Below are 288,358 nucleotides of genomic sequence, written 5' to 3'. Positions count from 1 at the left end.
AGGCTGATGGGATTAGCTTGGACTGGCACCATGGTTGACACAGATATTATGGGCCAAGGGGCCTGTTCCTGTGCTGTACTGTTGTATGTCTGTTAAATGCTGACCTTGCTAGCATTGCTCATACCCCATGAGTGAATAAAAATCATCCCATTTCACCATACTTTCCCTGTGCTACTAATCATCTCAGCATCCGCTTGACCTCAGTCAATGCAAGACTGAACCAGATCAAAACAGAAAAATGTACCAAAGTCAATGAAAAGCCCTGTACATCCTTAACACAACAGGGAACTACAGGCCAGTTGGCTTAACATTGATTATCAGAGTAATGCTGGAATGCATTATTAAACAAGCAGTAACAGGAATTAGAAAAGCATAACATGATTTGGCAGATTTGACATAAATTTATGAAATGAAAGTTTTATGATTCATTAGCTTTGTCAGTTCTTCAACAGTGTTAGTAAAGGGAAGACAGTAAATGTAGTGTATTTAATCTTTCGGTGAGTGTCACATAAAAGATTACTGCATAAAGTAAATGCTTATGAATATAAGAGTAATATATTGAAGGACAGAATATTGAATAACAGACAGAAAACAGAAAGTAAGGATAAGCAGAACAGTTTCAGCTGGCAAGCTGGAACTGAGCTTCAGCTGTTTGCCTCAGCTGTTTACAACCTATATTAGTGAAGGGACATTGTAGTGCATCCACATGAATGTAGAAAGGTGGGAAAGTGAATTATGAAGGCAGCACAAAGAATCTGCAGAGGATATAAGTAAGTTAAGTGAGTGCTCAAAAGATGACAAATGGAATTTAATGTAGAGAAATAGGAGATCATCTATTTCTCTACATTAAATTCCATTTGTCATCTTTTGAAGAACAGGAAAGAAGAATATTATTTGTAACAAGTCCAATAATCCACAGTTGAATTGTTCACAAATCCCAGTGGTTAGGCATCTGACTCACCAGGTCCTGTTTCCATTGCTCTCCTTAACACATGGGGCCCCAGTTCCCATTCTCCTTTTATTTGGTAAATTGGTTTATTAATGTCACATGTACTGAGGTACAGTGAAAAACTTGGTTTTAGACCATAAGACATAGGAGCAGAATTAGGCCATTCGGCCCTTCAAGTCTGCTCTGTCATTCGATCATTGCTGATTCATTTTTCCCTCTCAACCCCATTCTCCTGCGTTCTCCCCGTAACTTTTGACGCCCTTACTAATCAAGAACCTATCAACATCCACTTTAAATATGCCATCTGTGGCAATGAATTCCACAGATTCACCACCCTCTGGCTAAAGAAATTCCTCCTCATCTCTGTTCTAAAGGGACGTCCTTCCATTCTGAGGCTGTGCCCTCTGATCCTAGACTCTCCCACTACTGGAAACATCCTCTCCATGTCCACTCTATCCGGGCCTTTCAATATTTAGTAGGTTTCAATGAGATCCTCCCTCATCCTTCTAAACTCCAGCGAGTACAGGCACAGGACCATCACATGCTCCTAACACATTAACCCTTTCATCCCCGAGATTATTCTTGTAAACCTCCTCTGGACCCAAAACTGCTCACAGTACCCCAAATGTGGTCTGACCAATGCCTTATAAAGCCTCAACATTACATCCTTGCTTTTATATTCTAGTCCTCTCAAAATGATGCTAACATTGCGTTTGCCTTCCTTACTATTGACTCAACCTGCAAATTAAACTCTAGGGAATCCTGCACTAGGAGTCCCAAGTCCCTTAGCACCTCTGATTTATGAATTTGCTCGCCATTTAGAAAATAGTCTACGCCTTTATTCCTTCTACCAAAGTGCATGACCATACGCTTCCCTACACTGTATTCCATCAGCCACTTCTTTGCCCATTCTCCCAACCTGTCCAAGTCCTTCTGCAGACTTCCTGCTTCCTCAACACTACCTGGTCCTCCGCCTATCTTTGTTTCATCCACAAACTTGGCCACAAAGCCATCAATTCTGTCATCCAGATTATTAACATATAACGTGAAAAGTAGCAGAGCCAACACCGACCCCTGCGGAACACACTAGTCACTGGCAGCCAACCAGAAAAGGCCCCCTTTATTCCCACTCTTTGTCTGGTGCCAGTCAGCCAATCTTCTATCCATGCTAGTACTTCTCCTTTAATACCATGGGCTCCTGTCTTGTTTAGCAGCCTCATGTGCAGCACCTTGTCAAAGGCCTTCTGAAAATCCAAGTAAACAACATTCTGACGCACCTTTGTCTATCCTGCCTGTTCTTCCTCAAAGAATTCCAACAGATTTGTCAGGCAAGATCTCCCCTTAAGGAAACCATGCTGACTTTGGCCTATTTTATCATGAGCTTCCAAATAACCTGAAACCTCATCCTTGATGATGGACTCTAACATCTTACGAACCACTGAAGTCAGGTTAACTGGCTTATAGTTTCCTGTCTTTTGCCTCCCTCTCTTCTTAAAGAGTGGAATGACATTTGCAATTTTCCAGTCCTCCAGAACCATTCCTGACTCCAGTGATTCTTGAAAGATCACTACTAATGCCTCCACAATCTCTTCAGCTACCCATTTCAGAACTCTGGGGTGTAGTCCATCTGATCCAAGTGACTTACTCACCTTCAAACCTTTCAGCTTCATAAGCACCTTCTCCTAAGTAATAGCGACTACAGTCATTTATGCCCCCTGACTCTCTTGAATTTCTGGCATGTTGCTGGTGTCTTCCACTGTGAAGACTGATGCAAAATACTTACTCAGTTTGTCTGCTATTTCTTTGTTCCCCATTACTATCCCTCCAGCGTCATTTTCCAGCAGTCCGATGTCCACCCTTGCCTCTCTGTTACTCTTTATATATCTGAAAAGGCTTTTGCTATCTTCTTTTATATTATTGGCTAGCTTACCTTCATATTTCATCTTTTCTCCCCTTATTGCTTTTTTAGTTGCCTTCTGTTGTTTTTAAAAAGCTTCCCAATCCTCTAGCTTCCCAGTAATTTTTGCAATATCGTATGCCCTCTCTTTTGCTTTTGTCTTGACTTCCCTTGTCAGCCACGGCTGCCTCATCCTCCCTTTAGAATGCTTCTTCTTCTTTGGGATGAACAGATCCTGTGTCTTCCGAATTACTCCCAGAAACTCCTGCCGTAGCTGTTCTACCGTCATCCTTGCTAGGGTCCCCTTCCAATCAACTTTGGCCAGCTTCTCTCTCAAATCTCTGTAGTTAGCTTTACTCAGCTGTAACACGGATACATCTGATTTTTGCTTCTCCCTCTCAAACTGCAGGGTGAATTCTATCACATTATGATCACTGCCTCCTAAGGGTTCCTTTACTTTAATCTCCCTAATCAAATCTGGTTCATTGCACAACACATGGTTTTGTATGCCATCCATACAGATCATTTCATCACATCAGTACATTAAGGTAGTATAAGGGAAAAGCAATAACAGAATGCAGAATAAAGTGTTACAGTAACAGAGAAAGTGCAGTGCAGGCAAATAATAAGGTGCAAGACCATACGAGGTAGACTGTGAAGTCAAGAGTTAATCTTATCATACAAGGGGACCGTTCAATAGTCTTATAACAGCAGGACAAAAGCTGTCCTTGAGCCTGGTGGTATGTGCCTTCATATCTTCTGCCCTATGGGAGGATGGAGAAGAGGAAATGACCGGGGTGGGTGGGGTCTTTGATTATGTTGGCTGCTTTTCTGAGACATGAAAAGTGTAGACAGAGTCCATGGAGGGGAAGCTGGTTTTCGTGATGTGCTGAGCTGTGTCCACAACTCTCTGCAGTTTCTTGCGGTCTCGGGCAGAGTATTGCCATAATGCTTCCAGATAGGATGCTTTCTATGGTGCAGCTATAAAAATTGGTGAGGGTGAACAGGGACATGCCAAATTTTTTTAGGAATTTGGAAGTAGAGGAAGTAGAGGCACTGGTGAGCTTTCTTGGCCATGGCATCTATATGATTGGACCAAGCAGGCTATTAGTGATGTTCACTCCTAGGAAATTGAAGCCTCAACCTCTGCATTGTCGATGTAAACAGGAGCCTATGTACCGCCCCCCTTCCTGAAGTCAATGACCAGCTCTCTTGTTTTGCTGACATTGAGGGAGAAATTGTTATCATGACACCATAACACTGGGCTCTATCTCCTTCCTGTACTCCAACTCATCATCATTTGAGATTTGGCAGTGGTGTCATCTGCAAGCTTGTAGATGGAGTTAGAGCAGAATCAGGGTCCCAGTTCCTGCACTTCCTTTAACACACCAGGCCCCTGTTTTCCACACTCCCTTTAACACACTGGAGCCTTAATTCCAGCATTCACTTTAAAATTACCAGGTTTACTGGAAAGTTCATTATGCTATTATGTAACATTTAAAAGACAGGAATTAAAAGTGCGTTGGTGCATTAATAGAAGTAATACCCAATAGTCTGGAAAATCTGCCAATCTGCTATCACCAAAGTCCTGAGATCATCAGAGTTTTGCTTTAGTGTGAAACTATTAAATGATGGTGTACAGAGTGTACAGAGTGACCCAGGTGTCCTGGTACAAGTAACACAGAAAGTCAACTTGCAAGCACAGCATCTAATTAGAAAGGCAAATGGGAGGTTGCCTTTAATTGTAAGAAGGATTGTGGTACAAAAGGGTGTGAGAACCTAAAATTAGAGAGCATAGGCTTAAGGTGAGCGGTGAAAGATTTAAAGGGGATCCAAGGGGCGAGTTTTTCACACAGAGGGTGATGGGTATATGGAAGAAGCTGCCAGAGGAAGTGACAGAGGCAGATAAAATTACAGCATTTAAAAGGCATTTAGACAGGTACATGGATAGGAAAGATTTATAGTGATATGGGTCAAATGCAGGCAAATGGGACTAGCCCAGGTCAGCACCTCGGTCAGAATGGACAAGTCAGGCTGAAGATTGTCAGCTTGTTTCTGTGCTGTCTAACTCTATGACTCCTTACACCAACTACTACTATTTACATTCCAATTGATATGATGAGGTTATTTAGGCAGGAACAAGCGCCAGTAGTTCAATAACAAATAAATATAATTTTATTGCTTTAAATATAAATACAATGGAACCGAACATTAATGTTTCAAAGCAAGGCCAGTATTTTCAACACATAATACTTCTTATAAATCCACAAAAATTCAGGACTATTTAGAGTTTAAATGAATAAACCTGAAGGAAATCTATCAAGTAATCCACAAAACTTTGTTTTTGGATGCTGGATGCTGTGGTTTAAAGACATTGACTCATTCTTAGCCTTTCAATCTTTAATAGTATTTTGTAACTTCCTGGGAAATTTCCAAATTACATCATCTCGCCACTGAGTAACAGGACTCTGATTATAAGTAGACGACCTGAACAATGAGGGTTAGAAACATCTTCAGCATCACAACAGTAGTGAGAAGAATATTTTGAAAACTGTTTAAGCAAGGAAAATGAACAGCCGAGTTCTTCTCACCATCGTAACCCTGTTTGTACTATATGTGGCTTCCACACAAGGTAAGCAATTGCCTGGCTTTATCTTAACTAGCAATATGCAAGCTCTAAAATCTTGTGAAAACAATTACAATTGTTTATTTAATGACCATTGCTATAGCAATATAACGGCAAAGTGTTTGTATACAATTTATAATTTTGACACAAACATCAAATATATTAACACTTTAAGAGCTATTAATGCTTGAGTAAGTTTATAGTTTTTAATATAGAGTATATGAAATTCACAGATAGACTTAAATAATACTGATAATGTGTCAGTGAATATATTGAAATGAAGCAATGGGTTCTTAAAAAATCCAGAATACCCAAGATACCTTTAGGGATCAGTTCTATGCATCAGTAATTTGAAATGTGCATCAATGTATGCTGGGATGGACTTAAATCATTTACTACTGAATGATTTAGCTCTAATTACATAATTGTGGGAGTACACCAATCACAGGATTGCTTTGGTTCAAGGAAGATACTCACTGCTTCCTTTTCCAGGCAATTAAAAAGGTTAATAAATCTGGCACTGCAAGCAATGCCTCTTCTCCAGATTCACTGTACTGAGATAACACAATTCGATGTAAGGTTCTGTCAAGGCCTTAGACAAATTAATTAGCAGGTCTGCTAACCAGTTCCTATACAGTGACCATTTCAGAGTCCATAAGAATATACAAAGTAGGATCAGGAGTCAATGTCAATGGGCATCAAAGGGAAAGTACTCCAGTAGGTGGAGGCACACCGTGCATAAAGGAAGATGGCTGTGGTTGTCAATCATCTCAGCCCCAGGGCAAAGCTGCAGGGCAGTGTCCTCGGCCAATCATTTTCAGCTTCTTCATCAATGACCTTCCTTTCAGGTCAGAAATGGGGGTGCTTGCTAATGATTGCACTATGTTCAATTCCATTCAAATCTCCTCAGCAAATGAAATTGTCCATGCTTGTATGCAGCAAAACCTAGACAACATTCAGGCATAGGATGATAAGTGGTAAGTAACAGTCGTACCAACAGAAGTGTCAGGCAATGACTATCTCCAACAAGAAAAGTCTAGCCACCCACTCTTATCACTCAATGGCATTACCACTGCCCCATCAACCTCCTGGGGACCACCGTTGACCAGAATTCACCTGGATCATTTATATGAACACCATGACTACATTGAGACAGACAAAGGCTGAGGATATTACAGGAGGTGCAGGTGAATCTCTGTCTCACCTGAAAGGACTGTTTGCACTGCCCCTGCCATAGGTGCAACACCTGTCCCTACACCACCTCCATCACTTCCATCCAGGGACCCAAATAGTCCTTTCAGGTGAGACAGACATTCACCTGCACCTCCCTTAATATCATCTGCTGCATCCGATGCTCCAAGTGTGGCCTCCTCTACACTGGTGAGACCAAATGCAGACTAGGTGACCATTTCGCAGAACACCTGCACTCGTCCTTAACTGCGATCTGCATCTCCCCGTTGGCAGTCACTTCAACTCCTCCTCCCACACTATCACAGATATGTCAGTCCTCAGCCTCCTCCACTGCCAGGAGAAGTCCAAGTGCAAACTGGAGGAACAACACCTCATTTTCTGTCTTGTAACCTTGCAGCCTCACGGCATGAACATTGAATTCTCCTACTTTAAGAAAAGAAAAAGGCAACTGTATATATATTTAGTAAGAAGGGCTGGACATTGATTAATCAATTATTAATGAAGCTGAAATTAAATTTAAATTAGTGTTACTGAAACAGTAACAGCTCATGTTCATTAACTTTAAGATAAAGCACGTTAATGATTTGAACTTTGCTTCAAGTGTTGGAAGTGTTAGTCATTCCAACTTTCAGGCAAATAGAGTGCACTTGCGTGGATTATGTTATCCATTTCATACAATGCAGTCATAACCCAGCAGATTATGCTATCAAGTATCCAGATACTGAGTAGTAAAATTTGCAAGTCAAGGGACTAGGGAGCCATTGATAGGAAAGACTAAAGATGTCATTCTGAGAGAAAGATTTGAATGCCACAGCATGTGCTCCTTGGGAAAGGAAATAGTAGAGCCAGGTTCACCACCTCCTTGTAAAATTCACCTAGACAGATAAAACCTCAATTTATATTCTTGTCTGAATGCACAACTTCTTCTGTGCTGCCGCCATTAATGGTATACTTTACTCCTGAAATGGGGACCGATTTCTAATCCAAAGGCAGGAATATCACAACTGAGTGACTTTTTCCTCAATGCTCTTCATATGGAGATATGGGTTTTGGACTTCCAAAGTGAGAGTCAGTTTTATGGTGTGAAGTAGCAAGACAATTAATAGGACAACACCCTTATAGTGTTAGAGAGACAGTTAGGGTGCCTCCTTGTAGTGGTGACAAAAGATGTATATGAATTTATAAGAAAAAAAATCAAGTGACATGTATAAAGTGTGTCCCATCTGTTCATTCCACAGCTGCATCTCTTGGGAATTCAAGAGTGAGCCTGCGCTGCCAGTGCATCAATACAAATTCCAAATTTATCCATCCCAAGCGCATGAAGAATATTGAAATTATTCCAAGTGGTCCACACTGCTCTCAAACTGAAATCATGTAAGTTTTAATTAGAGTGGTTATAAATAATCTTCTAGTTTGTGTGAATAATATCTGCACTGCATTCATTGGATATTATTACATATTATACTGAAATAATTGTCATCTTTCATTTTCTTCAGTGCAATCCTTAAAAATGATTCCTTGGTGTGTTTGAACCCTGAAGCCTATTGGGTGAAGAAAATCATTGAAATGATAACCAACAGGTAAGTTTCAGACATGAGTTTGCGCTAAAACAATAGAAGCGTAGATTGAATCAGAAGGTAAGAAAAGGCCACAAAAAAAGGATTGAATTTAGCTACCCAGATACAACATGGAAATCAAAGGAAAGAAAGACACAACATATGTTGGAAGGATTTTTATTTTCTCCATCTGAGCAGATTGCCTGTCCTTTATCGGAACCCACTTGAAATTGGAAATGAATGTCAAGCAGATTCTGGAAAGAGCTGGAGATATGCTCCAGCAAATGGCCTCCATATAGTAGAGGAGGACATTTACTTGACTAAGTACAGAAGTTAACAATAGAGTTCGCATAGAAAGTTTGGAGACCAGAAAAGGGCAAATTGAAGTGAAGATGTAAATAATGCTGCTCACATTTATAACTTACTTCATTCTGTTAAATATGTGTAGAAGAGGGAACAGAAGTATCATTGAAGGGAAACCAGTAACAACTAGGATATTTCATGAGTACCTCACAAAGCAAAATTTTCTGTGCTATCAACATCCCACAATGATACATTTGGAATTTGTCCTTGGTACTAATACAATATTCTCATATATACTGGCTTGAGGGATTGAGTTATGGAAAGAGGTTTAGCAGGTTGGGAATGTTTTCCCTGGAGCGTGGGTGATCGTATAGAGGTGTATAAAATTATGGGGGGGCATAGATAGGGTGAATGTGCACAGTATTTTTCCCAGCATTGGGGAATCAAGAACTAGAGGGCATAGGTTTAAGGTGAGAGGGGAGAGATTTAATAGGAACCTGAGGGGTAGCTTTATCTCCCAGAGGGTGGTCAGTATATGGAATGGGCTGACAGAGGAAGTGGTTGAGGCAGGTACATCAGCAACATTTAAAAGGTACTTGGACGGGTACATGGATAGGAAAGGTTTAGAAGGATATGGGCCAAAAGTAAGCAAATGAGACTAGCTTAGATGGGAATCTTGGTTGGCATGGACCAGTTGGGTCGAAGAGCCCGTTTCCATGCTGTATGACTCTATGACATTCATATTTATCCACTTTTCATATTCCCATTCTTACTTGTTCAATACCAAGTGCAACGAAGGTCAACCAACTACTTGGGCTTGGCGTATCAACATCAAAACTCTAGTAGTTAATTCCATATGGAGATATGACTTATCTATTTTTCACCCAAAAGTTTTCACAGGAGACAGAACATTATCTTGTCAGACATTAACATCTGTTCAACATTTATCCTTGTTATTAGGGACTTAAGGGTTAGATAATGAAGAGAGAAATTAGACTTACTCCCTGGGATGTATAAGAGGTATTGGTGATTCTTTTGAGATTTTAGGACTTTAAAAGAAATTGAGAGGGTAGACAGAGAGTGGAAGGTTTCTGCTGATAGTATAATCTCTAGTATAATGGGTTATAATGATAAATTAAAACCATTAAGTTCAGGGAGGAAATTAAAAATAGTTCTTGATTTAAAAGATTCCATAAAAATAAGTAGATCCTAGCTCGGGTAATAATTTTAAATGTAAGGTTACTAGTTTGATTTTCCAACTAAAAGATATGAAGTCAAAGCAGATGCATGTAGTTACAGTACAAATCAGTGATGATATCATTGAATGCTGGAAGAAGTTTAAACAGAACATCCTTTTATTGAAGAGAGTAGCTCTCAATTAGACTGCAGTGCCTGGGTGCAACAATGTATCAACAGTCATACAATGCAGAATACAACAGTGCTCAATGATACTCTACACATAACTGCAAGGTTTGGGTCGAATGGCCTTTTCCTGTTGCTATGTTTATGAGTCTTTTGGGAAAATTATACATGAACTTAATTACTGAAATAAACATATAAATATTTATTTTAGAAATTGACTGTTTTCCTAAACACTTTTACCATGTGTTCCAATTTGTGACCTAGTAGTTTTCATAATTTCTTATATTTTCTACAGTTCCAAGAAAGCTGATGAAACTCAATCATAGAAGATGGATGGCTAAGCGCTAAAAATGTGACACTTATTCGCAATCGAGGTTCTGGACCAGCTCAGGAACGTACAGTTATTTACTTTCATGCTCAGCCCTGTCACAGATTTATATCAGCCTATGAAAGAATCTCTGGTTTAAAACAGTATTCATCACTCCTTGCCAATTAGGATGCTCACTCCATCTATGCCATCTTCAGTTGCTTACTATCCCTCATCTGAGCTTTTGTAATTTCCTATTTATTTATTTGAGAATTTTATTTCTGTGAAACTGGATGTGGCACTTAGTAACGGTTCTGTGGTGAGAGATCAGTGGGAAGTGGAGTAATTGTAAAAAAATTTTGCCATTTCTGCAGGGCTGTGCTGATCCCTGCTTAAGTGATGGCAAGAGACAAATGAAAATTCAGGACATGGGTGTTCTCTTAGTTGCGATTTCATGAATCTGTGTGGTGGCACCCAAAGATTAGACATGGAATGTGTGGTTAAACACCTGGACTATTTTAATTCTGTTATCACATTGCCAGTCACTTGTTGCCAGGTCATGGTTCTGCAGAAGGTACAACTCGGGGGAAAGAAATTTGCAAGTTCAGCACAGTATAATGCCAGTAATGTCATGGATTTTTATTGTAATAGGTTTCATTTGTATTTTATTTATTTACCTTGATTATTTATAAAATGGCTTATTTATGTGTAAGTATTTAATTATTTTGATGTCACTAAGATCTGTGTATGTGACATTAAGATGTAACTTTTATTTGTTGAAAATTAATATTATGAAATATTTATATTCCAATAAATGAAGAATTGTTTTCTATCTTTATTACAAAATTTTTAAGTGGCTGGTCTAAGAATTCTTCTGTGCCGCACAACGTTTGTATCCACCATTTTATCTGCATTCTTTTGTGTTCATGTAACATAGTTCTGGAAATTCAATCCCCGTCCTCCGTGTATGTGTTGCAAATGCAAATGGAGGGTCTCATCACCCCTTGTGTTGTGTTAGGATGTAGTAATGTCTTTTGATCATTCACATCCCATTCATTCTGCTAAATGTTACTGTATCTTAGGAATATCATAAGTGACATAGTGATTGAGATGTCGTCTGAGAGAATCATCACCACTATTTCCATCTGGCCTCTGTCACGTATGCTCAATATTGTACACTAACACAATTAAATATCCCTTGAGACAAAACACAAAAGGGGGAAACACTGATTGGACACACCAACTGTCAATCAGATGGGTATTTGATCAGCGTGGTTGTGACACAGTATTCTCCCAGTGTGTCAGGTGAGCTGTGAGTGTCAATAATCTCCAGTTTCAGGCTGAATGGTCCCAGTCAAACTCACAGGGCTGGGTCATCCTTAGCCCACTCATTCAAATCCTTGACTATTCGATCGAGTATTCACCGATAAAGCTGTTGGTCATAACTGTTAGCAGTGGTTTAGCGGGTAGGGGATACCACTTAGGTAGTTTGATTTGAGTTACACTGCCTATCATGGGCACTAGATTCAGATATTCAGATTATATATTACATTTTATGCAGGTCCCACCATTGAAAGTGTCACAATTCAGGCTGGAATAACTAGTCTTTGGCAATTGCTAATGGACTATGTCAATACAGTGTCAGAAATGGTTGGTCGTAAGAACATGTTTGGACTTACAGAGGCATATGTTCCCTAGTGTTCCTTCCACCACCTTGACACACATCACATCCTTTCCTTTCTTCCCCCTGTTTGGTCGGCTTGGGTGGTAAATCTGATATTCCCCTCCAAACCACCTGCAGAAATTCCAACTTATACTTCCCCTGACACATCCAGCAAACCCTGTGTTCACCTTACACTTGGTATCATGTGATCTTCATTCTGTTGGAGTCTGCACACTAAGTGTTAAACATGGCCCAGACATCCTTGACTGGTAGTGACCTCTCCTCCATCCAATGCTTAGATGGTGACTGCTCTTGATTCATAGTACCACTGGTTATAACCATAATTCTCCTCCATAGTCCTGTCCCATTATCAATACTCAATATTAACCTTCCATGTTGGTTCCTAATTGTTAATGTCCATTACCCCATGTCAGTTCCTTCCTGAGAGATCTAAATTTTGTACTTGCTTCTAGCACAGAGATATAATTGTCACCAGCCATTACATAAATACCAGAGTTCACTTAGATCTGCCTGAATCCAGCAGGATATCCATACCACACTCTTTGTATTTTTGCTTTCCTGCACCCACAGGCCAGTTTAGATCACATGCGCATTGTCCAAGCAGTAGAGGGCAGATGTAGATTTCCTGTAACAAGAAGGTTAAAAGATGGGTCATTGAAATGTCCGTGTTAGTGAGGGAGAGGTACATTATAGGGTGTTATTGAGTCCAGTGTTTCCAATGGCTGCCTCCATTAGTATCATTAGTTAACAGCTCCACAAACGATCCAGTCTACCTGGGAGCAAATCTGTCCTCCCCAGTAATGCAAGGGTCACCTCATCTTTCTTTGATTCTCCCATGTTGGCAATAAATTGCTTTTCTCTTGCTCTGTCTCTTATTGATGTAAGTTGATGAAATCGGTCCCTTACGTATGGGCTTATTCTGCACAGGCAAGTTCCAGCCTTACTGATACCAGTAACCGCATAATGGAGTCACATCAGACAAAAGCATACCTACATTCAGTGTATATGTTTAGTCATCATCTTTCCAATACTGTCCTGATTTAAACTTAATAGAACATAGAACAGTACAGCACAGTACGGACCCTTCGGCCCACGATGTTGTTGTGACCTATATAAACACCTACTCCATGATCAATCTAACTCTTCTCTCCTACACAGCCCATAACCCTCCATGTTTCTTACATCCATGTGCCTATCTAAGAGTTTTTAAAATTTCCCTATTGTATCAGCCTCTACCGCCACCCCTAGCAGTGCATTCCAGGCACCCACCGCTCTCTGTGTAAACAGTCTACCTCTGACATCTCCCCTAAACTTTCCTCCACTCACCTTAAACGGATGTCCTCTGGTATTGGCTATTACTACCTTGGGAAAAAGGTGCTGGCTATCCATTATATCTATGCCTCTCATAATCTTATGTACCTCTATCAAGTTGCCTCTCATCCTCCATCTCACTCCAAAGAGAAAAGCCCTAGCTCACTCAACCTTTCCTCGTAAGACATGTTCTCTAATCCAGGTAGCATCCTGGTAAATCTCCTCTGCAACCTCTCTAAAGCTTGCACGTCCAGGTTTGGACTTGCAGTAAACAAACCAACTGTGCTCAACCCAGCTTTTGAATTAATGCAAATCAATACCATTCATCTCAATTTAAATTGATGGGGAAAAAAATGGATTTCTTAACTGTGTAGAATTGAAGCACCATTTTTAAAGTTCCATTGAATTAAAATGAGTGAACCAATTATCTTCAAGACCACATCTTATCTCTAATTTCCCACAGCATACAAAAATGTCTGTAATTCAACTTTTAATCCTTACACTTTAGTTCAAATTTCCTTCAAAGGTCTGGTGTGCAGATATAATAAAAAATAAAGAAATATGTAAACCACACTTCTTCATACAATATTTAGAAACATTGAACCATGTGATAGATTAGGAGCTCTAAAGTTTGTCAGCTTTAGGAACATTTAAGGTTGGATGCCCACAAAGCACTCACACCAATTATGCCAATTGAAAGCGAAAAACATGGCACAAGGATCTGTGTACAGAAATGAAAACTTCTACCAATGGATTGACAGCTTCCAGCCCTCGACTTAACAGTGATCAACCCTAAAGATAAATTGCATTCACTTTTTTAGAGATACGCTCCCATGCTAGAAATGACCAGGCAAATATTCAGATGCACATTCACACAAACAGACTCAAGGATCAAAGAGGCTAGACAGTTTAAATCACACCATACACACAGCAACACACCCACCATAAAAATCTTAGGTGTCCCACTGCATACATATGCACACACAAAGTACTGAGTGTTCTGGATAGTGTAATGCAGGAATGCACTGTCTTCCACGCCACTATGCATCAAAGCATCAGTAGCAGGCCTCACTGGTCATTGACTTCAGGAAAGGGGGCGGTGTACATGCACCTGTCTAATCAACAGTGCTGAGGTCGAGAGGGTTGAGAGCTTCAAGTTCCTGGGAGTGAACATCACCAACAGCCTGTCCTGGTCAAATCACGTAGATGCCATGGCCAAGAAAGCTCACCAGCGCCTCTACTTCCTCAGGAGGCTAAAGAAATTTGGTTTGTCCGCTTTGACTCTCACCAACTTTTATCGATGCACAATAGAATGCATCCTATCTGGATGTATCACAGCTTGGTATGGCAACTGCTTTGCCCAGGACCACAAGAAACAGCAGAGAGTTGTGGACACAGCCCAGAACAACACAGGTCCCAGCCTCCCCTCCTTGGACTCTGTCTTTACCTCTCACTGTCTTGGTAAAGCAGCCAGCGTAATCCAAGACCCCACCCACCTGGGTCATTCTCTCTCCTCTCCTCTTCCATCGGGTAGAAGATACAGGAGCCTGAGGGCAGGTACCACCAGACTTAAGGACAGCTTCTACCCCACTGTGATAAGACTATTGAACAGTTCCCTTATAAAATGAGGTGAACTATGACCTCACAGTTTATCTTGTTGTGAACATGCACCTTATTGCACTGCACTTTCTCTGTAGCTGTGACACTTTACTCTGTACTGTTATTGTTTTTATCTGTACTTCATCAACGCACTCTGTACTAACCCAATGTAACTACACTGTGTAATGAATTAACCTGTACAGTCGGTATGCAAGATAAGTTTTTCACTGTACCTCAGTACAAGTGACAATAATAAACCAATACCAATACATTGCACCCTAGGTAATACATCCTTACTGTGCCCTGTCTGTCATGCTACCCTGTGTCAATAATGGGTCTCACACACACATTGTAACACAGACCACTATATCTATTCCCCCACTCTTATATTTGAACTAGAATAGATTTATCTACAGGTAGTAGATGATGTACATTCATGACCTTTGGCAGTTCAACTGATCAGATATTTGTGGGTCTCCTGCCAACTATGCCAATTTGTTGTGGACCATTCACAATCAGGATGTACTGATATTGATACTAGCATGCAAGGGAGAACTTCTGATGAGGGTATTTTAGATTGTAAAAAAAATTAATTCCTATGCACATTTGAGGCAGGGACAATGATATTAGGTAGTGATGTGATGTGACCATTCATGAACAGGTGACTACTTTAGCTTTCCCCACTACTCCTTCTTGATGTTTTCAACACCATACATAATGGCCAACCAGATCCAACCTCTGGAATGTTAGAGAGTATAGACTCATAATTAGAGAGTGTATAATTAATATAAAAAACCATTGATATAAGCAAGAACCAGCCTTTAAAAAGCATCTATTGAATGTATGGGTACTCACAAGCAAAGATAAGTTTTGAAATCGCAAAAAGCAATTGTGTAAACGAAGACAGTTTTCTATTAAAACAGATCTTTCTTTTAAACCAACGTCTGCAATATCATAAACAGTGGGCAGACACTTGACATAAATGTCTGGCTTCATTCTGCCACAAGTGTCAACCACATTCTGGCTACTACCCTCTTCCTTTCCAGTCTCGGCCCGAAATGTCAACTCCATAGATGCTGCCTGACCTGCTGAGTTCATTCAGCATTTTGTGTGTGTTACTTGACATAAGTGGTTTGGAAACAAGAAAATAATTGGTTCCTCGACATATACTTATATATAGATATATTTGTTCAGTATTAGAACAGAGCAAATGCGACATGACCATAAGACATATGGGGACGGTTAGCCGAAGGCATTATAAACACAGTGAGGTTACTTTGTGACAACTGAGACTAATGGATGTGTTGTTTGGATTCCTCGAGAGACACATCGAAGCTCCAAGCCACAAAACGCTGATGGGTTCAGGGTAAGGGAGGTCAATGTACAGTACAGCACCAGGTGGCTGAGAACAGCTATTGATACAGGGAATGGGCCAGGCATTAAAACCATGGGACATTTTGGAGTTAAGGTTTAGAAATCATTGAAAATGCCTTCAGTCCCAAACATACATAGGGTCATGGGAGGTACCAGAGGGCTCTTTGGCCACCTAGTCTTACCAAAATGGTACTGGTCATATTTAATGGGCTGCCAATCACTCGCCATGTACAGTCATTGTATCTAAATAGTACAAAACTCAGTGCATCTGTGTTTTAAGGAGATCCATCTACCTGAACCCCCTGCATGTTTGCTTGTACTAAATACAAATGTGGCTAGGGGGTCCAAGTGTCTTTTCAACCACCACAGGGTTATCTTTACCCTTATCTCGAAGTAGTAAAACAACTAATGTTCTTGTGCCCAAATGTTCTTGAACTGTCTTGAATGGCTTGAACAGCCAGCACTGAGCCTACGATTCACCTGTTCCCAGCTTCCTAAAACTCTTACTTCGGTCAAATATCACTGCAAGCTTTGCCAGGCTAATTCATAGCATTTTGCCAGTGCAGGGTTCACTTTTAAACTGTAGTTTATACAATTGATAGATGTACATAATCCCTGCTCATAAGATTAGTGGTTCTACACACTCAAATCATCATGTGCATCCCAATGAGACCATTTCCCTTGTCTCTGGAGCCACCTTTGGGTGAAGGCAGGCATTGATGATGAAATTCACTATCGTCTTCAAAGTACCTGCACAGACATTAGTCAACTGAGAAAAAGAAGTGTTTGAAGAGATCAAGACTTGCCTTCCCACATGCCTCTGAGACCTGGACTACCCACAGCAGGCACTTTAAGGCACTGGAAAAATATCACCAAAGCTATCTGCACAAAATCCTCCTAATTCCCTGGAATCCTCATTAGTGTTCTCTCCCAAGCCAACATCTCCTGCACTTAGACACTAGTTACGTTCATTTGGCTATGTTTGGCAGCAACATTGGTAATTGGTTTATTATTGTCACCTGTACCAAGATACAGTGAAAAGCTTTGTTTGCATGCTATCCAGACAGCTCACAGAACATAAGTTAATTGAGCTGAGACAAAAGGAAAACAATAATAGAATGCTGAATAAAGTGTTACAGTTACAGAGAAAGTGCAGTGCAGGCAGACAATGAGGTGCAAGGGCCATGATGAGGTAGATTGAGAGATCAAATCTTTATCGAGGTCCATTCAAGAGCCTTATGACAGTGACAGTAGAAGCTGTCCTTGAGCCTGGTGGTACGTGTTCTCAAGCTTTTGTATGTTCTGCCCAGTGGAGGGAGGGGGGGAGTAAAGAGAATGACTGGGATGGGAGGGGTCTTTGATTATGTTGGCTACTTTGCCAGTGCAGCAGAAAGAGTAGATAGAGTCAATGGAGGTGAGGCTGTTTTTTGTGATAGACTGGGCTGTGTTCACGAATCTCTGCAATTTCTTGCAATCTTGGGCAGAGCAGTTGCCATACCAAGCCCAATAGCAGACTGCCAAAGCAGACTCTCTATTCTGAACTCTTGTTAAGGAAGGGGATACAAAGCTGATAGAAGATTCAAGGATGAGCTCAAAGTCTCCTTGAAGAAATCCAACATCCCCGCAGACATCTGGGAACCTCTGGCTCACAATTGCTCCAAGCAACCTGAATGGTTGTGAAAACCTCGAGTCTGTGCATCAGGAGCACAAAGACACCATGTGCCTTTAGCCACCACCTCAAAAACTGCCTACCCACCTGCCCTATCAGGCACCTTCTTTCTTATCTGTGAAGAGTTTATAGTTACCACATTGGCATCATTAGCCAACTCAGAACCCACAAAGCTGGAGTGGAAGTAAGTCAACGTCGATCCCAAGGAACAGCCTCAGAAGAAGGAGTCGGGTCAGGCCTGCAGAGCAACCTATCAGAGGCCCGACTGAGAAGCAATTAGGAAACAGGGGCAGACTCACCAGGCAATTAAACAAGAGATGTGACTGACAGTGGATGATTCCTAAGTCTTGAGACAAGAGCCAGTTCAATTCTAAAAGCTTCTTGCTTCAAAGCAAGTGCTCCAGATGCTGGAATTCTGAAATAAAAAATAGGAATTCTGTAAATGCTCAGCAGTTCGGACAGCATCTGTGGAAAAGAAAACAGAGTTAATGCTTCAGGTCATGGACCTCTCATCAGAGTTCAGAAACATTAACTCTGTTTGTCTCTCCACAGATGCTTCCTGACACACTGAGTATTCCAGCATTGCTAGTTTTATTTCGCATCCACAGCACGTGTATTTTTTAATTATTCAAGTGAAGAAAGGCAAGCGTTCTAACTGGAGGGTTGATGTTGCACTTTGATTCAGCCCTGTTGTTTATTGAGCTCATGGGATATTTCAGAATTTCATTCTGTAAGAGATGTTTGGAGTTAGTAGCAGGGTTGAAAAGAAATAGTAAAGTTTCGAAAGGTTGCAAATTTGATCCAAAGAGAATGTAATTCCCTCTGAATTTTGATTGCACTTAACATGGAATCATTCTCAAAGTAACAACCATCCTGATGCCAGCTGCCATGTTGTGCAGCCTGAATAGCAGGTTGACCCACGTGCTTTCTGAAGTTCTATTTTATGTTCCTACAGATTTCTGAAGAGCAGAGTAACCAAACGTTGTGAGGGAGGCTCATGTAGGAGCAAGCCACCTGTCCTGTTCTATGAAGACGTGAATACTTAGGCCAAGAATTCTTGAGCACATTTTGGCACCGCACCAGGTTTGTGGGAGCTTCAAGGTTTGATAATCCAATACTTACAATGTTCAACGTATGTGTTTTCCGCAGGCATCTGTGCAGAAACCACATATAAGGCCACACCCCAGTGAGCTTCCACCACGGCAGAGAAGGAAAATGGGGGCTGGTGAGGAGAAGATAGATTGTTGAGGTGCAGGTATGGAGGTCAAAAAGGCAAGGAGAAGATCAGAAGGTTAAAATTGGGGTGGGGATGAACGAATGTGGGGATGATGGAGCCGTAAGAGATTTGGAAATGGAGGTGATTGGGAGAGAAGATTTCAAAGGGCTGGTGATAAGATTAGGGCAGAGGAGGATCAAAAGTATTTGGAGGGAGGCTGTTGGGGGAAAGATCAGAGTGCAACAGAGATGAGAAAAGTCTGGGAAAAAGACTAGGGAGTGGGAAGGAGATCAGTATGTGGACAAGGAAAAGTTTGCGATTGAGTAGGAAATCAGAGGGCTATGATCAAACTTACTGAGAACTTACCCTCATATAGAACTTTTCATTACGTCAAGGTATCTCAAGATAGTTTGGCCAATGAAATACCATTGAATTGCAGTAAATGTTGCACTGTAAGTAAATGTATTAACTTGATAAATAAATTGGTAAATTGGTTTATAATTGTCACATGTATCAAGGTACAGTGAAAAACATTGTTTTGCATACCATCCATAAAGATCATTTCATTACAACAGTGCATTGAGGTAGCACAGGGGAAAACAATAACAGAATGCAGAATAAAGTGTTACAGAGAAAATGCAGTGCAGACAGACAATAAGGTGCAAGGTCATAGCAAGGTAGACTGTGAAGTCAACTTATCATACTAGGGGACCATTCAATAGTCTTACAACAGTGGGATAGAAGCTGTTCTTGAGCCTCGTGGTACATGCTTTCAGGCTTTTGCCAAATTGTACACAGTAAGCTCTCAACAACAGCAATGAGATAACCTAAGTACTTAAAGTTTTTAGTTGCTGATTGATGTTTAGCTGGTTACTCATCTCAGCTGCATGTAAAGAGAAAGATAATATCAGTGATTCAGATAAAGACAAATACAGAAAAGAGTGGAAATTCTCTGCAGTTCAGGCAGCATCTGTGGAAGGAGAAACAGGCAAAGTTTCAGGTCTGGGGGCTTCCATTAGAACTGGAGAAAGGGCCCCAGATCTGAAATGTTAGCTGTTTCTCTTCCCATAGATGCTGCCTGAACTGCTGAGAAGTTCTAGCATTTTCTGTTTTTGTTTCAGATTTCCATCGGCATTTCAAAAAAATCTTTCAGATGAAGACAACTGGTTAAAATTCCTCAACTCCATTCAACCGACTACAAACAGGTTCCCGTCCTTTGTGGTCTCTCAGCAACAGAGGGTGGGGATCACAGAGACAGTGCTGGGGGCACATTGGTGGGGCAAGGGGATGGGGGCAGGAAGATGATGAGAGGGGAGGGGAGATTGGGTGTGGGGAGAGGAATTCGACAGGCAGATGTTTGATGGTTAAGATGGGCAGTAATGAGAGGAGATGAGAGTGAGCTGAGGAGAAAGTGCAGGGGTGCTGGAGAGGAGGTTTGTAGGACTGAGGGTGGGGTGTATGGATGGAGACCAAACCAGAAGCACTGCTTAAAACCAGTCATCCTCTCATTGGCTGATGTAAAAGGACATTAGCTAACCATGAAAGGAAGTGTAGATTCTTGATCTTCTCTGTTCCGCACTATACAGACTTATTACCTGATGCTGGAAAAACTCAGCAGGTCTGGCCACATCTGTGGGAAGAGAAACAAAGTCAATGTTTCAGGTCGGACACCCTTCATCAGAACTATAAAGGAAACAAAAGACTCTTGTATAGCTGCAGGAAGGGTGGAGGGAGGGGTTGTCTCTAATATGGTGAAACCGGGGTTGCCATTGGTTAATCTGGTCAGTGAGTGAATGGGAGCAGTTAGAGTCTGAGAAGATAGACAAAAGGATGTGGGAATTGTGAAATGCAGAGCAGGAGGACATGCCCAGTAGGTGAGGTTGGACATGTCCTCCACTTCCAGAGAGAGAAAAAGGAATAAAAATAAAACAAGCTGAGCTAATATTACAGATGGATGGCAGATACAGACTGAGAAATCAAGTTACCTGAAGTTGTAGAAATCAGTATTGAGTCCAGAAAGCTGCAACATCCCACCTTATCATCTTGAGGTAAGTTATCAAAGTGCCTGATGCAATTTAGGTCTACTCTGTAAATTGCCCATTTCTGGTTTTTGTTTACCCCTCTTTCTGAATTCTATCAATAGTTTATCAACTCATTGAGATGATTTTTTTTCTTTACTGATTAACCACAATGGGAGCATTTGATGGCACAAATGATCACCTCTTTCCAGAATATGTCTAATATTCATCTCCAAGTTATAGGAACCCATAAGTTTCAGTCAAACAAATTTATCATTCAGCATCAATTGCCTGAAAAATAGAGGCAGCAAGTTTCTTCCTTAACCCAATGCAGTCTTTGCGATGATCGTACTCACACTGTGATACGTTTATGGCTGAATCACTCAGGGTTAAAAGTAATCTAAAAGTATCCCATGTGTTGTATTTGCAATCCACTGTTTCACAATTGCTGCAAGTAAGTTTTTAATTGCACCAATGCATATACGTACTTGTGCATATGACAATGAACTCGATTGACTTCAACATTGGCTTCTGGCAATTATTGCTTGATTCAATGTACTTTGACGACATAACAACCACTTTCCTTGTAATATTTAAATATTTGATATGCAAGAAATGACTTGAATGGTATTCAAGGATAACAAACCGATCTTCCCTCAGGACTTCTGCAAATCTATTTTTCTTTTATTTGCAAATGATAAGATGGCCATTTAATCTCTTCCCTGACCTTATCTTGGGAGTTTCAATGTGGGCCAACTAACAAAAGCATTCATTTATTGTTTTCCCAGATATAAATTACAATCTTCCAAATCAGAAAGTCTCACGCTTAATAGCTGGTTTCAATGCACATGAAGTATTAATGAATGTTACATTGTTTAAAAAAATATCTTTGTACCAGTGAGGTGATTGCCATGTCAGTTTCCAAAGTATATCTGGGTCGACTGGAGGATAGGCCATTCTGGACTTGGTATTAGGCAATGAGCCTGATCAGGCTTCAGATCTCTCGGTGGGGGAGCATTTTGGAGACAGTGACCAGAACTCCTTGACCTTTAACATAGCCTTGGAGAGGGACAGGAGTAGATGATATGGGAAAGTACTTAACCGGGGGAGAGGGAATTATAATGCTATTAGTCAGGAACTTGGAAGCGTAAATTGGGAACAGATGTTCTTGGGCGAGGGCATAGCAGAAATGTGGAGGTTGTTTAGGGAGTACGTGCATGGGGTTCTGGATAAGTTTGTCCCGTTGAGGCAGGGTAAGGATGGTAGAGTGAAGAAACCGTTGTTGACAAGAGATGTAGAATATCTAGTCAAGAGGAAGAAAGAAGCTTACCTGAGGTTTAGAAAGCATGGATCAGACAGGGCTCTGGAGAGCTACAAGGTAGCCAGGAGGGAGCTTAAGAATGGACTTAGGAGAGCTAGAAGGGGGCATGAAAAGTCCTTGGCGAGTAGGATCAGGAAAACCGCAAGGCGTTCTACACATATGTGAAGAATAAGAGGATGACTAGAGTGAGGGTAGGACTGATCAGGGATAAAAGAGGAAACATGTGCCTGGAGTTGCAAGAGGTAGGGGAGGTCCTCAATGAACACTTTGCTTCAGTATTCACCAGAGAGAGAGAGACCTTGACATTTGTGAGGATGGCATAAACCGGGCTGATACGCTAGGGCATGTCGACGTAAGGAAAGAGGATGTGCTGGAACTTTTGAAAAACATTAGGATTGATAAGTCACCGGAGCCAGATGGGATATATTCGAGGTTATTACAGGAACCGAGGGAAGAGATTGCTGCACCTTTGGCGATGATCTTTGCGTCCTCACTGGCCACAAGAGTAGTGCCAGATGATTGGAGGGTGGCAAATGTTGTTCCTTTGTTTAAGAAAAGGAGTAGGGATAACCCTGGGAATTACAGACCAATGAGTCTTACTTCAGTGGTGGGCAAATTACTGGAGAAGATTCTTAGAGACAGGATCTATGGGCATTTGGAGATGCATAGGCTGATTAGGGACAGTCAGCAAGGCTTTGTGAAGGGCAGGGCGTGCCTCACGAGCCTGATTGAATTCTTTGAGGATGTTACAAAGCACGTTGATAAAGGTAGAGCGGTGAATGTGGTGTACGTGGATTTTAGTAAGGCATTTAATACAGTTCCTCATGGAAGGCTCATTCAGAAAGTCAGGAGGCATAAGATCCAGGGAAACTTGTCTAGGGCTTTCCTCTTTGGAGAGAAAGAGGATGAGAGGTGACTTGATAGAGGTGTACAAGATGATAAGAGGCATAGATCGAGTGGACAGTCAGAGACTTTTTCCCAGGGTGACAATGGCTAACACGAGGGGGCATAATTTTGAGGTGATTGGAGAAAGATATAAGGGGGATGTCAGGGCTAAGTTTTTTACACAGAAAGTGGTGGGTGCGTGGAACGCACTACCGTCAGAGGTTGTGGGGGCAGATACATTAGAGACATTTAAGAGACTCATAACTAGACACAAGAATGATAGAGAAATGGAGGGCTAGATAGATCTTAGAGCAAGATAAAATGTCGGCACAACATAGTGGGCAGAAGGGCCTGTACTGTGCTGTAATATTCTATGTTCTATGTTCTATGTCTATCTCCTGAGCAATATACCGCTGTGCACTATTAGTCTGTGATCATTGCAGGCAATGGAGCAAAAGGAAGCTGCTGAAAGAGCACAGCCGGTCAAACAGCTTCTGTGGAGGGAAAGGCGATGTATTAACATTTTGGGATTTTTTGCCCCAGATTCCAGCATCTTCAATCTCTTGCAGGCAATAGAGTCTGTTTGATTACTGCCTGTAAGCTTTAGGTTTTTTCTGAAGACTGGTTCTCAGTTGTATTAATGCCTCCTATCCAGATAATTCCTGATAGATGTCTCATGTCTAACAATCCCTAACATTAATAACTGTGCACCTTTATGAGTAAAGTGATAGAATGCAAGTTCAATGCATTCATTTGATTTTCTTCCATCTACTAGTTGGCTCATTTATTTCCGTTGTATTAGCAATGCTACTGGAGTGGTGAACTCAGCTATTTTTGTAAAGTGGTCTGCGTGTTATCGGCAATTTCTCCGACCACAGCAACAACCTTAAAATGGGGAAAACAATCAATATAGCAAAGGCTTTGATAGCAACATATCCTAAGAATTCCCTTGAGCTTACAGGAAAGGATATACATTGGAAATAATTGCTAGAGTTGTGTTCAGGCCTCACATCATTTATATGAAGAAAAGTCAAGAGTCTGAAGCATCACCACAACTTTTTAAAAATATTGTTAATCAGACCATCACATATTAGAACAAACATAGAACACAGAACAGTACAGGACAGTACAGGCCCTTTGGCCCACGACGTTGTGCCAACCTATATAAACACCTACTCCATGATCAATCTAACCCTTCCCTCCTACACAGCCCATAACCCTCCATTTTTCTTACGTCCATGTGCCTATATAAGAATCTTTTAGATGTTCCTGTTGTGTCAGCCTCTACCACCACCCCTGGCAGTGCTTTTCAGGCACCGACTACTCTCTGTGTAAAAAACCTACCTCTGACATCTCCCCTAAACTTTCCTCCACTCACCTTAAACTGATGTCCTCTGGTATTGGCCATTGCTGCCCTGGGGAAAGGTGCTGGCTGTACACTCTATCTATGCCTCTCATAATCTTATACACCTCTATCAAGTCACCTCTCATCCTGCATCGCTCCAAAGAGAAAAGAGCCTTAGCTCGCTCAGCTTTTCCTTCTAAGACATGTTCTCTAATCCAGGCAGCATCCTGGTAAGTCTTCTCTGCACCCTCCACATCCTTCCTATAATGAGGTGACCAGAACTGAATATAATACCCTAAGTGTGGTCTAACCAGAGTTTTATATAACTACAACATTACCTGACAGCTCTTGAACTCAATCCCCCGACTAATGAAGGGAAGCACACCACACGCCTTCCTAACCACCCTATCAACTTGCGCAACAACTTTGAGGGATCTATGGACTTGGGCCCCAAGATCCCTCTCTTCCTCCACACTGCTGAGAATCCTGCCATTAAACTTGTACTCCGCCTTCAAGTTCACTCTTTCAAAATGTATCACTTTGCACTTTTCCACATTGAGCTCCATCTTCCACTTCTCCACCCAGCTCTGCATCCTGTCGATATCCTGTTGCAACCTATGACAACTTTCTACACTATCCACAACACCTCCAACCTTCATGTCATCTAAAAACTTACTAACCTTTCCCTCCACTTCCTCATCCAAGTCATTTATAAAAATCCCAGAACAGATCCCTGCAGAATACAACTAGTCACCGACCGCTAGGCAGAATACTCTCCATCTACTACCACCCTCTGCCTTCTGTGGGCAAGCTAATTCTGAAACCACACAGCCAAGTCTCCATGGATCCCATGCCTCCTGACTTTCTGGATCAGCCTAACATGGGGAACCTTGTCAAGCGCCTTACTGAAGTCTATATACATCACATCCACTGCACTACCTTCATCAATTTGTTTTGTCACCTCCTCAAAAAACTCAATTAGGCTCATGAGGCATGACCTGCCCCTCACAAAGCCATGCTGACTATCCCCAACAAGACTATGCTTCTCCAAATGCTCATAAATCCTGTCCCTAAGAATCCTCTCCAATAGCTTGCCCACCACTGACGTAAGACTTACTGGTCTATAATTCCCAGGATTATCCCTATTACCTTTCTTGAATAAGGGAACAGCATTTGCCATCCTCCAATCCTCTGGTACCACTCCTGTGGCCAGGGAGGATGCAAGTATCGTCAACACCGCAGCAATCTCTTCAGTCATTTCCCATAGTAACCTGGGGTATATCCCTACTGGCCCCAGGAACTTATCTATCCTAATGTTTTTCAGAAGCTCCAACACTACCTCTTTCTTAACCTCAAGATGCCCCAGCACATTAGTCTGTTCTACGCTGACCTCACATTCGTCTAAGTCCCTCTCCCTAGTGAACACTGAAGCAAAGTATTCATTAAGGACCTCCCCTACCTCCTCCGCCTCCGGACACATTTGCCCCTTCATCCCTGAACGGTCCTACCCTCACTCTAGTCATCCTCCTGTTCTTCACATACATGTAGAACGCCTTGGTGTTTTCCTTAATTCTACCAGCCAAATCCTTCTCATGTCCCTTTCTCGCTCTCCTAAGTCCCTTCTTAAGCTCCTTTCTAGCTACCTTATAATTCTCAAGATCCTTGCCTGATTTTTGCTTCCTAAACCTTAAGCGTGCTTCCTTCTTCCTCTTGACTAAGTGTTTCACCTCTCTTGTCGACCATGGTTCCTTTACCCTGCCATCCTTTCCCTGTCTCAGTGGGACAAATCTATCCAGAACCCCATGCAAATATTTTTTAAACAGCCTCCACATTTCTGCTGTGCATTTCCCTGAGAGCATCTGTTCCCAATTTATATTCCCAAGTTCCTGCCTAATACCATTATAGTTGGCCCTCCCCCAATTAAAAACTTTCTCACATTATCTGCTCCTACCCTTGTCCATGGCTCTGTTAAAGGTCAAGGAGTTGTGGTCACTCTGAAATGCTCGCTCACCGAGAGGTCTCTAGTCGGCCTGTTTCTTAACTGTTTGACATATTTGTGATTCAATTATATATAATGCATTTCCTTCAATAACTGAACTAAAAACTACACCAAATAAGATAAGATATAAGATATCTTTACTAGTCACATGTACGTCGAAACACACAGTGAAATACATCTTTTTGCGTAGTGTTCTGGGGGGGAGGGGGGGCAGCCACGCTTCCGGCGCCAACATAGCATGCCCACAAATTCCTAACCTGTACATCTTTGGCATGTGGGAGGAAACTGGAGCACCTTGAGGAAACCCATGCAGACACGGGGAGAACGTACAAACTCCTTACAGACAGTGGCCAGATTTGAACCCAGGACGTTGGCGCTGTAAGACATTACACTAACCGCTAATAAATGTGTTGAAACTATTTTGGTTAATTTAATGACTATTTTGTGAACTATTTTGAATAATCAGCCACATTGTTGTACTATCACATTAATTAGCCTATCTTATGTCTAATTTTTCTTGCAAGGTTCATTACCAAACATGTCTGATGTTTATTTTCATTTACAGTGAAGCACTCGTGGGTACCATCAAATTTAGATATGGTATCTCAGGAAGCTGAGGACAATTGTGTTGGGGAGTTAGGTAGAAATTGCAAAATAAAGGAAGTGGTTGCAATAAACAGATTTTGTGAGAGTATTTGGCAAGAGTTGTTGATGGCTCAAAGCCATGTTTATACAGTAAAAGTTCAATCAGTGAAGAGATGAGGTTAACCAAAGTTTATTTTCCCAGCTCACTCTAATGTGGAACCACTAAAATCACCAGCACACACACCTCAACCCTCGAAGCTGTGAATGAGGCCAAGGGACCATTCCACTCTGACTTTGAAAATCTCTGATTCACCGTCTAGAAGGATTGAGACTGATCCTCCTGGGTGACGTTCACAGTCAAACATAACACAATACCCTGGAAAGATGTGGTTGTCAAAGAGGGAGTAAGGCAAACTAATTCCAGTTGAGTCCTCCTCCTGATGAAATGTTTTTGAGAAGACCTTTGCAAAACCCACACCTTATTCTGCTGGAGACACAAGCACAAAATCTGAGGGTGACTCTCCGGATCCAGGCACTAACACCTGTTAGATTACGTCGTCATTTAATCAAGAGACCATTAGGATCTCTGTACCGTTTTGAGCAGGCAGACAAAGTTCCACCAAAACACGTCCCCCCATCCCCCATTGGCTGTGTCCCTTCATGGCAGAAGTCAGATCTGCTTTCACAAAGGTAAACTCTCGGAAAGTGGCCAGCCTAGATGGAGTCCCTGGCCAGGTGCTGAAATCATGCACCAATCATCTGGCCACTGTCTTCACTGACATGTCCACCTCTCACTTCAACAGTCTTCTGTCCCCATCTGCTTCAAGGCATCGTTCCAGTCCCCAAGAGAAGTAGAGTGTCCTGTCTCAATGACTGCTGACCAGTAGCTCTAACATGGACCATAATGAAGTGCTTTGAAAGATTGGTAATGGCCCACATCAGCACTAGTCTCCCAGACAATCTAGACCTCTTGCAATTTGCATACAGGAGAAGTAGGTCTATGAAGGACATTATTTCCCGTACACTACATTTAACTCTGGATCATCTCAACAATGTGAATACATTTGTAAGGATGCTATTCATTGATTACAGCTCAGCCTTCATCACCGTAGTATCAAATGAGCTCATCTCTAAACTCCTGTACCTTGGCCTTGGGCTCACCATCTGTAACTGGCTACAAGACTTTCTGACCGCAGACCTCAGTCGGTTACAATTGGTCATAACATTTCATCCACCCTGCCCTCAACATTGGTGCTCCCCAGGGTTGCGTGCTCAGTCCCCTGCTCTGCTCACTGTATACCCATGGCTGTGTGGCCAGGTACAGTGCCAATTCAATCTTTAAGTTCACTGATGATATATCACTGTCATTGGCCGAGTCAATGACAATGATGAGGCAGAGTACAGGAAAGAGATTGCAAACCTTGTGTCATGGTGTCAGAGCAACAACCGAGCCCTTAACATCAGCAAGATAAAAGAGTTGGTCATTGACCGAAGGAAACTAGGGGGTGAACACAACCCTGTCCTCATCAACAGAGCTGCTGCAGAGGTAGATGACAGCTTCAAATTCCTGGGCATCCATATCAGCAACAACCTCACCTGGTCCCTCCACAGTGATGCAGTGATCAAGAAAGCGCATCAGCGTATTTACTTTCTTAGGCATCAGAGAAGATTCAGCGTGTCCATGAGGATTCCCTTGTACTTCTACAGATGCGCTGTATCCTAGCAGGTTGCAACTCAGCCTGGTATAGCAACCGCTCTGCTCTTGACTGTCAGAGCCTGCAGAGGGTGGTAAACACTGCTCAGTCCTTCACAGGTTTGTTACTCCCTTCAGTCCAGTTCAATGTTTCAATTTTCGGCACATTGCTTCAGGAAGGCTAACAGTATGGTCAAGGATGCCTGCCACCCTGGCCATTCCCTTTTCTCTGGGAGAAGATATGGGAACTTGAAAGTCTGGGTGTCCAGACTTAAAAAACAGCTTCTTCACCACTGCTTTCAGACATCTGAACCAATCACCACTTGGTGCTGCCACAGTCTTGTACTCTTAACTCTACCTCTCTCAGTTATTCTGGTATTGTCACTTCAAAATTTCTTTTTGTACTACTTCAGATTGCACCACTATACTTTGTACCATTCTGTTGTTTTGTGCTCATCACTATATCCTGTTTACTCTGTGAGCTTCACACAAGCAAGGAATTTCATTGTATCCTGGTGCATATGACAGTAAACTAATCTAATCACCCAGGCTACGACAGATATTGATGACTGTTGCACTGACCACCACCTAATCTGCTCTATTATTTCCATCAGCCTGTCTCCAAATCAACAGCAGCAAGAGAAATGATACTGCTAGGAAATCAATTTGAAGGGCTCAAGGACCCTGCAAAAAAAAGTTTATCTCAGACAGCAGCTCACCAACAACTAGGTAACCCCAACCAAACAGGAGCTTCCGCAGTATCTGGACTGTCCTGAAATCAAGGGCAGTCACTACCGTCTCACCTTTGAAATTTCACTTTTTGGACCAAATCTGTGATAAGTTCTGAAGTCCAATTGTCCTGGTGAAACCCAAACTGGGCATCAGTGAACAAGTTGTTGGTAATTGCTGCTTGGTAGCATTGTCAATGACACCCGCATCACTTTGCTTATATTTGAGTGCAGCTGATTGAATGGTCATTAGCTAGATTGGATTTGTTCACCTTTTTGTGAACAGGACATCCCTGGGCAAATTTCCACATTGTTGGGTTGATACCAGTGTTGTAACTGTACTGGATCATCTTGGCTAGATGCACAGCTAATCCTGGAGCATAGGCCTTCAGTACTACAGCCAGAATGAGCTGGTCCCTGCACCCTTGTTGTTTCCGGTACTCACAGATGTTTATTGACATCACATGGAATGAACTAAATTTGTTGAAGACAGGCTTCTGTGGTGGAGGGGATCTTAGAAGGAAGCTGAAATGGATCATCCACATGGCACTTTCAACTGAACGTGGTTTTAAATGCTTAACTCTAATCTTTAGCACTCACATGCTGGACCCTGCCTTCACTGAGGATAAGGTGTTCTTGGAATGTCCTCTCATAAACAGTTTATTTTGTCACACTATTCATGTCCAGATGTGGCAGAACTGCAAAGCTTTGCTCTGAAATATTGGTTGGCTGCGGATTTTCTTGGCCCTGCCCTTTGCAAGCTGTTTTTGTTGTTTAGCATAAATACAATCTTACACTGCAACTTCACCTGGCTGGTGCCTCATTTTCAGGTATGCACGGCGCTGCTCTCAGCATGCCCTTCTGTAGTTCTCATCGAACTAAGGCTTGGTAAAGAGAGGATATGCTACGCTCTGATTGTGGTGTAGTACATTTCTGCTGCACCCCTGCTCCACAGCACCTCATGGATGCCCAGTTTTGAACTACCAGATCTCTTCTAAATTTATCCCATTTAGCATGATGGCAATGCCACCATTTAGCATGATGGCAATGCCACACAGCATGTTGGAAGGTATCTATGGTGTGAAAATTGGGCTCTTTTTCCATAAGGACAGGATGGTGTTGCTAACAATGTTGTCATGGACTGATGCATCTCCCATGGTAAGGCTCGTAAGGACAAAGTCAAGTGGGTTTATCCCGAATGTTGATTTATTCATAACGTGGACCAGACCTAAAGTTCTTCAGAGGTTGATTGCCACTGATGGACATTGAAGTCCTCCAATGAGAGTACATTCTGTGCCCTTGCTCCTTTTGGGGCTTCTTCCAAATTTTACTCGACATGGAGGAAGAAAATTCAGCAGCTGATGTCAGTGTATGACCATGGCACTTCACGGGGGTCTGGAGTCAATGCTGAGGACTCACAAGGTTGCTGCCTCTCACCTGGGTGGATTATATCTGTGGATTGTGATGGGGGAGTCTGGGACATGCTCTGTAAAGAATGATTCTGAGAACATGTGTATCTCAGGCTGACTAGTCAGTGGGACAGCTTTCCTATTTTAGACACCAGTTCCCATATGTTTGTAAGGGGGAACTTGTAAGGTTGACTGGGCTGGGGGCAAATCTACCATGTTGAATTGTGTTCCTAGGTTCGGGGCAGGTGGCCCATCTGGTTTTGTCCTTTTTTCCTGTTTCAACATAGCAGCTATGACTACTGTGACTTGCTTGGCCACTTCTGAGGGCAGTTAAGTGTCAAACTGCTGGATTCTGGAGTCAGATAAAGGCCAGAGCAGTTAAATATTGCAGATATTCTCCCCTGAAGTGCATTAGTGAACCAAAACTAATGTGTTTTTATATCAATCTGGTAGTTATGTTGCCACTATTATTTTTTCTTTGAAACTTTAAATTGACTGGTTATATTTAAATTCCACGGTCACCATAGTTGGATTTGAATTGATCCAGGCCTCTGGGTTCCTAGTGCAGTAACTTTAACCATTAGTTTGAAGAAGCCAGATGTGAAAAGATTAAGGGCCACTGTACCTTAACCATGCCATGCAGAATAGCTGTTTCTTAGCTACACAATCTGAGGGATCTGAGTGACTATCTCCATGGAGAACATCAGTTTCTGTGGGTTGATCCCATACCTTGGAATGCTCTGGTAGAATAAGCCCTCTCGGCCCATCCTTTTCCTCTCTTTTTAGGCAGCTTAACCTGATTTTCCACCATTGGATGGCCACGATTGCACTCATTTGTCCCAGGAAAAGGCATCATCTTGAACCACAATGACATTCTGAGACTGCACATGCATCCCTTTAGCATTGCCCCTTAAAAGGATCCAAGGGTGATGAACTTAAAGAGGTGATCTTAAAAGGATCAAAAGGGTGGTGAACATAGAGCATCGGCAAGTACGTGGAACTATGACATGGTGGCCGTTACAGAGACTTGGCTGTCACAAGGGCAGGAATGGCTGTTTGATATTCCGAAGTTTAGATGTTTCAAAAGGGTCAGGGACGGAGGTAAAAGAGGTGGGGGAGTGGCTTTGCTGATCAGGAAGAGTGTCACAGTTGTAGAAATGGAGGACGTCCTTGAGGAATCGTCCACTGAGTCAGTGTGGGTGGAAGTCAGAAACAGGAAGAGAGCGATCACTATATTGAGAGTATTCTACAGACCCCCCCCCCCCCCCCAATAGCAGCAGAGACACTGAGGAGCAGATCAGGAGGCAGATTTTGGAGAGGTGCAAAAATAACACGGTTGTTGTCAGGGGTGATTTCAACTTCCCTAATACTGATTGGCACATCCTTAGTGTAAAGGGGATAGATGGGGCAGAGTTTGTTAGGTGTGTCCAGGAAGGATTCCTGACACAGTATGTGGACAGGCCAACTAGAGGAGAGGCTACTCTGGACCTGGTACTTGGCAATGAGCCTGATCAGGTTTCAGATCTCTCGGTGGGAGAGCATTTTGGAGACAGTGACCAGAACTCCTTGACCTTTACCATGGCCTTGGAGAGGGATAGGAGCAGACGATATGGGAAAGTATTTAATTGGGGAAGGTGGAATTATGATGCTATTGGGCAGGAACTTGGGAACATAAATTGGGAACAGATGTTCTTGGGGAAGTTCACAGTGGAAATGTGGAGGTTGCTTAGGGAGTACTTGCGTGGGGTTCTGGATAGATTTGTCCCATTGAGGCAGGGTAAGGATGGTAGAGTGAAGGAACCATTGTTGACAAAAGATGTAGAATATCTTGTCAAGAGGAAGAAAGAAGCTTACCTGAGGTTTAGAAAGCATGGATCAGACAGGGCTCTGGAGAATTACAAGGTAGCCAGGAAGGAGCTTAAGAATGGACTTAGGAGAGCTAGAAGAGGGCATGAGAAGTCCTAGGCGAGTAGTAGGATGAAGGAAAACCCCAAGGTGTTCTACACGTATGTGAAGAATAGGAGGATGACTAGAATGAGGGTAGGACTGCTCAGGGATAAAAGAGGAAACATGTACCTGGAGTCAGAAGAGGTAGGAGAGGTCCTTAATGAATACTTTGCTTCAGTATTCACCAAAGAGAGAGACATTGACATTTGTGAGGATGGCGTACAACAGACTGATATGCTAGGGTATGTTGACGTGAAGAAAGAGGACGTGCTGGACCTTTTGAAAAACATTAGGATAGATAAGTCACTGGGGCCGGACGGGATATATCCAAGGTTATTATGAGAAGCGAGGAAAGAGGTTGCTGCACTTTTGGCGATGACCTTTGTGTTCTCACTGGTGACAGCAGTAGTGCCAGCTGATTGGAGGGTGGCAAATGTTGTTCCTTTGTTTAAGAAAGGGAGTAGGGAACAACCCTGGGAATTACAGGCCAGTGAGTCTTACTTCAGTGGTGGGCAAATTAATGGAGAAGATTCTTAATGACAGGACTTATGGGCATTTGGAGAAGCATTGGCTGATTAGGGACAGACAGTCAACATGGCTTTGTGAGGGGCAGGTCATGCTCACAGGCCTGATTGAATTCTTTGAGGATGTGACAAAGCACATTGATGAAGGTGGAGCAGTGGATATGGTATACATAGATTTTAGTAAGGTGTTTGATAAGGTTCCTCATGGAAGGCTCATTCAGGAGGTCAAGAGACATGAGATCCAGGAAAACTTGGCTGCGTGGATTCAGCATTGGCCCTCCCATAGAAGACAGAGGGTGGTGGTAGATGGAGCGTATCCTGCCTGGAGGTCGGTGACCAGTGGTGTTCCACAGGGATCTGTTTTGGGACCCCTGCCCTTGGTGATTTTTATAAATAACTTGGATGAGGATGTGGAAGGGTGGGTTTGTAAGTTTCCAGATGACACAAAGACTATGTGGGAGGGAAGGGTTAGATGGATCTTAGAACAGGATAAAATGTTGGCACAACGTTGTGGGCCAAAGGGCCTGTACTGTGCTGTAATGTTCTATGTTCTAAAACTTGCTAATTGCAGTTTCCCTGAAATTATGAGTTGAATTTTCTCTTTCTTGGAGAAGGTGTTAATTCAGACTCTAGAGAAGTATTTTGCCACATTTACCAGCATTCTGCAAAATCACTTTACGGGCTAATTCATGGAGATTAATTATTATTGGTGAACAGCTCCACAATTGCTGTAACGTATAGCTATTAGAACAGTTGTGACACTAAGGGAGGTCTTTCTATGTTTTTATGTGAAAACAGCAATCATTCAAGTTTGATGCTAAAGCAAAAGTGGCACCCTTCACTTTGACACTTGAACTGACATAATGCTGTGATAGCAAAATGCAAGTTCATTTAGAAGCAGATGATTGGGAAAGAACGGACATGAGAAGTGCATGTCTGTTGCTCTGGCCGGTGCTGAAAACATTTTTACATCCTTTCTGGCACTTAGGAAGTCACAACTTCAACAACAACGCAGTGCCTTTAACATAGAAAAATGTCCCAAGAAGGGTCACAGTGTGTAATTAGAAATCCACTTTTACTGAGATCAGTGGAAATGGAAATCAGAATAGATCAAAAATACATGAATTCAGAGCAGGTGTAGGCTTGTTGGTCCCTCAAACCTTCTCTTCCATTCGATGAGTTCATGACTGGTTTGACTATAACTTCAGTTCTACATTTCTGTCTACCGGTGGTATTCTTCCACCCATTTGCTTATTAAAAATCTACCTGTATTTGCCTTAAAAATATTCAAAGACAACTTCTTCTATCCTTTGAAGAAGCAAGTTCCAATAACGTAAAACCCTTTGAGACAAAAATTTTTGCCTCTTCTCTGTCTTAAATGGGTAACCCCCTGTTATTAAACTTTGACCCCTAGTTCTATATTCTCCTACAAGAGGAAACATCCTCTTCACATCTACTCTGTTAAGACCCCTCATGATCTTATGGGTGGCTGCTTCTGGTTTGCCTGTAATGCTCTGTCATCCGAGGTCAAATTCATCTCTAGTTCACATTAAAGCTCTTTCCCAGTTTACAGTGGCTGCTATTTAAATATATTGATGTAGTTAGATTTTCTTCTCAGAACATACAACATAGGACAATACAGCACAGTACAGGCCCTTCGGCCCACGATGTTGTGCCGAACTAATTAAACTTGTAATAAATGCCTAACTAAACTAATCCCTTCTGCCTACACAGTGTTCAAATCCCTCCATTCTCTGCACATTCATGTGCCTGTCTAAGTGTTACGTACCAGCAACAAAAGAAACACACCGAGTCATGTATAAGTGTTAAAAACTATTTTATTAATAACTACTTATGATAATGTGAAAAATAAAAGTTAAAATGTTAGAATGTTCAAAGTAAAAATGTTCGATATTAAACATTAACCCCAAAACTAAACTCAAAGTGTGTGTGTGGCAAATTCCCAGACTCCAAGTCCAGGAATAGTTCTCAAAGTTCAGTTCAGCAAGCCATAAGGTGAAACGTGAGCAAAGGCTTCTGCAAAACCACCATTGACTGAAGAGAAAATGTAGAGAGAGAATAGAGACATTACGAAATCCAAATGTTCCACGATGGAACCCATACGACACCTCAGTCTCCGAAGGTCTCCTTTGCTTTATTCCGAAGTATCTGCCACCCTGAAAGGCATTTGAGACATGGCCGTCCACACAAATACCTGTTTCCCACTACAGGTTAATGACAAAGTGGACTCCACTGCTTTATTCCAAAAATCCATACATGGATTGTAGTGACAGACACAGTTATTGTTTTTCATCCATCGATACAGAGACCAGCAGACAGTGTCTCTCTTTCTCCTCTCTCTCCTTCTGACTCTGACTGAACCAAAAACTTCAGCACGTCGTTATCTCCTGTTGTTGTCATAATCACGCCGCACACACACACGCACGCATGCACGCACGCACACTACTGTACTATGTCTTAAAGGGATGTTCCCCAAATAGTAACCTAATCCGTAACACTAAGAGCATCTTAAACGCCTGCATTGTATTTGCCTCCACTACCACCTCTGACAGTACATTCCAGGTGCCCAACGCTCTCTGCATAAAAAACTTGCCCTGCACATCTCCTTTGAACTTACCCCTCTCACCTTAAATGCATGCCCTCTCGTATTAGACATTTCAACCCTGGGAAAACGATACCAGCTGTCTACCCTATCTATGTCTCTCATAATCTTGTAAACTTCTATCAGGTCTCCCCTCAGCCTCCACTGCTCCAGGAAAAACATCCCAAGTCTGTCCAACCTTTCCTTACACCACATCACCTCTAATCCAGGCAGCATCCTAATAAACCTCTTCTGCACCCTCTCTATAGCCTGCACATTCTTCCTATAATGGGGCAACTAGAATTGAATGCAATACTCCAGATGTGGCCTAACCAGAGTTTTATAAAGCTGCAACAAAACCTACTGACCCTTGAACTCATTGCCTCGACTAATGAGAACATGCAGGCCATATGCTTTCATTACCACCCTATCAATCTGTGCAGCCACTTTCAGGGAGCTATGGACTTGGACCCCAAGATCCCTCTGTACGTCAACATTGTTGAGGATTCTGCCATTGATTGTGTACTGTCCCTTTACATTTGATCTCCCAAAGTGCAACACTTCACACTTGGCTGGATTAGATTCCGTCACCATTTCCCCTCCCATATCTGCAACTGATCTATATCCTACTATATCCTTTGGCAATCTTCTACGCCACCAATCTTTGTATCATCTGTGAACATAATAACCCACCCATCCACGGCACGGTAGCATAGTGGTTAGCATAATGCTTTACAGCGCCCGCGACCTGGGTTCAAATCCGGCCACTGTCTGCAAGGAGTCTGTACGTTCTCCCTGTGTCTGTGTGGGTTTCCTCCGGGTGCTCCGATTTCCTCCCACATTCCAAAGGTGTACAGGTTAGGAAGTTATGGGTATGCTATGTTGGCGCCGGAAGCATGGCGACACTTGCGGGCTGCCCCCCAAATCACTACACAAAAGATGTATTTCACTGTGTGTTTTGACGTACATGTGACTAATAAAGAGATCTTATCTTATCCACATTTTCATCCAGGTCATTTATATCTATCACAAACAGTAGAGGTCCCAGTACAGATCCCTGTGGAAAACGTTAATAACAGACCTCCAGCCAGAATAAGTCCCATTGACCACTACCCTCTGTCTTCTATGTGCAAGCCAATTCTGAATCCAAACGGCCAAATCACCATGGATCCTATGCATCTTAATCTTCTGGATGAGCCCACCAAGAGGGACCTTGTCAAGCGCCTGGCTAAAATCCATGTAGACAACATCCACTGGTCTACCCTTATCAATCACCTTCGTCACCTCCTCGACAAACTCAATCAAGTTAGTAAGACACGACTTGCCCCTCACAAAGCCCAGTCCCTAATTAAGCCATAGTTTTCTAAATGCTCACAAATCCTATCCCTAAGAATCCTCCCCAGTAGCTTCACTACCACTGACATAAGATTCACCGGTTTATAGTTTCCAGGATTATCCCTATCTCCCTTCTTGAACAAAGGAACAACATTAGCTTCTCGCCAGTCCTCTGGGACCTCACCTGTGACTAGTGAGAACATGAAGATCTTGGTCAAGGCCCCAGCAATTTCATCTCTTGCCTCTCTCAATAACCTGGAGTATATCCCATTGGGCCCTGGGGAGTTATTCACCTTAACGTTCTTCAAGAGACCCAACACCACCTATTTCTTTATCTCAAAATGCCGTAGCACATTAGTATGCTCCACACCGATCTCACTATCCTCCGCATCCTTCTAAATGACTACCGCCCCGTGGCACTGACACCAATCATCATGAAGTGCTTCGAGAGGTTGGTCCTGCAACACATCAAATCCATTCTCCCCCGCTCACTAGACCCCCTCAAGTTTGCATACCACCCCAATTGGTCAACCGAAGATGCAGTGTCCTCTGCCCTCCACCTAGATCAAAAGGACACTTATGTCAGGATGCTCTTCATAGACTTTAGCTCTGCCTTTAACACTATCATCCCACAGAACCTCATAAGGAAGCTACATCTGCTGGGCCTTAGCACCTCCACCTGCAATTGGATTCTGGACTTCCTCTCTGAAAGGCCACAGTCAGTTCGCATTGGAAATACCATCTCAAGTATCACCAGGCTGAGCACTGGAGCCCCCCAGGACTGCGTGCTCAGTCCACTGCTGTTCACACTGCTGACCCATGACTGTTCTGCCAACTCAAGCTCCAACCATATCATCAAGTTTGCTGATGATACAACAGTGATGGGCCTCATCAGCAGGAACGATGAAACAGCTTACAGAGAGGAGGAGGCGAGGCTGGCGGATTGGTGCTCAGTCAACAATCTCTCCTTGAACATGGACAAAACAAGGGAGGTGATTGTTGATTTTAGAAAGGCCCAGGCTGACCACTCACCCCTGTGCATCAACGGCATCATTGTACAGAGAGTCAGCTGTTATAAGTTCTTGGGAACACATATAGCGGACGACTTATCTTTGTCAACCAACACCTCCTTCCTCGCCAAGAAGACACAGCAGTGTCTCCACTTTTTACAACAGCTGAAGAGAGCAAACCTGCCCTCCCCCTCCCTCGGCACATTCTACAGGGGTACCATTGAGAGTATCCTGACTAGTTGCATCTCTGCCTGGTATTGTAACTGTAACATCTCTGACCGTAAGACTTTGCAGAGAATTGTGAGTACAGCTGGAAAGATCATTGGAGTACCTCTTCCCTCCATCCTGGATATCTACAACACACGATGCACACGCAAGGTCCGCAGAATCATAGATGACCCTTCTCATCCCTCCCACGACCTACTGCCGTCTGGCAAGCGGTACCAGAGCATCCGGGCCAGAACTACTAGACTGTACAACAGCTTTTTCCCCCAGGCTGTCAGGCTCCTGAATACCCTAGAGGCAGTTTCAGGCAAATGCCGCGTCAAAAGCCCTGCTTTGCACAACGGCATATAAGAACTTTGGCTGCTGCTGAGCATGTTTGTACATTTAGTACAACACACTGAGTTCTGTATTTTCTTCGTCCAGCTCGGTTTTGCACTAACTCTGCACTAATTTTGTATTCTGTATATACCGTTTTTTTGCACTATTTGTACTTGCAAAATTTTTTTGTCTGCATTTATTGTATGTCCTCTGTTCTAGGTATGTCCTCTGTTGTGAGAGTCTGGGGGGAAACGACATTTTGTTCCTCCATGTGTTTTAATAGCATATGGGTGAATGACAATAAAGTATAACTTGAACTTGAACTTCTCCTTGGTAAATACCGAGGTAAAGTATTTATGTAGGACCTTGTCCACATCTTCCGCCTCCAAGCACATGTTCCCACTTTTATCCTTGAGTGGTCCTACCCTCTCCCTAGTTATCCTCTTGCTGCTGATGTATATATAGAATGCTTTGGGATTCTCTTTAATCCTACTTGCCAAGGATTTTTCAAGTCCCCCCGGCTCTCCTAATTCCCTTCTTAAATTCTTTTCTAGCTTCTTTATAATCCTCAAAGGCTCCATTTGATATTTAAATTCCGTTTCATTAAAAAAACATTTCCACCTTTCACTTGTACTTGTTGAACATGTGCACTCAGGTGTGTTGCTGGTGTGCTGTATAGTGGTGGTTCCCTTACCTTGCCATCCTTCTCCTTCTTACTGGAACATACCTGTCCTGCACCCTGTGCGGTTAGTCTTTAAACACTCTCCATGTCAGATGTGGACTTGCCCAAAAACAGCTGTTCCTGATTAACTCTCCCTAGTTACTGGTTAATACTCTTGTAATTTGCCCTGCCCCAATTTAAAACTCTCCTGCAGGGTCCATACTTATCCTTATTCATAGCTGCCTTAAAACGTAAGGAGCTGTGATCACTGTTCCCTAAGTGTTCTCCCATTGAAAGGTCAGTCACTTGGCCAGGTTCATCATTTCCCAATACCAGGTCCAGTACGGCCCCTCTTCTAGTTGGACTATCTACATACTGATTTAAGAAACCCTCTTGGATGCATCTAACAAATTTTGCCCCATCTAAACCTCTTGCACTAAGGAGGTCCCAGTCTATATTGGAGCAATTGAAGTCACCCATGACAACAACCCTGTTGTTTTTGCCCTTTTCCCCAATCTGCCTGCATATCTGTTCCTCAATGTCCACGTGGCTATTGGGGGTTTTAGTATAATCCCATCAGAGTGATTGCACCTTCCTTATTTTTGAGTTCTACCCATATGGACTCAGTGGACAAGCCCTCCATTATGTCCCCTCTGAGTGCAGTTGTGATATTGTCCCTGATTAATAGCGCAACTTACGCCCCAGACCTTTACTTCCCTCTCTATCTTTTCTAAAACATCAAAACGATGGAACATTAAGCATCCAGAATCCTACAAGAAGTCCAGGTACAACCTATGGAAGGCCATCATGACAGCGAAAAGGCAATTCCATGTGAAGTTAGAGACACAATCGGATGCCCGATAGCTGTGGCAGGGATTGCATGCCATTACTTCCTATAAGGCAAAATTTAACAGCATAAACGGCAGTGATGCTTCAATCCCTGATGAGTTCAACACCTTTTATCCTTGATTTGAAAGGGAGAATAACACTACACCTGTGCAAATCTGGCGACACTGACCTCTGTCTCAGAAGCCGACGTCAGAACATCCTTCAAGAGGGTGAACCCTGCAAGGTGTCAGGCCCTGACGGTGTACCTAGCAGGGTACTGAAAATCTGTGCCGACCAACTGGCTGGAGTGTTCAAGGACATCTTCAGCCTCTCACTGCTGCAGTCGGAGGTTCCCACCTACTTCTAAAGGGCATCAATCATACCGATGCCCAAGAAGAGCAGGGTGAGCTGCCTCAACAACTATTGCCTGGTAGCACTCACATCTACTGTGATGAAGTGCTTTGAGAGGTTGGTCATGGCTAGGATTAACTCTTGCCTGAGCAAGGATCTGGACCCACTGCAATTTGTCTACCGCCACAAGAGGTCTACAGCAGATGCAATCTCACTGGCTCTCCTCTCGGCTTTGGAGCATCAAAACATACATCAGGCTGCTGTTTATTGATTACAGCTCGGCATTCAACACCATCATCCCCTCAGTACTAATCAACAAGCTTCAAAACCCAGGCCTTTGTAACCTCCCTCTGCAACTGGATCCTCGACTTCATCTTCCGGAGACCACAGTCGGTGCGGATTGGCAATAACATCTCCTCCTCGCTGACAATCAACACAGGCGCACCTCAAGGATGTGTACTTAGACCACTGCTCTACTCTCAATACACTTATGACTGTGTGGCTAGGCACAGCTCAAATGCCATCTATAAATTCGCCAATGACACCACTGTTGTCGGCAGGATCTCAGCTGGAAACGAGGAGGTGTACAGGAGGGAGACAGATTGACTGGTTGAGCGGTGTCACAACAACAACCTCGCACTCAACATCAGCAAGACCAAGGAATTGATTGTGGACTTCAGGAAGGGGAAGTCGGGAGAACACACACCAGTCCTCATTGAGGGGTCAACGGTGGAAAGGCTGAGCAGCCTCAAGTTCCTGGGCGTCAACATCTCAGTGGATCTATCCTGGGCCCAGCACATTGATGCATTCAGAAAGAAGGCACACCAGTGGCTCTACTTCATTAGGAGTTTGAGGAGATTTGGTATGTCACCAAAGCCTCTTGCAAATTTCTACATATGTATGGTGGAGAGCATTCTGACTGGTTGCATCACCGTCTGGTATGGAGGCTCCAATGTGCAGGATCGAAAGAGTCTGCAGAGGGCTGTAGACTCAGCCAGCTCCATCACGGGCCCAACCTTCCCCACCATTGAGGACATCTTCAAGAGGCGGTGCCTCAAGAAGGCGGCATCCATTATTAAGGACCCTCACCACCTGGCGCATGCCCTCTTCTCATTACTACCATCGAAAAGGAGGTAAAGGATCCTGAAGACACACACTCGATAATTTAGGAACAGCTTCTTCCCCTCCACCATCAGATTTCTGAATGGTCCATGAACCCATGAACACTACCTCGTTATTCCTCTTTTGCACTGTTTATTTATTTATTTTTGTGGTTTGTTGTCATTTTTATGTCTTGAACTGTACTGCTGCTGCAAAACAACAAACCTCAGGACATATGTCAGTGATAATAAACCTGATTCTAATCCTGTCCTGTCCCTCTCTCAACCAAGACTCTACAATGGTCACAACATCATAGTTCCATGTACTGAACCATGCTCTAAGTTCAACATCCTTACCCTTAATACTCCTAACATTAAAATAAACACACCGACCCTGTCCCATTGTGTCTATTACCTTGTTCCTGCCTGTCCTTCCTTACAGACCTACTGGTCATGACGTCTACCTTCCTCTCAATCCCTCCACTTCCTGACCTGGTGCTGTTTCCCACCCCCCCCCCCCGCCCCCCCCCCCCCCCCCCGCCAAACTAGTTTAAACCCTCCTGACTAGCACTAGTGAACCTCCCATCCCTCTTGTACAGGTCGCCCCTGCACCAGAAGAGGTTCCAATGATCTAAGACCTGAAACCCTGCCCCCTGCACTAGCTCCTCAGCCACACATCCATCTGTTCTATCATCCTATTCCTGCCCTGACTAGCATGGGGCACTGGGAGTAATCCAGAAATTACTACCTTTGAGGTCCTGCTCTTTTTCCTAACTCCCTATACTCACTGCACAGGACCTCATCCCCCTTTCTACCTATGTCATTGGTGCCAACGTGCACCACAACCTCTGGCTGCTCACCCTCCCCCTTGAGAATATTCTGCAACCACTCTCGAGGGATCATTGTCCCTGGCACCCGGAAAGCAACACACCATCCTGGAGTTTCTTCTGCAGCCACAGAATTTCCTGTCTGTTCCCCTAACTATCACTATTGCTCTGTCTGACTTTACTTTTCCCTGCTGAGCCTCAGAGCCAGTCACAGTGTCACTGACCTGGCTGCTGCTGCTGTGCCCTGGTAAGACATCCCCTCCAGCAGTATCTGTTGCTGAGGGGAATGGCCACAGGGGAATCCTGTACTGTCTGCCTGCTCCCTCTACCTTTCAAATGGGACTTTTATTACTCATTGCACCTAAAGCAGTATATTTTTGTTTGCCTTGACTGGTTTGTTTGCATGGAAGCTCTATAAAAAGAACATTTTACACACCCATGACCCAGTATTGTCATCCAGACTCCAAAATCAGCCCTTTTTAAAAAATTTGGTGGCAGCAAATTTTCTGAATAATAATCACATTAAAAGCATCTTCATTCTATTTCACTTACAAACTTGTAGTCAGGTTACTTCAGTATTGACTGTCCCCTAAATCTGATGGGATATTAATCATTCTGAAGCGACATGATTCCATTGGGCTGAACTTTGTGGGGAAATGCAGGCAATTCCACAGCTGAACAGGAACATGTAAATCTTGAACTTCTTGACAGGTGTTTGGCAGGGTTTACATGGTTACAACCCAGTACTGTTGCACAACATAGCCAAGGGACTCCTTCTTGGTAAGTAAACAAACCATGTTGATCACCTTAACAGAAGGGTTCAGTTACTTTCAAATTGGGTAATTTCAATTCATGCCATCTGACCGAAGCAGTGTGTGGGTGCAGGAAAACCATCCCAGCTCCCTCATTTAAACATCTTTGTCTTGTTAAAACAAATAATTACAGACCATTCCAATGCAATCATTTTATTGATGGTATAAAGCTATCGGAACTTAAGAACTAGATACCAGATATGCAAAGAGACCAATAATAAACATTTAAAAACACAATAAAATAGTTGATAGGAATATTTCAAAAATGTATAAATCATTTTTTTGCAAATTAGCAAATGTTTTCTGCTGTACAAGCGAAGCATGTAATTATTTAGCATTTAGAAAGTACAGACATTACAAATGCACAGATTAATCAAGTACAGTTATGATCGGGATAGGGAGCAGTGAGCTATAGTCGGGGATATATAGTTAATATTGGAAGCATTGATATATGAAAGAACCAGCCTTCAAACTACTTCAGGATGTAAATAACTATCAGTAATCAGCTTTGAAATATAAAGGTGCAGCTCTATAAACGAAGACCGTGCCCTAAGAGAAAGAGGAGCTGATAGCTTACAATAGGAAGCCATTCAACACAAGTGATTTGGAAACTGACCACTGTAATTACAAGATGGTTGGTTCCTCGAGCTATGCCTGTTCATATTTGTTCAATAATGGGACAGAGCAAGAGCCACATGACTATGAGGCGTTCTGGTATGGGTTACCAAACGTACAGTGGAACAAAGTGAGCCACTGGTGGGATTGGAATAAAGTTGATCAAGTTACAATAGAACAGTGTGAAATGCACCAGGTGGCTGAGAACAACCATCAGTACAGAGAAACCATAGATGAACAGGTCAGGCACTTGAACACCAGACATATAAGAGCAAAGGTATTTGGCACCATTGAAACAGGCATTAGAGCTAGATATCTTGGAGTTAAGGTATTTTGCACCATTGAAGCACAAATAGGGGGAAACAATAAATGAACTGGGCCCATGTTTCCAACTCATGCATGGACCATGGGAGGTTCTAGACTGACTACTTTGCCACTTAGACACACCAGACATTGTCATGGTCACATTTGATGGCTGTCAATCATGAGTCATGTATTGTTATTGTATCAAAAGAGTATAAAACTCGATGGATTTGAGTCTTGCGGAGACTGTTTAACCTGATCTCCCCTGTGTGTTCACTTGTATTGAACAAAGGCCTGCTACCTCTACAGCTCCAGTCTCTGAGTGGCTTTTCATCCATAGCAAGTAAATATGGATTTGTTCAAAAAAGGTTGTCTTTAATGTGATTAAATTTGAGGAGGTAACAAGGAAGACTGATGAAAAAAGTGAATTTGATATTTTAGCAAAGCCCTTAATAAGGTACTAGATTGAAAACTGGTCAGGAAAATAAAGGCCCATGTGTTCTATAAGAAAGTACAGTTGGATCCAAAATTGACCCAGTGAATGGAAGCAATGCACAACAATCAATGAGTGTGTTAATGATTGAATTGTGTTCACTATTTCCAGTAAAATTGTGCAGGCTCGGTACAGATTCCCTTGTTTTTTTCTGGTGTATGTTAATATATTGGGCAATCATAGTGGGCATGATTAACAAGCTTCCAAGTGGTCCAAAGTTACCAGTGTTGTTGACAGAAAGAAATTTGTGGATGGCAGGAAGTTATTAATGGACTGGTGACAACTGGTATTCAGTATGAAGAGGTGTGAGGTAAGGTACTTGGAGAGGGCAGAAAAAGCAAAGGCTAGAATACTGAGGAGTAAAGAGGAGCAGAGGTTCATTAGAATGCACGTCCGCACATCTCTGAAGGTAGCAGAGACACAATAGATTCTGCAGATGCTGGAACCTGGAGCAACACACACAAAATGCTGGAGGAACTCACCAGGTCAGGCAGCATCTACGGAGGGAAACAAACAGTCAACATTTCAAGTCGAGACCCTTCATCAGGACTGGAAAGGAAGAGGGCAGGAGCCAGAATAAGAAGGCCGGGAAAGGGGAATGAGCACAAGCTGGCAGGTGATAGGTGAGTCCAGGTGAGAGGGGGAAGGTAGGTGGGTGGGGGAGGGGGGAGATGTAAGAAGCTGAATAGGTAGAAGAGGCAAAGGGCTGAAGAAGAAGGGAGTCCGGTAGGAGAGGGCAGTGGACCATGGAATAAAGGGAAGGAGGTGGGGAACAGGACATGTAGATGAGATGGTTCAGAAGATAGCTGTCATTCACCGGTACTGGCTTACTACTGATTGTACTGATAGTGAGAGTGCTGATTCTTCATAGCGCACTTGGTCCTGGGGTCTGAACACTCACAGGGAACTACCCCACTGTTCTTTAACCTACTGTGCTGAGAACCTGCTGTGATCCTCTGCCCTCTGCTGGTACTCCTGCAACAATGAAATTGTGATCTCATCACCACTTGGCTGAGTGTGGAGTCAACCATGGAGGCAGTAGGTAGAGGCCTGTGTGGGCTGACGTTGGGCAGGGTGAGGTGAGTGATGTGGTGACTCAGTGCTGAGATGTGGGGTGCAGATCTACACACTGGCCACCACAGTCCTGTTGGATGTGATGGATGCTGCTTCTCTTGTTGTTTGGCCGCACAGCCCAGAGATTTCTCCACGGTACCAAGTGCAATGGCGGTCACTGGCCACTGAGCCACAGAGAAATCTCTAGGGTGGGGAGAACTGTGCAGCCAAATAAAGAGAAGGGAATGTGACAAAGTTCATCACCATCCAGCAGAAGGTGATGAGAGAGACCATGGAATCCAGGTGCTACGTCAGTACATGGAGCACGTGCAATGGCCCACACTCACAGTGACAGCCAGGGTTTAGCCCCGAGCTCCACACCTGAGCAGATGTACCATGTGCCCCAGCCCTCACAGGCAGCTGTTGCCTCTGGGGCTCAATCCACACTGGGCCATAGGGTTATCAGGTCACTTTAACCAGTTCACTGCAGCAGGAAATGCCAGCAAGGGCTGGGCAGTCAACCAGATCTCTGGCACAGCATTATGCTCAGTAGTGCATCCCTCTATAATGCTATAGTGCCCCCTTTTAGTGCTGGCACCATTAGTGCTATCATTCCCAGGGCACACCCTGAGCTGTCTGTGTGGAGTTTTCACTTTCTCCCTAGGTTTCCACTAAGTGCTCCAGGTTCCCCCCCATATCCCAAAGATGTGCTTGCAGGTTACCTCCTTTTAGTAAAAGGACATAGGATGTGAGAACTGGGAAGTGGTACTGAAACTGCGTAAAAGTTGGTCCACATCTGGAATGCTGCCCATAATTCTGGTCACATCTAACAGAAAGGTATTTGCTGAGGAGACTTACATAAACGCCAGGAATGAAGAATTTTAGCTATGAGGAAAGACTGGTCTGGCTCACTATTGGTTTCTTTGGAAGTTAGGGGAAATAAGGGAGATTTATCTGAGGTGTGTAAAATTACAAGTAGATAGGAAGGCAATTAACCAGGTTTGAGATGAGGGGTGGGGTTAGATTCAGAACCCCTCTTTGCATTCATAATGTACTTTGATGTGCTTGCAAACTGTCGTAATCCGGACCAAAATCTGGAAAGTGCAACTGGGCTGGAATGCTGTTTCCGCAGATTCCTTCTGAACCATAAATTCCGATGGTTCTTTTATCTTGGTTAACTGATTGGAAATGCTACAACCAATCTACTGCTTGCTCATAATCAAACTACTACTATGCTGAGTTTAATTAGGCATAAATGAAGGCACCACTCAGTTATGAATGTGATTATACTGTTCAATGGACTTCAGCTGAAAATGAATCAATCCAGTATTCCTTTCGCTGATGAGGACAGAAGCAAAGATGTGCTAAAGGCGAAGGCTGTGAACTTCCAGTCCTTGAGTAGGGGGCAAGCGAGGGAGATTTGCTGATCGGTGCCACGATGAAGCACTTTTACTGGTCACCTTCATGTTCAGAAAACATATGAAATTTATAAAATGATAATTAACGCAATAATTTATCAGCACAGAAATATTTCAGAACAAAGATCAAAGAAACGAATGCTTCCTGTCTTCCAGTAGATATTAGTTGGTGTATATCTCATTTTAGGTTCTACTTTAAGCAAGTTAATGATTGTCCAAAAAGATCACACAGAGGAATTACAGACAAATACATCATCAGTACATTACCTCATGAAGTAAAGTCCTAAAGGACCCTCAAGAAACAAAAACAGAGAAGAAGGTTTTGAATATTGCTTGATTTTTGTTAATTTATTCCTCGAAAAATTTTGTCCAATGTTTTTCTGTTGGGCACCAGAACACACGATGCAGCAATTAGTGGTGCTGCTGTACAGCTCCAGTGACTTGGGTTTGATCCTGACCTCAGGAGCAGTCTGTGTGGAGTTTGTACATTCTCCCTGTGTGGGTTTACTCCCGCATACCCAGGATGAGCCGGTAGGTTAAGTGAGCACTGTAAGTTACCTCTAGTGTAAGTGGATGGCAACAGAACTAGGGGAAATTTGATGGACACATAAGAGAGAATGAGCTAGGGGGAAATAAATGGGGCAATGGGATGATGGAATTGGTCTGAAAGCCAGCAAAGAAGCAAGGGGCCAAATGGCCTCCTTCAATGTTGTGCATTCTCTATGCTTTTGGGTAAGAGACTTCCACGATCATAAAAGATGAGTATTGTGTGCAGTTCTGCTCACCACATTACAGGAAGGATGTGGAGGCTTTGGAGAGGGTGCAGAAGAGGTTCAGCAGGATGTTGCCTGGATTAGAGAGTGTTAGCTATAAGGAGAGGCTGGACAAACTTGGATTGTTTTCTCTGGAGCAGTGGAGGCTGAGGGGAGACCTGATAGAAGTACATAAAATTATGAGTGGTATAGATAGGTTAGAAAATCAGAGCCATTTTCTCAGGTGGAAATGTCAAATACTGGAGGCCACAGCTTTAAGGTGCTAGGGGGAAAGTTTAAAGGAGATTTATGAGGCAAGTGTTTTACACAGAGGTGCCTGGAAAATGAGGTATTACAGAGGTGCCGGTACATAGGTGCCTGAAACATGCTACCAGGGGAGGTGGTGGAAGCAGGCAAGATAGTAACATTTAAGAAATATTTGGACAGACACATAAACGGGCAGGGAATAGAAGGATATGGGCCATGTGTAGGCAGATGGGATTAGTTAGATTTGTATGGTCGGCATAGACATCATGCGCTGAAATGCCTGTCCCTAGGCTGTATTGTTCTATGTTCTATGACACTGAGTAGCAGGAGGAAGCTGCCCATTGCACATCATCAACTGTTAGACAGTTTACACCTCATATGCTCCACCACCTCCTGGTGAGAGCTGAGAGCACACACGGGAAGGAGCAAGGGAAGATGGTCGCAAAGGAACACGTTCACGGTGAATGGTGGGTGTATGAGCCTGACAACAATGAGCAGATGTGCAACTGCTGTAGGTTCCACCAACTCTTGCTCTTTAGAGCAATCTACCAAATCAAATTGACTGATCATTCAAAATTCCAAAGACAGACTTTTACAAAGAATTGTGAATTTCACTGTTCCCTGCAAGCATGAATGAGGTTGTACGTGAATGTTGTTCCATCATCTGCACAGGAATGCAAGGTTTGGAGATCCACAGAGTACAAAGCGTGAGAGGTAACTCTAGGGTAACCTTCTGTGAACAGGGTAACCTCATGACAGTTTTCTAACTGCAAGTGCATGTGTGATGTTATTTTACTTTACATTGCCCTAAATGCCCAAGTGACCCAGCTCTCTTATCTCTTAATCAAATACAGAAATGGAAACTTACTCGGGAAATTCTTTCAAGTGTTAATTAAAATCCTTTCAATCAATCTCCTCACCCAATAGACTTCAGGGTTCAGACAAACTTTCTGGTTAGACTTGAGCATGGCTCTGAAAAGAATGATAAGATCAGTTCAGCCGCTTAGGTATCTAGTTACCCAAATGTAACAAACTTATCTCTATAGTTTTCTTTGGCTGGTGTTGACTAATTAAGCATCACATTTATATGCTGCACAAAGTAATTTCCTTGTGATTTCAGCCATAGGATGAGCAGATGGGGAAGGAAGTGAAAACAGAAAAATCTGGAAATATTCAGCAAGTTGGCTGCAACTCTGGAGAGAGAAACAGTGGTAGTATTTCAGGGCAAGTGACAGTTAAGCTGAGCCTTGTTCTTTTCGCAGTGGCTGCCATCCTGTTAAGTGTTTGCCGCATTTTCTGTTTTAATTTCAGGTCACCAGAATTTGCAGTGTTATAGTAGAGAAGGGAGCTGTTTCCATTTTATACTGTACAACCAAGGCAACTGCCCAGTGGTCCACCATTTCAGTACCAGCCATGTACTCTGTAAAGTTCCTGCCTCAGCTCAGCCCTGTAAATATCTACATTCTTGGCCTCAATTCACTACGCTCATCTCACATTTCTGACTTCAGCAACCCCAGCCGAAATTAACATGTCTCATACCTGGCTTCAAATTGTTCAAATTACTGCCCCTGCTTCCCTGTTTTCCTTGACTGTTTCTTTTCCCTGGATCCTTCCCCACTCCTCTCTCAGCAACCGTGAATACCACCAATTTACCAATACCACTAATTTACAAATTACCAGTTCTACCATTGTCCATGGATACTCCATGGACAATGGTAGAACTGGTAATTTGTAAATGCCACTATGGTTTATCAATAAGACTTACATTACTTCTACTTTTGGGCAATAAGGACCACTTGGTATAATCTCAATTTCCTTAATACGACTTCGGACGCGGAATCCAGAGGTATACTTGATGCAACGGCAACGAAGATCCACTGGCTCCTGTCCGTTAACTGTACCTGTACAAAGGAAATATTGTTGTAAACATAGTGATTTCACATCTTTGTCTCTTTGATAGTTTTTTAAGGACTGGACTGAGAGTTCATTACAGTATTTCTTTTCATTTGTGTGTGTAACTTTGTGCTGTAAATCAATCTCCCACATACTGTGCACATGGCCTGGGTACCTGCTCAATAGTAGATATTTTTAAATTTAAATTTTAAATTTTTAAAATTTTATTTACAGCATGGTAACAGGCCCTTCCGGGCCAACGGGTCCAGACCGCCCATTTTAAAACCCAAATTAACCTACCCGTGCATCTTTAGAATGTGGCAGGAAACCGGAGGACCCGACGGAAACCCACGCAGACACGGGGAGAACGTACAAACTCCTTACAGACAGCAGCCAGAATCGAACCCCGATTGCTGGCGCTGTAATAGCATCGTGCTAACCGCTACACTACCGTGCCGCCCAAATACATGAGTAGCCATATAAATGAGTAGCCCGTGGAAATATCTATTCAATTGCCATGAGTCAGAAGTGGTCTTGTGTCCTGCATGTGCTTTATCAAGCAATTTGTATAAGACTTAACTAATTTCAGGGAGCGCTTTAGAGCCAGTTGACAGAGAAGAATCGTCGTGAGTCCAGGATTGACTGTACAATCATAAAGAGTATTCAGTGGAGAAACAGGAGACTTCAGATGCTGGATTCTGGAGCAGAAAAACAAACTGCTTGAAGAACTCAATTGTCTCAGAGGCAACGGGATAGTTTACGTCAATGCAACAGGTCCCTTCACTTCCTACGTCGCCACCATCCAGGGTCCCAAACAGCCCTTCCAGGTCAGGCAAAGGTTCACATACACCTCCTCTAATCTCATCTACTGCATTCGGTGCCCTTGAAGTGGCCTCCTCCACGTTGGCGAGACCAAGCACAGACGAGCAGACAATTTTGCCGAACACCTACACTCTGTCTGCAATGGCTATCCCAACCTCCAGGTTGCATGCTATATCAACCCACTTCCCATTCCCACTCCAACCTGTCAGTCCTCTGCCTTCTCCACTGCCAAGGCGAGGTCAAGCACAAACTAGAAGAACAGCAGCTCATATTTCACCTGGGGTTTTCCAACTTCAGTTAAACCGTACTTCCAGTGTTCCTTCCTCTTCCTTCTGGTTTCAAAGCCCTGCCCACTCCCCCAGTCCATCACCCAGTTTCATTCTTCTCCACCGACTGGTCCCATCTGCCCCTCATCCCTCCCTTATCTGGTTCCTCATCAACTTCCTTACTTAGCAGATTCCAGCATCTGCAGCCTCTTGTTTCCACTTTTCAGACTTTGTCTCCACCTCCGCCCTCCCCTCCCAATGCCCTGGAGAATTGAAGAGAATACAGGAACTGGTACCCTGGAGGGCAGAAGGGAGCGCAGGAACCTGTGACCAGGAAGGGAGTGTGGCAAGCATCAGCTGGTGTGCCAGATGTCAAACCATTCGCATTTCCCAATAGTCGGTCGGGCGGGCACGGTAGTGTAGCGGTTAGCATAATGCTATTACAGCGCCAACGACCCAGGTTCAATCCCGGCCACTGTCTGTAAGGAGTTTGTACATTCTCCCCGTGTCTGTGCGGGTTTCCTCTGGGTGCTCTGGTTTCCTCCCACATTCCAAAGATGTGCAGGTTAGGAAGTTGTGGGCATGCTATGTCGGCGCTGGAAGCATGGCGACACTTACGGGCTGCCCCCAGAATACTCTACACGAAAGTTGTATTTCACTGCGTGTTTCGATGTGCACGTGACTAATAAAGATATCTTACCTTATTTTCTGAGTTTTTCTGTAACTATTCACATGTATATTCTGTCACGTTAATATGGAAAAAATAACATTCAAGATAATATAAGGTATTTCTTTATGAAAAGTAGTTGAAAAAAGTAGTCAGATCCAGTTGGAGTTTTCAGTGGGTTATTTTCCCCTTAGATTGTGGAACTTCCAGTTTATTTTGGACTAGATTTGTTCTTCAGTGTGCTAAATGCGTGTTGATTTGGTGCTGCCTAATTGACATGTGTTAGATTCAGTTAAGGCCAGGAGGAGAATGTTCTAATGTCCATCTCACCGATGCACAGGGTGTGTTAGAATGGCAAATGACAGGTCCTCTGTACATAGTAATGCATAATGGTTACTTATTAGGCCGGAAACATTCATGAAGAGATGGAACAGTCTCTCCATGATCTTCTGTTATGTGGAAAACAGCAAAACTTTGTAATCAGTTTAGAATAGTGACATTATACATGTTACTTAGTTTATTAAAACTTTGTGACATGTGCAACTAACCATGACATTGGTATGGTCATGGTTAATGATGCAAAAATGTGATACACAGCTTGAATTAAATCTGTTTGCTGCAGTGATCTGTCATGTGACAGTAAGTTCTTAGCATGTGAGAGGAAACCACTTGATTAGTGTCTATTAAGATGCCAATCTTAGTTAAAAGGTCCTATCCCTGTTTGGAGTACAGCTGGAATGTCCAGGATTGAAAACGTAAATTCATTCCTTTCGTATGATCCTGATATAGTCCTCCTGCAACATAATTCCTTTCGGTTTTCAGGGAGTTTCCACAGATTGCAAGAACTTCTGCTTTGGATTTGGATTGTGAGCGGTTCCAAGGACCATAAACTGAGAAGATACCTTTATATTCACTTTCACAAGGAGTCGCTGAGAGCAGAAGGAATGTGAGAACACCATTTTGTTTGAGAACTGTTTTGTTTCTTGGATTAATTGAGCAGAATTTCCTTTTAAACCATGGTCACAAGTGGTTTCAAGGGCTATTGAAGACTCTTGTATTCTGCTGTTGCCAAGGATGAGACAGCTATGTTTACTTTGATGGGAGAAACTTTTGGTTTTCTTGCTGTTAATTGCAAAATAAAAGAAAAGAAATTTTCTTGAATATATTGATTGGATCCAAAGCATACCATAATAAACCTATGTTTTTCAACACCACCTCTACAGAGTGAGATCTTAAGATGACATTCCCTGCTTTAACTAGCTGGGTGAATGGGGCAAATTTACCCTTGAAGTTCAGAGGAGTAACAGGCACTACATACATGCCACTAACACCAAGGCCAGTGTTCATGGTATTCAGGAATCCCCTGAAAACCAGAAGGAATTATATTGCAGGAGGACTACATCAGGATCATCTGCAAGGAATGAATTTACGTTTTCAATCCTGCACTTTCCAGCTCTACTCCAGACAGGGATAAGACCTTTCAACTAATACTGGCATTTAAACTTTTAACCTGGTTAGCTTAGATACATCCTCATTCCCAGTTATATCATCACTGTTCAACAAGTTTCAACATCAAGTTAAAATCACACCCATGGTTCAGCAGTTAAAGATGGGCAGCATTAAGTTTTGTGCCAATCATCCCACTCTAGACATTGAAAACAATAGGCTTACAACACAGGCTGAAAGACTGCCCATTCCATTTGTGAAACCCATTTTCAAAGTAGAAAAATAGGAATCTCACTCATGCATTGCATACAGATGGATGTTACTGCCCACACCCTCCTACCTCCATTCAGAGCGTGTATGACTACCTGAGAAAACCAAGTCATATATATGGGAAACTGTGTTGTAATCCTGTGGTTGTAAAACTACCGGCATTCCTGCACAAATTCTTCTCACACATGAAAGTTTACCCAAATAGAACGTTGGAAAATATCATGCCAGCATCAACAGAGGCCAACGCTTTCATCAAACTTAATGCCAAGACCAGCTACTAGAGTATGAAGCTTGATGAGGAGCTTTATATAACATATAACATCACAATTGGGATGAAAGAGTAATCAATGGTAAGTTTCAGCTAGAAATAGAAGAGTCTTAGAGAGGATACAAACGTACAAAAGGCATCACAGATAACATCCAGACAAATGGCGTAGATGACAAAGAATATGGATCTCATCTCCACGAGCTGATGGAAAGAATCAGAAAAGCAGGGCTCAGGCTGAATGTTGACAAATGTATCACCAATGAGAGAGAATGCTGGTTCTTCAGAATGGGATACACATTTATGAAAAGACCAATCCAATCTGGTTAATCACTAGTCACAGTCAAAGACAAGCTTACTGTCATATGCACAAGTACATTATGAAAAACGTACTTGCAGCAGCATCACAGGCACTTGGCATCATAAAAGCACCATTCACAAGAAAAACATAAATTAAATATAAACTATACACAACTTTTACAAGAAAGAGTACAATTAAAACAAAAAGAAGTCCATTTTAGTGGAAAGTATCCCAATCAGTCCACCTTCAATCAAGAAAAAAGTGATGGAAGCTGTTGTCAATGTGTCATCAAGGGGCATTACCTCACCAATAATCTACTCACTGATACCAGGATCACTTGATTCCAGACTTCATCAGCCTTGGTCCAAATACTGACCAGAGGTGAGGAGATAGTGACTGCCCTCGACAGCAAGGTAGCATTTGACCAAGTGTGGCATCGAAGCACCCCGGTAAAACTGAAGTCAATGGACAACAAAGGGGAAAAAAAATTAGTGGCTGGAGTTATACCTTGTATAAAGGAAGATGGTCATGACTATTGAAGGTCAAACATCTGAACACCAGGACATCACTGCAGGGCAGCGTCTTAGGACCTTCCTTCCATCATAAAGTCGGAACTAGACTTGTTCACTGATGATTGCACAATGTTCAGTCCTCAGCATATGAAGCAGATCACGCTGGTCACCACATTACAGGAAGGATGTGGAGGTCATGGAGAGAGTGCAGAAGAGGTTCACCAGGATGTTGCCTGGATTGGAGTGTATTAGCTATAAGGAGAGGCTGGACAAACTTGATTACTCTTGTTGGCCTGTCAGAGGCTGAAAGGGGCTCGATGGAAGTATATAAAATTACGAGAGGCATAAACAGGGTAGAGAGTCAGAGTCATTTTTTCAAGGTGGAAATGTCAAATACTAGAGGGAATAGGTTTAAGGTGAGAGGGGGAAAGTTAAACGGAGATGTGCGTGGACAGTTTTTGATACAAAGAGAGGTAGATGCCTGGAACCTGCTGGGGAGGTAGTAGAAACAGAAGCAACAGCAATGCTTTAGAGGCATCTAGACAGACAAACAAATAGGCAGGGAATAGGGAGAAACAGGCTATGTAGATGCAGGTGGAATTAGATTAGTTTGGCATCATGGTTGGCGCAGACATGGTTGGCCAAAGGGCCTGTTCCTTTGCTGTACTGTTCTATGGTTGTGGGCAGCAAGTCAGCATCCAAGCATGGACTGATAAGTAGCGAGAAACATTTGTGTCACTTAAGTGCCAGGCAACATCTTTCTCCAAAGAGAGAGAGTTTATTCATTTATCCTTGACCTTCGGTGGCATTACCATCATCAAGCTCCCACCAAGTGTACTCTGGGGGCTGCCATTGACCAGGAACTCAACTGGATCTGTCACATAAATGCCATGGCTACAAGATGAGGTCAGAGACTGGTATCTCCATGGTGAGTGGATCACCCTTTGATACCTCGTTGTTTACAAGTCACAACTCAGGAGCATGACGGAATACTCTTCACTTGCCTGGATGAGTGCAAGAAGCTCGATACTGGCATTCCACCAACCTAAATATTTGTCCCATCTGCCAGCTGCACACAGTGGCCACAGTGTGTACCATCTACAAAATGTACTGCAGTTACTCACCCAGACTACTCTGACAACACATTGCAAAACCATGATCTCTACCATCAAGAAGGACAAGGGTAACAAGCACCTAGGAACACCACCAACTGCAGGTTCTCCTGCAAGTCACACACCATCCTGACTTAGAAGTATCATTGGTTGGTCTAAAACTTGGAATTCCCTGCCCAACAACACTGTACGAGTATCTTGACCAGACAAGGCTGCAGTGGGTCAACCTTCTCAAGAGCATTTAGGGCTGGTCTTGCACAGATCCCAGAAATGAATAAATATCGAAGTATCAGCTGGAATGAAGGCAAGCCCAAAAGGTATCCTGCAGACAAAGAACCATCCAAGGAAAAGGAAAAAACTAAAACATTGTTCAAGAATAATCCAACATATGCATTATTTCAGTTCTTATCTGTCAAAACATATGCCATATCTGAGATAACTACTAAAAGAAATTGCTAAATACCTGTTTTGTATTCCCATGAAAGGAGTGTCAACAAACTGAAGAAGATGTTATGCATGAACCTGTTATCAGCAGCAGGAAATCTGCCACTTTACAGACAGATGCTACAATTCAAGGCCAAGGAATGTCTCTAGTACAAGATGGCAACCTGATAGCACCTGCATCAAAAACATTCATCCTAACAGAAGCCAGATATGCTAACATAAAATAAAACAATTACAGGACTTTCCCAGCTTACCATTGCCCAATTTATGGACATCCATACATACAAGCAAGCTTCCATAAATATTATTAAACTCAAACCAGAACTAGTCTTGAAAAATCTGTTTACGTGTAACCTCTCCACAGTAATCAGACGCAATTGTCTCTCAAGGACACAGGCATTTCACAGCAGAAGGCCGCTTAAGAGAGTTGCTTCAGAAATTGACAAGTAATCACCTCTACTGACAACAATACTCTATTAAACAACATAACATTCTCTGGTTAAGTACCATCAAAACCAGCCAGCAAACATGGCACATCCCAACTGTATACCACTGTAACTAGGCAGGTGAAGACATAAATAAATATTCATGTTAATTGGTTTTCATCAACACCATTCATTACAATGCTGTGGAGGTATGGTTACTGTTTCAAGTGATTTTGTTTTTCTTCAGACTAATGGACAAAATTGACTTAGGACCATCAGTGAAAGCAGAACACGTGCATTTACATGCGACAATGGTGATAACTGGTGTGATTGATGCTCAAAAGAGCGTTAAAAATTACAGGTAATGGACTTGTTAGTGAAATTAAAGTCCACGGTAATAAGTGGACGGCTGAAGTCTAAAAAAAAGCTATTGTACTCAGTGAGTGGTTGTTGTTCAGAAGCAGGAAAATGTGCAGTGTTCTGTGTCAAGGTCAGTGCTTTGAGCAACGTTCTTTTCGATATATCAGTGACCTGGATATACAGGAAATTTTGTTAAAGGTTGAAAATTCAAACAAAACCCAGGAATGTTGTTAGCAGACTTCGGAAGGATAGAGACTAGCAGATGTTCACCACAGAACAATCTGAATTCAATCACTTGGTAGGGAGAATCTGGAAAGCCAATTTAAATGAAAATCTATAATTATAGAGGAGATGAAGGAACAAAGTGACAGGTGACATAACACATAAATCTTTGATGGTGGCAGGACAGGTTGTGAAGATGTTAAGAAGGGATATGAGATCCTTAACTTTGTAAATCAAGGCACTAAGGTCAAAAGCCATGAAGTCATAATGAAGCTTTCCAAAACACTGGTTATGTCCCAGCTGGAGTATTAACACAAGTTCTGGACACCACACTTCAGAAAGGTCAAGATCATTGAACAGATGCAGAGTAGAATTACTGGGGATTCAGTAATGTGGAGAAACTGGAAAAATTATGCTGTTCTCCATGGAGGAGAGAAGGTTAAGAGAGATTTGAGATAGGTGTTCAAATGAGTGAAAGGCTTTGGTAGGAAAAGTGAGAAAAAACTGCTTCCAGTGGCAGCAGGTTCAGTAAGGAGAAAATACAGATTTCTGGCAAAAGTATTATAAGTGGCAAGAGGAAAAGAAATAGCCTGTAGTAACTTGCTTTGATCTGGAGAGCACTTCCTTAAAGTCTGTTAGAAATTTATTCAATGGTCATTTTCAATAACGTATTGAAGAAATATCAAAGTCAAAGTCGAGTTTATTGTCATATGCACAAGTACATATATGCACAGGTATAGTGAAAAGCTTAGTTACAGCAGCAGTAACAGGCACATAGCATCAGATACACAACATTCACAAGAAAAACATAAATTAAACATAAAATATACAAAATTATACAAGAAAGAATACAACTAGAACAAAGAAAAAACAAAGTCCATTGTAGTGTAAATTGGTCAAAGTGCTCATAGTGTTGCTAAACACTATTGATTCGGGTTGTGCTGGTTGGTCCAAGAACCGACCGGTTGAAGGGAGGTAGCTGTTCTTGAACATGGTGGTGTGAGACTTCAGGCTTCTGTACCTCCTGCCCAATGGTAGCTGTGAGAAGATGGCATGACCCAGATGGTGGGGATCTATAATGACAGATGCTGCCTTCTTGAGGCAGCGCCTCATGTAGATACTTTCGATGGTGGGGAAGAATGTGCCCATGATGTATTGGGCTCAGTCCACTGCTCTCTGCAGCTTCTTATGCTCCTGCACATTCGAATTGCTACACCAGACCAAGACACTTTCAACAGTACATCTGTAGAAGTTTGTTAGAGTGTTCGGTGACATGCCAAGCCTCGTTAATCTTCTAAGAGAATAACAACACTGGCTCGCCTTCCTTGTGATTGTATCTATCTTCTGGGCCCAGGACAGGTTATCCCATATGCTTTAGGAATGTAAAGCTGCTGACCTTCTCTGCTGCTGATCCCCCAATGTAGACTGGCACGTGTTCATCCTCCTTCCCCTTCCTGAAGTCAACAATCAACTCTTCAGTTTTATTGATGTTAAGTGAGAGCAGGAAGTCGGAGATGAAAAGTCTACACAAGGAGAATGGGTCAAGTGGCTTCCACTGCCCTGTTTCATTGGATAATTATAGTTATGTCCATTGCTGCAAGCTGCTGCATCCATTGATCGAGGACAAAATGATACACCAAGGAGCATCACTCTTTAGTACTGTGCTCTAATACACAGTGGATCAATCTGCATGCTGACGAGATTCAAATACAGCATATAAAAGGGAAATGGAGTGACAGAAACCTGAAGGAGAAAAAGAAGCAGCAAAAAGGGGAAAAAGAGTGAGCGAGACTTCTTGTATTCTGCTTTGAAAGGGCTGATACGGTCCACGTGGATCCAGTGGTCCTCTTCCATGTTATACTATTTTTGAATCAATCCTATACATGGAATCCAAAGTGAGAAATCAGCAGTGTTTACAGGAGTAGAAAAAGAGAGCAGGAGATAGATGAGGGATGAGAAGAGTTGAAACTGCAAAGGATCCAGCATTGATCCCTGTAGAACACCACTAGTCACAGGCATCCAATCACAAAAACTACCCTCCACCATCACACTCTGTCACCAATTTCCAAGCCAGTTTTGGATCCAGTTCACCAACTTGCCCTGGATCCCATAAGCCATAACCTTTGACTGGTCTCCCATGTGGGACCTTGTCAAGGCCTTATTGAAGTCCATGTAAACCACATCTACTGCACTGCCCTCATCAATACACATTGTTACCTCCTCAAAAAATGCAGTCAGATTGGTCAGATAAGATATGCCCCTGACAAAGCGATGCTGGCTATCTCTGATTAGTCCCTGCCTTTCCAAGTGATCATTAATCCTGTCGCTTAGAATATTTTCCAGTAACTACCCTACTGCTGATGTTAGGCTCACAGGTCTGTAATTGCCAGTCTTTTCTTGTAAAGGAGAACAATTTTTGCTGTCTTCCAGTCATCAGGTACCTCACTTGTGGCCAGCAAGGATTAAAAAATCTCAGCCACAGCCCCAACAATCTCTTCCCTTGCCTCCCATAACAGCCTGGTCTTCTATACCTGCTATATGCTTCTTTTTTTCTTTTTATCTAACCATCGATATCCCTCATCATCCAGGGTTCCTTGTACTTGTTACCTTTGGCTTTCACCTTTACAGGAACACGTTGGCCCTGAATTCTCACCAATTCTCCTTTGAATTCTTCCTGCAAATAGGTGTCCCCACTCTACCTTTGCCAGATCCTGTCTTAATGTAATGAAATTGGCCTTCCCCCAGTTTAAGACCTTTATTCCTGGTCCATCCGCATCTTTTTCCATAACCACTTTTAAATGTATAGAGTTATGGTTACTATCTTCAAACTGACACTCCTACCACATGACCAGCTACATTCCCCAAGACAATGTTCAGTAATGCTCCTTCCCTCATTGGTCTATCTACATATTGTGTCAAAAAGCTCTCCTGGACACACTTCAAAAGTCTTCCCCCCTCTGGGCCTTTTACGCTAAGGCAATCCTATGTGATATTTTGGGAAATTGAAATCCTCTCGTACTATAACTCTATTTTTATCACATTCCTCTGATATTTGGCTACATATCTGTTCCTCTATTTCCTGTTAATTGTTAAGTTGTCTGTAATATACCCTCAACAAAGTGATAACTTCCATTTTGTTTCTAATGTCTATCCAGATAGCCTCGTTTGAGGAATCTTCTTGGATATCCTCCCTCAAAACTAAAGTAATGCATTCCATAACTTACGGTGCAATGCCACCCTTTCCTTTACAGCCCTTCTGTCTCACTTGAAAATTCAGTACCCTGGGAAATTGAGTGGACAGTCTTGCCCCTCTTTCAACCATGTCTCAAGTTCGGCAACAGTATCATAGTCCTACGTATTCATTAAAGCTTTGATCAGCAGGCTGAAAAAGAAAAACAAACCTGTACACAGCCCATTACTGACAGATTCGACAGGATTTTAATTGATAGCTAAGGTTACTCTGAGTCATTTCTTACCTTTTATGGATGACAGGTGGAGCACAAACAGAACAAGGATAATAGCAGTAACTTTGGCATCCATTTTGCTTTAGTTTTGTGATTTCTTTTTAAGCAACTCACTGTTGCACTGCAGCAAACCCCTTTTCCTTCCTCACTGTGCAGTCACGTCAGTTAAAGCTAATGTTTTTTGGCTTGAAAACAAGGAATTGTGCAAACTTAAAAACAAGGTCAACAAACACAAAGTTCATTGCTGGCAGGTCAATTAAAAGTTCATGAGTTGTAGCCAATCCGTAAACTAAACTCTGTTCTAATTTTCATTTAATGTGAGCTTCTCCATTTTGGAAGCAGAAGTGAAAATGCAAATCATTTTTTAAACAGAGTAAAACTACAAAATGTTGCAGTACAAAGGGATCAGGGGCAAGGGATCCTGGTACATGAAACAAAATATGTTAGCATCAAAGTAGGTCAATGGAATGTTGGCCTTTATTACAGTGGGAACGGAGTTTAAAAGTAGGGAAGTTTAGTTGCAAATTTATAGGGCATTGTTGAGACCACACCTGGAGTACTGTGTACAGTTTTAATCATATGTAAGGAAGAATATACTTGTACTGGAGGCAGTGCAGAGAAGTTCACTGTTGATTCTCGAATGGAGCGGCTGGCATATGAAGAAAGGTTGAGCTGGATTTATACTTGTTGAAGAATGGAACAATGAGTGGTGATTATGTTGAAACATATAAGATTCTAAGGGGAATTGAGGGGATTTCTGTCCTAGTGGGAATATCAGGAGGACAGTTTCAGAATAAGGGGTCACCCACTTCAGATGGAGATGAGGAGGAATTTCTTTTCTTGGAGGGTTCTGAATCTTTGGAATTCACTAGCCTAAAAATGTGTATCGACTGACTCAGTGAACACATTCAAGGCGGAGACTGACAGACACAGTGTGTGTGGAAAGGGTGGGATAGGGTTTTGAGGCCAAGATTGAATCAGCCAGGCATTTATGGAATGGTGGAGCAGGCTTGAAGGGCCTACTGGCTGAATGTAAATTGGAAGAACAGCATATTCTGCTGGAGAATAAACAACGAAATTTCCAATTTAAGGTAACCCACACCTCCCGGTGCTCTCCTCCCACACACATTTACCTGTCCACTTGGTTTACTTGTCCCCTTGCTTATCTCTCCAATCCCCTCCCCCACCTGGTTCCATCTGCCCATCATTTAACCTTACCCACTACCCTTCTCCCAAGTGGCTCCACCTCCCAGCCTCTGTACCATCACCCCCTCCCCAACCTGGTTTCATCCACTTATTATCCCCTTCCCATCAGGTTCCATTTATCTCTTCCAAGCCTCTATCCCACTCTGCTACCTACCGCTACATTCTGGAAGTCTTTCACATTCCCTTGCAGTCCTGATTCACAGTCGCAATCTGACACATTTTGCCTCCACAGACGTTGCCTGACTCCCTGAGCTCACCCAGTGTATGGCTTTTGATTTAGATTCTAGCATTGTCATGGTTCTGAGTGCTGGTCTCGATTTATCCCTTATCCCCATTGATGGTGCCTTGTCATGCAGCACATGGTTTCCATGCACTACTATTTGCCTAATGACACATGCCTGAGCTCCATCAGGAGTAGTATAAAAACCCTGGTTTCACAAACACTGGTTGCCAGATTATTGGTCTATCTCTGGGTATACTTTGTCTCTTGGCTGCTTAGATCCGTTAACTCTAGAGCAGTCCCGGTTTCGCTGTTTCTCCTAGAAAACCCTGCTTCTGTGTCGGGACTCTGCCTCAAAGATTCCTGAGGCAAGATTCCTTCTGTTCTGCATTTGGTACCGAGGAAGCATCCCGACTCCAGTCTTGTTCCAGTGTTCCGCATTTGGGTTCTCCGCGATCTCGCTCTTCATGTGGCATTGTGACAAGCATCTGCAGTCTCTTTTGGCTTTGTACTACCCATGCTCCTGTTCCTTTGTCTTGTACTCTCAAGCCATATATAAGTAAGTGAGAAATGGAGGCAGGTATTGACTTGTCAGCTCCTTGCACCCACTCTACAATTCCACAACATCATGGCTGACCTTTTACCTCCAGTAGTTCCTTCATTCCCTTGTTATCCAAACATCTCTTCATCTCAGTCTTAAATATACCTTTTGACAGCATCCACAGCCTTCTCAGGTAGGGTAGGGTGAAGATTCCTTATCCTTTGGGTGAAGAAATTTCTTCTGATTTCAGCCATGAATGGTTGACTCCTTATTTTGAGACTGACTTCAAGTTCTAGGCACCACTGCAGGAAATCTTCATCCTAGCATCCACCCTGCCTCATCCCATAAGGGTTTTAGGTGATTTAATAAATTCTAGTGATCATTTGCCCAATCTGCTGAATCTCTCCTCATGAGAGAATTAAAACCCCCTTCATCCCCAACTCCACCAACACTCCAGCCCGTCCCAGGACTCGAACATGAGAACCTTCTTCATTGCACAAATGCCATTGCAAGGACATTCTTCCATAGTTAGGTAAAAGTCAGCTTAAACAAATAGTGAAATATTTTATATGTATAATGTTAAGTAGAAATGTTTTTGATATATCCTGGTGGTAATTATCTTTGCTTTTATGGACCAATGCTTCGATAGATTGTTAAGACATCTACAATAAGTATTATTTAGTAAACGATGGTCAATTATGTCAAAAACTGTGCTGACTGCAAAGAATGTGTTGGAGCAGGAACATGGTCAAGGGTCAGGAGGTTAAGCACAGGGTAAACTGGAACGGTATTAACCATGAAACAGATGGACAATGAAGCAAAAATTATCAATTATGTCTGCATGAAATGTATTAATGAAGATTAGTTACCTAAAGGTATCATTATCATCTTAGCCAGGAATGTGGTAGAAGGATTGTTGTTAAAGAAAATAGATTTGCAGTAGAATTTTAACTGAGTGTCAGGAAAGTAGAAAAGAAAGCATCTGCAAACACAAAGCACAGGAGTTGGAGATATATTGGTACCAGTGTATGGGATGTGAATAACATAAAATAAGTAGTTCAGAAATCTAGAGAAGAAAATAGGATTTAATAATTTAAGATGAGAAGTGACAAGAGATAACTCAGGAGGTTACTTGTTACAAGGTAAAATCAAAGAGAAAATGTGTGTAAAATTATGGGGTCCAAGAGAGGAAGCAAGAGTGAGGAGGAGGAAGAGAGGCTGAAGTCCGGAGGAGTCAGCAGATGGAAAAGATACAGCATCCCAGTCACTCAGAGAAGCTCTAAGGTTCCAAGGAACACATGGTGACTATCATCCTTGGTAAGTATTGTTTCATTGCACTCAATGCGACTTACTTAATACATGTGCTTATGTCCAATATACTTATGTCCGTAGTGGGTTGTTGCAGTCCACAAACAATCCCCTCAACTGGAGCCAGGTTTTAAAAAGCACTGTTCTGATGGAGCTTCAGCCTGAGACATTAACTATTGCTTCTCTCTCCACAGATGCTGCCTGATCCGTTGAGTGTCTCTAGCATTTTCTGAATTTGTTTTAAACTCGGTACCATTGTGTATAAGACAGCAAACAAGAGTCATCACATGATCACCAATGGGTTCTTGGAGAGCCTAAGTTATGCTGACTGATAGTGTCTCTTTAAAGTACAGTGAGATGTTGACTGGGAATCTTTAGGAGGATATTAATGTGTTCACATGTAAGAAGGGTAAAGGTATGTATGTACAGAGACTGTTAGAATGGTGTCTGAATAAACCCCCAAGAGCATCTTTTCAGGATGCAGTAACATCCATTAGGGGGGACATTAAGGATGAGAAGTGGAAGCCAGAAGGGCAATGAATACAATGATGTATGTTGTCGTGTTTTGTGCTAAGTGGGATTATCTTGACTCAATATGGGAAAATGTCCAAGTTTCAGAGACAGATTGAGCTTCTGCAGAGCCAAGTGGTCCAAACCACTGCAATTATAAAGTAACAGTGTGTGAATATAGTTCATGTATTGTTTACCTCCATGCATAGATCATGGCTACCTCCATGGATAGGAGGGGTTTAGAGGAATATGGGCCAAACAGAGCAAATGAGACAAGTTTGGTGAGCACCACGGTTGGCATGGATGAGTTGGGCTGAAGGGCCTGTTTCCATGCTGTATTACTCTATGACTATGTGCTGTCAGTAATGCAGTATCACTGAAAGGTCAGCTATCAGATGAAGACCTTGACTAAACAAAAGGACCGTCTCACTAGACAGTTGGGAGGATTCATGGGAGCATTAAAAGAAGATCTCCAGGAATCCCAACGTGAGGCAGATCTTGACCATTCCCACACCATTCTTCAAAAGGTAAAACAAAACAGCTAGTAAAACAGTAAAATGGTTGTAGCGGTTGTGACCACAGAGGAATGTCATGTTGATGACAGCCATGATGTTTATAAACCTAGGACAAGTTTATGTCCTTCTCTGCTGCTTCTCTCCATGTTAAGTATAATAGCCTTGCTTTTCAGGAATTTTGAGATATGGATGAAGCACTGCAAAAAGAGCTAGGCTGATAACATGGTCCTTACAGGAAAGGGACACAAGTGGCATCCTAGAGGAAGCCAGCAAGAGATTGACCATTTCTTACGTAACCTTAAGATTTTAGAACTACAGGAGGGACAAAGATGCCTTCTGAGCCACCCTTTGTCCTCACTTTGGGATATCAGACCACCAGGCTGTGCTCCTTCTCCCTGCATACAAACAGAAACTGAAACAGGAGGATCCGGTACGGAGAGTCGTGCAGTGCCGGTCTGAGGAAGCAGATGAGCTCCTACGTGACTGCTTTGAGACAGTGAACTGGTCCATGTTCAAAGACTCAGCTGCCAGCCTTGATGAGTATGTCACCACCATCACGGACTTTATCAGCAATTGTGTACCAAAGAGGACAATACGGGTGTTCCAAACAGGAAACCATGGATGATCTGGGAGATCCACTCCCTACTGAAGGAGACGACTGCTGCACACAAATCTGGTGATCCTGATCTGCACAAGAAATTGAGATATGAAACTTCGGAAAGCTATTAGGGATGCCAAGAGGCAATACTGACTCAAAATAGAGTCCAGACCAGCCGTCAGTTATGGCAGGGCTTACCTGCCATAACAGGCTACGAGACGAAGACAGGCTGCATAGTTAACAACAACGCATCCTTTCCTGATGAGCTTAACGCATTCTATGCGCATTTTGAACAGAAGAGAAGTGGATTGTCACCACCCACCCCAACAGCCTCCAATGCAACTGAACCCGTGGTCACTGTTGAGGATGTAAGATCAGTCTTCCAGAGTGAACACGAGGAAAGCACCTGGCCCAGATGGTGTCCCTGGCCGTGTGCTCAGGTCTTGTGCTGATCAGCTGGCAGAAGTATTTGCAGACATACTTAACCTCTCCCTGCTTCAATCTCAGGTTCCCACCTGTTTAAAGAAGACCACTATCATCCAGGTACGGAAGAAAAGTAAGGTAACATGCCTCAATGACTATCAACCAGTGGCTCTGACATCCACCATCATGAAGTGCTTTGAGAGGCTGGTCATGGCACATATTAACTCCAGCATCCCAGACATTCTCAACCCACTGCAATTCGCCTATCGTCAAAACAGGTCTACAGTGGATGCCATCTTCCTGGCCCTACACTCAGCTCTGGAGCATCTGGACAGTAAAGACACCTACGTTAGACTATTGTTTATTGACTACAGCTCTGCCTTCAATACAATAATCCCAAGCAAACTTGTCACCAAACTCTGAGACCTAGGACTCAACACCTCCCTCTGTAACTGGATCCTTGACTTTCTAACCAACTGACTGCAATCAGTGAGGATAGGCAGCAATACCTCCAGTACGATTATTCTCAACACTTGTGCCCCACAAAGCTGGGTCCTCAGCCCTCTACTCTACTCCCTATACACTCATGACTGTGTGGCCAGATTCTGCTCTAACTCCATCTACAAGTTTGCAGATGACACCACAGTTGTAGGCCATATCTCAAACAGTGATGAGTCAGTACAGGAAGCTTAGTGGAATGGTGTGATGACAATAACCTTTCCCTCAATGTCAACAAAACAAGAGCTGGTCATTGACTTCAGGAAAGGGGATGGTGTACATGCACCTATCTACATCAATGGTGCTGAGGTCGAGAGGGTTGAGAGCTTCAAGTTCCTGGGAGTGAACATCACCAACAGCCTGTCCTGGTCAAATCACGTAGATGCCACGGCCAAGAAAGCTCACCAGCGCCTCTACTTCCTCAGGAGGCTAAAGAAATTTGGTTTGTCCCCTTTGACTCTCTCCAACTTTTACCGATGCACCATAGAAAGCATCCTATCTGGATGTATCACGGCTTGGTATGGCAACTGCTCTGCCCAGGACTGCAAAAAAACTGCAGAGAATTGTGGACACAGCCCAGCACATTATGGATACCAGCCTCCCCTCTTTGAATTCTGTCTTTACCTCTCATTGTCTCTGTGAATCTGCCAGCATAATCATAGACCCCACCTACCAGGTCATTCTCTCTTCTCTCATCTTCCATCAGGTAGAAGATACAGGAGCCTGAGGGCACGTACCACCAGACTTAAGGACAGCTTCTACCCCACTGCGATAAGACTATTGAACTGTTCCCTTATACGATGAGATGGACTATGACCTCACGATCTACCTTGTTGTGACCTTTCACCTTATTGCACTGCACTTTCTCTGCAGCTGTGACACTTTACTCTGTACTGTTATTGTTTTTACCTGTACTACATCAATGCACTCTGTACTAACTCAATGTAACTGCACTGTGTAATGAATTGACCTGTACGATTGGTTTGTAAGACAAGCTTTTCACTGTACCTCAGTACAAGTGATAATAATAAACCAATACCAAGAAGCTGCAGAGAGTTGTGGACACAGCCCAGCGCATCACGGACACCAGCCTCCTCTCCTTGGACTCTGTCTTTACCTCTCACTGTCTTGGTGAAGCAGCCAGCATAATCGAAGACCCCACCCACCCGGGACATTGTCTCTTCTCTCGTCTTCCATCAGGTAGAAGATACAGGAGCCTGAGGGCACATACCACCAGACTTAAGGACAGCTTCTACCCTACTGCAATAAGACTATTAAAAGGTTCCCTTGTACAATGAGATGGACTATGACCTCACTATTTACCTTGTTGTGACCTTGCACCTTATTGCACTGCACTTTCTCTGTAGGTGTGACACTTTACTCTGTACTGTTATTGTTTTTATCTGTACTGCATCAATGCACTCTGTACTGACTCAATGTAACTGTACTGTGTAATGAATTGACCTGTACAATCCATATGCAAGACAAGTTTTTCACTGTACCTCGGTATAAATGACAATAATAAATCAAAACCAAAACCAAAAAACAACAAGCATGAGTTGCAGAGGTAACAGAGGTTAGTAGCTAGCCTGCCTGCTGAGATGGACACAGAAAGATCCAGAATAGGAAGGGAAGAGTCAAAGATTGACCATGTAAAGGTGCGAGCAGAATGGAAATTGGTAGCAAAAATAATGAAATCATCAAATTCTGCATGAGTACAGAAAATTACAGCAAAGCAGTCCATGATGAACTGGGAAAAGAGTTGAGGTAGTGGGCCTGGGGCGGACTGAAGCAAAGACTGTTCCACAAATCACAGAAAAAGTCAGGCATAGCTTGGGGCCCATGCGAGTGCCTGTAGCTACACCTTTGATCTGCAGAAAGTAAGTGGAGTTGAGGGTGAAGTTGTCCAATGTAAGAACAAGTTCAGCCTGGCAAACACGTGTGTTGGGTGCAGGGGAACTTGTTGGGCCTCTGCTCAAGAAAGACGTGGAGGGCACTCAGATCATCCTGATGTGAGATGGCTAAAAGGGGTTGCACATCCATGGTAAAGATGAGCCTGTTGCCATCAAGAAATTGGAAATAATCAAAGTGATGGAAGGTGTCACAGATATAAGTGGGAAGGGATTGGACCAGAGAAGGAAGGATACAATCAGGGTAGGAAGAAATAATTTTGGTAGGGCAAGAGCAGCCTAAAACAGGAGATAGAAACAGATGTGGGGCTGGGACACTGTACGGCTGGAAGGCAAGATCTTCTAAGGAAATGAGATCCATGAATGTCTGGGAGACCATGGCCTAATGTTCAATGGCAGGGTCATGATCCAACCGGAGGTATGAGGAAATGTCCAAGAGCTGATGTCCAGTCTCTGTGACCCTGGCTCTACTTTATCAGAGATATTCCCCTTTCCCCGGCCTCCCTGCAACTTAAAAAGTTTCTTTTCTCTTCTTCCCAGTTCTGATGAAGGGACTTCAACCTGAAACATTAACTCTGCTTCTCTTCCCACAGATGTGGCCTGACTTGCTGAGTATTTCCAGCATTTTATATATTTATTTTAGGTTTCCAGCATCTGCAGTTTTCTTGATTTTCAATGTTTCTAAATTGTATGAAAAGCTGTTTTTGTCTTTTTTAAAGTCTATTTACCCTGTCCTGGGAAGAAATTTGAAGAGTAAAGATTAAGATTTTAATTGCACACATTGTCATTTTTTTCCTTAAATCAACGGACTACTTGACAGCTAAAAATAAGATGTGGCCTTAAAGCCATAACTCAAAGATACATTGTTTGGATTTAAGTCAAATAAATTTTAAAAACAAGTAGATGAATGTTACATTTTTCCATATTATCTTCCATTTGTCACCTCTTCACTGGCCTGACCATCCCATTTAAGTGCCTTTGCATCCTCCTCACAATTCTCATGACCACCCAGTCAGTATTATCAACATACTTCCAACCTCCGGCCAGTTCTGCTGTAACTCAGACTTTCTCCCTCCGCCTATGATGACTGATCCATCGGACTTCTCAGCATTCTCCCTTATTTCAGATTCATTCTGTATCTCCTAGGTTCGCAACTATTGTTTCTGTTCTTCCTTTATTTAGCTGCCATTAGTAAACCTTTTCTAAGTTAACACCGGTCTATGTCATCCACTTTATGCATTTTCAGCAGTTTCTGTTTTAATTTCAGATTTGCAGCACTTTTGTTGTGTTTGGGTATACGACACTTGATTCCTCATCCCAGTCATTGACCTAGATTGTGTACAGCTGATGCCCTAAAGCTGATCCTTGTGGCACCTCACTGCTCACAGGCTCACAGCCTCTCAATCTAATAATGACCCATATATTCCTACTCCCCTTTCTTCTGTGTCTTAATCAATCCTCAATCCATGATAGTACATCACCTCCAGTAGCATGTGCTGTGATTTTGTTGAATAATGTTTTGTGTGGCACCTGCTGGAAGTACAAATACACCACGGCCAATAGTTTTCCCCTTAACTGTTCTGCAATTTACATCAAAAGCTCCGGTAACAGACTTGTCAAGCATGATTTTCTTTCTTTCTTTTCTTTTTCAATCTTTTTATTGAATTTCAAATTAATTCAGATTAATATACATAACATTAATGATTATACATATGGTGTAAAGAGATCGGGATAACAATAATAACAGTTAATATTTATACTCAGAAGGAGTAAAAAATATATTCTGGACCTCCCACACTCTTGTTAAGTGAGTATGATACAAAAAAAATTGGAGAGACATTTAATTATATGAAAAGAGAACCACCAAATCAAAAAAAATAATAAACAAAAGTAAACCAAAAAACTTCAAAAAAAAACTGGACTGATATTTCTTTGGTTAAAAAAAAACATTATTATGTTGTTAGCTCCACTCCTCAGTATTCAAAGGTTATTGAAAGGGATTCGAAAAAGGTCAGCTTATATCATATGGAAATACTGAATAAATGGACTCCAAACTTCCTCAAATTTAAGTGAAGGATCAACAGTAGCACTCCTAATTTTTTCTAAGTTTAAACATGTTATAGTTTGAGAAAACCATTGAAATGTAGTAGGGGGTATAGGATCCTTCCATTTAAATAAAATGGATCTCTTGGCCATTAATGTAACAAAAGCAATCATTCGACAAGCAGAAGCGGATAAATGGCCAGAATCTATCACTGGTAACCCAAAACTTGCAGTAATAGGATGAGATTGTAAATCAATATTCAATACAGTTGAAATAATGTTAAAAATGTCTTTCCAATATTTTTCCAATAGTGGGCAGGATCAAAACATATGTGTCAGGGAAGCCACCTTCGAATTACATCTGTCACATATAGGATTTATATGGTGATAAAAACAGGCTAACTTATCCTTAGACATATAGGTCCTGTGAACCACCTTAAACTGTATCAAAGAGTGTCTAGCACACATTGAAGATGTATTAACTAATTGAAGAATTTTCTTCCATGTCTCTGTAGGTAAAAGTACCTGGAGTTCTCTTTCCCATTCATTCTTAATTTTAGCAAGTGTCTCTAGACATATTTTCATAATCAGATCATAAATTATTGCTATCAAGCCCTTCTGATAAGGATTAAAACCTAAGATTTTTTCCGTAATTTCAATTTCATATGGTATCAGAAAAGAAGGTAAAATAACTTTTTTAAAATTTCTAATCTGTAAGTACCGAAAAAAATGTGATCTGGGCAAATTGTATTTATTAGACAGCTATTCAAAAGATAAAAACAGTTATCAATGAATAACTCACAAAAGCATGTTATTCCCTTCATTTTCCATAAAGAAAAGGCTAAATCAATTCTGGATGGTTGAAAGAAAAAATTAAATTGGATAGGACTTGATAAAATAAATTGATTCAATCCAAAAAAATTTACAAAATTGAAACCATATTGGTATTGTATGTTTAACCATTGGGTTAGTCATTTGTTTACTCAGTTTAGTAAGTGCAAAAGGGAGTGAGGCTCCTAAAATAGAAACTAATGAAAACCCTTGCACTGATTCATACTCAAGGTACACCCATCGAGGACATTGAATTACATCTAAATTTTGTACCCAGAAAATTAAATATCTAATATTGATTGCCCACATGATTTTCATTTCATAATTCCATATTGACTCTGCCCAGTTCTATTATTAACCTTGCAGAATCTATGGAATTTTGGAAGATGGCAATCACCATCTCAAATTTAATCTTTTCCATAATCTTGAATGCAGATCTTCAGGTCCTGGAAATCCATTGGTTTTCAGTTCCATTAATTTCCCCAGTCCTTTTTTTAACTAATGCTAATTTCTTTCAACTCCTTGTTCTCTGTCAATTATTTTCATTACTTCTAGGACAATTTTTTCTGTCTTCTGTGAAGACAGATACAAGCTATTTGTTTCTCTGCAATCTCTTTATTTCCCAATATCATTCCTCCTGCCTCAATGTGTTAGTGTTTAGATGTCTATAGAAGCCTTTGCCATTTTTTTCAATGTTTCTCTCTGGCCTACTCCATATTCTTCTTTCTCTTTATTTGTCAATTTCTTGGTCTTCCTTTCCTGAACCTGCTCCACCCCCCACCCCATCTGTGGTTTATTGGATTTTTTTAATCGCAACATTATAAACCTTTTTGATCAAGTACTAACTTTAACATTTAAGATAAGATAAGATATCTTTATTAGTCACATGTACATGGAAACACACAGTGAAATGCACCTTTTGCATAGAATGTTCTGGGGACAGCCCGCAAGTGTCACCATGCTTCCAGCGCCAACATAGCATGCCCTCCACTTCCTAACCCGAATGTCTTTGGAATGTGGGAGGAAATCGGAGCACCCGGAGGAAACCCACGCAGACACGGGGAGAACGTACAAACTTCTTACAGACAGTGGCTGGATGCCTGACAGAACCATTTTCCTTCTTGGGTTTTTGTACCTTAAACTATTTATTAATTCATAGTATCATATGAGGACAAAGCAGTTAAACAGGCCCTTCAGCCCATCAAGTCAGCATCGACCATCGACAACCCATTTACATTATCCCTATATTAATCCCATTCTCCCCATTTCCCACAGATTCTATCACTCACCTACACACTAGAGTAAATTTGCTGTGGCCAATTAACCTACCAACCCGTGTGTCTTTGCAATGTGGAAGTAAATCAGAGCATGCAGGGAAACTCACATGGTCATCAGGAGAATATGCCAACTCCACACAGACAGCACCCGAGGCCAGCATTGAACGCACATCTCTGACACTGTGAGGCAAAGACTCTACTATCTGTGCCACCGTGCTGCCCAGATGATTTCTTTAAGTGATAACTATTGCTTGTTCACTGGCATATATTTTTATAAGGTTCCCAATCTACCATTGTCAATTCATGCCTCAAATCTTTGTAATTGACATACTTTAGATTTAAGATCTCTGATTCTGGATTTAATTAAATCACTTTTAATCTTTATATACAATTGTATGCAACTGTAATTAAAATCCCCTAAAGGTCCCCTACTAGATGTTTATTAACCCTATCTCATTGCACAAAACTAGGTTTAATTTAATATTGTACTTGGTTAGCTCCTGCATGTACTCCACGAGTTCACCCTCCACACCATTAGTATTACAATAATTTGGTTTGCTGGTCTATATGTGGATTCAAGTCCTCCATGATTATTGTGCCGCCCTTGTTAAGGTGCCTCTAATTTCCTGTATTTTCCTACTTACCTACCACAATTGGCTTGAGGCCTGTAAACAAGTCCTGCCAATGTTTTCTGCACTTTGCTTTTCTTAGCTGCATCTAAACTAATTCAACTTCATGATTTTAGGTACCATTTATTTTATTACTGTCCTTACCTTGTTTTTTTTTATCAGGTACACCCTCCTCTTCTATAAGTGAAGTATCTCATAGTACTTAATTCCCAACCTTGGTCCATTTGCAATATCATCACCATAATGGTTATCAGGTTTTACACATATATTTCTATTTATAGCATTAGTTCATCAATCTTTTTATGAATGGTGCATGCATTCAGATACAGAATCTTCAATTTTGTCTTTGTACCATTTTTCCTAACTCTGACCCTAATTGGAGGTGCATTCTTATTTTCCATGCTCTGCCCTCCTGACAGACTCAGATTATCGTTATCGACTTCACTACCTTCACCCTAAATTGCTCCCCAAATATTTGGTTTAAAACCTTACCTATAGAACAATTGGTCAATCCACTAGGACCTCGGTCCCAGCTCAATTCAAGTGAAATCAGTTTGCGGCAAACATGAGGAAAGCAGGAGTGATGTAGAATGACTGGTAGCCGATGATGCAGAGAATTGCCAAATACCTTTCCCCTTCCCCTCCCCCTCTTCAGGAGAGTATACCAAATACAGTACAGGCATGACTGGAAGTAAAGCAGCAAATTTGTTTTTGTAACAAGAGTGTAAACAATAATGGAGATTGTTTATTCAAAACTTCAAAAAATATTCTTGCACAACTGTATTAAAGTGAGGCAGTTAGTAGAAAACATGAAGAAAATTTGTGGTAATTATTAACCTACTTTGGAAACATTTACAGACTAAACACTTTAAGGTTAACAGCAGCAACAAAGGTAGAGCAAACAATGATGAGGGAAATAGAAATAATAAGTATTACCAAAATGTGAACAAGAATAAAGCAACTTTTGTCATAAGTTTCCTCCATTCTTTAAATCGACTGTTTTCTGAGTATCATTCATTAGCTATAAAATGGACTTATTGTAGTAAGAACAGATATACAACCTGCCCTGCCTCTAACTCATTGGCTGGCATATTATTGTCATTGAAGACTCAGAATAAAAACACAATTCCATCTCAAAGGTGTTCCTGAGTGTGTATTTGTGACTGAGTCAGAGCAAATTAGATGGATTTTACATTAAGGGCCACTCCTCTTTCCTCTTGTATGAAAATCCTCTCCATGAATAGAATCCCCTTGTGTTGAGATCATGACATCTCTGTATCTGGTCTGTGTAAATTGTCATAGCCAATCGGCAGCTGGGATACTGCTGTTCCCCTGTCCTCCACCCTCTCTCTCTCTCCACCACCTTTCCCCCCTTCCCCAACCAGGTTGAGCAGGTTCCCACCAGAATAATGAGAAGGTAGCTAGGATTTTGTTCAGCAGATTCTGATTCTATCCAAGAAATAACGTTCTGGAGAAATTATACTAGATAATATACAAAGGCTTTCAGGAGAATAATTTGCTTTCAATTTGAAGACAAATATTGTGGTTAGAAATCATAGACAATCTTTACAGTAGGAAGGCAGTGCCGCTGGTCATAACCTCCATCCTATGTCCAGATGAACTTCATGAATCAAGTGTCGATTATTTCCACTCACACTTTGGGGGTTTCCTCAAATTTGGCCACATTTGTCTGGAATTTCTTAGCTAATGAATTGTGATATTTAATCTGAGTTTACATTACCACATGAAGGGGTTAATCTGTCTATTTATCAGAGATTAATTACATTTAAATCAATAGCATTGTTCAAATAACTGAGAGCCAAAAATGATAATTGCCAGGATAAGTGTCTACTTTACTGACTCATTCTCCAGCCAATATAATTATCCTCAAAGGACTGTAAGGGGAATACATCAATGATGCCTTCAGAGATCCTATATGAAGTGTGGGAAGGCTTCATGAGTATCATTATTGTTCAGTTATTGCAGTGAACTGAATGGAGCACTATATCTCTGAGTGCAGTGCTGAAGTGCTTCCATTAATCTGAATGTAATGGCCTTGAACTGATCTATTTCCCAGGGATCTTTGCTCAGCCTAATTACCTACTTTATTGGTGAGAAAAATGAAATCATAACTGAGAATGAATGTTAAGCTAGATCAGTTCATTTCCATAATGCTGTTAGCTGGCACCACTGGGAGCAACTGACTTTAGAACATATTATGACTCCCTTTTTAATAAGATCCCTGTAATGGTTATCTTTACATCAACATCAGAGAGTGTGTTCAGTGCTGATTGTACAACAGTAATGATGGATATGTTTAGGTTAATATCCTTCATTGCAGGGTATAAGGTCGTGCCTTCATCAAAGCAGAGGTCCATTAACCATGGCTGCTTTGGGTCTACTAATATGTGCCACATGCATGGACATTCTGGTATAACCTTTTCAACAAAGGTATTTCACAAGGAATGTTCCTGGCTGCCTATCATTTGTTTTGCTGAATCCAGTTCGGATCAGAGAGCGCTTTCTGAACGTGGGGCAGTTGATTATGTGACTGAGATGTTCATGCTAGTCATGTCATGCATAGTTAGAGGTCAAATTCCAATGGTCTTTCTACAAAACAGCACTCTCTGGCCTACATCCTCATGTGAGGACTAAGTTTTTTTTCAAATGAACAATAGTCAGGTCTAATATTCATTCTGTACTTGTATCTGACCTAATCATAGAAAAAATGCAGTCCAGAAATATCGGGGTCCTACTGGAAAGGCTATTCATGGAGTGTGGGTATGAAATGTACTCGATGGCAGAGAACAGCCATTAATGGGAAACAGATAAGGTATGAATGGACCAGGCATTAGGGGTGCAATGCGTTTGTGAATTAAGGTATATGGTACCAGTGTAATACAGAAATAACAAGGAGGGGGACTCTGTCTCACATACTGTATATAGATAGGATAATGCGATGTCCAGGAATAAAGGCTCACTGCAGCCACTGAAACAGTCTTGTCCACAACTCATTCTACCAATCTCCACATTCAGTGAGTTACATTCAATAACTTTTAACACCTCCATTGTGATGTCACCACTAGACATGCCTTCTGATGGATGTTGGAACTCCATCAAGTCAACCCCAGGTCATTGATGCACAAATTCCACAGGATAATGTCTTAGGTCCTACCATCTTCAGCTGCTTCATTAATCATCTTCCTTCTGTCATCACACCAGAAGAAGGGACATTTCCTGATAACTACACAATGTTTAATTCCTTTCATGACTCCTCAGACAAGGCTCAGGCATGGGCTGATAAGACACAAGCAATATTCATGCCAGGTAAAGAACATATCCAACTAAAGAGAATCTAATCACCTGGCCTTCACATTCAATGCCATTACCACTGCTGAGTTTCCCATACTGGAAGTCACCAATAACCAGAAACTCAACTGGACCTACCACATAAGTACCTTGGTTACAAGAGCAGGCCAGATGCTGGCTATCCTACAGTGAATGAATGACTCACCTCTTGAAATCTCAAAGCTAATCCACTATCTCGTACAAGATGACATTGTGATGAAATACTCTTCACATGATCCAAAAGAGCAATCTGATGATGATCGGATAATTTGTACTTAGAACTGGAATTGGAATTGGTTCATTATTGTCACATGTACCGAGGTACAGTGAAAAACTTGTCTTGCATACCGTTCGTATAGATCAATTCATTACACGGTGCATTGAGATGGTACACAGTAAAACAATAACAGAATGCAAAATAAAGTGTCACAGCTACAGAGAAAGTGCAGTGCAGGTAGACAATAAGGTGCAAGGTCACAACGAGGTAGATTGTGAGGTCAAGAATCCATCTTATCGTACTAGGGAACCATTCAATAGTCTTATAACAGCGGGATAGAAGCTGCCCTTGAGCCCAATGGTACGTGCTTTGTATCTTCTGCTTGATGGGAGAGGGGAGAAGAGAGAATGTCTGGGGTGGGTGGGGTCTTTGATTATGCTGGCTGCTTTACTGAGGCAGTGAGTAGTATAGACAGAGTCCATGGAGGGGAGGCTGGTATCCAAGATGTGCTCAGCTGTGTCCACAACTCTCTGCAGTCTCTTGCAGTCACAGGCAAAGCAGTTGACATACCAAGCCATAATGCATCCAGGTAGGATGTTTTCTATGGTGCATTGATAAAATTGGTAGGGGTCGATGGGGACATGCCAAGTTTCTTTAGCCTCCTGAGGAAGCAGAGGCGCTGGTGAGCTTTCTTGGTCATGGCATCTATGTGGTTGGACCAGAACAGGCTATTGGTGATGTTCACTCCTAGCAACTTGAAGCTCTCAACCCTCTCAACCTCAACATTGTTGATGCAGACAGGAGCATGTGCACCGCCCCACTTCCTGAAGTCAATGACCAGCTCTTTTGTTTTGCTGACATTGAGGGAAAGGTTGTTTTCATGACACCTTGTTACTAGGCTCTCTATCTCCTTCCTGTACTCTGACTCATTATTATTTGAGATATGGCCCACTATGGTGGTATCATCTGCAAACTTGTAGATGAAGTTAGAGCAGAATCTGGTCACGCAGTCATGAGTGTATATGGAGTAGAGTAGGGGGCTGAGGACGTAGCCTTTTTGAGCACCAAAGTTGAGAATAAACGTGGTGGAGGTGTTGCTGCCTATCCTTACTGATTGCGGTCTGTTGGTCACAAAGTCAAGGATCCAGTTGCAGAGGGAGGTGTTGAGTCCCAGGTCTCGGAGTTTGGTGATGAATTTACTCACCAATAATCGCTTATTATGTTCAGCTTGTACATCAACAGGACTACTTAGCCTCAGATAACGCTACTTCATTGATCTAAACACAGTCAAGTTAAAGCGACTATCCTTGATATCACAGCAGCATTTGACTCAGTGTAACATCAAGGAAACCCAGTAAAACTGAAGTAAGAATTAAGGGAAAACCTTTGCTAGCTGATCTCACTCTGTGTAGCCAGAGGGTTAAAAATAACTATTCCAGAGCACGAAATTAATATGAGCAGCTTAAAAGTACTGTGACCACAAAAACAGGTCAGGATCCTAGCATCCTGTGGCAAGTGACCTAACTTCTGATTTCCCAAAATCTTTCTACCATCCACAAAGGATATGTCTAAGTGCAAAGGAATACTCTCTGCATTGGATGACCTCAGCTCTAAATCCACTCAAGAAACATGAGATCACCCAGAATAAAGTAGTTGCTTGACTGACATGCCATCCTCTACCCTAAATAGTCACTTCCTCCAGCACAGACCCTCTGGTTACAATGCAATGGTATAGCTCAACAAGATTTCTTCAACTTCCCAAACCAAAAACCCTACTTGCCTAGAAGGACAAGGGCAACAGAAACCCAGCCACATGCAAGTTTTCCTCTAGATTGCATGCTATTCTTACTAGGAATTATATCACTGGATCTAATTCTTGAAAGTCCATAACTTAACAGCAGCATGGGCATATTGCTGTAAGCCAAGCATCAACTCCTTAGGGTGCAGATCACCAACTTTTCGTGAGCCAGTGATGAATTAAAAAGTTGGCTTCCATGTATCCTAAATTAGAATAGTAATTAATTTATTGAAAAGCACTTTGCAGCATGTTGAGGTCATGAAAGGCACCACAAAAATGCATGTTCTTCTTCACAGCCAGTGAGAACAAATTAATAGAAGATGCCAAGAATATCTACATAGGCCAAGGAGTGATTTAGTTTTTAACCAAAAGTTCCCTCTGGCGAAATACTTTCAACTGTAATTATAGTCCAATCATACCTTTATTATAGTACATTGGGCAGCACAGTGGCAGGTCACAAGAGCTGCTGCCTCATGGTGCCAGAGATCTGGGTTCAATCCTGACCCTGAGTACTGTTGTGTGGAGTTTGCACATCCTTCCTGTTTTCTCCCACACCTCAAAGATGTGCAGGTTAGTAGTTTAATTGGCTGCCAGGCTGCCCCCAGAGCACTTTACACAAAAAGATGCATTTCATTGTGTGTTTTGATGTACATGTGACTAATAAAGATATCTCATCTCTCAGTATGTAAGTGAGGGGTAGAATCTGGGGCAGGGGCAGTGGGGGGGGGGGTGTGGTTAGGTGGTTGATAGAACGTAGGCAGAATGGGATTAACATGAATGGATGATTGATGGTCAGTGCAAACTCAGTGGACCAAACGGCCCATTTTCGTCCTTTATTCCTGTTTGACTCTATAAAGATGGAGGATAATTTTCTAACCCAATGACCTTTTTGACATTTGCAGTGAGCTACAGAAACACCTAGATACTTAGTTTTGGATCACATTCAAAATGAAATTTCTTCCTGTGCCAAGATGACCAAAATGCCTGCAGAGGTACGAATTGTGCTTGTTATTCTTGAAGAATCTAGCTGGCTCATAACCCAGCATTTAGCAAAGGCATTTGAGAAGGTTTTGTAAAGGCTTTCCAAGGAAATAAAAGCTCATGGTGCAGGAGGTAGCAACGTTAGTATGATTAGATTGTTTCCTGTTAGACAGCCAGAGTAGGCAATAAACGGGTCTTTTTCCGGTTGGCAAGATGCAATGAGTGGTCTTTCACAGAGATCTGTGATGAGGCCTGAACCATTTACAATTTATATAAATACCTGGAAAAAGGCACCAAAGGTGTAGTTGCTAAATTTGCTGATGACACAAAGATAGATTGGAAAGTAAGTTGCAGAGGATACAAGGAGGCTACACTGGAACGGGTTATGCAAGTAGCAAAATTGTGGAAAAGTGAGTGCAGTGAGAGTATGCACGAAATTGTCTATTTAGAGAAAAAAGAAGTATTTTAGCTAAATGGTGAGATTGTAGAGTACCTACTTGCAGAGGGACCTGGATGTCCCACTGCATAATCTATAAAAGACAAATGCAGGTATTGCAAGTAATTAGAAAAGCTAAAATATTACTGTCTATTGCTAGAAGAATTGAACACAAAAGTACAAAGACATGCTCTAGTTATACAGAACATTGGTGAGACCACATCTGTGCAGAACAAAGGGACCTAGCAGTACAAGTACATATTTCCCCAAAAGTGGCACGATAGGTAGACAATGGTGAAGGCGATGTTTGGCACCCTGGCCTTCATCAGTTAGGGCATTGACTATCAGAGTTGGGATGTTATGTTGCAGTTTTACAAGATATTGGTGAGACCACACTTGGAGTATTGTGTACAGTTTTGGTTACCCTGTGATAGGAACAGCATCATTAAGCTGGAAAGAGTGCAAAGAAGATTTATGAGAATGTTCCCAAGACTTGAGGGCCTGAGTTATAGGAAGAAGTTGGGTAGGCTAGGACTTTATTCCTTGAAACATAGGAGACTGAGGGGTGACCTTATAGAGATGTATAAAATTATGAGGGGCATAAATAGGTAGGATGAATGCACATATACTTTTTCCCGGGGAAAGGGAATCAAAAACGAGAGGGCATAGGTTTAAGGTGAAGAGAAAAGATTTAAAAGGGACCCAAGGGTCAACTTCTTCATTCAGGGGGGTGGTGAGTATAAGGATCAAGCTGTCAGAGGAAGTGGTTGAGGCAGTTACAAATAACAACATTTATCAGACATTTATGCAGGTACATTGATGGGAAAGGTTTAGAGAGATATGGGTATCTTGGTCAGCATGGACATTGGGCCAAAGGGCCTGTTTCCATGCTGTATTAGGCCACCTCTTTATTCAAAAGAGGAATGTTAACATAACAACAGCAGTTCAGAGATGTGGTTTACTAGACTAATACCAGAACAAAAACAAAAAAATGCTGGAAACCAACTTAAAGGTGATGTTGGCATTCTGCAACAAGAAGCAAAGGCACTGCTGGTATTTTGATATGGGGGGGGGGTGGTGGGGAAGAAGAAAATTTGATTAGAAAAGTCATTTCCTTGGAGGAAGGAAGAACTAGGGTACTGAAGTCAATGAAGGGAGAAATCAAATCAGACAGGTTTGGAGGCAAGTGATGGTTTTGGGAAGTGGGATGCAGAGGGAATATTCAGAAAAAGTTGATGTTGGAGGGGCTTGAGAGGGAGGGATTGGGAAAACACCCAGTATTGGGGGTACACAAGATTCCACAGATGCTGGAACCTGGAATAGCACATACAAAGTGCTGGAGGAACTCAGGTCAGGCAGCATCTATTGAGGGAAACAAACAGTGAATATTTTGGGTTGAGATCCTTCATCAAGACTGGAAAGGAAGAGGGCAGAAGCCAGAATAAAAAGGTAGGGGAATAGGGAGGAGCACAAGCTGGCAGGTGATAGGTGAGTCTAGGAGAGAAGTGGAAGGTGGGTGTAGGGGGGAAAAGGGGGGGGACGAAAGGGGCTGATGTGAGAAGTTGGGACATGATAGATGGAAGAGGCAAAGGGCTGAAGGAATTGATAGGACAGTAGACCATAGAATAAAAGGTGGGGAACCAGAGGGAGGTGATGGGCAGGTCATCAGGGCAGGAGAGGGGACAACAGGAATGAGGGAAATCGGGGGGAGGATAGAAAAAACAGAAAATAGAGGGTAATGACTACCGCAAGTTAGAGAAATCTATGTTGATGCTGTCAGGTTGAGACTATCAAGACAGAATATGAAGTGTTGCTCCTCCAGCCTCAAAGTAGCAGTGGAGGAGGCCGTGGATAGACATGTCAGTATGGGAATGGGAAGTGGAATTGAAGTGGCTGGCCACTGGGAGATCATGGCTGTTGCAGCAGACAGAGTGACTGTGCTCAACAAAGCAGTCACCCAAATTGTGCTGGGTCTCACCGGGAGCACCAGATGCAAAAATGACACCCTCAGATTCACAGGTGAAGTGCTGCCTCAGCTGGAGGGACTGTCTGGGGCCCTGAATGGTGGTGAGGGAAGAAGTGTAGAGGCAGGGGTTTCAGTTTGGGTACTAACAACAACTCATTCAGTTGAAATAAAACCTTTAAAATAGTAATGGCAGCAATGATTTACTTTTGTAAAGCTCCTTAAGAACTAGAGTTTTCAAAAATTAATTGCCTTGGATAAGTGGGGACATAGATGGAAATTTTTCTCTTGCCAAGTACAAATGATCATAAAATTGGATTCGGGTAAAAGGCTGCCTGATGTAGAGCAGTGGTTTTCAACCTTTTTCAGGCTGCGGCCCCCAGAACATGTCCTTGTTAGATGGCGGACCCCAAAGCTCACAAAATCAAACAATCGATAATTCATGCATACAACACTTAAATTACTGCACATAGGCCCTATTGAAATAGTGACTTTCAATCACTGATAATTACCAGTGATGTCTTTCAGTGTTCAGTTCAACATGAAGGTTGTGCCTGTTTTGCACTGCAGAGTTTGTCCAAATATGGTGGTATGTGCAACAAACATACACTATGTCATCCTCAATATTCAGTCTTGATCTGTATTTTGTTTTCATGGCAGTGACTACAGAAAATACTATTTCGCACAAGTAAGTGGTTGCAAATGGTAACAGAACATTGACGGCTTTGCCAGACAACAGTGAATACTCCTGGGAATGTACTATCCAGAACGTCATCAGAAGTTTCCAGTTTCTGGTCAACTTCTTTTCAGAAATTTCTCCATACTCAATACATGCTGGACAGTTTAATTACTATTACTGATGAACAATTATCAAAACTAATCTAAAATTTACACACTTGTGCACTTTAACATCACTGGTGTAAATGCAAAGTAAGCAATATTATTAAAGCACACCAACAATGTCACTCAGTCTCACTAACACTACAGTGCACAACAGAATAGTAGTGAACACTACTGACTACACAAATCAAATATTAAGTGGCAGCTTACCAGCAGGGAACACCATCTAAGTCTCTAAGATTGTCGTCTATAACAGATAGACTAGATATGGCCAATTTTCTGAATAGTGGAAAACTGGAGCAAGCGAGTAAGCTGCGTCTTTGTAACAGGTCGCTTTTCCATTTTTTTCTTGGCTTGCTCGTGGACCCCTGGCAAGCCGCCGCGGACCCCTGGGGTCCGCGGACCACAGGTTGAAAACCTCTGATGTAGAGTATAGGCTTTTGTCACCTACTGGCTTTTGTAAACATTCAAACCTGCCCATTCTGTGCAGTGACACGCAACCTACGTTTTTGTCATTCCTCATAAAACTAGGAATTGATGAGACAACCTTCTGCAATTAATGGTTAGATATTTTAGCAAAATTAAATATTTGCAGAGCAGAATTAGGACTTCACTACTTGATACAGGATTCAAGTTTACCAAGACAGCAGATACAAAGCATGTCAATAAAATACTTTATTGTATAAACATTTCATAATCTTAATACTTGTAATCAATTCACAGATACAAACAGGGGAAAGAAAGTTTTTTTTAAAAACATCACCTTGTATATTAGTAGGTATTTTCGAACTGGGTTTGATTTACAGAAGTAATGAAGGCAATTACTCCAGTTTCAGTATAGCTACATCTTATTCCCAGTATTGACATCTGTTAATTGACAACCCCCTTTCCCACAAACCCAATCCTTTATTTTTTTTTAAAAAGCAAGCACAAATATTTCCAATGAATCTTGACAGTTATCAAACTTATACAAAATGCATAGATTTGGCAGCTTTGAATTGCCTTTTGAAAGAATAGTTGATTAATTTACAAGCAAAACAGGTGAAATGAGTAAAAGTTCTATGCAAAATGGGAAGTAGATCAAGCAAAAAGACAGGAAAAAATGAAGTTCCACATATAACAGATGACAAAAAGACAAAACTGGTTGGTACACTGTAACAGAGTCACTTCCATTCAAAGTGGAAATCCAATAAGCAGGTCTTTAACCATGACTGCACTTCAAACAAATACACAATTTCCAGAATAATCAATTATGAATCTCCAAAGCATCTGGATCCATTCATCTGAACTAGTGGCATCCAAGATCTCTCAAGGACTTTCAAGTGTTGTGGAGTTGAGCTGTCCATTGACGTGATTAGATTTTTTAGAAAAGTTGCGCTAAGAAAGAAAATGAAGTTTCAGGTGAATAAAACTATGAACTCAATTTTCATCAATCACAACAATCTTTTGGCTATTGTATTTATGCAAATATGCCACTGACCAATTTGATGTAATGAGAAAAAAGTTGACACTTTGAATGCAGATGAATTTCTTACCACAACCAAGTTTAAAAAAATGTTTAAACTGAAGACATCAATATCAGATAAAAGAGACCCAGTCTAGAATCTTGTACTTTTTTTTTTAAATACACAAAATAAAACACAACAAATAGGAGTTATGGGTTTAAGGAGCTAAGATAGGCAAGGAATGGCAGCAAAAATAAAATTAGAAGAATGGTAAAGAATTGAAATTAGCTCAAAAGTAGAAAACAATAGACAAATGATAAAAGGTTGCACAAAGTGGGGGAGTGGTGGTGGCAGTGTTGGGAGGCAGGGGATCCAAGCATTAGGTTTGAGACCATTGCTTTACCATACATCAGTTTCACTTATTCTCAAAGTCACAGGATGCATTCCATTTCTATGACAAATCACATGCACAATGCCAACAATCAACTGTCATGCACATGTCATAAAAAAATGCAGAAGCAGCTCAGATTGGCATACACAAACCTACAGCCATAAGGAAGGGATAGTGAGAGGGAAAGGAATAGAGTTAGACATGCTAAGTCAGGTGGGTGGGTGCAAGCAAGATAAAGCACAAACATAACAGGTGGGAAATATTCAAAAGCTAATGCAGATCAATGAATGTTCACAGAAGATTACAGTTTGGACAATTGGAAGATTTGTTTGATAATGAGCCCAGGAATTGAAAGAACAAGGGACATAGATATCCAAGTACAAAAATGCATAGGTACAAGCAGCTTACTGGAACACAGGCTTTTATGTTGAGGGTTAGAATACAATGAGGTGGAATGTATGCTTGGCTTTATACAACCAAATGTCACATCATACTGAGTTACTGATCTTCTACCCCACTGTGATAAGACTATTGAACAGTTCCCTTATACAATGAGATGGACTATGACCTCACGATCTACCTTGCTGTGACCTCACACCTTATTGCACTGCACTCTGTAGCTGTGATACTTTACTCTGAACTGTTATTGTTTTTACCTGTACTACATCAATGCCCTCTGTACTGACTCAATGTAACTGCACTGTGTAATGAATTGACCTGTACGATTGGTTTGTAAGACAAGCTTTTCACTGTACCTTGGTACAAGTGACAATAATAAACTAATCATTTTAAAGCACAGGAGTATAGTCCAGATTCACCAGAATAACATGTTTTAAAAGGGATTAGGTTATAGAAATGATGCACAAATTTAACATGTTGAAGTTTACAAGGTGGAGAACTAATACTAACTTTAATTGGCTTCAATATAGACAAACTATTTCTTCCAGTTGAAAAACCTGGAACAAGAGGATCAAAAAGTTCTATCAGACCTAGCTATTTATTATTTATTCCCTCATTGAGTATGGGCAGCATTGGCAAGACCAGTATTTGTATTCTAGATTTAAGCAAGTTTAAATTACCTAGCTGTCAGGATGGAATTTGAAGTATATAGATAATCAAATCAAGGCTCTGGTTTGCTAATTCATTGAGATTATTATACTCTTATGCTTCTGTCATTAACAAGGGTGAAATCAGGAATAGCTTTCTCCCTATAAAAAAGGGATGTGCAAATCTGGAACTTGCACCAAAAGGTTGAGGTGGGTCAGTTAAAATTCAAGACCAACCTTAGAGTAAGACTTTTAAAGGGGATCTATTGAAATGGACTAAAAACAGAAAAGGGTAGAGCTTGATCTCAGTGAATAGTGGAACAGGTTCAAGAGACTGGATTAGCTACTCATGCTGTGCAATCAAAACAGCTTTGCCACATCAAGGCTGTCTTCCTTTACTGTCCTATGAGCACAAAGCAGCTATCATTCACCCAAAGGAAAGTTACGGACTTGCTATAGCTAGTCTCAATTCACTGGTGCACTACAAAGACTTAATTATACTGGAGTGTTCAACTTTGGTTTCTCCTGGGATAACATGGTCTAATTTGACATGCATAGCTCAAAAGGAGCATTGCATGGAGAATGAACCAATTTCACATATGTCCAGCATTTTCAGAGTGACAAGACATGGTTAGATTTGCTTTAGTGCTACATGACTGAAGAATGTTGCATAATTTCTAGACCAATGTATTCAACTCCAAGTGTCAGAAAACAAAATTGTATATTTTGGTTATACAATCCATTCTTCTCAAAAGCCCTAAAGTATTATAATTTATCTGATCTATCCAATTAACCTGCATGCCCTTTATTAATGATTTGCTTCATTTGAAAATTCTATGCAGAATGATACACTCCACCCCACTTTCCCAGTTGTAAATATTGATTCACTTTTAGTAATTTTTTTTGAAACAGATTTACCGCCAATTGAAATTTACAAAACAAAAATCACATGCAGCACTTGACATTATAAAGACTTTCACAATTTATATACTTAAGATAAACTGCCTTTTCACAAACTGATTTTCAGTATGTCTGGTATCATGAGGCCCACTGATGATATTAAGGTGAGCATTTTGCAGGTACCGAGAATATTTGATAGATTTAAACATTTAAGCCAGCACTTCTTACTTCTGATTTCCTTCCACATTCAAATAATCCAAAAAGCACCTTCCTCCACAATGTCAGTACAATGTTTTATTTAACTAGCTGTTCCACTTACAAGTGCTCCTTCATTTCAAAATATGATTCTCTCCAGTGTCATTTCTATCCATTGCTTGCTGGACTTGTTCAGAGTCATAGGTGAAGGCAAGCAACAAAACTTGAAGATTAAAAATGATTTAGACACATTTTCTAAACTACTCAATTTCTTTCCTGTATTTTGGCTGCAAAAGTCCATGCCCCAATTAGTTTTGTTCATTTGCCAAATTTAGGTTGCTGCCACCAATCCTATGCATCTCTATTAGCTTGAGAAAAACAAATCCACATAACTATCTAGTGTGGGGAGATAATACACATCTTTAAGTTACTACCACATTGAAGAGGTTCAAGATAACTGGTCAATCAGCTAAAAGACAATTGTCATGAAAATAAAGTTTAGATTTTATGATTTGCAGTTTTAATTGACATTAAATGTTTTAAAAGTGCTGTCTTTAGCATTTAAGTTGTGAAGTCTGACAAGCATGTTTGCTCAATCTGCAACAATTTACAATGGGCATTTTTTTGGACTGCAATGACATTTTTCTTGTGGCTGTTTTGTGAAACCAAAATAATGCAAAGATTGCTTGAACAGTAAAAGAACATGTTGAATTAAATGCAATATGGAATGTCAGACTCAAACTGTTGGCGATTGATGCCCACACCCAACTCCCCTTCTGAGTTAGCAACTTGTTTCATTTATTATTGATTTACCAGATAATTAGATAAATTGTGCTGACTTCTGAATCAATTGATTTTCATGAAAGTTAATAGGATTATCTAAGGTGGCAGAGTGACACAGCAGACAGAGCTGCTGCCTCTATTCCATAACCCAGTCAATGTTGACCTCGTGTTGTGTGCAGTTTGCATTTTCTCTCCTCAATTAGGTGGATGCTCTCTAGGTGCCAGTTTCCTCTCACATTAAGAACATGCTGATAGATTTGGCTACTGTAAATTACCTAGTATTAGGGAGTGATAGGAGAAATGGAGGGAGGGGGTGAGAAAAGAGGGGAAGGAGGTAAGGCTTGTGGGCCAAATGGCTTACTCACATGACACAAGGAAGTACAAATATCAATGAAAAAGATCTACAATTTCCTAACTTGTGGAGAAGGTACTGCAATTTGTAATTGACAGTACGAATAAGTATTTGGCAGAAGTAAAAAACATGAGGCTGGAGGAACTCAGCAGGCCAGACAGCATCTGTGGAGAAAAGCAGGCAGTTAATGTTTCAGGTCAGGACTTCTTCAGGACTGAAGATAGGAAAAAGGGGAAGCCCAATATATAGGAGTGAAAAGCAGAGCAGTGATAGGTGGACAAAAGAGGGGAGGCAGAATGGGCACAAGGTGGTAATGGGTAGATACAGGAAAGAGATAGTGATAGGCAGGTGCAGGGGCAGAGGGGAGAGCAGATATGCTGGGGGGGGGTGAAAGTTAAGGAGGGAAAAAGGGGGGGGGAAAAGGAAAGAAAAAAAAAAGAGGCTAGGAGAGGCAAGAAAAGAAGAGGCATGTTTGGTGGTGGTGGGGGGGAGCAGGGATTACTTGAAGTGGGGGAATTCAATGTTCATGGCATTGGGATGCAAGGTTCCAAGACAGAAAATGAGATGCTGTTCCTCCAGTTTGCACTTGGACTTCTCCTGGCAGTGGAGGAGGCTGCGGACTTACATATCTGTGATGGAATGGGAGGGGGAGTTGAAGTGACTGGCAATGAGGAGTTGCAGATCGCAGGTATGGACGGAGCACAGCTGTTCTGCAAAACGGTCACTTAGTCTGCACTTAGTCTCGCCAATGCAGAGCAGGCCACAGACCACCAAATGCAGTCAATGATATTAAGGCAAGTGCTGGTTAACCTCTCACCTGAAACGACTGCTTGGATCCCTGGATGGAGGTGATGTAGGGGCAGGTGTTGCACCCAGCAGAAAGTTCCCAGGATGGGTGCAGGTAGGAGTGAACTAGGAAGTCACAGAGAGGAGACCCTGCAAAAGGTAAGAAAGGGGTGGGGAGGGGGAAGATGTGCTTGGTGTTGGGGTCCCGTTGGAGATGGCAGAAGTGGCAGAGAATGATGTGTTGGATATATAAGCTGGTAGGAGGAAATGCAAGGACAAGGGGGACTCTATCCCTGTTGGGTCTGGAAGGAGTGGGGGTGAGAGCAGAGGTGCTGGAAAATGGCAGAGATATGGTGTGATGCAGGGAAGCCATGGTTAGTAAAGAAATTGGATGTCTGATGTCCTGGAGTGGAAAGCCTCATCATGGGAGCAGATGCAGCAGAAGTGGAGAAATTGAGAAGGGGTAGCACCCATGCAAGAGAAAGGGTGGGAGGAGCTATAATCGAGGTAGCGGGGGGGGGGGGGGGGGGTCGTCAGTGGGTTTGTAGATGGAGGTAAGGAATCTCCTGAGATGCAGATCAGAGATGCTGCCTGGCCTGCTGAGTTCCTCCAGCATCATATTGTTTCTCATCTAGATTCCAGCATCTGCAGTCCTTTGTTTCTTTGACAGAAATGAACCCATTTGGACTTGTACAGAGTAATCATGTCAACATGATCCAGTTAAGTTTTGAGAAGGTTGATGAATAGCAAATACAAATGTTTACACAGGTTACTTACACAAGAGATTTAAAACTGAGAAGGCTATGTGAAACTTTCCAGAACACAGGAAACTGGGCATTATCTAACAACTGTGGGGAATGATCATCATTCTGCTGCTCCTGATCATGCATTCTAATTGGCAGGATATGACTAGTGATGTCCATCAGCAATGTATACTGGAGCATTAACATCTAACAAAAGTATCATAGGAAGAATAGAGTGCCATACATTCATGTTTGCCGATGCCATACTAAGCAATGTAGGTGGGAGCAGGAAGTCACAAAGCATTCCTAAATCAAGTCCATAGGCAGAACTATGGAAAAACAAAATGCAAGGTGCCAGTCAGTGGATGGGTGGTTGGGGGGGGGGGGGGGGGGGGTGGAGAAGAGGGCGGAGAAAGAGACAGGGAGGGAAGTGAAAGTCACAGATCACACTGGAAGACCAGAGCATTTTCCAAAAAAATGGAGAAGGTTCAAGAAAAAAAAGACACTGGGAGATGTCAGCAGTTAATTCACTGAACAAAAAAATGGTCAGTTACCAAAAAACCTTAAATAGGTAGTTCATTTAATTTTGAACTTCACCTCAAGACAGGTGGAGTATAACAGTGGATATTGTGTGATAGACAGACAAAGCCCTAGTTCAAAAACTGGTGTCAGTCCTGGACATCATAGCTGGCAAAGATACACTAGCCTTAAAAAGGGGCACAGTGAAGATTCACCAGAATGGCATTGGGACTAACTTTTCCATCCCAAGATTGAAAAGTGTTTATGACTGAAAATATGGATAAGGTGGTTAAAATCTGTTTCTTGTGGTGAGCCCAGGAAATAATGCAGGAGTTCGCAAGATCTCTGTACTAACATCTCCTGGACCAGAACTTCAAATACCCAAGCTCAAATTTCTGGGCTCCCCACAAGAAATAGATTTTAGACCTCAAAATTGGTGGATATGGAGAGCTTGGATTTTAACAATTTTTATTTAAAAAACAATTACTTCTAGGTTTAGGATTATAGCCTTAGACTATGTCGCCCTCTGGTGTTGTACAATTGAAAATGCAGCATCCCACCTGCACATGTACTGGATAGTCACTGGACCAGGATTAAAGTATGCACACTGCATCACCCTTCTCTAATTCCAAGCATTTTGCTTCAAATTCCTCTTGATAATCCAAGCAGCTCATGAAGTGCAAAATTATGACTTCCTAGCTTTGTGACTAATCCATTTTAAATTTGCCAAAGATAAAACAACCAACAATATACACATCACCATTAGAGCAAGAGGAATTAATATAGATATCCCTCCTCACCTCCAACAAGTTCAACTATTTTGTTGAAGATGAACAATTTTTCTAAGTAAAAACGTTTACTAGTTAACAATAAAACTGGCAGTCCCTATACAAAAATTTAGTTTTTCCATAATCAAAACTTCCTACTTCAGAAAGGAAAGGGTGAAGATTTTTATAAATAAAATAGACTTTACCGAAAATTCTGAATAGCTGGTAACCAGAGCATTAAATGTACCAGGCTGCCTTGTCACGTTGGGAATTGATGTATTTATTGTTTTTTTGTCTTGCTGAGATGGTCTTTGCAATAAGTCCGGCAACTTGCTTGTATTTGGAGTCTAACAAACAGGAAAAAGTCAAACCTTCCTTCAATGCTCTTTATTTGAATGTTAAGAGCACCTATGCACTTTCTGAAAAGTATTAGCAGTCAAAACAATCCAAGGTACTTATAAAGCTAGTGAAAAATGATCTCCAACTTTCACTTGGAAACTATGAAGTGATATTCTATATCAATGCCATTCCAGCATAATGTTCATTAAATCACACCAATGGGTAGCTACTTTGTTTAAACAGCAGGCTTTATTGTTCATCTCCTGTGCAGGAGATTTAAGGTTGACAGTAAAATCCATCAAGTATTTGCTTCTCCTGCCTACTCCATTTTTGTTTGAAGACATTGGCTTTCAAAATACAATGAATAATTTTAGATGGCAAATGTTCATTACTTTCAGTCATCTGGGACCACTGAAGTCTTCCATTTGTTGTGACAATAAATAATTTTCCCAGCCCAGCCTTGATGCTGACCATAACAACTAATACCCCCCCGGCTGACCAGCTAATTCTGCAGTGATCACAAAGTGAGCTTTCAAACTTTGCTTTCTACAGGGCTTAATCACATGTTGCTGATTCCAACTGAACTAATACTAAAACACTTAAAGATTAGAAATTTAAAAACATTCACAGGCCTAAGTTACCAAAAAGTTACCATACAGCTGAGAGCAAGCACAATCATGGACGCATATAGAACAAAACATTCAGATTTTGGGAAGGATTAGAAAATTTCAGGTGATCAAAATCAGAAATGGAAATTCAAAAAGAAACCAAGGCATTCAGTTACAGATATATCTTTCATGACCTCAGGACTGCCAAAACAACTTCATAATTAAATGAAGGACTTATGATAGTGACTGCACTTTAAAATGTAGAAAATGCACTAGCTAGTTTGTATTGGAGATAATGTTATTGTAATGGACTGCTAAATATTGGCCAGGACACCTGAAATAGCTCCCCAATAGGAATATAGGTGTCAGGCATTTAAAATAATGCGTGATCTTTTACCTTGGGCACAATTTCCTACATCCCACAAAATACTGCTACGCATTTTTATTTTAAAACATCCACCTGACAAGGCAGACACCCGTTTCATGTCTCAGCCAAAAGACCACCTTGCACACTTCAGTATTCCACCTGGGACATGAACTGATGCTACCTGGTATTTACAGCATCTTTATTTTAGCACTTGGAATACTAAGGCACGAAACAAATAAGAGTCCTCTTAATACTGAAGGGAATTATACCATTCCCCAAATAAAAGGAAATTGTATGCAGATCAGTGAATTTTAAATAAATACCATTTCTTTCACAGAAGCCTGATGACTGAATAATTAGATAATGTTTTGTTTCAAAAACAGTGTCCCAAAAATTACAATCATGCTGAATTTAAGTATTGGGCCCAAGAATAATAAGTGCTGCAAATTGTTTACATCACATACTAAATTCAATTATTCCAAATCTCAGTTTTTGACTTAGTACATTTTACAGTCCAAAAGGTTCCAGTTCAATTTAGTTTGTTGTTGGGGAAGTACTATCTAGTATTATTTCAGCAGATGCATCTTCCAGATCATGTGAACACATACAAAAATTTATAAGCCTCATTTACTAAATGAGTTTACCTAGTCTTATTTGGCAGATTGACAAATTCATTTTGGAAATCTTGTACAGGGTCTACAAAACAGTTATTCATAATTAACATTCCCTTGTGGATAAAAAACTGACCTTTCGTGCTGAAAGCGGTGGTTTTCCTGCTTGGTTACAAGTGCTTCCACTATTCATAATAGTTGAAGTTCCATTTAACTGTAAAGAGAAAATGGGAGTTTGAATACAAACCTCAGTCTGAAATTTACACAAGTCATTTCATGTACTACCTGTAAAACAAGATTTCTCATAATAAGTTTCCAGATACATTCATTTTGTCTCCATCATTATGCAACTGTCTAACAGTTCAGGATTCACATGGATGACTGCCAAAATCACAATGACAATAGTTTAAAAGTTAAATAGAACCAAACCTGTTTGAAAAAAAGTTCAGTTAAAACTTCAAACCAAAATGACATGCATGTTTGTGATAGCAATATTGAAGTAAAAACAAACCATGCCAAAAATGTGAGACCTGTAGCAGAAATTTCTAGTCCATGAAAAGTTTTTCCATTATGTTTTTTCCAATGTGCAAGGAAGTCAATGATATTAACAGTTGGATTCTAATTCAAATAAACAATTTAATGCAATTTTCATTCCAAGGAAGCTATTCATCCTGTCTGAGGAATGCTTCATTTAGGGCATAACCAGCAACTGGTGATAATGCACTAGTGACCTTCCAAATTTTAATGCTGACATGCTCAATACCAGAGGTCCTGAATTACAGACACCCCTTTTCAGGTTATTGCTGTACTCAGATTCTTGGAGAAATCAAGTAACTGGAAGATAAGCTATTTTTGGCAAGTTCTGTTGAGATTCTTAATAAAAGTTATACACCTGCAGAAATAACTATAACAAATACATATACACAGTTATAAAGCTTAAATAGATGCCCAGAAGCCAAGAAATTACAGCTGTCCAGTAAAGAATATATAGGAATGCTTGCTTTGACAAATTCTTAGTACAAGCTTTCTTCAATGAATAAAATTTCTTCAGATTCTAAACTTCTTGAATAATAACACTTTATATTTTTACTTGAATAATATGTTGACTTTGCTACAATTTTTTTTATATATACACAGACATCAACTTGAAACTCTTTCCACAAAAGCTGCCTAACAGTATTTCCAGTACTTTGATCATCTCCTTCCCCTCCACCAAAATTTCCACAGTCTGCAGCTTAGATGTTCAAGACATATCACATTTTGTTCCATTGTGCAACTCAATCACTGGATATACATTATCCACTACCATTAATAACAGGAAATGGTAGACAGGTTAAACCAATGCTTAGCATTGGTGTTGACAATAATTGTTCAAATAATATGCAAGAACTTGTAACAATCTTTATCACAAGGGACAAAGTACTGGAAAAACTGATAGGATTAAAGGCAAACAAATTGGCAGGACCTGATGGCCTGCATCCAATGATTTAAAGAAAGTAGCTACAGTGATGGCAAAGCCATTGGTTTGAAGTTTTTCCAAAGTTCAGTAAGGTACCAATGGATTGGGGAAAAAAAGAACAAAACAGAACATAGAAATCACAAATGCAATTCCCTTGAGGACAAAGATTGCAAGGTAAGGGAACCTTGGATGTCTAGAGAGGTAGTGAATTTATAGACAAGAAAAAAAAGCATATGCAAGGTTTAGGAAGCCAAAATCAAACTGAGCCCTTGAGGATTATAAAGCTAGAAAAGAACTCAGGAGGGAATTGGGAGAGCCAGGAGAGGTCATGAAAAGTCTTTGGCAAGTAGGATTAAAGAGAACTCCAAGGCAATCTATACATCCATCAAGAGCAAGAGGATTACTAGGAAGAGGGTAGGACCACTCACAAATAAAGGATGGAGCACGTGCTTGGAGGCAGAAGATGTGGGCAAAGTCCTAAAGTGAGTACTTTGCAAAAATATTCACTGAGGAGAAGCACATGGAGGATAGCAAGAAGAGTGTCTCAATGCCCTAGCCTATTAGCAAAAAAAAGAGGCAGTGTTGGGTCTCTTAGAGAACATTAAGGTGGACAAATCCCCAAGGCCTGATGGGATTACCCTAGGTTATTGAGACGGACAAGAGATGAGATTGCTGAGGCCTTGACCAAGATCTTTGTATTGTCTCTCGTCACAGTGGAGGTCCTGGAGGACTGGCAAGTAGCTAATGTTGTTCCACTACTCAAGAAAGGAAATTGGGATAATCCAGGAAACTATACACTGGTGAGTCTCAGTGGTAGGGAAGCTATTGGAACAGATTTTTAGGGATAGGATTGAGCATTTGGAAAAGCATGGGCTAATTAGGGACAGTCAACATAGCTTTGTGCAGGGCAAGTCATGTCTTACTAACTTGATCAAGTTTGAGGTGGTGAAGGTGATTGATGAAGGTAGAGCTGCAGATCTTGTCTATATGCATTTTAGCAAGGTGTTTGACAAAGTCCTTCTTGGTAGGCTCATCCAGAAGATGGAGATGCATGGGATCCCTAGTGAGTTGGCTATTTGGATTCTGAATTGGCTTGCCCATAGAAGATGGTTGTGATCAATGGGACTTACTCTGGCTGGAGATCTGTGACTAGTGGTGTTTCACAGAGATCTGTACTGGGACCTCTGCTGTTTGAGATATATACAAGTGACCTGGGTGAAAATGTGGATGGGTGGGTTAGTAAGTTCACAGACAATACAAAGATTGGGTGTTGTGGATAGTGTAGAAAACTGCCAAATGATACAGTGGGATATAGATCAGTTGTATATATGGGCGGAGAAATTGCAGATGGAGTGTAATCTGGTCAAGTGTGAGATGTTGTACTTTGAGATCAAATATAAATGGGACAGTACACTGTTAATGGCAAGACTCTTAACAGTGTTGATGTACAAAGGGATCTTGGGGTCCAAGTCCATAACTCCCTGGAAGTGGCTGCACAGGTTGATAGGGCGGTAAAGTCAGTGTGTGGCATGCTCTAGTTAGGATGCACCTGGAGTACTGCATTCAGTTCTGGTCACCCTATTATAGGAAGGATGTGGAGGCTTTGGAGAGGGTGCAGAAGTAGTTTCAGGATACTGCATGGATTAGAGGGCAATGTGCTACAAGGAGAGGTTAGACAAACTTGTTGTTTTCTCTAGAGCAGAGACCAAGGGGAGACCCAATAAAAGTTTATAGGATTATGAGAGGCATAGACAACTGGCACCCTTTTTCGCCAGGGTCGAAATGTCTCATATAGAGGGCATGTACTTAAGGTGAGATGAGGCAAGTTCAAAGGAGATATGCAGTGCAAGTTGTTTTTATTTAAATACAGAGTGGAGGGTGCCTGGAATGCACTGCCAGGGGTGGTATTGAAGGCAAAAACTATAGAAATGTTTTAGACTTAGGTAGGCACTTGAAGGTGCAGAGAATGGAGGGATATGGACATTGTGTAGGCAGAAGTGAATAGTTTAGTTAGACAATTACTAGTTTAATTAGCTCAACACATAGTTCCTGTGCTGTACTGTTCCATGTTCAAGGGAGGACCTATACACTTCTTAGCTATTTATTGTTGGCAGGAGGCTGAAGTCTATAATTGAGAAGTGACTAGTCATTTAGAAAAGCTAAATATAATCAAACCAAGTCACTGTTTAATCAAAGTCAAGTCACAATTAACAAATTTGATAGTCTTTTGAGGATGTAGCAAGCAGAGTCAATAGCGGGGAATATATGCATTTGGATTACCATAAGGAATTTGCTAATGTGCCACATAAAAGGCTGATGCACAAGGCAAGAGGTGATGGTATTCAGGAGGGTAGAGGAAAGAGGTTAGTATGGATTAAGGACCAGTTATCAAAGTTGGAGTAATTGGGTCTTTTAGGCTAGAAGGATGTAATTAGTGGAGTGCCCTAAGGATCACTGCTCAGCCCTCAAATTATTTACCATTTATATTAATGGACTAGAGAACAGGGTAGAAGGCACAGGATCCAAGTTTGCAGGTGACACTAAAATAGCAAGGAGGGCATGTTACCATGAGCATATCTGGACTCAACAGGATAGATAGGTTGAGTGAATGGGTGAAAACTTGGCAAATGAAGTTCAGCATAGGAAAGTGCGAGGTCATGCAATTCAGCAAGAGATATCAAAAGGCAGACTTATCTAAATGGAGAGAGAGATTGTAAATAAGTACAGAAGGATCTGGGTGTTCCTGTACTTTAATTACAGAAGTTAACAGATAAGCACAGCAAGTAGTTCAAAAGGCATGTTGGGTTTCATTGCAAGGGGGTTAGAGTTTAGGAACAAGTATTGTTAGAATTGTACAGGTTGTTGGTGAGGCTACACCTGGAGTTATGTGCACAGTTTTGGTCCCCTTATTCGAGAAAGGATTAAGTACTGGAGGCAGTCCAACAGATTTACTAGACCAACTATTGAGATGGAAAGGGTTGTCCTCATGTGTGGCCAAAGTTAGATCTGCATTCTTCAGACAAGAAGAATGAGGAATAATCTTATTTAAACATACAAGACTAAGGGCCAGACAGAGGAGACATTGAAATGATTCCACTAGTGGGAGAATTCTGAACAAGGGGGTCATAATTACAAGATAATGGGGTGAACATTTAAAACAGGTGTATGGAATTTTGTTTGGCAGTGGGTAGCAAGTCTCTGGAATTCTCCATCCTGAAGGGATGTGAAGGCTAAATCATTGGAGACATTTAGAAGAAGTAGATACATTCTTGAAAGATCAGAATTCAGAGCTATATGGAAATAGCACACACTGGGGCAAGATCTGCCATGATCATACTGAATGGCAAGTCAGGATTGAGGGGCTGAGTAGCACACTCCTGGTTCTTTCTGCCTACAACAAATTGAATAATCTTTGCTACAACTACAGCAAGGTTAAAACCTACATGTTACTCACCCTTCTGATTTTGCTCTGTGGTGTATTTGATGGACCCAATGGCCTTTTTAAAGGAGTTTTACAGCCAATCCCTTCATCCTTCTTTATATACTGGAACTGGACCATAAGATAGGAGTCACAAGCAATACTTGAATTCCAATTGCACATGTCAAGTTTAGCTCTCCATAGTATTAAATGAAAGTACATATTTATCTTCTGAACCAAATCTGAACAAGAATTTTGTTTAATTTTTGAATAAAAAAAGTTAGGCAATTTTAAATGCAAGAATTTAAATGGTAAATTTTAAGTGTCCTTTACCCTAATTAGGGTCAAATCAGTTAAAAAAATGTACAAACTTCAAATTAAATTTGCAATATGGAATGATATTACTTAAATTCAATGACATACCTTTTGTTTTTCCTGTTCCCTCTTGAATCTATGCTGTTCCCACTGGTTAGCAATATAAGTTACAAATTTTTGACCGTTAACCATGAAGGGACAGCCTTGCTCAGTTTCCCATTTTTCAATGTTTAATTTCAATTCCTCTTCCAACTGAAGCAAAAGAAAACCCATAAATAGGTCATAACAATAGAACTGTAAATATGGAAACAAATTAGTGGCAGGAAATTAAAAATGAGTGAACATTCCTAGAAAAATATTACAAAAAATTCAATAATGTGCAAAAAAATCCCCCATATGTTTACCTTTGGTAGCTTCTTCTGGAGTTGAGTACGCTCCTTCTCCTCTCTCAGTAGAGTTCCACCTCTATTAGCATATTTGTTTGGATCAGATGCCTTCTTCTGTACAAGTCAAATTCATATGCAAATTTTCTTCAGTTTTATAACAGATTAAAATACTCTACAATACATTCCACCCAATTAAGTTACAAATATGAAGTCTACAAATATGAAAGTGAACAGTGATTTGTTATAATTATCAAGCAGCAGCATTTTTGTTTAGTGCAATAAAAATTCCTGTGCAACTTTTACTCATTTTAGAAGACCTTTTTGCTTTCATTTGTGAACACCAAATCTGCCATCAAATCAGCCAACTGAGTTTCTCAATTTAAACAGTCATTTGAGTAGTAATTTGATGAGATAGATCCTATTGCAATTGAAGGCATTTTAACTTGGCATCAATCCACCATCTGTGAGCAACCCATTTTAAAATACAGTTCTAATATATCAAGTTTTTCTAATTAGACTGGAAGAATTTCTTCATGTTCTGAAAAAAATGGAAACCTTTTAAAATACATCTGTTGTCCTTACACTCCCAAGTTCCACTATACATTAAAGTTACGTTGAAGGCAATTAGCAGAACCTCAAATAGAACAGTATGGGAACAGGCCTTTCAGCATACAATGTTTGTGCCAACCACAAGTCCAATTTAAACTAGCTCCATTTGCCTGCACATGGGCTACATCCCTCCATCTCTTGCCTGTTCACATGCCTGTAATTGCCTCTAAAGTGTTACCATCATATCTGCTTCCACCACTCCCCCAGCAGCACATGCCAGGCACCTACCTCTATAAAGATGAAAACCTCACCTCACAGATCTCCTTTAAGCTTTCCCCTCTCACCTTAAATCTATGCCGTCTAGTATGTGTCTTTTTCCCAGGGTGGAAATGTCTATCTACCCTATCTATGCTATCAAGTCACCCCTCAGCCTCAGACCCTCCACAGAAAACAATTAAAGTTTGTCCAATCTTTCCTTGCAGCTAATCTAGGCAACATCCTGGTGAATCCCTTCTGCATCCTCTCCAAAGCATCCACTTTCTTCCTGTAATGCACACAATACTCCAAATGTAGCCTAACCAAAGTTTTATACAGCTGCAACAAGACTTGCCAAATATGCTGTATGCCTCCTTTACCACCCTAACTACTTATGCTGCCACTTTCAGTGAGCTATGGACTTGCACCCAAAAGATCCTTCGGTATCTCAATGCTCCCTAAATAAACACCCCTAATTTATTGGATACAACAACCTGTTTGTAGAGCAATTGAATCTCAAGCAAAAACAAATTGCAGAATCTTGTGATGAATACAATTTGCATTTAAAATTGTGGTGACTTTTGTGCCCAGAAACACTGTTTAGACATTGCACCCATAGTCAGAATTGAACCCCAAGCTGAAAATGGCTTGGTACACCAAATACAGCACACTGTTGTCAAATCAGTTATTGTTTGCATCACAATTTAAGAGTCTCAAAAATGCCATGTCATTTTCATCTGAGCAATTAAAGTTAATTAAAGGAAGTAGTTTCCTTTTGGCCAAAACCAAAACTACTTCCCAAACTAACAATAATGACAAGAAAAATGAGCTTTCACTAGAGAATGTAGCCTGCATTTTAATTTAACACAAATTTGTTCTGACACATTGACAAAAATATTGTCAAAGAGACAAGACTGTGGTAAGCACTGGAATAGCTAACATTTGTATGAACCACCTCTGTAGTATTCATGAGGTAAAGTCATCAGATTTTAGTAATTTGATTAGGAAGCAAAATACAGTACCTCAAATTCTAGGAACATCTTCCACCAACGTTCCCATTTTTCAACATTATCAAACAATTCTTTGTGCTTTTCATAGTAGAGGGTGATCTTTAATAACTCTTCATCATGCACCTGCAGCAACTCTTCTGTGAAATTTTCTGTATGTGGATCACATTTATCATTAGACATGCAAAATTTGGAAGGAAATTCAAGCTATTGTAAGCAATACACAGCATTCCATAAGATATAGGAGCAGAATTATCCGAGGACTTCACCCATCACCTACAGCTCAACATAGATATTCACATTGGTCTTTGAGTGACTCATTCTCTAGTTACTCTTTTCCCCCAAATACACTAAAATATTTGGATTCTCCTTAATCTACCCTGCCAAAGCCATCTCCTGCCCTTTTTTGCCCTCTTATTTCCTTAAGTATATTCCTCCATCCCCTATACTCTCAGATTTACTTGATGCCAGTTGCCTGTATTTGACCCATACTTCCTGCCCAACCCCCCACCCCCCAGGGTTCCCTACTCCTGCCAGCTTTGCCCTTTAATCGAAAAGGAAGATTCAGACCTTGAACTCTTAAAAGCCTCCTGCTTTCCAGATACCTCTTTGCTTGCAAACAACCTACAATCAACTTTTGCAAGTTCCTGTCCAAATCAGAATTCACCTTGCTCCAATTTAGAACTTTAACTTGGACCAGTTCTGTCCTTTTCCATAAAGAGTTTAAAACTGATAGAACTATGGTCACTGATCCCAAAGTGCCCTCCTACTGACAAAATTTAGCAAAAATTTTTAAAGAAGCCTTATCAGTGGGTAAACTACCAGTCCTTCTACGAAGCAACTATTTCCCTACTTATTTCTCAGCTCCACCCATAAAGCCTCAATGGATGATCCCTCAGTATAGACTACTGCCATGATGATCTCCTTAATCAAAACTCAACTCCCCTTCTTTTCTGCCTGTAACACCTGTAGCCTGGAACATTAAGCTGCCAGTCCTGGCCCTCACTTACAATGTTTCTATAATGGCTATAATATCCCAGTCTTATGTATCTATCCAAGCCCCAAGTTCATCCACCTTACCCATCAGGCCTCTGGCACTGAAATAGATGCAATTTAGAACCAGTCTTTCCTCCCTGTCACCCTCCCACCCATCTTGTCTATTGAACTTGTTGTTCTTGACTTCTGGATCAACTTCCAGCTTCTCATGGCTTGGTATACCAAATACAGCACACTGGTGTCAAATCAGTTATTGTTTGCATCATAATTTAAGAGTCTCAAATATACCATGTCATTTATGTATTTCCTTATTGCCAAATGCAGATTAGAGAGCATTTCCATATAAAGCTCTGTTAAAGGCTTGACTGGACATTGGCTTGACATTGAATAACATGATTGAGAAGTAGCATAAATAAGATATGTTGTGAGAAAGAAAGTAAATGAAGACAAAGTAAATGAGAAACAGTAGACTAACATTAAGTAGCAGAAAGTTTGGAATTACAATAATGTTACAACTTTAAAGATTCAAACAAAATGGTTTTCACCATTACATTAAAAAGCACAGATCAAGGTACATGTTCCAAATGTTCAGGGAAAGAAAATTAGCATCATGAATGAATTAGTGGAAAGAAAGCAAAGAAAATTAGGCAGGATCAGATTAAACCATTGATATGTAGTAGGGTAAAGATGACTCAAGGGAATCTTTGTTTGTGGAAAGCAGAGCTTTCAAATGTCAGACTTTACAGCAATTTTCCCCTCAACATAATCATTTTACTGCCCACTCTGCCCTTACCCAAATTTCAGCACCCAGACACTTGGGCAAGGTTTATAATAGAGGCAGTTACAGAATAAAAATCTCTCTCAGCATGCTTTAACCTTATTCACAATTCTAGTAGGCAACCCTGTGCTGAACCACCATTCACACTGGCTATTCCCCTGGCCTTTAAATAAGTCATCTAACTACTGCCAGAGAATTTTGCATTTGGGAGCTATATCCATTGGGAACCAAGTCTAATCTATGCAAACTAATTTCACACCTTACACATAGCTAGCAAGGAGAAAGCATCTTGATCTCACTGCATCACCCAATGTTTATATGTTAATGAAAAAAAGTTGGAAGATTTTTGCTGGTGATAGCTGGGAACATAGTCATTGATGAACTTCTATTATAGGGTCTCATTCTTCAACAGAAGTAATCTTACTACAAAAGTAGTGAAAGAGAACAAGTAATCAGAACTGAATACCATGAAAAGGTGGCAAACATACAAGAGTGTGATATCAGTTAAATGTGGAATAGCTGACCTCCAATAGGATTATGTTTTGAAATATAACAAGCATAAAATTAGACAGACCACAAGATATAGGACCAGAATTAGGCCATTCAGCCCATTGAGTCTGCTCCACCATTCAATCATGACAGATTTTTTTCAAACCCTGTTCTCCTGCCTTCTCCCCATAACCCTTAACCCCCTTACCAATCAAGAACATATCAATTTCTACCTTAAATGCACCCAATGACTTAGCCTTCAGAGCCCTCTATGGCAACAAATTACAGATTCACCACCCTCTAGTGGAAGAAATTCCTCCTTCTCATTTCTAAAGGGACATCCCTTTATTCTGAGACAGTGCCCTTGGATCCTAGACTCTCCTACTAATGGAAACATCCTTTTCATAATCACTTTACCCAGGCCTCTCTGTATTTGGTAGGTTTTGATGAGATTTCCTCCTCACCCACCCGCCGCCCCCACCCCCCAATCCTTATGGACACCACTGAGTACAGGCTCCTCATACATAAAGCCTTTCATTCCTAGAATAGTTCTTGTGTATCTCCTCTGGAGGTTCTCCAGGACCTTCACATCTTTCCTTAAATACATGGCCCAAAATTACTCGCAATATTCTAGATGCAGTTTGACCAACACCTTATAAATCCTCAGCTTTTATATTCTAATCCTCTCAAAATGAATGCTAACATTGTATCTGCTTTCCTTACTACCAGCTCTTACTACCAGTTTACGTTAAAGGAATCCTGAACAAGGACTCCCAAGTCCCTTTGCACTTCTGATTTTTGAATTCTCTCACTTAGAAGATAGTTTTGGTAGGAAGAATAAAGGTGTAGACTATGATGCAGTGGGCAGACAATGAGCTATTAAGAACAAATGCTAAGTATACCATTCAGCAGGAAATCGAATTCTCTTTGTTTCTGGCTGTAGAGACACTTATCCCAGTAAGTGTGTAGCTTCTCTCGAAGCCCAGTGATGACTTGTTTGAGATTTTCAATCTTCTTTTGTTGAAGTTTTTCAAGGTTCTGCTGCAACTACAAGTCATTAAGGCATTACAATGTAACAGATAAACACAGAACCACAGTACATGCCAAGTTCCTTTGGGTACAATTTTTTTTTTGAATGCATTGCATCATCTTTAAGAGGAAGTCCAAATCACACTTGCAGATATAGGACAATAGTCATGAAAACATCCAAATAAGCAACATATTATAATTTATCTTTTACATGGACATGGGTCAGAATCTGCACAATTCCTTGGCAGTTGCAATTGTTGTGAAACCCACATTGGCCTTGGCCACCTCCCCATCACTAAGTAACTTAACTAAGTCAACTAAATTTCCACATTATGGATGCTCACATTCAACTTCACATTTGTCTGCAATTATTCATAGCAATTACAATTTTGTCTGTATAGTTCGTTATTTCCATTCATGTAAATTATAAGGATAGCAGAAACAAAATTTGATAAGATAACTGTGCAAACATTTGAGGATTCAATACCAACCACTGCATTGACTTGAGATAGAGAGCCTGTTGTATCCATATTTTGCTGCTCTGTAGGAATCTGCAATGTATTCCATAAAGAACGAATCTGTTCTTTCAGAGACTCCTGTGTTGTTATCAGTTCTTGCTTCCTCATCACCAACTGCAATTTTTTCGTAATTAAAAATGAGATCAATTATACAATGACAAATTTTTTTACTTCAGCAATTTAAATTGTTATTAAAATCCAAAAACTAAACCACTAACCTGTTTACGTAGCACCTCTAATGATTTAATGTTTTCATCAGAAAGGAAAAAAAGATCCTCTTGCTCTAGAACTGCATCCTTTTCAAATGTAGTATCAGGAACATGATCAATATCTGCCATGAGCTGTGTGATCTCACGTCGGAGCCCCAGGAAGATAGTCAAACGACGTTCCTGTGGAAAGCAAGGCATCAAGAAGATTTCTTCTTGAGTCAAAGCCAGCTATACACAAGCATACAAAATGCAACAGATTCAAATGTCAGTTTAAAATCTGTAAGATTGCACTAGACAGCTAAATATACCAAGGCACAATGTGGTTGAAGGGTAAAGCTCAGCATAATTCTTAAAAACTGATATTTGGCCCAATAGGGTGAGTGCATAGTTTGCAAAGTGATGCCCTTTGCATTGCAAAGAGCAGTGGGATGAATTACAATCAGTTTAGAACAGATGTTGGCTATAAAACCAGATGAATTTTCTAGGTTTAAAGTAAAAACTCATAGCAAAGGGTGGATAATTCATCTCATTTTTGCACAAAATATTTAATGTATTCAAAAACAATTGCTATCCAACAAATACTGTGATCAGTGTTTAAAATAACTCCCCCTCCCCTTCACAGACCAAAGTGTGGGCCGAAGGGCCTGTTTTGTGCTGTATGGTTCTATGGTTCAACATCCTAAAGTATGAGAAAAATACATTTGTTCAAACTTGAAGCCTTTGCATCTTGCTTATAATTCCACAGTGTTGTCAGAAAACTTAGAAATATTACATTTGTTCCCCTTAGATGAATCATTAATATACATTTAAGAGGCCCATGCACCAATCCCAGCTATACTCTATTTACTACCTGTCACTCTGAAGACGACACATCTGTTCCTACTATTTCCAGCCTGTCAACCAATTTTTAAATCTATTACACATCAATACCACACGATTTAACATTGCACTCAAACCTCAATACACTTGTTCAAACTTGACTCCCAAAAAGGCATGCTTGTCTACAAAGCAGGTTTGATGGAGTTGCATGCAATCTTGAAAAACTTCAGAAATTTAATGCAAAACAAAAGGTCAAAATCTTGCTCTCAGCACCTCCAATGACCACATTTATTTCGCAAATATACAGATCAAGATCACCCCCTTTAAAACCTTGTCATGGAAAGTCAAACCCAATTGCAAATCCAGTTTGCTTCCCTGCCCTCAAATAACCTGCTAACCATTGCTATTACAATTCATAGGTGTAGTTGCGAAGTATTGAAATCAAGCTGATAAAACAACGATAAAGCACCTTTTCTTTGGCTGTACTTATGATGTGATTTTTAAGCTCCTCTAGTTCTTGGAGGGAAGGAACTTTGCCGGTAGGAATATAGTAAGGTGTCTTGCAGAGGTCAGTACACAAAGCTTGATCTTCCTTTAGAAGCATTTCACACTCCTTCATTCGAACATCTTTCTCTTTAAGCAAAGCATCCACTTGATCTCTCAGTTCTTTTTCCAACTGAAGTGGAGTAGAACTTTCGTCAGCCTGGAGGATTAATGGACACAAATTAATTCAAGGTGCAACTAGTTACCCTACAAGCAATCATAATGGCCAAAATTAATTTTTGAGCTTGTGGGCTCTCCCAAAGGTTCTGCCAGAGTTGGTGGAATCAGATATCATATCATGTTTGAGAGACATTTAAAGACACCTTAAGGTATATGATAGAAGATTACAGTCCTAGTGCAGGCAAATGGATTAATACAGATAGGCTAATAGATTGACATGGACATGGTGGTCCTTAGTGCCCATTCAGCATTATATGACTTGGACACTAAATTGAAACAAAAGGTCATGTTGTAAACTATCCTTTGGAGAAAGAGGGTTAAAATGCTGGTTGCCTAAAATTGTTCAATATCAGGTCTCAAGGGCTGCAATGTGACCATACGAGATGCTTTTTTGTTTAGGCGTCAATGGAACAATGTAGGGGGTTTAAGAGGTCAGAATGGGAGCAGAACAGAAAATTAAAGTGAAAGGACTCAGGATTGCTTTTCGCAGACTTAACAGGGGTATTCTGCAAAGTGGTATCCAACCTTCATTTGGATTCAGATGTAGAAGGGGCCACATTGCAAGCACCGAATTAAAAATAAGTGAATTGCTACTTCACTTGGAAGGATTATTTGCATGCTTGAATGATAAGAAAAAACAAGGGGGATGTGCAGCATGTCCTGCAGTTGCTTGAGAAATGACCCAAGAAGGGGAGTGAGATTGAAGAGTAAACAGGAGTTGCAGAGGAACTGTTGCCTTGAAATGCTGAAGTGGGAGGAAAAAAGTTTTGCCTAGAGGTGGAATCTCACTAGGGTGATGGAACTTAAGGAAAATGATGAAGTTGGAGTTGAAGGGGAAGGTTGTGGGAAAATACCTTGTTTTGGCTGGGAGAGAGGACAAGAGCAAAAGTGTGGGAAATAGAGAGATCACAGGCAGCAAAAGTATTGATTGTTTAACACAGGCAAACAATGGTGGACAAAAGGAATTCACCAGGTGAAAAGAACTTCACCTCCACTCACTTTCTCCAAGTTAATAAGGTACAGCTATGGGAATGCAAATAGACAAGACAGAAGCAAGAGTAGGTCATTTAGCCCATTGCACCTGCTCCACCTTTCAACTGATCATTTATCTCAATATCATCTTTCTGCTTTCGAACGGGAGCAAGAGGCGAGCAAGTGGAATCAGCCGAGGAGTTCCGAACAGATAAGTTTTCTTTCCTAACAGTTCAGGGATAGCGGGGAGTAACTGCGCAGGCGCGTGACATCAGTCAGCAGCGCATGAACAGTTTAAAAAGACTGACATAACCAGCGGGCACTGTCAGAGTGGGCAGCAGTGATTGGGCATTTGGCTCAAGGGGCTTGGGCGTAAAGGGGCAAGGCAGGTGAGCAGCTGGTAGGTAAAGGCAAGGTTTACCTGTTACTGTTATAAATTTTAAGTAGGATAAAACTAGGTAGGGAAAGAATTAATTCAGATGGAGGACATGGTGGTGTGCTGCAGCTGCTTGATGTGAGAGCTAGTGGACCCTGCTGGGGTGCACAGTGACCACATCTGCAGTAAGTGCTTGAGGCTAGAGGAACTTCGGCTCAGAATTGATGAGCTGGAGTCACAACTTCAAACACTGCGAAGCATCAGGAAGTGGGAGAGTTATGTAGATACTGTGCATCAGGAGACAGTCACCCCCCCCACCCCCCCCCTGTTTAGAGCAGGTACTTCTAGGGTCCAGGAAGTAGATAGAAGGGTGACTGTCAGGGGAGAGAAAAGGAAGAAAGGGATCAGGCAGATAGTGCAGAGGACCCTGGAGGATATCCCCTCAATAACAGGTTTTCTGCTTTGGAAGCTGTAGAGGGGGATGACCTGCAGGGATCAAGCAGCAGTAGCCAGGTCTCTGGCACTGGGACTGGTCCTGCTGCTCAGAAGGGAAGGGAGGAGAAGAGGAGGGCAGTAGTGATAGGGGACTCGATAGAGAAACAAACAGGAGGTTCTGTGGAAATGAGCATGAATCCCAGATGGTGTTGCCTCCCAGGTGCCAGGGTCCAGGATGTCTCTGATCGGGTCCACAGTATTCTTGAGGAGGAGGGAGAACAGCCAGAAGTCATGATACATGTTGGTACCAACGACATAGGTAGGAAGAGGGATGAGGTCCTGAAAAGTGAGTTTAGGGAGCTAGGCAGAAGGCTGAAGAACAGGACCTCAAGGGTAGCAATCTCAGGATTGCTGCCAGTGCCACATGATAGTGAAGGTAGGAATAGGAGGAGATGGCAGATGAATATGTGGCTGAGGAGTTGGTGCAGGAGGGAAGGTTTTAGATTTCTGGAACATTGGGATCTCTTCTGGGGAAGGTGGGACCTGTACAGAGAGGATGGGTTACACCTGAACCCGAGGGGGGGGGGGGGGGGGGGGGGGCCAATATCCTTGCAGGCAGGTTTGCTAGGGTGGTTCAGGAGGGTTTAAACTAGTTTTCCAGGGGGATGGGAACCAAAGGGGTAGGTCAGAGGAAGAAGTGGATGGGGAAAAGTCAGATCTAACATGTAGAGGTGCTTTGAGGAAGGAGAAGCAGAGTACATGGTATAAAAGTCGAAAGGTGGATGGGCTAAAGTGCATTGACTTAAATGCAAGAAGTATCAGGAATAAGGGTGATGAACTGAGAGCTTGGATAAGTACATGGGACTATGATATTGTGGTTCTTAGAGACTTGGCTGTCACCAGGGCAGGAATGGATATTGAATATTCCTGGATTTCAGTGTTTTAAAAGGGATGGTGGCGGAGGGGGTGTGGAGGTGAAAAAAAGAGGGCAGCGATACTGGTCAGGGATACTATTACAGCTGCAGAAATGGTGGATAATGTAGAAGGATCCTCTGTACAGTCAGTATGGGTGGAAGTTAGGAACAAGAAAGCAGTTACTCTACTAGGAGTATTCTATAAGCACCCCTGGTAGCAGCAGGGATACTGAGGAGCAGATTGGGAGGCAGATTTTGGAAAGGTGCAAGAATAACAGGGTTATCATCATGGGAGACTTCAACTTCCCAAATATTGATTGGCACCTGCTTAGTGCCAAAGATTTAGACAGGGTGGAGTTTGTTAAGTGTGTCCAGGATGGATTCCTGTCACAGTATGTTGACAGGCTGACTAGAGGGAATGCCATCTCAGATCTAGTATTTGGTAAAGAACCAGGTCAGGTGACAGATCTCTCAGTAGGTGAGCATTTGAGGGACAGTGACCACTGCTCCATAACCTTTAGCATTGTCATGGACAAGGATAGGAGCAAAGAGGATGGGAAGATATTTAATTGAGGAAGGGCAAATTATGAGGCTATAAGGCTAGAACTTGAGCGTGTGAATTGGGATGACATTTTTGAAGGGAAATGTACTATGGAGATGTGGTCGATATTCAGGGACCTCTTGCAGGATGTTAGGGATAAATTTGTCCCAGTGAGGCAGAGAAAGAATGGCAGGGTGAAAGAACCATGGGTGACAAGAGAGGTGGAAAAACTAGTTAGGAAGAAGGCAGCATACATAACGTGTAGGCAGCAAGGATCAGATAGGGCTCTTGAGGAATATAGAGTAGCAAGAAAGGAACTTAAGGAGCTGAGGAGAGCAAGGGGACATGAAAAGGCTTTGGTGAGTAGGGTTAAGGAGAATCCCAAGGCTTTTTTCTCGTACGTGAAGAGCAGAAGGATGACGAGAGTAAAGGTAGGACCGATTAGAGACAAAGGTGGGAAGATGTGCCTGGAAGCTGTGGAAGTGGGAGGGGTTCTTAATGAATACTTCTCTTCAGTATTCACCAAAGAGAGGGGCCTTGATGATGCTGAGGACAGTGTTGGTAAGGTTAATGTTCTAGAGCATGTATCTATCAAGAGAGAGGATGTGTTGGAGCTGTTAGAAAATATTAGGACAGATAAGACCCTGGGGCCTGACAGAATATTCCCCAGGCTGCTTCGCAAGGTGAGGGAGGAGAATGCTGAACTGTTGACTAGGATCTTTGAGTCCTTTATCCACAGGAATGGTACCGGAGGATTGGAGGGTGGCAAATGTTGTCCTGTTATTCAAAAAAGGTAGTAGGGATAGTCCAGGGAATTACAGACCAGTGAGCCTTACATTTGTGGTGGGCAAGCTGTTGGAAAGGATTCCAAGAGAAGGGATCCATGAGCATTTAGAGAATCATGGACTGATTAGGGACAGCCAGCATGGCTTTGTGAAGGGCAGATCATGTCTCAAGCCTGATAGGGTTCTTTGAGGAGGTGACCAGGAAGATTGATGAGAGTAGTGCAGTAGATGTGATCTATGGATTTCAGTAAGGCATTTGACAAGGTTCACATGGTAGGCTTCTTCAGAAGGCCAGAGGGCATGGGATCTAGGGAGGCTTGGCCGTGTGGATTCAGAATTGGCTTGCCTATAGAATGCAGAGGGTTGTGGTGGAGGGAGTGCATTCAGATTGGAGGGCTGTGACTAGTGGTGTCCCACAAGGACCGGTTCTGGGACCTCTACTTTTTGTGATATTTATTAATGACTTGGATGAAGGGGTAGAAGGGTGGGTTAGCAAGTTTGCAGACGACACAAAGGTTGGTGGTGTTGTGGATAGTGTGGAGGGCTGTCGAAGCTTGCAGAGGGATATTGATAGGATGCAGAGCTGGGCTGAAAAATGGCAGATGGAGTTCAATCTGGAGAAATGTGAGGTGGTACACTTTGGAAGGACAAACTCCAAGGCAGAGTACAAGGTTAATGGCAGGATTCTGGGGAGTGTGGAGGAGCAGAGGGATCTGGGGGTTCATATCCACAGATCACTGAAAGTTGCCTCACAGGTGAATAGGGTAGTTATGAAAGCTAACATAAGCTTTCTTAAATCATGGGATTGAGTTTAAGAGCCTCAAGGTAATGAGGCAGCTCTACAAAACTCTGGTTAGACCACACTTGGAGTACTGTGTCCAGTTCTGGTCACCTCATTATAGGAAGGATGTGGAAGCATTGGAAAGGGTGCAGAGGAGATTTACCAGGATGCTGCCTGGATTGGAGAGTATAGATTATGAGGAGAGATTAAGGGAGCTAGGGCTTTACTCATTGGAGAGGATGATGAGGGGAGACATGATAGAGGTGTATAAAATATTAAGAGGAATAGATAGAGTGGACAGCCAGCACCTCTTTCCCAGAGCACTAATGCTCAATACAAGAGGGCATAGCTTCAAGGTAATGGGTGGGAAGTTCAAGGGAGATATCAGAGGGAGGTTTTTCACCCAGAGAGTGGTTGGTGCATGGAATGCACTGTCTGGGGTGGTGGAGGCAGATACGTTGGTCAAGTTCGAGAGATTCTTAGTTAAGCATATGGAGGAATTTAAAACAGGGGGATATATGGGAGGAAGGGGGTTTAGATAGTCTTAGGTGTGGTTTAAAGGTCAGCACAACATGGTGGGCCGAAAGGCCTGTATTGTGCTGTATTATTCTAAGGTTCTCTCCCTCAAAACCCTTTGCATCAAGAAACCTACCCACCTTTTTAAAAATATTCAGCAACAATATATCTACAAACCTGTGGTACACAGGTTCCACAGGAATTCTTGGTCAAGGACACCAAAATGGTAAATGCTTCAGGTGTAGTCTTGTCATGGCCCTGTATAACATTGAAAGACATCCTTCCTCTTGTAGTCAAATCCTCTTGCTATGAAGGCAAATTTCCCTCCTTAACTTGCAAGGATCTACAGAATTCCAGAAAATTATAGCCAATGGACCCACTATTTCCATATCTACCTTCTTTGGTATTCTGGGATGCAAGTTATTAGGCACTGGGGATTATCAGCTTTCGGTGCCATTAATTCCTCCAGGACTATTTTTGTACTTATACAATTTCAAATAACTACCTTCCTTCCCCATCTTCCCCCCCCACCCCCCAACCATCTACAGATGTAGCTGCACTTGTGGTTATATTTGTTTTTGCCTTGTCTCAACTATTTAAATTGCTATCTTGCCAACTTTGATCTCTAACCCTTCAGAGACAGTCCATTCTCTCCATCCTCCCTCTTACTTTTCCAGTTCTGATGAAGGGTTCTTAACTTGAAATGTTGACTGTTTCCTTACTGCAGTAGATTCTGATTTTATTTCAGCCTTCCAGCATCAACAGTTGTTTATGCTCTGATTGCAGATGCTGGAAATCTGAATTAAACAAAAAGTGTTGGTAATGCACAGGTTAGGCAACATCTGTAGAGAGGAAAAGCACTGTTAACATTACAGATTGATGACATTTCATCAGAACTGGCAGTCCTGGGTTCGTTTCCTGTTACTTTGATGTCTTACTGGGTTTAAGAAACATCTTATCTTCTGACTAGGCACATTACAACGCCCAAGACTTACTAAATTCAATTTCAGGCAACTTCTCATTCCAGTTCATATGAAAAGTGGCCAGTTTTAATGAAAGATCAATCCATAACATCAATTCAATTGTTCCTCTCTCCATAGATGCTGTCTGACCTTTGTGTATTTCCTGCATTTTCTATTACGAATGTCATAGATTCTTAACTTCCATGAGAAGTGATCAGATGGATATTTTATTTTACTAAAGTCAACATTAGATTACTCTCAACTTCTTGTATAGGATAATACTGCAGGCACCTTTTTTTAAAAAAAAGATTGGACCAGGAAAAGGCCATGAGAAACCAGTGAAGGACAAGATTGACAATATTTAAAATGCCAGACAAAAATGTAGATTTGACCAAGCCCTCTATGCCCCTACTTCCAATGGAGGAAAAAAGGACACTTCCTGATCACTGAAATTAGAACCAATGCTGGTGCCTTGAAGGAGGCAACCAAAAACTATGTTTGAACTGATGAACTCGATCTCTTAGAGAACAAGGCTGGGTCAGTGTCACCCAAAAATCAAATTTGGGGCAAAAAGACTGTCAGCAGCCTTCAGCAAGCTCAGCATAAAGATGGATTCATGCCCACTTTTGTTGGAAGTATTTTTCCAGGACCATAGAACCAAAAGGACAGGATTATCTGCCTAATGCAATTTCAATAATACTCTAAACTCCATCAGTCTTTACTCAAAGTTAAATTAAACAAGGTTTAATGGAAAAAAATTATTCACTGAGATTCAATAAAATATCCTTTACATTACCTTATAAGGATCTAAAAGAAGTTCGGAACATAAAGCTTGAAGCTTCTCCTGCCAATTCTCAATGGCTTCCTTTAACTGCTCTTTCATAAGTTCCTCCTCATGAATCATTTGATCTAGAAGTCGCTATCAGAAAATGTTAGAAAAAGGTGTTAGTTTCTAAACACAAAAATTCCTCTATTTCTTCATAGAACAGAATTACTTTAAGTATGAAGTGCTTGCAAGAAAAATAGTTGCTTATAGGCTAAATGCAGTTTTCTCCAATTATCTTCATATAATAATTGAAATTTCCATTACATTTAAAAGTGTACTATAAATAATTATTACCAAGGTCCAAGGGTTAAGTTACAAGGAATATATTTGTACAGAAAGTTTATGGGTTAAAGGGAAACAGTAGTTTCACTCTTAGGGGAGTTGAAGATCTAAAGATTAGAGTCAAACTTTTCAGAAGTACATTTAGAGAACATTTCTATACGGGTAAGGTGGGCGTGGCATTTCTGCTTACTCAAACTGTTGATGTCGGGTCAATAATCTGAGATGGACACCTGCAAACCAAGAGAAAGAAAAATACAGTGCATGGAGGTTGGAGGTAGAGAGGGCAAAATGGAAGGGTTTCAGCACCTTACTGTTTAAGACGCTGGTTTTAACAATGTCAGCTTGTGGTTGAACAAGGACAGTGATGGCAGTGGGCTGGTTGAATTCAATATTAAGATTAGGGAACAGTATGTCACTGGGGTTTAAGGTATTAGCTTTCACAGTAGAATTGCACAAGACTAATTTAAAACAGTCATGAAAAGCAGCCTCTGTTCCCACTACAGAGGGTCATATAAAGTAACTAAGTGGATTTCTATTGTTGTCCAGGAAAAATTATTCCATATTTGTGACATTCTTCAATAAAACAAATTTTCTTCTCTGGCAGTCCCCAGGATTCATGATGACTTTGTTCCAGTCTGGTTTTATATGGGTTTCAAAACAGCACATGCAGTCCATTGACTCTTCAATAGGTTGGGCACATGGTATTCACTGGGTAGTTTGAAATGCTGTACACCTTTCACTGTTTGCACTTGGGCTGCATGTAGAATCAAAAATAGTTACAAGGGAGGTCATCATTCAGACCATCACTTTTGTGCCAGATCTCTACTAGAACACCCTAGCCAAAAACTTGCAGAGCGCTCAGATGCTTTACCTTCATTTTGAAAGGTCATGAACTAGAAATATTGTGGATGTTGCTTGTTTTCCAAGACTGAGAATTCCTTTTAAGCATTTTCTCAACCTTCTTGGAAGGGTCTTTGTGACATAGCTCAGAGTACAGTACCCATTTTGGACAATGGGGCCTATCCACCAGAACTGGCTCAATGCAAGCAGAGCCTTAAAACTAACTTATGAGTACACAGATATTGTTTCATCACCTTACCAATCACATGGAGACTGCATTCATTGCTTTTGCTATATCATTGAAGTGTATACTGTTGGGATGGTCATTTAATGCAAGGCCCATCCTACATTTTAAGCAAGGAGTCAATAATAAGAGATCAAATTCCAATATGCAAGCATTATCTTCCTACTGCAATTTGATGTCAGATTGGAATGCCCTTGGTTCTGGTATAGGTGACAAAGGTTGAACATTTCCCCACCTGTCCTGTCGACTAACCCCAATTCCAACTAAAAGCGAGGCAAGTTGAAAAGAGGGATGACACAACCTTGCCTCACCCAAGTCTACATTGGGATTGAGTCTGTGGTGAACTCACTGGTTAGAATCAAGGCTTCTGGGTTATTCTGTGGCAGACATAGAATGGTATGGATTTCTGAATATAACCAACTTTGAGAAGAATTCTCCATCATTCGTTTTACTTGACAGTCAAAAGCTTTTAAAGAGATTGTAAAGTGCCACTTAGAATTATACAGCCGAAAAACAGGCCCTTTGGCCCACTTCAGCAGTACTAATCCCATTTGCCTACATTAGGTACATATCCCTCTTACACCTTTAATTATCTGTCCAAATGTCCTTTAAACACTCATTGTACCTGCCTCTGCCATCTCCTTTAGCAGCTTGTTCCAGATAACCACCACCTTCTGAAAAATTTCACCCTTCCAATTTCCTTTAAAATCTCTCCCCTCTCAATTTAAACCCATGCCTTTAGTTCTAGATGCCCACATCCTGGGAAAAAGACTAACCATCTATCCCCCTCAATTTTGTAAACCCCCAGAAGGTCACCCCTAGCCTCCAACATTCTAGTGAGAATAAACTCAGCCTATCCAATCTCTCCTAACTGCAGTACTCCATTCCAGATAACATCCTGGTAATCACTTCAGCACTCCGTTGCTACTACATCTGTAGTGCACACAATACTCCAAGTGCAGTCTAACCAATGTTTTGTACGTCACAACTCAGACTCAATGCCTCAGCTTATGAAGGCAGGCATATCAAATGCCTTCGTCACTATTCGTGTTGTAACTTTCCAGGAGTTATGGATTTGAACGTGAATGACCTCCAGGTCCTTGCCACTTATTTTATGTCCTATCAAAATTTGACTCCCCATTGTGCTTTACCTCAATTTTTCAGATTAAATTTAATCTGCCATTGCTCTGCCCAACTTTCCAGTTGAATCATGCCCTACTGCATCCTTAGATAATTTTCTTCACTATTTATAATTCCACCAATTATTGTGTTGTCTGCAAACTTACTAATTAGACCACCTATATTCTCATCCAAGTTATTTATGCATACCACAAACAAAGGCCTCAACACCTACTTGTTACCACTACCCTCTGCCTCCGATTATCAAGCCAATTTTAGATCCAGTTTGCCAACACACCTTTGATCCCTTCTGCTTTAACCTTCTGGACGAGTCTACCACACAGGACCTTGTCGAAAGCTTTACTAAACTCCACATAAATCATATTGTCTACTGCCTTCATCAATTTTCTTAATTACCCAATTCAACGATCATTGCTGCTTTCTCCATACTAATAACACTTCTGAAATCAGTGTTTAATAGTTCACAGATTTGCAATAACTTGAATCCTTGACTATTCAGTCAATACAGTATTTCCTCCCAATCCTCAGAATTATGAAAAGGCCATAACCAGATTGAGGAAGACAGTGATCCAATTACAGTTTACTGACTTGTCAGGGCAGGATTGAGTGCTTCTACAGAAGAAACCATCACTAGCTATGCTCTTTATCATATTTTCTCAGCAGCAGCCAATAACTAACCTACATTATCAATTTGGTACAGGGAGGGAGAAGAGGCAAATGCAACATTTACAACATTAATATGGACTTGAATGAGGTGCATTATGTCATTCAATTGAAAACAGTTTTAAATCATAATGCCTATAAAGGACTATTCGAGTTTCTGAAAATTGAGAATATTCTATGCAAAACTATATAACATTTCCCCCCACATCCTAAAATATAGCACGTCAATTTAATCAGTTAAATCCACATTCATTTGAGTCTAACAAGAATGGAAGGTAAGTTTTTCTTTAAATATTTCTTTGAAGTTACCTCTATGTGCATCTTTACAGATGCCATGCGCTCAATCCGCTTTTCCTCTTGAATGCCAATCTCATCCCAGACATCTTGGAGCGCTGCCAATTTAATGTTCAGCAGATGAATTATTGACGAGGCCAGAGCTTCACTGAAATAAAATTTGCACTAATTAACTTCCAAACAATTTTTAAGCTTTCTAAAGGATCACAGGAATAAGTAACCTCTTCTCACAGGTTTTCATCAACCCCTCCCAATTTCTAAAAGGTACTTTAGAACCATGGGGCTTGGAAGCGGCCTTCACCGTGTCCCACTTGAGATAAGCACCAGTACCACAATAAAAGACTTGGGGATATGCATCGGACAGTCGGAGAGAACACACATCTGCTTTGCACTTAAGACAAAAAACAACACACACCTCTCTCTAGGCATGTTTTAATCAATGAGCTGGAGCAAAAAGGAAGAGTTTGCACCGTTAAAGGGCGACGGCGGAACCAACTCAAATTTGAATGCAACTGACCCCGCGCCAAGGGAGGGCCTTCGGATGGCGCCAGCCAATAAGGGAAGAGGTCGAGCAAAGAGCCAATCACAAATTGAGCTCTGGACGCAAGGGTGATCATGTGACGCCGCGATGCATTGCTGGCTTGTTTAGGGAAATGATGTTTGCGTTGGTTTGAAACCAGTTTAAAAGATTTTAAGCGATTTAAAGGTGTCCGTCAGAGTGCTAGAACCCCGGCACTGAAGCTTGAGAAGCAATGAGGAAGAGTGGCTGTGAAAGCAGAGGAACTGTATGGTACAGCAACACTTGTCAAAATCAAATAGCAAAAGTTTGCTCAAAGGAATGTCTGATGTCTTTTTAGTGAGGCTATTACGAAGACTTTTAAGCTACTTGCATTAGTTTGTTTGTTTCAATCATGAGCCCTAGGATCTCTGTTCTCATGAGTGCTTTGCAGTACTGTATAATGGCATGTTACTGCTCTCCACGCCCAGAACATGGACCTCAGTCTTACTCAATAGTAGTGGATGCATCCAAACCACAAAAGGAACTGAAGCATTTCTGGAGGAGTACAGGATTTTGGTAGGTTGATGACTTTTACTTTGTAAACATGCAAACATCTCTGGACTGTCACCATAGGAAGCCTAGGTCGACAGGTGAGTGTGTGGGTATGAGTTACCTGAACCTGAAAAATCAATATTCACATTTTTGAGTTGTAGCTACCCAAGCAGAGCATGAGATGTTGTTCTTCTGATTTGTGGCCTCACTGTAGCAGTGCAGAAGACCAAGGACAGACTGGTCAATGTGTGAGTGGGAAGGAGTGTTAAAATGATGTGCAGCCAGAAGCTCGAGTTGACCATTGTGGACAGAGTGCAAGTGCAATGCAAAACAATTGCCTAGTCTACACTTAGATTCTCCAGTGTAGAGGAGGCCACATCATGAGCACCAAATGCAGTAGACCAGGTTGGAAATGATGCAGGTGACTCCCTGCCTCAACTGGAATGTCGGTGATAGTTTGCTTTGTCCTCACCTTTCACCCCACCAGCCTCTGTATCCAGCATCATCCATCGACATTTCCGCCAGCTTCAACGTGATCCACAGAGACCACTCTCTTCGTGAGTCCCTGTCCTGTCACCTCCTTCCTCGCCACCATCCAGGCACCAAAACAGAACCTTGTAAACATGTGTTACTAGGCTCAAGGATAGCTTCTATCGTGCTGTTATAAGACTCTTGAACTGACTTTTTAGTTGTTAATGATGAACATCCGGGAGGCTGAGGATATCACAGGTGAGAGTTCTAGTGAAGTGATCACGCCTCAGGTGCAAGCTACAGATACATGGGTGACCACCAGGAGAAGTAAGGAGAGTAGGCAGACAGTTCAGGATTCCCCTGTGGCTATTCCCCCTCAGTAACGGGTATCCCTTTTGGATACTGTTGGGGGGGGATGACCTTTCAGAGGCCAGCAGCAGTAGCTGGGTTAGTAGCACCATGCCCAGCTCAGGCAAAGCAAGGAAGGGTGAAGTCAGGCAGAGTGATAGGGGACTCGATAGTATGGGGTGCAGATAGGCATTTCTGTGCTGCATTTGAGAATCCAGGATGGTGTGTTGCCTCCCTGGTGCCAGGGTCAAGGATGTTTCACAGCAGGTACAGGATATTCTGAGAGGGGAGGGTGAGCAGCCAGAGGTTGTGGTCCATATAGGTACTAATGACACAGACAGGAGCAGGGACGAGGTCCTGCAAAGTGATTTTTAGGGAGCTAGGTAGAAAGTTAAAAAGCAGGACTTCCAGAGTTGTAATTTCAGGATTACTACCCATGCCACGTACTAGTGAGGTGAGAAATAGATACATAGTCCAGTTCAATACATGGCAAAGGAGCTGGTGTAGGAGGGAGGGCTTCAGATTTATGGATCATTGGGCCCTCTTCCAGGGAAGGTAGGATCTGTACAAACAAGACAGTTTGCATCTTAACTGGAAGGGAACCAATATCCTCGCTGGGAGATGTGCTAGTGCTACTTGGGAGGGTTTAAATTAGAGTGGTAGGGGGATGGGAACACAGCAGCAGGACAACAGGTGGTAGGGTTGAGGGCAAGAAAGATGGTATGACGAGTAAAACTGAAAGGAAGGACAGGCTAATAAACATGGTGGGACTGATGGGCTGAAATGCGTCTATTTCAACGCTAGGAGTATTATGGGTAAGGAGGATGAACTTAGAGCCTGGATCAGTACATGGATTTATGATGTTGTTGCCATTACAGAGACCTGGTTGCATGAGGGACAGGACTGGCAGCTCAGCATTCCTTGGTATTGTTGTTTTAGACATAATAGAGAGAGGGGTAAAAGAGGTGGAGGGGTAAAAGAGGTGGAGGGATTGCACTACTGATAAGGGAGAATATCACAGCAGTACTCAGAGGACATACTGGAGGACTCATCCACAGAGGCGATTTGGGTGGCGCTCAGAAATAAGAAAGGTGCATTTACGCTAATGGGATTATACCACAGGCTTCCCAATAACCACCGAGAGGTGGAGGAACAGATACGGTATGTAGACTGATTATGGAAAGGTGCAGAAACAGCATGATTGTCATAGTGGGGGACTTTAACTTCCCCAGTATTGATTGGAACTTCCTTAATACAAGATGCTTAAATGGGGCGGGATTTCTTCAGTGCATCCAAGAGGGTTCTTGAAATAATATGTGGCGAGTCCAACTAGAAGAGAAAACATACTGGACCTGGTTTTGGGAAATGAGCCAGGTCAAGTGACAGACTTGATAGTGGGTGAACGTTTTGGGAATAGTGACCACATCTCATTATTATTTAAGATGGTTATGAATAAGGATGAAATCAGATCTTGCAGGAAGATACTAAATTAGAGGAGGGCATATCACGACAGGAGCTAAGGGGCATTGATTGGGAGCAGCTGATGTCGGACAAGTCCACGTCTGACATGTGGGAGTTGTTTAAAGGTCAGCAGATCAGAGTTCAGGATCAGCATGTTCCGGTAAGGAGCAAGGACAAGTATGGTAATGTAAGAGAACCTTGGGTGACCCGAGAGGTCCTAAGTTTAGTCAGAAAGAAAAAGGAAGCATACCTAAGGTTTAGGATGTTAAAATCAGACTGGGCCCTTGTGGAATATAAAGACAGCAGGAAGGTGCTCAACAGGCGATTGGGAAGGCCAAAAGTGGCCAAGAAATGTTCTTGGCAAGCAGGATCAAGGATAATCCCAAGCATTTTATACTTGTATTAAGAAAAAGAGGATAACTAAGGAGAGGGTAGGTCCACTCAAGAGTAAAGGTGGGAATTTGTGCTTGGAGTCAGAGCACATGGCTGAGGTACTAAATGAGTACTTTGTGTCAGTATGTACCAAGGAGAAGGATTTGGAGGATAGTGAAGGCGGAGTGGGGCATGCTAATGTGCTGGGAAATTTTCAGATTAAGGAGGTAGTGCTGGGTCTTCTGAAATTCATTGATGTCCCCAGGGCTTGATGGCATTTATCCCAGAATATTAAAGAAGCAAGTAAGGAGATTGCTGGGGCTTTGACAAAGATCTTTGTGTCCTTACTAGCAACAGGCAAGGTCGCAGAGGACTGGGTAGTAGCAAATGTTGTGCCTTTGTTAAAGAAGGGAAATAGGGATAATCCAAGTAATTTTCGGCCAGTGAGCCTCATGTCAGTGGTAGGAAAGTTATTGGAGAGGATACTGAGCAATAGGATTTATGCACGTTTGGAAAGGCATGGCCTGTGTAGGGACAGTCAGCATGGCTTTGTGCAGGGCAGGTCATGCTTTACAAAGGATTAAGACTTCTGAGGAGGTGACAAAGGAGCTTGATGAGGGTAAGGCAGTGGACATTATTTACATGGACTTCAGTAAGGCATTTGGTAAGGTCCCTCATGGTAGGTTGATTCAGAAGATAAGGATGCATGGGATCCAGGGTAAACTGCAAATTTTGATTCAGAATTGGCTTGCCCATAGAAGACAGACAGTAGGGCTGGAGGGCTGTTATTTCTGCTGGAGGTCAGTGACCAGTGGTGTTCCGCAAGGATCGTTGTTTGAAACATATATCAATGACTTGAATGAAAATGTAGATGGGTGGATCAGCAAGTTTGCAGATGACACCAAGATTGGTGGAGTTGTGGACAGTGTAAAGGACTATCAAAGAATGCAGCTGGATATAGATCAGTCACAGATATGGGCAGAGAAGTGGCAGATGGAGTTTAATCCAGACAAGTATGAGATGTTGCACTTTGGGAGGTCAAATAAAAGAAGAAAGTATACAGTTAATGGTAGGCCCCTTAATAGCATAGAGGTACAGAGGGATCTTGGGGTTCAGGTCCATAGTTCAATGAAAGTGGTTACGCCAATGGATAAGGTGATAAAGAAGGTGTATGGCATGCTTGCCTTCATTGGTAGAGGTGTTGAGTATAAGAGTAAGGAAATCATGCTGCAGCTATATAAAACTTCAGTCGGACCACACTTGGAGTATTGTGTGCAGTTCTGGTCACCCCATTATAGAAAGGATATGGAGACTGGAGAGGGTGCAGAAGAGGTTTACCAGGATGCTGCCTGGATTAGAGGGTATGAGCTATAAAGGAAAGATTAAACAAACTTGGGTGGTTCTCCCTAGAGCATCAGAGACTGAGAAGAGACTTGATAGAGGTTTTTAAAATTAGGAGAGGCATAGACAGGGTAGACAGAATCTTTTCCCCAGGGTAGAAATGTCAAGCACCAAAGGACATGCTTTTATGGTTGAAGGGGAGAAGTTTCAAGGCGACATGAGAGGCAAGTTTTTTACGCAGAGAGAATAGGTTACCAAGGGTAGTAGTGGAAGCAGGCAGTTTGATGGAGTTTAAGAGGGTTTCGGATAGAAACATGAATATGAAGGGAATGGAGGAATATGGATGATACACAGGAGGAGGACATTTAGTATAAATTGGCTTCAAGATCGGCACAACATCGTGGGCCGAATGGCCTGTCCAGTGCTGTACTGTTCTAGAGCATAATCTAACCCTTCCCTCTTACACAGCCCATAACCCTCCATTTTTCTTGCATCCATGTACCTATCTAAGAGTCTTTTAAATGTCTCTATTGTATCATCCTCTACCACCATCCCCAGCAGTGTGTTCCAGGCACCCCCCACTCTGTGTGTTTAAAACAAAAATTTTCCTCCACTCACCTTAAACAGATGTCCTCTGGTATTGGCCACTGCTGCCCTGGGAAAAAGGTGCTGGCTGTCCATTCTATCTATGCCTCTCATAATCTTATACACCTCAATCAAGTCACCTCTCATCCTGTGTCGCTCCAAAGAGAAAAGCCCTAGCTCGCTCAACCTTTCCTCATAAGACATGTTCTTTAATCCAGGCAGATCCTGGTAAATCTCCTCTGCACCCTCTCTAAAGCTTCCATATCCTTCCTACAATGAGGTGACCAGAACTGAATGCAGTACTCTAAGTGTGGTCTAACCAGAGTTTTATAGAGCTGCAATATGTTCTATTAATTCTTGTCCTTGCAATCTACCTTGCATGTCCCTTGCACCTTATTACCTACCTGCTCTGCTCTTTCTCTAACTGTAACTGTAGCAGTAGTTTGGTAACATTTATTTGATTGTATAACTTAACCCTGAAAAGTTAATTGCAAATCTATCTCAAAACTTCCAATTTGGCTAAAACAGTGTTTTGAATGGAGAATGCATTCTGTTATTGCTTTTCCCTTGTACCACCTCAATGTATTTGTGTTTTGAAATTATCTGTATGGATGGCTTGCAAAACTAAGTTTTTCATTGTATCTCGGTACAATAATAAACCAATTCCAATATAATCCCCAATTCCATGAGCTCTAACCTCTTCACCAGTCTCCTGTGTAAGACTTTATCAAAATCCTTTTGAAAATCAAAATACACCACATCCATGGTTTTCCACTCAACTACTCCACAAAATACATCCCCAGGGAATTCCCAGTTGATTAATCAAACATGATTTCTCTTTAACCAATTATGTTGATTTAGCTCAGGCACATTATAACTTTCTATGTGAGCTGATATCACATCTTTTATTGCAGATTCCAGCATTTTCCCAACTAGCAATGTGAGGCTAACAGATTGGTGGTTCCCTATTTTTTTTCTTTCTCTGTTTTTTGCCAGGAGAGAGTGCTCTATCGTGTTCTCATGATAGCCCTCTCCTAATTGTATACACCTTGGTTAAATGTCCCCTCTGAGTCATTTGTTTGAAAGAAAACAAACCCACCAAGTCAGTCTCTGCTGTGAATTATATTTCATAATTACTGAAAACACATTCATCACTCTCTGCAATCTCTTCAGTGCTAGCACATCCTTTCTGTGTTATGGGGAACAACTGCACACAAAATTAAACATCTTGGAAATGATTGTACATTCTATGTCTTGGATGATGAGAAAAAGCATTTTGTTTCTCTATTTCCCAATTTAATAATCTGCACCAAAAATCTCAGCAATCTGTACACATGCACTTCAATTTCACTATGTTCTAATAGCTTAGCCTCCTATCATTCATTGTATATTACCTCTGCTTACTGGCCCTACCTACAAAGATTAGCTGATACTTCTCTGCACTGAATTTGGTCTTAAATTTCTGTGATCATCGCTTCCATTGTCTTGTGGCTTACTGTCAATAATGATTAATTATTATTCTGATGAACAATGGTATTATAAAACATTAAACAAGACCAGCACATGAAAGTCTTGAGTCATTATGTGGTCTCTTTTTTAAAAAAAACAAGGGAAATGTTACTGAAATAACACTATTACAGCCTTTCCACTTCAGAGACTGCCACTGAGTATACAATTTTCCACTTTCTTTTGGGTCCCATGGAGTTATCATTGTCCTTGCCAATGTGCATGTGGGACTTTGTGAGACACCTTGTTAAAATCCATTTAGACTGCATCAGTGCTGCCACTTCCATCCAATGTGCTGGTGATTTGCTGAAACAATTTGCAGTTTTAACCATAACTCTCCATTATTAACAATCCATTATATAATTAGTCCATCGTTAACCATTGTCTCATTAAAATCTGAACTGTATTGTCCCTCAGAATTGTTGGCATTTATTGATGCACTTGCCAATCATTTTTTTTCTTAAACCGTGGATCAAATTAGCAGTCTTCCATCCCATGGCACTATGCCTGTAACCAAAGGGTATTGGGCGAATCACCACCATATGCCCCACAGTTTTTTATCTCGTCTCTCTTTGCAGTTTGGAGCCAGAGATTTTATTTTATTGTGATTATTTGTGACCTTGTGTTTTTCACAAAAGTTTAATATGTTCTTTCTTTATATGTTTGTCCTTTCCAAAACTACTTTTCCTATCATCTATGGCAGCATCTGTATGTGCCTCACTTCAGTGAAGAGTGACATGGTATATTCATTTATAATTACACACTTATTCCATCGTCACACTCAGCCTGCCTTAATGATCTGTCCTCTTTGTTGCTCATTGATAGGAATTGTCACGTATTGCATTGCTTCCATATCCCAACATTTTGCCATGTACCTTCTTTGCTTTTCCATCATGTACCTTCTTTGCCATCCCACTTTGCTTTCCCAATCCCATTCTTGTACTCCCTATATTCCACCCTACAGTGATGGCCTCATAGTATTTCTTGTATCTGTCCTTTGTTTGACTTGCACTGCATCATTGAAGATGGGGTCAAGAGCTTGGAGTTGACTGATCTCTTTACCTACTTCATACTATATCTTATATGAGCCCTTAGTAACTCTGCCCTGAATAGGCTTCCACTAATCTCCTTTCAACTGGCTGGTGTATTTTTGTCTTTTTTGCAGAACTATGAAAAATATAACTGCATTATCATTGTTGGCTCAAATGCTTTCCACTGGTACCCTCTCCATTTGGATAGATAGATTTCCTAAAATTAATTCCTACTTTTGTTGGATCTTAAAGCTCTCTTGAATGCATTTGAAAATGTCAGAATCTTCAGTAACCTTTATTCCGCTATTCCAGTTAATGTGAGTGCATGTTTACTCACACAATTAGTGCTGGACATTTTTCAACTGCCATTTATCACACATGTTCAATACCCTTATCCTTTGACGATTTTGGGGCTCCAATATGCTCATATCCATGTGGTGGGCTCATCAGATTTCCTGAGCACAGTCCAAGTAGATTAATCAGTTGACTTTTCTGGCATCTAAACCATTAAAGCAACATTTTTTTCCTTAACCAAATAATGCTGTAATCTGACATTTGTAGGATCCTCTTTCATGTTAAGTGTAACCAAAATTTATGTATCCTCCGGAGATTTTTGAGCCTCCCCTTCTGGCCATGGAGCATGGGGTCTGGCAGCCCCAAGTCCATTAGGAAGAGGACCCACTGAGATTGTCCCCATGTTGGGACCATTTTTTCTGTGTCACCTTTGCCTGTAAGACAAATAGTCTGATCAGTGGGGTGCGGCCATTACATGGTTGCACCAATTGGTGTGAGTGAGAGAGAGAGAGAGAGAGAGAGAAAGATGCAAAGAGTGTGGGGAAAGGAGAATTAAGAAGCATGGTGGGTGATGCAGGAAAGGGAGAATAATGGAGTAAGCATTATCATCTGGCTGTGTATGAGTGTAGGGGAGGGGGAAATGAGGGAGTAAATGTTACTGAGTGTCTTGGCAGGCAGTAAATATGGGAGAGGGATTGTAGTGGCTAATTGGTCAAAGTATAGGAGCTTAAGGCTGTAGCTATGTGTAGAGTCTCACCTTCACATTATGTTGCGAGGTTATAGATCTTGCTCCTTCAGTGCTCCATATTATGCATGGCACTGGAGGATAGCAAATGTATTTAGAAAGGGCAAAAGGGTTAAGCAAGGTAACTACAGGCCAGTGAGCCTTATGTCAGTGGCAGGGAAATTATCGGAGAAAATTCTAAGGACAGGCATTATGTATGTTTGGAAAGGCAGGGACTGATTAGTATACTCTTAAGGGCAAGACCCTTAACAGTTTTGAAGAGCAGAGAGACCTTGGGGTGCAAGTCCATCACTCATTGAAAGTGGCTACACAGGTAGACAGGGTGGTTAAGAAGGCTTATGGAATGCTTGCTTTCATTAATCGAGGTATTGAGTATAGGAGCCAAGAAGTTATGATGCATCTCTAGAACTCTGGTTAGGCCGCATTTAGAGTATTGCGTGCAATTCTGGTCACCTCACTATAGGAAGGATGTCGAGGCTTTAGAGAGGGTGCAGAGGAGGTTTACCAGGATGCTGCCTGGATTAGAGGGCATGTGCTATCAGGAGAGGCTGCACAAACTTGTGCTCTTTTTTTCTGGAGCGGCAGAGGCTGAGGTTGGAAGTGTATAAAATTATGAGGGGCATAGATAGGGTGGACAAGCAGTATCTTTTTCTCATTATTGAGAGATCCAATACCAGAGGGCATGCATTTAACATGAGAGGGTAGGTTCAGAACAGACATGAGGGGTACATTTTTTACTCAGAGTGGTGGATGCCTGGAATGTGTTGTCTGATAGGGTGGTGGAGGCAAATTCATTGGGGGCTTTTAAGAGGGGCTTAGATGGGCACATGAATGAGAGGAAATAGAGGGATATGAGCATTCTGTAGGTAGGAGGGATTAGCTATGTTGGCACAACATTGTAGGCCGAAGGGCCTCTTCTGTGCTGTACTGTTCTATGATTAGGGAGAGTCAGTATTGTTTTCTGAGGGGGAAATCCTGTCTCACTAATTTGATTGAGATTTTTGAGGAGGTAACAAAGGAGATTGAGGAAGCAGGGTGGTAGGTGTTGTCTATATAGACCTCAGTAAGATATTTGACAAGGTTCCACATGGTAGACCCATCCAGAAGGTTAAGGCACATCCGAGGAGATCTGGCTAATTGGATCCAAAATTGCCTTGGTGATAGGAGCTGAGGGTAGTGGTGGAAGGATGGTTTTCTTATTGGAAGTCTAGTGGTGTATCGTAGGGATTGGTGCTGGGATCTTTGCTGTTTGTGATATAAACAACTTGGATGTGAATGTAGGAGGTATGATTAGTAAATCTGCAAATGACACGAGGATTGATGATGTTGTGGATAGTGAGGAACATATTCTAAGACTACAGAAGCGTGTAGATCAGTTAGAAAGTTGGGAGGAGCATTAGCAGATGGAATTTAATTGCAGCAAGTACAAGGTGATACACTTTGGGAAGTCAGAATGGGGTAGGGTATGGTAGGGCATTATGCCTCCATGTCCATAGTTCCTTGAAATTTACAACATATGTCAATAGTTTGGTAAAGACCTATGGTATATGGCATGCTTAACTTCATGGGTCAGTGCACACAGTAGAATATAAGAACTGCAACTTTACCAAACACTGGTTAGACTGCACTTGGAGTATGTGTGCCATTCAGGTCATCACACTGTAGGAGGGATGTGATTGCACTGAAGAGATGCAGAAGAGGTTCACCAGGATGCTTGAAGGACTTTAATTATGGGGAGAGATTGGATAGGCTGGGCTTGTTTCCCCTGCAGCACAGGAGGCTGAGGGGGTGACCTAATAGAATTATATAAGATTGTGAGGGGCATTGATAAGATAGATAGTCAAGTTCTTTTTCCCATGGTAGGGGTATCAAAAACAAGGCATAGGTTTAAGGTGAGAGGAAGGAGTTTTAAAGAGGATATGAGGGGTAGGTTTTTTTACATAGAGAATGGTTGATATCTGGAATGCACTGCCAGCAGAGGTGGTGGAATCAGATACAATTACTGATTTAAGAGGCATTTAAGTTTAAGATGCATTTAGACAGACACTTGAATAAGCAGGGCATAGAAGGATACTGACCTAGTGCAAGCAAATGGGATCAGTGTAGATGAGTAAAAAGGTCAGCATGGACGTGGTGAGCCAAAGGGCCTGTTTTTGTGCTGCATGACTTTATGACTCTGAGATGACAGGAGTGGACAAATACTGGAAGATTATCTATTAGAGATGTACACTGAAACATTGTCATCTTCCACAAAATTCCATCTCACTAGTAAAACATCTAATGCAGTGATTAGATCATCTCCCTCTGTATGTTACCACTTTATGGCATTATAAAATAGCCAGAGTTCCTGTTATGCTGAAACCTGATCAGAATCTTCATTTGTTATTTTAACTTAAAGCAAGCCATCAATCATCTTTTTACTTTTGCCAGTTGAGATTTCTCTCCACATCTTTCTCCAGGTGTTAATTCCTGAACTGGCATGCAGTAACACAGGTAATAAATTACATTCTATAACAAATAAATCAGACAAGATATCACACATAGTTGAATCCCTGCTAGACAGTAAAAAAGGAGTTAAAACATTTAAGAAGGTGGCCATGGTATAACATAAATACCTGCTCCCACCTCACCACTAAATATCTTTGCGAGAAGAATAGTGTGAAAAATCTTTTATTTTTCTGCACTAATGCTACACTCATGCCTCATCTAAATCTTTCAGTGTAATCCGCTATTCCCTTCTCCCTATTATCCCCAAGCCCTTTTTAAAAGCAAGGGTGGGGGGCCAGATTGAGCACAGTCTGGCCTATTTTTGCATTAAAGCACAACTAGCTTTTTTTTTTGCATAAATGTTTCATGTAGTATATATCCTAAGGCATTCTTCCTATGTAAAATGAGTAACTAGATTAGTAAGAGTTCATCTATTTAATGATGTATTTTGGGCATATAATGAAAATCCAATAATCTGCTATCTGACCACTTGGAAATCTTGACTTGCCAGATGATATTTACTGCACACCCCATGCACTCACCAAAGCCCTGGTTCCTATGCTTCCTGTCCACTTTCTGGTGCCCCTGTTCCCACGCTTCCTTCAAACTCACCGGGTTCACCTGAAATACTTCAGTGTGATATCATTTTTTTTAAAAAAGTGAATTAAAATTGTTTTGGAATATAAATGACATAGTTTGGAAAATCTGCTGGTCTGGCATCACCAAAGTCTCAAGCATGTGAGCTTTATTATTTATAGGTGCAGTTATCACCAGGCTAAAGTTTGATGGGACAAAATCTGAGTATGCCACTGCACATCTTTCTCTGTTCAAACCATTCCTCCATGTCAGATCATGTTGGGGCACCTTATGAAGAATTCTTTTGCATGTTGAATCCATAGCACAGGCTGATTTTTTTTTCTGGATTGTGCGGAATCGGTATTTATCCTCCTAATTCAAACCAGCAATGTGTTTTTAGCATCACTGGTTCCATTCAGATTCCCCTCCACTGCTGTGGTAGGTCTCACAGTCAGAAACAAAAGTGAATGTTTTTTTTTCCCTTTTAAATATCTAAACAATTGAAGTCCTTTCTGTTTGTGTTACAAAATTCATTTATCAGCATAAATGTGAAGGTTTCCACAGCCCCAGGAGCTCCAGGGTAGTACACAGTTTTCTTTTTGACTTTGATTTGTTGCTCTGGAGCTCCCATTTCTCCTTTCCTCTATTGATATTTCTTTCTGTGCAGCAAATATGATGTCTCATTCAACATCAAACGCTAATAACACTAAGGGATTTTCAGATAGGTTTTCATCACGTTATGTTTTATTTCCTCTATTTGTTTTTAAATCTTCAGTAATGGTTAAAGTTTTGGCTGTCTGTAACATTATAGGTTACATAGGATATTTAGGACAGAACCTTTTAAGCCCAACCAGCCATTGCCAGTGTTCAGGCTTCACTCTTGCCTCACCCCATCTTATCTCATTTAAATCTACCAGTGTAACCCACTATTCCCTTGTCCCTTGGATGCTTTCATGGCCTCCTTAAATGCATCTACGCTATTCCCTTCAACTATTCCCTTTGGTAACAAGTGCCACAGTCTCGCCACCCTTTGGTTATTTCTTGGTGATCAGCTAGTGATAATCTTATTAAAGGCTTGTAGTTATGCTATTCCCCTCATTTCTGTCAGTATTCACACCATCAAAATCTTTCTTCATTTTAAATATTTATATTGGCTCTCAGCATTCTTTCCTCAAGTGAAGAGAGATTCAGTCTGTTCATCCTTCTTTGTTAGGATTACCTTCACATTTCTGATATTTTACTTGTAAATATTTTCTCAGTTGCCCCTATCCTTTTTATAATATGCTAGGGCGATGCAAGGTGGTCCATTGAGGACAAAGCATTTGAAGATCAAGATCTTAGACCTGGCACAAAACTCATGATCTACTGGACAGCAAGTCCCTACTATTTCAATTCTTTCAATTATATTTTAACACATCAGTTTAATCAAATCTATTTTATATTCAAGGAAATACAAGGTTTGCATAACCAACCTGTGTTCATAATTTAACCTTTGTAACACAGGTATTACTCTGGGGAACCTGCACTACATCCCCTCCAAGGTCAATGTATCCTCCATGATGTCGGTCACCAGAACTGAATGCAGAGTCCTATTGCTTCCTTAAATTCTGACAACACTCAAGACTGCACTTTGGATATTCTTTATTGTTTGAACGTCACTAATTCCTTTAAATTTTGAATGATAATGACGTTTGTTTAGGCTTTCTTTGTGACCTCGAATTCTATTCCATTCTCTTTTTAGAATGTACTAGTCCTTGTTTAAGTCTTGCATGTAACTCTATTTGTGTTTGGATTGCTATGGTCTCTTTTTTTTTAAAAGACACTTCTATCTTTTTGCATTTTTAATTGTTTATGTTGACTAACTTTGCATATTTTTGTTAATCTTTTATACATTGTCACAGCCCCCCTCTGCCACACAACAGAGCAGACCTGTTTGACTTAAGTAAAGACCAAGAACTGAACCTTGCATATGTTGCCTCAGTACCTCACAGTGGCATTGAACAAGTTCGAATTCATTGGCTATTGGAGCTAATTTCAATTCGGTAAGTTTGTGAAGCCATGTCTTTTAATGTTTTTGCACAAATATGCATTAAAAAAAATTCTCAAATAATTTAGTACTTGTTTCTTTAGGTATAATCTACTATTAATCCAGGATTATAAAATATTCTTTTGCATTGGTTACTTTTCCACAAGGTGTGATAAATTTGTTACTGTGACAGATTATTGTCAAAAGCATGAATTAACCATATAAAGGATGATATTAACTCAGAGATTGGTTGGTGGTGAGGAGGTGGTGATAAATGGATTACAGATGTGCAGTCTTTTTCAGCAGTCCCTCAAGATTTTGGATAAGTGTTGGTTCTGAAGTGACTGATAATGCCAACGTGGGAATGTCAGGAGGTTCCTGGCAGGGTGGGTAATTTGTCAAGTAGATTATGCAGGGCCTCTTTGTGCTTCTGATACATGGCTCAAGATTCTCAATAGTATCCCAAATGCTCCTTTGAATAGTCAAGAGCCAGGGATTCTCAAGGGTCAGTGGGGGTGTTGCATTGATGACATCCTTGAATCTTTTTGTCTGTCCATCTGGTAAACTCTTGTATCAGGCATGGAAATGAGGTGGCCCGCTCAGTAGATCTGAGTGTAACTACAGGGGATGTAACCTTGCAGAGAACACTGATGTTGGTGAGTGTAACTACAGGGGATGTAGCCTCAGAGGGGACACTGACATTAGTTTTGCTTATCCTTCCAGTGAATTTAGAGGATTTTTGCTGAGAGCATATGGGCATGGGATGCATACAAGCATGACACCAATGTAGATATAAGCATTGAAATGAACACCTTTGAGGAATTCCAGTCAACAAAGACTGTTATTCTTCTGGGATAATGTCAGGGGAAAGATAAGGGTGGAATAGTCATTGGAGTAAACAAGTATTATCATACACCTGGGTTAAATTAAAAATAGCCTGGATTTTACTGATTAGCACCCATCATTGATTTATGCCAATATCACACACTTACCTGGTGTACATCTTGCTGATCAAGACTGTCATGATTCAGAGAAACACCAGGGCCTTGTGCAATATCATGAAGATAGAGAAGTGGACCAGATCGAACACTCCATGAATGAGCATGCACAGAGGGTATCTGTGGAGAGGCAGTGTTCAAAGATGTACTCTTTGAACTCCATCTTTCAAAGATGGAAGGCCTCCTTCCATTTCTTCTCTATGTGCTTTGGTTTGACAGTATTATTAGATGACATACCATTAGCTCCACATACCTACTGATGGCGTGCCCTAAATTACCAGTGTCAATATGAGTCATTCTATTTATTTGTTTTATGTGTCGTCCTGTTTATTTAACATCCAAAATTGGATGAGCAAAAAAAAAATCTACACCAAATAGGAGGAAAACTGGACCAATTGTTTTGCACACAGTACACAACACAATTATTTGATGCTGAGCCAAACTATTGACAACCTTGGAGTTTGATGCTACTGAGTTTTCGTGCCGATATCAGTTCATTTGCAGTGACTGCTTATTTTCACTTCCTTGATACTGCCCTCCACCTGTCTCAGCTCACTGTGTCTTTGTTGCCACTGGACTTAATTATTCCAATGTTTATCATGCTGGCCACCTGTCTTCTACCAAACGTAAACCAGTTGTCATCAAAATCTCTGCTACCAGTATCTTGTATCATGCCTTTGCATGCTGACTGACACCCACTTCTGCACTGAGAAGTCTTAATTTTAAAAGCTTCATCAAGTACTTTTGTGGTTTCACATGTTCCCCACCTGTCTCACCATCAATTATCAGCTCTCTGCAGCCTTTCATAGCCAGACAAATCTTCCAGATCTCTGCATTCCTGTACTTTCAATCTAACTTGGAGCTACCTAATCTCTGGAATTGCTACCTTAAATTTGTTCCTTTCTACCTCGCTTTTAAGATGCTCCTTAAAACTGACCAAGTCTTTGGTTTTCTTTCCCAATATCACTCTTCGTGGTTGTGTCAAATTTCAGTTTGATAATGCTCCAGTTGAGTGTCTTGAGATCTTGCATTACATTGGAGGTGCATATGTAGATGGATGTTTTCATTGTTGTTGTTGTGGATTAAATTGTAATGGGTATTCCTTTGGATGCTCAATTTATTTAACTAATTCTAAATTGCTGAACCATCAGAAAATGACTACAATTGAGGGTTATTACTCTGCACACTCCAAAATGATAGTCATTAATGCAAACATTGACCCAAGTTCCAAATCCTTTTTTTTAGATTTCACAAACTACTCTAAATTCCTTCCTGTGTTCACGTTCTCCCTTTGCTCCTGTTTCCTCCCACATCTCAAAGACATGTTGATTGGTAGGCTAATTAGTCACTTAAAATTGTCCCTAGTGTATAGGTGAGTGATAGAATCCAGGGGAGTTGATGGGAATATGTGAAGAAAAATATGGATCAGGATTAATGGGTGCTTGGTGGTTGGTGAGGACATGTTGGGCCAAAGAGCCTCTCTCTGTGCTTTATGACACTGACTTCCAGCTGTGTGGTCCATGTTGATCTTTATATCAGTAGTTTTCAAGATGAACATTTTAACTGCTATACACCAAATAGGGTGTTATGTTATTAAACAGTTTAACTTCCACATTTTACTGACATAATTTTATGAATCAACTTCTCTTGCTCAAAATTGTTTACTCTCCAGAAATTCTGACAAGTATTTTAGGTCTAAGAATTCATCTGTGAAGTTAAAGTGCCAACAGCTGTTTCTGTCATGGCCTCACAAAAGCAGACTTCACCGGTGCCCAGAGCTCAAATTGTCGGGTGCTACTATTTGTTGCACACTTTCTTTTTGCACTTTGGGGCATGTAGTCACTTTTGGTTCAATTTTTTTTACTGTGCCGTGGAGCATGCAGAGGAAGACACTGCAAGACGAGGTTGGTGGGCATAGCAGGGACAACAGTTGAAGACTCGATTAGAGTCTGAGGATGATTGTGTTCACCCGAAATCAGAGTCTGGACCTGGAAATGGTAGATGAAGGTGCTTGTTGGAGACATGGACAGATTGAAATCTTTAAATGGGTCTTAGTGGATTGGGTTCCAAAACGTGTTCCTGAAAACCCCTTGAAAATAGCAGAGTTGAGGAGATAATAAAAACGTGGAAGCCTGGTTTTGAAACCGATCAACAATAATCACTTCATGAAACAATGTGACCTAATTTCTGGGCATTGCTGCTAAGTGCCTGACTAATTTATAAATCATAATCACTGGTGATTGGTAACTGTAAGTAACAAATTGAATTTTTGGACTAGGGTTCTTTGATCCAGAACTTCTGTATTTCAGACTGGAAATAAGTCTTTGTTTCATATTGAGGAAGAACATTGCCACAGGACTGAATTTCAAGGCCAGTTTTGTTTCAGATTGGTTAAAATACAAGCTGACCAGTACTTTATTTGAATCAAAAAAATGAGTTTTTGTGATTACAGTTCTTTAATTTGTATTTTATTAGTTGTATGTTTCAAATACAGACGTGAAATCATTTTTTCAATGTATACAGAATTAATAAATGCAACAAATGATATGACAAATGCAGTTTAAAAATATTAATATTTTGCTGACTTTTTCATAATCTCATAGTATTATAGATAAGTGCTGTTTTAATTGTTATACACATTGGAACCCATCACAGTGCTGTAACAATAATTATTTCAGATCATATTTTATACATTAACCCAATTTCCCCAAAAGACACCCTTAAGCAAAGACCACTTTCGTGCAACAGCTGGACTGTAAATAAGCAACAATTTGAGTTTTAATTCAAATTATTCTGTTTTGTAGTTTGTTGTACTATTATTCATTTAGAGACAACTAATTAGCCTTGCTTATGGACACAATTCAGCTTGAAATCCACAACTGCTGACCAGAAAAGTACAGATTGTTTCCAAAATTACCGGTCCATTATATAGCAACAAAGCAATGCTAGAATAGAATAAAAACAAATAAAACACCAGAATTATAAATAATGAATCTTAATTTATTTATATTTCAAGTTGATTGCAGTCTCTGTGCCAGCAATTATTTTAAGTATCTAAATTTTGCATGCTCAGAATTATGTCATTAGAGGGACATGTCCTAAATTATATCTTTTAGAAAAATGTTCATTAAATCTCAGATACTGTTGTTTTTTTTAGCATGTGACAAACAATAGTCTTTATTCATGTTATCACTACTGACAACTCATTTTAAAGTATCTTTAAAAAGTAGCCTTTCATCCTTCTACTCTGAATGTATTTACTCATACCTATTCTTTATGCAATTACTGTCCTCTTTATGTAGAAGAATAATTCTGTCAAGGATCACTGGCCAGCAACCAAGTGCACAAGCCTGATCTTTATTCCCTTCCTTCTTCACCAAGGAACATTAAATGTGTTGTAAAAATTCCTCACTTACCCGTTAAATCAGAGTCAAATCAAAATAAGAATCTTTGCAATCTGCTTGATCACCATGTGTAGTAGATTAACTTTCTGTGCCACAACCAATGGCATATAACATCAGAATTGATTAAAATTTCTAGTGATCCATAGCCTGGATAACAAATCTTTTAAAATTAACACATATTGCTATTTCCATGGTGAATGGTCAATATTTGGCAACAAATACAGAAGTACTTAGAGAGAGGAATTACCTGACTCTGACCACTTGGCTTCAGCATACTGAACAGCTGCATGCACACTATAGAAAAGCATAGTGTCCATCTCCTTACTGTTTTCTCCAAAGTACTCTCCCCTACTCAATGAATCAATCACTGAAGGATTGCATTTGGCCAGGAGGACTCTGATACCAACATCATTATAATCCTTCTGGACCATCTTCATTGTATTAATACCAACAGTATCCAAGAATTGTATGGTGGAACAATCGAGAATAATTGTGTGAAAATTGTAGATTTTAGGAATCAATTCTTTGATGACAACAGGCTGTTCTTGATTGATGTTACCATTGAATGTTTTCCCTGCTTTCTTTTTTTCAATTTGTTTGCTTTCTGCCTTTTTCTGCTTTGCAATTTCCAAAGCAGGATTCAGACCAACCTTCCTCATTAGGCTTTCCAGGAAGTAATCTTTATTGGCATAGTACAGGGCAGCTTCAAAACGAAAGATTTTAATTTGGGGAACAGATGAAAGATTATTATACTCTGCTTGATCTTCATACAGAGTTGAATCCTGCATTCGACCTAACAAAGCTGTCCTGGGTACTTGGGTGCGAATTATGACGCACAGAATTGAAAATGTTACCCCTGTGAAAAGGCCTAGTTCAGTGCTTATTAAAGTTACAGACAGCATTGTGACCCACCAAACCATAGTGTCAATTTTGCTCATTTTCCATAACTTTGGCAGGTCACGAAATTTCATGAGAGCTCCCCTAAGACTGACTATAATGATGCTTGCTAGAACACACTTCTGCAAAGAATAGAATACAGGAGCTAAGAAAAGAAGCAGCATTAATACCAGCACAGCACTGACAAGACTAGAGAGCTGAGTCTGACAACCACTGGAATCTTTAACAAGTGTTTTAACCAGAGTTGCGCTGGAAGCATATGAATGAAAAAATGATTGTATTACATTACAGAATCCAAGAGCGTAAGTCTCTTGATTGGCATGAATTGTGTATCCATGCTTCTTTGCAAACAACTCAGACAGTGAGATTGTGAAGGCAAAGCTGATAATTGCAAGTGTTATAGCATCAATAGCAACTCTTGGTAAAAGATATAAACTTGGAGCCGTGGGAGGTAAGAAACCAGTGGGGATTGGACCAGTAATGCTTGAGCCATACATTTCATTTAGATTTACAAAATGAGATATTATTGTAGCTATAACTACGATAGTCAGTTCCATTGGGAAGGGAAACTTAAGCTTGTCCTTGTATCTTTCTCCTAATTCTTTGGAAGCAATTAGCAAAGGCATGCAAATGGCAGTTGTTATCAGATCACAGAAATTGGTTTTGTGAATGTTCTTAAAAATGTTTATCCAAGTTACAACAACACTACCCGGTCCATGGCTACGTGGCAGTTTTACTCCAATGAGATACTTGACTTGCATTGTTACGATGGTAATTGAGGCACCTGTTGCAAATCCATCCAGCAAGGGCTCAGATAGATACTTGGATACAAATCCAAGGTGGAAAACTGCCATCAGTAACTGGAATAAGAAACATAAGAATGAGAACAATCATAAACATAAAATAAGATACCTGTCCCCAAGAAAACAAAATACTTTTTACTTATTTCACATCTATAAAACTTAATTGTTGATTTAATGGCATCATAAGGAATACTTTGATAACTTAAAAGACATTCAGACAGTTGCATGGATAGGAAAGGTTTAGAAGGGTATGGGCAAATTCAGGCAAATGGGATTAGCTCAGGTAGACAACTTGGTCGGCAGGGACAAATTGTGCTGAAGGGCCTGTTTCTGTGCTGTATAGCTCTGAATCAGTCTGTGACAATGACTCTGTGGCTCATAGTAGTGCCATGGCAAACAGAAATAATATTTTTTTTATCTAAACTTTGTTACATTTGAGTTTTTTGTTGTAAAGAGAGCTTCAGGGACATAATGCTGAAACTTAAAATATTTTGTGTATTCATTCTTGTATTTTTGCAAAGTCATCTCAAAGTGTGAAGTTGCATTGTGGCACTGTGATGCAAAATGTTCTGGCATTGCGGTTTTTTACAAAATTATATTGTGTACACAAGGTTTCTCCACAAGAGTTCTTGGTTTTAAAACAAAATCTCCTTTTAATTGGTAGAAAACATTGCAGCAAGTCAATCTTTCTTTACCAAGTCAGACTAGAGAGAGGATAAAATAGTTTTATTTATGCAGCAAAACCAAGTTCAGTAGTTACCCAGCATGTGAAAAGAGATTAATATCATTTATATAATCCTTTATCCACAATATTTTATGTAACTGACAGATGGGGCTTGATTAAAACAAACAAGAAGAGGTGTTTGATATTCTATAAGGATCCCTTTTAGAAACGAGACTACTAATCATTTTAAATAACTTTTAAATAGTAGGATAGAAACCCTTTGCATCAAGTTTGCCAATGACACAAAAGAATTGCATAAATGTAGGTGGAAGCACTAAATTAAAATGAGGCATTAATAGATGGAGCAAATGGGCATAAATATGGCCAGTGAATTTTACTGTAAGCAAACATGAGGAAGCCACTTCTTAAAAAGTTTGAGTCTGGCTTTTTGGAAGTGAACATGTCGCAGGTGGTAGAAATTTGGAACTCAGTCTGCAAACAGCAATTGATACCAGGCCAGTTGTTAATTTTAAATCCAAGATTGGTTCACATAAAAAATATCAAAGGCTTTGAGTTTATTGGTTGAAAACTCCTAACAATCTCTTCCTCCTCTTCATCTCAAACCACTCCCTGTGCTCTCTTCATCATCCTCCTACATTCTTATCAACAATCCCTCTCTATGTCTGTTCTTTACCTTTTTCTACAGGCTTCTCCTTCCTCCTGATGTCTGCTTCTTCCACTGATCATCTCCCACCACCTCTGCAGTGTATCCTTTCTTTCCTCTCCTCCCCCCAACTCCACATCACTTCTTTCCTTCCCATTCTCTGACTATCTCACAAGCAGGTGGTAGGTATGCAAGATCAAACACCAGTACTTGATCTCACCCTCACCAATCAACCTGTTGTCCATGGATTTGTCCATAAGTTTTGTAGAAGTGTCCATCACTGTTCTTGTGAAGCAAAATTCTCTCTTTACAATGTAGCACATGACACTTCATACAATAGGATAAATTTGGAATACTTTAGCAGCTGTAGCCTCCGCACTCATGAAGTGCCATGGAGTATCAACAGCAACAGAAAATCTGTAACCTCAAGCCCCTACTTAACCCTCAGACTACCATTATCAGGGGAAACACTCATTTAATCAGGAGCGTAGAAGGTCGCATCAAGGGCAACAAGTAAATGGTGCCAAGGAACACACAAGAATGTGTGTATGCTAGGCAGTGAAAGCTACATGCTATAGACACAGCTAAATGATCTCCAAAACCAACAGATCAGATCAAAGCTTTTACCAATCTTCAAACAAGTTAAGAAGAAACACATATTTCAAGAATATCATCTCTTAATGATGATGGAACCCAGCACATGAATGCAGAAGACAAGAGTTTACAACCCTCTTTGGCCAGAGTGCTGGTGGATGATTAGTTTTAACTTCCCTCTGAAATCCCAATCACCCCCAATGCCCAGTCTTCAGCCAGTTTATTTTGTATATTTGTTTTATTGGGCAATGGTTGAGTGTTTGGGCAACAAACAACATCCCAGCACCATTGCTGAATTTGTGGTCCAGATCCAGCCAAACTGTCAAAGTAACACAATACTGGTATCTAACTGACACTAATAACGGGATAAAACCAGTCCAGCTAATTACAGCCCTGTTAGTCTTAAGTCTTTGTCAACAGAATGATGGAAAGCATTAGGGATATTGCTGTCAATCATTAATTAGCCACCAATAACCATTTGTTCATGCAAAGTTTAGATTCTACCTAGATCACTCTTTTCTCATGGACATTTTTATTGAGCCAGTTATCTGATATACACTGCCACATAGCTTCCTGGCTACTATTCTATTGAGTAGTGCAAACAGTATATCATCACAGAAGCCACAAATGGGTAGGAAAACTTCAACTTCCCTCATAGTTTAATTATGTCACATAAATACTGGCAAGTTCAAAGAACCAAAATGAAAATACGTTTAGAAGTGTTTCCTAACTGCACTTCAAAAGTGCTGGCTCTATTTTTTAGACTAGGGAGTTGAGACTAGGAGAATAGGATTATCAGAAATAGTTTCTCTCCAAGTATCTTGTCAATCATCCCTAGTATCTTGAAAACTTCAATCATATTGCCTCGTAACATTCTATATTCCTTTGAATGCTTACTTACTTATTACAACATGCAAGGAGGCCATTTAGCCTATTGGATCCATTTCCAGCTCCCAATATCAGTATGGTGACCAGAACTGTGCAGTCTTCCAGGAATGGTTCAACCAGTGTTGTACCAAGACTTCTCTGTTCTTGTACTCTATGCCCTAGTTAATAAATGCAAGCATCCCCTATGTCTTCTTCACCACCCTATCTACCTGTGTTGCCACCTTCAGTGACCTTTGGATTTGTAAACTGAGGTCCCTTTGTTCGTCAACACACTAAAGAATTGAATATGAGAAAACAAATCATTAAAGTAAGATTTGCAACCCAATAAATTTCAAGAAGAATTACTCTATCAATCTGGGATTTTCTAAAGTTGTATTAATTTACAGAATTGTTTTGTAAATTCTCATTGCCTATAATGATTAGCAGCTTTTGCTAAATGTGTTAATTCAGTGTTGAGATATGTTTTTATCATTTGTGCAAGCTTGATTATATCTTGTACTTTTGTACAGAATTGCAAGTTTGTCTTTACCTCAACAGTACCTTTACCTTTCAGAGTAAATAAAAATAAAGTAAATCATTGCAGATCCATAATTGCTGCATTCTTAATTAGCAGCGATTCTCCTTTGTCTTTATTTCTACTCTGATCTGGATTCCAGGTGCTAACAAAATAATCTGTTTGAAATGGTGTATGAGGCCAATAATACTGTACAGAAAAATGATTTTGACCACTAATAAATATAATCAATTGTTTTTTGTGATTTTTCTTAAATGGCGATGACTGAATTTGCAAGATTTCACATTACCATGGAAAATTATCATGTCATTGAGGTGGATCCTGAAATCTTAAAAGGGAGAGCTTCTTGAATTAGTTCTAAGATGTAATGGTAAATAATTATATGCCAAAGTTATTCACTTTCCAAATATCATGTTTGAAAGTATGAAAAGACTTAGCATAAAACTTTTAATGAAAGTCTTACCTGATAAATGCCACACATAAATGTTAGCGCAGCTGAAACACTGACAGCATAACATTTTCTATCACATTCAAAACCCAGCAATCCAGAAAGGGTGACATTCTTTATCATGGATGTATTGGCGTTAGTGATGTTCCAGTTATTTGCATTGCTCATTGCTGATGGCATCACATTGATATCCTCATCAACTTCGAATCCAGCCAGAAGAAGTTCCCGATCGACCACCTGCCCCACCAAGAGGCATATTAAGCTGAAAATGCCCACTGAAATATGGCGTGAAGTACCCATCAAGAAATAAATAATGCAGGAGAAAAAGGATGTATACAAACTGGCGCTGGTTTCTAAACCAGCAAGCAGTGCATATGCTATTGCTTGAGGAACTATGACAACAGCGACAAGCACACCCGAAATGGTATCACCTAAAATCCATTTTTTTAGCTTGTACCTTGGGAGCCAATGGAGGACTGGGAAGAAACCAGTTATTAGGTTTTTAAGCTTATCCGATGAACATGAGCAATTCTCTCGCAACTTCTTTTCAATTGTTTTCTTCATGTCAACTTTTTCTTTCACTGTCCTTTCAATCCGTATTTGAGATTCTAAATGAAGTTCCATTTTCGTCAATTGTTCTTCGTTTTCCATTCTTCTCAGCTGTTCCTGTAGAGTATGATAGATAAGTAGGTCTCAAGTTCTGCAATTCAATAGCAAAATATTTCACACAGCAAATAAAACCTTTGCTTCTGCAGTACACCAACTTTAACACTGTTTCACTCCAGTGACTTTTATACGATGTAAATATTCTGAATCAGACAGGTATTAATTTATGTCTGGATTATAATTGCAGGTTACTAAGATAAACATGCAAATTTTGCAATATTGTGATAAATGCTATTTATTCAATGCAAAATAGATTTTGTCTGGGGACAAAAAGTGAAATAGGGAAGAAAGTTTTATGGGCTACAGTAATTTAATTGAACACTGCAATGAATAGAATACAAGTTTTTGCTACAAAGTCCTGTGGATGTGAAAAATGCTGAGCTGTAAAGTAAATGCTGAGAATTCAAAATTTATCATGCAGAGTACCATATATTTCAAAGGCATGAGAGAATCAATAATAATTAGTTGAATTCCTTTTACTGGTTTTAAAATATCAGGAAAATGTTTATTAAAAACAAATCTAACCTTTGCAGGCAGATTTGTGCTGAACTCCTTGAGGAGTCTAATGTCAACACAGTCAGCACAACAATGACACAGATTTCTCAGGAAACTTGGAGATTCTGAACTTCCTGATAGTATGTGGGAAAATGTTGGTAGTTCCTTGCAGAACTGCAAGGATTTCTTGGCGGAAATGTGAGCCAATGTCTCCTGCATTCAATCCAATGTGCTAATGGTCAGATTGGAAGGTTAAATGAAATTGTTTAAAAAAAAATTCAAACAAGCCTTTCAAATTTGGGAACTTGTGGAACAGGACAGGTAAAATATTTAACCAAATTGCAGTCTTTAAAAAAAGAGGTATGATACAATTGCTGAAAGAACTAAATCGCCGCATCAAGAGGGAAAGGTATAAGAAGATAATGACTATTAAAGGGAAGAACAACTGTGAATCTGTTACAAAAGGAATAGATCTTGTATTCCTATCAAAGGAATAATATTAGTAAGGGAAGTTACCCATGATCCGCTAATCTAAGTTTTGTAGTAAGTTTGGGTAATGGCCTTAACTTAGACCATTTTGTGATAAAGTAGCTAGATTTATTGATGATTATTTATTTCTGATTCATAATGTTGTAATTTTGATTCTCACTTCTTTGCTTCTTAATGCTCAGCCCAGTATATATGTTATCATGTGCATTGTCATGGATATTATTAATACAATTAATAAAAGAGCTTTAATTAACACATTTCTATGTCTAGTCTCTTCTGATAGCTCTTGAAAGCGATTGTGCTTCATTCATTTTGGGTGCTGCATTCTTATTGTGATCGCTTTTTTAATTCATTCTTGAGGTATAAATATCTCATCAATATAGCAATATTGGCAGAAAATGCTGGAAATAATCAGCAAGTCAAGCAGTTTCTGTGGAGAGAGAAACTGAGTTAATGTTTCGGGTCTAAGATATCAACAGAAATCGTGTTGTAAGTGTTAATTTGATACTCTTCTTTACAGATTCCGCCTGACCTGCCTGAGTATTTCCAGCATTTTCTTATTTCAGATTTCCAGCATCTGCTGTTTTTTCGCTTTTCCAGCAATATTGATGGCTATGCTCCATCCCTGACTTTCACTGAACCAAGGAAGCAGTTAAGAGTCTACCACATTTGTGGGCTAGAGTCATATAATTCAGACTAGATAAAGATGTAAAATTTCTCTCCCTGAAGGACATTAGTTAATGATATGGGGTTCCACCATGATCTGGCACTTTCATGGTTACCATCACTAATTGCTTTAAACTCCAGATTTATTTAATTACTTGAATTTAATTTTCCCAGCTACCATTGTGAATTCAAGTTAAAGTCTTTGGATTAATTCTTTAGACTCCTGATGTGCCTCCCGTAACTAAATCACTGTGCTACAGGACCCATAAGTATTAAATATCTGTACTTCATATTGGAAATACATGGGATGAACAATAGATGGGATGTTAAATTAGTCATTTTAGGGAGGAATGAATATATTCAAATAGGGAACAGGGAAAAGACAATTTTGTGTTCAAAGCAAAAGCAAGGCAATCTTATTTTAGCTCAACAATGATCCTTTCATTCATGGACTTGTTCTGGTGTGCGTAGAACTACACAGCACAGAAACAGGCCCTTCAACCCACAACATTGTGCCAGATTAATTAAACGCCTAAGTAAACAATGCTTTTTGCCAATGCAGTGTCCATGTCACTCCATTCTCTACACATTCATGTGCCTATCTAAGAGTCTCTTAAATGCCTGCACTACTACCCCTGACAACGCATTCCAGGCACCCACCACTCCCTGTGTAAAAAAAAACTTGCCCCGCACATTTCCTTTGAACTTACCCCCTCTCACGGCTGTCTACTGTATCTATGCCTCTCATAGTCTTATAAACTTCTGTCAGCTCTCCCTTCAGCCTCTGCTGCTCCAGAGAAAAAACCCAAGTTTGTCCAACCTCTCCTTATAGCACTTGCCCTCTAATCCAGGCAGCATCCTGGTAAACCTCTTCTGGACCCTCTCCAAAGCCTCCACATCCTTCCAATAATGGGGCAACCAGAACTGAATGCAATACTCCAGATGCAGCCAATCAAAGTTTTATAAAGCTGCAACATAACTTCCTGACTCTTGAACTCATTGCCTTGACTAATAAAGGCAAGCGTGCCATATGCCACCTTTACCACCCTATCAACCTGTGCAGCCACTTTCAGGGAGCTAAAGACTTGGACCTCAAGATCCCTCTGTACATCAACATTATTAAGGATCTTGCCATTAACAGTATACTGGCTCTTTACATATGACCTCCCAAAGTGCAACACTTCACACTTGGCTGGATTAAACTCCATCTGCCACTTCTCCGTTAAAAACATCTCCCTGCAGAAGTTGCCACTTTTGCTCCTTGGCTGCAAATCACATCGTCATTTGTACTTTTCTCAGGAGCTGTGAGCTGTGGCTCAGTGGAAATACTTCTCTGGAGAAGTGAGCCTTCATGTACATATTTCAGTGAACTGTAGGATTGTGCACCATTGCCATTAGATCCTATGACGATGAGCAGAACTTCTTTCTGGATAAATCACATCTGATTAATTGTATTGTTCTATGTCCGGGCGCCACAATAGTGTAGCAGTTAACGTAACACTATTACAGCGCAATTCCTGCTGCTGTCTGTAAGGAGTTTGTATGTTCTCCCTGTGTCTGCGTGGGTTTCCTCCGGGTGCTCCGGTTTCCTCCCACATTCCAAAGACATAACAGGTTGGGAGCTGTGGGCATGCTATGTTGGCGCCGGAAGAGTGGCAATGCTTGCAGGCTGCCCCCAGCACATTCTCAGTAACGCAAAGAGACGTATTTCACTGTGTGTTTCGATGTACATGTGATTAATAAATATCTTATAAATTACTAGGTAAATAATGTGATGTCTATGAATGTTTTCTTTATGGAACGATGGAAAGACTTGCACATATTTTGCCTTTCGCAGCCCTAGGATGTCCTGTGGCAATTGACGTACTTTTATAATGTAGTCACTCTTACAAAAACGCAACATCCAGTTTGGGTATAGTATGATTTCAATGACAACAATATATTAAGATTAATTAAACAAGGACAATTGTCTTAAGTATATTTGTTGAGCAATTAAATATTAAACAAAATTCCTCTGGCCTTTGAAATAGTGCCGCTTAATCTTTCAGATCCCTGTGAGAGCTCAGCTGGGTTCTGATTCACTGGCTGGAGCTAGTGGTGGATAAACACCAGACTACCTCTTTCCCCATGATATAGATTTTATCACCCAGCAACATCTGTAGATGGAGAATTAAATGAGGGAATCTGGAAGTTACTGCCCAAGTTATTCTGTTTCTCCATAAGCTGTACTGTGCCAATAGACTTTTTATTGAAGTCCATGTAAAGTCACAAAGTTGCTATAGCTTCCCATTAGTCGACCACTGAACACAGCTGCAAAGGTTGAGGCTGATTATATTTACTGCCAAGCAATCACTCTAGCATTAACTTTATAATCTGGAAATGTATTCCTTTAGAAGTTATTTATTGTTGGAGAGTTTTTACAATACACTTTTTATTTATTACTTGTCTCTTATATCACCCATAGCCTATTGTATTTCCCTTACTTTATTCCATCTCATTGAGAGGTCAGAGTCTGACTGGCTATAAACAATGCTATTGCTCACAAATGGCACAGATCCCCTGCCTAGTACCACATTTGATCAGGCATCCCTTTGACAGTATGATGCTGCTCAACAGTCCTTGAAAATTGTGTCAAGTGTCAGTGAAATGAATGGTGAGTACATTTCCAGCAGTGTTGGGTCATTGCTTCTTCCCAAAGACTGCATTTCCAACACTGTAGGTCTCATTCAGTGTTATACTAGAATATCAGCCTGCATTTTAGGCTGATGTTCCTGGAGTATAACTTAAACCTGATGCTGGTGCTACTGCTACCTCTGAGCTGCAACCTACACTTCAGCTTCCTAAATGTCTTCAGTAAGCAAAAACTAAAGCATTAGAGTGTAAGAAACAGGAGCAGAAAAGGTTATCCAGCCATTTGAGACAAGTCCACTATTCATTAATATCTCCTATCTCAGCTCCATTTTCCAGTACGACCTGCTTATCCCTTGGTTTCCTTAATGTCCAAAACTCTATCAATACAATACAACACAAATATAGTAGAGACGTTTAACAAGCTCTTAGACAGGCACATGAATGTGCAGAGAATGGAGTGATACGGACATTGTGTAGGCAGAATGGATTAGTTTAGTTAGGCGTTTCATTTCTAGTTGAATTAGTTCAGCATAACTTTGTGGGGCGAGGGGCCTGTTCCTGTGCTGTACTGTTTTACGTTCCATGTCCTAACATCTCTGCTTTAAATGAACATAATCACTGAGCTTTCACAGCTCTCTGGGGAAGAGAATTCCAAAGGTTCAGCACTGAGTGAAGAAATTTCTCTTTATCTCAGTCCTAAATAGCCTAACCCTTATTCTGAAACCATGCCCTTGGTCCAGACAGGAGAAACATCCTCCCTGCAAATTGCCTGCTTTGCCCTTTAAGAATTTTCTGTTTCAGCAAGATCTCCTCATTATACTAAACATTAGAGAATACACTCAGAACTGGAAATTCCGTTTGGCTTGGTGTGGATATTGGTTAGGAGTTTTAACATGCTCAGATTTACAGGATGTAACAAGTTATCTATTCTTAGGCCTCAACATTTCACCATACTTATTTACCATTGACAATAAAGAGTTATCAATTTGCAGATGATGCTAATTAGAAGGATAGTAAGCAGTGTAGACCTGCAGAGGGGAATGATTAAATAAACTGTGAAAGCAGTAATAACAACACTAATCAAAGACACAATTGAAATCTGATGATGGTACACCATCTCTCTGTAACCTATTGACCAAGCTGCAATTCGTGACTAGTTGACTTCACCATTTTCCTCTTAAAAATTTCACTCCTCCAATTCTGACCTGAGCATTTCCCATTTCCTTTCCTCACCATTGTTTACTGTGGACCAGGAGCTAAATAAGCATCTGCAAATGTCTAAACCTCTCAATTTTCCCACTTCTTTATGCACTGTTTAAAATTTACTACTTCAATCAAAGTTTTGGTCTTCTCCTACTATCTGCTCTTTGGCATGGTGACACATTTTTGCATGATTACACTCTTATAAAGCAGCTTAGGATATGTTTTACCATTAACAATGATATATAGGTATGTACAAATTGTTATTTCATTGATCAATGTTGACAAGTAGGAAGTCCTCTAGACGCTATTTGGATAAATGAGAGTATATTCCAAATGGTAAAGAAAGAGAGGAACAAGAAGAAATGAGTCTTAAATGTAGATTCAAACCTCTCAGAACAGTGGATAATCAATCAAAAAGACTAATGCAGTATTATCCCATATGCTGATGGTAACGGAATATATAAAGAGGAGGTTATCCTCCAGTTGTGTTGAGCTAGATTTCATCAGGAATGCTGCATATGATATTGGTCATCAGATGCCTGGAATGATGTACTGGGCTTTGAGAGACTCCAGTACAAATTAACCAAAATGATACTGAGGCTTAATGCCATAAATTCAGTGGACATGTTGTATCAACTTGGCTTGTATTCTCTTGTATAATTGTGTATAATTCATGTTTAATTTATATTTTTCTTGAGAATGCTGTTTATCTGATGCTATGTGCCTATGATGCTGCTGCAGGTACATTTTTCATTGCACCTGTGCATATGACTTTGACCTTGGCTTTGGCATTGAAGGTTGAATAAGATAAGATAAGATTACTTTATTAGTCACATATACATCGAAACACACAGTGAAATGCATCTTTGCGTAGAGTGTTCTGGTAGCAGCCCACAAGTGTCACCACACTTTCAGCGTCAACATAGCATGCCCACAACTCCTAACCCTTTGGAAAGTGGGAGGAAACTGGAGCACCCGGAGGAAACCCAGGCAGACATGGGGAGAACGTACAAACTCCTTACAGACAGTGGCTGTAATTGAACCCGGGTCAGTGGTGCTGTAGTAGCATTACACTAACTGGTTTATATTTAGACTAAGAGGATTTTATAAGGTAGTGCAACAAAATTGTGATCTAGAAATTTTCAATTGTACAGTTATTTTTCAGCATCATATGACTGAAAATTAACTTCACCCGCATTACATAGAAATGTATGAATTTGGAGTTGGAGTAGGCTATTTAACCCTCGAGCCTGTATTGCCATTTAATAAGATCATGACTGATCTGACTATAACTTCAACTCCTCATTCCCATCTACCTGTGGTAACCTTTCATCCCCTTGCTCGTCAAGAATCCATCTACCTTTGCCTAAAAATATTCAAAAACTGCTTCTACCACCCATTGTGGAAGAGAATTACAAGTATCATAACCCTTTCAGGCAAAAGAATGTCCCTATCTTAAAGCTCTTATTTTAAACAGTGACCCCTAGTTCTTGATTCTCCCACAAGAGGAAACATCCTTTCCACATTCCCCCTGTGAAGACCCTTCAGGACTTGGGTTTCAATCAGGTCCCCTCTCACTTTTTTTAAACTCCAGTGGATACAAACCTACAAGCCTAACCTGTCTGACCTTTCCTAATAAGACCATCCACCCATTTCCAAATATCAGTCTAATAAACCTTCTCTGAACTGTTTCCACCACATTAGCATATTTCCCTAAATGAGAAAACCAATACTGTACACAGTACTGCAGATAAGGTGTCACCCATGTCCTATATAGCTGAAACACAATCTCCCTAATCTTATATTCAGTCCCTCAAAACAAACAACAATATTCTTGCCTAATTATTTGCCGAACCTGCATTCTAGCCTTTTGTGAATCATGCACAAGGATACCCAGATCTCTCTGCATCTCAGAGCTCTGCATTCTCCCACCATTTACGTAATATGTTTCATTTTTTTACTTTTTTCTGCCAAAATGGATAATTTCAATGTTATCACACTCCACTTGCCCGATCTTTGCCCACTCGTTAAACCCATCTATATCTCTTTGTAATTTCATTATATCATTTTCATAACTTACTTTTGTACCTATCTTTGTGTCAGCAGCAAATTCAGCAACCATATCCCAGTTTCTTCATCCATGTCATTTATACAAATTGTAAAACATTAAAGCCCAGTCCTTATACACCTAATCAAATGCCTTCTGGAAATCTGTATCATATATTAATAGATTCCCCTCTAACACCAGCACATGTTAGTTCTTCAAAGAATCCTAATAACTTGGTCAAACATGATTTCCCTAACATGAAATCAGATGAACTTTGCCTGAAAAATTGTGAAATTTTTGAAGTGTGCTTTTTGAAGTAACAACAGAGTTAGTTCATGGGATTTGCAAACAATGTAGGCTTCCTTTCAGCACAGGGTGTGAATGACTGCACAGTTAGCAGTCCACCCACCCTCAAGGTAACAGCCTTCATAAAGCACAATAGTTTCAATCTTTTAACATTGTTTTTGTTTAGACATAATCAGTAGATCATTCAGGTTTGAGCCTGCTTTCTTGGCAGATGTTGTGATGCCTTTATACTGACACAGACACAGTTTGCCATCTCATCACCAGCTCTGCCCTTTCCCCATCGGTTTTCCTCTGTCACTCATTCATTCACTCAAATACAGGCACACACACACACACACACACACACACACACACACACACACACACACACACACACACACACACACACACGCACACGCACTTAGTGTGTTTACAGGAAGTTGGAAGCCGTCTGCTTATTGTTGAAGCCATTTCCTGGGAACCAAAACTCTTTCTCTTGAAATGAGGTTCAACCAAAGCTGCAGATTCAGAAGAATTACTACTTTGGGCAGACGTCAAGAACAATTAATGATTCTGTTGTCTAGAAAGATATGGGCCTTCTGCAGTACAGACCAACTTTGTATTGTGGTCATCTAGTTTGTATTTAAACATAATTATAACTAAATTATTCCCACCACTAACTGATGTATTTTTATTTGACAATGGGAGAGGAGCAGCTACTATAGAAAAGTTCTGCAAGTGGCATTATAACTGAAAACTGTGATGATAATGGGACTGCCACTGAGCACTTCCACTGAGTGCTCCCACTCACTGCTTGAGATTACACTGTTGATGTGCCAATTCTCATCTACGCAGTCTCCATCAACCTACAGGGTAGAGAAAATCAGTGAACCCCAGGCTTGCTTGGTGCCAGTATGAGTGGCAATGCTACTGCTAATTTGGCATTGGATTCTGTTGCATACCCACTGGCACTGGAATAGGAAGAGATGTTATATTAACTAAGATGTCTTTTAGCTATTGAAAACTCTTGGTTGTATCACTCCACATTGGAAACCCCTTTCATTTGCAGGATTTAAAATATGTTCAGCTACAAACAGACAGAGCCTTGCTTCACACGTCCTCCACCTAGATCTTGATCTGCTGAACTAGCAGTCCCTAGTGTCTACCAGAAGCTGCTGAGAAATGTTTCAAAACTTCCACATTTTAGTCTGTGGACCTGTGAGAAGCAGGAGTACTTCTCCTGATCCAACCATTCTGTTGGTTATAAAGATGCAGGCAATTTTCTGCATCCAGTAAATTTAGTCTATCATAGTAATTTTATTTTTTTTTAACAGATTATAGAGGAACTTTCAAGTCTGTCCCAGCAATATTCTGGTGAAATGTGGATAATGTTTTGCTGTAAGCGCAATGGAATTTTGGAAAAAGATTTTGTTAGGATTGACAAATAATCCGTTGAAAAGGGAGATAATCTTAAAGCTTGTAACGTAAAATTGTTTCTGTCTACTTGATTTTTATAATGTTCTAGTGCCCACTATTTTAAAGCAAGGCATTTAATTTTATTTGTTTGAATACCTGGCATTGAAGTAATATGCAGAGGAGTGGTAAAATCATCAGCAAGATTTTCCAGTCTTAAGCAAACAGAGTCTAAAGTGAGATACAGAACAACCTTGGTCTGCTGAGTAGGTATATGAAATTTTATTATGAAAATTTGGTAACTAACACATTTTGTACATAAAATCTTGAAAAAAAAGTCTTCTACATTTATCCATTGACACAAGCACAAATATAATTGCTGATGAACCAAAGGAAATCTTACTTGCAGCAGTGTTCTTATTGACTTATTTGGAAAATTGTTCAAGAATATAACAATCTTTGCAGCACCTTATTCTGTATAGAAGTGTGCAGTAGTACATGAGATAGTTACTGTTTAACAGGGATTATTCATAAACTAGTTAATTTCAAAGCTTAAAATGGCAACATGAAGATTTAGGATTATTTGCTCAATAAAGAAGTCCATTTAAATACCATCTTAAAACATCCTCTGTACCTTTTTATTCATTTATGGGATGTGGACATAACAAGGCCAGCATTTATTGCTAACGGCAATTTGTCTTTGTTTAGGTGTTGGTGAACCACTATCATAGATCGCTATAGTCAATGTGGAAAAGGTACTCCCATAGTGGTGTTGGAATGGAGATCTGGAGGCAATAAAGTAACAGTGATATGTACAAACATACAAATTAAGAGCAGGAGTAGGCTATTCACCCCTCAAGTGTACCCTGCCATTTAATCAGATAGTGAATGTTTTGACTGTAGCCTCAACTCCACATTCCTGTCTACCGGTGGTAACCTTTCACCCTCTTGCTTATCATAATCTATCTATGTCTGCCTTAAAGATGTTCAAAGACATTGATTCCACTGCCCTTTAAGAAAGAGAATTCCTAAGACTCACGATCCTCTGAGAGAACAAATTTCACTTCATCTCTGTCCTGAAAGGACAATTCCCTACTTTTAAACAGTGATCTCTTGTTCTAGATTCTCTCACTTAAGGAAATGTCCTCTCCACATCCACCCTGTCTAGACCCCTCGGGATCTTATAAGCTTGAATCTAATCCCCTCTCACTCTTCTAAACTCCAGTAGTACACTTCTGAGTCAGGATAATTTGTGACTTTGAGGGGGACTTGCAGTTGGTAGCATTCCCTTGTGCCATCTGCTTTTAGATAGTAGAGTTTTGGTTCTGTAGAAAAAGCCTTAGAGGAGTTGCTACAGTGCATCTTTTAAATGTTTTACACTATAGCATGGTTCACCAGTGGTGGATAGAATGATTGGGTAAGGTGGAACATCGGGTTTAAGTCAAGTAGGCTTTGTCTTGCACAGTGTCAAGCTTCTTTGGCATTGTTGGAGCTATACTCATCCAGCCAAGTGGAGAGCAGTATGTTTTGTAGGTGATGGGAAGGTGTCAGTGACTTGCTACAAGGTACCTAGCCACTGACCTGATCTTCATGCCGCAGCATTTCTGCACAGTCCAGTTCGGATTCCTTTCAGTGGTGACCATTAAGGTGATCGTCGGAGACTTGGTGATGGTAATACCATTGAATGTCAAGGTTATTGGTTGGATATTCCATTGATATTTATCAGCCCATGCCTGTAAGTTGTCCATGTTTTGCTGCATGAAGATATGGACTTTTCATTTTAAAGGCGGTTATAACTGAAATTAAACATTGTGCATTTATTAGTAAAACTGTCTACTCTTATGATGGAAGGTAGATCCTTGAGGAAGCAACTGAAGATGGTTGGACCTAGGAGGTTGCCCTGAAGAACTCCTGCATAGATGAATGTTAGTAGTCAATGAATAAATTTTAAGGTCTAACCACTGTAATAAACCTGATTTGATTCACTATAAGCAAATATAGTAGCCAAATTCTACACAACAAAATCTTTCAGTTAATCTAAAATGCAAAAATCTATGGATGCTGGAAGACTGAAATAAAAAGCGGAAAATGCTATTTGCTGACTTTTCATCAGAACAAGGAAAAGTTATAAATCAAACATGTTTTAAGTTGCAGAGAAGGGGGAGAGGTAGGGAGGAGAAAAGGAATGTGTGTGATAGGGTGGAGACCAGAAGAGACTGAATGAGATGTGGTGCTGGCTGAGAGAGTGGTGAAGGCTTGTTAAGCACAGCGGGTCTATCTGGAGGAGATGTAAATAAAAGGAGATAATGAAAACGGAGGAGAGAATACTGGAACTGTGAGATAAAAAAAAGCACTTTCTAGTTGCTGGAAATGTGAAATAAAAAGGAATCCTGGGAATACACGGCAGGTAAGGGAGAATCTGGGAAGAGAAAAAAAAGTTACTTTATAGGTTGATGATCTTTCATTAGAACTGAAGAAAAGCCATCAACCAGCATTTTCCACTTGTTATTTGGGACTTCCAGCATCTATAGCTGTTTGCAATTAGATACTAGTAGGAAGGGCTGGTTAAGGAATTGTTGATTAATTGGTGAGTTCTGAAAGCTGTAACATGCCTAGTCCTTGAGCTTACCTTGGCTTCGCTAGAACAGTCAGAGTGGCAGGGTCAGAGTGGTAACTGGATAGAGAATTGGTGACAGGCAATGGAAGTCACCCTCATGGACTGACAAAGGTATTCTGCAAAGCAATCACCGAATCTGCATTTGGTTTTTCCAATGTAGTGGAGATATCACTAAGGAAGCTTTCATTAAATTGGAAGAAGTACAGTGAATCAGCACTTCACCTAGAATAATAGATCTGTCCTCTGTAATGACCTCAGCTTCATACTCCTGTGGATGAAATTCAGCATCTGATGTTGAGTTCTTCTGCCAGCTTTACTCCATGTCGATTTCTTTGGCTAAGTGTCTTCCACCAATCTGTGAACCCTCTTCCTCATTTTCAGAATTCTTGAGCCATCCGGACCCCTCCCAATGGCCTCTTATCCTCTTGAGATCTATTCATTGCTAATATCTCCACTGCACTTTCTCAGTCTAACCTGCCTCCCTCTGAAATTGCAGTACTTTGCTCTCTACTGACCAACCCCAATGTTGTTACGCAAACTGCTGACAATGCCATGTCTTTTTTAAAGGGGAGGGCGTGTGCGCTCAGCACTGTGCCCCATTTTTGGGGACATCACACACCCAAAGTGCAGTGGGGTAGTCTCATCCTGGGAGAGCTGCTTTTTGATCACAGCCCTGCCAGGTACATATGTTGTTGTTCAGTGAACTGACCTCCTCTTCACAGCAGTTAAACACCAGCTGTCTGACATCCCTTCATACTTCCCTCTGGACCATGACCCCTTCACTGACCATCATCTGTCAGTCACTAACTTCATTTCCACTTCCTTCTACAGGTCCAACCTGAAAACCCAACAATCCCCCACAACCTGCTTCTACCTCTGCTCCAAGATTCACAAGCATGTCACGTTAGATACACGGTTTCAGCATGTCCTGTCCCAAAGAATTTATTTCCTGTAACTTTGACTCAGTTCTTTCTCCTCCCATCTAGTCTGTTCCCACTTGCATCAGTGACATGTCTAATGGCCTCTGCCACTTTAAAAGTTTCTAATTTCCTACTACCTAATGGCTCATTTTCACTACAGGCACCTAATTCCTCCATACCCTTCATACCACAGCAGGATGACATGAAGCTCCTTCATTTCTTCCTTCAACAGAGACCCAACTGTTCCACTCCACCAGTTCTCTCCTTTGCCTGGCTGAACTTGTTCTCGCATTGAACAACTTTTCCCTTAACTCCACTCATTTCCTTTAAATCAAAGGTGTAACTATGGGAATGTGTATGGGTCCAAGTTAAGCCTGTCTCTTTATGCAATGCACGGACCACCCTTGTTTCAGTCCTAATAAGGCTCCCTTCCTCACTTCTTTCTTTGGTGCATTGTTGACTGTATTGGTGCTGCTTCCTGCTCTCGTACAAAAATGTCATCAGTTCACTGCCTATTTTTATCTTGTTCTCATTTTTATGTGGTTGATCTTTGACTCCTCCCTTCCCTTTTTCAATTTCTCCATCCCTATCTCAGGGATTAGGCCAGCAACCAGTGCACAATTCAAGCCCACAGCTTCCCATTGTAACCTTAACTACAGCTCTTCCCACTTTCTTTCATGTAAGGAGCCCACTCTATTCTCACAGTTCCTTCAGCTCCATCATATTGTTTCTGGTGACACCACTTTTCACTGCAATGCTTCAGAGATAGCCTTAGTTTTTCCTTAACCATGATTCTGTCCCTCCCCTCACTGCAGGGCTCTCAACCACCTCTGCTCCATTTCCTGTAGTTCTGCTCTCACCCCCTCTCCCCTCCCACTCAGGAAACTCTAGTCTCGATGGATTATCCATAATTTCCACTATGTTCAACATGATGCCACCACTAGACACATCTCCCCTCCCCCCATATGCTTACAGCATTCCTAAAGGACTGTTGCCACCACCATTTCCAATTTCCTTCTTCCACCTCTACCAATGCCCACACCCTTTCTCACAGCATGTTATTGTGCAGTCACATGAGATGCTGCATCTTCCCTGCTCCAAAGTAGCTATGGACCCAAACGCTCCTTCCTGGTAAAGCAACAATTCACTTGTACTTCTTCCTATTTAGTGTGCTATTTAATGATCACAATATGGTCTTCTCTGTTTTGGAGAACCTAGATGCAGGTTGCATAACTGCCTTACAGAAAGCCTCTGTTCAGTCTGCAAGGGTCACCCTGAACATCCAATTGCCTGTCACTTTAATTTCCCATGTAATTCCCATTCTGACCTCTTTGTCTTTGGCCTCTTAGGACAACACAGTGGCAGAGCTAGTAAAGGTACTACCTCACAGCTCCAGGGTTCAAACCTGACATTGTGTCCTGTCCATATGGAGTTTACAAGTTCTCCCTGTTACTGTGTAGATTTCCTCTGGGTACTCTGGTTTCCCTTCACATACTAAAGGGATGTAAGTTGGTGGGTGAATTGCCCCAGTTTATAGGTGATAGAATCTGGGGGGAGGTGAGGGGAATGTGGGGAGAATAAAAAGAAAAAATGTTTAGCATGGGGTTAGTGTAAATGGGTGCCTGATGGTAGGCATAGACTTGGCCGGCTGAAGGGCCTGTCTCCTTGCAATATGACTCTGACTCTTACAACTTTGCTCCATCAAAACCCAACATAAGTTTGACGAACAGCATTTTATCTTCCAGTTAAGCATATTACAGCATCCAATGCATCAGAAGTGTTTAGTTCTGTGATGTTGAAAGCATGACTTGCTTCCTTGCATGTTATCTTTGTCGAAGTGTGTGTTTTCTATTTTTGCAATATTGTTGCCATAACAAGCAGTTGTCCACAAGAGGGAGCTGAATTTTAGTTGTTAACTATACTAATTCAGCTATAGTTTTAAAGAAGCCCACACACTGTCTCATATACTTACTATAATGAAGAAAGAAGACCAAGATATACTTGGCAAATACCACCCCATTAACATCAATATTTAGGGAATTACTGGAACCAAACATCAGAAATATTTGCAAACTAAAATAACCTAATAAATGACAGTGAACACTGCTTTCAAAGAACTAGAAGTTGAATGACCTCAGACTTATTTGAGAAAATGACTTTTGAAGTGGATGGTGGATGGAGAAAACCCATATTACATGATGAGTTAGTTTTCTAACTAAGGAGATCTAAGGAGCAGAATGTTGAGCCAATCTGGGTAGAGATTAGGAATAGTAAAGGGAAAAAATCACTGGTGGGAGTTGTCTATAGGCCACTGAATAATAACATTACAGTGGCACAGGCAATAAACCAAGAAATATTTGATGCATGTAAGAATGGAACAGCAGTTGTCATGAGGGACTTTAACTTCTACATTGATTGGGCAAATCAAGTTGGTCAAGGCAGTCTTGAGGAGGACTTCGTAAAATTGCATCCATGATAGCTTTCTTGAACATCATGTTGGTGAACCTGTAAGGGAAAATGCTATCTTAGATCTGGTCCTGTGCAATAAGACAGGCAAAATTAACGATCTTGTAGTTAGGGATCCTCTTGGAAAGAGTGACCATAGTATGATTGAATTTCTCATACAAATGGAGGGTGCAATAGTTCGATCTAAAACCAGTGTATTATGCCTTAACAAGGGAGACTACAATGGGATGAGGGAGGAGTTGGCTAGCCTAGACTGGGAACACTGGCTATATGGTGGGACAGTTGAGGAACAGTGGAAGATTTTCAAACAGATTTTTCACGGCGCTCAACAAAAGTATATTCCAGTTAACAGCAAGGACAGTAAGGGAGGGGAGAGCCAGCCTTGGATAACTAAGGAAGTAAAAGAGGGCATCAGGCTAAAAGCTCATGTATACGAAGTTGCCAAGAGTAGTGGGAAATGGGAAGATTAGGAAAACTTTAAAAAGCAACAAAGGACTACTAAGCAAGCAATAAGGAAAGGGAAGATAGATTATGAAATTAAACTAGCACAAAATATAAGAACAAATAGTAAAAGATTTTATAACTATATAAATCAGAAAAGGGTGGCTAAAGTGAACGTGGGTCCCTTGGAAGATGAGAAGGAGGAATTAATATTGGGTAATGTGGAAATGGCTGAAGCCTTGAACGACTATTTTGGAGGACATGTCTAACATGCCAAAGAGAGATGTTATGGATGTGATGGGAGGTGAGGACCTTGATACAATCACTATCACTAAAGAGGTAGTGATGAGCAAACTAGTGGGCCTAAAGGTAGACAAGTCCCCTGGTCCTGACGGGATGCATGCCAGGGAACTGAAAGAAATGGCAGAAGTTATAGTAGACACACCTGTGATAATTTAACGAAATTCTCTGGACTCTGGGCAGGTCCCAGCGGAGTGGAAGACAGCAAATGTCATGCCACTGTTTAAAAAAAGATGTAGGCAAAAGGCAGGTAACTATAGGCCAGTTAGCCTAATGTCTGTAGTCGGGAAAATGCTTGAGGCTATCATTAAGGAAGAAATAGCGAGACATCTGAATAGAAATGGTTCCATCAGACAGATGCAGCATGGATTCAGGAAGGGCAGGTCCTGTTTGACAAACTTATTGGAGTTGTTTGAGGATCTAATGAGTGCAGTGGATAGTGGGGAATAGGTGGATGTTGCATGTAGATTAATCACCGGTTATACTGCAAAATTTTATGGAATACTAATGTCTCTGAACACATTGCATATGCAATTATATTAAGTATCTACATCTGACAAAGTATTTTGTCTGGAAATACCATGAATCCACGGTCTAAATGCCATGAAAATTGGCTTTTTGCAGCAGCAGCACAGTACATTACAAACATGACAAACACAATTTAACATAAACAAGTTAACTTAAAACAGATGTCTCCTCCTTTCTTAGTATTCAAAGCTGGATAGAGTTTTTTGTGGTTTCACATGCCCAGGAAATGTTTGTTCTGTCTATCTATTAGTCTGACTATGAGTCACCTCCTCTGTTTCTTCCCAAACTCAGCAAACTCTTAAAGTGTGCTATCCATTAATCTGTATGTATCTTGTATGCACAGTAGTGATATCAAAGTCTTTCAAGGCCTGAAACAATGACTTTGAACTCAAACAGTTCGTGGCGCTCTTGAATTTGTGTGTTTTCAGTACATTGGCTGGAAATGTTAATGCAAGATAACATTGCACCCTGAAATAACTGTGCACATGAAAGGGCATCAAGGTGCAATATACCATTGTTTAGAAATGCATGTTGGTCAGTACTGCAAAAGACATTGTAAATCATCAGAATGAATTTTGGGAGTAGAGTCCAATATGCTGACACCAATATATAATACAGGAGTGAATTTCTAGGCATGTGAACCATTTTTGGTTTGAAAATCAGGAGTTCCTTTGCCTGGAAATTCATCCATGGTCAGTAGTTGAGTAAATGAGCCATACTCCATCTCTAAAACACATTTCATACAAAACATAACTGATCAGAGATGAATTTCTAAGCAATTATATGCTTAAAATTTCCTAGAAATTCATCACTCATGAGTAGCAATAGACATACTCTATAGTAGCATCAGTACATTGTACTTTGACATCATTACAGTACATTGCAATTCATTCCATGATGGCATAAATTTTGGAGACAAGACTACAATTTACCTGTACTTTATAATGCATTTAACGCTACGGACTAGGAACAAATTTCCAGATAACGATCTTTCCAGTTACACTCCCAGCAATTTCAAAGACAGTGGATTTCAAGGGAAGTAGAATTACTTTTGAAATATTGCTTTGTTGTTGAATGGGGCACCAGTTAACAGTCAGCAAATGGAAGAAAATTCCACTCTAACAGCACAGGTAGTTTTCAGCTCCTGTCCTTCATTTAAGCTCACCCTCTTGAAACCTGAAATGGAGTCAGCAGGAACCATGCCATTTCACCATCAGCTAGTTACCAGTTAATGCTCCAGTCCATAAGAGTTTCCCAAATGAAGAATTGTAGGCTACAATTCCAGGACCAGGATTGAAAGTATTCTTTGTTTGGCAGACAAATTGATTATAAAATCACAAAATAGTCAGATGGAGAGGAATAAAGCATAAAAAATGTGAGAGCTCATTCTTTCATTACAATCAGCTGTTCTATGCTTCTAAAAGTATCATTTTATCCATTTTTCAGTGCAGGCTTCTCCTGATTTTAAATTTCAGCAGTAACAGAGAGGATACTTAAAATAAGCATAGGTCGGATAGTTAAAAATCAGTAGCAGAAATCAGGACTAAGATCAGGAGAACAAGCATCTATTTAAACAGCATAGCAATAAAAACAACATAACAGTAGCTAACTGGAGCATTGGATAGAAGTGCAAGATGTTTTATAGATGGTGAGAAATTGAATGATGTTGGTATTCAGCAGTAGCTGGGTGTCCTTGTACTGTAATCACTTAATGTTATGCAGGTACTTGAAGCAATTAGGAAAGCAAATGGTATATTGACCTTTATTGAAAGAGGATTTGAGTACAAGACTGGAGACTTTCTCCGATTATGTAGGACCCTGGACTTCTGGAATATTATGTACAAGTCTGGTCTCCCTTCCTGATAAAGGATTTGCATGATAAGAGGGGACGCAGTGAAAGTTCACCGGATTCTTCTGATGGAACGTCTACCATTTGAGGTGAGATTAAGTTGACTGGAACTATACTCTCTAAAGTTTAGAAGAATGAGAATTGATCTCATAAAAAAAAGAAAATTCTCATGGAGCCTGACAGAGTAGATGTAGGGATAATATTTCTCCTGGCTAAATTGTCTAAACCCAGGGATCACAGACTCAGATTAAGAGATTGAACCATAGAACCATACAGCACAAAACAGGCCCTTCGGCCCACCATGTTGTGCCGTCCATCAGACCACCCTCACACTACCTAACCCCTTCCTCCCGCATATCCCCCTATCTCACATTCCTCCATAAGCCTATCCAACAAGCTCTTGAACCTGTTCAATGTATCTGCCTCCACCACCACCCCAGGCAGTGCATTCCATGCACCAACCACTCTTTGGGTGAAAAACCTCCCTCTGACATCTCCCCTGAACCTCACACCCATAACCTTAAAGCCATGACCTCTCGTCTTGAGCATTGGTGCCCTAGGAAGGAGTCGCTGACTGTCTACTCTATCTATTCCTCTCAATATTTTATATACCTCTATCATGTCTCCTCTCATCCTCCTCCTTTCCAGTGAATAAAGCCCTACCACCTTAAGCCTCTCCTCATATTCAATACTCTCCAATCCAGGCAGCATCCTGGTAAATCTCCTCTGCACCCTCTGCAATGCCTCCACATCCTTCCTATAATGAGGCGACCAGAACTGAACACAGTACTCTAAGTGTGGCCTAACTAGAGTTTTGTAAAGCTGCATCATCACCTGGCGGCTCTTAAACTCAATCCCGTGATTTATGAAAGCCAACATCCCATTGGCCTTCTTAACTGCTCTTTCCACCTGTGAGGCAACTTTCAATGAACTGTGAATATGAACCCCCAGATCCCTCTGCTCCTCCACACTGCCAAGTACCTTGCCATTTACCCAGTACTCTGCCCTGGAGTTTGTCCTTCCAAAGTGTACCACCTCACACTTCTCCGGATTGAACTCCATCTGCCACTTGTCAGCCCAGCTCTGCATCCTATATATATCAATATCCCTCTGTAAGTTCCGACAGCCCTCTACACTATCCACAACACCGCCTATCTTAGTGTCGTCCGCAAACTTACTAACCCAGGCCTCCACCCCCTCATCTAAGTCATCTATAAATATCACAAAAAGTAGAGGTCCCAGAACGGATCCCTACGGGACACCACTAGTCACTGCCCTCCAATCTGAGGGCACACCTTCCACCACAACCCTCTGCTTTCTACATGCAAGCCAATTCCTAATCCACACAGCCAAGCTTCCTTGGATCCCTTGGCCTCTGACCTTCTGAAGAAGCCTACCATGAGGAACCTTATCAAATGCCTTACTAAAATCCATGTCAACCACATCCACCGCACTGCCCTCATCAATCTTCCTGGTCACCTCCTCAAAGAACTCTATCAGGCTTGTGAGGCAAGATCTTCCCTTCACAAAGCCATGCTGGCTGTCCCTAATCAGTCCATGATTCTCAAGGTGTTCATAAATCCTATCCCTTAGAATCCTTTCTAACAGCTTACCCACCACAGACGTGAGACTCACCGGTCTATAATTCCCTGGCCTATCCCTATTACCTTTTTTGAACAAGGGGACAACATTCGCAACTCTCCAATCCTCCGGCACCACCCCCGTAGACAACGAGGACTCAAAGATCCTTACCAGCAGTTCAGCAATCTCCTCCCTAGCCTCTCGAAGCAGCCTGGGGAAAATCCCATCAGGCCCCGGAGATTTATCTGTCTTAATATTATTTAACAACTTCAACACATCCTCTCTCTTGATATCAACAACCTCGAGAACATTACCCCTACCAGCACTCCCTTCCGCATCATCAAGACCCCTCTCCCTGGTGAATACCGAAGAGAAGTACTCATTCAGAACTTCTCCCACTTCCGCTGCCTCCAGGCAAATTCTCCCACATTTGTCCTTAATCGGACCTACCTTCACCCTAGCCATCCTCCTACCCTTCACGTACTTGAAAAAGGCCTTGGGATTTTCCTTAACCCTACTAGCCAAAGCGTTTTCATGTCCCCTTCTAGCTCTCCTCAGCCCCTTCTTAAGTTCCTTCCTCGCTACCCTATATTCCTCACGGGCCCTGTCTGAACCTTGCTGCTTATACCTCACGTATGCTACCTTCTTCTCCCTAACAAGTAGTTCCACCTCTCTCGTCACCCACGGTTCCTTCACCCTGCCATTCCTTCTCTGCCTCACCGGGACATATTTATCCCTAACATCCTTCATAAGATCCCTGAATATCGACCACATCCCCATGGTACATTTTCCTTCAAAATGGACATCCCAATTTACACTCCCAAGTTCTCTCCTTATAGCCTCGTAGTTAGCCCTTCCCCAATTGAAAAACTTCTTGTCCTCTCTGCACCTGTCCCTGTCCATGACAATTTTAAAGGTTATGGAGCAATGGTCACTGTCCCCCAAATGCTCACCCACCAATAGATCCTTCACCTGTCCCGGTTCATTTCCTAAAACTAGATCCAACATGGCATTCCCTCTAGTCGGCCTGTCAACATACTGCGTCAGGAATCCCTCCTGGACACACTTAACAAATTCCGTCCCATCCAAACCTTTGGCACTAAGCAGGTTCCAGTCTATATTTGGGAAGTTGAAGTCTCCCATTATAACAACCTTGTTATTTCTGCTTCTCTCCAAACACTGCCTGCCAATCTGCTCCTCTATATCTCTACTGCTACCGGGGGGCCTATAGAATACTCCTAGTAGAGTAACTGCTCCTTTCTTGTTCCTTAATTCCACCCATACGGACTCTAGAGATGATCCTTCTACAACATCCATCTTTTCCACAGCCGTAACAGTGTCCCTGACCAGTATCGTCACCCCTCCACCTCTTCTCCCCCCTTCCCTATCCCTCTTAAAACACTGAAAACCAGGAATATTCAATATCCACTCCTCTCCTGACGTCAGCCACGTCTCAGTAATAGCCACGATATCATAGTCCCCCATACTTATCCAAGCCCTCAGTTCATCCCCCTTATTCCTGACACTTCTTGCATTTAAGTAAACACACTTCAGTCCATCTACCTTACTACTTTTACAGCCTGTATTCTGCTTCTCCTTCCCCAAAGCCTCTCTACCTGTTTGATCTAACTTTTCCCCATTCCCTTCTTCCTCTGACCTACTCCTCCGGTTCCCTTCCCCCTCACAAACTAGTTTAAACCCTCCTGTACCACCCTAGCAAATCTCACATAAGAAGAAATTTCTTCACACATGGAGCATGAATCTTTGGAATTTTGTGCCCAGGAGAGCTATGGTGGCTCTTATTGCTGAGTATATTCAAGATTGAAATGTTTTTTTAGATATTAAAGGAATCAAGATGTGTGGGTTAGTTCAGGAACATGGCACTGAGGTAGAAGATAAGTCATGATCTTACTGAATGGTATAGCAGGCACAAGGGGCTGAATGGCCTGCTCTTGCCTCTGAATGTAACATCCTTATATAGTTCAAAATGAAAAATGATAGAAGTTGTTCTTATGGATTTGGGAATGATTTAGTTGTATTTGTCTTTATGATGTTGTCTCCCAGGTTTTGAGAAAATTATGGAAATTTTAGAGATTAATTTAAATATGTTCTGCTTCATAAATGAGTATATATGGCAGTGAAATGCTAAATATTTGCTTTTGATAACTGCAATTAATATTTCGTACAGCTACTGCAAATCCAACCTTTTAGTGGTGACAAATTACCATGTGACTTGGGTAAAATTTTTCCATTTCCAGGCAATATTGTTTGTACAGAATAAAATCTCTCTGACTTGTATTTTTTCTCATTTTGTTTGTGATCTTTTCAATGATAATCATTTATGTACTGTGTGCATTACTGAGGAAAAATCCAATATGTTTTATTTAAGCAAATAAAGTATTATCTGAATATTGCCACGTATCAAACATTTACCATGTACCATAGTTAATTTTCCACCAAAGCATTATTTTCAAAATTCAATGGAACAGTCTACACTGTACAGATACAAGGTCAGGAGGAATTAGTCAAAATCTCCAACAGGATTAAAAAATAATAAATGTGGCAAATCACAAGGATAAAAGCTGTTGCAAATGCGAAACAGATTCATTAGCTACTGAAAGACTGGTCTTTGGTAAAACCTCTCACTTAATTGGCATGGTTCTGTTTCTCCAACAATAAAAGGCTTCATGGGGAAATGCAGATTTCCATCAGTACCTGGAAAGAAATGGTTCCTTACATCAACAATGAATAGTCTAGTTATTATTTTATGCCCTTTTGTTGTAGATACTCTCCGCACATGAACTAATTTCTCTTTTTTTGCACTATCTAAAGTCCTTAGTTATCTTAAGTACCTCAAAAGTGGATAACTTCATACTTTCCATTTAATATTCCATCTGCCATATTCTTGTCACTCAGTGAATGTATCTATATATTATCTATTGAAGCATCTTTACGTCCTCGCTGCCCACAATCCCATCTAGTTTTACATGATTATCAAGCTTCACCCATGCGGTCACAGATCAAACATGCAAAGCCCACGCAGTCAACACCAAAGGTCAGGATTGAAACCAGGTCAGTAGAACTAAGAAATATGCATTACCCACAGCATCACTGTGCCACCATAATATACCAAAGAAGCTCCTACAGTCTTTTATCATGTTTCTTGCCAGTTTACTCTCATATTCTATCTCGGCATTCTTCATTAATATTTTGATCCTTGCTGAGTACTAAAATGTTCCCAATCCTAAGACCAGCTGCTATTTCTGACAACGTTATAAGCCTTTTCCCTGCATTATACATTTTTTCTTTAAACGCTATCTATTGCCTGTATACCATCAGAACTTTCAATGTATTTTCTCAGTGAATCACAGCCAACTCTCCGCTCGTACTTTTAAAGTTTCCTTTGTTTAGATTCAAGACTTTAAGACCTCTAGTTTTGAACTGTTCCACTACTTTCAAACTTACTGTAAAAATTCGATCAATATTTGCTTTTCCCAAAATGCCTGTTTACAGTAAGATTATTGATTAACCCCTTCTCATTGCATAAAACAAGAGCTAAAATTTCTATAATTGATCGAGAAAACCATGTAGTATACCTTCCATGAAGTCATCCACCATCTTGTTATCACTAATTTGACTTGTCCAATCTATATGTAGATTAAAGTTCCCCATGATTACTACTACCCCTGTTACATGCAACTTTGATTTCTGATTTATGCCATGTCCAATAGTACAGCTACTATTTGATGGCCTATAAGTAACTTCTACTGATGTTTTATGTCCTTTGCTGTTTTTTAATTAGGCCCATCCAATTCTAATTCTACATCATGATCTGCTGGGCCAAGTTCATTTATCACCACAGTACTGATCATATCTGGTATTAATAGCACAATCCCACCTCCTTTTCCCTTTTGTCTGTCCTTGCTAATTGTCAAAAAGAACCTTGAAGATCAAACTCCCAGCTTTGCTTACCCTCCAATTCTATTTCCATAATGGCAGTCAGACCATGCCCTTTGCTTCTATTTGTGCCATAATATATCTAATTCAGCATCTGCAGACTCTTGTGTCTCCAATTCATCTAATTTGCTGCAAAGGCTGCAAGAATTTAGATATAGCACATTTAATGTTGCTGCTTTCACATTTTTCTGTACCTTGACCTCATTTGCTCCTTGCCCTTGTTTCTGCTGCCAATTTACTGTTTAAGTGGAAATAGTTATTACAGGTGTATAAACACTTTTGACATAGTTCATAACATTGATACGAAGCAGTCAGAATTTGCTACCTGGAATTTAGACATTGTGGCAATAGTTCAGACCTGACTCATATGAGGGGAGCAATGGGAACAATATTTTGATCACAATGTTTTCAGGAGAGCTAGGGAAGGGGAGAAAGCAAGGGTATGGATGGCACTGTTATGGGGCAGTTTATGTTGTTGAGGAATCAAAGGCAGAATCTACTCTGTTAGACCTAAGAAACAGTAGAACATTTATTCTGTTTGAGTGTACAACATAGGCCATACGTTGATGGGAAAAAATAAAGGAGCACATTTGCAAGCAAATTTCAAAATGATGTGATAACATAGATATCAATGATCACTTCAGTTATAGTAACGATGTAAAGGAAAAAGAGTTCCTGATAATGTGTATAATAGAATTTTCATCACCAATATGTTTACAGCCCTGCAAGGAAGAAAGCAATGCTGAATCTAGTGCAGCACAAGATCACAGAACTGTACAGCAACATTCACTTGTATAATGATTTTAACACTGGAAAAGGTTACTACATACTTCAAAAGAGTGTTATCAAACATAAGTTAACACTAAGTCATATAGAAAAGTGTTGTCAGATAATCAAATGATTGGTTAAATAAGATTTTAAGAGTCTCATGAAAGAGTAAAGGGAGAGTATCCATAGAAAGGAATTTAGAGAGGAAATTTCACAATTTAGTGCTCTGCCGGTTGAAAGTATGACAGTCAATGGTGAAACAATTGAATTTGGGGTTAATCAAGACAGCAGAATTAGAAGGGTGTTGTGGAATATATTAGAGATAAGCAGAAACAAGACCAGGGAGGTATTTTAAAACAAAACTAAAATCTTTAAATCATGGTTTTGCTTAGCCTAGAGAGAATGTAATTCATTTAATTAAGGATAATGAATGAATGGGATTTAATGTACATTAGGACATAGGAAACAGAGTTATAGATGACTTGAAGTTTGTGGTTTGCAGAGAGTAAAGCGAAGTAGGCTAGCCAGGAGTCATTTTGAATTGTCAAGACTACAAATGAGAAAACATGGATGACGATTTCAGCTGCAGATTGAATGGCATGTCCTATAACTGGTGTTGATCAACATTAGGTATAGAATATTGGACAAAGCAATAAGAGTCATGCGTGTGTAATGGAGATGGTAGAACTTATTAGGACAGAATTTAAAAAGGTCAAGTAGTTTTTGTCGACTTGTTATTCACCGTCTAAATGGTGTGAGATGGTAATAAACAAAATAAAAGTACATTATAAATTAAATTCCATGGGTCTAATGCCTAGAAATTCATCCTAGCTAGCAGCAGTAAACACAATAAAAGTAGCAAAATTGAATTCTCCTCCATGATTGAAATCATTGGAATCTAGATTTGGAATTTAAAAACAACTTGATGCTTTGGTGCTACTGGGAAGAATTTCTAGGCTAAATTGCCTTTTTTCAAAAAAATCAGTACGCTAAGGTAACCACATTTCAAGAAAGGAACGGTTGCATACTCCATCTTTTGTATTAGATCATCTTCACAATAACCTCTTGGTACAGAATAATTTCTTCCATAATTTATTCTTATGCAGTATAATGAGAACAACTGTTGTGGAAGTTACAATTGGTTGTCTTTAGGTAAAACTTTTTCAAGGTGATTTTGTGGAGTTATATTTATTGTCTGATTCTTTACAAAGGTATATTTATTAGAAGTCTGATTCTAGGAGCAGACAATTGAAGTGTGATACATTGTGCAGACTATTAATAACCTGCCAGCTACTTTAATATGGCTAAGAATGAGCGAATGTCTGTAAAACAGGGTGGATCCAACTTGGGTGCAAATTTCTTTTATAAAATGAGCTATTGCATCAGAGCTGGTGATGGCTTAATACAGTTCATCAATTGAAGAAGCAATTGTATGAACTTGATTGTGAATGGAGATGTCCATGTACAAATCTATAAGGAGAGGGAGGTGAGGGCCTCTGTGATAGAAATCACAAATATACAAAATAAGAGCAGGAAATGGCTTTCCTCAAGATCCCATTCTGTCATTTTACTCTCAGGATAAATGACTCCCACACACTCTCCTATCAACAGCATATTATCTCCCAGGACAGGTTAAAAAAACTTTTAAAATCTGTAGGTCAAGTCTGGGAAAAATATATGACAAATTCTTCATGAAGGGTCAAAACAAGTTCAGGTGCTCACTGATGATGACATTGTATTCCCAGTTTTCCACCTATATTTCACATACAGTGATTGCAACCACAGTAAGGAGCCTGTTCAACTCTTTTTAAACTTTAACAGCAAATTTACACTTGCCAACTGAGCTGATAACTTATTCCAACTGTGGATAACCTGTGCATTAAAGAAAGACTCCCAGCACTTAACCTGGTTCCATGCTTCAATAGTCATCTGGACTGCAACAGGTCAAGAAAGCACTTCACTATCACCTTCTGAGGAAGATTAGGGATTGGTAATAAATGTTACAAAATCTACAAAATAATTTCAAAAAAAGAACTTCCTTTTATTTCCCAACAAGGTTCAACTACAAGGACATAATATCCTGTTATCAGTTTAAACTTTATTAATTCACCCTAAAAACTATAGTTTTTCAGGTATAAAATCACCATACCTTCTATCTACTGCAAAGAATAAGGATTTTTAAATCAAGGAATATACGAGTGAGTTGTCTTTTAACTGAAACAACAAATGAAGAATAACCAAGGTTTTGTATAACATTACAAATGATTCTTTTTGATTTGTATTGCTTTACATTCAAGTGTTCTGTTTGCCTTCAAAAGAACATCTTGGTACTGGCCATGCACCTTCAGAGATTCATGCTTATTATACTCATTGGTTCCTCTATCATCAACAAACTATGTACCGAGCATAGTATGTCATTACCCATTATAATATCACCATGTTTTGATTAGTTACACCTACTAAATGATGATCAATTTCACTACAGCATTTAGATAGATTGTAGTCTCTTTTTCTTTTCCAGAGTGGAATGACTTTTAATGTCACCCAATAGCTGTGTGTAGAACTCTCAGCAATTCTATCCAGATACTTATTATGGATTGTAGAAATCAGCAGTACCAACACAGATCACTAAAGGCCTCCATGTAAACGTCTTCCACTAACGGCAACCCTCCTCAATCCAGGACTTACCCTACTATTGTAGAGGGCTTTATATTATACTTCTTCATGATTTTTTGAAAGTCCAAATCCATCAAGTTAATGACCACAAAAATTTCAACCAGATCAGTGAGGCATGACAATTTTTTGAGAACCATACTGCAGATTCAAACTTGACCTCAAATGCAATGGTGTTGAACGTTGTAGATTATTAATTGGCAGATGCAAGGTTTACTGCCTGTTTCCTTTATAGTTTCTCATTTTTCATTCTTTCTCCTTGTAACTTTTTCAATTTCTCAGGGACTGAATTAGGACTTCACTGACAATAGGCAAATCTAACATTCTAGTGGTTTGACATTTTAAGCCTAGCAAAATATATTTAGAAAAATATTATATTGTTGTCAACACTTTTACATTCACAATAGATGGATTTTTTCTTCTGTTTTATAATTATAGGAATGTGACATTTTGTTAGTTCCATTGTCACAACTAACTATTTTCAAATTTTTACAGATCTATAAACCATGTTGAAAAAGTGAAAACACAAATTGATTTCCTGAATAAATGCAAACTTGGCAAGTTGCATTTAACTTTTACAGCAGAAATGGGTGATCTCCTTTGATTTTCTTTCTTGTTGAAGACTTGCTACCTACTTGTTTGCACATGTTCTTTCCATGATAGTAAAACTTAAAATTGCTTTAACTATGTTACTGTAACAAGGGTAACCATTCAGGGTACTCTACAGCTGATGCAAGAATGGCAGATATCTATAGGTTGATCACTATCACATAATCTACCTGAATGTGAACTTGCAGGTGATACCAAAAATCAGCCAAAGCAACCTCTTTGATGCAAAGAATTGCTCAAGATCCAGGAATCAGAAACTAGGAAGGCACATTATATAGGTTTATAAACTATCAAAGTACAAAATTTGTGACGCAGCAGATACATGAAAACATTATTAAATAGTAAATATGAACAGGGGATGCATTTGATTTCATGGAATCATTGTTATTTATATAACGGGTTGGTGACAATCTAAATCAACTATATTTTCAAAGCACTGATAATGAAATGAGTGCTGTGTAAAAGTATTCTTTAATAAACTGAAGGAAACTAAATCCTACCTTTAGTTCTGAATGCTGGGCTACCTTTAGTGATAAATGCTGGACTATCTTTCAAATATTGGTATGTACACAGTTTAGCCATGGGATGTCTGTTGTTTCAGTTTTGAGTCCAGAATGATTCTGGTGCGACACTCACACACAAACCTTTGTATAATACCAGACACCATTATGTGTCATTGGAATTGTGCACAATTGCAATGTGATGATTTCAATCCTTTTATGAAATTGATTTGGTGTTTGTGCATCTGGCTAATGTCTCCCAAACACGCAAGGTTCAGGCTTTCAGCACCAGGAACACTGCGCCCCCCCCCCCCCCCCACTCTACCACCATCCATCCCCCTGCCCCCCAGTTTACTAATCATTTGCAGATTTGTTGTTGATTGATTTCCACCGACTGTTGCTTGAATTTTGCACAGCACTACTGCTTTCTTCTTAGTAATTGGTAAAATTTGCAGATATCAATGGACTGTGTTTCAGGGCATTTGCTATAACACAGTTGCTTCGCAAGATCATGCATTCACCTTGGTGTGCAGCATGGTTTATATGACTCTCAGCAAGAAGTGATATAGGATAAGGTGTAGGAAAAGCGGCTTAATGCTGATTCTATGCAGCTGTGATAGTACCAAAGGCTGCCTTGCTTGTCTGGTACCAAGGTTAAAGTGTCTTCACCAAACTGCAGAAGAACTTGGACTGGGATAACAGACACCCTGTTGTTTTGGTTCTAATGTGCATAGGTGGAACTGGGAATGAAATTGTGCTGAGAGGTTGAGGATCTAAGGTTTAAATTAAAATGCAAACCCTCAAGGGTAAAGCTTTGGATTGAACTGACTACAGAGTTGAATGCTTGGTTAGTTACATGTTTTGATCCATAGGACACTGGCATACCAGTACAGGGAAAAGTGAGAGCTGTTGCACGATGATGGGCTGCACTTAATCTGGTTTGAAACCAAGTGAAATAACAAAGGCTTTAGATGGGACTTTAAAATGAAAATGTTAGGGACGGTTCAATTGAGAGAAAGGTTACAGATTTAAAGGGAAAGATCAAGGCCATATGAAGCAAAGTAGCAACCTGACAAGCAGGATGTTAAAATTTAGTAGTAATAGTACATTGGTAAACAAAGTAAAATTAATGTTTAAGGCATTAAAATTGAAGTCATAAGCTAAAAAATTCATCTCTGTACTAGAACTGAATTTAGAGGCAGAATATCTGCTATGCAGTTTGTTTGGAACTACTGGCTAGGATAAATTTATAGATCATTGTATCAGAATGCATTAAGCATTCAAAACAAATTAGATATTGTACTGACCCAAATGAAGAGAAACCAGTTTGATCTAATAGCGGTTACTGGTGACCAAGGTTGGGAACTAAAGATTCTAGGGTTCTTCGCCTTTAGAAAAAGGCAGCCAAGGTGAGAAGTGGGGTAAGGATTTCAGGGTATAATAGTATTGATCATAAAGGGTAATAATGACAATAGTGAAAAATGATTTTGGTTAAGAACAGTAGAAAGAAGCATAGATATAGGTATAAGCAATAACAAAGAGCAGAGAACTCTAGCCGGAATGGTTTACCACCCTCCCTCAACATGAGCACACATGGAGAGAGGGAATTAATCAAAATGTAACACAAGCTTGTAGCAAAGCTAATGCAGTAATCACAAAGGACTTTAATCCTCATTTAGTCTGGGCAAACCACATTGGCAAATGTAGTTTTGAGAACGATTTTATAGAATGCATTCATATCTGTTTCCTGATGCAAACATCATAGAATCAACTAAGGGACAATCTATTTTAGACCTGTATGTGAGATAAGGTTAATCAGTAACCTCAAAGTAAGGGATTCTCTGGGGGAAAGTAACTACAGCATGATAGAGTGCTATATTCAGTTTGAAAAGTACACAACTCAGGAGCAAGAGTCTTAAATTTAAATAAAGCTAATTAACTTGAGAAATACAGTTGAAAATAAAAACAGGAGTAGATAAAGATCCATCTTTGATGAACTAAGGAGGTTAAGGATAGGACCAGATTGAAAGAAGAGTTTGGTAGTGTTGCCAGGAAGTGTATTAGGCTTGAGAATTGGGATATTTTTATGAGTTAGCAGTAAGTGACAGAAAAATTGAAGAAGATAGGAAGTGAAAGTAATTGAAAGAGGTAAAATGGAAGAAGTCACTATTTTTCCTTACTGTGAGTTGTATAAGTCATACTGCACTCCAAAATGAATGCATGCTAATCCTTGAGAGTAGCTGGCTATTGAAGGTGCCTTGAAATGAAGATAAATACATTTGGTATCAGAATTGTAGCGATTAACAAGAAGTTAACAAGAATTGTAAGAGTTTTACAACTATTTAGGAAGAAAATAACAAAATTAAATATGGAGACACATGTTTTGCACTAACACATGGCGGAGATGGTGGACCATAGGACACGGAAGGAAAACTGTGGGGTTTTAATGTTACCCTCCCTAATGTTTTCATTTTAAAGCCCCATCTGAAGCTTTTGTTATTCCACTTGGTTTTCAAATTAAATATGGCTTCTTTAGAAGCCAAAGCAGGAGAAACTATAATATGGAATAAAGGAAGGGATGACTTCTTAAGCAACACACACAAAATGCTGGAGGAACTCAGCAGGTCAGGCGGCATCTGTGGAGGGAAATAAAAGTGGACATTTCGGGTCAAGACCTTTCATCAGGACTGGAGGGGAAGAGGGCAGAAGCCAGAATAAGAAGGTGGGGAAGGGGGAGAAGCACAAGCTGGCAGGTGATAGGTGAATCCAGGTGAGAGGGGGAAGGTAGGTGGTTGGGAGAAGGGGGATGAAAGGGAGTGGTGTAAGAAGCTAGGAGGTGATAAGTGGAAGAGGCAAAGGGCTAGAGAAGAAGAAATTCGATAGGAGAGGACAGTAGAGCATGGAATAAAGGGAAGGAGGTGGTCAGGTTGTGAGGTCGATGGGAAGAGAGAAAGAAGGGGTGAGGTGGCCATGGGAATGAGGGAAAACAAAGGGGGGAGGGGGAAAACAGAGGGGAGGGGTCACCGGAAGTTGGAGAAATCGATTTTGACTTCTTAAAACAATATTTTGTATCTAACGACAATAAACATAGCAAAATTATTAGGGAACCAAGAGTCTAATGGCAATGAAGAAATTAAAATAATGAATATCACTGAAGAGAAAGCACTTGATGAATTAATGGGATTAAAAGCTGATAAATGATTTTGGGCTGATAGATTGCTCCTCAGGGTTCTAAAATTGAGTGCTGCCGAAATAGTGAATGATTTTCCAAGATATTCTAGATGCTGATAGAATCCAGCAGACCAGAAGGTAACTGGTGTAAAATTATTATCCAAGAAAGAAGATAAAACAGAAAATAGGGAACTATAGGCCAGTTAGCCTGACGTCGCTTATTAGTGAAACATTGGGATCTATTATTAAAGACCTTGTAACAGGGCACTTAGAAAATGATATCATGTTTAGGAAAAAATGACAAGGTTTTATCTAAGTGAAATAGTGTCTAACAAATGCAATAAAAAAGAAGTTTTGAAGATGTAACTAGCATGTTAGATTAAGGGGAACCAATACATAAAATTAGTCTGGATTTTCCAAAGGCATTGATAATATTCCACACTAAAGCTTGTTACAAAAATGAGGATTCCCTAGATTGGGGGTAACTTGGGGAACCAAATACTTGGCCCCAATATCCAGAGGACTGCAGTACAAATGAGTAGAAGCTATGTTACAGTTGCACAAAACATTGATTTGACCACATCTGGAGTACTGTGAATCTTTCTGGGCATCACATTTTGTTAATGATGCATTTCCTTTGGATGGAATGCAGTGCAGATTTATCAGGATACTCCCTGGACTCCAAGGATGAAATTCTAAATACACAAACAGCATATTCCCTGTAATCAAGCTGCTTAAGAGGAAGATGAGAGAGTTTACATATTTCTGTGTATTTGGGAGTCTATAACTAGAAATCATTGTCTAAAAATTAGAGTTGAGTATCTCACATATAGTTTGGGAAGTTTAGGAAGCACTTCCGGTTATGGAAGTGCTTCTACATGCAAAGAGTTATAGAATTTGAACAACTTCTACAAATTACATTTGATGCTAGTTCAATTATTAGTTTTCAGTCAGTACTTCTTAGATTTTTTTTGTTTGCCAGTGGAATTAAGGGAAAAAAGTATAACAGTATCATACAATGACAGATTTGAGTATCTGCTTGAGGGGGTAAAAGGCCCCTTCCCCCTCCTATGGATGGAGTTTGAAAAAGAAGATGAGGTATGAGGTATTTACATCTTCACTTCTGCCACTAGCCATGACCTGAGTAACATCCACTGCATAAAGGCCATCTCCTCCATCCAGCTATGGTGAGGCTGCTTCTGCTTTTGATTGTGTCCCACTTGGTCCTGAAAGTGAGAATGGAGCATGGTAGCGTGTGTCATGCACAATGTGTTGATAATGTGCTTGTCATTGTTGAGTACTTGGCAGTGCCTGTAAGCCGGGAGATATGGGTATGAGGTTTGCAGCAGTACTGCATGTGCAAACGTACATTGGAGCTGTGAGGTGAGCACATGAACATTAGGTTCGAATCTGATTGATGGAGATTGTTGCTAGTGAGAATGGTCATCTGGCTGATGCAATGAGCATTATCTGAGTTGAGTGGTGCACTTGATTAAATGTGGAATTTGAAGCTGCATACCATGACATTGATCACGTGTGTGAATTCCCCAAATTTCTTGCAAAACTGCTACCAGGTCCTTGAATCTTAGTTCAGGCAGTCAATGCTAAGAGCTGTCTCCTCCCACTGCCTTTGTGATATGCACCTACAGGCCCTCTTTCTGCACATGTATGTCTCTTGTCCTCTGGACATCCCCCATCAAGGTGCCAGTGTATCCTCAGAAAACCATGGATTCTTGGTATTTTTTGGAAAGGTGCTGTTTCTTCCACAATCACTCCTGCCACATCTTGCAGTTACAAGACACTACCTTTTTAGTGATCCAGTGTGGACTTAAGACATAAAGGCTACTTTAACCATTGCAAACCACTCTTGTAATTGGGGTCACTGTTAAGGTTAAAAAAACACCTAAGGGCCCAATTACTGATGGCTAGAGTCTACAATTTTTTAACTTAGCAAGAGTCACTAAGTTTGCCTCCATTGGATTGAATTTATATCACTCCGTTATTGTAGAAAATGCCCATGACACTTCATTGAAGCAAAATCCAATTTTTTAATTCATTTTATGAGATGCGGGCTTTGCTGTCAAGACTTTGTTATCCCCTTGAGAAAGTGATCATAAGCAGCCTCCTTAAAGTGTTGTTGTCCATGTGATAAGGGTACTCTATTGGTAAAGGAAGGTCCAGGATTTAGATCCAATGATGATGAGGGAATGGTGACATACAGTATTGCGACTTGGAAGAAGACTTGCAGAAATAATGGGCATTAAGCTAAAGAATTATATATTTGGACCGGCATCTGAAAGCTTGGCCAGAGCTTTATGGATGGTCTTAGAGAAGGGCTGAGCATTGAAGAGATTTTCAGGGGAGGGAGATTTCAGCGGTGGGGTAGTGACAAGGAAAATATATTAGAGACACAAGCTGAAGAAAATCAAAAAGGATGTTACTGTGGAGGAGATTACATAGATGGAAAAGTTGCAAGACCATGAAATCGATTTGAGCACAAAGGTGATAACATTCAATGAAAATCAAAAGAAAATTAGATGCTGGAATAAACTACTGGAAACCTTCAGTGGGTAAGGAAGTGTCTGTGGAAAGATAAACAGGAATGATGTTTCAGAGCCAAGACCCTTTGTCAGATGATAATCAATTTGAAGCATTGCAGAGTTAAAGGAATGTAGTTTGTGGAAGTAATGAACCATCATGGAGCAGTAAGCATGGTAAAGTTGCCCATTTACTATTTGGAATAGTATATGGGCAACAGAATTTTGGAGAGCATAGAGAGCTTTGGAAAAGCATTTAATGAAAGTAACAGAGGCATGGCTGAAGGTTCTAGTAGCAGACAAACAGTGTGAAAGCAGTGATATCGTGGTGGAGTTTGCAAAGTAGATGCAAAGTAAGAGAATGTAGGATCATGAGCTCAGCTCAGGTCAAAAACTCTATTGAATGTGGGATTGAGAAGTGTGTTAATAATTGGAAAAGATTGTATTTGAGAGAAACATAGATCCTGATATATTTTTGGTGGTGAGGAATAACCGAAGAAGTGTTTTAAGGTCAGGAAACACAGCAGTATGGATTTCCCCAGGCCCTGCCATTTTATGCAAGAAACTGATTGACATTTTTCATCTGCTTTCCTCAGCTTGCAGATTGAAAGACTGATTGGCTTTCAAGTTATCATGTGGTCAACAACAGGAGGGAGCAATGTAGCAAAGGAGGAAGAGATGGAAGGAAAGATCAAAGAGGCTGGTAGGGAGAATCGACAGGTTGGAAAGGAGGCACTGGAAGATTTGAGGTGGATTTGGGAGCATGGAGAGTGTAGAGGGTGATTAGAGATTGGCCAGGAGAATGGAGGACTTGGGGGGATGGGGGGTGCATTGGGGGGGATGGGAAGAACAGGAAAGACATTTGGAAAGGAAATACTAGATTGGTGGCTCATGGACGAATGAGCAGTAAATCAGGATAAGCTCAGTAGATCAGGATAAGCTTGGCCCAGCAAGTGAATGGGACCTACTTGAGCCCTACTTGCTGTAGTTAGCAAACTTTACCCCATGTTAACTGCCAGGATTTGCAATGCCTCATCTGCTGATTCTTTACCCCTTTTCCCTACAACTCTTTTCACTTTTCTGTCTTTTGTATTAAAACCAGAAATGAATAGATCTAAAGCAGATCAGATTCCAGTCTCAACAGGAATTGGCGTAATTATACGACACCAGAAGTCAAGCCTGCAAGAAAAGAATGGTGCTGAAAGCAGAAATGAAAAGGAAGAAAATTCACAATAACTGTACTTATTCTACTTCAATACATTACAAAGTATCAGAGGAAGGTTCTGCACAGTTAAGGATCTTTGTGCAATGTAGTGACATAATATGGATGGGACTGGGATCACTCCCTTTATCTTTCTTGTCATTCAGTTAGATCATTTCTGAAATGCTTTGTGTTTTTTCCAATCATTCATGGGATGTGGACATTAGTAGTGAGGAGGTACTCATACCAAAGAAAATTGGCCAAAAGCAACCACAACCGTATTACCACCGTTGTTCTACTTATCGTGATGCCCTTAGCTAACAGTAAACTCAGTCTCAGAAGCTCCAGTTGTCCCAACATTCACATCCTTTCTTGGGGTCGAGTTCCAAATGTTTGTCACCTTTCACGTGAAAAGTCTGTGAAAGAGCTAGCTATTATTTTGGGATATTACATCCTAATTCTTGGTTCACCAACTGTATCTACTCTTTAAAATCTTTTAACATTTGAAAAACGTTGGTAAGTTTATAACAGCGCCTATCTTAATGAAGTAAAATGCCCCAAGCTGCTTCTTGTGAGTGATTAGAACAGCATTTGATCTCTATGAATCTCCTTTACAAAAGACATCACAAGCTTTTTTATTCATCTTTATAATTTTATCCTATAGGCTTCAATATCATTCTACCGAATATCTATTCACTCCCTCCAAGGCCAGTATATTGTTCCTGAAGTGTGGTGTTTAAAGCCGAATGCAAAACTCCGCATAATTGAGTAACACAAGTAACATACTTTCCTTTGCATTCCAGATAAAATTCTATGAATCTTTTGATTGTTTCTGTACTGTACTTGTTTATTGGTTTTTAATGATTTGTGAACTTAGACTCCCATATCTTTTTATTCCTATACAGTCACTAGTTTCTCACCATTTAGAAAATGTTCACGCTTCCCTTTCTTGGGTCAAAAATGAATAGCCTTACACTTGCACAGAAAGAATTCCATTTATTATTTTATTATAGCTTTGCCCGGTCACAATCTCTTTATGACACCCTGTCATCTGCATTACTAATTGTCCCTAGTAACAATATAATCTACCAACATGCTTACATACAATCCCACCTTTCTTTGTTAAAGTCAGTAACATGAAAGGTATGAAGTTGAACCCTCAGAGCAGGGGGAGCACTGCTTGCCATGTTCTGTCTGTGAGTATCTAAACCTTATCCCCTGTCTATCTCGTACCGCACCCCTAATCTTAAACCCAGATAAAAAGACTGCCATGTTGACATATTTATATGCCATAATATACTGCAGCTTGTAGTAGAGAAAGTTACTGTACAGAAATGGGCCAGCAATTGCCTCCATATGGCTGACTAGTCTAATCCACTATCCAGGTATTTTAACTTTCCATAAGATTAATTCCTGTTTTAAAAAAAATGATCAAATTAGCTTTGGATCAGAATTCCACATTCTAATAACAATGTATACAAGTCCTTTTTCTGATCTCCTAAGTTATTTCTATCGTATTTTAGGTTTATATCCTCTCACCGTTGTCACAATGAAAATTGTAAACAAGCTTTCATTAATTAGGCTGGTAAAGTGTCCTAACCATTTCTTCAAGTACATGCACAATAATTAACAGATATGCAATCAATTGCCCCTATCTTATAACAATGAAAAATTAATTCAGATTATTAATGCCAGATGTCTCTCAGAAGAATAGCATGCACCACAGTTTGATATCTGCTAATATCTTTGTCCCTACTACCTTGTAAATGTTATTTACAATTTTTTTTGATTTAGGTCTTATTATGCCAATTTACCATTAAATAATATTGATTTCCTGCCATCTAGGTAGTTTTAATGTTTTACATATCATATTGAGATTCTCCATCTATCAGTACTTTTTTAGACTAGAGCTTGAAGTTATCTAATCTTTCCTTATAAGTGATTCCTTTTACATTTAGTGACATGCTGCTCCCCATTCCACTAGTTTATATCCTTATTGAAGAATGATGACCAAAATTAAACATAATACTCCAGAAATGATCAGGAAGTTTAAATGTTTACTACATTCTGTAGCCTTGTACTCCGCTATTGTGTTTACAGAGTGGTGTACAAATTACTTTGATGCTTTGTCACACTTTTCACTAAACAGAATATAAAAAAAAATGCATGATGTTTTCACCTGAATTGTACTGAATTTACACATTAATAAAAAGAATAAGCTCAGACCATCTCACACTTTCCTATCTCTGGTTATTGTCTCCATCTGGTTCCCGACATTAATTGCAGGCATCTTCGGCAGCTTTTTTATCTACCTACAGTGACCTCAGTGTACATATTTTCTTCTGCCATTGCCACTGAGGTACCTCAAAATCTTTACGCACTTGAAATCCACTAATGACTTAAAGTAGTCATTTTCTAACTTGTTTACAAAGCTGACAATAATGTCTTACAAGAACAGTACTTTTGAAAAATCTGTTTTTGTATTTACTTACCAATATTAATTTTGATATTTTTCTGTCATTTCAGAAGACAAATCAAGATTGAGCGAGCTTGGAATTTTTTTTTGTATTTTAGAACATAAAGTGTGAAATTTGATATAAAATAAAGCTGTAATCAGTCCACATAGTCCTCGAGTGGTTAAATGATAATGTATCCCATATGTACCTCAGCATTTATCAGCCACTCCTTTTTATTTGTTTACTGTTACAATAGGTTGATTTTTTTTTATCGGTAATGAGTATATGTGGTAATTACCAGTCTTTTTTAACATTATTTGTATGATGTTTTATTTATTTCCAACCAATAAACTTGGTTGAAATACCCATTTTATTTGACTGGGGAATTTGCAGTCTTGTCCCTTTGTTGTTTTATGGATGTGGAGCATTTTTTGACAATTATGATGCAACAAGAATTGAGCTATGGTTTCTTGGTCTTATCTATCAGCTGATTAGTTAGTCAGATTGTACCAAGTGTCAATTCTTTTCTTCCTCTCTTTTCTATCCTTAAGTATACTTGACCTTGGAGAATCATCCTGCTCTCCATTAGGAAGATTCTAGTTTTGTCAGCTGCACCTAGAAATTGCAATGTACCTTTTTATTGGTGCACTACGACATCATTGGGTTTAGTGCTACTACCAGATTGGGTCTGCCATTTACGTGGATCATTGCTTTTCTGACTCACAGATTTAAGAGAATTACTGGATTGGCCTCAGTCTGGCTCATTTTTGAATGGCCTGTGTGCCCTTACCAAGAGTTACCTGCCTGCCAGCATATGTCCTAGAGTCAGAGGAGCAGGCAAGTCGATGTGAAGGATTAGGAAAGGTATACCTTTTGATACCAGAATCCAATTTTTCCATGTCTTTATATATTTCTGTCACCTCAAATTTATGTAACAGCTATTACAGTTGAATGTGACTCATCGTACTATGGAATCTTAAGTGAATATAATTCTCACAGGTTTGATGGAAGCTTGGCTCTATCTTCCTCACTGTTAATTCTGGCTTCTCAAAAAAAATCTATCATAGCCACCACCTTTTCCTCATTTGCATAATATCATTGGTAACATCAACCACTTGAGGTCGGCCTCCACCGCCACATGCTATTATACTGTTTATTTAGAAACTATCCTCACAATTCTAGGAAATTTAAAGCCATTGTCTTTTGCCCTGTCACAAATTATGTGCCCTTTCCCAAGCCCTGTCTCAAACTGAGCAAAACTTGATCATGCTTCTTGGCATGTTATTCATTCGTGAACTGGTTTATGGTACATGTTCACTCTAAAGTAAAGATAACCAACTTCCATCCTTTCTACATTTCTTGCCCCAGATGCTGAAACCTTCAGTCATTCCTCCAGAATCACTGTTTAGAAAGACAATGTGGATGCAGGAAATCTGTGATAAGAATAGAAAATACTGGAGGTAATCAGGACATCAAGCAGCATCTATGGTGAGATGGTTTAATAATTGGTCGTTTCAACTACCTTTCATCTTTGAACCTTCATAAATTTCAACCAATTTAAAATGTGCTCCTTCTTTTCATCCTTTCATCAGTTCCTGCTCATATATCAACCTTATGCCTGCTGTTTACATTGGCTCCTCATCCCTAGAGTCACAAATTAAAAACTCCCATGCTAATGTTTATGTCCCTTCATGTCATGATTTTACTGTGTTAATCCCACAAGCGTACTGTCCCCATCTCACCCCACTCCACAAACACTTTGTTTCTAACTCAGTCCCTTTGTTCAGTAGTTTCACCCATCCATTCAACTGAAATACTCTTTCTTTTTAAGACTTCCAATACTGGACTTTTCATCAAGCTTTTTCCTTTAATTTTAAAACAATATGGGAGAAATTGGATGGTGTTGGAAAACTTGCACTGAGATTTTATTGTGTAATTAATCTCTGCCTATTTGCCTGGATGCAGGATGCAGACACAATTTGTGCTCCCACCCCATTACGACTTGTGTCTGACAGTTATTTACAGCCTTAGCACAGATCCACAGCTTCTGATTTCATGCGTAGCTGGTACTAGTGGAGGTTAGCCAACCTGATTGAAGCCAGGCTTGTACATCTTAAAGGGGATTTACTCATTGTGTGCAGCTGATGATGAAAGTCATTCCACTGGTTTTGCATGTTTGTTGAAAGCAATTATAAGACATAAGTGAGAGCTGGTACTCTGATTTTGCTGCTCTGGAAGCCTTGGCCACGGAGTTGAAAAGGAGGTGCCCAGGATATCATAGGTGAAGAAAGTAACCTGTTACTGAACCTGACATGCACAGCCACCAGCTGTGATACTAAAACTCTGCATATTTTATAAGTAGCTTGGAAGTGGGATCTTCACTAAGTGTGTCACCAGCATGAATGATCTCCAACTGGGGCAAGGGAAAAATAGTTTGTGTCATCTCCCTGGAGTTAGGATTGCACACCAATTCTAGTCTGGGTAACTTGGTTGAGAACTATGGCAGCCTATGAGTGGTGATGACAGAAGTACAAAATCCTTGGTTCATCGATGGGCCTGCCTGTGAGAAACACCAAAGACCCCATGGGACTCCAACTCCCACCTTGCAAAAGGCTTTTCATGGAATTTGGAGCCCATCTATTCCTGTGTGGTGTATGGCCAACTCTGTTTCAACGGTTGCAAGGAGAAGCCACTCAGCTTTTCAGGTGGAAGCTCTGACATTCAGCCTCTCAGGTGGAAGCTCTGACTCCTGACAAGCAATCTCACATGTAACTTGTCTGTTTATTTCCCTCCATAGATGCTGCCTGACCTGCTAAGTTCCTCCAGCCTTTTGTGTGTGGTGCAGGCCTGAGTGTTGTTCAAATCTTGCTGCCTGTAGTCAAGGAGTGTTACATTACTTGACTGCATTCAATTTGGCTCAGAGTCACTGAAACCAGGAGGACGGTCTGTCTTTGGCCTTGATTGCAAGACCAGAAAGGGTCATCCATTCTTGCCTTCTCTTCTTTTCCAGCAACCATTTCTCCTCCTTCTCTTCACTCCCCTGCTCTGCAGCTGGTGGCTTGGTATATGATCTCCAGGTTGAGTAGGATTGGGAATCTTGTTCTAGAGACTTTGGAATCTGCTCCAGAGTAATCCAACAGCATCATTTCAACTCTCTGTTGCTATGTCCTACAATACTGCGTGGTTGAATGTCTATCATAATAAAACCATTATAAAAGCATAATAAGAGCTCCATGTAAAAACAATCTGTCTTCGTGCATGAACCCCACATCAGAATCAGAAGGCAAATAAATAAGAGATAACCTTTATCATCATTCCCACTGACTAATTGGCAGTGTAGCTCATAGATGGAGGGCACAGTGAAACAAGATTAAGACTTTGATGCAACTGCCTGGATGCCTCCATTGAATGTTAAGGTCCTCATTAAGTGTATGATCAAGGATTATTGTTGATTGTTGATCAGCAGCTGCAGTCCTGTCCTTTGAGATGGAGCCCTCATGGCAATAACTGTCTCTGGAATATCAACTTTTCATCTCTGCCTTCCCAAGCTGTTGTCCATCTCAGGGAAATTCAATGAAGATTGCCTCACCTCTGTCACTTCCCCAATGCAGCTGGGGGTTGCATGCATTTTGATGATGTTGCTCACACCAGCGAAGATTCAGAAAGGAAGACATTGATTGCCACAGTCTCCTTTGTAGTCTTAGGCAAAGCAATCCACTTGCTGATCTGAGCCTCCAGCTGTGGTCAATGCAAGTGGCAGATCCTGATCATTGGCTTCCTCCTGAAGTCTCCTGATGTTGCTCATCATTCAGGAGCAACTTTGATAACTAATATCTGAAAATGCATTACAGATGTATCTTCCTGGTCAGAGGCTTTCCTAGATCTTTCCAAGCCCCTTCCACCTCCTCCTGGAAGTTTGCCTTCTCCCAATCAGAGTCATAATCAGGTCCCAGTAAGATGTTGGAGATCCATGGATACTCCCATCACTAAGCTCATGTCTGCCATCAAACAAATAAGGCTATATATATAAAGTTGAAATGTTGTTTTGGCCCCATCCATAGAATTCTATAAGCTGTTCTGTGGCTGGTCTATGGCTCCTCATAAATCAATTACTGCAATTCTCTTCAACAAACTCAAATGTAAAAACCAATCACCAATAAGCCTCTAAATCTTGAGGATTTCTTTAACTAGCAAGGCTTGTTTGGAGGAGGGAACCAGATCTTACTGCAGCTAAATGCTAGATAGCCCACTGGTAAGTAGCACATATAGTGAGCCAGATCTTGTTGCCAAATTGGGCAGGACTGACATCAGGTCAATATTGCACCAGGACTGATGTCACCAACAGCCAACTCTGTTTATTTCCCATGTGCAAGAGCAGCACACTGCTATCACCCTATCCAATGTTATGACCAATGAGAGACTTGGTAAAAATGGGTGCTCGCAGTTCATGAACAAAATTTGAATGAAATTGTAAGCAAAAGGGTATCCCAACACCAACGAAGCTGACACTGTGCAGCTCAATTTTGCAGCCAGAGAGTCCACCAAGATTTAAAAAGGAAAGATTCAGGCCAGAAGCACAGACTATGTGTATTTGTGAAATTGCACTGCACGGAGAACTGCAGATGAATAAACTTCCAAGTAGCATATTTGTGTAATGGTGAGCTATTAATCATTGTAAATCATGCATTTCCAAGGGAAATGAGTGCTGTGCACTTAAAATATGCATTGCAAGCAAATACTACATCCAAAGAGCACTAGAATAAATGGGCACAGGTTAACCTCACGACACAAGTTTGGTGCTCCTGTTTATCAGTGATCCTTTACTCTGGGCAAATGGTTTCTGTCTTCCCAATATGTTATGAATAAATAACGAAAAAGGTATGCGAAAGGCTTGTTAATAACATCAAAGTGGATGGGATTAAAGTGGTGTGGCAACATGCATGGAAAATTAGATAAGTAGAAAGCAAGATGAAGGATGGTTGTGTGAATAAAGAAGTCTGGTGTACCTCGGAAATTGGTATTAGGAATACAGTTCATTTTAACATATATTTGAACTTTTGAATGAGTTTCAAAGGCATAATCTTAAAATTTGCTGATGTATAAAACTAGAAAATATAATAAACGACAATAAAAGTAATAGCAGACTTCAGAAAGATATGTACTGAGTGGGGAAATAGACAGAAACTTGGTAGATGATATTTAATAGGGAGAAGTCTGAACTGTTTTGAAAGCAGGATGAGGGAAGGCATTGTAACTAAATGATACAGTTTTAAAGGAGGTGCAGGAATGGAAAGAACTGGGGTGTTCCCATTCACAAATCCTTGAATCTGGCAGAACAAGTTAATAACACTGCTATTCAAAATAAAACATACATAATCCCTGGTTTTATAAACTGAAAACTAGTATACCAAAGCAAAGAAATCATAATCACTTTCTAGGCATCAGCTAGATTAATATACTTCAGGGCACAACATATCAGCAAAAATGCCATGAAATTAGAGACTGTACAGAAGCAATTTACCAAAATGGAACCAAGATTGTTGACTTCTCTCCATGGCTACCCCTTCCTATTAGCTTTGCCTTCTCTAGCCCTACACTCTTCCAATTTAGATCACTAGAATATCCAAAATTTCCTTTGCTCCTCCATGGACTGCTTTGCCCATAGCTGTCTAGACCATATGCCCTGAAATTACTAATCTGAAGGTATCAGAGTCTTTACCTCTCTCTCCTGCATTGTTCATACATAAAGTTATGTCTTTAACCAAGATTTTTGTCATCTTGATGAATATTTCCTTTTGTGTTCAGTTTTAAATCTGAATTCATCCAATATAATCTGCAATTAACTCTGTCCAAAACTATTTTGCCTTATTATTTCCAATCTTGTCTCTTTAAAATTAAATAATATGTTCAGGTGTCTATTCCTGTAATTGATTAAGTAGCTTGAAATAAAGAAAACACAAACAATGGCTTGTAAGTCCCTACATCATAAGGTATATGGATTTTGAGGTGCCAGCAGAAACAGAGTCAACAGCAGTGTTTTACTCAATCTTGTTTTACTTAGCTCCTTCCCTGGCTAATGACAATTTCTAGGAAGACCTTCAGTGCTTGGCTTTCCACTTTATGTTCAACTACTTTTCAGTAGTTGGCGTAATATATGGTGTTTTTTCATCTTGATCGTGTGACCAAGCTAGCTGAGCTGTTTTTCCTTTTCAGTTTGGCCTCCTAACAATTCCTACAATACCTTCTCTAATTTTTCCTCTCATCGCTGAAAAGAACCTGAAGTTATAAAAAATAATTCTTACCCAAAAATTGTAGATTGTGGCACAGAATGTCTTGCTTTTGCTTTTGCTTTTGTTTTTGGTAGATTAGACAAATTTGAAGAGAACACAATTGGGTTTCATCAATATATACAAAGCTTTAACAGTTCCGCAGTATTTATAGATCATCCTTTAGTGTGATCAAATATCAGATTTTCTTCCATATGTATAAATAAGTGGAGGATTGTAATTTAACTACCAACAAGTAAAACATTGAATATTTATTAGAGTGAGAGAATTTATGTGCTCTCAATGACCTCTCAAGGGGCTTGAATTGCATGAATAGATGTAAGTCATGATTTTCAAAGATTAACTGTATTAACTTGCAATGGTTTCACAATTTGGTTATTTCAGCATTTCTAAACTTTATTGCGATTTTGATCCTTATAGGGAGTTTTCTTCAGCATTCATTGCTATGGAATTCGTTTCTGAATAAGTGAAAGAAGGTATTTTGCTATAAAATGTTCTTGCCCACAAATGTCAGAGTACCTTTTGACTCCCAGTTATACCATCACATTTACCCCATCTCTTGGTTTGTTTACTTTCAGGATATGGGTGTTGCTGCAAAGCCTGCATTTATTGTCCATCCATAATTCTCCTTGAGACAACAGGAGTAAGCACCTTTTTGAACTTTCTGATTGCAATACTCATAGCAATCAGAACTGTATGCAGTTGACTCACTGTGGTCTAACAAAAGCACAATAGAAATTTAGCATAACTTCACTACTTTTTGATTTTGTCCCTCCAGTGAAAAATCCTGGTGCCTCATTTCCGATTCTGCAATTTATTACAGCCCTCCTTATTAGTGACAACCTTAGAAGTGACAATCTACAAACTTAGAAATTGTGCATTTAATTCCAGGTTGACTTAGTTTGATATATGATAAACTGTTTGCTGTGGGTCAAACACCCTGCCTCACCTTCAGCTCATTGTTTGATGAAGTGTTGTGAATAAATATTCTGCTACTAGAATGATAGCAAGGAAAAGGGACTTCAATTACATGGAAATTGTTCTTACTGCAAAGACCATGAAGGGGAGATTTGATTGTTCATGAAGAATTTTGAAGGAGTAAAAAAAGAGAAACTATTTAATTAGTAGAAGTTAACAGGAGGGCAAAGTTTGTGTGCATTGGCAGATGAATTAGGTGGGTAATGAGGAAAAAAATGCAACTAGTTGTTTCGATCTAGAAAGGTGGGAGGTATTTTAATAATGTCTTTCAAAAGTGAATTAGATTAAATATTTGGAGGCGGGGAAATTGTTGGACTCTTGTGAATGAGCTGATCAGGGAAAGAGTAATGGGTTTAATTGGTCAGCACTTTCAAAGACCCAGCAGAGTCAGAGTGGGCAGAATGGAATTCTTCTGTATCATTGTCTGGTGAATAATGGCAAGTCCCATTAAACTCAATGTTATTTTAACAAAAAAATCTGGGTCTGAAAGTTTCATTACTATCTTCCATAGAAGCTATTTTTTGCAGCAACCATTGGAACCCCCCGATTCAAACTCAAACATAAAAAACAGAAGAGCTATTCACCCCACCCCGCCACCCAACATGCAGAGAATGTTCAGAACTACTACATCACGCCCTACCCCAAAGACTTGCAGTACTTTCTGTCCTCCCAGCCTCTGAGATTGCATTGCATTCTTACCTTCAATGCCATCTTCCTCAGAGAATGCACAAGGCTATCCTACCATGGAGTGTGAACATTTTGTACATCAGAAAATTACTATATCCCCAGGTAACTTACCCGTCTTTGCTATAACACAATTCCTTTTCCCACATCCTTCTTTCTTCTTCAGCCACTGTCAAGATGTCACAAATAAAGCAATCCTTATTAAGTTTGTTTGAATTTGTATATGACAAGTTTTCATATAAATTTCTAATTTAATTTGACACCTGAGCTTTCCAGAATATCAATGGATATATCATTCAACAGATGTAAACAAAGCACCAGTTTTTGACTTTAACTTAATTCACATACATGGTGGCAAGATGCCATTATGGCTGCCCAAGGTCATGATGTAAGACCAAATTCACTTAAGTGGACAAACAAAATTACCTTGGAGTCCATGATGCTTTTTCCCCGATTTAGTAATCTTAATCTTATTTTGAGGGATGTAGATGGTGGCGTCCATCAAGCTTCTCTCAAAATTTGTTACTAGTACAAAAGCATCACAAAATATTTTTAAATTTGGGTATATTACACGAATCCAACCAAATAATAAGGATGATACAAGGATGAAAATTATCATTGCGACAGTTCATGAGATGTGTTAGGTCCAATTTTGCTCGGAGAATGCTGTTAAGAGACTGTGTTGCATTAGAACCTAGGAGCAAATAGATTCCTGGGTGTACTGCGAAGATGCTAATGAGGAGTGAGGGATTTATTAGATCTGACTAATGTAGTCTATTCCAGTTGATACAGTGGTAATGCCAAATAACATGATAGAAGGGGTTCTCAGTGTGAAGAGAGTCTTTACCAGCACTTGTCCAGTGATAATCCTACCAATACTGTCGTGGTCAGATACATATCTGACAGATAACCTGGTAAATACTGTATAATTTCATGTTCCCTCAAATTGGTTCTCTTAGCGTCTGCAATAAACTTAATTTGATGTCTATGTTGTTCAAGATAAGACCTGCTCACTCATTGGCGGTACCTTTGAACTACTGAGCCAGCTTAATATTTAATGACGGTATGGCTCATGATCATTTTTGTTCATAGAACCTTTTTATTTGATGTTCTTATTTAATGGAATCAAAATTTGCAAACAGCTTTCAGAGAGATTTAAACGTTTTTCCTTCATTATTGGTCCAAATCTCTACAATAATAATCAAGAAATCCACAGTTAATTTCATACTTGGATTTCACGTCAAGTTGCATTTCCTTTAAACACAGGGATAAGCTAGCTGGCATCAAAAGACCCAAACACATTTCTGTCATGAAAACAGTCATGATGAATGCTACCTTGAGTATCTTTGCCACTGAACCCATCTACTCACCATCTGGAGTCTCTCAGCCCCAGTTTTAGCTAAAGTCAAGCAGCATGGTCATCCAATGAAGGTGATGAATGATGCGCACTTTAGCATGTGGTAAAATTCATTTCTCCCACCATGCAAAGAAAAGAACAAAGAGTGAAAGCCTACTTTTAATGATTGTCAAAGTTTCTAAAGGTAGAATATAAAACTCAATGGCAGAGTAGCAAGTAGAAACTATCTTCATTGGAAGCAAGGTCACTGAGTAGAGGACATTAATTTAAGACCATTGGCAAAAGAACCAGAAAAAGATGACAAGATTTATTTTCAACAATTGCTTGTTATTATCTGGAAAACCCTTTCTGAAATGGTGCTGAAAACAGATGTGATAGTCCTTTTCAAAAGGGAAATGGAAATGTATTTGAAAAGGAAAACAAAATACAGGGCTGTTGGCCAATCTTACCCACTCCAGCACCAGCCTGGGCACACCTACGTGAGAAGAGTTAGAGAATTGTAAGGTTTTTATTGATTGTTTGAAGCACTGAGGTCTGAAGGACTGGGTCTAAAACACCATGCAGAATCTCAAGTCTCCTAATCACGACACTGTCTAATCTCAGTCTCCCTGCAGCTGCCTTCTCCAAGTATCAATACCTCTCCTTAGCTAAAAAGGAGCATTGGCATTGGAGGCAATCCAAGGAGATCCACCAGGATAATTCCTGGGATAAGGTGGTTGCCCTATCAAGACAGGATTTGGAGTTTAGAAGAATGAGGGGTGACTTCTTTGAGACGTATGAGATCATGAGGGAACATTACAAGTTAGATGTGGGGAATTCTTGAATGAGAGGACATGGTTACAAGTTAAGGGGCAGTCATTTAAAACTGAGGTGCATAGAAATTTCCTTCTGCAGACGGTGGTGAATCTCTGGAATTCTCTACCCAAGAGAGTTGTGGAGGCTAGCTCCTTTAAAGTATTTAAGGAGGAGCTAGATAAATGTTTGGAAGGTCAGGGAATTGAGGGCTATGAAGAAGTAGCACAGAAAAGGAATTGAGGCCAGTGTGGATCAGCAGTGATCATAGTGGAGCAGGCTTGAGGGGCCAGGTGGCCTGCTCCTATTCCTATTTTCTTGTGCTCTCCCTCAGTCTTAATTTCCCGATACCTAGTTTGAGTCCTATTCCTGAGCATCCATCCACCCTCCACCAAATCCCTTTTTGACCAACACCTTTCCATAAGGGCTATAATCACTAATTTCCTAAATTTGCCAGTTCCCATATCCTCCCCAAGTCCCAATCTTCAGTAACACCTCACAAACTGCAATCTCTATCATTTTGAAGGACAATGTGGTAATGAGAACCACACTTCGCTCCAAATCTCAATCGCACCAATTAGTCCTGCCAGTACCCCAGTCCCTAGACCTTCTTCCCTAAATCACAATCGCCTGTCTACCTTTACTTACCTTTTTAATGAAGATCGGCAACCCTATTCAAATGAATGGGGCTGTGCCAGATGTATCAGCTATGGCTGACTTAAAGCTGAGGGGCCGGGTACGAAGTGTATCTGATCCCTCAGTTCAACTGATTATAAGAGGTCCACGGTGAGCCCAGAGACAGAGTAAGAAACCTTGCATCTGACCTCCAGTGCATTCAATACTGCTGGCCAGCAGTGTGCAGATACAAAGCCCAGAACATACTGAGACAGACACTGCAGCTCAACAAAGGTTCTCTTTGGACCCACTGGCTGACATTAGCATGATCCAGCCAAGTGAATCTTAAAATTGTATTTATTCTGGTTGTTTAACACCAATGCACTTAAGATATGTCTTGGACTCAATAAACCTAATTTGTTTGTTTGACTGATATAATTTTACAAAAGTAAGAGAATAACTTCACTTTTCCTCTGGATCCCTTCTTATAGCAATACTATAACATAACGGGGATCAGGTGAAGATTGAATTTCCCAAGGTTTTCACTAGTGGCACCTCTGTAGCTTTGTTGGAAAGTACTAACATAGGGTAAAGGTTTATTAATTATTTTGTTTGTCCCCATATTTAGAGAGATAACAATCAACGATACTGGTATCTAGGTTGTTAAATGGTTTGAGTGCCAAGCAATCAGCCACAGTTCCATATATGAATCATTATTAGGAACACAGTTCAAAACGTGGCTTGAACAGACATTTTTTCTGCAGGTAAGCCTGTGAACTGCGACCATAGCAATCCTTCCTTGACTCCTTGTTGCCTTCCTTCCACAGGCTGTTTGTGTTTTTTGTAAAAGTCTTATAATTTCTAACCACCTAAAAATGGTCCTCCTATTGACCTTTGCTGTTGGAGTTTTCAAGGTGTAACTTCTTTCTATCTTATGAACTTCCTCTGTTGTGTATCTCACCAGTGGATAAGTAAAAATTAATAATTTCTATTAGCCAACTGGTCACATGCACCCCACTTTCTTTCTCTTGCTCGCGCGCGCGCACACACACACACGCACGCACGCACGCACACACACACACACACACACACACACACAGAGTCTTTTGAGTGTCAAGGATGACCTGGTTCCATTCCAGTTCTGCAGACTCTGAAATGGCTGATAGGCCAAGATAGGATCCGTATTCTGCCACAGGTGGGGCTGGAGGTGCTTGACAGAGTGGGTGGGTGAATAGTTTGGTGGTTATCTGCTCCTTCTGCTGTTTACCTAGGGCTTCTGTGTGTTCCCAGTGAAGTTTCTCAATGCCATCCAAATGGTGCTTCTACATTTGGTTTGCTTATCCAGTCCATGGATTTGGAGGGTTTTGCAGAGGCAGCACAGGTGGTACTCCTTCATTGAGGTGTTTGCTATAGGTAGTCCATGTCTCAAAAACACACAGGAAGACAGAAATCACTCACTGCGGCCCAGTACATCATGAGCGTTGTGCCAGATCTTGATCTTCAAGCACTCTATTTCTCAGCCAGACAGTGGCTGTGCTGGTACACAAAAGGCAATGGTGAATTTCATCATTGCTGTCAGCCTTCAATGAAAGGAGGCTCCTGAGATACAGAAAGGACATAACACACAAGAAACAGGACCAGTGTGGGCGAATGGCCCCTGGAGCCTTCTCTGCCATTTTATAAGATTGTGGGTGATCCAGTCTTAGTCTCAGCACTACTTACCTGCTTTCAGCCCATACCTGTTGACTTGCGGTCCAAATATCCATCAATCTCCATCCTAAATATATTCATTGACACTGCCCTCTCAGCTGCCTTAGGTAGAGAAATCCAAAGAGAATCCTCTGAGAGAAGAAATTCTTCTCTGTCTCGGTATTAAATAGGTGCTGCCTTATTCTGAAACTATGCCCCCTGGTTCTATACCCTTACCAGGGTAAACACCCTCTCACATTCACCCTGCCAATCCCCTTATCTCCTTAGAATCTTCTGTATTTCAATGCGGTAACCTCTTATGCCCATGCTCCCACTGTGTAGCAGCTGATAGAGGATATATTGAAACATGGACAAAGATCATTTAAAGTCCTTGTGCCTTAGTTGGATCAGTTGGCTTCCAACAGTGCTCTGCTTGTGGCTTGCTACAGAGACTGATTAGCCATGATCATATGGAATGGCAGGGCAGGTGTAAGGGTCTGGGTGGCATATTCCTGCTTCTGTCTTCTTGTCTGTATTCATGTGTGTGTATGGTTCCCAAGAATGTCTGTCCTGCCTCCAACATCTGCCCTGTAGCTCCAGCTGGAGTAGCACACACAGTGCAATCACCAATAAAGAGTCTCTGGCAAAGAGGTAAATACTGGAGAATTGACAGAGCACTTCAGCCAAAGTCACTGAGGCTGCTCAGACTCTCCCGCTGTGGCCATAAGCAATCTTCAAACTGCAAAGCAGTACTTGACAGAATTAAATAATAGAGCAGCTGTAAAAAGGATACTTGTAAATCTTGTTCTCTTTCAATGACCTACAGTGTTTCTTGAACAGAAACTGCATCGTATGTTCAGCTGGGAATAATCCAAATGACCAGTGCACAATGATTGATGTCACATACATGCCAGATATCCTGCAGTTAGGAGCACTTACCACATACCAATGTGCCTGGTGCAATTTAGCAGGTAGTACAAATCATGCAATTTTACTGTGTTTGCATAATTTATGCACAAAAGCATTGAAATTCACTTGCATAATACCAAAAACTCCGTGCAATGCAATGCACTTCTTATCCAGCACATGCCTGTTTGCCTCAGGCCTTTAATACCGTAAACTTAATGTGGCGTGTTGGAGAGAAAACCCTCCATAATGCTTGGATGATGTGCATTTTAACTTCTGCTTTGAGTTTCTAATATTACTGCAGTTGGACCATTCACAGAAATATGTGAAGAAAATAAGTAGATAAAAAATAGAAGCAGGATGAGGCCATTTGCCCCATTGAGCTTAATCTGCCTTTGAGTAAGTTAATTGCCAATTTTCCACCTCAGCGACACCATAAAGTTCCCATATATGATGAGATGGACTCTTGACCTCACAATCTTCCTTGTTATAACCTTGCACCTTATTGTCTACCTGCAATGCACTTCCCTGCAGCTGTGACACTTTACTCTGTACTCTGTTATTGTTTTTACCTGTACTACCTCAATGCACTCTGTACAAACTCAGTGTATCTTCACTGTGTAATGAATTGATCTGTACGAACGGTATGCAAGACAAGTTTTTCACTGTGCCTTGGTACAAGTGACAATAATAAACCAATACCAATACCAATACCTGAAGTAATCCCATATCCCTTGGTTCCTTAATGGCCAAAGATCTATTCATCTCTATCATGACAATACTCAGTGAGTGAACCTCCCCAGCTCTCATGAGTGGAGAACTCCAAAGATTTACAACCCTTAGAGTGAAGATATTTCCTCTCTGTCCTACAAGGCTATTTTGAGTTTGTGACTCCCGGTTCTAGATTTTGTATCTAGGGGAAACATCATCCTCACATATACTCTATCAAGCCCTGTAAAAAAGTTGAATGTTTCAATGAGATCAAACCCTCTATTGCAAGTACACTTTTTCAGTTGGGAGACTGAGTATTCCAAATGAGGTCTCACCAGAACCCTACATAATTTCAATAAGATGTCTTTACTCTTGAATTCAAATCCTCTTACAATACAGACCAACAATCTATTTGCTTTCCTAATTGTTTGTTCAACCTGTATATTAGCTTTCAGTGATTCATGTACAAGGACAAGGTAGTAATCAAAAAGCACATGATCCTCTTTACAATACATCTAGAATGACCAAAGTGCAGCAACTGAGATGCTCATTGCCAGCAACGATGAATGCCACTGCTGAGATTTCAGAAGTTCAGTTAAGTTTGTTGTTGCCAAAATCATAAATGTCTGCTACTCCTCTAAAATGTATTGCACAATGAAGGTTTCACAGACTATATTATCATCCTGTGGATATCATATTGGGGAACAGGGATCCAATATAACTGCATGTGATTTGCTGCCATAGCCAAGAATTCTCCAAGGTCTCTGATAAGTTACGAACATTACTGGGACTCTGGAGATTTCTGGGTGAACATATTTGGGGTCCCTCCTGTCTTCTTTCTCTCTTCCATTCTGGCACTGATTGGCAAAGCCTTAAAATGAGTGATAGCAAAGGCTGATCCTGTCCTTTCCATTCACATACTTATAGACATTGACTATGATGTAGTACTTGTTGGCTAACATCTTAGCATCCATGACGTGGGCCAATAACTGCCAGGCAGTATCCATCCTTAATGAGTGAATTAGTCTAACCACCTACATAATGTGGCATTGCCATTACTAAATCCTCCGCCATCAACATCTTGGGACAGACACCATTGACCAGAAACATAATCAGGCCAGCCACATAATATTGCGGCTATAAGAGTAGGAGAGCAGGCTGGAGGCTGAGTATCCTTCAGCACGTCACATCCTGAAGTCTTTCCACCATCTAGAAGGTGATGGAATACTCTCCACTTGCCTGGTTGAGTGCAGCTCCAAGAATACTCAAGAGCCTTGATGCTATCCAGGACATTTGATTGGTACCAAATTCATCATCCTAGATATTCCCTTCCTCCATTGCTGGTGCATCATTGCTGCATTAGGTACCATCCGCAAAGTGCTCTGCAGTCACTCACTGAGGCTGCTTCAACTCCCAAACCCACAATCTCCAAGTAGCGTTAAAAAGTCATAGTCAGAGAGTCATACAGTTCTACAGCACAGAAACAGGCCCTCCTGCCCACCACATCCATCTACACTAATCCCTTTTACCTGCACTAGGACTGTATGTTTTATGCCTTCCCTATCCAAATGTGTGTGTAAATGCCACTTAAATGTAGTAATGGTATCTGATTTCACCACCTCCTCTGGCAGCAGCCCGTTCCAGATATCAACTGTTCTCTGAGTAAAAAACTTACCCCTCAGATCCCCTTTAAAACTTCTACCTCTCACCTTAAACTATGCCTCCTTGTTATTGATACCTAGATCGTGGGGAAAAGATTTTGACTAACTACCCCATGTATGCCTCTCATAATCTTATACACTATTAACTGATCACCTCAGCATCCTTTGCTTAGGGGAAAACAAGCCCAGCCTATCTGATCTCTCCTCATGACTAAAGTCCTCCAATCCTGGCAACATCCTGGTGAATCTTCTCAGCGCACTCTCTCTAGTGCAATCACATCTTCCCATTTTTGTTCCCTTTCCCTTACCCACCCCTCCCACCCCATCACCCATTTTCACCCCCTCTTCCTCCTGATTCCATCCAACTACTACCCACACATTTCACCTCCTGGTTCACCTCCCCTACCTGGTTCCATCTGTCCTTCATCCTGGTTCCCATTATCACCTTCTTTACTTATCAGATTCCAGCATTGGTAGCCTTTGTGTCCCCGCTTATCACCCTCCAGCCTCTTTGTCTCCATTTTCACCCTCCCTCCCCCCCACCTGGCTCCATCTGCCTTTTTTATTTTTCTTATCTGCTTCCACCTATCACCCACCTGCCTCTGTGTCCCGACTCCACCCCTCTCCCAGCCCCACCTGGCTCCACCTGCATCTCATCATTCTCCCCTCCCTGGTCCACTTATCACCCACTGATCCCTGTATCACCTTTCGCCCTGTCCTCTTTATACTGGCTATTTTCCCTCTCCACTCACAGTCCTGAAGCAGGGTCTCAACCCGAAATGTCAATAATTCCTTTCTGCCCACAGATGCTGCCTGCCCTGCTGAGTTCCTCCATCAGATTGTTTGTTGCTCCAGATTCCAGCATCTGCAGTCTCTTGTATCCTTACATCTTTCAGTAGAGTGGCAACCAGAACTGCACACAATATGCCAAGTGCGGCCTAACCAGTTGTTTTGTAAAGTTGCAATGTAACATCCCAACTCTTATATTCTATTCCCAAGGACAGTTGGGATCAACACCTCTTTCATGGCATTCACCATGCCGACATGGGAATACATCACCTTTCCTTCATCCTCAATGGATCTAAATCCCAGAGTCTCTATCCAACAGTACTGTGGGTGTATCTTCACCAGTAAGATCACAATGGCTTATCACCACCTTCTCAGGCAATTCGGGGTGAGCATTAAATGTGGGCCTTGCCAGTGATACCCCCTAAATTGAATTAAAAATAAGCACAATTAGTAGACACCCAATACTAGAGTGTGAATTCTGACTTCTAATGCCATGCAAGCTCATACTGCGGCTATCGTGCCTATGGATACAGTGTCAAAGGGGGCTTGCAAGGTGTTACAGTCATCCAGCATTCTAAACACCACAGTATTAAGAGAAGTGAAGAGAAGAGAAGAGAAGAGCATTTCTTGAGTGGAAGTAGCCCCTCGGAGCATAAACCTGTTCCCCTTTCGCAGGAAGGCAGTATTTGTTTTGGGACCATAGCAAGAACATGCACATCATGAACCTATGAATCATTCTGACTGCAGAAGCTGTTCACACTATCCATCAGGTAAATTAGTAATGACTAAATTAGACTAAATGACTGATGAAGAACAGCACAGATGTAGGTGAACATTGGCCCATTTCAGAGCTGGCACTGACTGTTGCATCCACCAAAGATAAGATATAAGATATCTTTATCAGTCACATGTACATCAAAACACACAGTGAAATGCATCTTTTTGCGTAGAATGTTCTGGGGGCAGCCGCAAGTGTCGCCATGCTTCCGACGCCAACATAGCATGCCCACAGCTTCCTAACCCGTATGTCTTTGGAATGCGGGAGGAAACCAGAACACCCAGAGGAAACCCACGCAGACACGGGGAGAACGTACAAACTCCTTACAGACAGCGGCTGGAATTGAACCCAGGTCGCTGGCAATGTAATAGTGTTACGCTAACCGCTACCCAAAATGTGCATAGTAAACAAGTACAACATGTTGTGTCTGTAAGAGACATACAGAAGGGCAATCAGTGATAGATATCTGAAGAGAAGTTGGTGACTGAAAGTCCTTAGGGACACTATGACATTCCAGTCTTTTTAAAGTCAGACCCATCAATCAAAACCAACACACTGATTTACAATGTTGGTGCTCAGGTACTGAATGGAGAAACTTTGATCAATTCTGTCTAAAATCATCCAAAGGAAATTTGGATTCTCAGAACGAGTGACACGTTCAAACAAAACTCAAACTGTTGTTGATGACCTTAAGAACTCCAGTAACAACTGGGGATACAAGACTGGAAACAAAAATGGAGAACTGCTGGGAACATGAGCTGAGACAAACCAGCTGAGCCTAACTGATGACACTTATCTCTTTCAACAGTGGACACTGAAAACAAGGTTACAACTCTGACCTCTCTTTTTGTTATCGACAACATCGCAGCACCAAGCCGCGAGATGGCAATAGATCCAATATTGTGTTAAATGTCTTAATATCCAATTGTAATACCATTCCACCATCATTTCTACTTAAGAGAAGCTAACTGGCAGGAAAACATGGCAGACCAGACAAAGAAGTGAAGAGATTAAATCTAAGCAACAGAACTACAAATAGATAGCAAATATGGTGCAAAACACAAAATACAGACTCTGCGTGCCTTTTCATGTTCCACTACTCCTGGACAATTTTTCAGCATGGCTTGTATTGCTGAGCTTTAGATAAGAAGACTGCTGAGGACCATGGAGTGTAGCTTCAAGCAGTTCTGGGCTACCAGAGCACAACTGTAGACTGCATTATCTTAGCCTGAGCTGCAGCAGTCTGATCTGGCTCGCTAATAGGCAACTGCAAATGTTGGCAGCATAAGTGCTGATCTTCTGAGAGAAGACAGTAGGTTCATACTCCATGGGAGCTCTGACACTTTACCAGAATGACATACCCAAGTCCTAGTGTTCTGTTAGCTTGCCATTTGTTGATCTCAAAACTCCTCTGAGGAGTGTTTTATTGAGCCATGACGGCAGCAAGTGAACTTCTGTGTCAGAAATCTAAGACTCCATGACAGCAACTCAGCACACAGTATATAGCTGCCAGGCATTAGTCCATACACCAGACATCAGCCAGCCAACACTGTATCATGATTGTTTCCCCATGTGCTCCTAAGAGGTAACCACCTTTCGTGTGTTGGAAAGGATCATCTCTGAGCTCTACTTAATGTCTTAATGGTGCTCGACTACATGCTCCTTCACATTGAATGTTGTTCATTGACTATAGCTCAACGTTCAACACCATCATGCCCTCAAAACTTGTCATCAAGCTCCAAGCCCTGGGCTTCTGTACCTCCCTCTGCAATTGGATCCTCAAATTCCTCACTGGGAGACCACTATCAGTACGGATCGGAAACCTCTTCTCTTCACTGATCATCAACACAGGCACAGCCCCCTGCTCTACTATATCTATACCTAAGTTTATGTTCATTTATATTTGCCGTGTGTGTAATGTACTGTGCTGCTGCTGCAAAAAGTTAATTTTTATGACATTTATAACCTGGGTATGTATGCCCATGACAATGAACTTGAACTTGATGTGAGCTTTCTGGCATCAATTCTAAAGCACCATACACAGTGGCATGCTTGCCATTCAATCATGGCTGATTCATTTTTTCCTCTCAACCCCATTCTCCTGCCTTCTCCCCATAACCTTTGACACCCTTACTAGTCAAGAACCTATCAACCTCTGCTTTAAATATGCCGTTTGTGGCAATGAATTCCACAGATTCACCACCCTCTGGCTAAAGAAATTCCTCCTCATCTCTGTTCTAAAGGGACATCCTTCTATTCTGAGGCTGTGCCCTCTGGTCCTAGACTCTCCCACTACTGGAAACATCCTCTCCACATCCATTCTATCCAGACCTTTCAATAGGTTTCAATGAGATCATCCCTCATCCTGCTAAACTCCAGTGAATATAGGCCCAGAGCCATCAAACGCTCCTCATATGTTAACCCTTTCATTCCCGGGATCATTCTTATAAACCTCCTCTGGACTTTCTCCAACACCAGCACATCCTTCCTTCGATACAGTGGCATGCAACTGTTTGGGCACCCATGGTCAAAATTTCTGTTATGTGAATAGTTAAGTGATTAGAAGATGAACTGATCTCCAAAAGTCATAAAGTTAAAGATGAAACATTCTTTTCAACATTTTAAGCAAGATTAGTGTATTATTTTTGTTTTGTACAATTTTAGAGTGAAAAAAGGAAAGGAGCACCATGCAAACGTTTGGGCACCCCAAGAGATTTGAGCTCTCTGATAACTTTTACCAAGGTCTCAGACTTTCACTAGCTTGTTAGGGCTATGGCTTGTTCACAGTCATCGTTAGGAAAGGCCAGGTGATGCAAATTTCAAAGCTTTATAAATACCCTGACTGCTCAAACCTTGTCCCAATAATCTGCAGCCATGGGCTCCTCTAAGCAGCTGCCGAGCACTCTGAAAATTAAAATAAATGATGCCCACAAAGCAGGAGAAGGCTATAAGAAGATAGCAAAGCATTTTCAGGTAGCTGTTTCCTCAGTTCGTAATGTAATTAAAAATGGCAGTTAACAAGAACGGTGGAGAAAACATTCCGAGAGAACTGCTCATAGGATTGCTAGAAAGGCAAATCAAAACCCCTGTTTGACTGCAAAAGACCTTAAGGAAGATTTAGCAGACTCTGGAGTGGTGGTGCGCTGTTCTACTGTGCAGTGACACCTGCACAAATATGACCTTCATGGAATAGTCATCAGAAGAAAACCTTTCCTGCGTCCTCACCATAAAATTCAGCGTCAGAAGTTTGCAAAGGGACATCTAAAAAAGTCTGATGCATTTTGGAAACAAGTCCTGTGGACTGATGAGGTTAAAATAGAACTTTTTGGCCGCAATGAGCAAAGGTATGTTTGGAGAAAAAATGGTGCAGAGTTTCATGAAAAGAACACCTCTCCAACTGTTAAGCATGGGGGTGGATCGATCATGCTTTGGGCTTGTGTTGCAGCCAGTGGCACGGGGAACATTTCACTGGTAGAGGGAAGAATGAATTCAATTAAATACCAGCAAATTCTGGAAGCAAACATCACACCATCTGTAAAAAAGCTGAAGATGAAAAGAGGACGGCTTCTTTAACAGGATAACGATCCTAAACACACCTCAAAATCCACAATGGACTACCTCAAGAGGCACAAGCTGAAAATTTTGCTATGACCCTCACAGTTCCCCGACCTAAATTTCATCGAAAATCTGTGGATAGACCTCAAAAGAGCAGTGCATGCAAGACGGCACAAGAATCTCACAGAACTAGAAGCCTTTTGCAAGGAAGAATGGGTGAAAATCCCCCAAACAAGAATTGAAAGACTCTTAGCTGGCTACAGAGAGCGTTCACAAGCTGTGATACTTGCCAAAGGGGGTGTTACTAAGTACTGAGCATGCAGGGTGCCCAAACTTTTGCTTCAGGCCCTTTTCCTTTTTTTGTTATTTTGAAACTATAAAAGACGGAAATAAAAAAGTAACCTTGCTTAAAATATTAAAGAAATGTGTCATCTTTAACTTTATGCCTTTTGGAAATCAGGTCATCTTTTACTCGCTTAGCTATTCACAGTAACAGAAATTGTGACCAGGGTTGCCCATACTTTTGCATGCCACTGTATTTGGCTACCTGAACTCATTGGCATCTTTGCCCTGGCCCATCAAGGTCATTGTCTTAGTTCTCTGCAATATAAGACTGCTAACTTGGGCTTCAGCAAGCCCTTTAAATACTGCAGACTAGTTGGACCTAATATCTCACCATTTGTACATTCTGCCTTGATTCTGTCCTCCAAATTATGCAGTCACACTTGACATAGGATCCATGATCTCACCAATTTCAGTGAGAATGGCAAATCGAAGATTTTGCAGGCTATGGGGAAGGTAAACTACTTCTTAAATTATTTCATTTTAATTTAACCATTTTAACTGTTTAATTATGAGGGAGTACTGTACAGTCATGTAATAATTAAGTTAATGGACCAGCAGTCACATCTCTGAACTATTAATCCAGAGGCACAAATTTAAATGGCAGCTGGAAAATTTAAATTCGAATAACAAAGTAAATCCGGAGTTTTAAAAAAAGCAAGTTTCAGTGGCAGTAACCATGAAACTATCTGTTTGGACAGGCAGAATCTCTAACAATGCAGCACCTAGTTCTGCGCAAGTGTTGGCCTAGATTATAATCTGAAATACTTGTGAGACTATAACTCTTGTTAGTTTTTCAAAATATGTATTATAAAGGTAAATGTGATGTATTTCAAAGTTGAATGCATGTCAATAATTAATCTTTTTTTCCAACTGAAAAGTTCAAAAGAAAGGTCAGGATATAAAAGTTAATCAGGAAACATGTATAATGTTGTAATAAGAGTTCTTATCACAAAGTACAATAGTATTGCCTACTGATTACAGCAAACTGAGCCAATTAATGCTGATCAAGGTATCTCTTAGATTCAGAAGATCAAGGTGTTTGGTAGGAAAGTTCCTGCAAAACATTTTAAGTGGCCAACCAAAGTCCCAGTGGAAATGATAAAGAGTAAATAACTTCAAACTGATAAATGGCATGAGGACTCAACCCAGAAACAATATAATAGTCACAATTTAGAGATAATTTTTAAAAAGGGAATAGAGCAGAGTTCAGGATAGATAATGTGAATTGGAAAAACTGAAGTATGTACAGCAGTGACAAATAAGAAACAGATTAAATTGCATGAAGTAGGCAGCATCAGTGCAGAGGACGGTGTAAGAAAAGCAAAAAAAAAAACTGCAGATGTTGGAAGTCTGAAATAAAACAGAGAGCACCGGAAACAGTCAGGCAGCGTCTACAGAAAAAACAGAGTCAATGTTCCAGGTCAAATACCCCACGTCAGAACTGGGAAAGTGAAAATAAGGTAGTTTTAAATTGCAGAAAAGGTGGAGGAGAAATGGTTAAGACACAGGGAATATTGAAAGGGTGAGGTAATAAAAGTTGATGAAGTCATCTGGTTGATCAGTTAATAAGGGCAGCTAGAGGGAGAGAACACAAAGAAAGGAACATGTAAAAGCTGTGAAATGCAGAGTTGTAAGAAATGTCCAGCAGATCAGGCCTTAATGATGGAGAGTAAAAAAATTGACTAATGTTACGGGTACTGCAGAATTAGCCAGTCAATTCTGATACTCTCAGCAGAAATATAGTGAACGTTATAACAGTATTTAAGGCAGCTTTCTGCAGCAATATGTTCTAGTATCAACTAAAGCACACAAATCAATCTAACAGTGGTCATACAATGAAATTTTAAGTTTGAAAAGGATAAATAAAACCAGAAGGACCATAAGACATAGGAGCAGAATTAGGCTATTCAGCCCATCAAGTCTGCTTGCCATTCAATCATGGCTGATTCATTTTTTCCTCTCAACCCCATTCTCCTGCCTTCTCCCCATAACCTTTGACACCCTTACTAATCAAGAACCTATCAACCTCTGCTTTAAATATGCCGTTTGTGGCAATGAATTCCACAGATTCACCACCCTCTGGCTAAAGAAATTCCTCCTCATCTCTGTTCTAAAGGGACATCCTTCTATTCTGAGGCTGTGCCCTCTGGTCCTAGACTCTCCCACTACTGGAAACATCCTCTCCACATCCATTCTATCCAGACCTTTCAATAGGTTTCAATGAGATCATCCCTCATCCTGCTAAACTCCAGTGAATATAGGCCCAGAGCCATCAAACACTCCTCATATGTTAACCCTTTTGTTCCCAGGATCATTCTTATAAACCTCCTCTGGACCTTCTCCAACACCAGCACATCCTTCCTTCGATACAGTGGCATGCAACTGTTTGGGCACCCATGGTCAAAATTTCTGTTATGTGAATAGTTAAGTGAGTAGAAGATGAACTGATCTCCAAAAGTCATAAAGTTAAAGATGAAACATTCTTTTCAACATTTTAAGCAAGATTAGTGTATTATTTTTGTTTTGTACAATTTTAGAGTGAAAAAAGGAAAGGAGCACCATGCAAACGTTTGGGCACCCCAAGAGATTTGAGCTCTCTGATAACTTTTACCAAGGTCTCAGACCTTCACTAGCTTGTTAGGGCTATGGCTTGTTCACAGTCATCGTTAGGAAAGGCCAGGTGATGCATATTTCAAAGCTTTATAAATACCCTGACTGCTCAAACCTTGTCCCAATAATCTGCAACCATGGGCTCCTCTAAGCAGCTGCCGAGCACTCTGAAAATTAAAATAAATGATGCCCACAAAGCAGGAGAAGGCTATAAGAAGATAGCAAAGCGTTTTCAGGTAGCTGTTTCCTCAGCTGGTAATGTAATTAAGAAATGGCAGTTAACAGGAATGGTGGATGTCAAGTTGAGGTCTGGAAGATCAAGAAAATGTTCTGAGAGAACTGCTCATAGGATTGCAAAGGAAGATCTAAAAAAGCCTGATGCATTTTGGAAACAAGTCCTGTGGACTGATGAGGTTATAATAGAATTTTTTGGCCGCAATGAGCAAAGGTATGTTTGGAGAAAAAAGGTGCAGAATTTCATGAAAAGAACACCTCTCCAACTGTTAAGCATGGGGGTGGATGGATCATGCTTTGGGCTTGTGTTGCAGCCAGTGGCACGGGGAACATTTCACTGGTAGAGGGAAGAATGAATTCAATTAAATACCAGCAAATTCTGGAAGCAAACATCACACCGTCTGTAAAAAAGCTGAAGATGAAAAGAGTCTTCAACAGGATAACAATCCTAAACACACCTCAAAATCCACAATGGACTACCTCAAGAGGCACAAGCTGAAGGTTTTGCCATGGCCCTCACAGTCCCCTGACCTAAACATCATCGAAAATCTGTGGATAGACCTCAAAAGAGTAGTGCATGCAAGATGGCACAAGCATCTCACAGAACTAGGAGCCTTTTGCATGCCACTGTATAGGGCTCAAAACTGCTCACAATACTCCAAATGTGGTCTGACCAATGCCTTATAAAGCCTCAGCATTACATCCTTGCTTTTATATTCTAGTCCTCTCAAAATGAATGCTAGCATTGCATTTGCGTTCCTTACTATGACTTGACCTGCAAGTTAACCTTTTGGGGATCCTACACTTACAGACTCCCAAATCGCTTTGCACCTCTGATTTCTGAATTCTCTCCCCATTTAGAAAACAGTCTATGCCTTTATTCCTTCTACCAAAGTGCATGACCATACACTTCCCTACACTGTATTCCATCTGCCACTTCTTTGTCCATTCTCCCAACCTGTTCAAGTCCTTCTGCAGACTCCCTGCTTCCTCAACACTACCTGCCCCTCCACGTATCTGTATCATCCACAAACTTGGCCACAAAGCCTTAAATTCTATAATCCAGATCGTTAACATATAACGTGAAAAGTAGCAGACCCAACACTGACCGCTGCGGATCACTACTAGTCACTGGCAGCCAAGCAGAAAAGGCCCCCTTTATTCCCACTCTCTGCCTTCTGCCAGTCAGCCAATATCAATCTTCTATCCATGCTAGTTCCTGTAATACCATGGGCTCCTATCTTGTTTAACAGCCTCATGTGCAGTACCTTGTCAAAAGCCTTCTGAAAATCCAAGTAAACAACATCCACTGACTCTCCTTTGTCTAGCCTGACTGTTACTTCCTCAAAGAATTCCAACAGATTTGTCAGGCAAGATCTCCCCTTAAGGAAACCATGCTGACTTTGGCCTATTTTATCATGAGCTTCCAAGTACCCTGAAACCTTATCCTTAATAATGGACTCTAACATCTTACCAACCACTGAAGTCAGGCTAACCGGCCTATAATTTCCAGTCTTTTGCCTCCCTCCCTTCTTAAAGAGTGGAGTGACGTTGCGATTTTCCAGTCCTCCGAAACCATTCCTGCATTTAGTGATTCTTGAAAGATCACCACTAATGCCTCCACAAACTCTTCAGCTACCTCCTTCAAGCCCTGGGATGTAGTTCATCCGGTCCAGGTGACTTATCTACCTTCAGACCTTTCAGCTTCCCAAGCACCTTTTCCTTAGTAATAGCACCTTCTCCTTAGTAATAGCACCTTCTCCTTAGTAATCTTCTGATCCTATGTCACTTCTTGCTAAGGATTTGATTTCATTTTTTAATCAACAAAGCCACCCCACCCCTCTGCCCAACTGCCTGTCTTTTCGATAGGATGTGTATCCTTGGATGTTTAGCTCCCCAGCTGAGATCTTCTTTCAACTACGACTCTCTGATGCCCACAATGTCATACCTGCCAATTTCTAACTGCGCTATAAGCTCATCTACCTTGTTTTGTATACTATGTGCATTCAAATATAACACCTTCAGTCCTGTATCACCACCCTTCTTCTCAAATTTGTCTCCATCTTGCCTGAAGTTAAATTTTCATCCCTTTCTAAACTTTCTGTCTTATTCTTTATTCTGGAGACTTCAGTAACCTCTCCTGCACTCTCCTTCCCTTTTACTTTATCCATACTTTTCCAGTCTGTTGAACCCTCCCCCCTACTATTTAGTTTAAAGCCCTATCCACAGCCCTAGTTATGCAATTCGCCAGGACCCTGGTCCCAGCATGGTTCCAGTGGACCCTGTGCAATCGGAACAGCTTCCTCCTTCCCTAATACTGGTGCCAACATCCCATGAATTCAAACCTGCTTCTCCCACACCAATCTTTGAGCCATGCATTTAACTCTCTGATCTTACTGACACTGTGCCAATTTGCTCATGGCTCGGGTAGCAATCCACAGGTTATTACCTTTTTGGTTTTGCTTTTTAATTTAGACCCTAGCTGCTCAAGTTCCCTCAGCAGAACCCCTTTCCTTGTTCTACCTACATCATTGGTACCCACATGGACCATGGCAACTGGATCATTCCCCTCCCATTCCAACTTCTTCTGCAAGTCAAATGAGACGTCCTGAACCCGGGCACCAGGCAGGCAACAGAGCCTTTGGTTCTCTTGATCCTTGCGACAGAGGATTGCCTATTCCCCTGACTACTGTATACTATCCCCAATTACAACTACATTTCTCTTCTTTGTCCCCTCTTGAATGGCTCCCTGAACCACAGTGCCACAGTTCGGTTGCTCATCCTTCCTACACCCCCCACTCTGATCTGCACAGGGAGCAAGAATCTCAAACCTGTTGGACAAGGTCAAGGGCTGAGGAACCTCCAGCACTACCTCTTGGATCCCCGTACCTGCCTCACTCAGTCACACCCTCTTGTCCCTGACCACAGACAGAATTTGAAGTAGTTCATCTAATGGGTGTGACTGCCTCCTGAAACACAGCGTCCAGGTAACTCTCCCCCTCCCTGATGCGTTGCAGTGTTTGAACCTCAGATTGCAGGTCATCAACTTTGAGCCTGAGTTCCTTGAGCAACCAACACTTGCTGCGGATGTGGTCCCCAGGAACCACAAAGGGGTCCACCAGCTCCCACATCATGCAGCTACAGCACATCACCTGATCCTGCATCCCTACTTTATTTAATTAGTTGTAATTTTGTATCTTTTTACTTAACTGCTATATAAAAAAGTCCTTACCTGTTCTTACCTGATACTCACCTGTGCCTACTCGCCGAAGACCAAGTAATATTCACTTTATTGGGATAAGACAAGAGACAAACAACAAACTGGTTGAAACTCATGGCGAGAAACTTGATGCATTTGTGTCCATTTTAAAATGCATACTATGAATAAAAGTTATTCTGCACATTTTTTTAACATAATTGTGCCCATTTCCCTTTGAAATGTCAACCGTGGGGAAATTGATTGTATTCTTCTGGGCACCTCTCATCTCAGTGAGAGTGTCCTTGGTATGGTTCACACAGGTGACAACAGCATCATTGTACAAAATGGTCAATTCATCATCAAAGATCAAAATTGGTGCAAATGCGTGCAGCCTTCAATGTATGTTTGCACTGAATGTAATTCAAGGAGCAAAAGCTGCAACAATACATATGTGAACTGAACTGACCCTCCTGGGATGTTAATATTTTGCTTGCTTATTGTGCCAGCTTGACTGGTCACTAATCGGCATGTGCACCAGATCAGTTCTGTGTGTTTTGAGTGCCTGCTCTCATCTCTGGCTGCAAAATGCAATGTGGCTCACTGTGCCTCGGGGCAAAGTAAACCACAGGGCTAAATGTTGGGATCACGGGTGAGGTGTTGGGTGTGGCCAGACATAGTGAAGGCGTGTGCCCCTACCCTGTGTTTCCCTCCTCTCTATGACTATGGCTGCCACAGATGCTGAAACCTGTTTCCTATAATCCCCAGGGGCAATGTAGCAGTTGTTGGAAATTGTGCAAGTCACATTTTAACATTCCAACCTGAATGGGAAACCACTAATGACATCTTTTAAGGCAAAATTCACCAATTTAGCAATTTTTATTTTTTGACAGGTACCCATTTTTGTGTTAAAACTAAACTCAACACTCCTTTAGCACACTTAACTGAAAGGTATCTGTTCCAAGCATTATTCTGTGAAACTACAGAGAAACATGGGTAAAGCGCAAAATTAATTTGCCTTAACACAGGATTAGTGTGCCTCCATAAGCACAAAGAGTTCTGCTCACCAAACAAAACAACCATAATCTATCAAAGAGTGAAGGTTAAACATCAGGGAAGGAGCATACAAAAATACAAAGAAGTGTATCCAGGGACTAATGAAGGTAAAAGACATTGCAAAAAAAAACAAAATGCTAACATGTATGTGATAAAAAAAGAATGTCAGATTAACTCAAGAATTGTTTACGGTATTACCAGATGATAAAGGTAGTCAAGGTTAAAAACTATAATATTTCATTTCAGTGTAAGGAAATTGTGGCACAATTGTTGAATAATTACTTTTTACATGTTTCTACACATCCTTGAAAGTTGACCTCAGAACCTGCATGTGGATGTGTTCTTTTAAGGTGAGCATCCATGGTAACTAGGACCCCGCAATTCATATACTTTATTCAACCACTTCAAGGATTCTGCTGAGGAGGTAGAATATTCTCACCTACTCTTTGAGTTACATGGGGAGCGTAGCCCATTTGCTCCAACTGCTCCAAACTTTGTGTTCCAAGCAACCCTCCTTAGATGTCATTATCATATTATTGTTTGTGGGAGTTTGCTGGCTGTTCTGATTATTTACACAAGACGTATAGTGTAAACGTACTTAAATGTGAGATGTTTGGTATTTCTTTTTGTTATGACCCCCTCATCGATGTTATTGTTATAATTGGTACAGAAGCAGTTCCGTCTCCTCTTTTTATCATCTTTGTTTTCTTCTTTTTCCCTGTTTTAAGTTAAGTTTTAAGTTTTATTTACAGCGTGGTAACAGGCCCTTCCGCCCCAACGAGTCCGCGCCGCCCATTTTAAACCCAAATTAACTTACCCGTACTTCTTTGGAATGTGAGCGGAAACCAAAGCACCCGAGTTATCATCTGTAAGAAAGGAGGTTATTGCATGAGCATTGCACCTTTGTGGTTAGAGGAGGATAAAACCTGTGGCTGTATGGTGCCCACTGACAGTGTAGGTTTGCAGCCAGTAAACTGCTGATCTAATCCTTGAATAACTGAAAGAAAACAGTGCCTCCACTTCACTCTCACAGTCTGTTTCTCATATGTTGAGGTGGAGAATGAGGCGAGTTCTTTGAAATTTCAATTTGCCCTATAAAGCAGATTAATGATGACATTTGAAATCTGCTTTCCTGCTGACATCTGATGTAATGAAATGGAATGGAATGACCTTGCTAAAGTTTAAGTTTGTTTTTTAAATGCTGTACATGGAAGAAAGTACAGTAAGGAAAGATTATTACATGCAACAAGTTACATCAAAGCACATAGAAACAGAAATAGATTTTTGGCCCAGTGGGACAGTACCAGTGTTTATCTTCCACTTGAGCCATTTCCTTTTTTACTCTATGTAACTCCATCACTGTATCAGGAACACCTGGATTCAACTGAGATCCTGTGGATTTTAATACATTTTCTAGGACTGCATATTTACAGGATCATCTTGCCCATTCCTATAGGTGACCTGCTTATCATTGCAAAGAAGTAGGTTACTTCTAGGGTTAGACAACTGGATCACAGAGATTAGATCCCTTGCCCCTACTTTAACATTTGGATTGAGTTAAAATCAGTGCAGTAGACTTTGGAATTTCATTATTTATCATGTGGACCACACTTTACCCAACCTCCTTATGACAATAACAGCTAAAAGGAATGTGCCCTCGTTCACTCTCAACCTGCTCCCAGCTGCTTTAAGCACTTGAATGCCCCTTCTCTGTAGTGACATGAAGCCCCATCCACTTAATGTAATCAAAATTTTTAAAAATTACTTATTTTCAATAAGTACTGAGACTGGAAATAGAGCAGACTTATTCTGTTGCCTTTTACCATTAAAGTTTCCTATTCCACCTAGACAAAAGGCTTGTTCAATTGATTATTTTATCCTACATCCGTCTTTCTTAGCTCCAGGTTACAGATGTTATTTTAACGTAGAATATAGAACAGTACAGCACAATACAGGCCCTTCGGCCCACAATGTTGTGCCGACCTTTAAACCGCGCTTAAGACTATCTAACCCCTTCCCCCCACATATCCCTCTATTTTAAATTCCTCCATATGCTTATCTAGTAATCTCTTGAATTTGACCAAAGTACCTGCCTCCACCACCACCCCAGGCAGTGCATTCCATGCCCCAACCACTCTCTGGGTATAAATATCTTGAAATACCTCCCTTGAACTTCCCACCCATTACTTTAAAGCCATGCCCTCTTGTATTGAGCATTGGTGCCCTGGGAAAGAGGCACTGGCTGTCCACTCTATCTATTCCTATTAATATTTTGTACACCTCTATCATGTCTCCTCTCATCCTCCTTCTCTGCAAAGAGCAAAGCCCCAGCTCCCTTAGTCTCTCCTCATAATGCATACTCTATAAACCAGGCAGCATCCTGGTAAATCTCTTCTGCACCCTTTCCAATGCTTCCACATCCTTCCTATAATGAGGCGACCAGAACTGGACACAGTACTCCAAGTGTGGTCTAACCAGAGTTTTATCGAGCTGCATCATTACCTCGCGGCTCTTAAACTTGATCCCTCAACTTATGAAAACTAACACCCCATAAGCTTTCTTAACTACCCTATCCACCTGTGAGGCAACTTTCAGGGATCTGTGGATATGAACCCCCAGATCCCTCTGTTCCTCCACACTACCAAGAATCCTGCCATTAACTTTGTACTCTGCCTTGGAGTTTGTCCTTCCAAAGTGTACCACCTCACACTTCTCCGGATTGAATTCCATCTGCCACTTCTCAGCCTAGCTCTGCATCCTATCAATGTCCCTCTGCAATCTTCGACAATCCTCTACACTATCCACAACACCACCAACCTTTGTGTTGTCCGCAAAATTGCCAACCCACCCTTCTACCCCCTCATCCAAGTCATTAGTAAAAATCACGAAAAGCGGAGGTCCCAGAACCGATCCTTGTGGGACACCACTAGTCACAACCCTCCAATCTGAATGCACTCCCTCCACCACAACCCTCTGCTTTCTACAGGCAAGCCAATTTTAAGTCCTTTTTAGGTCCTACCTTAGTAGAGATTAGTATGTTTGGTTGATAAAAAGCTACCTTTTGTGTTTGAATCCTGTTCCTACCTAAATGCTGATAAAATATATATATTTTGATTATATCTTTTCAGCAACACAATGAATTATTTGTGAACCAATAATTTTCACAAACATATATATTGCAAAAATAATTGTTTCAAGATCATGAGCTAATATCATCAAAGTGACATGACTTACATTGCAGGTGTTTGAAAATCTAGAGATGAATGTAGGTTATCAAATAGAATGTATTTTTAATAGCTCTATTGAGAAAAATGTTGGAATACAAAATGATGTAGGAGTAATTTTCTAACAATGGTTAAAAAATCAAGTATATTGCATAGCCTATATGATCAAAATGTATCCTTAGCAGAAAAGATTGAAGAAGCAGAACATATTTATTATTCCTTATTTATAATCTTGCCTTTATACTCAGTTGCAGTAAGATAGAAATGTGTGCTTATGTCTGTGCTTTAGGTATGTTTAGAAATGTTGTGTAAAGTGGCTGGTGCTGCTCCCTGTCTTTGCTTGGGGTTGTCACACAGCAAAGGTCATGTCCACTGTGCTCTAAAAATAGGGAATCTCCACATTGCAATTCGGAGAGCAGCTCTTTGGCCACTGGTTCAGAAGGATCATGGTGATGCCTTTCACTGTGAGAGATAGCAGGGAGACCCATCTGTAGTTCCCACAGTTGGACTTGACTCCTTCCTCAAAGTCGGTCATGATTATGGCATCTCTGAGTTCCTCTGGTACATCCTCCTCTTCCCAAGTGAATGATGAGATTGTGAATTTATGACTGAATCTCTTCTCCACTGACTTTTAGGATTTCTTCTCCTGAGGCCTTGTTATTTTATTATTGGTATATGGCGTCAACTACTTGTTGGTCAGAAATGGAAGCAAGCCTGGCCCAAATAGGCTGCTGTGAGATGGAGTCAAAGGGCATTCACACAAGAATCGTGGTTGAGGAGGTCTTTGAAGTGTTTCTTCTAGTGACTATTGAAAACCTCTCTGTCCTTGTTGAGTTCCGCTTTGTTCTTGGTTCTCATTGAGGTGAAGTCTTGGATGTTTGGAGCATAGGTGGATTTTACTGAGGAACCTGTGCATGTCATGGCTCTTAGTGAGTTGCTCAGCCTCCTACACTCCTTCCATTCAGCATTTGAACATCAAGTCCTCAAAGCTCATGATCCAGTGGGCAGCAGCGCCCTCCTTGAGACCTGGGTTACCCACAGCAGCCACCTCAAAGCACGAGAAAAATACCAGCAAATACTTATCTGCAAAATCCTCTAAATTTACAGGAAGAATAAGGGAACAAACATCAGTGCCCTCCCCCATACTGACATCCCCAATACTGATACCACAATTACACATAGCTACAATGGGCAGGCCACACACCAGACTCTTGATACAGACACTCTATTCTGATTTCTGTCATGGGAAGAGATTGCCAGGTGGGCAGAGAGAAGGATTTCAAGATGTGCTCAAGGTCTCCTTGAAAAGAAATGCAACATCCCCACTGACTGCTGGGAATCTCTGGCTCGTGACTGCACTGCTGAAAGTGGAGAAAGAGCATTTGGAATGGTACTGAGAACTTCGAGTCCATGTATCGGGAGCACACAGAAACCCAGCATAAATTGCAGAGGAGCACACCATTTCACAAACTACCCACCGACTCATCCCATCAGACACCTCCTACCCCATTTGTGAATGAGTTTATGGTGCTACATCTGCATCATCAGTCACAGCAGAACCCGTAAAACCAGAAAGGAAGCAAGTCATCCTAAATCCTGAGAGATTGTCCAGTGTATGTGCAAGAGAAAAATGTAAATGAAAGAACTTGGAAGCTAACAGCAATTTGGAATAATCTGGATGAGTTAGATTTTATATTTTACTGTACATAAGATATTTTTTCTTATCTCCTTTCTGAGCAGAGAGATAAATGGCAAGCCACAGTACAATTTTACGAACTTGGATCGTTTAATTCACAGAATCTGGGAAAATGACTTAACACCAGGTAAGTCACAAACAAAAATTAAATACGAAAGGCACAGGGTACAATTCCCAAGGTGCTTCTTGCAACCCTTTGCCATAACATCAAAAGATCAACAGAAACACAATTATCAAGGCAATATTTTACACAATGTCTTCATCATGCAACAAATAGTTTGATGATTCCTCTCAAATTCTGTTCCAAGTACTTTATTCAATTTCTTCAAACCCAGACCACCCTGGTAAATCACCTTTGCTAACCTGAAGTCAAAACCTTGCAAGTCTATTGAATAATTATAATGATCTATTAGCACCAAGTAAAACATGCCTCACTGGCAGATGGCTGAAGACTGGGATGTTTTATATTGACTTCCCTTACCCCTCTTCATTGGCAACTGTTGGCGACCTTAGTTTCATGTCATATCTTGGACACTCCACCAACTTTTCCTTCTCTTTTGAGCATCTCACCATGTTCCAACTCTCACAGCTCTTAATTAAAGTTGCTATTCGCCATTGCCACTCCTAAGTCTCTCACTAACTCCTTCATGAGATTCCCTCTTGTGGTAAATTGTTTACCATTTTTAATAATTTCAAGTTTTCACCAGAAATTCCTTGGTTCTTCTCAGAACTTATTGTCTTCCTGTTTTCTGAAAATATCATTGTTATATAAGCACCTACAGATCCTTTCCCTGATGCTTGTTAACATTATCGTGTTCACTGCAAGTAAACTTTAAAAACTTTCTTTTAGGTTACTTACTCCCATGCCCTATCGATTTGAAGCATTAACATTTTCTCTCCCTTCACAGATATGGAGTATTTTCTACTTTTATTCCAGATTTATAATATCTACAGTATTTAGCTCTTTACCACAATGTTAATCCACTAATTATTTCAAGACCTCTGCAACTATTGGCTTAGCTGAATCATCCTCTTTAGCATCTAGAATTGCCTCTCACTGTTCTCTGATCTTCTGCAAGTTTGAGGGGTGTAATTTTATGTACACCACCACACAACTGGCTTATCTATCTCTTTCTTTACTCACCTCTCCATTTACTCCAAATCATCTGAGTACACAAAAAGACTAGTCTCCTTTTTGCAATGATAAGCATAAGAAGTAAAGCCTCAAAAGGAGATTGGTCTGTCTTTGTTTTAGGAAGCTTTTGAAAGGAAAAGGGAGTTGCTAAAGGGGCAGGGAGATTTAAAGAGGGGGAAGAGGTTCCAGAATGTGGGATTAGACAAGAATTTATTTCTGATAATACTTCTGCAAAGCTTCCTATCACATTTCACAAAGTTAAAGGTGCTGCATAAATGCAAATGCATTTATGAAACTGCTGTATCAGGTATTTGGGTTTCGTTTGTCATCGTTCTACTGAACGCCCCCACCCCACCAGATTTCTATCTGCTTAATAGTAGCTTTCATCTGCTTAAAGCATGAAACACACCACCCTGTCTTTCCATGGAGGTAGATAGGGGCAGTGCCTTGTGGCAGTGGTAACTATTTAGAGACATATTGGAACAAGTTCTGGAACATGATACTGTCTTATTCACATGTTGTGAATATTGACATGCTGATATGGATGTGCTTTCATAGTTGGCAATGGGTGTGACTTGATCAAATTTCCTTTTATTTAAAAATAAAAAAGGAGGTAAAGCAACAGTGGCAAATATACCAGTGGTTTCAGTTCAGAAAATTTCAGTGGGGGATCTTAAGTGGATTAAAAATCAAAACACTGCAAATGCTGGAAATCTGAAATAAAAACAGAAAGCACCGGATATACTCAACAGGTCAATCAGAATCTGTGGAAAGGGTAGTAGAGTTAAGCAGAGTTTCAGCTTAATAACTTTTCATCAGAACTGAGAAAAGAGATTAAACATATTTTATGTTTGCAGAGAAGGGGGAAGAGTGGAGACAACAAAGGGAATGTCTGTGATAGGATGGAGAAATGGAATGACACTTAGTAGCAGTGCTGGCTGAGAGAAAATGGTGAAGTTTGATCTGTCTAGAGGAGGCTTAAATAGAAGGTGATAATTAACAATGAAGGAGGGAGAAAAAAGTCAAACAGTGTTGAAATTGTGAGATATTAAGTACTTCAGATCCTGGAAATCTTAAATTGAAAACAGAAAATCCTAGAAATACTCAGTAGATCAGGAGATGAAGTTAACATTTCTGGTCTATACAAATCAGACAGAAATCCTTTTGGAAGTGTTAACTCTGTTTCTCTCTCCAAAAATGTTGCCTGACCTGCTGATTACTTCCAGTATTTTCTGCTCTGTAGAACTTCCCTCTTTGACCAAGTTTTTGGTCCTCTCTCCTAATGTCTATTTTTGTGCCTTGGTATCCTTTTATATTGTTTGTTAATGTTCTTGTGAAGTGCCTTGCAACATTTTACTATGTTAAATCTGGTATATAAATGGATATTGTTGTTACAAGTTCCTTGGATATCCAGATATTGAGCTAGAGTAGATGTTGTGAAAGGTATCTGATCTGTAGCAATATTGTTAGTAAGAATGCCCATATTTCTTAGCTTCCCTAATGAAATAACTGAACTAAGTGATTTCAGTAGCACTGGCAACTCCTTCCAGACTAACAGTATCATTGTCATATGCCTACAAGGTTCTTTCTGTAGCATATAACTATGAAAAAGATCTGCAGTGATCTAAGAATGTTTTCAGCTGTCATCACCCCTTAAACAAGCTGCTGCTTCAGTCATTCAAATAGAAAATGCTCCACTTTAACCCATTGCAACCTTTTACAGGCAATGGCCAAATCTCTCTTTGTGTTGTCCAGTAATGTACGTATATCTATAAGCAGTCATATTACTGCTCCACCACAGCTGTACAAAGATGGGACCTGGGTGAATACTGATGTGAGTTAGACATGGATTTGTATTTATAAGTGGCATTTCTGCACTGCTGCTAACCACTTAATGGGAGAAAACTACATGCTTTAGAAAGAGAGATCCAGAGTTTGGTTCCCAATGCATTTTGAATTTGGTCATCTCAGTCAGGGTAACAATTGATCGATTTTAATGTCTCTAGGTTACACACCAGGAAAAAGAAACATTTATGCTGTCTTCATTCCTTATTATAAAGTGTTTTTGCTGCAATAAGCTTGAATGTAAATAGAGTTTGTTGATGCTGTATTCCAGACTCACCATTTAGATTACCAATGAAGAAAATATATTTGGGCAAGGCATCAGAAAGGTTCCGGCAGACAGCCAGATTCAGTGCCTTCAGGAGTGTGAGAGATAACAAGGAACTGTCCCATAGTTTTTTGAGTGCATGGATCCAATAAAACAACTTAAAGTTGCCTTCTATAGATATTCAGATTGGTGAAAAAAAGATTTTTAGATATAACTTATCTCCAATATTCCTGGTGCAAGGTGTTCCTGGGATTCTAAGTCCAAAGCACCTTCACCTAATTTGTTTTTGATTTCTTACTTATTAAAAATATCAGTCACAGTTTAGCAGTGCACTTTAGAAAAACAAAGACAGCTCTTGCTTATCATTAGAGTATTTCCATTTTATTTTAAATTATTTGAAAATTGATCAGCAGGGATGAAAATGTTCAACTGTGTATGAAACTATATTAATTTCCTTTTGTGTTACATTGCACCAAATTGTTAAATAGTTCAATACACATTGTATTTTGATTAATTTTAATGCAAACAGTTAATTGATTGCATTAATTGTCAAGAAACAAAACTCTTCCTTTGTATTTTGTAGGATTTGAACTCATGGGAAATCCTTCAGGTTATTTCACCAATTTTGAAGAAAAAATACAAGTGTTTGAATGGAAAAAAATGATCACCTTTTTGGCACAAAGGTACATAGGTAAGTGCTGTTCCATCTCCACCAACACTTACTTCCCTTCTCGTGGCACCTTCTCATGCAATCACAGGAGATGCAGCAGTTGCTGTCTGATCTCTTCCCTTCCCCCATTCAGCATCCAAAGGCTACTCCTAGGTATGGCAGTGAATTACTTGCTCATCTTCCAATCTAAGAGATTCTGTGGACGAGAACAAGACTCCTGGATAGTATGTTGTCTCCCAGGTGCCAGGGTCAGAGACGTTTCGGATTGACTCCAGAGCTTTCTTAAGGGGAAAGGTGAGCAGCCAGAAGTTGTGGTTCACATTGGTACCAATGACATGGATAGGAAAAGGGATGAGGTCTTGAAGAGTGAATATAGGGAGTTATGAAGGAACCAAAAAAGCAGGACCTCAAGGGTAGTAATCTCTGGATTGCTGCCTGTGCCATGTGCCAGTGAGGGTACAAATAGGAAGATATGGCAGATGAATGTGTAGCTGAAGAGTTGGGCCAGGGTTTCAGATTTGTGGATCATTGGATCTTTTCTGGGAAGGCATGACCTGTACAAAAGGGACAGGTTACACCTGAACTCGAGAGGGACCAACGTCCTTGCGGCCAGGTTTGCTAAAGCTGTTGGCGGTGGGGGGGGGCACGGTTTAAACTAGGTTACCAGGAGGATGGGAACCAAAGTGTTAGGTCAGATAATGGGGCAGTTAGTGTAAAGGAAGATGCAATGTGCAGAGAGACTGTGAGCAAGGATAGTCAGTCAGTAGGGCATAAATGCAGTCAGTTGGATGGGTTGAAATGTGTTTACTTTAATGCAAGAAGTATTAAGAATAAGAGTGATGAACTTAGAGCATGGATCAGTATGTAGAATTGATGTTTTGGCCATTACAGAGACTTTGGTGTTGCAAGGGCAGGATTGGCTGCTTGATGATCCGGGGTTTAGATGTTTCAAAAAGGATAGGGAAGGAGGTAAAAAAGGTAAAAGGGGGGGGGGGGGGGGGGGTGGGAGTGGGAGTGGCAATGCTAATCAGGGATAGTATCATAGCTGCAGAAAGGGAGGATATCGAGGAGGGATTTTCTACTGAGTCAGTGTGGGTGGAAGTCAGAAACAGGAAGGGAGCGATCACTCTATTGGGAGTATTCTATAGGCACCCCAATAGTCACTGGGACACTGAGGAGCAGATAAGTAGGCAGATGTTGGAAAGGTGCAAAAATAACAGGGTTGTTGTCATGGGTGACTTCAACTTCCCGAATATTGATTGGCACCTCCTTAGTGCAAAAGGTTTAGATGGGGCAGAATTTGTTAGGTGTGCACAAGGATTCCTGACACAGTATGTGGACAGGCCAACTAGAACAGAGGCCATACTGGATCTAGTACTAGGCAATGAACCTGGTTAGATGACAAACCTCCTGGTGGGCGAGCATTTCAGAGGTAGTGACCACAACCCGCTGACCTTTAGCATAGCCATGGACAAGGACAGGAGCAGACGATATGGGAAAGTATTTAATTGGGGGAAGGCTAATTTTGATGGTATTAGGCAGGAACTTGGGAGCATAAATTGGGAACAGATGTTCTCGGGGCAATGCAGAGCAGAAATGTGGAGGTTGTTTAGGAACAAGTTGCATAGGGTTCTGAATAGATTTGTCGCACTGAGACAAGGAAGAGATGGTAGGGTGAAGCAACCATGGTTGACAAGAGAGGTGGAAGGTTTAGTCAAGAGGAAGAAGAAAGAATATTTAAGGTTTAGGAAGCAAAAATCAGATGAGGCTCTTGAGAATTATAAGGTGGTCAGGAAGGAGCTTAAGAAGGGAATTAGGAGAGCTAGAAGGGGACATGAGAAGGCCTTGGTGTGTAGGATTAAGGAAAACCCCAAGGCGTTCTACATGTACGTGAAGAACAGGAGGATGACTAGAGTCAAGGTAGGACTGCTCAGGGATAAAGGGGGAAACATCCGACTGGAGGTGGATGAGGTACGGGAGGTCCCTAATGAATACTTTGCTTCAGTGTTCGCCAGGGAGAGGGACTTTGAGGAAATTGAGGTCAGTGTAGAACAGGAGCTGGAGCATCTTGAGGTTAAGAAAGACGTAGTGTTGGAGCTTTTGAAAATCATTCGGATAGATAAATCCCCAGGGACGGATGGGATATACCCCAGGTTACTACAGAAAGCAAGGGAGGAGATTGCTGGAGCATTGAACGTGATCTTTGTGTCCTCCCTGGCCACAGGAGTGGTACCAGAGGATTGGAGGATTGCGAATGTTGTTCCTTTGTTCAAGAAAGGTAATAGGGATAATCCTGGGAATTACAGACTAGTGAGTCTTACATCAGTGGTGGGAAAACTATTATAGACGATTCTTAGGGACAGGATTTACAAGATTTGGAGAAGCATAGTCTTATTAGGGATAGTCAGCATGGCTTTGGGAGGGTCAGGTTGTGTCTCACAAGCCTAATTGAGTTTTTTGAGGAGGTAACAAAACAAATTGATGAAAGTAGAACAGTGGATGTGGTGTATATGGATTTTAGTAAGGTATTTGACAAGGTTCCCATGGTAGGCTCATCCAGAAATTCATGAGGCATGGGATCCATGGAAACCTGGCTGTGTGGATTCAGAATAATTGGCTTGCCCACAGAAGGCAGTGTGTGGTAGTAGAAGGAGAGTATTCTGCCTGGAGGTCTGTGTTCTGCAGGGATCTGTTCTGGGACCCCTGACTTGGATGAGGAAGTGGAGGGATGGGTTGGTAAGTTTGCAGATGACATGAAGGTTGGAGGTGTTGTGGATAGTGTAAAGGTTGTTGTAGGCTACAACAGGATATAGACAGGATGCAGAGTTGGGCAGAGAAATGGCAGATGGAGTTCAATCCTGAAAAGTGTGAAGTCATACACTTTGAAAGATTGAACTTGAAGGTGGAGTACACGCTTAATGGCAGGATTCTTAGCAGTGTGGAGGAACAGAAGGATCTTGGGGTCCAAGTCCATAGATCCCTCAAAGTTGCTGTGCAAGTTGATTGGGTGGTTAAGAAGGCATATGGTGTGCTGGCCTTCATTAGTCAGGGGATTGAGTTCAAGAGCCACGAGGTAATGTTGCAGCTCTATAAAACTGGTTAAACCACACTTAGAGTATTGTATTCAGTTCTAACTGCCTCATTATAGGAAGGATGTGGAAGCTTTAGAGGGTGCAGAGGAGATTTACCAGGATGTTGCCTGGATTAGAGAACCTACTTATGAGGAAAGGTTGAGCGAGCTAGGGCTCACAGGATGAGAGGCGACTTGATAGAAGTGTATAAGATTACGAGAGGCATAAATAGAATGGACAGCCAGCACCTTTGTCCCAGGGCGGCAATGTCCAATACCAGAGGACATCCATTTAAGGTGAGTAGAGGAAAGTTTAGGAGAGATGTCAGTGGTAGGTTTTATACACAGAGAGTTGTGGGTGCCTGAAATGCACTACTAGGGGCGGTGGTAGAGGCTGATACAATAGGGACATTTAAAAGGCTCTTAGATAGGCACATGGATGTAAGAAAATTGGAGGGTTATGGGCTGTGTAGGAGGGAAAGGTTAGATTGATTGTGGCGTAGGTTTATATAGGTTGGCACAACATCATGGGCCAAAGGGCCCGTATTGTGCTGTACTGTTCTATGTTCCAGCAAAGCCCAGTGTAACCTCTTGTAACCAATTCTTATCATCCACCTAGAACTGGCTAATTCTGATGAAGAGTCATCAGCTTGTAATGTTGACTCTGTTTTACTCTCTGCACAGTTGCTGCCTTACCTACTGAATATTTGTGCTGTTCTTTTATTTCAGATTTCCAGCGAACACAATGTTGGTCTTTCATAGTTCCAGCACTCTTGTACCTCGTTCCTAGGTTCTCATTCACCTCTTATACTTGCACCTTCTCCACACAGATCGGCTGTAATTAACAAGCTTTCACCTCTCGCTCTCAATTCAGATCATCACCACTTTTGTTATTTAGCCTGTCCTGGTCGCCATCCTAAAAATAGACATTTCCTTTGTCTCTCCACCTCTACCCTTCTCTGCAACTTTAAACCTATTTGATTTATATTTCCTAATTCTGTGAAGAGTCATCAGCCTGAAACATCAACTCTCCAGAATACTACCTGATCTGCTGACTTTTTTCAGCATATTCTGTTTATATTTGAAGAAATAAAGGCTCTCCAGCCTATAACAACAAATAGATATCAAAACACTGCCTACCAATTTAGCTTGGATTAGCTGACAATTCTAGCTAAGGGTTGTAATTGCTCTTTTTAAAAAAGTGCACCCCCCAATGAAAGAGGAACATTACTTTTGCATTTCAGAATGGACAAAAGCACGAATGTGCAAAGTAGCAGTCAGGGCATTAGAAACGAGAGCATATTTTCAGGAAGATGTTGCCCACTAAAGTTGTGCTAAGATGGGATACACTCTTTAATGTCATTACTGATAAGACAACCAATCAGTGCAACCTCTAAAATAAGAAATGCCACATAGTTTAAAAGGAGATTTAATAACATCTCAGGTGCCCATGGTTGTATGGTGTTGGTGTTAATTCATATTCTGTGCTCATCATAGTTTTTTTCTATGTCCTACATTTGCTATGTAAGGCAAATTGGATTATTATAGTGCTGTTGATAGATTTATTACTCCAAGAAAGATGGAAATTCAGTTTGAGTGCCAACAACTACAGCCTCTTAAAAATCAATAGTTAAGGCAGTAGATGAAACAAGGGTCATGCTATACACGTGGCAGCTGAATTGTACTCACAGCAGGCTTTAAAGCAACTGGTCACTTTCTGGAGGATTGAACTTGTGCAGATTTTTGGTAGTGATTTTTGCGATGCCTTTAAGAAGCAATTTAACTTTGTTTTACACCCCAACTCCATTCCAAACTCAGAAAAATCTAGACTTAACTAGGGCTCCCAAGACTTAGAAATGTGCTTAACTGTAGATCAGAAAGTCATCAATCTGTAACATCAGTTCAGTTTTTCGCTCTCCGTAGATGCTGCCTGACCTCCTGATTATTTTCTGTTTTTCATAACAATATGCACATGGACAGACCTTGGACTTTGATTTCAAAATCTGTATCTTCCTTTACAAATGCTTCCATTATCACTTGTCACCACCTCTCGTACCCTGCTCCCAGCTACTTATCTCTAGCTTTGTTTTCCAAACCAATTCTGTTATGTCTCAACTCATCTTTAGCAGCCTTCTTGAAAACTAATTGACTGAATGCTCTTTCAGTATCATTCTAACTTTTCACACTTCCTCATGGATCTATTATTTGACATATAACATTTTATGTTAGCAATGTTTAAAAGAAAGTAATTCCATGTTATTGTTCATAGATAAATTTAGTTCCATTATGACTTTTATTGATCATACTCCTGACTATTTAGTTGCCTAATCTTTTTCAACTTTAATAAGTCATAAACTTAGATATACAACAATACCTCTAACTGCAAAGGTAAGACTTCATAAAAGGTTCACAACTTATGAAAGTTTTCCATTCGTTTATAGATATGTATGGTATAGCATATGTGTCAAAGTGGAATTTTGAAACATGGAATGAACCAGATCATCATGACTTTGATAATTTAACATTCACAGTTCTAGGTGAGTTTATTTGTAAATACAAGGACACTTTTGTGATGCAATATTCCTTAAAGAGTTGAATGTGAAGATAAGCTTAAACCTAGATTATGTCATATGTCCATTTCATTTGGCATTTTTGTCTTCCTTCTTCAACTCAACCTTCACCTTTAGCTTATCCCTGATCCATTCTTATTCCCAGTACAAGTAGATGTTTTAGATTTGCTGCTGAAACAAAAACAATGTTTTGGACAAATAACATCAAAGATACACTGTCAGATACAGTGTCAGATATGGGAGTTCCTGGAGTCTCCCTGCCTCCGGGAGGGCTACATCTGCACCAGGTGTGTCAAGCTGCAGGTCCTGAGGGACCGTGTTAGGTAACTGGAGATGCAGCTCAATGACCTTTGTCTGGTCAGGGAGAATGAGGAGGTGATAGAAAGGAGTTGGAGGCAGGTGGTCACACCGGGGCCACGGGAGTCAGGCAAGTGGGTCACAGTCAGGAGGGGGAAGGGGAAGGGGAAGAGTCAGGTACTAGAGAGTACCCCTGTGGCTGTACCCCTTGACAATAAGTACTCTTGCTTGAGTGCTGCTGGAGGAGACAGCCTACATGGGGGAAGCAACAGTGGCAGTGTCTCTGGCACAGAGTCCGGCTCTGTGGCTCAGGAGGGTAGGGAAGGAGAGAGGAGGGCACTAGTGATGGGAGACTCTATAGTTAGGTGGGCAGACAAGCGATTCTGTGAACGCAGGAAAGAAACTCAGAAGGTGGTTTGCCTCCCAGGTGCCAGGGTCCGGGATGTTTCAGATCGCGTCCAAGATATCCTGAAGGGGGAGGGAGAACAGCCAGAGGTCATGGTACATATTGGTACCAAAGACATATGTAGGGAAAGGAATGAGGTCCTGAAAAAAGACTATCGAGAATTAGGAAGGAAGTTGAGAAGCAGGACCTCAAAGGTAGTAATTTCCGGGTTACTGCCTGTGCTAAGTGACAGTGGGTATAGGAACAGAATGAGGAGGAGGTTAAATGTGTGGCTGAGGGATTGGAGTAAGGAGCAGGGATTCAGATTTCTGGATCATTGGGGCCTCTTTTGGGGCAGGTATGACCTGTACAAAGAGGACAGGTTGCACTTCACTCCTGGGGGACCAATATCCTGGCGGGGAGGTTTGCTAAGGCTACTGGGAAGGGTTTAAACTAGAATTGTTGGGGGGGGTGGGATCCAAACTGAAGAGACTGGGGAAGAGGTGTTTGGCTCTCAAATAGAGAAAGCTAGTAGTAGGTATGGTAGGCAGGTGATAGAGAGGGGACATGCTCAAGCAGGTTTGAGATGTGTCTACTTTAACGCAAGGAGTATTGTGAACAAGGCAAATGAGCTTAGAGCTTGGATACTTGGAGCTATGATGTGGTGGCCATTACGGAGACTTGGATGGCTCAGGGATTGGAATGGTCGCTTCAAGTGCCGGGTGTTAGATGTTTCAGAAAGGACAGGGAGGGAGGTAAAAGAGGTGGGGGAGTGGCACTGTTGATCAGAGATAGTGTCATGGCTGCGGAAAAGGTGGACGTCGTGGAGGGATTGTCTACAGAGTCTCTGTGGGTGGAGGTTAGGAACAGGAAGGGGTCAATTACTTTACTGGGTGTTTTTTATAGGCCGCCCAATAGTAACAGTGATATTGAGGAGCAGATAGGGAAGCAGATCCTAGAAAGGTGTGAGAATAACAGAGTTGTTGTGATGGGGGATTTTAATTTCCCAAACATCGATTGGCATCTCCACACAGTGAGGGGTTTAGATGGGGAGGAGTTTGTTAAGTGTGTTCAGGAAGGATTCTTGACACAATATGTAGATAAGCCTACAAGAGGAGAGGCTGTGCTTGATTTGGTATTGGGAAATGAACCTGGTCAGGTGTCAGATCTCTCAGTGAGTGAACATTTTGGTGATAGTGATCATAATTCTATCTCCTTTATGTTAGCACTGGAGAGAGATAGGAACAGACAGACTAGAAAGGCGTTTACTTGGAGTAAAGGGAATTATGAGGCTCTCAGGCAGGAAATTGGAAGATTAGATTGGGAACAGATGTTCTCAGGGAAAAGTATGGAAGAAATGTGGCAAATATTCAGGGGATATTTGTGTGGAGTTCTGCATAGGCATGTTCCAATGAGACAGGGGAGTCACGAGAGGATACAGGAACCGTGATGTACAAAGGCTATAATAAATCTAGTCAAGAGGAAAAGAAAAGCTTACAAAAGGTACAGAGAGCTAAGTAATGTTAGAGATCTAGAAGAGTATAAGGCTAATAGGAAGGAGCTTAAGAAGGAGATTAGGAGAGCCAGAAGGGGGCATGAGAAGGCCTTGGTGGGCAGGATTAAGGAAAACCCCAAGGCATTCTACAGGTTCAAGTGCAGTAGTGGGAAAGTGTGTATGGATCCGGAAGAAATGGGGGAGGTACTTAATGAATACTTTACGTCAGTATTCACTATGGAAGAAGATCTGGGGGATTGTAGTGGGGACTTGCAGCAGGCTGAAAAGCTTGAGCATGTAGATATTAGGAAAGATGACATGCTGAAACTTTTGGAAAGCATCAAGTTGGATAAGTCGCCGGGACCGGATGAGATGTACCCCAGGCTGCTGTGGGAGGCAAGGGAGGAGATTATGGAGCCTCTGACAATGATTCTTGCATCATTGATGGAGACGGGAGAGGTTCTGGAAGATTGGAGGGTTGCAGATGTTGTTCCCTTATTCAAGAAAGGGAGTAGGGATAGCCCAGGGAATTACAGACCGGTGAGTCTTACCTCAGTGGTTGGTAAGCTAATGGAAAAGATCCTGAGAGGCAGGATTTATGAACATTTGGAAAGGTATAATATGATTAGGAATAGTCAGCATGGCTTTGTCAAGGGCAGGTCCTGCCTTACAAGCCTGATTGAATTTTTTGAGGATGTGACTGAACACATCGATGAAGGGAGAGTAGCAGATGTAGTGTATATGGATTTCAGCAAAGCGTTTGATAAGGTACCCCATGCAAGGCTTATTGAGAAAGTAAGGAGGCATGGGATCCAAGGGGGCATTGCAGTGTGGATCCAGAACTGGTTGGCCCACAGAAGGCAAAGAGTGGTTTTTGAAGGGTCGTATTCTGCGTGGAGGTTGGTGACCAGTGGTGTACCTCAGGGATCTGTACTGGGACACTTGCCCTTTGTGATTTTTATAAACGACCTGGATGAGGAAGTGGAGGGGTGGGTTAGTAAGTTTGCGGATGACACAAAGGTTGGGGATGTTGTGGATAGTTTGGAGGGCTGTCAGAGGTTACAGAGGGACATAAATAGGATGCAAAGTTGGGCTGAGAAGTGGCAGATGCAGTTCAAACCAGATAAGTGTGAAGTAGTTCATTTTGGTAGGTCAAATATGATGGCAGAATATATTCTTAATGGTAGGACTCTTGGCAGTGTGGAGGATCAGAGAGATCTTGGGGTCTGAGTCCATAGGATGCTCAAAGCGGCTGCGCAGGTTGACTCTGTGGTTAAGAAGGCATATGGTGTATTGTCCTTCATCAATTGGGGAATTGAATTTAGGAGCCAAGAGGTATTGTTGCAGCTATATAGGTCCCTGGTCCGACCACACTTGGAGTACAGTGCTCAGTTCTGGTCGCCTCACTACAGGAAGGATGTGGAAGCCATAGAGAGGGTGCAGAGGAGATTTACAAGGATGCTGCCTGGAATGCGGAGCATGCCTTATGAAAGTAGGTTGATGGAACTCGGCCTTTTCTCCTTGGAGTGACAGAGGATGAGGGGGGACCTGATAGAGGTATATAAGATGATGAGAGGTATTGATCGGGTAGATAGTCAGAGGTTTTTCAGACGTTTTTCCCCAGGGCTGAAATGGTGGCCACAAGAGGACATAGGTTTAAGGTGCTGGGGAGTAGGTATAGGGGAGATGTCTGCAGTAAGTTTTTTACTCAGAGAGTGGTGAGTACCTGGAATGGGCTGCCGGCAACGGTGGTGGAGACGGATATGTTAGGGTCTTTTAGAGACTGTTGGATAGGTACATGGAGCTGAATAAAATAGAGGGCTATGGGTAAGCCTAGTAATTTCTAGGGTAGGGACATGTTCGGCACAGCTTTGTGGGCCGAAAGGCCTGAATTGTGCTGTAGTTTTTCTATGTTCTATGTTCTAATAAGATGAATAGAGTATGTCATTTATTATCGATAATGTACTTTAGGTCAGAACACATACACCCAATGAGAAGGCAATGAAGAGTGTGGAAGACCTGAGAACACAATTCAAAGACGGAATTCTCTGAAACTGCCAATGCAATTAAAGTCAATAAAAAGAGCTCAGAGTATTGAATTTTATTCACTGCAGCATAAAGTACAAGATTAGAGAAGTTAAGGTACATTTAGATAGACTTCAGTTGGTATATTTTATACAGTTATGGTATCAGATTATACAAAAATAATTAAAACTGTAAGAACCCTGCAACTTAGTTTTCCATCATACTGTAAGACGTTCCTGAGAAATGCCAGCATTTCCACATGGAACAGTCAGTATTTCATTAATAACCTCAGGAAGGTCAGAACTCCCATGCAGGCTTATGTGAACATGGATATCCAGAACTTCCTGAGAGATATTCACCATATGTTTCAGTTTTTTGACATTTTTAGAATTTCTCTAATAATGTTTAAAACTGTGATCAATTTTGCTTATACTGGGAACAACATATTGTTTGTGAATCTGAGAGATATCTGCAACTATTCATATTATTTGACATCTGTGACAGCCAGTGAAGCCTGTGACTTAACCAGTTGACAAAACATTTCTGTGTGTGAAAAATCAAAAAAAATCGATGCTGGAAATCTGAGATTAAAAACAGAAAATATTGATCAGACAGCATTTGTGGAAAAAGAAACAGTTAATGTTTCAAATTCAAGACCATTCATCAGAACGGGGAAAGAGTAAACAAGTTAGTATCTCTGATACTGCAAACTAACTTGTTTTTTCTCCTTTACAGTTCTGATGAAGGGTCTCAAACTTGAAATGTTAACTCTGTTTCTCTTTCCACAGATGCTGTCTAACCTCCTAAGAGTTTCCAAGATTTTCTGTTCTTATTTCTGTCGGCATGGCTTGCACAAGCTTTGCCAGGTTATAAGTGATGACCCTGCATTGCGCAGGGCTTTCATCAGTCATGTTGAAGCTGACTCCATCCAAGAAATTCTTGCTGTTACACTCTCTGCAGGTAAATATGAACCTTGTGCTCAGGTGAGTAGCAAGTATGCCACAAAATTACCTATCTATAATTACAAGGAGAGGCTTGAAACACTATTTCCATGTGAGCACACAGAAAATTAAATAAAATAAATATACTGTATGAAGGGTTTTAATCATGTGCATTCTTTAAGTTGTCTTTAATGACAAGTGGTAATCAGTTCAAAATTGTCACTTAGAGTGCAAAAAGAAATTAAAGGAAGTTGTTTTATACATTATATTGCAGTACCACATGAATGATTAAGCCAAAAGCAATTGCACAGTTGAATTGTGTTTATAAAGAAATATCGATGGGCATTGACAAATACTGTATATTTTAAACATCGGTTATTGAATTGTATATAAAGGGCATTGACATTTTGCTGCCTTTCATATTCCAGAAAAAGAAAAAGGTCACCATGTTACCAAAAATCCAGATGTAATCACCTGCAATTGGAAATAATAAATTAAGTTTGGAAAAATGAAGCAAACATATATTTCCTTATTTTATTCAATGAGAACAAATCCCAGTATAAACCATTGAAGACTCTCTGACCTTAATACTATTTGCTGATTTTGTTCAGAGTGCGTTGCACATTTAAACACTTCTCTCTCATTTTTTGACAAGTTGGTAAGATAGATCATAAAATGCCAGGAAGTATATTGAGTATGCACTTACTTAAAACATATTGAGCTTTCACTAATCCTCCCCCCTAACATTTCTCAGTTAGAACTTATGAATTGGTCTTGTATATTGATTTAGATTTGGTAAATTGCAGTCTTGATTAAAAATATGACATTTATGACATGTGATTTTAGGATTCCAAAACTACTATGATGCCTGTTCAGAAGGTCTGAAAGATGCCAGTACGCTACTTAAATTCGGTGGTCCTGGAGGTTCATGCCATCCTCCCCCACACTCACCAATTTGTTGGGGCTTGCTAAATCACTGCTATAATGGGACCAACTTCTTTACAGGAGAGATTGGAATACGATTGGATTATATTGCATTACACAAAAAAGTAAGTAAGATATGAACATTGCTTCAAGTTACAGCAATCAAAACTTGCACTGAAAATTATTTTTAGACTGCTTTGTTTTTAAATAGGATTGTACAAGGTTGATTCTCTCGTTATGGTCTTAGAAGTTTCAATAGATGGGAACAAATAATTTAAGTTTAAATTATTGAATATTGTGACTATTTTTATAGTTACCATATTTTAACCTGTTATTTGAGTATTTTTGACTGATGTGATTTAATCATGTTCTTTGTTATGATAAATAGCCTAAAGTACATAATTATATTATAAACATTGTGAAATATGGTTGCAGACCCAGTCCTTCATATGAAAATATATACTGCCTGCTGGAACTAGAAACCATTATCTGATCTGACATTCAGATGAATCAGTCAGCTAGCCAGTGCAAAATGATTGTGCTTATCAACCTGATGCCATTAAAACCCTCATTTGCACGACTGACACTTGCACTCTAGAATTATACCCAAAATATTCTTGAACATCATTTCCATGATGGAGACCATCCCAGACATTTCATAAAATATTGTCCTGTGTCATCTGAATTGTCTCATCAACCAGTCCATACACTAAATGATCATGCAGCACCCAATCTAAAAAGGTCCTAAGGTCCTGAACTTGAATCTATTTGACGATGTCTTTCGCCTGACCACATTATATTTTTTATTTTTGTTCCTGGTTGCATATGCTGAACTTGTAACCCTCAAACCTCTAAAGGCACTGTTCATGTTCAGGATCAGAATCAGGTTTATTATCACTGACTCAGATGACATGCAATTTGTTGTTTGGTGGCAGCAGTACCGTGCAAAGACATAAAATTACTATAAATTATGAAAATAAATAAATAGTGCAAATGTAAAGGAATAACAAAGTAGTGTTCATGGACTGTTCATAAATCTGATGGCAGAGGGGAAGAAGCTGTTTCTGAATCATTGAGTGTGGGTCTTCAGGCTCCTGTACCTCCTCCCCGGTGGTAGTAATGAGAAGAGGGCATGTCCCGGATGGGGAGGGTCCTTGGTGATGGATGCCACCTTCTTGAGGCACTGCCTCTTGAAGATGTCCTTGATGGTGAGGAGGGTTGTGCCCATGATGGAGCAGGCTGAGTCTACAACCTTCTGCAGTCTCTTGCAATTGTGTGCATTGGAGCCTCCATACTAGGCTATGATGCAACCAGTCAGAATGCTCTCCACTGTACATCTATAGAAATTTGTAAGAGTCTTTGGTGACATACCAAGTGTTCTTAAACTCCTACTGAAGTAGAGCCGCTGGCGTGCCTTCTTCATGATTGCATCAATGTGTTGGGCCCAAGATAGATCCTCCAAGATGTTGATGCCCAGGAACTTGAAGCTACTTGCCCTTTCCGCCGCTGACCCCTCAGTGATTTCCATGATAAGACCTCGTTCATGTTTTATGGTGTTGGTAAATTCACCAATATCTCTTATGTATCCAGCCCTAATGAAAGCAACAATATCACCTTCCCTCCGTTCTGTCTCCTCTTCCAGGACTTTAATATCATTCACTCTCTTTTGGAACAATTCTGCTTAATCTATGCACAGGGCAAATAGCTTCTCATATTTCTCAAGCTTACTGACATTCACCAAGTGCACTGCCAGACATCATTGTTGGTTTATCTAGAGAATACATTCTGCATTATTTCACATTTGACTGCTGCCCTGCTACTCCCTCATACAGCACCATCCCAAACTGAATGCACTATCTGTTGGTTCTTTTGGGTTGCAGCTCACTAAGGTTCATAATAAAATTGGAGCTACCAGCAACACATCTTTTACTGAAAGCAGGCAATGCTCAACGAACAGCAGTGGCTGACATAACAATGTATCAAAGTTCACACCACACAGAATTCTTACAGGTACACATGTTCATGTAAATTAGTGCTTAAAAGTTGGCATATTGAACAATTTGTCCAAAACCATACATAACCCATATTTGTTGGTCCCATGTATTATCACCTAAATGGACTTATCAAGCACATCTGAGAATCAGTGTCAGGGAACTTTACCATTGCCAGTTACTCAGATTGTGTGGTCTGCTGCAGGCAGGGATACCATTGCTTACTAGTGCCCAATTGCATCATGTCAGTCAGAGGAAGCAGATGCTCCATGGCTTTCCCTTGGACAGATCTACTAATGAGGCTTCCTGGAATGTCAAAAATACACAATTGAATCAACATCTGTAAATGAACAGATTCTGAAGGCAATCATATTAGCAATCGGAGACAATCCAAATATTCAGATGGATAGGGAAGGATGCATCCTTGGTTCTGCTCAGCACACAACTTGAGACTTCCATTCTTTTCATTTTGTACAAGTCGATAAATTCTTTTAAATGATTCCTCAGCTGAAAGTTAAAGTATTTCAGTAGAATAGCCAACTTCCGTTATTGATTCCTTCTTAAGGACTTTGACATGCAATGATGTGGACACTGTCAATTTCCACTAAACACCTTGCACTTAAAGTTGAATGCAAAAATGGATGTCTTGCCATCTTCATTATATTCATGGCTTGAACTGCAATGGACACTGTTTTGGTCACCTGATTTACTTAGCACAGTATTCTTAAAATACTGCTCCATGTAGCAATGTAAATTTGTCAAGGACATTGATTAGCACAAAATCTCTGCCCCTTAGATAAGAGGTTCCTCTTGATTCAAAGCTGCACACCTAAAGTTGTTCAAACAGTATGGCAGCACAGCTGCTGAGGTTGGACACTGGCAATTGCCAGCGCAGTACTTCCTCTCATTCACAGCAGTTTGTATTCATTTTCTTCAGAGAAATAACTGATTGTTCCATGTGCACTAAGAAGTCCTTATGAGTACAGCCAGTGACGATGAAGCAATTCCTCTAATGCCCTCCGTAACTCTGAACCATCAGGACTAGTTGTCTGTTTGAAGCAGAGTATCCTTTTAAAAGGAAAAAGTTGTCATTAATTCTCTGTAGCTTTGATGCTGCTGAACAGTCAGCAGAGGCATTCTGTGTACCCCAGTAGCAGCTGGTTAGTTGTCATGGATAGTTTTGTTTAAGTTTACTGCAGACTTCAGAAATTATTGAATTCAGTGTTAGGTCTTGAGGACTAAGCTGATGATGCCTGTCTCCATCCCACTCTCACTCTGACCTCTCTGTTTGGTCTCCCTGTAATGATCCAACAAAGCCCAATATGATCTTGAAGAATGGCATCTCATCTTCTAAATTAACACATTACAGACCTCAGGATTTATCATCAAATTAAACAATTTCAGATAGCCAGATTTTGCAGTTTGTATCAGGTGCTGATAATGTTATTGAATGATAAGACTGTATTTTGTTAAGGATTATTTTGTTTTTTAATCACTTATTCTCAGAACCTGGATGTTGCTGACAGTACCAGTATTTATTATCCATCACTAACTACACCTGAGCCAATCACTTTGTGCTTATGTAGTGCAAATGTCACTTGCCACTTATCAGCCTGTCCTTGAATGTTATCTTGGTGTTGCTGCATGCAGTCGATGTTTGTTAAACAATCTTAAATTTTACAAATGGTATTGAACTGTATTCAATCATCAGTGAGCATTCCCACTTCTGACCTTATGATGGAAGGAAGGTCTGCTCAAAGTTGTTGCCAGTATATGGACAGTAAAGACTGAGCAATGATAATGTTACTGATTGTCAAAGGTAAGTGGTTGCATGCATTACCCTTGTTGGTGATGCTCATCATCAAACACTTAAATGGAGCATTGAAATCTGTCTGTTGTAATCTCGAGCCTGGTGGCATGTGAGAAAATGCATCTTCTTGTTTGAGCTCTTACACAGTGGTCTAGGGTCTTCAGCTGAACCAGTGTGACTGGATGTAGAGAGACAGCCTCTCATTTTTATCGACTGGTTTTATTCCTGTTCCTTGTCCACCTCCTCCTGCTCCCTTCCCTATACAGTTTGAGCGAGTGGACAAAAGGCATGGCTTTCACAGTATATATTAGATAAACATAATTATCCATGTCAGTAGGAAAAACAGAGGTTATTTAAATAGTACTAGGTTTGGAAACTTCAGTGTCATTCACTCAGTGATGTATCTGTGGAATTACTACCACAGAAGATAATGGAGGCCAAGTTGCCAAATATATTTAATAAGGAAAGAGATTTGTAGATGCAAGAGATGTAAGGGGATATGAGGAAAGAAGGGAATACGCTACAGCCATCCCCAGATAATGAATGGGTTCTATTTTTTGCAGATATCCATAAGTCAAGTTTGTCCGTAAATTGGAAAATATACAAAAATCACTCAACATGGTCACCATATCTCCACAGTATTGTAATGAATGGCATCAAAAGCATATAAGACTGATAAGAAAGAATAATTGCTCAAAGTGGAGAGAGAGGAAGTTAGTTTTCCATTTGTAGGAAAGAACGTATGTACATACATTGGATTTTTGATCTTAACAGTGTTATGGGAGCTCAGTCGTATGTAGGGGTGTCCATAAGTTGGGTGTTTGTAACCTGAGGACTATCTGTATTGAGATAATCAGCTCTAATCACATTGAATGACAGAACAGGCCTACTCCTGCTATTGTGTTTATGCCTCCTTCTCTTCCTGCTCTTTCCTGCGTAATATTGTAAGATTGTGGAGGAATCAACAACAAAGCAGGTGGCCCTCTTTGGGATGTTCTGATTGGTTGAGGCATCCCAGGGTGATGTTCCTGGTGTTGCAGAGGCTCTGCTTGTAGTTGCACTCTCCTGCCTTTGTAGGAGCCAAGATTGATGAACAACATTAGACTGGGGGTAGCCCATGCGCCAAAGGGGATAGTAAAATATGGTAGGCTTGGCAGACTGTCTCAGAAGGGGGAATGAGCCTTACCAGCATCCCAGTTGTACAGCCTTGACCATTAGGATCCTCTTCAGCTTCACATCTCTTGGACACCAGGTGAGTGAAATCCTTTCTGCAGATGCACAGCTTGGGATTCATGTGACTGTAGCAGCTCATGTGACTGTGCAGTTGATTACTTCAGGAATCCTTTGGAAGTCAGCTGTTGTAGACAAGTCCCCATGCCAACATTACCTGCCACTCTCTGCTCAAGCTAAAGTGAATAAGTTCTCCACCACTTGTGTGGGAAGCCTCATCACATGCATGCAGCAGTGCACTGTAAGCATATATTTCTTATATTTTCTCATGACAGCGAAGGAGCCATTTGGCCCACTGAGTCTATGCTAGCACTCAAAGCACTCCCATCAGTTCCATTTTCCCACTTATTTCCCTGTAGCCTATTCTCTCTCGTATGTCCACCAACACACCCCGATTCTCCCATCTCTCCATTACGCTTGGAGTAGTTTACAGTATTCAATTAACCTACCAACCAGCAAGTATTTTGGAATGTGGGAAAGAACAGGAGCTTTGGAGGAAACAAAAACAATCACAGGGAAACTACGATAAACAGCACTTGTGTTCAGAATTGAATGTGGGTCGCTGAAGATGTGAGGGCTAGTATTGAAAGGATTGGAGGATGGTTACACATACATGTAGTCTGCAGTTCAGTCTCAGCCATTTACATCACAGTCACAGGCCTTGATTCATTGACTGTAGCCTTGAAATGGCACTACCAGTTTAGGCAGTCTTTCTCAACTAATCTCTCCTGCTTCTCACAGCACTACAGGCCTGGGTTCAGTCCTAACCTCAGGAACTGTCTGTGTGGAATTAATAAGAAGGGGAGGAGAGAACCAAAAGGAATGTCTGTGATATGGTGGAGTCTCAGAGCCATAAAGAGATACTGCACAAAAATAGGCCCTTGGACCCACCAACCATCCATTTACATAATCCTGTATTAATCTGTTTTTTTTTGTTCTCCCCACATTCCCCTCAACTCTTCACCAATTATTTCACTCACTGCACTATGAACAATTTACCGTAGCCAATTAACCTAGCAACTTGCACATGTCTGAATATGCAAACTCGAAACAGACAGCCCTGATATCAGGATTGCACCCGGGTCCTTGGCACTGTGAGGCAGCAGGAGAGGTTAAATGAGAAAGACCGCATAAATTGGCAGTGCTATTTCAAGACAACAGTCAATGCATCAGGCTTGTAACTAGTGTTGTATATGGCTCCGATTGAACTGCGGCACTTACTCTGAGTGTATTTATCCTCCAATCCTTGCATTTCAAGTAAAATTACCCTTGCTTGGGTTGGGAGATGTTATCATAGTTGCATCGGTTCTGTTTCCTCCACTCTTTAAGTAGACAGCTTTATCAGTAAGTTGATCTTGTTAGCTGAAAAGCCATTTACTGTGAGCTCAATAAATCCCCTACCTTGTATCCAGCTTACAGACTGACACTGTTCTCAAATGTGATTCTGTATCTGAAATTTTTGAATTCATTATTGACTTTAAACATTGAGTTAATGCTCCTTTGCTTTAATTTTCATTGGAACAGAGTAGGAGACTGGGGTCAAAGTTAGAGTGGAATGGAAAATTAAAGTCTCCTGAAAGTCACAAATTAGGGATATCCTCTGTTGAAGAAAACAGTACTGGATGCAGTTTGTAAGGGAACAAACAAGGAAAGCAAGGTCTAAATAGAAGGAACTATTACTGCTTTGCAGAATATAACTGAAATAAACGACATACTAGGGCAGTCCAAATGGTGGATCTTGAAATGGAGATACAAGAGGACTGATAATTGAGGGACTGAGGTTGGAGGCTGAGAGGGTTGGGTGAGGGGTGGATGGAGGAATCTGTGGGCAAAATCTCTAGCGGAGCTGAGATCAGTGACAGTCTTGGAAGTGATAGTCTTGCGTTCAGTGGTGTGGTCATCGTTCATGGGAGATGAGAAGATGTTCCAGAGAGTTGACATTCAGCATCACATGGTTCAGCAGACAGCATCTCCCTTGCATTTGTTCCCTCACCATCTGACATAGACTCATACTGAGAGCTTTGGCATACTAAATGCTTGACCTGTATGGAGGATGTTTCTCCATATTTGCATATCAGTCTTGCACAAGAGGATTGGGTAGTGTCAATTTTGACATATTAAGATGCCTGGATCAAATTTCTAATTTCGTATCTATTAGCATTTGTGAGTTGTAGGTAATTTGCACTGGTGGGAACACTTGGTGTAATTCTCTTTTGTCTCCATTAGTGATGCTGTTATTTGTAATTTTATTGCTTGTTAAACATTCTGTACAAGAGCTAAATTATTAATTTCCTTAAATGGTCGCACCACTCTCAGAGTATCTTTATCAACTTTAAAGCATGATGTTTGGCAGGCTGCATTATGTATTTGGATATTACCAGGAATCTATGACCCCTATTTTGAGTTCTGGTTGTTATTCATCAATCAGAAGTATTCATTGCAAAGTGCAGTAAACATTCGAAGTGCCTTTGCATTGGTAAAATAAATGTTCATTTTTTGAACTGCCTGGTTCTGGGTTTAGCTCGAATTAATGGACTGAAATGATTGCTTTGCATTTTAATGCAACTTAAATGTTCAGAAGGCCTAACTAGATTAGTTTTTAGTTTAACCACTTGCTAATATGTAAGTCTTGTGGCTTCATTATTAAACATTCCCCCAGTAACCAAATAGACTTGCATTTATCCAGCCAAGAATACATTTACTTTAAGTCTAGATTTCAATTCTACAAATCACTTGTATCACCATTGTTCAGGTACTTTGGTCAAATATTGCAGAAAAAAAATTTAAAACCACTCACCATAAGGAGAGGAAGTTCAGGAGAGCCAATGTCCAGCTGCTAAAGCAAAGAGGGCAAATGAGAGCTCAGAACTTTCAAAATTTAGTCGTTGACTCACAAAAGAAAGAAATCTCACACATGACTATTTTTCTATCCCTTTTTCCCCACTGCCCTCACCTCTTCCCACCTCCCCCCCACCACAACATCCTGTAAGCAATGACCAGGCCTCTGGCATCAGATCCTAGGACATCCCCTAACTGCCTTTGGGCAAAAAAAACTTGTGCAATCAAAGCCTTTTCAATTGTTTCTAGAGTCCTTTGATGATTAGAGACATTTAAAAACAATTAAAATAGATTTAAATAAAGTTATTGAAATAAGTCATAGAGTGATACAGCCAGAAACAGGCCTTTCAATTCACCAAGTCCACACCAAACATTGAATTCTTTGAAGAAGTAACAAAATGTATCAACAAGGGCAGGGCAGTAGATGTGATTCATGTGGACTTTAGTAAAGCCTTTGACAAGGTCCCACATGAGACACTGGTTCAAAAGGTTAGGGGCCATGGGATCCAGAACAAATTGACTAACCAGATCCAAAATTGGCTTGGCAATAGGAGGCACAGAGTGATGGTAGAGGATTGATTTTGCGATTGGATGCCTGCAACTAGTGGTGTCCTGCAAGGATCAGTGCTGGGACCCCTCCTGTTTGTAATGTGTGTGAAAGATTTGGGTGTGGCTATGGGAGGTAAGATTAATACATTTGCAGAAGACATGAAGATTGGTGGAGTTGTTGATAGAGTGGTAGTTTTAGACTGCAGAGAGCTATCAAATTTTTGGGTAAATAGGCTGAAAAAAATCACATGGAATTGAATCCAAACAAATGTGAGGTGATGCATTTTGGGAGCACTAATGAGGCTCAGACCTACACCATGAATGGTAGGTCTTGGGGAGTACTGAGGGACCTCGGAGTACAAGTCCATAGATCCTTGAAGGTGGGGCAGTTCAGTTATGAGGAGAGGCTCGAAGCTTGATCTTTTCTCCCTAGAGCAGAGGAGGTTAAGAAGGGGCATAATTAAGGCATATAAAATTTTGAGGGGTATAGATAGGGTAGATTGTAGGAAACTTTTCCTGTATATAAAACTAGGGGACACAGATTTGGGGTAAAGGGGAAGAGATTCAGAGAGGATATGATGGGGGCCTTCTTCACCCAGAGAGTGGTAAGTACATGGGTTGCAATGCCTGAGAGAATGGTTGAAGCTGGGTCACTGACAGCATTTAAGAAGTGTTTAGATGAACGCTTGAATCAATTAGTGTAGTATGAAAGGCCAGGGGTCAGATGACAGTGACAATACTACTGACCCCCATGGTTGGACGATAGCATTGCCTATCGGGTCGGAAGCTACACCACTGTCAATCAAGGGTCCGGCTCCGCCCCACCCATTAAAAGCACACCTAAGGATTGGCTTGTAACCCACCTTTGTTCTTGACCCTGAATCATTGGCTTGTTTGAATTACCTGAGCAGGTTCCACCCAGCTACAGCCCTATTAAAAATGGTACACTTGGGCTCCCTTTCTCTTTTCCAATTGTTGCCGGGGTCGAGACCACAGGTGAGAGGGTGCACTTCCACAGGGGCCTAGGAGCGTCCTAAGTAGATTCCCAGTAGCGTAGAGCCGTTGTTTGTCCAGATTCAGGGGGTTCAGACAACAGGGTAAATGGCCTGTTTCTATGCCGTACGATTCTATGACTATATGATCCTATGATTCAAACATCCTTTTGCACCAATATAAAAACAAACTGCTGGAAATACTCACCAGGTCAGGCTGCATCTGTGGAAAGAGAAATAGAGTTAATGTTTTAGGTCTAAGACCTTTCATCAGAATTGGGAAGGAGACGAAAGAAACTTGTTAAATTGCAGAGAAGCTGAAGGTTGGGCAGGGGGAGGGGAATGTCTCTAATAGGGCAAAGCCAAGGTGCCCATGGGTAAAGCTGTAAACAAGGTTATCTTGTCAGTGAGTGAATGGGAGCAGTTAGAGCGTGAGAACATCTACAAAAGAATGTAGAGTTGCAAAATGCATAGCAGGAAGACAAGCCAGACAGGTCAGGCTGGGCATGTCCTCCACTCCCAGAGAAAAGAAAGAAAAATAAAGTGTGGGGGGGGGGGTGAAGACAGACAAGCTGAGCCAATATTACGGATGGGTATATGATACAGAGCAAGAAATCAAGTTACCTGAAGTTGAAGAATTCAATATCGTCCAGAAGGCTCCAATGAGTCCAGACGGAAGATGAGGTGATGTTCCTCAAGCTTGTGTTGGGCCTCATTTTGACAGGAAGCCACAGACCAGTATGTCAGAGTGGAAGAGAGTTGAGGAATTAAAGCGGCAGGCAAAGGGAAGCTTAGGGTCGCCCCTGCAGACTGAACACAGATGTTCCGTAAAGCAATCACCGGATTTATTTTTGGTTTCTCCAATGTAGATGAGACCACATTGAACACCAGATGCAGTAGACTAGAGTGGATGAAGTGCAAGTGAATTGCTCCTTCACTTGGACAGACTGTTTGGGTCCCTGGGCGGTGGGAAGGGAAGAGGTGAAGGGACAAGTGTTGCATCACCTGCATTTGCAAGGAAAATGCCATAAGAAGAGGGGTGGTTGGTGGGAACAAGAGTGGACCAGGGAGTCACGAAGGGAATGGTCCCTGCAAAATGCTGAACAGGGACAAGAAAGGAAGATGTGTCTGGTGGTTGAATCTCTTTGAAGGTGGCGGAATTGTAGAGCATCCTCAGGGCTGACCCTGAGCTCCCGTTGCCTGAATCTAAAACAGTAGTTTAATTTTAAGAGCCTCTTGAAAGGCTTGCAAACAGATGCAATTACCTCATACTTACAAAATGATCATTTCATTACTGTATCTGAGATCAAAGTATGAGGAGAGAATCAGACCTCTGAACACCTCAATCTGCTCTCTTTTCAAATTTATACACAGCATTATCTTCAGGAACAGGTAAAAAAACTAGTAGGTCACCCTTCAATTGAGTGCAGGGTTAGATTTGATGAGAGTTTCCTTCTTTTGATTTAGTCAGCATGCCATTGATTAAGTGAGGTGAATGCAGTGGGCAAGGGTTGAGAAATAACTGAAGTCTCATGGAATCGTATTGCTGTGGGATTGACAAGCCTCAGAGCTCTGTCAGCTCCTTAATGATCTGTTCTGCTGCCTTTAGCTATCTGTGGATGTACATTCCAAGGTCCCCTTGCATCTTCCAGCCATTTATTGTTTATTTCCTTGCCTTGTGCACCTCCCTAAAATGATTATCCCACACCAGTCTGGATTAAGTTCCAACTGCCATTTTTCTGCCTTCAATATGGGACCTTGTCAAAAGTCTTACGAAAATCCACATAGCCTACTTCGAACATACTGCCCTCTTCAACCATCCTTGTTTCCTCCTCAAAAAAAGTCAATTAAGTTATTCAGGCACAACCTTCCCTTAATAAATCATTGCTGTCCGTCTCTGATTAATCTGTGCCTTTATAAATGGAAGTTGAAACTGTTCCTTAGAATGGATTCCAGTAATTTGTCTACCACTAAAGATAAACTGTCTTGCCTGCAATCCCTTCCTCTTTTTAAACAACATACAACATTAGTAGTCCTCCAATCATCTGCCACTACTGTTGCAGTGAAAGAGGATTGAAAAATTGTACTCAGAGCCTCCGCAACTTCCTCTCTTGCTGCTTTTGCCTTCCTGGGATGCATTTCATCTCGGCCTGCCAATGTGTTCATTTTCAATGATACTAAACTCCATGGTACTTCCTCTTCACTGTGTTTATCTCATCCAACATTTCACACTCATTTGCCTTAACTACAACAATGGCATGGTCCCTTCATTTGTGAAAATATTCATTAACATTCTCTGCCTCCACATACAGGTTACCTTCATCATCTCTACTAACCCTATTTTTTCCTGGTTATCCTCTTGTTTTTTATACAGAAAAAGTCTTCGTGAATAACTTTTTCATTATTTTACTTCATATTTTTTTCAAATAGTGCCAAACATTTTCAACTGGTGCACATTATTTGTGTAATTACCTATCCTTATAGCGTGGTGATGGAGAAATCAATGCAATTCATGATTCAAATGCACACTTTCTATCATGCAGTACAGACACAAAAATCACACCATCAATAGCACCATTGCAGCATTTGTTATTAAGGGCTTGTGATTTAATTTCATAGTTTCTATTAACTTTAAGATTTATTTAATTAAGGTACTTCCATAAATGATTTTATTATATTTGAATCATCGAGTGATACTCATGTACAATGAGCAGTTTATTTGGGAGAAAGTATGTATTAAATAATTAAGAAGAAAGTTGATAAGATTATCAAGTGATCTCTGATCCTGAGAGATTGGAGTAGCCATGAGATAAAGATGATGTAGCAGATTGTGACATTGTGTACTGTGCAAGTTCTTTAAGTCACTTTTTTATTGTTTGCTTATTTTGATAGGGTGCTGGTAGGTCTCTGCACATCATAGAGCAAGAATTGGATACAGTTCATCAGATCCAGAAACTCTTTCCTAAATTCCAGTCAATCCCCATTTACAACGATGAGGGTGATCCACTGGTCGGTTGGTCAATTCCTCAAGTCTGGAGAGCTGAAGTGACTTACGCTGCTATGGTTGTTAAGGTAAAGATAAAATGCCACCCCACAGTTAAAAAGAAAGATGTGCATTTACTTATTTCTTATCGCATTCCTTTCAGGGCATCTCAAAGCTTTACAATCATTGAAGTAGTGTTTCAGCCATAGCCATTCTTGTCATTGGAGGAAATATGGCTGCCAATTTCGGCACAGAAAGCTCCCACCAGCACCAATGTCACAATGAGCAGATAATCTGTTTTGGTGATGTTGAAAGAGAAATATTGACAAGGAAAGTGGGAATAACTTCCCCTTAAAATCATCCTGGGAAAACAGTCAGATTTTCAGTTTAACATCTCATCCAGTAAGTGACAGCAATATACCAGACTGCCTGCCTAGACTTTGTGTACAAGTGTCTGGAGCAGGACCTGGCTCAGAGGCAAGAGAAGCTCCCAGTTTAGCTATGGCTGACATCTGGTTTCATGATACAAACTTCACATAAAGCATTGTATTTCAAGGATCACTTTTCTAAGAGTTTTGACAGTGATCAGACTGGTGCTGAACACCAAGCAGCAAATTTAATCTGGATCTAGTTACAACATGTACAAAAGTGATAAACAATCTGCTGGAGGGACTAAGCTGTTCCAGTAGCATCTGTGGGAGGAAAGAAATTGCCAACGTTTCAAGTCAAAACCCTGCATCAGGTTTCAACCCGAAACGTCAACAATTCCTTTTCTCCCATAGATGCTGCTCGACCCACTGAGTTCCTCAGCAGATTGTTTGTTGCTCCAGATTCCAACATCTGTAGCCCCTTGTCTCCATAGTGATAGTTTTGTTCCTCAGTAATATATTGACATAAAGATGGTGAAACTAAAGAAGGCTCAACTAGATTCTGTCATCTGATATTTATTCTATACAGAAGGCAGAGGTTCAGATCCTCACTAACTGAATTGGATCTCTGAAGGGACTGCACTATTTTCAACTTAACTTGTCGTGTTCCACTCTAACCAACAGAAATAGAACCAAAAGTACATGGTGCCTTTAAAGTACTGATTGATCTGATGACCAAATCATGCCAGTATTTCCTCTGTTTAGATTATTCTCCTTCCAGATATTAAACCCATAGTTTTTAGATTGAATCTTAGTCGGTGTCATACTGCGTGGAAACGGGCCCTTCGGCACAACCAGTCCATGCTGATGCTATTCCATCTATTCCCATCTAAGCTATTCCAAAATGTCCATGTTTGGCCCACATCCCTCTAAACCTTCCCTATTCATGTACCTGTCCAAGTGCCTTTTAACTGTTGTTAATGTACTTACCTCGAAAACTTCTTTTGGCAGAATCTTGTTTTTGTTGCCTCAAACAGATAGTATAAAATTTTTAACAGTTGTATTTTTCACATGCGTTCTTCTGAACTGTAAAACAATGAAAGCCAAGCTGACAATTTTCTACTGAGTACATCTTTTGGTGATTCAATGTACTGCCATTGGATCTGGTTGAACAAAAGGACTTGGATGTTGCTGGGAGATTAGAATTTAATGTTCAAGTAATTGCCCTGCTGTGAGTCACTTTCTTGAACTGGAGTGATCCCTGAAGAGAATGAATTCCCATGAGTATTAGGTAAGGAGCTCAGGATTTTGATTCAGTGACAATATGTTTCAGAGTTCAGATGGTTAGTTGATTGCAGAGGAACCAATGGCCTCTGCTGACCATGTACTTCCATGTGGTTATGGTTGTGAGTTTGATGAATTTCTGCAGTACATTTTATAGAAGATACACAATGTAGCTATGATGCTGGAGAGTAAATGTTCAGAGTGGTGATTGAAGGTCCAATCAAGCAGGTTGCTTAGTCCTGAATGACTTTGACCTTCTTGAGTGTTGTTGGAATGGCACATATCTGAGTAAGTGGGGAGTATTCAAAGCAAAAAAACTCTGGGTCGAGCAGCATCTGGGGGTAAAAGGAATTGTTGGCATTTCAGGTTGAGATGCTCTATTAGGACTGAGAGTGGAGAAGGAAGATAGTCAGTATAAAGAAGAGAGGGGAAAGGGTGAGGCTTCCTAACCCGTACATCTTTGGAATATGAGAGGAAACCGGAGCACCTAAAGGAATGGGCCTTGTAGGTATGGACCTTGGAGAGGTGAAGGATGATGGGCAGATGGATCAAGGTGTGGGCAGAGGAGGGGTAGAGTTGAGAGACAGGCAGGTGGGTGACAGGTGGAGCTGGTCCTTTGGGGAGTAGCACCTCTTAAGGTACCAAAGCAGGTCTGAGAACCCAGGAAGAATGACAAGTATATTCATGGTCTGATTTGCTCTGAACCATCTTCTCTTAAGGCAAACAGACAGGACCTAAAGCTCTTTACCCACAGGGGGCAAAGGGTCTTGTCTTTTCACATGAGAATAAGCCCTTCCTCTCTAATCTCTTCAGGTAACTGCATTCTAATAAAACAACTCTCAAAGGTCTTACACCAGCACAGTAGTGTAGCGGTTCACATAACACTATTACAGTGCCAGCGACCCAGGTTCAATTCCGGCCACTGTCTGTGAGGAGTTTGTATGTTCTCCCCGTGTCTGCGTGGGTTTCCTCCAGGTGCTCCAGTTCCCTCCCACATTCCAAAGACATACGGGTTAGGAAGTTGTGGGCATGCTATGTTGGCACCGGAAGCATGGTGACACTTACGGGCTGCCCCCAGAACATTCTATGCGAAAGAAGTATTTAACTGTTTTGATGTACATGTGACTAATAAAGATATCTTATCTTACATAGTTCATAGAATTGAATGCAACACTCCAACTGATGCCCCATTGGTAATAGTATAACACATCTTCCTTGCTTTTGTACACTATCCCTCTCCCATACATATAAAATTACTTAACATTTCCCTGCATTCTCTATCTGCCATTTGTCTACTCATTTTATTAGTTTTCCATACCCTCCAGGAACATGTTATTATCCTCCGTACTTTCAATGTTAAATTCAAATATTGTGCCGTTTGAAAATTTTGAAATTGTGCCTTTTGTACCCAAATCCAGATCATTAATTTTAAAATGAGCAGAGGTCCAAATACTAATCTCTGGAGCCTTCCCTGCAGTCTGAGCAACATTCAACACTACTCTTTGTTCTTTGTTTCTTTGCTAATTTTTTTATTCACACTACTACTCCCATGTGCTCTACCTTTCCCACTGAGTCTATTAAGTGGTCCTTCATCAAATGCTCTTTGGATACTCATTAACACAACAATTATTTGATATCAAATCACTCAACTACTAAAGCCCAATTTGCCTATAACAAATTCATGCCAGCTGTTACTTATTCCATATTTTGCCAAATGGCAATTAGATTGAGTTTAAAGGTTTACCTACCATCAAAAAAAACTGACTGGACGTAATCCCATCTGCTTGGAACTGTGATGCATTACTGTAGTCCTCTGACATTGATCCAACATCTAAAATGCAAGATAATCCTTCAATTTGGTTTGTGACCAAGCTTTTAAAAATACCCTATTTATCTATTTTAGCCTATTCTATCATTATTCTCTTCTTTACAATGGCATTGGCAGCATCTTTTTCTATGAACTTGATGGCAAAGTATTCATTCAGATCTTGGCTGTTCCCTCATCGTTCCTTTGTGGTCCTTATCAGCCCCACTCTTCCTTTTGAGGGCCCTTTTGCTTATGTTACCTACCAATCTTATTCACACACATTTTCTTTGCCCCCCTAATTTTGCATTTTCAGTTTTCCTTTCTACTTGCTGTATTCAGATTTGTTTTACACAGTGCCATGCATGACATTTATCATAAGCCTTTCTCTATTTTATTTTAGTCATTCAAGAAGCTCCAACTTTGGATGCCCTGTTTTGTTCCTGTATCTCTTTCCCGATAATTGTTAACATGTTCACAGCATAGTGTAATACCATCCTTATTGCTTGTTATTTTTAACCAAATAGATTCTGCTTTTCAACTCGCAGACATCATATTTTCAGGTCCTGTAACAGTAGTTTTGATTGAAAATATCAGTTTCCCACAGTCCCACAATGGACATCATTTTGTCAACTTCCCCATTTTCATGAATATGTTTTCTTCTGAATCAATTCTCCATTACATTATAATTCCCTGTGGTTTATTTGTGCCTGTAGCTCAACAATTTTTATTTCCCACACTCCATGAATTTATGTACATATTCTGCAAATCCATCCTAATCTATCTTGCAGTTCCTCCTATCTGATATCTATTGTTTCTGGACTGATCTTATTATATGTCTCACTTTAAATTATTGAGTGTAAACTGATGGCATTCTGAACTAGCATTAACACAGGAGGTTTGCAGTATTTTTTCTTTTGCATGAAGGCAGAGCTTTGTTAAGTAACAAAGTGTGGGAGGTCTAACGGATGGTTTATAGGAACCAGCAAAGTGATTTAGAAAAATCATACATGCAATGAAAAAAGGCACAAATCACTTCTACAAATGACTTTGACTTTCTCACATTCTGTTCATCACACTCCAATTACACTTTGACAAAATTTTGACAAAGCCTCACTAGTACTGGTCTGGAAAAAATTGTTTTTAGGAGAACTGCAGAGATGTGAAAACAAAAAACTGAATAGGAAATCAAAACAACTTATTCTTTGCTGCTCTGCTTACTTTGCACATTATTTCATTTAATTTGTAAAATTTGCATAAATGAATCAAAAACCTGTGCATTTTCTACATATTTCACACTTTACTATTCTGCTTATATGCTGATAATTTTTTTAAGGCAGCACAGAATCCATGCTTTTGGTCAAAATGCACAAAGCCCCATTTATGCTCATAACCAGTCTCTAGTGCAGTTATAATGGCAAAGAGGAGACAATTACCAGAGAATTTGCTATCCATAGTAGAGAAGGGGCAGTGAATTAGATTGCTGAAAGATTAAGTTCAATATATGTTACTTGAAGAGAAGATTGTCAAAATACTAAAAGAATATTTTTGGGGATGTTCACTTCAGAGGTCAAAAACATCTTGAGGCTAAAACTTATTTATCCACCCCACCCCACCCCACCCCACCCACCCTCCAAGCAGTGACCCTATTCCAAGTGTAGGATTGTGGTCATTGGTGTGAAAGGGATGTGTGCCCTCATCTTGAGGGATGAGAACCAGAGTAATTGGTATAATAACATACAAAAAGAATAAAATTTACTTTATAAATATAGTTTCAGAGGGAAAGAGAAAAACATCCTTAACTTCTGGTCAATAATAGAGATAAAATGAACAGCAAAATTTTCTGTTTGAGAATTTCAATGAGTTTTGAATTGAAATCCCTAGATTACTGGGTGGAATGTAGATTGGACATTAAGTAGGTGCAGCAGATTAAAAAAAACAATTAGTTTTGTTTAAGTCTGGGAGGTATCAAGTGCTGATTCACAAGGATTTTTGCCTGAACCGGTATGTCTCATTTTTGTGAATGATCTGGTTTCTAAAAATAAATGGAAGATTGTCTGATTTCGCAGACAACAATAAAATAAATAAAACAGTAATTAGTGTGAAATACATAGAAATTGCACATGTATTTGAACCATTTATACAAGTTTTACTAACTAAATAATGTGCAATCTAAGCACAGCAACAAAGAACAGATTTAGTACTGTCTGACTCTGAAAAGGACCTGGGAGCAATGGTGGATTTGTCATGGTCTAGACAAAGTTTTCAGACGGCTAGAAATGTTCACAAAATTCTGCAAACCAGAACAATTGACAATTCCATTGAACTTAGATAGGGCCACATACAGAGTATCTTTAAAATTCTGCACAGTAAATGCACATGCAGTAGTCTGATTGCAGAGAAAAGCATCAATGATTAATCCAAGTGTAAAAGAGATAAGGGGGGAATTAGGTTGCCCTGGAATATGTGGACTGGAATCACAAAAGAGGTGATACGTACCAGTTGACCCAGAGTGGGTAACATCTAAACTTGATGCTTGTATTTCATTATTGTAATTGTGATCTCCAGTTAGTGCCAGACTCAGTGTTTATAGCCTAATTAGCATTGACTGAAACTGACAGTTCCCGACTACAGCCAAGATTGGACATTGTCTCTATTCTGTCATTAAAGTCATTCCATGTAATCAGATGCTTGGACCATGGCAAATCAGGGACAAAAGCTGGCACTACAATTTCCTGATGGACAATTGCTTTAGTGAGATCCTCCAAATCCTAGGTTCCACATGGTAGGCAGCTATAGAAAGTTAGATTGCATGGGATCCAGGGAGACCTAGCTAACTGGATGCGCAAATGGCTTGATGGTAGGAAGCAGAGGGTGAAGTGGAAGGTTGTTTTTTGGACTGGAGGCCTGTGACTAGTGGTGTTTGCCAGTGTGAGGCCCATTGCTATTTGATATCTATATCAATGACTTGGATGAGAATGCACAAGGCAAGGTGTGTAAGTTTGCAGATGACAATAAAATAGGTGGTATCATAGATAGTAAAGACAGTTATCAGGAATTACAGAGGGATCTTGATCAGCTGTATAAGTGGGCCAAGAAATGGCAAATGAAGTTTTATTCGGATAAATGCTAGGTGTTGCGTTTTGGGAAGACAAAAGAGGGTAGGACTTTCACAGTGAACAGTAGGGCCCTGGTGAGTGTTGTAGAACAGAGGGATCTAGGAGTACAAGTACACGGTTCCCCGAAAGTGACATCACAGGTAGACAGGATGGGGAAGAAGGCTTTTGGCACACTGGCCTTATCAGTCAGGGCACCAGGACCAAGATGCAGTACTGAGGAAAGTTTAATGATGTCGTAAACTTGGTCAAAATAATCAAATACATGAACTGATGTCACTCCCGTTAATATCCAAACACTTTCATTATATTTTTTACATGTTCCACAGTAGTGTAATAAATTTTCCAGTGAACCTTGTGAGTTTAAAGGGTGCAGGAAATATACAAGCACTTGAAAGACAAATTCAGAAACAGAACACTTGGTAAGCTTGCATTATTTATATAGGTGATAGTCATACATAAGCACTATATTCTTGCCATAATAACACATCAATATACCTGGCACCTGCCTGGGAAACAAGGTTCAAGGAGAGCTATAGAGTCTTCAGAAATGCATTGGAGTCTACCTTTTGGAGTTCTGAAATGATTTGGATGCATGAACTTACCTGGAGATTTACTGCAGTAAACTCTTGGAGTGGATTTCTTGCTTTAGTGGCTTGATATATCTTGCACAACTTGGCACACACACCGTTTGCACTCTGAACCTCTGGTTCACACTCTGAGTGAATATGTGAGCCAGATGCTGAACCTTCAGGGTTGCCGAACAATCAGATGCTGGATTATTGGAGTCTTATTGTGGTGTATCAGTCTCATACATAACATTCATATATCCCACTACAACTTGTCTCACACCAAACCTCAGAGCTTATACATCCTCCCAACTATTCCGCTATAGCAGGCACCTCACCCAGACACAATGCAACATACTCACTAACACACTTCCTTCTACCTTACAGAAGAAGGTAGGACACAATAACAGCCAGCAGCAGCAGCAAACTGCTGATGGTCAGAATCATCTTTTTCAGCTCAATGGCCATGATGAGAAAATATCAGCCTGCAGCCAATGTAGGGGGAGATGTGCCTGACTGGAGGGCTGGTATGGACAAAAGTTCTGCCCCATAGGACTCAGATGAGGATCTTGATGGGACAGCCTATAAACAAAGACTAATGGACATGTACATAAAGTTTGGTCAGAGGATGTGTATACAGAATGTTTTATAGGATGAGAGAAAGATTATGAGGTAGGTTTAGGGAGAACAGAAGAAGCCCAAGAAGGAGTACGTTTTTGTTTCATGGAAATGGGCCCTTCAGCCCAGAGTCCACACCAACATTCAAGCACCCATTTTTACACCCATTTCCTAACCCATTTTATTCTCCCCACATAACCATCAACTAATCCCCCCACTCCTCAATTCTACCGTCACGTACATATTAGGGACAATTTACAGTAGTCAGTTAACCTACCAACTCACATGTTTTTGAGACATGAGAAGAAACCAGAGCATCAGAGGAAGCCCACGTGGTCACAGGGCAAACTCCACACAAACAGCCCCGGGAGTCGAGATTGAACCTGACTTGTGCAACCATGAGGTACCTACTAATTTTGCCTCTGTGAGTCATTTCTAACTGAAGGCAGACATCTAATGAAATTCACTGCCACCTCCAGTGTGCCAACACACCCTTCTGCCCAACTGAGGAAAAGAGTGTTCGAAGGCCAAGGCCTCAACCACAACACCAAGATCATGTTCTACCAAGCAACAGTGATCCATGCACTCCTGTATGCTTTGGAAACAAGGACCACCTATAAAGCACTGAATAAAAGCCATTGCACAAAATACACTAAATCTATTAAGTAAACTAATCGGCATCCTCTCCCAGGCCAACACCACCAGCTTTAATCATGATCAATCAGCGCTGCTGGACAGGCCATCTTGCCCACACAGCAGAAACCAATCTCTCCAAGCAATCTCTCTACTCTGAACTCCACCATGCAAAGGAATTTCTAGGAGGACAGGGAAAGCACTTCAAGGATTTCCTCAAAGTCTCCTTGGAAAAAGCTGCAATATCCTCAACAGGCAGTGGGAATCTCTGGTCCATGACTCATCAAGATGAAGAAAGAACATCCAGGAAGGGACTGAGCCCTTCACATTTCGAACACTGGGTCATGCATAAACAGCGGGACAAGCATATAATTTCCCAAATTACCCATCTATACACTTGGACCCCTCATACATCTCTGATTCCACAGTGGAAGCAAGTTATCCTGAAGGACTGCCTAAAAAGGAGTGGCTTCCCACCAAGTTTAGGGGTCTATGTGGACGGACTAAGCTGCAGGGAACCAGTAGGAACCCACTCACATGACTTTTGACTTGGAGTTAAAAATGGGTTTTCCCATCAGTCAACAAAGGAGCTTCTTCACTGGATGAAAAATATCTGGAATGTCCAGAAGACAGTGCTGCAGAGGTGGTCTTTAGGGATATTCCAAACATGAACTTCTTACCAATTGGGAGAGCTAGAATATTAAATGAATGAGCTTCAGTGGATTTTTCCACATTATTTAATCAAATCAGAACAACTTTTTTTAAAATTGTATGCATTATAAAAATGACTGAAACCTGGACTGAAACTTCAGAATCAAACATGAAGGTTTAGAAAAGACCATTGTCATTCCAGTATGAAAAATAATAACGAATAAAAGTTAACACATGGAATCACATTTAGTTATGCAGTACCATTGCAAATTGGGAATTGTAATTTGAAGGAAGACTACAAATTAAAGAATAATAACCTTATCATGTGGAATTTTATTTGATGTAGTCTTGAAAGCTGTTAAAGGTTAATCTACACTTTTCCCATTAACTGAAAGGATAATGGGCTGAATCATACTGACTGATAGCCAGTGGTATACTCTTATCACTGGATTCACTATTGAGCCCAGTGACAAAGTGGTAACTCGCTGACGAGGGGTCTGGATCAAATCTGGTCCTTTGGCCTTATGCCAAGGAGGCCTGGAGTAGGAACAATGAAAGGGGTCACCAACTCTGTGCTAAGGATATAAATGTTTTCTGTATTTTACTTTAGTTAAATCGTTTTAATTATTTGTTTGTGTTTAAATGTGCTTTTGATTATATTTACTGTCTTTAAGTTTTCCATATTTATTTTCATAGCCTTTAATTGTCTCCAACTATCAGCGATATTGACAAACTGTTAAAAAGCCTTTGACTGCCAGCAAGTTGTCATAAGAACTAAGGAGCTGAAGCAGGATTAGGCCATTTGGCCCCCCATAACTGTGACATTCGATATGATCTTTTACCTCAGTGCCACTTTCTCTCACTAACCCCATATCTGCTGACCCCCTTAATATCTAAAAATCCATCAACCTCTTTCTTGTTTCTTCTCCTGATCTACCTTCCACCTCCACCCTAATATATTTAACAATTTTTTGACAAATTATAATTAATTTCATTATCTTTTGTTTGCTTCTTCCCATCCTTGCAATTTCGTCCAGTCCCCTTCTAGAAGAATGATCACACTGACATGAGCAGCCCCTCTTCACAGAGTAAGTACACTAATGCTGAGGATCAGTGCTATCACACTGCTCTCCCACACTACCCTACATAAGAAGGACATAAAAGCTGAAGCAAATATGGGCAGGAGTAGGCCACACAGCCTCTCGTGCCTTCTGTGCCATTCAATGTGATCATGGCTGATTTTCCCAGGCCTTGTTTCCTCTCTTGTGCCAGTTTGCCAAAGCCCTCATTTCCCTGATCTTTTAAAATGTATCAAGTCTTCTATAAGTACCCCGGGTGACCTGGCCTCCATGATAGAGAACTACAGACATTCAGCACCCTCTGCGAGAAGACACGAGAATACCACGTATACAGATTTATTCTTGCCTGCCACTTTTCCCAGACAGGAAGGGCTGGACTTTCCCCCCATTATATGGATAAAACCCTATCACGTAAAGTTCTCCAGTTAAACATGGTGATAAGGTGCTGGGGGTGATAGAATCCTGTCTACATGATCAGGTCAGAGGCTGTGTGTCCTGCAGTGAGTAACTTACCTCCTGATACATGAAAACCTTTCCACAATCTTCAAAGCACAAGCCAGCAGTGTGGTTGTATATCCTTGCCTGGATGAGTGCATCTTCAACATCACCCAAGGATCTCTTACACTGTTCAAGGCAAAGTAGCCTGCCTTATTGGCACCCCATCCACCATTTGAGCATCCATTCTTGCTGGTGAATTGTGGCTACAGACCGTGCTTCTGACAAAATGCACTACAGTAACTCACAGATGCAGGTCAGACAACACCCTCCAAATCTGCAAACTCTACCACCAAGAAAGACAAGGGTATCACACACACCGGAGCAACAAAAAGCTGCAAGTTCCACTCCAAGACACACAGTGTTTTGACCTGGAAATATATCATTCCTTGGATATCATTGGATCTAAGTTCTGGAACCCTACCCAAAAACACACAGACAGTACCTTCACCAGGGCTCTGGCACCTCAATAAGATGGCTCACCACCATCTTTTCAAGAGCAGTTGGACGTGGACAATAGATGCCGGTGTTGTCAGCATCACCTACGCCCTGTAAATGAATTTTAAAATTCTCGAGTTTTGTAAAGTTGGAAAAATGTGTAGGGTGATCATGAAAAATGAAAGATTTAAATCAAATCCTTGCTGGATTGAGAGCCAATATATGTCAGAGCACATAAGGTTAGTGGGGAAAAAGGGACAGTGCATGTTATGATACAAGCAACAGTGTTTTAGACCAACTCTGTGTAGCATGTGATATGTGGGGCCAATCAGCAATACATATAGCCCTGGCTGCACATAGTAATCATTAAAATCTTCAGACAGTATGATTAAACGATGTCTGCATTGCACAATCAAGTGCCTGTTTTCAAGCATCATCCAAGTTAACACTCAAATATCTTTTGAAAACATGGGCCTAGAAATTGGATGGACTGGAAAGCTTGCACTATAACCATGCCTCTGCAAGTTTTGTACATTTTGTGCAATAAATTGAGTGTTTAAATAACACCAAGCATGCTGTTTTTCTTTGTATTAATGATCAAAAACAAGAGAGAAATAAAACAGGAAATACTGGAAGTAGGTCAGGCAAAGCTCTGATCAGATACTTTGGTCCTAGGATCTTTAACACTACTTATTCCATTCTATTTCTGACTCTACCCCAGAACCAAGGTTGTTCCAACTCAGTCATCAGGCTGCATTACACATGATGTGTGTGTATACATAAATTCAGAGATGAGCTCCTGGTCATTGACGACTTGATCACTGGAGTATTCAATAGAATGGGCCTTGCACTTAATATCTGTAAAACAAAAGTTCTCTGCTAACCTGCCTGCTGTATAACAATGCCACCTATCAATAAAGGTCCAAGATGAGACCTTGGAAGGTGTGGACTACTTCCAGTATCTCAGGAACTACTTCTTAACAAATGTAGGCATTGATGATGAAATTCGCCATTGCCTTCAATGTGTCAGCACGGCCTTTGGTCATCTGAGGAAAAGAGTGTTTGAATATCGAGATGTAAACCCCACACATAACTCATGGTCCAACAGGCAGCAGCGATCCCTGCCCCTCCTGTACGCCTCAAAGCAGGCACCTTAAACCATTGGAGAGGCGCCACCAGTGTTGTCTTTGTAAAGTAGTCCAAATTCACTGACTGGATAAGCAATCAAACTTCAATATCCTCTCCCAGCCAACGTCCCCAGCGATGAGGCCCTAATCACACTCAGTCAGCTCCAATTGGTAAATCACGTCATACAACACAGCTGACTACCCAAACAGACAATCTCTTCCAAGTTCTGTCACGGCAAGAGGTTATCAGGTGGAAAATGGATATTCTCAAAGGCCTCTTGAAAAGATATAACATTCCCACCAACCGCTGGGAATCCCTGGCCCAAGGGTGCTCAAACTGGAGAAGGAACATTTGGGTTGGGACTGAGAATTTTGAATCCCTTCATCACGAGCATACAGAAGTGCAATGCAAATGGCAGAAAGAGCACACCACGTACCAAACCACCCACACAGCTCCACATGAAGCCCTGTCTGTGTCTAAGTCGCACATTGGTGTCATCGGCCATCTCAGAACCCACAGAAGCTCAATGGAAGCAAGTCACCCTCGACCCCAAGGGACCACCTAATAAGAGAAGTTGCTGCATCTGCTGTTTATCGCTCACATGGTCCTGTGTTGCTGCTGCACCAGCATGGACCATTTGTTTACCATCCACTCGTCCAAATCTGTTAGTAATAAATGTTTGGTGCTTGAAGATTTAAGGACCAATTAATCATAACAACATATGGTTTTGAACTGCTTTAGAAGCCTTTATTCTCATTAATGGTCTAAAACAAACTCGCGTCTAAGTGAATTTTTAAATTCAATTAGTCACAAGATAAATGACACATGGCAGCGATCTAAGCTGTTTGATCCGAGCCAGTCACAATTGGTCTACAGAATACAAGCAACTGAGGAAAGAAGTTTGACCCTTGCCTGCACCACACCTTCAAATATAAATTGCATGAAAGACTCTTATACCAAGAGTTAATTTATCACATCTTGTTGCAGGTTTCCCACAATGTTTTCCATGTCTAATTAATGATTGTTGACAGAGTTAAAAATCTATTGACTTACAAAAAACTTCAATATTTTCTTGCTTTCTTCTAGGTAATATCACAGCACCAGAATCTGCTAATTGCGAATCCAAAGAGCACTATAAATTTTACATTGCTTAGCAATGATAATGCCTTCCTGAACTACCACCCAAACTACTTTACACAGAGGACTCTTACTGCCAGATTTCAGATGAACAATACAAAGCCACCACATGTACAGATGATTCGCAAACCAGTGCTCACTGTTATGGGATTGTTGGCATTATTAGGTAAGCAGAAATATATCTGGCATCTTTGTGTATGAAAGCTTGATGTTGCTACCTAAGTTCCAGCTATTTATTCATGCACCACTGCTTAAAATAAAATAAATATATAAATCAACACAAGGCATTTATCTAGTGGGTAGCTAAACCATGGGTAGGAAGGATTCTTTGTCTTAATTTCCATTCTGAGCTGAGTTAGCTGATCTTGGATTAATTAACTAATGGATGATCACCTGAGTTTCTCAGATCAGGAAGGAGACAATATACCACAACTCCCTGAGTCCATCTTACCATGCTGAGGGTGTGCTTGGGTGGACATGGAATGAGGATAAAATTGGGTTTAGCCTCTGCAGTTGCATTGTTTGCTGACTGTTGTTCTCAAGGCTCAGACATAATGGCTGCCTGAGTCAGGTAATGAGAGTAGCTGGTGGCCAAAGAACCATAAGGCAATCAGATCAATGACTTCAGTAGAAACTGAACGTGAAAACAGCTTTTACAAATTAAATTAGTTTATATTTGAAATTAATACTGTTCTCAGTTGTCAAGATTAGAAAATTACAAAATCAAGTCATTAGTATTGCATTGGTATTGATGCAGTGCCAAAGATGAATACAAGATATCATGAATTATGATTGATATATCAGTCCTGTAGCAAGTCCTTACACAATATCTAATGTCATTTATCACCTAATGTATTAGCAAATGCCATTTATCAGCTAATGTGTAAAACAAAAATGGAAACATCACGGGTTTTTGACATGCAATTAGTGGCTACATGTATGCAGGGCAAAGTTTAACTGCAACCAATCATAAATGCACAATAGTTCTTTAATTACCTCCCCATTTATGCCATTAGCTTCACCTTAATAGACACTTTCAGATGAACCACAAGAGCATCAAGCAGTTTCAGCTGGGAGGTTGCTTCAAAAGTGCAAATAGATGCATATTTGTAAAAAATTGTAGCTGTTCAGTTAACACCTTGAGACTATGCCAGGTCTGAATCTGCCTCAGGTTTAACAGCAGTTGCCACAAGCAGCCAGGCTCTGCCTGCCACTCCAACATCATGTGCCAGATATTGAACTCAACCCCATAGTATGCCTTTGTTTATGTAAAGTCTTGGTGTTCTGGCACTATACAGACCAGCATGCCACAGTAACCGACCTTTCAGTGAGAGCAGCCAAACTGACAGAGAAATAAAGCCAAGGAAGCCGTAGGGTCAAAATCAGGAAGGCAGTAAGGAAATACTCAGGGCAACACCAAGGGAGCACTTCAGCCTGCATCAGGGCGACACTGAGGGACTCCTGGGCCAACTTCTGATTCACCAGCACCCGTCAAGTCCAGCAAAGCCATATAACCAAGATTTTACTGTATTCACGGATTTTACAATGCATCACATCTTCTGAGTGAACATGAAAGCTTTTATTCATGCACAACTGTGGTAAAATTCAGTTGCTGTGCAAATGATGAAAATGGCCATCTCATCCAATTTTAATCAGTTTAATTACATTAATTTAAAAATTCCATGCTTATTGTTTGAGGTGGAGAATTCTGCTCGGTCAGCCCAACACTTATTTAAAATGATCCCAAAAGATCTTCTGCAAAGTTATTGTGCAACATTCTATAAAGCACGTCGAGAGGAAGTAGAAAGTAGAGTTTTTGTATTGTTTTGATGGGAGAGATCTTTAACCTAAATTATTGGGTGGTCTGGGTGAGCCACTCGCTTCACAGTTCTCCATTCAAGTTAATTCCTACTCTGGGTTCGCCTGGATTTCCGCTAAAATATCTGAGACTATTTTTAGGTCTTTTGCTGAAAATGCCAAGAGCACTGTTCTATGGTTGATGAGTCATGTATATCCCATGCTGACACATATGAGTGCACTGCTCATTAAACATTTATACTGAGTTCCAAACATTAAATTCACCACTGTGTGGGTGCTTATTGTATAGGGGATGGGATGTTTATTGCTGTTAAAAAACAATTAACATCCTATGGAACTGTTTGAAAAAGGCCCTGAATACTTGATTGTTAGGAGGTGTAAGTATCAAATTAGACTATCACAGCAAATGAAAGTGGGTGATTCCTCATACTGCATTGGAGGTTCTGCTGGAAGAATGTTTTGGCATTACAAGACAATTTTCCCATTGGAGAATAGTATAAGATGCCTGGGAAGCAATGGGAATCCAGCCAACAGAGGAGAGCCACAGAAACTCTTAAAAGTATTTGAAAAGATGGGAGAGAGGACTTTGTCCTCAGCTGGTAGCACTAAAAGTGCAGTTAAATATTGTCTGTGCATTGACTTCGGTGGAAGTGAATTTTAGAAAGGAAATGCAATGTGCAGTGGCCATAAGATTCCACATTTTAACACAAGCAACTGAGGATGAGTTTCCAACCCCAAACATTTAATCTTACTGCCACAGGATAGGATAGACAGTGTATATATAAGGGAAGCATTGGAAGGATAAAGTTGTATGCCTGCTAGCCCACAGACTCACACAGCTATCTCAACTACATCCCCTCACGTCCTGCTTCCAGTAAGGACCATTCCATTCTCCATATTTGTTCTGATGACAAGACTTTCCACAACACTGTCTTTATGATGTCTTCCTTTTTCCTTAACTGTGGCTCTTCCTTTACTGTAGCAGACAGAACTTTCAGCTGTATCTCCTCTGCTGCTCACACTTCTATTCTCATTCCTCACTTCTCAGCCAGAACCAGAATGGGGTTTCCCTCATGCTTACCTTCCACGCTACCAACTCCACATTCAATGGACCATCCTCTGTAATTTTGCCACCTTCAATGCCATTGCACAAGGAGACACATCTTCCCTCCCTCCCCTTTCAACATTCCAAAGGAACCATTCTCTCCGCAACTCCCTAGTTCATACTTTCATCTCCACTAACCACTCCCATTTTCAGTGCACTTCCCTTGCAAGCACAGGAGATGCAACACCTTCCCTCTCACCTCTTCCTTTCCCACCATCCAGTGAGCCAAACAATCCTTCAAACAAACATTGATGTTTAGAGGAGCTTGCAGTGTGCAAATTGACCAGCGTGTTTCCTACTTTGCAATAGTGCACGTCCAAACTACTGCAAGGCTTGTCAAACAGCTTGGTGCATTCTAAAGGGATGTGAATGATACTATTTAACTGTATGTCTTTTTCCATCAGTCTCCACTAGCAAGTTGCAACTTCCTCACCCGGTCCTCACTTCTGTGATTCTTTCATGCTTTGTGAATCATCGGGTACCACAGTCTACTTACCACAATCTACTTTCACCACTGTGAAAGTATCCAAGCTTGTAAGGAAGCAATCACTAGCAGTGGTGAAACAATATCAGGGAAAGAGGCCATTTGATCCATTATGCCTGTGACGGTACTATGGAAAAACTATTCAATTAGTCCCACTGTCCCTCTCTTCTCCATGTTCCTGCAATCTTTTTTCCTTCAAGTCATAGTGTCATAGAGTCATACAGCATGGAAACAGGCCCTTTGGCCCAACTCATCCATGCCAAATGTGTTGCCCATCGAGGTAGTCCCATTTGCCCGCATTTGACCTATAGCCCTCGAAACCTCTCCTATCCATGTACCTTTCTAGATGGCTTTTAAATGTTGCTAATGTGCCCACCTCAACCACTATTTCTGGCAGCTCATTCCAAATACGCATCACCCTTTGCGTGAAGAAGCTGCCCCTGATGTCCCTTTTAACTCTTTTGCCTCTGATCTTAAACCTATGTCCTCTTGTTTTTAGCACCCCCACCCTGGGAAAAAGACTATGTGCTTTCACTCTGTCTATGCCCCTCATGATCTTATATACCTCTATCAGGTCACCCCTCTATCTCCTACATTCTAAGAAATAAAGCCCAAGGCTACGCAATTGTCCTGAAGAAGGGTCCTGACCAGAAACGTTGACCGCCTGCTTTTCTCCACGGATGCTGCCTGACCTGCTGAGTTCCTCCAGCATCATCGTGTTTTTCATCTAGATTCCAGCATCTGCAGTCCTTTGCTTCCCTAGGCTACACAACCTCTCCTTGTAACTCAGGTGCCCAAGTCCTGGTAAGTCTTTTCTGAACTATTTATCTAGTTCCCTTTTGAGGCTACTTTTGAATCTGTATTCACCACATTATCAGGCAGAACATTTTAACCTTTAACCAATAACTATTTTCCTCATGTAGCTTCTGGCTATTCTGCTGTTCTTCATCCTTTCTCTACAAATCCCTCCGCAACTTTAAATATTCCTCTACTCTTCCACCCTTCCAAAGAATGGACTTTATTTATGACTATTGGAATAATAATGGAAAAGCATAAACAAAAAAACAGTGATCAGTGGACAAAGCAAAATAAATGCAAGCATTTGCTTCGGATATGATACGCGTGAGTCAGTGGTCCTGCATGCACTAAACTCATGGCCTGTCACCATTATGATAGGAAGATGGCACCACCCATCATAAAGACAGTGAATCCATCAAAGAGCACTGGTGTGTACACTTGCAGAAGTTCCTAATTCGACAATCAACTGTGACTGATGACAGCATTGACTCTTTACCTCAGCCCCCAGCCCGGGAAACTCCCAACCCAACAATCGCTGAGAAGGGCCAAATAGCAATTAATCAAGTGGAGCTCAATAAAACCAGATCTTGGTGACACATCAGTTGAAACACTAAAAGCAGGGTGGTTGTGGGCAGCGAGAAAAATACTGATGGAGAAGTCCCGTTTGCTATTTCTCAGAATCCCAACCACTGACGAAATTCCTATTGAATTAGGCAGCCCCAAATGTTGTCGCCAACAATAGCGACTAAAGAGGCATTGCCCTCTCCTTCATTTCAGGGAAGATTCTTCAAAGAATCTTACTGAATCATCTGCTCTGCCTTGCAAAGAAGATCCTGCCAGAATCCTGGTGTGACTTCAGACCATCATAAGGCACTACCAACATGCTATTCATGGCCAGGCAGATGCAGGTAAAATGTAAAGATCAACAGCTGGAGCTGTATATGGTCTTTATCAATCTGACCAAAACCTTCAACTCTGCCAATTGTGATGCTTTATGGAAAACCCTGTTAAGTGTTGGCTGCCCCAAGTTTACCACAGTTGTGAGGTTCACTGCACAATCATGTGATTGCCTCCATTCTGTACTGTGGATCTACCTCCAAACCCTTTGCCATCCGAGCTGGCATAAAGCAGGGTTGGGTACTGGAACGCACTCTCTTCTCCATTTTTCTAGCAGCTATAAAAAAACCTTAATACAAATCTATCTGCCATAGGGCATTGCCATCCGATCTCGGACTGACAGCAACCTCTTCAACCTCTGCTGTCTCGAACTAGTACTGAGTAACTTAGGCAAAAATAATCAAGCTCCAGTACACAGATGATTCTTCTGTAGTTACACAGTCAATGGAGGGCTACCAACAAGCTTTATGTACTTCCATAAAGCTTTCAACAGCCTAGGAGGGAACTTTGGCAAAACAAAGGGTCTCTCCCAGCCTGCATCCAGCCAATGACTGGACCTAACAAAGAAGTTAATAACAGTGAGGAAGTTGAACTTTACCTGGTTTGGCAGCTCTCCCTGCCAGAGGGCAAACGTAGGCGTCTGGGTTCAGCACTGAATTTGTTCAGTTAGTCTTGCCTTTGGCAGACTGTTGCACCAAGTATTCAATAACCACACAATTTTAAAAAGTGTGAATGCTGAAAATTTAAAATAAAAGCAGAAGTTGCTGGAAATACTTGGGGGTCAGGCCACATCTGTGGGAAGAGAAACAGAGTTACTGCTTCAGGTTGAAGACCCTTCATCACGAACTTCTTCGAATTGAAATGTTAACACTGTTTTGCTTTCCACATATGCAGCTTGACCTGCTGAGTATTTCCAGCATTTTCTGTTTTTCTATTAGAATATATACCAAACTTTTAGTTTAAAAAGTGTCTTTTACGGGTGTGAGACTTGGAGAATCTACAGAAAAGAGCTGATAAACCTGGATTGCCAACATCAACACTTTCATTGGAAGATCCCCAGTAGAAACTGTGAGAATCGCCACACAAGCGTCAGTGTCATTACAAGGTCCACCATCTTCAACGTAAGCACCCTACTATCCAGCATCAGTTGAAGCGAGCAGGCATTGAGCATGTTCCTGATGCACGCCACCAAAATAACTGCAGTACATGCAACTCACCAATGGAGAAAGGACACACAAAAGTTAAAACAAAAAATTTAAAGACCCCCAATTTGTTTTTTGCTCCAGATTCCAGCATCTAGAGTCTTTTGTGTCTGCCTCATCCTCACATCTGACTGATGGCTGCCATCAACTGTACTAATCGTATTCATGGAGTAACAGTATGAGAATGTGGCCTTACCATCACGAGGTGGATTGCTACATCTCAAGAAAGTAGCTTAACACCACAATCTTAAGGCATTAGGGTGGGCTGTGAAGACTATATCCCATAAATAAAAAATGAAGGATTCTTCCTATTTTGAATTCTTTATCTCAGTAAAGTTTGAAGCACCTCAGGGAAGAAGTAACTCAGACTGCAGTCACTCATTTCTCTGGAAGCCCGCTGAAAGACACTGAATTATGGGATCTATAGCTACCTTGTGTTCATACAAAAAGTAGAATCTTTAAAGAATTTCATACCCAACTGTGCTCTGGTGCTGTGAAGATCTGACTAAAGGATGTGCAACAGAAGACAATTGTGACTCTCAAGGTTACAACACCCCTTTGCAACAACGTAAAGAAAGCTTCCTCCAACTTGCTGGTATAGTCAGTGTCAGCCATGGATCAGTCAGTCCAATGGACCTGAAGTGATTGTAGTTCTACAGCCACTCAAGGGCAGAATGGGGCACGGGATCATTATTGTTCTGGTCATGTCTTTCACAATTTCTGAGCAACAGTAAGAAAAGGCATCCCATTGGCCATTCAGCTGCGGATCCAGAAACAGTGGAGTAACCATGGCTGAACTTTATTTGCCAGACACTGCTGTCTCAGGAGAGCAGGAAAGACCACCAGCACTTTCCCTGAGAAGTAGACTAATGTAGGATCAGGCTAATGAGGAGTAATGTTTAGTTGTGGCCTGCAAGGTCTTCAAGCCAAGGTCTAGGTGCCTGTGACAAGACCCACCTCAGTACTTATGTGTTTCACAATGCCGTTTTTGTCAGCACTTCTGGAGGGTGAAATTTCTCCAAGTTCCAGCACAAACAGCGAAGACATTTTTAGCACAACTTGCGAAGTCTGGTAATCTGGATAACATGGCAGTGCTTGTATTTTACCACAAGCTGCAAGTATGCTGAGTACATAGTTGTTTTCCTCAATTTTCATACAATGCTGAATTGACACCAGCCCCACCGAGTTAGCTTCACCACACAGCTAACACATGGCCTTAATCACACATGGAAAATCTGCCATGAAGTGGGAAAAGGCACTCCCCTACCTCGTCAATCTGATACTTGCACTATTTAAAGGGGTCATCAGTTTGTTAAGGTTTGTTGGGAATGAATTGTTGTTATATTGGCTGTGGTGAGATGTAAATCTTGGCTGCTGATCAGTATGAAATTCCCTAGTGTTGCCTTCAGACACAATGAGGGCATGATATTTCAAAAGCAGAATGAGGAAAGAGCACATAAGTCAGGGTAGTCTGCCAGAAGAGGATGAAGCAGAGCCCTCAATACTAGACCCTATCCTTAGAGGTATTTTGTGCACCTCAATGGAGTTGTGTGCATTTAATTGAGGAGCAGTGCCTCAGATGTTTGCACTTTACAAAGGAGATAGTCACAGACTTCTGCCACGTGCTGGATTTCTTCAAGTCAAGGTCAAGGTGACCCTGAATACCTTTGCCAAAGGATCCTTCCAAGTTGTAGGTATCCCACAGTTTTCGGAACGCTGATAGAGTTGATGGAGTTAATGGATTCTGTCTCCCCCAGGAGAACTGAGTTCATCACCTCCGAACTTGGCAAGGAAGAGCAAGCATAGGGATTTCTGGCAAGGTCCAGGGAGCAATAAACCACATTGGCTTATGGGTATTTCATTAGAACCCAGTCATCCATGTGAACAACGAAGGAACCTGCTGAAATAATCTTCGCTTGGAATGCAGCCACAGTTTAGCAGCAGCTTGTGTCATCCTTCATGGCAATGTCATAACAGTATATTGTCAGCAGGGGGAGAGAGGGAGGAAGAGGAGAGTTCAAGATCACATCAGAGTCCCTTTCTGGCCAGTCAAATGGAGACCAGTTATTTTGGCTGTGATTCCACTAAGAAATCTCACACAAAATCCACTTCAGGTCACATTGCTCTGTTGCCCCGCATCTCATCATCCAGAAATTAAGATAAGATAAGGTATCTTTATTAGTCACATGTACATCAAAACACACAGTGAAATGCATCTTTTGCATAGAGTGTTCTGGGGGCAGCCCGCAAGTATCGCCACACTTCCGGCGCCAACATAGCATGCCCTCAGTTTCCTAACCCGTACGTCTTTGGATTGTGGGGGGAAACTGGAGCACCCAGAGGGAACCCACACAGACACGGGGAGAACGTACAAACTCCTTACAGGCAGTGGCCAAAATTGAACCCAGGTCACTGGCACTGTAATAGCGTTACACTAACCGCTACACTACTGTGCCTGCCCACATTATCATCCATTCATCCAACAATACAGATGCAAACCACATCACCGGCTTTACAACCAGTTTTCATATCTCCATCCATGAAAATAACCACCGGTAGCTGTAGATCAGCTCATTACCCCTGTGCTTTTCCTTAGTGCCCATGCTACACATACACATGCACTTCTCCCCAGCGGAGTTGCTGGAAGGATGGTGATTTTGTGGAGAAAACTGCAGATAGTGAGGAAGGAACCTGCACCATTCTGGATCTAGAATGTGAGTCTCTTGTCATGAGTGGGAGCAGTCTGTGCTGGCTGACTGTAGGAGGCTACTGACAGAGTGCCAGGAGCGGGAGGACAAACGCTGTAATCCCGAGAAAGAATGGCAGGTTCACGATCCCACTGCCGTGTCCCTGAAGTGTACATCAGTACTCATAGTAATCTGTTGGAAGACATGTTGCTGACCTGATGCGAAACAGTCAGATCTCTTGTTATGCACCGTGCCCAAAACCATGATAGCGGCAATCCGAGCTTCCACTGCAGGACTCCAACTGGAAAATAGCAGATAACAGCAGCATCTGTCCTTTTGTGTCCTCTTTTCCCATCGTCCAAAGACTTTCCAGGCAAAGCTGCAATTCACTTTCACATCTTCAACTGAGTTTACTGCATACGGTGCTCACAAAGTGGTCTCCTCTGCATTGGAGCAAGCAAATGCAAATTGGGCAAGCACTTTATGGCACACCTTTCCATCTGCAAGGGTGATGCTGAACTTCTACATCCCCCTTCTATTCTGACCTCAGTCTTCAGGATTTAACATTGAATTCAATAGTTTAATATAATCAGCCATTCCAATCACTTATTTTTCCAACATACGGTCTTCTTTCTTTCTGCTCTTCTGGTGTTTCAGATTTCATTCATCTCTTCCTATTGCACTCCTCCTGTTCTACATTCACCATCCTCCTTCAGCCAGCCCCACCACCATCTGTGCCTTTCAATCTCTGCTGGTCTCCTTCCTATCCAAAGTGGGCCCTAATCTCTACCCAACCCCACACCTACACCCCTGCTGGCCACCAACCCCAGTTCTTATCGTTGACCTGCACCTCCCCACCATTGAACTCAGTCTTGATGAGCAACAACCCAACACCCTGGCTCAGCACATAATCATTCATATGCTCTATGATTTTCTTTCCTGTAGAAAGCAGAATGGGTGATAACCTAGGATGTGTAGACATCCAGTGGAAGAAAAGAGTACTGATTGTTTTTACTATGAAAAAATTGTATTGAAACTAGATGATGTTTTATTCACAGAGACTGTATTTATACATTTAAGCATGTGCTGATTTGGTGTTGATAATTACCAATTTGGTTATAAAGGGAGACAGATAGTTTATGTGTTGATATATTGCAGGATTTGTACTGAATTAAGGATGTCTTTTTTGCAAGTTGAGGAGGAGGATGAAAGTTGTATTGTCTAAGGCAGACAATGTTGCAGAAGAGAAAAGGTTTTTGGGCTGATTTTTCTTCTGTCGCCCCTTGCTGTGGCCACCAAGGACTCCCATGTGTGCAAGCTCTTCCGAAGGTCTGATCCCTGCAGGAAGGGATCCATAGGAGCTATTCTGCAACCTGATCATATTACAGTCCTTCCTGAAATATACAGCTGTGACTTGAAAATTCTGACTGTCACCCTACTATTTGAGAAATATGAGAAAAAGAAACCATAGGATTATTAACCTGTTAATCTCGCATTTGTTGTCAGGAAATTAAGGAGCAGAAATAGCATTACTACCTTTTGATGATGTTAAAACCATGTGATGAGTCACCTTAACTCTGCTTGAGAAAGTTGCACGAAAATCAAGATTCCCAGTTCAAGGTTCACAAAGCAGTATTGTCAGGCTTTCCACCCCATGATGAAAACAATTGTGCTCTCTGCTGATATATTGCAAATGTTTGCAGCTGCTGGCATCTGGCACAATTTGTGACATCTTTGAAGTCAGTTTTTAATGGGTCATACTTCAATGCAAACAACGCTCGACCAGCTTATGGGGAGTTTGTTGCTGAATGAATGGACTACAGTGATAGGGACAGAGGGGCTGGATAGGCTGAAGAACAGAACTTGTAGGAGGCACGATCTTTGAGTGTTTGGACCACGGAAACCCATGGAGGTTTCAGTAACAACATGTATAGTCTACAAATTCCTGCACTTTTGGGAAGTCCGCAATGCGGGTAAATACCGGAGCCTGCTCCATTCATTCCTGTGAGCTGAAGAAAAAGTGGAAGAAGTATTATGTTCTTGAGTATGAAGTTTGGATGACCTTCCTATTGCAGGACAATCCAATCCATCTAATCACCACCCAATCAGTCCACTCTCAAACATCAGCAAAGTGATGAAAGTTGGCATTAACAATCCTAACAAGTAATGCTTTCTCAAAAATAACTTGCTCTGTGATGCTTGATATGGTTTTTGTCAAGACCACTTAACTCCAGACTTCATCACAGCCTTGGTCCAAACATGGACTGCAGACCTGAGTTCCAGAGGTGCGTGGAGAGACATTGAAGCAGCATTTGACTGAGTGTAGTAGCAAGGAGCCCAGGTCAAACTTAATTCAATGCGCAAGAGGAAAATACAGCAATAGTTGGAGCCAAACTTCACACAAAGGAAGGTGGTTGTGGTTGTCAGAGATCAATTATCCCAACCCTGGGACATAAGTGCAGGAGTTTTTTCAGAGCAATGTGTAGGCCCAACCATCTTCAGCTGCTTCATCAATGACCTTCCTTCCATCATAAGATCAGCAGGGTGTGTAGGTGCTGATGACAGCACAATGTTTAATCCCATTCACAATTCCTCAGCAAATGAGGCGTTATATACCTGCACACAAGAAGACCAGAATCTAGACGACATTCATGGGAGGTAACGTTCAAGTACTAAGTAATAACCATCTCTGACAAGAGAAAATCTAACAACTTACCCTTGATATTAAATGACTTAACTATCACTAAGTCCTCCCTCATTAACATTGTGAGGGTCAACATTGACTCAAAGTTCACTGGGCCAGCCACATAAATACTGCGGCTACAAGAGCAAGTCAAAGGCCAGGGATCCTGCACTGAATGGTTCATCTCCTGACTCCCCAAAGCCCTGTTGACAAGGCACAAGTTAGGAGTATGTTGGAACATGCTCCACTGGCCAAGATAAGTACAGGTCCAACCACTCTCCAGCAGGCTAACACCATCCAGCACAAAGCAGTCCCCTTAATTTGCACCCTATTCCCCACTTTAAACATACATTCCCTCCAACAGCAGCACACTATGGCTGCAGTTTGAGCCATCTGCAAAATGCACTGCAGTCACTTGCCTAGGTTATTCCGACAGCACTCACCAAACCCGCAAGCTCTACCACCAAGTAGAACCAGGACAGCAGAGATATGGGAGCTCCACTACCTGCAGGATTCCTTCCAAGTCACACACCATGCTGACCTGGAGATACGCTGCTGTCTCTTCATTGTCTGGGTCTAAATCCTGGACATACTTTCATCAGAGGGACAGCAGCAGTTCAAGAGGATGCTTTCCATTTTCTTGAACGGACCTGATAAATCCTAAATTTACCTCAAACTATATTTCTTTTTTCTCTCTCAACTTGCACTAGTGTTGTTATGTTTATTTTGTCGTGTAAGCTGATAAATTGTGGGCATCCACTTTGGACCTACATAGACTACTTTATAAAAGAAGGAATGAAACACCAAAGAGGCCCAATGGTCCAGGTGTAAAGATCATGAAAGTGTGATGAACAGGTACAGAAAATAATCAAGTAAAAATGTTAACGGTATGCAGGCTTTATACATTCCAGGGCTGTGGAAGTTATGCCACATCTGTACAAATCCCTGAAACCATTATGGGTACCATACCTTAGGAAGTTTATTTTGGTCACAGGGAGAATGCAGTACAGGTTTACCAGAACAATAGCTGCCAGGTCAGAATCAGAATCAGGTTTATTTTCACTGACATATGTCATGAAATTTGTTGTTTTGCAGCAGCAGTACAGTGCAAGACAAAAAGACATAAAACTTACTATGTTATAAAAATAAATAAATAATGCAAAAGAGGAATAACAAGGTAGTGTTCATGGGTTCATGGACCATTCAGAAATCTGATGGCGGATGGGAAGAAGCTGTTCCTGAAATGTTGAGTGTGGTTCTTCAGGCTCCTGTACCTCCTTCCTGATGGAAATAACGGGAAGATAGCATGTTCCAGATGGTAAGGGTTCTTAATGATGGATGTTGCATTCTTGAGGCACCGCCTCTTGAAGATGTCCTCGATGGTGGAGAGGGTTGTGCCTGTGATGGAGCTGGCTGAGTCTCAATCCTCTGCAGCCTATTTTGATCCTGTGCATTGGAGCCTCCGTACCAGGCAGTGATGCAACCAGTCAGAATGCTCTCCACTGTACATCTGTAGAAATATGCAAGAGTCTTTGGTGACATACCAAATCTCCTCAAACTCCTGAGGAAGTAGAGCCGCTGGCATGCTTTCTTCATGATTGCATCAACGTGCTCTCAGGTATTAAGAGATATTACAGATACTAGAGTTAACTTTCCTGAAATTTAGGAATGAAAGTGATAAGTTGACTGGAATTTTCAAGCTATTAAGGAAGTCTAATTGGATAGAGCAGAAGAGTTGGTTGTTAAATTTAGGACTAGGAGATATAGTCTAAAAATTAGAGCCAGTTTCTACATATATAGGGTGGGAAAAGTTTGAAACCCTTGTCAGTAAACAGCAGGACAATTATAAATTTAAAATATGAGACTAATCGTTTTTTGGTAGCTGAAGATATGAAGGGATGTAGAGAAAGATTTGTGGATTTAAGACACAGATCACCCTTGATCTCACTGAATTGTAGAACAGACTCAAAGGGCTAAATTGTCCACTTATTTTCCTGTTTCTATTCCACAGTTATCAAAGGAGTGTAAGCATGCTTTCAACACCACACTCTACCTTTCAATGGCTCATTTGATGGAGGCAAACACTAGGTTAGGATTCCTTTGGTGCTTTTTTGGGTTTATGCAATTATCCATTGGAACAAAGGCATCTTCTGTCACCCAGAAGTCATTCATTACTACTGTTCATCTTGCTGAAGCATAGCTCCTTAGATAATTCCACATAAGCAATGAAATGGTTAAATAAGAAGGCAATAAAAGCTTGCTGCAAAACCTGTTTAGATATAATAGGAGCATTTAATTTTCACCCCAGCTGCAACATCCATAAATGCTTAAGTCTTAAAGGTAGTGTGGCGACTCACCGTCTAGTCAGGCGAACCGGCTCGGCAGTCGGGTCGCGCGGCGTCGGAGCGACAAGGCCCAAGATGGCGGCGGGCCTCGTCTTTCCAAGTGACGGGGAGAACCCGCGCGCGGGAAAGTCCTGATGACATAGGGCTTATGTCATTGCTGGTTGTTTTGGGCAGGAACATTCTCCCTTAAAGGGCCCGCACAAGGCGGGAAAATAAACCAGTTCTGTTTGGCAATCCTCCGAGTAGAGCCTTGTTTTATTCCGCGGTAGCAACCGCTACAGTAGTATATTTCTTATTCAAAACAAATGTTTAGGATGATATTTATTTAATCAGATTGATATGCACCATGTAAGATTTAATGATGAGCAATAAGCTGGAGTCAGTAAAAAAGGGAATATCCACCTACAAGTGATCGTTAAAATATTTGAATTTTGATTTTGCTTTCAATTGGAAGAAAGTTAAGTCAGAAACTATCTTGGTAAGTTTAGTAATGGTTGATTTCAAAATAGGTTTAGCAATCTGTTGAGGCATAATACAAGAACAAAGAGTCCAAAGAGAACAAAGTGTTCAAACATGTATTTGGCAATATTCCAACCTATATATACAGAAGAGCAGAATTCTTATTTAATTAGAAAACTTGGTGAAACATGATATAATACAAAACCAAGGAATTGTGATCCCATGACTGAAAGAGATGTAAACCTCAACAAAGAGCTATAAAAGAAGTTTGAGTTACAAAAAATAAATACCAGGAAAATGTTGCAAGGGATTTCAAGGAAAACATGAGAAGTTTTAACAAGTACAGTAAGAGTAAGAACATGAATAAGGAGTGTGTGGGCCCCTTTGGAACAAGCACAGGTGATATTTTAGCTGAAAATAAGAAATTGAAAGACTTTCTACACTCCACACTCGCACCATCCTTTGAGTGAAGAAGTTCCCCCTCAGATTCCCCTTAAATATTTCACCTTTCACCCTAAACCTATGGCTTCTAGTTCTAGTCTCACCCAACCTGAGGAAAAAAAAGCCTGCATCCATTCACCCTATCTATACCCCTCATAATTTTGTATACTTCCATAAGATCTCCCCTCATTCTCCTGCACTCCAGGGAATAGTCCTAACCTATTCAACACTTCCCTGTAACTCAGGTCCTCAAGTCCCGGCAACATCCATGTAAATTTTCTCTGCACACTTTCACACTTATTGATATTTTTCCTGTAGGTAGGTGACCAGAATTACATACAATACTCTAAATTTGGCCTCACCAATGTCTTATACAACTTCATCATAACATCCCAACTCCTGTACTCAACACCCTAATTTATGAAGGTCAATGTGCCAAAAGCTCTCTTTATGACCCAATCTATCTGCGATGCCACTTTCAAGGAATTATGGATCTGTATTCCCAGGTCCCTTCGTTCCACTGCACACCACAGTGCCCTACAATTCACTGTGTAAGTCTTACCCTCATTTGTCCCCCCCCAAAGTGCATCACCTCATACTTGTCTGCACTAAATTCCATCTGCCATTTTTCAGCCCATTTTCCCAGCTGGTCCAGATCACTTTTCAAGCTTTGGTAGCCTTCCTCACTGTCCACTGCGCCCCCAGTCTCGGTGTCATCTGCAAATTTGCTGATCCAGTTTACCACATTATCATCTAAATCATTAATTATAGATGATAAACAACAACAGACCCAGCACTGATCCCTGCGGCACACCACTAGTCACAGGCCTCCAATCAGAGAGACAACCATCTACTACCACTCTCTGGCTTCTCCCGCTAAGCCAACGTTGAATCCAGTTGACTACTTCATCCTGAATGCCAAACAACTTAACCTTCTGGAGCAGCCTCCCATGTGGGACTTTGTCAAAGGCCTTGCCAAAGTCCATGTAGACAACGTCCACTGTCTTCCCCCTCATCAACCTTCCTGGTAACTTCCTCGAAAAACTCTATTAGATTGGTTGGACATGACCTGCCACGCACAAAGCCATGTTGACTATCCCTAATCAGGCCCTGTCTATGCAAATACTTGTATGTCCTGTTCCTCAGAACACCTTGGATCAGAAAATTCCCGATGTCATCTCAATGTCACATGCAGAAGTGGAGTACAGTGCGCAGCCAGTAGTATGTCACATGATTAGCACAAGTAACCAAGGGCACATTTCAGCATCAACAGTTTAGGTCAGATAAATTATTTTTAATTAGAACTGCAGATTACGGACATCCGCAGTAGTATTTTCTACCGTTAACCTATTTTTTCCTTTCCCTGTTCTGATGCGGGGTCCCAGACTTGAAATGTTAACTGTTTCTCTTTCCACAGATGCTGCCTGACCTGCTGAGTGTTTCCAGTATTTTCTGTTTCTATTTTCCTCTGGTTTGCTACTTTTCACCTACCTATAATACACCTCAGAGGTAGAAATAAAAACAATAAAGTCATACTCTTTATCTGATGTAATGATAACAATGGATGCATTAGAGTTATTTTACAGTCCTATTAAGGTACAGATACTGTTTAATGCCTCAGCGTAATGGCTCCATTCTCAACAGCTTTCCCTCATTTCTGCCTGGAAGGTCAATCTGTATTAATGAGCTGGAAAACCAGAAAGTCAGTTTCATGACTGAGAGGCAAGAGAGCTAACAACTGAGTTACACATCATGTGTAGTCCCATGAATTTGTTCTCTTATTTCACACTTTGACAGTCTTTTGTCAAAATAGCCTGTGGACATTTTCATTATATTTGTATTAATGTATTATTTGAAGAATAGCAGAAAAGTAAAATAAATTGTTGCTTTCTGAAAATAGCATATTGTTGCCCCTAATTTCTTTACACTGCATTTTTTCCAAAAATAGGTGAGAAACAACTGAAAGTAGACGTGATGCTCAGTGGCGATGCCTCGGATTGGAATAGCACTTTGGGAGCACTAGCAAGTATTCACGAGCCTTCAACTCGTCATTCCTCTGACTGTTGGCAGTCTGCAGTATTGATTTACAATAGTGATGACATTCGAACATCTTTAGATGTTACCTTCGTGACTATCAACCTGACTAATTTTCCCACTCAGAAAGGTAAATGTAGTTATTGTCATGGTTGCCATGCAAAGATTATTGGGTTAGAAATTCTGCAACATGTGAAAACATATTGGAATTGTATGTGGGATCCATGCCAGGTTTCTCTGCCCCAAGTGTTGTGTGCTCTCGAGCAGACCTTGCACCCATGTTCAAGTGGAGCTATTCAGAGGAAAACGATGGGGAGAAGATCGCAAAGGGGAAGATAATTGGGAATGGGAGACAATCACAGTGGCAAAGCAAGAGTTGTGAGGAGATGCTTCAGGGAGAAGGTTGCTGGAATCTGGTGAAAAGGGTCGGGTGGGAAATTATCCTAAGTGGCAGGAGATTGTGTGGAGAGGAAGAAAATGTTGATCCTTAGACAGAATGCAGGTGGTAGATCAGTGGAACATAGAAGAGATACAAGGATCCATGGAAGGTATCCCAAAGACAGCAGAAGGAAATATAATCTGATCATGGAGGTAATGGTGGTACTCACAAATCTCAACCTTCGACATTTCAACAATTGACCATCTACAGGGAGGCATCAGTAGAGAATTCCAAAGAATTGTAATCCTCTGTATGAAGAAAAAATCTCAGTTCCAAACAGCTGTGCCCAGCTGGAAGAAACCACATCTTAGCATCTACCCTGTCAATCCTTCTCAGGAACTTTTATGCTTCAGTGCGAGCTCCTCTAAGTCTTTTGAACTCCAGTGAGCATGTCCTCAGTCTCCCTTCACAAGATAAATCCTCATCCCTGCAATCAATGCTACATTGATTCCCAAGTAGGAACAGAGGGCAAAACTGGACACAGTACTCCATTTGAAGTTCCAACAAAGCCCTCAGCAAGACTTGCTTTCTTTTGTGCTCAAATATACAATTTGTCTTCCCAATTCTTTATTGTACCTACATGTTTACTCTCTGTGTCTCTTGAAGCAGAACACCAAGCTTCCCCTGTACCAACATTTACCAGTTTCACATCATTTAAAAGGTATTGTGTTCCTATCAAAATACATAATCTCATTATTCCCACATTATACTTCATCTGCTACATCCTTTCCCACTCAGTAAACTTGTTTATAACCCTTTGTAGATTCTTTATCTCCTCTTCTCATCCACAATTTGCCTCCGGCTTGATATTATCAGCAAAGTTAGACATGCTACATCCAATGCTTTAGCTGTCATTAAAATAAATTATGAATAGCTGAATGCTCCCTGATCCATCTGATGCTCCACAAGCAACAGCCTGTGAAAACTGAAAATGGTCTCTATATGTTGACCTTGCCTCAACCCCTTAGTGTAAAGAGAGGATCACAACTGCCTGATAAACCACGAGCTTGGTCTTGTATCTAAACTCACAGTCGTCAAGATCATGTTTCTTTAGGTAACCAAAAGTTCTGCATGTGCATTTAAAACATTGTTGGATTAATCAGCAATGTTGGCCATTTGAAAAAAATATGGCTTCCAAGATATGGGATGTGCTTAACATTCTTCAGAGCCTCCTTCTGAACCTGAGTTACCAAACCAGAGGGCTGCTCGTTGCGAGGTTGTTATTTTCCGAGTACTAAGCAATAGTCTAATTTTTCTATAAACCTGACCAGATACTGCAACATCTGAGGATTTGTAATTTGAAGTGAAACTTAGTACTAGATCACCAAATCTAAGGAATTTAGAAAGGTTTTGATCATCTTTTGTATCCCTTACTTTTTTCCAAGGACAATCTTATGAAGTTGCTATAATGGATGACAACATCACAGAATCTTTAAATTGCAATTAAGTCCTAACATGGATTAACTCCTGTTCTTTTTAATCTTTCTGTAGAACTCATGTATGTCATTTACCACCTGGACAACAATGACACAAACCCTTACTTGCAGTGGAAGAATCTTGGAAGCCCGGATTTTCCAACAGTGGATCAGTTTCGTATTATGAGAGAAATGGAGGTTTGACTTCAACTTTATTTTTCAGTGATAATGTTCATAAATTTGTACATTTGAACCAACATAGGATTTTTTTTTATCTTTACTCTGGATGCAATCTGAATATGTGTAAAATATATTTATACAGAAGTTATCTTTACATATAGAAGCATATATAGGAAGTATTGATCAATGTTGGTGTAATGTGTATTCTTGTGTTTTGTCATAATTTGATTTTGTCTTCATCAGGATCCAGTAGTAAAGGGACCAATACCATTTCCTCCCGAAGAAATCCTCATTTTAAAACTACAGCTTCGTCTTCCTTCCGTGTATCTTTTGCACATTTGTGCAAAGCCCGAAAGGCCTCCAAATCAGGTTATAATTTGATTTTTTTTTAATTGTCTTGTTCTTGTGAGAGGAAAAATCTTACTGTATAATTGGGAAATCATAAAAACCCACTTATTTTCACTCTGCACAGTAAGGAAATTGCTCAATTAAAAATTTTCTTCATTCATGGGATATGAACATCACTGGCATGCTGTTATTTATTGCCTGTCAGTAATTAACCCTGGGAAGGTTTGATGAGTCACCTTCCTGAACTGCTGCAGTCAATATGACAAAGTTATGCCTACAATGTTGATTGATAGAAAGTTCCAGATTTTGACCCAGCTACAATGAAGAAATGGCAATATTTTTCCAATTGAGGACTGTTTGTGACTGGGAAAAAATTTTGCATCTGCTGCCTTTGCCTTGTTGATGGTGGAGATTTTTAGCTTGGGAAATAGTGTTGATGAAGCTTTAATGCCGTCACATCTTGTAGAAGGTACTCACTGCAACTACAGGGCTTACTATGCATTCCTGTGATTGAATTAAATGCCAATGCAATCTAAAGATTTAAATGATTTATCATCATCATTTGTTTGCAGAAACGTTGACCTTGTCCATTTAAAAATGTGCTACAATATCCACCCCAAGTCCAAATCCACTCCAGTTTAACCCAGTGCTATAAGTGCCTGATTATTATGCAAGGGTTTGTGTGCTTGGGAAGTTCCAGTCACAATGTTCTTATCCATTTCATGTTCAATATAAGTCTTTTTGCTGTGTCCCCTTGAAGGGGAGACAATCACTAACCCTAACCCAACTACTGCTGGAGATCGTTGTGCAGCTTAGACAGTGGATGATAGTAATATCAGTGCCTGACAACAAACAAGTAGGAAGCAGCATTAACTGAGCTTGGAGGGTGCAAGCAGCAAGCATTTCCAGATGGATCAATGCCAGGTAAACAAGCCAGACTGCCAGTACCTATCTTGCAAGCCTAACAAAATTGTCAGTCTTCACTTGGACTAGCGCTGAAGATCAGAAAGAATTCACATTTTATTTTGTGCCATATCAGTCACTACAGCAAGCCTATGGTCCAGTGATGGAAACACAGCTGGAATCAAGGAAGACTGCAGAGAATCCCTGGAGCTGACATCAAGCTATGAAATTAAATCCTAGACATTTTACTATAGGAAACCGAAATAAACAGCTTGGGAAACAGAAGAGTCTGAAGTCTTCAAAAGATTTCCTAAACTATAAGAACTCTATGTACACTAAAGGAACCATCTCCCCTGCACCAATGAGAGGTTAAAGAACTGGGAGTGTGGAATCCGCCTGGCATCCGAGGTGCAATATGTGTGTGCAACAGCCAGTGTGCTCCACACTCACAGCCGCAAGAAACATCAAACAGACACTCAAAATGATCTGCTTGCTGTGAAAGAAGACCAGACAATTCTGTGTGATGGCATGTCACTGTGCAAAATGTAAGGGCCCTAAAAAGGCAGAGATAGAAGGGGATTTATGTGCAAGGTGTCAGTTGATATTCATCAGGAAGACTAGTCTCAGCCAATGTGAAAGACAATGTCATGCTAAACTGAGAAATAAGACAAGAAGAAGCCAGACAGAAGATCCAATTAGACACTGAGGATGTGGCCCTCCTGGGACTTGAAAGCATTTTGAAAGATGCCAAAGCATCAGTCTGAATCATGTGAGATATTGAAATCCAAAACCATTAAAACAGATCTCAGACAAATGCAGAACACTGTCGAGAACAACCAAAGAAGCCAAAAGTGTAACAAATGATAATGTAACGACCTGAATAGCAATAATACAGTCACTTCCCTGCAGCTGTGCTGCCATTCCCGGTATGAGAAAGGAATCATGACATAGTGGCCTAATCCATTTAGGATTAGAAGTGCTAGGTCTCGTTTTACCAAGCACCCTCCCATTTGTCCTCTCTGAACATAAAACACCTCACAGTTCTGGTTGGTAGACGAATAGTTGTCCTCACAGATGAACCACATTAATACTAAGAAGAGATACTCATTTATTGGGCAGAAGAAATGCGTGACATAGTCCTTCACATTGGCTGAGACTAGTCTTCCTGATGAAGATCAATTGACACCCTCCACATAAATCCCCTTCTACCTCTGCCTTTTAGGGGCCCCTACATTTTATACAGTGACATGCCATCACACAGAATTCTCTGGTCTTCTTTCACAACAAGCAGATCATCCTGAGTGTCTCTGTTTGACTTGCTTTCCTATGTATGGCCCATGTTGTTTGCTGATTGAACATACATGAATCAATTTACAGGGAAGGCATGAATTAGGCATTGCTCTTGGATTGACACCATTCAGGTGCACTTGGATGTTATGATGTTCAAGGAAGAGCCCCAAAATTTCAAGTGTTGAAGAACACAGAAAATTCAGTTTCCTCCTGTGTGCCGGGAATTTTAGAGGAATTGGATTGTGCCAGGATTCTAACATCATTTATAATTGGGGAATGTGACCAACAACTTTGCCCCTTCCCCACTGCTACAATAAATGATCATTCTAGGGTAGCCCAGAAATTTCATATCATTTTGTTTTAGTCAGGGTGAAGTCTGTAATTGCATATAGAATAAACATGGCCACTGAAAATCATTAGCACCCAGTCTTGCAACTTGTGCTATCATTGGGATGTGAATGTGTAAATGGAAAAGACATACAACTAAACATGAAATTCTTGGCAATTTTATATAGGGTCTAGAGATTTCAACTCATGTTTGTTTGAAAAGTTTACATGTTGTTAAAGAAATAAAGAATGTGGCATTGTATTGTGAACAACATCCAATTATTTTTGCAGGTTAATGGTGTGAACTTCATACCTCTGACCCTGGGTCAGGTGGTTATCAGTTGGAATGATGGTTGTGTCAATTCAAAGTAAGTACTGAAATTAAACTATACAATTTTAAAGAGGGTGTGGGGGCAGGCGTATGTGAGTAAATCTTTGATGTTGATAGGGGAAGCTGGAAAGGCTGTTAAAAACTTATATAGGATCTTGGCTTTTATAAATAAAGGGATAAGGGGAAATTTTACCTAACCACCCCTTAACCAAATCTGGGGTGTTGTGGGTGTGTCAAATGACAGGGAAGCAAGGACGGGTAAAAATGAAGGAGTAATGTGAAACCAAAACCAAGTTGTTTCAAAGACATCCACTTGAATCTTCAAATGGACACACGTTGCTTCAATAGAATAAATTCTGGAGTTATAATACTAAGCACTGATGTGACTATATACATTGTTTAGTGCAACCAACTGGGAATTAATTTCCAGGCATCTATAAGCATATTGTTGTTGAAGAATAGTGCTTTAGGGCAGGATAGTCACTCCAGGCTAAGTGAGAACATAATTTATTGATTAATTTACTAAATTGCAATATGCTTAGGGAATAAATGTTTAGGCTTGAGTCCACATCTTTTTAATTTTCGGACAATTGAAGTGTTTTGTCACAGTAAGACATGCATACAAGATAAAGAACAAAGAGATTTTATTAATATTTTATACAGCTGAGCTGTATAAACTGGAAGTGCTGGTGGTAACGTCCGACATACAAGCTCACATTTAGAGTGACAGACAATGGAACAATGGTGGTGTTGCAGATAGTGACTGTTCATCGTTGGTCTGCATTATGATGAGGATCTCTACAATGAATATTAATCTCTATTTATCTTTTCAGTTGCTATGGGGCCTTCTATTTATTTCAGCACTTCCAGTTTCCATTTCAGATCTCCAGATGTGTAGCCTTTTCAGACTCCTATTAGTTGTAAGGGATGTAGTGCCATCTTGTGTCATCTAATGATACCACAGCCATTGTAAGTCTCAAGCATTTCAAGATCAGAGCATGTGTTGCCGAGATGGAGTATGAGCACAGTGCACCTTAAAGACATCATGTAATCTGACTCACTCAGAATGTGTCAAGGTATACTTGCCACAAAGTCCAGCTGCTGAGATGCTTTGCCTTCTCCATCCTCCAACATGCAGTTCACTAGTGAACTATCTAATCGAAGAAAACCAAGTTGGGCATTTCTGGTCTCTTGTCTGTGCATCTACTGTGTGCTATCTTAATGGGGTTATAGCTGTCTGGTATCAGGTCACGTGGCCATTGCACTGTTCCAGTAGATAAATCCAAAATCTGTCTCTTTTACGCCCTACCTTATACCCTCTTTCCCTTATAGAGATCCATGTAGAGCTTCTCAAATGCAAGTCAGTGTTCCAGACAAAACCTTGCTTAAAACTGCCTTCTGATGCCGAAATGTGTCATTTCTATTATCAGCACCTTGTTCTTCCATTTATCTTGCTAAATAAGTGAGATCAATGGAGGGAAGAATTTTCTGTATCGTATTGGAAATGGCTATTCAGAAAGAGAAAACCAAAGTGAAGGTGCCACTATGTGCAACTAGTCTCTGAGGCTGCTAGCTCTCACAAACAATCAGGCCCACCAATGAGATCTGGAGAATCACCGCAATCCTCTACACAATGAAACAGTGAACAGATTCAAGCTTTATAGGAGATATCATAAGAATGGGGAGACATTTGACACACACTTGACTAAACTGAAGTTACATGCTGCAGATGATGTCATGGAAGATCTGAGTGATCTGATCTGCGACAGGATTGTAGGTAGAATTTGAGATGCAAGTTTGAAGGAGTGTCCGTCGAGCAGAACAGACTTAAATCTGGCAAAGTGTGTCAAATCCTGTAGGGCCTCGGAGCGGTCAATGGTCAAAGTTGATGAGTTAGAGGACAAGGCAACTTTGTTCATACAGTCAAACAGAAAGACAGAATACCAGCAGTTTGAAGTATCCAAATGTTGTGACAAACAGCAAGAGTAGCAGAAGGAGAAGTGCTCAGCTTATGTGAAGGAATGCTACAGATGTAAAAAGATGAATACATTTTCATCCCAGTACAGAAGGAGAAACACTAACAGCAAGCACCCCTTTTTTTTGATATGCTAAACTGTCATTGCATTTTGCACTGTTCGTTTGTGTTCCCTGCAAAAAGTCAGGAGAATGGCGAAAAAGGCATCTGAAATAGCATTAAGGTGGCTTATACCTGGAAACGTGCACTGAACCACAACCGATGTGGTTCCTGGTGGGATCATACCTAACTTAGCACAGCTGCCAACATCTTGCTGTGCACTATTCTGAAAGGGCATTAGTCCTTAAAGGCATACTCCTGTGGCAGGCAAACATCAGTGACACACGCTATGGCTGCCTTAGAGGAGAGAAAGTCTACAAGCTCTTACCAAAACTTTGATACTAAAGTAGTGATATCAGAAAATGAAGGAGTGATATAGACAGTAATATTTATTCAAAGACAAGCACTCACAACATGACGCAATATACCCATTCTTAGCGCTAGTTGAGCACGCAGAGCTCACAACTTGAACTGTATTCCAAGCTCAGCGTCCTCTCTCTCGCTTGTTGATCCTGGGTTCACAGTACCAAACCTGCTCAAGACCCTTTTGTTCAATCAGGTTACCGTGCTGACACACATACAGTGTTACTCTGAGTCATGCTCATCAGTATCATGTTTTGTCTATTTGTGAATTCCTCAGGTATCTCTTTCAAAATCTGAATTATGAAGCATCCACCTCCCTTCCTAATTCCTGGATTTCTATTAATACTGACCTTCCCGCCTCTCTCTTATCTATCATCTTTTGCCTTTAAAATAATTCCCAATATCCTTGCCTCCGTTATACATTAGAAATCATTTGTTGCCATCTGTTTGAAACCACCATCAACTCATACCTCATCATCGGTCTGTGTGTACAGCCTGACCTTCATACTTGGTTCTGCCATCTCCAACTGACTCTTTTATTAGAGAACTTAACCAGCTCCTGGCCCCCTTGACTAACAGAGTTCACAAACCGTTGACTTAATTCCTAAAAGGCCCCTTGCCATAAAGAGAGCAGGAAAGAGTCCATAGATTTTCTTTAAAAGGCTCCTTATGAAAAGTGTCTCTCCAAGAGGGAGTCCCTTATAGCCAATTCAATCAAAGGCCCTAATAAGTGAGAGACATGCTGGAAGGCTGGTCCGTGCACCAAAAGGTCAGGACACCAGACAGGGACACTTGAGAAGAGCCAGGAAGAAGATGGTCCCCACCGTCGGCCAGTCCCTACTCATTTGAGCAATGCGGAAATAAGGACACAAGAGAGTGTAGATGCTGGAATCTGGAGCAACACACAAAAAAACTAGAGGAACTGAGCGGTTCAGGCAGCATCAATGGAGGGAAATGGACAGTTGATGTTTCGGGTCAAGACCCTTCATCTGGACTGAAAGAAAGATAGGAGATAGCCAGTATAAAGAGGTGGAGGGAAGGGGTGGAGCAAGAGCTGGCAGGTGACAGGTGGATCCAGGTGAGGGAGGGGGTGATAGGCAGATGAGGGAGGGGAGAGTGGGAACAGTGCCAGACGCTGGGAAGAAATAGATGGAAGAGGTAACGGGCTGAAGATGATGGAATCTAAAAGGAGAGGAAGTTGGAGCATGGAATAAAGGGAGGGAGGTCTGTGGCTGTTGGGATCTCCCGGTTGCCAGCCATTTTAATTCTCTTCCCTATTCCCACACCGACATGTCTGTGTTCGGCCTCCTCCACTGCCAGGGTGAGGCTAAATGCAAACTAGAGGAACAGCACCTCATTCCACCCGGGTAGTCTACAACCTGACGGCATGGACGTCGAGTTCTCCACCTTCCGGTAACTGCTCCCCCTCTGTTCCTTTTCTCCCTGATCTACCTGGCCCCCATCACCCCGCGTCTTTCCCCTCCTCCTCCCGCCCATCACCCACACACTCCTCCCACTGGTTCCCCTGCCCCCACTACTCCCCTCTGCCTTCCCCACCTCCCTCCATTTATTCCTGCTCTTCCTCCAGCAGCCGGTGATGTCTTCATTTGGCCGGGTTGTGTGGCACACAGTGGTGAAGTTTCCCACCTGATGGGCATCTGCTGCAGCCTTCGTCTGCACGGGTGCAGGCACCGGAGTCTGAAGGTAGCGTTGTCTGATGCACACACATTCAGTTGTTGTTGTCGGACAGCGGACTAGAACGAGCAGCCAGGGAAATGGAGGGTATCCACCCTGCCCCCCAGGATCCATCCCTCTGGGCAGTACCAGTTCAGGAAAATGTCCAGCAGTTCACTCTCACCATGGATGATGGTTTCATGTGTGCATGCTGGAAAAATGGTATTCCATCAGGAAATTCCTCTCATGATCCACATGCACCAGAACACCAAAGGAGTGAAATGATTCCCAGTAAGAAAATGTCCGGGTTGTTATGGTGAACCATTGCAGGCATGAGGTTGCTGGCCGCCCACACTCGTGAGCAGGCAGATCCGTATGCGTGAGATATCATCTGTTTCTCGATGAAATCAAAATATCTTCACGTAACCCTCTGATGCACCAGTGAAGTGTAAGTTATGAGACGTGGTGGGAATCTGCTGTGGCCTCTTGGAAAGATCCTGTGGCAAGGAAGTCAAAAGTCAGTGTAAACTAGAGAGGACAGACCAGCCACAAGAGCAGGGCCAAAGATCTTCCTGCAGCATTTCACAAAGCCTTCAACAAGACGGAGGTGCCATCCTCTGAGCCAGACAGTGAGATAACCATTCAACCAAAGCACCAACAAAAAAGTTGGTGGAAAACTGCAGTCATCAGATGGGTGTCATGACCTTGATCCTACGAGGGGCCGACCAAGCAAGGTGTTGCAGACCCCAGGAGCAAGCCTGGGGAAGACTGCAGAAGAGGTTCGAGAGACAGAAGCCCTGACAGCCCCTGCTGCAGAACAAGAACACTGCAGCTTAACCAGGCCATGTTGAACACCAACCAGCAACCTTGACCTGAGAGAACTGTTCACCATCAATCTCACACACGTTGATCCAGAGAAATAATATATTGTTGGATTCAATATTTTACATTTGAAACACAGTAATTTATGTTAAGAAATGATTTAAGTGGCATGGTCACTAAAGCATGTGAGCTTGCTTGGGTTTATTGCAACACTTCGGTTAGGCCACAGCTGGAGAATTGTTGTAATTCTGGTTGCCACACTATAGGAAGGATGTGACTGCACTGGACAGAAGAGATTCACCAGGATGGTTCCTACGTTTGGCTAGACTATGTTTGTTTTCCTTGGATGAGAAGAAGCTAAGAGGTATACAAAATTACCGGGGTGGGGGTGGAGAGCATAGAGAAGGTGGATAGTGAGAAACGTTTGCCCATAATGGAGACGTCTAACACCAGAGAGCATAGGTTTAAGGCAAGGTTTAGAGGGGTTCTGAGGAAAATATTTTCACCCAGAGCGTGATTGCAATCTGGAGTTCACTACCTGTGAAGGTGTTGGAGGCAGGTACTATCACAACAGTCAAAAATGTAACTGGATAGGCACTTGAATCATAAGTGCTGCAGACCAAGTGCTTGTAAATGGGATTAATACAGATGGGTACTTGATGGTTGGCATGGACATGGTGGGCTGAAGGGCCTGTTTCTGTGCTGTATTTCTCCGTGACTACGACACTTGGAGAATGAACTGTTGTATTGAATGTGGGAATTGGAACATTCATAAGCAAATATGAAAGGCGGAATGTAAGAGATGTTAATAAAATAAATGTAAACACAAGCATTTTGAGATAGAAGCTTGCATTGCCAAATTGTAGGATAACCACATAACAAGGTTGTAGGTAGATCAAAAACATCTCATAAAAAGATTCGCCCAGAACCTACAAAATGTGAGAAGGAGTTCTTTATAAAAAGGAAGAACAAGTTAACAATGACAACATAACATAATATCGGTATTGGTATTGGTTTATTATTGTCACTTGTACCAAGGTACAGTGAAAAGCTTGTCTTACAAACCGATCGTACAGGTCAATTCATTACACAGTGCAGTTATAGTAAGGTTACTGAGTAGATCTGAATGTGTGCCTGAAAAACGAGGTACTTTCTCTGAAAACTATCAGAAAGATTTCAAATTTGGTGGGAGGCCATTATGCAATACCATGTCATTTTTTAAGCAGGAACCTCATTTTAAACTTAATTGTAAATATCAGCAATCAGTATTTGTCATTTTAAACTTGAAGCTAATATGTGAGTGCCTTCAATATTCCTTTTTCTTGATTTTTTTCAGATGTTTGAAAACATTTGAAGTAGAGTTTTCAGTTAATGGAAAAGTTTACAAAAGGATTAATGATAAGGACACTATATTTACCATTTTTGTCTATGCTCCACTCAGAAAGAGAAAAGGTTAGTGTTGTATTTTTATTTCTTTTTATGCAGTGAATATAACCAAAAAATAAATAGTATAACGAGCACCGAACAAGATGCTGGGGGAACTCAGTGGGTCAGGCAGCAGCTCTGGAGGGAAATGGACCACAACATTTCGGGTTGAGACCTTCATCCATGCACAGCTGCATGTACAGATGGAAAATATAGGATGAAAATACAGTTTTCATTCATTTATGTATAATGCTTATGTAAAATGTGGCTGCCAGAAATGTAACATTTACTTGAGACCAAATAACTCTCCTGATTTTACTCCAGTTTTCTTTATTGAAGCATTTGCGAAGCACAGGACACGAACTTCTTGTAGATGATGTCCCATCCCCATTTTTAATCAAGTTGTTATTTAACTTGAGATTCTTTTCCTTTTGTTCATTTCATGCATTTGAAACAAGAGCTATTTTTGAAGATGTTTGGGGAAAGAATTAATGAAACAAAAATGCAGACATCATCCTTCAGTTCTTCCTAAATGGGAGGTGTCTCACAAGTTTTGCCAGAAGTACTTTATCAAACGACCTAGCTGAGATTAAAAAGTCAATTTTGCAGTTTGTAGTAAATATTTGTACTTTGTGAGTGAGTTTTGACAATTTACAAAAAAAAATGAGGAATACTGGGATATGGGTAGAGCCCTTTCTCCCACCTCCTCTGCTAAGTTTTCCTATTCTGCAGAGCCTCTTTCTCCCTGTCCTGACAAAAGGCCAGTGGAATAGTCACAACTGCACCCTTTGCTCACAGAAAAAGAATATGTCAACAGGCAAGAGTATGATTCCAATCTTGGTCACAGCACTGTCTGGAGACTTTAGTCTCACATCTTTTGTGACAATAGCATTCATCACAAGTTCCTCCCTTGGGAGAACTTCCTAGGAAATAGAGTACCCCTTCTTGAGGTTCAGGAGGTGCCCATACCAAGTTAACAGCCTACTGAAACAAGGGTTTTGCAGTCTGGTTCAAGAAGAAATGTTAGGTTCCAGATCATGTTCCATTCAATCACAAGGCATAGAGATTGCTTAGTTCATCTTCAATAAATTTGGGGCCAAAATTCCTTTTTTATCACTTCTCAAGTTATCTTTTTCTCTATCTGACAGATCTGTCTGGTTTCTACCGGATTCGAGCGGTGGACTACTGGGGCAAAGCTGGAAAATATTCCGACCCTGTTAAATACATTGAAAGGAAGTATTAGAAAAAGTTTGTGAGAAACATTTGTAATACCAATAAGTATCTACTCTATGTGGGTAACTATCTAAGATAACATGGCGATACAAGCCATAATAATTCTTATTTCAAAATGACATCATGAATGAAATATTTTTTATTGTTTAGTAATAAAATTCTATTGGTCTTTTATAAGATCATAATAAATTTGCACTGCATGTTTCACTGGTGAATAAAATCTACATCTATGAATGGTTTTCCTGATTTGTTCAAAATTAAATATGAGGTTAGTGATTTTCTGGTGGAGTATTTTATCCACAATGGGATTACTACATTGAACACACAATATCATTGGAACCAAATTTCAAAGGTAGACTACAACACACAGTCACGGCACCGGTGCCTCATTTAGCTCTACTCTTGGTTCTGCAGTCCAAATGCTCGCAAGTACATATCCTGCTGTACATTAAAAAAGGCATCTTTTTGGGCTACACACTGAGTACCATGAATCTGGCACAAATTCCTGTCCTCCCTGTTGTTGCACACTGTTGATTCAATGACATAGAACAAAGAACAGTACAGCACAGGAACACGTCCTTTGGCCCACGATGTCTGTGCCAAACATGATGCCAAATGAAACTAAAGCTCTTCTGTCTGTACCTGATCCATACCCCTCCATTCCCTGCATATCCATGTGTCTATCTACAAGCCTCTTAAATGTCACTATCGTATCTGCCTCCACTACCATCCCTGGCAGTGCATTCCAGGCACCCACCACTCTCTGTGTAAAAATTCTACCCTGCACATCCCCTTTAAACTTTCCCCCTCTCACCCTAAATGCATGTCCTCTAGTACTTGACATTTCTACCTTGGGAAAAAGATTCTAACCGTCTACTCTATCAATACCTCTCATAATGTTATAAACCTCTATCAGGTCTCCCCTCAGCCTCCACCACTCCAGAGAAAACCACCCAAGTCTGTCCAACCTCTCCTTATAGCACATGCCCTCTAATCCAGGCAGCATCCTGGTAAACCTCTTCTGCACCCTCTCCAAAGCCTCCACATCCTTCCTGTACAACATGGACTAGGGAGAGAGGGAAGAGGAAAGCAGGTAAAGGGAGAGAGATGGAGGTAGGCAGGAAGAAATGGGGAAGGAAGAGAGAAAGATGGGAAGGGGAAGAGTGGGGGAAGAGGGAAAGTGCCCCCACGGATCAGTGTGGCGAGGCTGCCTGTGATGTTGTGCGAGGTGTACGCCACTCAGTACTGAGATGTGAGGCTCCAGAATGCAGCCTAGCCAGTACAGAGGATGCTGGCCATCACTGGGGGCTGGCAGCAGTGCTCCACGTGACGACAGGCTGCCCAGATCCTACAGTCTCCCTCATCACCCTCTGTTGGATGTAAAGGAAGCCGCCGTCCTCTTTTTTTTTTGCTGCGCAGTTCTCCCAGCTAGTGATTTGTCTATGGTAACAACCTTAATGACCAGCGACCAGCATTGAGCATGTACCGTAGACAGCAGGGAGGGCAAGGACTTGGACCAGGTTCCAGGCAGAGAAATGCTCCCAATTACTCATCCATTTATGTGTAATGCCATCATGACATCTTTTGTCTCCCTTTCCATCAGCACTTTTATTCTGACTGCTAAGTGGGATACTAATTTGCACATTAATGCACGTGACCAAGGATTACTTCTATCCCTACAGTCCTTGAAGTAACTTGCAATTTACAGTTTTTATTCACATCTGTATACCTGTTGTTGTCCAAAATGTAGCAGAAGATGATTATATAAAGCACCGTTAATTACGTTCTGACAAAGGGTCTTCAACCTGAAATGTTAACTCTAGCATCTGCAGCTTTTTTGATTTTTATTAATTATTTCACCTGTATAATGTGCAAATATTGCTTTTGGCACATTACCTGCCAGGGAACAAAGATGCTAACCTGTCTGTTTATAACTATACATTCAAATCTACTTGAAAACTAAACTACATAATCCTGTAAATAAGCACATTTAAGGAGAGAGACGAGAGAACGTGGAACATGCTTCTAGAGTTAATGTGGAGTCCAGTAGTGGGGCAACGTTCCCCACGGCCTTGAGGACTGACTATTTGCAGCGGAAAATTGCGAAGATCCATAACCCTTTGAGAGGAGAAGGGAAGAGAGGTTCTATCTGTTCATCCCAGTACAGCTTTTAGTCCCAAAGCTGGTGTAAACACATGTGCATGTTTTCAGTGGTTGGCCTATAATTATGCAATAAGATTCTACTAGTATTCCGATAACCCGCATTTGGACCAGTCATCATGTTCTAATTGACCTCAGACCTCCAGGTCTTGAAACTCAGCCTCAAAACTGCTGGAGGTTATTCTGGATTTACTACAGCAGCTGTGGGGAGGTTGAACAAGGGAGGAACTTCAACAATTTGATCGGGACCTGCATCTCAGAGGAAGCAGGAATGGCTTGGGACTGTAGCAACATTTTCAGTGCGTGGGGTGAATCAGGGGATGTGGGGCAGTGGCAGAACAGGGGGCAGGTGGAGCTCAGAGGGCCGATGGGGACAATAGGTTCACCTACTTGACAGACACCTCAGAGTGGCTGTGCACGGACAGGACAAGGTTGTTCCAGGAGTGCCCGACAATGGATGTTCCTGGGACATTGTGATCCAGGTAACTAAAGGGATGTTGCAGTGAGTGTAACCTGGCCCCATCCTCACCTGATGGTAAAAACCCTGGTGTCTCATACACACTAATACCTGATCAAATTTCTGGAATGAAACAAAATGACTCAGAATTTTCACTGAGTCACTCCAGAAGAAAAAATAACTTTTAGCTGCAGAATGTTGAAAGGAACAATTGAATTTCTAGGAAATTATCTCTACCTGTTCTTCCTACTTAAGTGAACAACCTCCTTAAATTTCCATGCTGTATATCCATTGGTCATATTCTTACTCCATCAGTACCTCTCCCCGTCTCTGTCCCTTTCCATGTTTCCCTCCTCCCTCTTCCCCCACTTTCCTCCTTCCCATCTTTCTCTCTTTCCTCCCCATTTCTTCCTGCCTACCTCCATCTCCCTTCCTTCACCTGCTCTCCTCTTCCCTCTCTCCTGTCCGTGTTCTACACCCTACCCCATTCTTTCTCCTTTCTCTTTTCCCTGCCTGCTCCCTCTTACCCCAACTCATTTGCCCCATCATTTGTTGTCCTCTTCCCCCTCACTTTCTCTCTTCTTTCCCTCTCTCACTTCCCTTTTCTCAGCCCCTTTCACCTCCTCTCCGTGTCCACAGAGAAGTGCAAGCTGCTGGAAGAGGTTGGAGGAAGAGAGAGGGAGATGCTCAAAAGGAGGCCATATCTATCTGGCATGCACGGTTGCAATTCAAACAGAACATCAATGTGTGTGATACATCAGACATCTCATGGAAAAATCCCACATCCTGCACAATGAACCTTTTGAGAGGTGGCACAAACATTGGGTAGACCACACTCGGTGTGTTGTGTGTGGTTCTGGTCGCCGCATTACAGGAAGGATGTGGAGGCTTTGGAGAGCGTGCAGACAAGGTTCACCAGGATGTTGGCTGAATTGAAATGTTTTAGCTCAAAGGAGAGATTGGTCAAACTTGGATAATTTTCGTTGGAGCGTCAGAAACTGAGGGGCCACCTGATAGAAGCACAGGTCGAAACTCTGGTCCGGAATTCTGCGGTCCGGCAAGTCCTGCGGTCGGGCATGTTTTGAATCTGTAGTATGGATCTGTACTAATTAACTAATCATAAATTAGATCTAACTAAGATCTAAATTTAATTAAGGTCTGTACTAACCTGTAGCTAATTAAGCTACCTGTGCAACTTTTGCGATCTCAGCTGACAATATCAAAAGCCTTTGGTACTCTCTTCCTCAACAGGCAATGGAAGCAGAGAATGTTTACAAGGCAGTGACACTAGCTACATCAGCAGCAAAGGGAAGCAAGGTTACCACAAGTAGATGGGGATGTGGAGTTGAGTGTACAGTCGCTCAGTATGATTTTATTAAATGGTACAGCAAGCTTGAGGGGTTCTACCATTGCTCCAAATTCACATGTTCTACTTTTACGACTCTGACATAACTGTTTCCAGTCCACTTCAGCTAAATTGTAACTCAGCTTCGTAAAATTGGCCTTACCCCTTTCTTTCAAATGGCCACATCAGCCTTCCAGAATCAACACTGTGTTCAATAATTTCAGATAATTTGCCTCCTCTTCCCAGTTGCACCTCCTGTGGAACCGTGTCTGGTTTCTTTACTCTCCCCTTATTATCATCTCTCTGCCCTTCACCATCCTCCCTTTTGTCTCTCCTGCCTTCCACCCTATCATTGGCCTGTCCCCACTTCCTGTCCCCACTTTCTCTTCACCTTAAAGCCTGTTTTATCTCCAATTTTTTCCACTTCTGATTAAACCAACCTGGAATGTTAGCTCTGATTCTCTCTACACAGATGCTGCACAACCTGCTGAGTATTTCCAGCAATTCCTTTTGTCAATTCAGATCTCCAGCATCTGCAGCTTTTTTCTTGTGTACATATTAAAGATGGTAAAGGTACATATTAAATTGTAGCATGCATTATTTAAACTTAACCTGCCCCTCTTAATTGGAAGGTTATCGTGGCTACAGCAAGGGACAGGTTACAGCAAGTATGTCCTCAAGTGATAATGCAAGTAAGGGAAGTGATGACTGCTCACAACCTTCACCCGACTCCCTCATTGAGCAGTTTGTCTTACACTATGGGCTGTCTGTTCATTCTGTCAACCATGTTGCACTCCAAGGGAAGTGGCTACTGGGACTAACTTTTTTTTTACGGAAATGGAGTCTGGTTAAAATCTTTCAGCAGATACATTTATTGGTAAAAGTCACAGTTATGTCCGTCTCTGGATACACACACTCTATGACACCAACAATGCTTTTTCCACAATTGTTTGAGAATGAATGGTCTTTATCGTAGTTCTTCCTACAAGACAACCACATTTGTCTACAATTTGACAAGGAGGAAATTATACTGAAGCTCATTTCAGTTTAAATTATTGTTTAATGCCAAGATTTTATTAGTA

At 41.0% G+C, this 288,358-nt stretch overlaps 5 protein-coding genes across 8 annotated transcripts; 2 read left to right on the top strand and 3 right to left on the bottom strand.

Annotated features, from left to right (window-relative positions):
* The first annotated feature begins 5,247 nt into the window (after positions 1-5,247).
* LOC127587007 (interleukin-8-like) lies at positions 5,248-11,031 on the top strand. Its single transcript, XM_052045111.1, has 4 exons — positions 5,248-5,478; positions 7,902-8,037; positions 8,160-8,243; positions 10,180-11,031. The coding sequence occupies exons 1-4, from the start codon at positions 5,415-5,417 to the stop codon at positions 10,208-10,210; spliced, it is 315 nt and encodes a 104-aa protein (XP_051901071.1). The 5' UTR covers positions 5,248-5,414; the 3' UTR covers positions 10,211-11,031.
* A 32,679-nt stretch (positions 11,032-43,710) lies between these two features.
* LOC127585087 (interleukin-8-like) lies at positions 43,711-61,117 on the bottom strand. The gene is made up of 4 exons (XM_052042264.1): positions 60,950-61,117; positions 50,234-50,369; positions 49,389-49,440; positions 43,711-47,491 (listed from the first exon to the last, which is right to left on the bottom strand). Exons 1-4 carry the CDS (start codon positions 61,011-61,013, stop codon positions 47,396-47,398), a joined length of 348 nt encoding a protein of 115 aa, XP_051898224.1. The 5' UTR covers positions 61,014-61,117; the 3' UTR covers positions 43,711-47,395.
* Positions 61,118-83,681: 22,564 nt separating this feature from the next.
* LOC127586717 (protein regulator of cytokinesis 1-like) lies at positions 83,682-116,943 on the bottom strand. Of its 2 annotated transcripts, XM_052044883.1 has the most exons (14): positions 116,818-116,943; positions 116,418-116,550; positions 112,910-113,032; positions 105,578-105,811; positions 104,299-104,469; positions 104,054-104,194; positions 103,436-103,580; positions 100,286-100,422; positions 98,478-98,573; positions 98,182-98,325; positions 97,795-97,890; positions 93,018-93,095; positions 91,163-91,303; positions 83,688-84,406 (listed from the first exon to the last, which is right to left on the bottom strand). In XM_052044883.1, the coding sequence occupies exons 1-14, from the start codon at positions 116,829-116,831 to the stop codon at positions 84,338-84,340; spliced, it is 1,722 nt and encodes a 573-aa protein (XP_051900843.1). In that variant the 5' UTR covers positions 116,832-116,943; the 3' UTR covers positions 83,688-84,337. The 2 variants fall into 2 exon arrangements, with proteins under 2 accessions (XP_051900845.1, XP_051900843.1); XM_052044885.1 differs by lacking the exon at positions 91,163-91,303 and having other exon boundaries at positions 83,682-84,406.
* A 74-nt stretch (positions 116,944-117,017) lies between these two features.
* Positions 117,018-283,589, top strand: idua (alpha-L-iduronidase). 2 transcript variants are annotated; one of them, XM_052010427.1, is made up of 14 exons: positions 117,018-117,477; positions 130,572-130,712; positions 212,247-212,329; positions 216,031-216,138; positions 221,629-221,724; positions 227,747-227,949; positions 240,127-240,306; positions 253,487-253,703; positions 270,405-270,620; positions 272,421-272,542; positions 272,768-272,893; positions 275,684-275,760; positions 281,993-282,108; positions 283,230-283,589. In XM_052010427.1, the coding sequence occupies exons 1-14, from the start codon at positions 117,314-117,316 to the stop codon at positions 283,322-283,324; spliced, it is 1,944 nt and encodes a 647-aa protein (XP_051866387.1). In that variant the 5' UTR covers positions 117,018-117,313; the 3' UTR covers positions 283,325-283,589. The 2 variants fall into 2 exon arrangements, with proteins under 2 accessions (XP_051866387.1, XP_051866388.1); XM_052010428.1 differs by lacking the exon at positions 221,629-221,724 and having other exon boundaries at positions 117,047-117,477; positions 283,230-283,529.
* On the bottom strand, positions 134,179-185,461 carry LOC127567471 (sulfate transporter-like). Of its 2 annotated transcripts, none has more exons than XM_052010425.1 (3): positions 185,342-185,461; positions 140,586-141,236; positions 134,179-136,855 (listed from the first exon to the last, which is right to left on the bottom strand). In XM_052010425.1, the coding sequence occupies exons 2-3, from the start codon at positions 141,219-141,221 to the stop codon at positions 135,329-135,331; spliced, it is 2,163 nt and encodes a 720-aa protein (XP_051866385.1). In that variant the 5' UTR covers positions 141,222-141,236; positions 185,342-185,461; the 3' UTR covers positions 134,179-135,328. The 2 variants fall into 2 exon arrangements, with proteins under 2 accessions (XP_051866385.1, XP_051866386.1); XM_052010426.1 differs by lacking the exon at positions 185,342-185,461 and adding an exon at positions 152,047-152,066.
* Positions 283,590-288,358: the final 4,769 nt, after the last annotated feature.

This window comes from Pristis pectinata, chromosome 2 (assembly GCF_009764475.1).
Source record: "Pristis pectinata isolate sPriPec2 chromosome 2, sPriPec2.1.pri, whole genome shotgun sequence".
Lineage (NCBI taxonomy): Eukaryota > Metazoa > Chordata > Chondrichthyes > Rhinopristiformes > Pristidae > Pristis > Pristis pectinata.
Note: the sequence above shows the minus strand (reverse complement) of the source record. Positions and strands in the feature narration are given on the sequence as shown.

Bases quoted from the DNA above. Each gene is read 5' to 3' on its own strand.
- LOC127567471 (XM_052010425.1), bottom strand. From the start codon at position 141,221: ATGGAAAACGAAGAACAATTGACGAAAATGGAACTTCATTTAGAATCT. The intron at 136,856-140,585 runs GTAAGACTTTCA...TTCTTATTCCAG, and splicing joins TTATGTGTGGCATTTATCAG to TTACTGATGGCAGTTTTCCA.
- LOC127585087 (XM_052042264.1), bottom strand. From the start codon at position 61,013: ATGGATGCCAAAGTTACTGCTATTATCCTTGTTCTGTTTGTGCTCCAC. The intron at 49,441-50,233 runs GTAAGTCTTATT...CATTCTTTTCAG, and splicing joins TGCCCAAAAGTAGAAGTAAT to AGCCATGCTCAAGTCTAACC. The intron at 47,492-49,388 runs GTGAGGAGATTG...CTGAACATGAAG, and splicing joins TGAACCCTGAAGTCTATTGG to GTGACCAGTAAAAGTGCTTC.
- LOC127587007 (XM_052045111.1), top strand. From the start codon at position 5,415: ATGAACAGCCGAGTTCTTCTCACCATCGTAACCCTGTTTGTACTATAT. The intron at 5,479-7,901 runs GTAAGCAATTGC...TTCATTCCACAG, and splicing joins ATATGTGGCTTCCACACAAG to CTGCATCTCTTGGGAATTCA. The intron at 8,244-10,179 runs GTAAGTTTCAGA...TATTTTCTACAG, and splicing joins ATTGAAATGATAACCAACAG to TTCCAAGAAAGCTGATGAAA.
- LOC127586717 (XM_052044883.1), bottom strand. The intron at 104,195-104,298 runs GTTAGTGGTTTA...AAAAAATTGCAG, and splicing joins TAGAGGTGCTACGTAAACAG to TTGGTGATGAGGAAGCAAGA. The intron at 98,326-98,477 runs GTAAACATATGG...CTTTTGCTTCAG, and splicing joins TCCAGAAGAAGCTACCAAAG to TTGGAAGAGGAATTGAAATT.
- idua (XM_052010427.1), top strand. From the start codon at position 117,314: ATGAGCCCTAGGATCTCTGTTCTCATGAGTGCTTTGCAGTACTGTATA. The intron at 117,478-130,571 runs GTAGGTTGATGA...ACATTGTCACAG, and splicing joins TGGAGGAGTACAGGATTTTG to CCCCCCTCTGCCACACAACA. The intron at 275,761-281,992 runs GTAAGTACTGAA...GATTTTTTTCAG, and splicing joins GATGGTTGTGTCAATTCAAA to ATGTTTGAAAACATTTGAAG.